General features: G+C 44.6%; 52 protein-coding genes and 4 long non-coding RNA genes across 87 annotated transcripts; 29 read left to right on the top strand and 27 right to left on the bottom strand.

Moving 5' to 3' along the window:
* Positions 1-4,191: 4,191 nt before the first annotated feature.
* LOC108163923 (small ubiquitin-related modifier 5-like) lies at positions 4,192-5,005 on the bottom strand. Of its 3 annotated transcripts, none has more exons than XM_017299460.2 (3): positions 4,691-5,005; positions 4,578-4,626; positions 4,192-4,509 (listed from the first exon to the last, which is right to left on the bottom strand). In XM_017299460.2, coding segments are annotated over exons 1-3 (192 nt in total). In that variant the 5' UTR covers positions 4,833-5,005; the 3' UTR covers positions 4,192-4,508. The 3 variants fall into 3 exon arrangements, with proteins under 3 accessions (XP_017154949.1, XP_017154946.1, XP_017154945.1); XM_017299457.2 differs by having other exon boundaries at positions 4,194-4,513; positions 4,581-4,626; positions 4,691-5,004; XM_017299456.2 differs by having other exon boundaries at positions 4,199-4,513; positions 4,691-4,990.
* Positions 5,006-24,420: 19,415 nt separating this feature from the next.
* On the bottom strand, positions 24,421-25,046 carry LOC108161479. Its single transcript, XM_017295748.2, has 2 exons — positions 24,812-25,046; positions 24,421-24,742 (listed from the first exon to the last, which is right to left on the bottom strand). Exons 1-2 carry the CDS (start codon positions 24,942-24,944, stop codon positions 24,588-24,590), a joined length of 288 nt encoding a protein of 95 aa, XP_017151237.1. The 5' UTR covers positions 24,945-25,046; the 3' UTR covers positions 24,421-24,587.
* Positions 25,047-50,073: 25,027 nt separating this feature from the next.
* LOC108161488 (protein midgut expression 1) lies at positions 50,074-50,942 on the top strand. The gene is made up of 3 exons (XM_017295761.2): positions 50,074-50,185; positions 50,245-50,762; positions 50,824-50,942. The coding sequence occupies exons 1-2, from the start codon at positions 50,151-50,153 to the stop codon at positions 50,510-50,512; spliced, it is 303 nt and encodes a 100-aa protein (XP_017151250.1). The 5' UTR covers positions 50,074-50,150; the 3' UTR covers positions 50,513-50,762; positions 50,824-50,942.
* Positions 50,943-61,915: 10,973 nt separating this feature from the next.
* On the top strand, positions 61,916-62,556 carry LOC108163789 (succinate dehydrogenase assembly factor 4, mitochondrial). Its single transcript, XM_017299272.2, has 2 exons — positions 61,916-62,138; positions 62,200-62,556. Exons 1-2 carry the CDS (start codon positions 62,084-62,086, stop codon positions 62,499-62,501), a joined length of 357 nt encoding a protein of 118 aa, XP_017154761.1. The 5' UTR covers positions 61,916-62,083; the 3' UTR covers positions 62,502-62,556.
* A 20-nt stretch (positions 62,557-62,576) lies between these two features.
* Positions 62,577-67,566, bottom strand: LOC108163788 (WW domain-containing oxidoreductase). The gene is made up of 6 exons (XM_017299271.2): positions 67,387-67,566; positions 66,818-67,327; positions 66,576-66,755; positions 63,113-63,242; positions 62,911-63,039; positions 62,577-62,845 (listed from the first exon to the last, which is right to left on the bottom strand). Exons 1-6 carry the CDS (start codon positions 67,476-67,478, stop codon positions 62,663-62,665), a joined length of 1,224 nt encoding a protein of 407 aa, XP_017154760.1. The 5' UTR covers positions 67,479-67,566; the 3' UTR covers positions 62,577-62,662.
* Positions 67,567-67,848: 282 nt separating this feature from the next.
* On the bottom strand, positions 67,849-70,601 carry LOC108163484 (serine protease inhibitor 28Dc). The gene is made up of 2 exons (XM_017298793.2): positions 69,645-70,601; positions 67,849-68,902 (listed from the first exon to the last, which is right to left on the bottom strand). The coding sequence occupies exons 1-2, from the start codon at positions 70,412-70,414 to the stop codon at positions 67,960-67,962; spliced, it is 1,713 nt and encodes a 570-aa protein (XP_017154282.1). The 5' UTR covers positions 70,415-70,601; the 3' UTR covers positions 67,849-67,959.
* A 1,428-nt stretch (positions 70,602-72,029) lies between these two features.
* On the bottom strand, positions 72,030-73,195 carry LOC108163486. The gene is made up of 4 exons (XM_017298798.2): positions 72,949-73,195; positions 72,643-72,887; positions 72,414-72,587; positions 72,030-72,351 (listed from the first exon to the last, which is right to left on the bottom strand). The coding sequence occupies exons 1-4, from the start codon at positions 73,141-73,143 to the stop codon at positions 72,141-72,143; spliced, it is 825 nt and encodes a 274-aa protein (XP_017154287.1). The 5' UTR covers positions 73,144-73,195; the 3' UTR covers positions 72,030-72,140.
* Positions 73,196-73,348: 153 nt separating this feature from the next.
* On the bottom strand, positions 73,349-74,710 carry LOC108163487. Its single transcript, XM_017298799.2, has 5 exons — positions 74,552-74,710; positions 74,285-74,499; positions 73,983-74,224; positions 73,759-73,929; positions 73,349-73,704 (listed from the first exon to the last, which is right to left on the bottom strand). Exons 2-5 carry the CDS (start codon positions 74,480-74,482, stop codon positions 73,464-73,466), a joined length of 852 nt encoding a protein of 283 aa, XP_017154288.1. The 5' UTR covers positions 74,483-74,499; positions 74,552-74,710; the 3' UTR covers positions 73,349-73,463.
* A 279-nt stretch (positions 74,711-74,989) lies between these two features.
* Positions 74,990-81,846, top strand: LOC108163483 (annulin). 2 transcript variants are annotated; one of them, XM_017298791.2, is made up of 4 exons: positions 74,990-75,082; positions 75,140-76,047; positions 79,460-81,426; positions 81,489-81,846. In XM_017298791.2, the coding sequence occupies exons 2-4, from the start codon at positions 75,915-75,917 to the stop codon at positions 81,711-81,713; spliced, it is 2,325 nt and encodes a 774-aa protein (XP_017154280.1). In that variant the 5' UTR covers positions 74,990-75,082; positions 75,140-75,914; the 3' UTR covers positions 81,714-81,846. The 2 variants fall into 2 exon arrangements, with proteins under 2 accessions (XP_017154280.1, XP_017154281.1); XM_017298792.2 differs by lacking the exons at positions 74,990-75,082; positions 75,140-76,047 and adding an exon at positions 77,270-77,604.
* LOC108163485 (pancreatic lipase-related protein 2) lies at positions 81,825-83,868 on the bottom strand. Of its 3 annotated transcripts, none has more exons than XM_017298797.2 (4): positions 83,768-83,868; positions 83,088-83,250; positions 82,386-83,023; positions 81,825-82,073 (listed from the first exon to the last, which is right to left on the bottom strand). In XM_017298797.2, exons 1-4 carry the CDS (start codon positions 83,811-83,813, stop codon positions 81,841-81,843), a joined length of 1,080 nt encoding a protein of 359 aa, XP_017154286.1. In that variant the 5' UTR covers positions 83,814-83,868; the 3' UTR covers positions 81,825-81,840. The 3 variants fall into 3 exon arrangements, with proteins under 3 accessions (XP_017154286.1, XP_017154283.1, XP_017154284.1); XM_017298794.2 differs by lacking the exon at positions 83,768-83,868 and adding an exon at positions 83,313-83,493; XM_017298795.2 differs by lacking the exon at positions 83,768-83,868 and adding an exon at positions 83,406-83,469.
* A 4,481-nt stretch (positions 83,869-88,349) lies between these two features.
* Positions 88,350-89,189, top strand: LOC108163552 (guanine nucleotide exchange factor MSS4 homolog). Of its 2 annotated transcripts, XR_001775689.2 has the most exons (3): positions 88,350-88,530; positions 88,589-88,925; positions 89,008-89,189. XR_001775689.2 is itself a non-coding variant. In XM_017298914.2 (2 exons), the coding sequence occupies exons 1-2, from the start codon at positions 88,408-88,410 to the stop codon at positions 88,829-88,831; spliced, it is 366 nt and encodes a 121-aa protein (XP_017154403.1). In that variant the 5' UTR covers positions 88,350-88,407; the 3' UTR covers positions 88,832-89,189. The 2 variants fall into 2 exon arrangements, 1 of the variants encoding a protein (XP_017154403.1); XM_017298914.2 differs by having other exon boundaries at positions 88,589-89,189.
* Positions 89,190-89,470: 281 nt separating this feature from the next.
* Positions 89,471-93,874, bottom strand: LOC108163550. Its single transcript, XM_017298911.2, has 4 exons — positions 93,447-93,874; positions 90,763-90,936; positions 90,276-90,703; positions 89,471-90,196 (listed from the first exon to the last, which is right to left on the bottom strand). Exons 1-3 carry the CDS (start codon positions 93,499-93,501, stop codon positions 90,489-90,491), a joined length of 444 nt encoding a protein of 147 aa, XP_017154400.1. The 5' UTR covers positions 93,502-93,874; the 3' UTR covers positions 89,471-90,196; positions 90,276-90,488.
* A 2,128-nt stretch (positions 93,875-96,002) lies between these two features.
* LOC108163551 (U-scoloptoxin(05)-Er3a) lies at positions 96,003-101,639 on the top strand. Of its 2 annotated transcripts, none has more exons than XM_017298913.2 (3): positions 96,003-96,084; positions 98,262-98,425; positions 101,074-101,639. In XM_017298913.2, the coding sequence occupies exons 2-3, from the start codon at positions 98,365-98,367 to the stop codon at positions 101,448-101,450; spliced, it is 438 nt and encodes a 145-aa protein (XP_017154402.1). In that variant the 5' UTR covers positions 96,003-96,084; positions 98,262-98,364; the 3' UTR covers positions 101,451-101,639. The 2 variants fall into 2 exon arrangements, with proteins under 2 accessions (XP_017154402.1, XP_017154401.1); XM_017298912.2 differs by lacking the exon at positions 96,003-96,084 and adding an exon at positions 97,458-97,629.
* Positions 101,640-107,890: 6,251 nt separating this feature from the next.
* On the top strand, positions 107,891-111,853 carry LOC108163549. Of its 2 annotated transcripts, XR_004473061.1 has the most exons (5): positions 107,891-108,111; positions 108,180-108,265; positions 109,749-109,875; positions 110,364-111,376; positions 111,450-111,853. XR_004473061.1 is itself a non-coding variant. In XM_017298910.2 (4 exons), the coding sequence occupies exons 1-4, from the start codon at positions 108,051-108,053 to the stop codon at positions 110,705-110,707; spliced, it is 618 nt and encodes a 205-aa protein (XP_017154399.1). In that variant the 5' UTR covers positions 107,891-108,050; the 3' UTR covers positions 110,708-111,853. The 2 variants fall into 2 exon arrangements, 1 of the variants encoding a protein (XP_017154399.1); XM_017298910.2 differs by having other exon boundaries at positions 110,364-111,853.
* Positions 111,854-112,751: 898 nt separating this feature from the next.
* On the top strand, positions 112,752-114,401 carry LOC108163548 (dirigent protein 10). The gene is made up of 3 exons (XM_017298909.2): positions 112,752-113,045; positions 113,297-113,920; positions 114,099-114,401. The coding sequence occupies exons 1-3, from the start codon at positions 112,976-112,978 to the stop codon at positions 114,335-114,337; spliced, it is 933 nt and encodes a 310-aa protein (XP_017154398.1). The 5' UTR covers positions 112,752-112,975; the 3' UTR covers positions 114,338-114,401.
* Positions 114,402-117,181: 2,780 nt separating this feature from the next.
* On the top strand, positions 117,182-121,790 carry LOC108164126 (cell wall protein DAN4). The gene is made up of 3 exons (XM_017299724.2): positions 117,182-117,428; positions 120,386-120,919; positions 120,983-121,790. Exons 1-3 carry the CDS (start codon positions 117,368-117,370, stop codon positions 121,192-121,194), a joined length of 807 nt encoding a protein of 268 aa, XP_017155213.1. The 5' UTR covers positions 117,182-117,367; the 3' UTR covers positions 121,195-121,790.
* A 2,450-nt stretch (positions 121,791-124,240) lies between these two features.
* LOC108163106 (uncharacterized protein YBL113C) lies at positions 124,241-126,584 on the top strand. The gene is made up of 4 exons (XM_017298200.2): positions 124,241-124,437; positions 125,200-125,309; positions 125,379-126,219; positions 126,288-126,584. The coding sequence occupies exons 1-4, from the start codon at positions 124,374-124,376 to the stop codon at positions 126,488-126,490; spliced, it is 1,218 nt and encodes a 405-aa protein (XP_017153689.2). The 5' UTR covers positions 124,241-124,373; the 3' UTR covers positions 126,491-126,584.
* Positions 126,585-128,060: 1,476 nt separating this feature from the next.
* LOC108163105 (proprotein convertase subtilisin/kexin type 5) lies at positions 128,061-130,186 on the top strand. The gene is made up of 4 exons (XM_017298199.2): positions 128,061-128,215; positions 128,284-128,382; positions 128,887-129,774; positions 129,827-130,186. Exons 1-4 carry the CDS (start codon positions 128,137-128,139, stop codon positions 130,024-130,026), a joined length of 1,266 nt encoding a protein of 421 aa, XP_017153688.1. The 5' UTR covers positions 128,061-128,136; the 3' UTR covers positions 130,027-130,186.
* A 1,627-nt stretch (positions 130,187-131,813) lies between these two features.
* LOC108163107 (pollen-specific leucine-rich repeat extensin-like protein 2) lies at positions 131,814-133,483 on the bottom strand. Its single transcript, XM_017298201.2, has 2 exons — positions 132,549-133,483; positions 131,814-132,491 (listed from the first exon to the last, which is right to left on the bottom strand). The coding sequence occupies exons 1-2, from the start codon at positions 133,432-133,434 to the stop codon at positions 132,280-132,282; spliced, it is 1,098 nt and encodes a 365-aa protein (XP_017153690.1). The 5' UTR covers positions 133,435-133,483; the 3' UTR covers positions 131,814-132,279.
* Positions 133,484-134,193: 710 nt separating this feature from the next.
* LOC108163104 lies at positions 134,194-141,099 on the top strand. 2 transcript variants are annotated; one of them, XM_033394053.1, is made up of 4 exons: positions 134,194-134,254; positions 139,299-139,319; positions 139,385-139,525; positions 139,582-141,099. In XM_033394053.1, the coding sequence occupies exons 1-4, from the start codon at positions 134,224-134,226 to the stop codon at positions 141,066-141,068; spliced, it is 1,680 nt and encodes a 559-aa protein (XP_033249944.1). In that variant the 5' UTR covers positions 134,194-134,223; the 3' UTR covers positions 141,069-141,099. The 2 variants fall into 2 exon arrangements, with proteins under 2 accessions (XP_033249944.1, XP_017153687.1); XM_017298198.2 differs by lacking the exon at positions 134,194-134,254 and having other exon boundaries at positions 139,220-139,319.
* LOC108163110 (putative ATP-dependent RNA helicase BoYb) lies at positions 134,772-138,666 on the bottom strand. The gene has a single exon (XM_017298205.2). The coding sequence runs from the start codon at positions 138,479-138,481 to the stop codon at positions 135,173-135,175; it is 3,309 nt and encodes a 1,102-aa protein (XP_017153694.1). The 5' UTR covers positions 138,482-138,666; the 3' UTR covers positions 134,772-135,172.
* LOC108163109 (membrane magnesium transporter 1) lies at positions 141,017-141,683 on the bottom strand. Its single transcript, XM_017298204.2, has 3 exons — positions 141,507-141,683; positions 141,381-141,433; positions 141,017-141,319 (listed from the first exon to the last, which is right to left on the bottom strand). Exons 1-3 carry the CDS (start codon positions 141,586-141,588, stop codon positions 141,116-141,118), a joined length of 339 nt encoding a protein of 112 aa, XP_017153693.1. The 5' UTR covers positions 141,589-141,683; the 3' UTR covers positions 141,017-141,115.
* Positions 141,684-142,009: 326 nt separating this feature from the next.
* Positions 142,010-154,004, top strand: LOC108163108 (EF-hand domain-containing protein D2 homolog). Its single transcript, XM_017298202.2, has 2 exons — positions 142,010-142,644; positions 152,964-154,004. Exons 1-2 carry the CDS (start codon positions 142,391-142,393, stop codon positions 153,376-153,378), a joined length of 669 nt encoding a protein of 222 aa, XP_017153691.1. The 5' UTR covers positions 142,010-142,390; the 3' UTR covers positions 153,379-154,004.
* On the bottom strand, positions 153,811-157,003 carry LOC108162903. The gene is made up of 2 exons (XM_017297873.2): positions 156,811-157,003; positions 153,811-156,756 (listed from the first exon to the last, which is right to left on the bottom strand). The coding sequence occupies exons 1-2, from the start codon at positions 156,879-156,881 to the stop codon at positions 154,440-154,442; spliced, it is 2,388 nt and encodes a 795-aa protein (XP_017153362.1). The 5' UTR covers positions 156,882-157,003; the 3' UTR covers positions 153,811-154,439.
* Positions 157,004-157,367: 364 nt separating this feature from the next.
* Positions 157,368-159,267, top strand: LOC108162904 (L-2-hydroxyglutarate dehydrogenase, mitochondrial). Of its 2 annotated transcripts, XM_033394054.1 has the most exons (4): positions 157,368-157,538; positions 157,595-157,785; positions 157,865-158,725; positions 158,785-159,267. In XM_033394054.1, exons 2-4 carry the CDS (start codon positions 157,649-157,651, stop codon positions 159,170-159,172), a joined length of 1,386 nt encoding a protein of 461 aa, XP_033249945.1. In that variant the 5' UTR covers positions 157,368-157,538; positions 157,595-157,648; the 3' UTR covers positions 159,173-159,267. The 2 variants fall into 2 exon arrangements, with proteins under 2 accessions (XP_033249945.1, XP_017153363.1); XM_017297874.2 differs by having other exon boundaries at positions 157,368-157,785.
* Positions 159,203-162,395, bottom strand: LOC108162902 (transport and Golgi organization protein 6). Its single transcript, XM_017297872.2, has 4 exons — positions 162,302-162,395; positions 162,081-162,238; positions 159,816-162,023; positions 159,203-159,759 (listed from the first exon to the last, which is right to left on the bottom strand). The coding sequence occupies exons 2-4, from the start codon at positions 162,139-162,141 to the stop codon at positions 159,257-159,259; spliced, it is 2,772 nt and encodes a 923-aa protein (XP_017153361.1). The 5' UTR covers positions 162,142-162,238; positions 162,302-162,395; the 3' UTR covers positions 159,203-159,256.
* A 122-nt stretch (positions 162,396-162,517) lies between these two features.
* Positions 162,518-162,958, top strand: LOC117189083. The gene is made up of 2 exons (XR_004473148.1): positions 162,518-162,637; positions 162,709-162,958. It is a non-coding gene; the product is annotated as an uncharacterized LOC117189083 (long non-coding RNA).
* Positions 162,959-164,299: 1,341 nt separating this feature from the next.
* On the top strand, positions 164,300-175,082 carry LOC108163001 (AP2-associated protein kinase 1). Of its 4 annotated transcripts, none has more exons than XM_017298020.2 (8): positions 164,300-164,755; positions 166,831-166,964; positions 167,049-167,182; positions 167,243-167,795; positions 167,860-168,497; positions 168,813-169,093; positions 169,157-169,375; positions 171,805-175,082. In XM_017298020.2, the coding sequence occupies exons 1-8, from the start codon at positions 164,596-164,598 to the stop codon at positions 174,288-174,290; spliced, it is 4,605 nt and encodes a 1,534-aa protein (XP_017153509.1). In that variant the 5' UTR covers positions 164,300-164,595; the 3' UTR covers positions 174,291-175,082. The 4 variants fall into 4 exon arrangements, with proteins under 4 accessions (XP_017153509.1, XP_017153510.1, XP_017153512.1 ...); XM_017298021.2 differs by having other exon boundaries at positions 164,596-164,755; positions 171,785-171,970; XM_017298023.2 differs by lacking the exon at positions 171,805-175,082 and adding an exon at positions 170,533-171,762 and having other exon boundaries at positions 164,596-164,755.
* A 758-nt stretch (positions 175,083-175,840) lies between these two features.
* On the top strand, positions 175,841-177,419 carry LOC108163673 (homocysteine S-methyltransferase 1). The gene is made up of 2 exons (XM_017299099.2): positions 175,841-176,841; positions 176,908-177,419. Exons 1-2 carry the CDS (start codon positions 176,203-176,205, stop codon positions 177,316-177,318), a joined length of 1,050 nt encoding a protein of 349 aa, XP_017154588.1. The 5' UTR covers positions 175,841-176,202; the 3' UTR covers positions 177,319-177,419.
* Positions 177,420-177,515: 96 nt separating this feature from the next.
* On the bottom strand, positions 177,516-178,689 carry LOC108163675. Its single transcript, XR_001775708.2, has 2 exons — positions 178,256-178,689; positions 177,516-178,140 (listed from the first exon to the last, which is right to left on the bottom strand). It is a non-coding gene; the product is annotated as an uncharacterized LOC108163675 (long non-coding RNA).
* A 105-nt stretch (positions 178,690-178,794) lies between these two features.
* LOC108163674 (homocysteine S-methyltransferase) lies at positions 178,795-180,766 on the top strand. Its single transcript, XM_017299101.2, has 4 exons — positions 178,795-178,950; positions 179,530-179,701; positions 179,767-179,946; positions 180,010-180,766. The coding sequence occupies exons 2-4, from the start codon at positions 179,545-179,547 to the stop codon at positions 180,666-180,668; spliced, it is 996 nt and encodes a 331-aa protein (XP_017154590.1). The 5' UTR covers positions 178,795-178,950; positions 179,530-179,544; the 3' UTR covers positions 180,669-180,766.
* A 960-nt stretch (positions 180,767-181,726) lies between these two features.
* Positions 181,727-182,417, top strand: LOC108161736 (NEDD8). Its single transcript, XM_017296060.2, has 3 exons — positions 181,727-181,861; positions 182,001-182,131; positions 182,198-182,417. Exons 1-3 carry the CDS (start codon positions 181,844-181,846, stop codon positions 182,289-182,291), a joined length of 243 nt encoding a protein of 80 aa, XP_017151549.1. The 5' UTR covers positions 181,727-181,843; the 3' UTR covers positions 182,292-182,417.
* LOC108161731 (glutathione S-transferase C-terminal domain-containing protein homolog) lies at positions 182,405-184,414 on the bottom strand. The gene is made up of 2 exons (XM_017296054.2): positions 183,514-184,414; positions 182,405-183,449 (listed from the first exon to the last, which is right to left on the bottom strand). The coding sequence occupies exons 1-2, from the start codon at positions 184,294-184,296 to the stop codon at positions 182,472-182,474; spliced, it is 1,761 nt and encodes a 586-aa protein (XP_017151543.1). The 5' UTR covers positions 184,297-184,414; the 3' UTR covers positions 182,405-182,471.
* Positions 184,415-184,521: 107 nt separating this feature from the next.
* LOC108161733 (hydroxylysine kinase) lies at positions 184,522-191,355 on the top strand. The gene is made up of 4 exons (XM_017296057.2): positions 184,522-184,747; positions 185,989-186,346; positions 189,309-189,433; positions 189,504-191,355. Exons 2-4 carry the CDS (start codon positions 186,009-186,011, stop codon positions 190,322-190,324), a joined length of 1,284 nt encoding a protein of 427 aa, XP_017151546.1. The 5' UTR covers positions 184,522-184,747; positions 185,989-186,008; the 3' UTR covers positions 190,325-191,355.
* Positions 186,804-189,266, bottom strand: LOC108161728 (exonuclease 1). Its single transcript, XM_017296052.2, has 2 exons — positions 188,274-189,266; positions 186,804-188,210 (listed from the first exon to the last, which is right to left on the bottom strand). Exons 1-2 carry the CDS (start codon positions 189,075-189,077, stop codon positions 186,882-186,884), a joined length of 2,133 nt encoding a protein of 710 aa, XP_017151541.1. The 5' UTR covers positions 189,078-189,266; the 3' UTR covers positions 186,804-186,881.
* On the bottom strand, positions 190,374-197,940 carry LOC108161290 (protein male-specific lethal-1). The gene is made up of 3 exons (XM_033393009.1): positions 196,396-197,940; positions 195,223-196,323; positions 190,374-195,156 (listed from the first exon to the last, which is right to left on the bottom strand). Exons 1-3 carry the CDS (start codon positions 197,521-197,523, stop codon positions 192,088-192,090), a joined length of 5,298 nt encoding a protein of 1,765 aa, XP_033248900.1. The 5' UTR covers positions 197,524-197,940; the 3' UTR covers positions 190,374-192,087.
* A 244-nt stretch (positions 197,941-198,184) lies between these two features.
* LOC108161735 (protein TIPIN homolog) lies at positions 198,185-199,377 on the top strand. Its single transcript, XM_017296059.2, has one exon. It carries the CDS (start codon positions 198,269-198,271, stop codon positions 199,172-199,174), a length of 906 nt encoding a protein of 301 aa, XP_017151548.1. The 5' UTR covers positions 198,185-198,268; the 3' UTR covers positions 199,175-199,377.
* Positions 199,175-203,652, bottom strand: LOC108161727 (protein SERAC1). Of its 2 annotated transcripts, none has more exons than XM_017296050.2 (4): positions 203,281-203,652; positions 201,328-201,874; positions 200,550-201,258; positions 199,175-200,486 (listed from the first exon to the last, which is right to left on the bottom strand). In XM_017296050.2, the coding sequence occupies exons 1-4, from the start codon at positions 203,358-203,360 to the stop codon at positions 199,420-199,422; spliced, it is 2,403 nt and encodes an 800-aa protein (XP_017151539.1). In that variant the 5' UTR covers positions 203,361-203,652; the 3' UTR covers positions 199,175-199,419. The 2 variants fall into 2 exon arrangements, with proteins under 2 accessions (XP_017151539.1, XP_017151540.1); XM_017296051.2 differs by lacking the exon at positions 203,281-203,652 and adding an exon at positions 201,980-202,254.
* Positions 203,653-203,869: 217 nt separating this feature from the next.
* Positions 203,870-206,249, top strand: LOC108161734 (RUS1 family protein C16orf58 homolog). The gene is made up of 4 exons (XM_017296058.2): positions 203,870-204,370; positions 204,436-205,226; positions 205,293-205,626; positions 205,691-206,249. The coding sequence occupies exons 1-4, from the start codon at positions 204,304-204,306 to the stop codon at positions 205,750-205,752; spliced, it is 1,254 nt and encodes a 417-aa protein (XP_017151547.1). The 5' UTR covers positions 203,870-204,303; the 3' UTR covers positions 205,753-206,249.
* Positions 206,250-206,544: 295 nt separating this feature from the next.
* On the top strand, positions 206,545-208,685 carry LOC108161730 (H/ACA ribonucleoprotein complex non-core subunit NAF1). Its single transcript, XM_017296053.2, has 2 exons — positions 206,545-206,824; positions 206,882-208,685. The coding sequence occupies exons 1-2, from the start codon at positions 206,650-206,652 to the stop codon at positions 208,525-208,527; spliced, it is 1,821 nt and encodes a 606-aa protein (XP_017151542.1). The 5' UTR covers positions 206,545-206,649; the 3' UTR covers positions 208,528-208,685.
* LOC108161732 (protein phosphatase 1E) lies at positions 208,555-210,743 on the bottom strand. The gene has a single exon (XM_017296055.2). It carries the CDS (start codon positions 210,599-210,601, stop codon positions 209,291-209,293), a length of 1,311 nt encoding a protein of 436 aa, XP_017151544.1. The 5' UTR covers positions 210,602-210,743; the 3' UTR covers positions 208,555-209,290.
* A 66-nt stretch (positions 210,744-210,809) lies between these two features.
* LOC108161737 (RWD domain-containing protein 4) lies at positions 210,810-211,846 on the top strand. The gene is made up of 3 exons (XM_017296061.2): positions 210,810-211,032; positions 211,084-211,193; positions 211,258-211,846. The coding sequence occupies exons 1-3, from the start codon at positions 210,928-210,930 to the stop codon at positions 211,682-211,684; spliced, it is 642 nt and encodes a 213-aa protein (XP_017151550.1). The 5' UTR covers positions 210,810-210,927; the 3' UTR covers positions 211,685-211,846.
* Positions 211,847-211,950: 104 nt separating this feature from the next.
* LOC108161739 lies at positions 211,951-212,656 on the top strand. Its single transcript, XM_017296063.1, has 2 exons — positions 211,951-212,053; positions 212,109-212,656. The coding sequence occupies exons 1-2, from the start codon at positions 211,968-211,970 to the stop codon at positions 212,464-212,466; spliced, it is 444 nt and encodes a 147-aa protein (XP_017151552.1). The 5' UTR covers positions 211,951-211,967; the 3' UTR covers positions 212,467-212,656.
* On the bottom strand, positions 212,585-213,757 carry LOC108161738 (PRA1 family protein 3). Its single transcript, XM_017296062.2, has one exon. It carries the CDS (start codon positions 213,407-213,409, stop codon positions 212,783-212,785), a length of 627 nt encoding a protein of 208 aa, XP_017151551.1. The 5' UTR covers positions 213,410-213,757; the 3' UTR covers positions 212,585-212,782.
* A 469-nt stretch (positions 213,758-214,226) lies between these two features.
* LOC108161950 lies at positions 214,227-219,021 on the bottom strand. 5 transcript variants are annotated; one of them, XM_017296401.2, is made up of 4 exons: positions 218,673-219,021; positions 216,245-218,617; positions 215,907-216,184; positions 215,741-215,833 (listed from the first exon to the last, which is right to left on the bottom strand). In XM_017296401.2, exons 1-4 carry the CDS (start codon positions 218,998-219,000, stop codon positions 215,831-215,833), a joined length of 2,982 nt encoding a protein of 993 aa, XP_017151890.1. In that variant the 5' UTR covers positions 219,001-219,021; the 3' UTR covers positions 215,741-215,830. The 5 variants fall into 5 exon arrangements, with proteins under 5 accessions (XP_017151889.1, XP_017151890.1, XP_017151891.1 ...); XM_017296400.2 differs by having other exon boundaries at positions 214,227-216,184; XM_017296402.2 differs by lacking the exon at positions 215,741-215,833 and having other exon boundaries at positions 216,003-216,184; positions 216,241-218,617.
* Positions 219,022-222,503: 3,482 nt separating this feature from the next.
* LOC108161954 (basic salivary proline-rich protein 4) lies at positions 222,504-225,292 on the bottom strand. 3 transcript variants are annotated; one of them, XM_017296413.2, is made up of 8 exons: positions 224,737-225,292; positions 224,599-224,673; positions 224,348-224,539; positions 223,917-223,955; positions 223,775-223,855; positions 223,683-223,706; positions 223,488-223,627; positions 223,338-223,432 (listed from the first exon to the last, which is right to left on the bottom strand). In XM_017296413.2, coding segments are annotated over exons 1-8 (1,083 nt in total). In that variant the 5' UTR covers positions 225,267-225,292; the 3' UTR covers positions 223,338-223,430. The 3 variants fall into 3 exon arrangements, with proteins under 3 accessions (XP_017151899.1, XP_017151900.1, XP_017151902.1); XM_017296410.2 differs by having other exon boundaries at positions 222,504-223,627; XM_017296411.2 differs by having other exon boundaries at positions 222,504-223,624.
* Positions 225,293-225,380: 88 nt separating this feature from the next.
* Positions 225,381-227,770, bottom strand: LOC108161953. Its single transcript, XM_017296406.2, has 2 exons — positions 226,490-227,770; positions 225,381-226,430 (listed from the first exon to the last, which is right to left on the bottom strand). Exons 1-2 carry the CDS (start codon positions 227,499-227,501, stop codon positions 225,400-225,402), a joined length of 2,043 nt encoding a protein of 680 aa, XP_017151895.1. The 5' UTR covers positions 227,502-227,770; the 3' UTR covers positions 225,381-225,399.
* A 407-nt stretch (positions 227,771-228,177) lies between these two features.
* On the bottom strand, positions 228,178-228,677 carry LOC108161955. The gene is made up of 2 exons (XM_033393002.1): positions 228,413-228,677; positions 228,178-228,350 (listed from the first exon to the last, which is right to left on the bottom strand). Exons 1-2 carry the CDS (start codon positions 228,675-228,677, stop codon positions 228,178-228,180), a joined length of 438 nt encoding a protein of 145 aa, XP_033248893.1.
* Positions 228,678-228,754: 77 nt separating this feature from the next.
* LOC108161952 (protein chiffon) lies at positions 228,755-238,224 on the bottom strand. Of its 4 annotated transcripts, none has more exons than XM_017296405.2 (3): positions 238,139-238,224; positions 230,299-235,666; positions 228,755-228,913 (listed from the first exon to the last, which is right to left on the bottom strand). In XM_017296405.2, exons 2-3 carry the CDS (start codon positions 235,645-235,647, stop codon positions 228,806-228,808), a joined length of 5,457 nt encoding a protein of 1,818 aa, XP_017151894.2. In that variant the 5' UTR covers positions 235,648-235,666; positions 238,139-238,224; the 3' UTR covers positions 228,755-228,805. The 4 variants fall into 4 exon arrangements, with proteins under 4 accessions (XP_017151894.2, XP_033249460.1, XP_033249459.1 ...); XM_033393569.1 differs by lacking the exon at positions 238,139-238,224 and adding an exon at positions 236,288-236,308; XM_033393568.1 differs by lacking the exon at positions 238,139-238,224 and adding an exon at positions 236,282-236,303.
* Positions 236,394-238,421, top strand: LOC117188934. 2 transcript variants are annotated; one of them, XR_004473000.1, is made up of 2 exons: positions 236,394-236,597; positions 236,698-238,421. It is a non-coding gene; the product is annotated as an uncharacterized LOC117188934 (long non-coding RNA). The 2 variants fall into 2 exon arrangements; XR_004472999.1 differs by having other exon boundaries at positions 236,394-236,629.
* A 1,371-nt stretch (positions 238,422-239,792) lies between these two features.
* On the top strand, positions 239,793-241,433 carry LOC108163337. Its single transcript, XM_017298572.2, has 2 exons — positions 239,793-239,939; positions 240,029-241,433. Exons 1-2 carry the CDS (start codon positions 239,900-239,902, stop codon positions 240,370-240,372), a joined length of 384 nt encoding a protein of 127 aa, XP_017154061.1. The 5' UTR covers positions 239,793-239,899; the 3' UTR covers positions 240,373-241,433.
* Positions 241,434-241,885: 452 nt separating this feature from the next.
* On the bottom strand, positions 241,886-243,745 carry LOC108163335 (protein disulfide-isomerase A6 homolog). The gene is made up of 2 exons (XM_017298570.2): positions 243,525-243,745; positions 241,886-243,457 (listed from the first exon to the last, which is right to left on the bottom strand). Exons 1-2 carry the CDS (start codon positions 243,535-243,537, stop codon positions 242,157-242,159), a joined length of 1,314 nt encoding a protein of 437 aa, XP_017154059.1. The 5' UTR covers positions 243,538-243,745; the 3' UTR covers positions 241,886-242,156.
* Positions 243,746-243,846: 101 nt separating this feature from the next.
* LOC117188763 lies at positions 243,847-244,229 on the top strand. The gene is made up of 2 exons (XR_004472826.1): positions 243,847-243,949; positions 244,012-244,229. It is a non-coding gene; the product is annotated as an uncharacterized LOC117188763 (long non-coding RNA).
* Positions 244,230-244,757: 528 nt separating this feature from the next.
* Positions 244,758-245,474, bottom strand: LOC108163336 (protein CDV3 homolog). The gene has a single exon (XM_017298571.2). It carries the CDS (start codon positions 245,472-245,474, stop codon positions 244,758-244,760), a length of 717 nt encoding a protein of 238 aa, XP_017154060.2.
* Positions 245,475-247,227: 1,753 nt separating this feature from the next.
* Positions 247,228-262,203, top strand: LOC108161291. 8 transcript variants are annotated; one of them, XM_033394037.1, is made up of 8 exons: positions 247,229-247,329; positions 247,412-247,515; positions 247,576-248,189; positions 248,258-250,093; positions 257,959-258,351; positions 259,003-261,298; positions 261,360-261,845; positions 261,902-262,203. In XM_033394037.1, the coding sequence occupies exons 1-8, from the start codon at positions 247,303-247,305 to the stop codon at positions 262,137-262,139; spliced, it is 5,994 nt and encodes a 1,997-aa protein (XP_033249928.1). In that variant the 5' UTR covers positions 247,229-247,302; the 3' UTR covers positions 262,140-262,203. The 8 variants fall into 8 exon arrangements, with proteins under 8 accessions (XP_033249929.1, XP_033249928.1, XP_033249925.1 ...); XM_033394034.1 differs by having other exon boundaries at positions 247,230-247,329; positions 257,959-258,744; XM_033394038.1 differs by lacking the exon at positions 257,959-258,351 and having other exon boundaries at positions 247,228-247,329.
* A 181-nt stretch (positions 262,204-262,384) lies between these two features.
* Positions 262,385-263,125, top strand: LOC108161292 (proteasome subunit beta type-4-like). The gene has a single exon (XM_017295511.2). The coding sequence runs from the start codon at positions 262,385-262,387 to the stop codon at positions 263,123-263,125; it is 741 nt and encodes a 246-aa protein (XP_017151000.2).
* Positions 263,126-268,338: the final 5,213 nt, after the last annotated feature.

The raw sequence follows: 268,338 nt of genomic DNA, 5'->3' as shown, positions 1-268,338 counted from the left end.
GCCTCTCTCCCCCGCCCTTTGGTGCACACACACACACACACACACACACACACACATGTGTGTGTCGTACATCTCTGGCATCCTTTGGATTTGCTTAACAGCATTAAGGATCACACCTATCCGCCCCCCCTACACCCCCAAGTCACCTCCACCCGGCCCTACCACCCACCCAACACTTTGCCAAAGTCATTATTCATTTTTCACTTTGTGTTTTTTTCGCCTCGTCTGCAAAATTCAATTTACATTTCTAATTTAATTTTTATTTTTTTTTTTGTTTTTTTTGTTTTGCTAAAAACACGAAAATATTTTTGCCAGCGTAGTTTTTTAATTAGTTGGCTGCCATAATTATATATATATGTATTTCATATTTCATTATAGATAGCAGTTGCAGACAACTACCCCTGGGGCTGGGATTCTAATTAGTTTTGTGTCTGACACGAGGGCAAGAGCAAGAGTATTGTGTTTAAAGCACACTCCACGGAAGATACAACCATTGGGGCTCTCATAAGTGCCCAAATATCTCCCCACATTAAATGCAGCTTATAACCCATACATAGAGACTGCAATGGACACACACACACACAGATACTCGTACTGGTGCGTTTGCCAGCCAACTGCACAATTTTTCAATCAACTAAAAATGTTTAGAATGGCTTATATTCATTCGCCAACCGATCGAACGGCTGCTGGAAATGTGTGCCACTGATTGAGTGTATCGGAAAAAAATCCCCTAAAATAAAAACTTCACGAGCAACAGCCAAAAAAAGACAATAAAAGTTACAGAAGCCTGGCAGGCGATTCCTTAGATACCCTACACTTTCATTGACCTTTGTTTGGGACAACCAGCAGATTTTATTCGTATTTCTATAAGCCTATAAACAAGTCTTATGCCCAATCATTGCTTTTGAAGCTCCCCTGTTCAAAAAGGATACCAAAACTCGCACCAGACGACAAATTAAAGCGAGAGGCATAAGGGAGAGAGAAAGACAGAATGAAAGGGAGACCGTGAATTGAAGTAAAAGTGGAGGCTGTAACGAACCCCCATCGAGGCTTGGTGCCCGTTTGGGAGGCGCATGAAATTGCCATTTCCAATTAACGCCATTGCAAAAATAGTTAAATGTTCGCAGAACGACGCAGCAGCAGCAACAACAACTTTGTAGGGGCTGAAAACGACAGGAAAAGAAAGGCAAACAGCCTGGCCAGAACACAGAAGGGGGTTAGAAGGGGGGAGGGGGACTAGCCAATGGTGACAGTGGCCACCAGTGGCTGCCATTGACTACGACACAGACCGACACCAGCTCCAACTCCCAGTTTGGTTCCCATTTCGGTTTTTTGGAGGTCCAAACAGCACCTGTTCCCCTTCCAGTTTTTGGCAATTTTCGGTTACTGCCAGCTCTTGTGGCTCACAGCAGCATTTTTCCCGCCCATTGCTGTTGCAGTTAGCGGTATGTGTAACTAACTCTATTAGCGAAGCGGAAACGGAAACACACACCCGCCAGGGGCGCCAGGAGCAGAGCGGGGCGGGGCGAGTGGGCCACATGACACATTGCGTGGCCTGGAGACACATGTTCGGGCTATTCCATGGAGTTTATTTGATTAAGTCTGGCATCGATAGACAGTCCATGGAGAGTCTCTTGCAGAGGTATGTTTTAGAGGAGTATCTACTGATGGCAGGGTGTGCTTGAGCTCCTTTTTTTTATCACAAAGAAATCTGCAGAAGACCCTTCTTCAGCTCAGAGCTCAACAGTCCATAGTTTTCCCCACAATTCACAATTTTCTCTATCTTCTGTAGTAATTATCGGGGGAAAAAAACCCGTATCTGCATCTCCACTCTGCCGTCCACTGTGTCTCCCCCTGACTGATGCCTGCCCTGCGGCAATCCTGGCAAAAAAAAACCACCGGAAAAAAGGGGGGAAACCCCCACAACGATGTCATGTTGACCGAATTTCTCGTTTATGTGTTGATAACGTTTGACCGTTTTTAAACCCCCCCCAAACCCCCACTCCACCCCACCCACCACACCCCCCACACCGCTCATATCTCTCGTTGGGACTCGACAATATTTGCACGTTTCTATTGTGTGGACCGTAACAGCGTTTAAAATGCGACTCGATTTTTATCGATTTAATCAAGCGGCGACTGCTGGAAGTCCCCTCCCGCCCCCCGCCCCCCTCGTGGCTGCCAGGGGGTAGCCCTCGCACCAGACCCTGCGGGAACGCCAGCGATTTCCATACGTAATTGCACTGTAATTGACAATTTATTGTGTCAATCGCAATCGAGGCGCAATGCCGCATCGCATCCACAGAGCCAGAGAGCCCCCGCCCCCTCCCTGCCGGTGTGTGTGTGTGTGCCACGTTTAATTAACAAGGCGACAACGATGCCAACGGTTAACAGGGGAGGCGGTTGGGGCACCTACTGTGGCGGCGGGGGACTGTGGTGAGGGGGGAGAAATTTAATCTGTTTTTTAAAACGAGCGCTGGATAAGTTGAAGCAATCAAGTGGAAAATCAGCAATATCGCGGCCGAAACCCAGTACCCAGTACCCAGTACCTGATCCTGTACAATCTGCTGTGGAATATTGCGTGGCAGGAAAGGGATTAAATGGTTCCAGGAGGAGGACTTGGTCTGCAGCGGGGCAGAAGCCTCTTCCTGTGGGTGACTCTACCTTTATTTGGTTGGGTTTTGAGGGCCGCTTGGGCCTCCGTAACTCCCTTAAATCGTAGACCTTTGCTTGTAGTTCTTTCCCACCTTTAAACCCAACTTTGTTGTTGTTTTCCTGTGAATCCTGGCTTACCTTTAAAACAAAGAGCCGTGCTAATTTATGGCTAGCGTCCCCCCCATATCGAAGCTAATCAAAGGCCATCAAGCTGGAGGCTTACTAAACACCACGCTAATAGTGGCTTCCGACCAGGATTTATGTTCGGGCCGTTGGGCATCAAGGCATCAGCGCAGGCTCATCAGCATCCATCTTCGAGGCGTTGCCCAGGCCAAGGCCCCATGCCCATGCCCATGGTCTCTAATTGGCCAAAGAGACCAGAGAAGAGACCCTGCCTCACACTCCAGTGTTGATTAACGTGCCCACCAATTACGCGGCCCATATATATCGAGAGAGAGTGGAGGAAGGACGGCTGGCAGGACCCCCATATCGACATGGCCAGTGATAAAGTGTGCGTAACAAAAGCTAATAATTGCCAAGGCAACGTTGCCGGCCACGTTGAAAAGTCTCGTCCCCCCCCCCCCGTGGCTGGGCATGGCTCCTCCTCTTTGAGTGGCCAAAAACTTTGGCATCATAATTTATAGCTGCGTTAAACAAGCGAGGATAACAAATTAATTTTGTCTGCAGGACCCAGAGGCTGTGGCTGGAGCACGGAGCACGGAGCATGGAAAAAACCGCATCTCAGGACGATGGCAGGACTTATGAGCACGACGCTTACTCTCGAATTTCTTAGTTGGGCCAATTAATTTCTAAAGTCAGCGACGTGCCCAGGACGTGCTCTCTGGCTGGCTGTGTGTGTCGTAAATCTTAACGAACGAAAAGCAAAATTCCTACGCACTCGCGAATGCCGCTCATAAATATACGACTTCCAAAGGTATCGAAGGCAAGGACACAAAAAGGATATAAGAGGGCGTATCCCCAACCCGAACCATTCGCTTGTTATTCCACCGTTTGTGGCCATAATAGCCGCTGTTTGCGCCAGTCGTGGCCGTTGCCGTTGAAATACGTCAAAATATTTGGCATTCGATGGGAGAGTGTGGCACACAAATCGGAGCCCTGGACCCAAAGTTCTGCGCCCCCTTACCCCCTTACCCCCTTGCCCCCTTAAGTCATAACTATTCTCTTCCATCTAATCGGAACTTTTGTTCTGTTTTGTTTTATTGTCGCACAAGCAGGCCACGATGGCACACGGAACAGAATGGCAGCCAAGCAAAACACATAAATCTCGCCCCAGACTTGGACGGGGCGGGACCAGGAGGGATGCTGTGTGCGAGCCCCTCACCGCCCCCGCGCCCGCCCCTTCCCCCTCTTCAGATAGGTGTTGATAACGTTGTTCTCCGGTCCTCTCCGGCTGTACATCTTAATCGTAATGCAAAAGTTGTCAAGTTGATATGTAAACGAAAAACGTGCTGCAAATATTTGCTGATGCCAAATTCCTTACCATTTTCCCCCCCGCATTTCCCTGCTGGTGTCAACGCAATTTTTTTCTAATTTATGAGCTTGGACAGGAGGTGGCATCTTCTGGTTTTCGGAGGGATTTGTTACATAACATGTTTGATTCTTTTGTGCCCTTAGAGCTAGATAGAAACTACATAAAATGTTGAACAATTTAACGATTTAACGATTAACAAAATGATCTAAGTTAGAGCAGGGTCCTCCAGTTTCGTGTAGAGGAGAGTCTGTAGAGCTGCTGCTTTGAAGAAGAGTAGAGTAGAGTAGAGTTTGCCAGCATCGCGTCTTTTTTTGAAGCCAAGCCAAGTGTCTGCCGCCTAGTCTGCTGTTCTATATTAGTATCTGCCTGATGAACAAAATGGTATTAATTCTTTTATGCCAAATTCGAGGCATTTTGTTTGTAGAGTTACCACATTCCCAGAGAATTGAATGGGCGGCATTTTTTAAACAGGAATTTGTCTGTGGGGGATTTGCTCTTTCAAAATGTTTTCTTTTTCGAGTTGCAATTCTTTGTGTAACTTACTGAACTGCTTTTTGATGAACTCCGATACAACAGGATCTCCCTGCGTCATGTATAGTTCGATTTTGTCGCCTTCTTCCATGCCCAAGTCGCTGGGGGTCTCCGTATCGCCGATGTACTGTCCATCAAATAAAAATCTCAACATGGTCAACGGAAAATCCAATTCTTTGCAATGTATATTCTTAAATTTCGTTCACTTTTATTTGAATTTTTCCCATTTGAAACAAAAATTATTATTTTAGTTGTTTTCCGTTCTAAGAGATGACTTTAAATGAAATACGAAAACATATACTATTGGCAGGACACAAAGCAAAGACTTCTTTGTTTTCAAATTCTTGAAATTAAATACGTAAACAAATATTTTTGGCAGGACACAAAGCAAAGACTACTTTGTTTTTGTCGAAAATCTTAGTTGTTTGTTTTTTAATTACAGAAAAAATCAAAAGCGGGGAAACTCTCCAGCTTTTGTGAAGGGAGACCAAGCGTTACAGATTTAGCCACAAAATCGAAAGGCTTGAAGGCTCGAAGGCCTGCACACACTCAACACACACTTGGACCAAGTATTAATCCACATCCGAGTTATTATTCATGCTGATTGTATGAACATTTCAGCTTTTATGTGAACCGTAAAACTTTACTTCCTGACTTTTCATCAGGCCCGGCTCGGCCCACCTGAAAGGGCTTATGTGATGGGGGGGGAGGGGGAGGCAATGGAATTATCCTACAGATACATGTGTACCCCTGCCAGCATCCCTCTCCGTATTAATACCCTTTCAGAGGGTATTCTTGCACTCAAATTCTACTAAATTTAGTGAGTGACTATTTTTGTTGGTTAGGCAAAAGGGTATGAGGAGATTCGCTGCCAAAAGTCCCTCTTTTCGGCCATAAAGTTGGGAACATTTTCAATTTTCAACATACAGAAGGGCACAATATTTTTGCGCGTGTGTGTGTGTGTGTGGGTGAATAGTTTTTTAGTAATTCCAGTTACCACCAGGTAGTACTCGTATGACTTTGGTTACAAAAGGCACACACACACACACACAGAGAGCGCAGAGAATGGGAAGGACTCTGTGTAGTTGCTTCCGTTTCCGTTGGCAACTTTGTCCTTTCATTGCTGGAGGGAGAGATGCGATGCGATGCGATGCGATGCCCGTCCCGGTCCTGCCCACTCGGCTTAAATATCATTATTATTAACCCTGCCAACTGGTGGCGTGTGTGTGTGTGTGTGTGTGGCACTTAACAGGCCGCCAACTCGGGGTTTCGGTCTCTACTTGAGCGGTGGGCCGTGTGGATACGGATTGGCTGAGAGTAGCCCAGACATTGGTTAGGTAAATTATACTTACGGGCGAAAGTTATGCCTCGTTAAGGACTCTCCCCCACTTCCCCACTCTCCCACTCACGTAGTTGTTAAATGCCACGTTTCACTTGAATAATTGAGAGCGATTAGGCCAAAAACTTTTGCATTGATTAAGGTTTAAGTTGGCCAAACATTTGTCCGTCTCTGCCCCCGAACGGGGGGGGGGGGGGGGCAACTCCTCCTTCTCCACCTTTGTGTCATTTGCCCATCAGCAAATGTTTAAATATGTATGCATTACGTGTGTTATTCCCATGTTCAGCAGCACTTGGGGATTACCGAGAGCTGTAGATGAAAGCCAGGTCCGGACCGTGTCTGTTCCTGTGAACAGTTTTTAACACTTTTGGGAATTTCCAGCTGAGTGGAGCCCACAACTTGTTATGAGATCTTCAAACAATCTAAAGCCAGACCAGGAAATATGCACTTGCCTCAAGTGCCAGGAGGGGCCCCAGCATAAGCCTGTAACCCTATAGATATCGATTGTTGGAGGGGGTGCAGCAAGGGGCAGGAAGGAGTGTGTGAACAGTAAAGTTACACTCTCAAAAGTCAAATGCCCTGGCTCATTTTCAGTTTCAGTTGGCCCGGCAAATGGTGGGGCAAACGGAGCCTAAACCAAGAGGCATTCCCCTTCCACGGGAAGGACTGAGTCGGGCCAAACAAATATGAGCACGCTTCAGGTACTAATTACACCTGGGCCAGTCCCTAATGAAGCCCAAATTGTAGTCGCAGGGCCCCCACTTCCCCCCCGAAAATGCCGAGCTGCATAAATTGCAGAGCGAGAATGGATGAGGATAGCAGTGCCTGCCAGAGGACGTCCAGGACGAGGCAAGAATGTGGCCAGGCGATATGCAAATACAAATCAAACGGCAGGCAGAGGATGAAGAATGCAGGATGCAAAAACAAGCCATGCCCATCATTATGCCAGGACCGGGTACCGGGGACCAACCCAACTCGCAGAAATATGCGACAGCACAGCCAAGGGGAGGAGGGTACCGGGGGCACGGGGCACGGGGCACGGGGCACGGGTACACAAAAAGAATGCCTGACAAAAACTGAGTGCAGATCTCTGGGCGACAGAGACACACTGAGGCCACATTATCTCCCAGGGAGACAGGGCAAAGGCAAATGTCAAACGTTTTGCCAGAGCTGGAAAATTTGCATGCAAAGCCAGGCAAGAGCAGACCCTGGCACGCCCACAGCTACGCCTTAAATGCAGCTCTCCATACACCATACTCCATACAGCTCTCCATAGAGGCGGTCTCGGCCTCTCCATAGTTCTCTATGGAGAACTGCCTGCCTTTGTGTGCGATTTTCACAAATGCAAACACTTTGATTTTGATTTCAGAATTTTCTTCCTTTTTATACGCTTTCAGAGGGTATTAAGGGTTTGATTAGAAGATCAACACAGAGGAGAAAAATTCTATTAAGTAAGGGAGTCTCTTCTATACACGACGAAGCGAGTGAGCAGGTGGTTGGCGCTGGAGCAAAGGAAGCCACGACGTACATATATTATGGAGTTATCATTGTGGTCTCCTTCAGGTCTCCTTCGCTCAGGGTTCAGTCGTAGTACAGATTTTTGCAGGAGAAACTTGTTTGATTCCAAAGATATTTCACGAAAATGTCATCAATATAATTCTAATTATTTTCAAAGAATTTATTTCAGATATTAATCCGAAAGAGGCTTCCAAGAAACCCTTGTTGCTACAATGAGAAGCCACCCATTCAAATGGAAGTATTATATCTAGGACCTATGGAAATTTGAGGGTATCTAAGTATCGCTCCAAAGGCCCACAGCCTTCTATGCCTGGCACTCTTTTCTTTTTACTTTTTTTGTGTGTGTGTTTTGGTTGTGCTCTTTTTTGCCTGTCTCCCACGCCAGCAAAGGAAGAGGATCAACTACTGCCACTCACATTCGCATTCACACAGATACTCGCATTTAAAGGGCCAATGTCTATGGGTGTGTGGGTGTGTGGGTGCGCCTGTGTGAGTATTATTTATGTTCTACGCTAGAAATCTATTTGCACCGCACCACAAATCTCAGCTCAGCGAACCCAGAGCGAAAAAAAAAGAAGAAAAAAGAACGTAATGGATGGATGGTAAAGGAAAAGGAAAAGGGCAGCGGAATGGGGCCAGGGATTGGCGAAGGCAAATCCATTCAGAGGCAGGCATCGGACAACGCATCGCATTCGCATTAAATCGAAGTCGTTCTCATGGATGCACCACCCACCCACACACACACACACACACACACACACATAAACTTTGGAGCCATTTGGCAGCGGAATTGTATGAGAAGCCGAATCTCAGAGCATTGGAGGTGCATTCGTGAAATACTTGGCTACTGGAGAGATATTTGGGAATTCCAAGGGGCAAAAGCCTAGACCTGAGAAGGCGGATATTCTATCATAAATATTTACCTCTACATTTTTGGGCAGTACGTGTTCAGGGTTTGCTTAAGGCAATACATTAATTTGTGATTAAAGAAGGTCTTCAATAAATTTTGAACTAAAATCCATAAAGTTATATGTGTTATTGGTATATATCTATTTATTATAACCATGGAAAAACAATCGATATATGTACGTTTTAGTGTTGATCAATTCCCCCTTCAAACTCGGTTTTTACGAAACTTTTCTTAGACCTTTGCCGAACACTTTTCTTGGGAAGGGAATAAATATGTATTCCTTTTGTTTTAGTAACCAAAATGTATTCCTTTTTAAGCATTTTACCCATAGATGGACTCACGCGAGCATCTCAGATCGAAGCCTCAGGGTTTGGTTTGCAATTCCAAGAGATTTTGTATTTGGAACAGCTGCCCTCCCCAAGGGTTATATACATTTCAGAAAGTTCTTACCTTTAAATATGAACTTTAAAAATCCCATAACCCATTAAACCACTTCAACAAAATTCCCAAATAATTCATAGGACACACTTTAAAGGATTTCCTTTGCCCCCTTTTAGGGTACTCCCGAATTCGTGTTCGTTGCTGATTTTTCTTTGATTTCTTGTAATTTTTGTTGTTTTGTCTGTTCGGCTCTGTTTGGTCTGTTTGTTTGTTGTAGTTGCAGCGCCTGTTTGTGGGTTGTGGGGGGGGCGCGAAGGCGCGGCCTCTGTGGCCTCTGCCCACAGACACAAAGACACACACACAGCGAAAGCCCGACCGGGGCCAGGGCACTTGCATATCTGTGTAAATTTATGATTGCCCCATTTCCGTTTTTTACAGTCAGAACCAGGGCCGGTCCCCAACCCCATGCCACGCCCCTGCTATTGACTGTCTGTCTGCCTCTCGGTTCTGTCTCCTGTCCAACTCGGTCCGATTCCGTCCGCCGTTGCCGCTGCCGCTGGGTCCTGAGTGAGAGTCTGTGTATGGCACTGGAGCTGGTGCTCCTGGTTGCTTATCCTGTGACCGGCATTATTGTGTGACCCCCTTGGGCCGTGGTGCACTTTTCTTCTTGCCACTGCCTCTTTCTTGGTCTGTTCGGATCCTGCTCTGGTTTTATTTTTTCAAATCCAATGCCGCCTGCAGCTGACTTGCGACTGGGCTGTGTCCTGGGCGAATGCTACCCACGGATTGCCACGGGTATTGACTCGTCGTGGTTCGCTGCACCAACGCTGTTCCGTCCCCTGTTATGGCTTTGAAACCTCTCCCAGCCCCACAGCCCCACAGCCGTATGGGGTTTTAATTTTGACAGCTGCAGATAAATTGTTAAATGCAGGCCGGCTCCAGTCCCAGTCCCAGTCCCCCGTTCTGGTGCTCTGAGTGCTTTATGTGGGCTTACGCTTGTAGGTGTATCTCCCTCTGTGCCTCTCTCTGTGTCTCTGTGTATCTGCATCTGTGTGTGAGGTTGAATATAAATTTATCTTTTCGTTTTTGCTCGACCATCGAAGCCGTGTACATTTTTCAGCATTTTTCTTCCAGCTCCAACTCCCCCGCACTTTTGTTGTTTGGCATTGACAGGCGCCCATCAAATGCATCTCTCTCTCTGCCTCTGGGATGCCTGATTGCAGGCGCCACAAAAAGTAGACTGCCACTCGAAAATGCATTGTATCTATCAGTTTGTTCGCGCTCGGTCGGGCCATGAAATATGCTGGACCGTATTTATGTCATAAATAAAAACGGCGTTAAATATTTTCTCCACTGCCCTGTTCGGTTCTGCCCCGTGAATCAATTCTTTTTGTCGTGGATCAACATTTAACGCAATTTAAAAAGTTCAGCCTCCCTGCAGGCTCCATCCTCGTCCTCGTCCTCTTCCACGTCCTTGTCCACGTCCTATACATATTTATATTTGCAAATTTATTCATTTGATTGAAGTGTGTCCGACGTAATGGTTGACGGAATGCTGCTGGAACTAAGTGGAGGAAATGCGACTGTAAATGTACTGAACTCCTGAATTAATTGAGTTAATAAATCCTTCTTTTTTTCTTGCAGAGCTCCCACTGGAACCCAGATGATTATATTTGTCTAATTAGGGGACGGTTGCTTACCAAAAAAAAAAAGAAAGGTGAGTACTATGATTGGGAATATAAAATAGGTGTAAATTACTACAAAATTACCACCTTTGACATTCTGGAGACACTTTTAATGATTAGTAGCTTATATTGTTGGAAAGTAAAGACACTAGCTAGTAGATTAAAATAGGGCCATATCTTGCAAAATATTTCAAATTTAAAGATATAATAAAAATGGTAGGAAACTTCAACTGTGGCTCAATCTTCAGGTCCAGCCATTTGTTTGGAATTTAACAAAAAATTCAATGAAAAATCTCAAAAATTCTCTTGTAATTTTTTTGGGTTTTGTGGCTGCAGATGCCAAAAGAAAAATTATGAAAATTCGTACCAAACGCGGTTTTTGAATTTTTACAAAATAAATAAATGTGACCAGGGCATTAACATAAAGTAGAAATACTGTCGCGCTAGGAATATTATTATTATATAAATAAATAATGGCCACGAAGGTCCAAAGAGGCAACAAAATATATATACATATATCTTTTGGATGTTTTACTTCTCCGAACACAACTTTATTCTCCTGAAGCGCCATTTAGAATGAACGAGCGGCGATCAACATACTTTTCATGTGGCCGTATCTTCGGTATTTTCCTAGAAGGTGTGATATATAGTACCCCTATTAAAGAAAGGAATGGGATACTTATAATAGGATAGGATCTCCGTAAACTATTCAAAAATAATCGCATACATAGTCCGTTTTAGGATATATCTTTCCATTATCCAATAATTCAGTGCGGTTTGGAGATATCTATCCAATACTAAACACAGGAGAATACTTAACCTGTCATTCGCAAATCTTCATTTACAAAATGAACCCACTTATTAATAAAAACATATCACATTTCAATTTAATGGACGTCATACAGAAGTGGGATTTAATGCTCTAAGCCCAAGATTTGGATTATGGATTATTAATCTAACCTGGGGATGCCCGTATTGGCTGATAGGTGTCATCCTACCACAGATTTTGGGGTATATATTACAAGTTTGAAGTATGAGGATGGGATCTACTCTTCCTGGGCTACCTGGGCACCGAATACTGCTCCATAGAAGGTACCACACTCTTCCTAGCGGAGTGCCCAGAATATTCCACAAAAACATCTATTCTTAACCAGTTCTCCTGTCTCCTTTCATAAAGGTTTACCCACCTTTCAGAATACCCAAATAAAGGCCACCATTTTGCACATTTCACATGCCTTTCGAGGGAGTTAATCTAGTTAATGTGTTAATCTATTATCAGGCTGATTCTTTATGTGCCAGTTAGTTAATCAGTTGAATATTGATTCCCTTGGCCCAGCTGCCTCATCGGATCTCTCCCGGTGGCCTTTGAATTTCGAATGGCAGTCGGTAGTCGGTCTCTTCGCTTCATTTCTTATCTCTCGCTCCATTTAACTCAATTTGAGGCAACCGCAGTGCACTTTTCAGTCTTCGCCAGTATCCTGCAGGATCCATCTTCAGCTCAGCTCGGCTCCCGCTGTGTGCGACAGACTTTTGTCCTGCTTCCGGCACTATCTCACACACACACACACACACACACACACATACTGCACTCAGGCGAAATGAAAACGCAAACCGAAAAGAAGGAAAAGCTGGAAAAGTAAGAGGAAAGTAAGTGCAATGGGCTGCCGAAAGCCGCGTTGACATTTTCATTTAAATTATGCACATCAGTTGAACCCAGCCCCACCTCCTCCCCTCTGGCCACATCTCAAGACCCCCTCCTCCCTTCCCCCTCAAGCAGCGGCAGCTCTGATGAAGCCCGGGCGACAAAGACACCGGATAAGCCAAGGTCCTGATTCGGAATCTGCCTTCTTCTGCCACCAACTTTTTGTCAACGCACATTTTACAGTTATGGCAGTGGCAGTGGCAGTGGCAATGGCAATGCCTCCGTTTCTTGCCTCCCAAGAACTCCGTTGTGCCCCAAGGCCTGAGGCCTGAGGCATTGTCTGCAATGCAGATTCTGATTCTGATTCAGATTGAGATTCCGGTGGTGCTCGGTGCTCCCTGCCCGCCGCTGGCGACTAATTAAAACGGAAATCCACAATGGCCCCGACCCGGCACTTCCGTTTAAGTAAAAGAACATTTCTTCATGAACAAAAAAGTTGCAAGTTTTTTATTATAATTTCTTGTCCACCCCCCGCCTTGAAGGACAAGCCCAAGCGCTTGTAAGCCGCCGCTAAGACCATAAAAAAGAAGCAAAGAAATAAAAACTTTGTCAGCCTCCGAATGGTGTAAAATTAATAAAAATTACGGGCACAGGCCTGGATGGGGGGGGGAAAAAGTTTTAGCGACTCTAAATTATTGTCAACTTGGCCTAGATCTTCACGGATTTTTGGCCATTCACTGGGGCTTAGCTGTGAGCCAAACAACCAGTAGATTGTAGCTCCCTCGGTGCTCGCCTGCTGATGGAAACCCTTCGCTTAAATTGTGCTTTGCCCCCAGGGACACGAAGGGATTTGCTACACTTATCGCTTACTCCTTTTGTTGTTCTCCCAGGATCCGGTGCAGTGTGTGTGTGTGCCCTAATTAGAAACGCGTTTTCAGGTTATTGTTCCAGCTACGAACCAGAGATGTGCCCCGCGGCGGGGCCCTGCCACAGCCACAGCCACAGCCATTGAAACGTGTACGTCAGATATGACTAATGCATGAACATTATAGCCCGGCTAACCTGTAGATGTAGATATGCCCGAGCATACATGACTCATACAGACTCTCGTTTTTCCCCCGCATGATAATGGGGAGAGCCCGTGGCTACGGGGGGGGCAGCGTGTGGTCTCAAAATGGAAATGCATTGTTTTCTGTTGTCTCGGGCCGCGGGCACGAAACGAGCTGAAAAGCGTACAGGAAATGCACTGAAAACGGATCCAATTTGGGAGCTGCCACAAGATTAGCTCCTGGCCAGAGGAGGTATGCCCAGAATCAATTACACAACTCGAGAGACCCGGCAGGACTACTCGCCTGCAGTTGGAATTGATTAACCTGGCCTTAGAGCAGAATTTCTGGCAATTAAATAAAGTTCAAGGCAAATGAGAACAATTCTAATTTGTTTGGAGAGATGTGCCCCATCATGTGTAAAACTGTCTCTTCTGTGGAGTCCTTTTTCGCCTGCTGCATTCGATAAAAGGGGAATTTGCCACAAATTGTTTAGGGGCATTGAAATAAATTGGCAATTTACAAAAACGGAGACGAGAAAGGAATGTTTTTTGGTGAATTGCGGCAAAAGGATTACCCGAAAATAGAGACCAAGCACAGGTGTTCACTGCACAGCAAAGGGGAGGGAGATGGAGAGGGAACTGCGTAACAAATGTGCATTTAATGCAGTTTTCTCCATCTCCATCTCCATCTCCATGGCAGAGTCGGAGCAGCTGGCGCCTCCTCTGTGGCAGCAGCAACGACAAATTACACATACGCTGCCACGTTGCCGGCAATCATTTATGCAGTCAGCTTTGACTTTGGCCCAAAAACAAAGAGTACATGTGCCTGGCCAAAATAAATATATGCTGCAACGTTTGATGCAGTCGTGCAACAGGCAGCAGAGGCAGCAGAGGCAGCAAAGAAGGCAACTGCTGGCAGTCGAGCAGATTATATTGGAAAAAGTTAACTTATTGCATAATGCTGTAAAAGCTGCAAAACCGTCTGCCATTGGCATAATGAATGAGCAGCCACTCAGAATTTCCTGCTGCTTCTGCTGCTGATGCTGCTTTGAGTCGCTTATCCCCACCCCCACCCCTATCCCCATCATTGATTCATGACTCGCATCCGCCTCATCCGGCGGAGCCATTTGGCGCTCAAAAACGTTTACGAATGCATCCAAGGGTGGCACCAAGCGGCAAACTGAATATGCAGATAATTTTTCACTTGATATCACCGATAACATAATTTGTTTGCACATGAAATTGATGTGCAGTGAAAAAAGAAGAAGGAAAACTGCAAATGGTAGGGGGTTGAGTGAATGCCGACTAAGGGATGCCCTGTAGACACTGGCACATTGCAGATACAAGCCACAGAAGTCCTTGGGAGGGTAAAAGGGAAGCATAAGTTCCATAAATTCCCAAAAAATACACTCAAAGAACTCTTGATGAATATTCCCCATGAAAATATGCTCCTTCCCACAGAAATCACTGGAAGAGTCAAGGGCAAACATGAGATCTATAAATTCCTAAAGAAAATCCCCAACAAACTTGGTTCTTTTAGATCTTTTAGTCTCAAAGAACTCTTGATGAATATTCCCCATGAAAATATGCTCCTTTCCACAGAAATCACTGGAAGAGTCAAGGGTAAACATGAGATCCATAAATTCCTAAAGAAAATCCCCAACAAACTTGGTTCTTTTAGATCTTCTAGTCTCAAAGAACTCTTCATGAATATTCCCTATGAAAATGTGCTCCTTTCAGGGGCAACCCTTTTCGTAAGAAGGAGAACCGCAATTTTCAATTTCCCCTCGACAAACTCCCATCGAAAATTGATGTCGAATCTGCATTAAGTCCAAGTCGTGATTGCAGGCCCGTACTGGAGTCCGCAGTTCAATTTCGAATTAGTTTCCAGAAGGAAGAGAGGTCTTGGGGGGCGCATGGGGAGATGTTCTTGTTAAATCTCTTAACCACATTTGACATAGGCACGTTCTGGCGGTGGAGGCCAGCCTGCCAGCCAGCCTGCCACGTCAACACCTATGTATGACACTTGGCCGCCTGCTGCTGCTGCTGCAATCTTCCCAGCCACTGCTGAGGCAGCACAAAAAATACAAATTGCAAATAAAATTGAAAATTCAGCGCACTGTCTGCCAAAATCAACATCAAGTCAAAGCCTTTTTCGGGGCAGATGTCAGGCCGGGGTCGGGGACGGGGTCGGGCTTATGCCAGGCACGCAATGCCAAATGTCATGTGCTCGGGGGCACCCAGTGCTCGTTGCTCGTTGCTCGGTGCTCGGTGCTCGGTTATCCTGGGTATAAAATTGCGGTTGCCTATTTAATGTCTGCCAGATGCTGTCGTTCGAAATATTGTCAAGGTGTCAGTAGTAAAGTTAATTTCTGGCCTTCTAGTCCACTCGTTCGTTGCCTCCCCCCCAACCACTCCCCTGCTGCGGTTGCGGCTCGGTGGCTCTCTCTCTCTCTCTGGTCTGTGTCTGTGTCTAACCGCTCGGCTGTAAAAGAGCTGGAAAGCCAGTCCGGTTTCGGGGGGGACCAGGATCAGCCTGGATTCTGTGGGTGCTGGGAAATTGGGCAGAGTCGAGTGTCGTGTGTCACCGCAAAATGAGTCTCATTGGAAATGAATGTCTGTGCTGGTTGCTGCATGGGGCATAAAAGCATTTTGGTTTCACTTCCTCTTTGACATATGCGTGCCACACACGCCCACCACACCCAAAAAATAGTCCCAAACGATACCCAAAATTGCTCTCTGACAAATCAGTTTCCCTTTTTTTTTAGTGCCTTTTTTTCTCTCTCTTTCAAGCCTTCAATTGGGTCTTTTTTTCCTGCCGCATCCGCAGAGCAATCAAACTTCATTAAAAAGCCAACTCCCAGAGCATCAACTCAATATTTATGTAAATTTTGGTCCTCTGAAATATTTCCATAATTAAATATGGCAAAAAAATAAAATAAAAGACTCTGCAGTGGCGAAGGAAAATATGTGCGGCCAAGAAAAATGCTTGAGGAACAACAAAATATAATCAAAGTTAGTTGGGGGATCAGTCCATTCCAATACGAATTTGGGATACCCTAGAAGAGGCAACAGATGAGCCTTTAATAGGGTTAGGGTTAAGCACAACAAATCGTGGGATCCAAAATATTCTGATCACAAATTTTGCCCACCCAAGTGCTCTCCAGTATCGAGAGCGGAACTTGGTCGGAACGCCGCCACTCTTGCCCAGATCCGCTTCTGTTGTGGTTGCCTGCCCTTTGCTTCCAAGGCGGACCCCGTTCCCCGTGCTGTGCAGCAGCCGCATAAAGGCCAAATGCATTAAGTGGGCGTGGCTGGCGTTGGCATAACTTTCAAAAACTAATTAAGCCAACTTAAGTGGCGAGCAGCTTGGCAGGCAGCAGGCAGGCTCGGAGTCGCTCGGAGGCGGGCTGCCTCCTGGCCTACCAGGCATTTCAATCAAGCGACGCCACAAGAGACGACCTCCAGCGACTCAAAGAAGAGGAGCCCAGCGAGTCGGGAATTTAAAGGCATCTGCCCAAAAAATACCAAACTGCGAGGCGCTAGAAATGCACAATCCTAAGGGATAGAGATGGGCGCGTGAGCCGGTAGGAGTAGTAGGTATCCACGAGGAAGATACAAGAAGATACAAAAAGTGCCTATCAGTAGCAGAATTACCTATTAAATGTTTCAGATATATTATAGGTGCTAGAGCAGATTTAACTTTTGAGTTTAGTGCTATTTTAAAAGCTTTTTCGGAAATATTTTTACAAGGCAACTCATTTTAAACGATAAATGAATCCATTTTTTCCGATAATGAATCCTTTTTTTATAAGATTTGTCTATTTTTTTGTATCCCCTGAACTATCCCTTAAACTAATAGCATTCCATAATTATAATCACCTAAATTTTACTAACTTTTAACTTATCTTCTTTCCTCCTTTTGCAATTAAGTACCATTATTAAAAGATAATTGTTAATTATTTAAATAAATAAAATAAAATAAAATTATAAACTTATTTTTTTACAAGATTTTTACACAATTTTCCTAATCATTAGATCCTTAGATCCGTTTAAATTAATTCTTGGATAGACACTCGAATTGTATGATGCCTAAGACGATTATTAACCGATTATTATACCGAGCTTCCTCGTAGGAGACACAATCATATATCCCACAATCATATCTGGTTCTTCTGTTGCCAATTTCATCAAATAATTATTCTTTAAGAAAGTTCTGAAAAGCCTATAAGATTCTTTCTTACTTTCTGTGGTACAACCTATGTTTTATTATATTGATATCTTTTAATTGCAATTCTTGATAGAAACCATTATATTTTGGCCCATGATTCCTTCGGGTATACCCAAAATATTGGCGTTATCTCCCATAAATCTGTTGTTTTCGTTTCCTCAACAAAGTAAATCTGACCCGAGGCTAAAATTATGATCCATTTGATGCTGCTGCCCCAATCACGATTTACCGGGGAGGGTGGGAGCGAGGAGGGTGGGTGGCCCAATCTTAATTACATTACGCGACCACCTCCAGCAGTTGACAACTTGGAGGGGCTGTCTCTGCCTGTGTGTGTGTATGTGTGTGTGAGAGGGGATGGGGATAAGGATGAGGGTGTACGAACCAACACTAGAGCTGGGGGAGGAGTGCGCCTTGGTGTTGATTTAGGTTCACTTTAGCGTAAAATGAATGTCCCACTTCAAATAAAAGTCGCACGCTGTAAATCACACAGCGGCAGGAGCAGATTCAGAAGGAAGCAGTGCCAGTGCCAGTGCCAGTGCCAGGAGCAGGAACAGGAATCAGCATCACAAGAAGACCGAAAATCTGGAGGAGCAAGTGCGGCAGACCGTTTCTCTATTTGTGTTTGTGACACTTTGCCGGCAACAAGGAGCGACAACAGCACTCGAATGCGCCGCATGAAACTGGCTTGCACTTGAGTGGCAAGTGGAGGATGACGTGGAGGAGGGTGGAGATGGAGCTGGAAGGAAGAGGGAAACGGAGCACTGGGAGCAGTCAAAAATGTCCAACGGCGACGATGTCGTTGACGATGATGATGATGATGACAACAAGGACAATGTCGTCCTCACTCTGCCACCGGAAGTGGCCTGCCGCAAGTGTCAGCGGTGGTCGGTGGTCGCTGGGCGTCCAACACACTTCATAATTTCTTGTCAGAGGCGGGTCCACCCAACTCCGTCCTCCCTTCGATGGGGGGGGTGGGGGGGACACTAAATGACACTTTATAATTGTACGCCTCAGTGCAAAAGTTTAACAATAAATTGAAAAGTTTTCACAGCTTCTGCCGGAGTCAGAGCCACACGAAAGGGACGCAAAGGCGTTTCTTATTATCCTTTTCGGCTCCTGCTGCCGGTCTTCCTGTGTATGTGTATGTGTATGGCCGCTGTTTGTGTGTGCTTTACTTTTTGTCCTGTGAGTTTTAAATGTGCATTTTACAAATGTTACTTGTGGTCTTAGCGCTCTGCAACTTGGCCGAAAAGTTTTTGTTTTAGCTTCTAGTTCTGCCCCATGCCGCATGCCCCCCCCGCCAGTTGTGTTGATGCTGGGGATTATTAAAGCCAGCCCCAACTTTCAAGTTCTCTTCGGAACTGCCTCGAAGCTGCCTCAAAGCTAACGAGTTGGCACTGAAATGCAAAGGAAATGCAAACGAAACTCTCCCCTCCACTGCCTTTGGCCCCCAGGCAAAAGTTGCACATTTACTTTTAATGATAAAGCAATTTCTGGCAAAAGAAAAGTTAAGTAGAATTAAATTTCGAAAATGGTCTTGCAATCAAACAACTGACTAATGACACAAATAATTTATCTACCCAGGAGTGGGAGGGGGGGGGGCGGGAAAACGACAAAAATTAGATGCATGGCAAGCAAAAGAATGAAAATTCCACTCAACTTTTGAAACACCAAAACTATTCAACTCTGGCCAGACCTCTGGTGACCCTTTCCTGAATGCCTGTGCGAAAGTTCATTAGTTTCATTTCGGGTTGGGGGGGCCGGGAAATAGTAATGCCAATTACACGCATAATACGCACAATTACAGAATAAATGCCAGGGGCAAGGGGCAGGCACTAGGTGGAGGAGCAGCAGCAGGCATTCGATGTCAGGCAAAAGTTGCTGGAAAGTTGCGTTTGGCAATGCCAAAAAGTTGCAGCTTTAAAGTTGCCGCCGAGCCAAACAGCTGCCGACAAAAGGCAGCCCAGATTATGGCCAAAATGTCGCTGCCCGGTACGGGCTTTGGATATGTTCTCTCCACCGCCGAGGGCCGACTGCCGACGGTCGACGTTTCCGGTTGCCATTTACAAGAAAACAATGGCTCAAAAAGTTTCCCCTTTTTTCGTTTCGCCCGTGGAAAATGCATGCAATGTGCGTTCGCCCCGAAAAAGGATAAAGTTGTGCAATAAAAAAAAAACAAAAAAGAGAAAAAATGTAAGCAACACAAAAAAAGTTTTACCATGACACTAGCCATGTTGCATGTGGCAGGGATGGCATCTGAATTAATTTTAGTAAGGGGTATATGCAATTTTATGGGGGCTTTGCTGGGGGAATAGAGGCTGGTGTTGTTAGATTCATAATTAATATTGGCAGCAGAGGAGAGACGCCAAAGGATCTAACAGGAGTTGGTCAGGGCTCTGCGCTGTTGGGCTTCTAAGGCGCTCTTTTTTGGAGATTTTTTAAAGTTTTAGAACACCTTAGAGGTTACACAGGAGTAGTATTTGTGAGGCACTCTCAATAGGCAGGGCTGCCAGGGATAATGCTGAAAAAAGGGGGTTCTTTGGACTCCTTTAAGGCTATAGGCTATAGGTATAATAGGTACCTAAAGAGCACTAAAAAGGATGAATAGTAGCCCGGATAAGATCCCTATTTCCATCTGTATTAATTCGTATAATTATTATATTTTTTAAACATTTATTTAGACCATTTTCGATAGCCCATTTCTTAAATAATTTGCTAAATTTTTCGCTTTTTTTTGTGGGCTAATTCCAAGAGCATCCACTATTCCTTATAACCGTCTTGCCCTTTAACCCTCATCATCTCTTTCTACTTTTTGTGGGGCAAAACTTAATTTTTGTGTGCATTTTGTGGCGCTTTTGCAGCGTCGAGTGTGCGAGTGCCAGCGAGGTGTAAAAATAATGGCACTTGGTTTTATTTGTATTCTCGGGGCCATAAAAATGCCATAAAATGGCAAGCGAACGCAACGAGAGCCCGCACAATGCACAATGTGGCTTAAATTGTGGCATTTTGCTTAGACACGGCTTAAGGCTTTTGGCCAGGCCAACAAACAACAAACAAGCTCTTCGAGCACTCGGGCAAACAAATCCAAGCGACCACATAATTACACTTTACACTTGCCCCAGTTCCCAGTGTCCCCCCTCCGTCCCCCACCCGATGCCCCGTACGGTCTGCCTTGCGGTCTGGCCGATGCCAATTATAAGCCATGGAATTTAACAAATTAAGCCTCATTACACACGCATTCCCCCACCCACAAATGCAGCTGACCGCAATCCAGTGCAGTCCACCGCCACGCCGGGAGGCACCGACCCTCTCCTGTTGACACATGACCCACGACTACCCCCACCCCACCCCCACCCCCACCATCCACAGCCCCTAATCAGCGTGCAAAAACCATTTTGCTTGCTTGTGGTTGGCCAAACCTAATTGCTCATAATTCAAATTGGAGCTGCTGCCGGAACAGCTCAAAGTCTGCACAGCCACCCACTCGCACCGCCCACTGACTTCTCACACAACCCGATTTCACAGGAACTTAAAAGTTATAATTAAAAAATTGCATAGGATTTTTGCGTGTAACAAGCAATTTATTATTGCCCATAGGTGGGAACACTGACAGCCGTTGGGGAGGACCCCTAAAGGTGGGGAAATCTATCTGCAGGGAGGGGGGACTTTGGTGGAAAATTTTTAGAGGGCTGAAGAGATGCCACTCCTTAAGTTTTCAGTCTTGTATTTGCCTTCGTCATAATTATAATAAGGAAATCTCAAAGCTCGTATTTAACTCTCCTCTCGAATAATGTTTGAAAATGAATCTTTACAGCCAGCTGGGGGGCAGTCGTTGGAGTGCCCTTAAAGTGCATTCGGTTTAGAAATCCCTCAACTAAATCAAAGTTAAACATTTTATTAGCTTACCCCGACGGAGTCACAAAGCAACTTTCAATTAAATAGCTCGCTGGCTTCCTGGGCAGGAGCAGTAGTCGACGCAGTCCAACTCCTTGCGGATTTAGAGACGTCAAACAAAAGAGCGCCAGACCCAGGCCAGACCTCAGACCCAAGCCCAGACCCAGGCCCAGACCCAGGCCAGACCTCAGACCCTAGCCCCAAGCCCCAAGCCGCGCCGAGCCGAGCCCAGCCAGGCCATGAATTCATTTTAAAAAATTGCAGCTAGAAAACAAAAGGAGCTGCCATTGTGCAATTAAAATTGTATGGCTCTGGGGAGTCCGAGTGGAAGGAGCTCAACTCGAAAGGAAACGGAGCTGGGGCGGGGGACTGGGGCGGGGGACTGGGGACTGGGGCATGGGACTGCCTGCCGATAAGAGAAATTAAAACAAACAGACGCCATGCCACGCCACACGCCCTGTAACTGGACAATCTGCACAATTTCCAAAGTGACACAGTGCAAAGCAAATACACCCGCACTGGCACCCCCACCCCCACCCCCACCCCCACCCGCACCCGAAGAAGGTTCAATCCATGTCCATTCCCATGTCCGGGAAGTGGTGGCTCGAGGTCCTGGCCCTTGGAGCATCTACAGCTGGCCGTGTTTACGGGCATATCATGACAGTTTTCTTCTTGTTACTTATTTCTTTTCTTTCTTGATTTCCACCCCCCCCCTACCCGCCCTGGCTACTGGCCCCCTCGCATGTGCTTTAAGTTGTCGCAAGTTGTCGGGTCCGGTTTGGTTTGTCTCTGGTCTCCCCTCCGGGCAGTCCCCAATGATATCGGACAAGTTTTTCAATTTTGTGCGTTATTAGAAGCGATTAGAGAAGGAGTCCTGCGGAGGGCGGACGAGGAGAACATAAACACTCCACACCAATTGACAGCTGGCTAAATTTGCTGTGAATGTAAAGTTTTTCATATTTGAGGTTTAACATGTTTTCATATGCTGAAAATTAGCTAGAATATTTGTATCTTTCCCCTCAACATTTTGTAAGACTTTAAGAGCTCACTTCCCCCCTTCATTTATCCCTGTATCTCTGCCCAACTTTCTAATTCTTTGCCTACTATATAAGGACTGTCTTAATGACCCGCTCTTAATGTTTCGCCTAATCCCACGACAAATCTTCGTCCCACGCTTCGCATGCGTGTTATAAACAGCCCCAGCCCCAGCCACAGCCCCAAGATAAAAGCCAGCAAAACCCAGGCCCGGACTTCGCTATAAACACATTTATCTGACCCTGAGACATAAAAACCTGCGCCCTCGATAACATTTTATAACTCGGCCAAGTGCCATAAGCCACTGGCAACCAGGACGAAATCAGCCTCCTCGGACCATTTCCACTAATGAATTAAAGCCGCAGCTAGTAAAAGTTAACAACATTTCAACTTGTCCTCCGATAAGCCGCCGAATAGAACATACAGGACCCAAAAAAGCGAAAACAAAACCTTAATGAGACATAAAAAATGTTTATGCCCATGGAAAACTAAAAGCCAAACACAACAAAACACAACAAAACAACAAAACAAACATTATGCAAAAATCATTTTAGGTTTATGGCATCGCACAACCGTACCGCACTGTACATATATATTTTTAGGCACGTAAATAAAATTTGCCATGCAAAATGGCATCCAGGACCCTTCCCAGGAGCAGAAGCAGAAGCAGAAGCAGACAAAAGATAGCGTAATTTAATTGATGGTCCTGGAGGAAATCCATATCATGAGACGAGGGCAGCACAACAGCCACATAAATGTGGGGGAGGGCCAAGAGTGCAAGTGAGGACCAAGGGATACCCTGGGAAGGGGTTTAAGGGATAGAAATATTATTATAAATTTATACAAGGATAAGAATGCAGAATCAGTGAGGAATACTTGTAAAAAAGTACTTCCTTTAATGAAAAGAAATCCAAAATATATATGGCACCCCCTATCAAGGCCTATGCCCAGCTAGACTACCCTGTAGGACACATTCCTACCATCTAAAACCAAAACAAATAGTAAAAACAAGCAAAGACCAAGGCGGGGGGGGGGGGGGTTGAAAAAAAACAGCTGGAAGTAGGAAAAAAAAAAAGTGTTAATGAACAAAATAATGAGTTCCAGGGCCGAGTTTTTGGGCCACAAAACATTTTATGACACTAACAGCAAAACACCATGGGGACAGCGCCCGGGACATGCAGCCCAACCGAACCGAACTTGCCCCACACAGACGGGGGGGTCACGGGGTGGGCGTTGGAGTACGAGTCGCCGCATGAAGCAATAAATAATCACCAAAGTTTCGTTGAATCGAATTATCACCCCCTGAGGTGTAGTTCCGTAATGAATTTGTTTTGGGGGGGAGGGATTTTGGTTTTTCTTCTCTCGGCATTTAGTTTCATTATGCTTTGCTTTGGGTCCTCGACATCTGAGATTCTGCGACTGCGTGACGGGACCCATCCTCGGTATTCGGTGTGTTCGGATTTGGTTTATTTGGTCTGCTCGGTCCGCCTGGTCCGCTCCCCCCCTTTGTTTGTTGGTTGTTAGTTGTTTGGCTTTGGTGTTCTACTTTTTTGGGTCTTTTTGTAGGTCTGCAAAGCTGCGGGAGCAAATACATTTGATTTGATGCACGGACATGCTGTCACTCACTCGGTCATTTATTTGCATTGAGGTTTGCCGATTTGCTGTTGTCCCCCAATTACAATTGGCAGCGGCAGTGCCACAAAAATAACACACAACTCCCTGGAATGGAATTTCAATTTGAATTGGGAAGTTTTCGATGTGCCCCTGCCCTGACGCAATTTTTCGGTATTCTAAAACAATATTTTCACATATTTTTGAAACGTTTCTTTAGGGAATTAATGGAAAAGAATAATATTTTGGCCCTTTTTTTGCATTCCATGGTGTATGATGAGGGAAATTCTGACGGGAATTCCTAGGGAGGGGAAATTAATAATGTAACTAAGAGAAATGGTTCTTATCTTAGCTCTCAGCTTCTGCAATCATCTAGAGTCCACTGTAGTATACTAATTACATTTTATACCAAAATTAAGTTTTTTTTTACATGCATTTTTCGAAAGAGTGTAGTGGTAAGAATATTCTTTATTAATCTTTAAGGTTCAGATCGGATTTCTTTATATAAAAATATATATGTATATCTTTGTATGTTATCATTTCCTTACTGCTATTGCACTCCAATGACTAGATGCTTTCCTGTACGCGTACACATGTATACCCTGTACATATCTTCTATCTCTCCTGGTTTATGTCAATTGTATAAAATCGAAGAGTACCGATTCGACTGGTGAAACAGCAGACATATGGCACCGTCAGAATGAAACACATTTGGGTGCGCGTGCCACCCTTGATGGGGAACTCCTTGCCGGTTCTCTCGCCGTAAGCAGCTGCCACATAAAACAAACAAAATGCAATTAGAAAACACTCTGTCTGTATACCTTGCTTTGGGTACTTGCCACGTATCTGCGAGAGCGTGATTGACCGCTGGGGAGAGTCGCATGAGGAGCTCTTGAAAATGCCACGTAGGTCGTCTTGTATGGTGGGATTTTTCCTCATTACTCTATTGAAATGATCATCCATTGTGGCCATGATTTTGTTTGAATTTTAATAAATAAACAGAGTTGATGAGAACTGTGTAGAGGGACGGACAAGTGAACGGTCCAATCAGCCGATGCATTCTAAATTTGGAAAACCAGAAATCACCCAGCGACCCAGGCAAAAAACAAACATTCTGGAAAATAAAACCGGTTTCTGTTATCACGACACGCTACCTCTTGCTTGCGCTCTCTCTCCCCCTCCCCCTCTCTCGCTCTCTTTCGTTGCACCACTCTCTTGGGCGGGCCCTTTTCCACCCATTTTTTGGTGGATGTTTCCCACTCATTTCCGATCTTTCGATTTTTGGTGGTGGAATAGAAAAGTTTCGTTGGCTTAGCAAAGACTCAAACCAAATGCATTTCAACTGTTATACGATGCATGGGAAAAGTAAAAACTGGTATACATTAAAAAAAATATGTGTAGAATTAAGAAGTATAATAGTTGCAGCACAATTCTGACACCAAAGAATCGACGAACACTCGTAGGTTTTTTATGCTCCTTAAAAATCTTGCAATAGTACGAGTTACCAGAATTTTCCGAGTGGAATACAGTTTTTACCTCCAATGATTAAGGAACCACTTTTTTGCAATTAATTGTATATAAATTTTAGATTTATTCATCACTTCTTTACTCGTGAGAAGCCTTTTCCTAGGACTGTTTAGATCTGAAGAGGAGTTTCCCTAATTACATCATACAGTATATCATAAAGATCATTATATGGCCTGGGCCTCCTATTCTGACGCCGTTTGGGCTATTGGGCTCATATATTACGTTCAATTTATTTAAAAGACCCAAGAAAGGCCCAGGAAAGGATATTAACAGATAGCCTTGCAGATCCCTCATTCCTATCGCAAATAAATATAATTCAGTGTTGAGGCACTTCCTTCTCTGCCCTGGCCACCATCCGGCTCAAACACTATTACCCTACGCATCCTACCCTTAACAAAAAGTAGGGACTCTGCAAACTATTGACCGAATATTTACTAAATTATTTTCCATACATTTTTAATGTGCAAGATACCCCCCCCCCCCCCCCCCCTTCCTTGGTGCCTCTGCTGTTGCACAGCAAAACTTCGTGTAGCCTTGCAAAAAAAGACCTTACTTTTTGTGACTGTCCCCGAGGCAGGAAAAAGTAACATAATCAACAAACAGCAAACTGTTGGAAAATGCTGGAGAAAGCTAGGAAAATGGCTTCACACGAAAAAGTTGTGGTGATTTTCACACTTGTGGCAGGCGAAGTAAGAAAATAATTACAAACTTCAGGACAGGACAGGAGAACAACAATAAAGTATTAAATTCAAATTATATGCAGTACTTTATTTCCACGGCATTTGGGAAAAGATAGCCGAGAAACCAGAGGAACCAGAGGAACGAAATAAAGAAGTAAAAGGCAGAAGTACACGAAGGCAAAAGCTACTTCCCAAAGTCATTTTAATTTAAGTTGGGCAACATTTCAACACTTTTCCGAACACATTTAGGAGGGCCCAAGGCGGTGAAAAGTGTAAAAAGGCCTTGGAGTTGTACAGGGAGAGAGAAAGTGGAAGACAGTTGCACTGAAATTTGGGGAGTATTAACTATGAGAAGGTCCTTAACATTTGTGGCTTTGCTGAGGAATTTGTTGCATTAAAATTAGCGAAATTGGAAGCGACCCAAGGCAGAGCAAAGAAAGTTCTCTGCTGAGGATTATCCAATGAAAGAACAACAAGTCTTGTCATTGGAAATTCGCCTATCATCTGGGGATTAGGATAGATCTATATCTCCTCTTTAAATAAGTGTCAGCTTCATATGCCAAGGAAAAAGTGGCCGATTGGAAGTGGAAAACATTCCAGGCTTAATTAAAATATCTTGAATTTTACGAACTAAAATATCCCTTAGATTTTGGTCCCATTTCTCTGCAAATACATGAACTTTAAAGAATATTTAAACTTTTGCATGAATAAGAAATAGTCGTAAGTCTCAACAAATGTTGATGGTTAGAAAGTGTTCCATTGGCTTAAATTTATGAACAAAAATGTATAAAATTATTTGCTGCTTACGGGTATAAGCGCCAGCAAGCTCCACCGCATCATAATTTGAAGCTCATTAAAACATATTCACTGCCAAGAAGAGCCCCAAAAGTCTCCAACTGAAATGGGAGGCGCAGCCATCCCACGCCCACTCCGACGCCCACTCGCATCGCGCAGCTCGCATCTCGCAGTTCGTATCTCGTGTGTCTGCATTGTGCATTTTGTGTGGATACAAAAAATGTGTGTGCAACGAAAATGAAATTTGCAACGGAAGTTATTTCACGCTTTGGAGAGCGCGCCCCGTGCTGCTGCCACTGCAACGGCTCTGTGCCACGTCAAAACTACTCGTAACTAACGAAGTAACGAGTGGGAGTGGGAGTGGGGGTGGGGGCGGGGCAGGAGTTGGCAGTTGCAGGAATTAAGCAGCATAACATGCTGTCAGGGTATGAGTGCCACATGTGTATCTGGGTGTCTTCGTAATTGGTTTCAAGTTGCAGCAAAAACAGAGGCAACAGCATAGACGCCGCCACACCGCAGCAACAAGTTTAATTAACATAAAATATGAAAAAGGGAGGGATACACAACTCCGTAAATTGAAAATCCTTTCCCTGAAAATAGGAATTTCCTCTGCCTCTGCCTCTGCCTCTGCCCCTTCCCCTTCCCTGTGGTACAATGTTGCGGCTTGCACATTCACCGACATTTCTGTAATTGGATTTTATGGCCACGTGTTTCGGTATAATATTCACCTTTTTTTCTATTATTTTTCAAATTAAATTCATGGCTGAATTATTGAGTAGATCTGAAAACCTTTTCTATACGAATTTAACACGAATTGTATATAGATGAAGCAGAATCCTTTATCCACACAAAGCCCACCAAAGCGAAATATATCTGCCATAAATAAGAGAAACACCATGAAAATTCTGAAAAGAAAGTCGAAACCCATCAAATATCAACGCGAAACAAGATTCAAGAACCTTTCCTTAAAATATTATTACTTAAAAGTGGTAATGCAGGTCCTTTAAGAGCATTCTGGCTTAGTTGGAACAACGAAAATCACGGGATAAGCCAAAACTTTCATCAGTGGCTCAGGCGACTGCTGCTGCTTCTGCCGAAACGTGTAGACTCATTTATTAATTCCATTCCATTGGTGTTCTTGATTTACGCCCTCACATAAATATCGTAATAAATGGAGCTGTTGAAGGATATTGCTTTGCCGGACCCTCAATCTGGTCCAAAGCCGAGACCTACGCACACATGTGGCCCCCTCTCTGACCATCGAGGCAAAGCCATTTGGCCAGCTGAGCAGAAATTTCCTATTTTGCATTAATAAATGCAATTTCTCAGGGAACACTTTTTGGGTCAAGCATTTGCTTCGTTATCGATTTCGATTTATGTCGAAATTGAGTTGAAAGGCGAAATTTGCTGAAGCAAACATGGCTACAAATAAATGAAGCTGAAGTTTCTGATTGAAATTATTAGAGGAGAGAGTATTATGAACTGTTGTGTGGCATTTTGTGTGGGTTTTGTATAGAAATTTTGTATACTCTTTGAAGGGGTGCAGAAATGCAGAAAAAAGAGCTTCATTAGCTGCAAAAGGAGCGAGGGATGGTCAAGGGTTTTGCTACAACACATGGAGATTTTTTAGCACTGCCACCAAGGATACGTTTTGTGTTTGAAGCTCCTTTGTGTGGTAGAGAGTTCTGGTGGAATTTTCACTTCATTTAGATGTATTTTTAGGAGCTTTTCCCTTAAAATTTCTCAGCAATTCCGGCTTTTGTACAAACATCTCTCTATTTGCAAAACACTTTTGCCATTTGTGTTTGGAACTTTTGAAAATTCTCCTGAAATGTCTAATGTCAAACGAAAAGTTTCTCGAACGAAGTTTATCAATTAACGCGGCCAACGGGTGTCGAGTGCAGGATGAAAATTGTGTCTAGGCTGCAATATTTGTGCGACATGCAAGATGCTTAATTGAGTGCACACTCACGGATATACTAATGCACCACACACAGATACACACAGATACTCACCGAGACAAAGACTCACTCACAGACATTTCCACACCTGGCTGGCTTTGGAGAGGCATGTCGCATGTTTTGGGGTTAGCATTTCTCCTCGATATACAACCCGCTAGTGTCCTCCTTTTGGGTGTGCAATCAATTTCAACTAAATACCGTCTTCATGCATAATTGCTTGCCATTGTCTGGGCATTCGTGTGGGAGTACGTGTGTGCGCCGGCCACACTGCGTATACTTATCGAGCGTGCTTAATATGGCAATTAAAAGATGAGTCCAATTAAGGGGAACTGTGCGCTGCGCAATCATTGCACAATATCGCCTTGTTCTGCACAAATCTCATTAGCATCAGAGTCCTTTTAATTGGCATAATAAACTAGAAATGTGGGACTAAGGCGATTCTGCAAACGAGCAAACGACATCCAATCGCCTCAAAGCCCCTGAAAGCCGATTGAAAAACGTTTGTGAAACGAGAAAATTTTTTTTCCTTGAAATGCAATGAAAATTAAGCTGACAATTTTTCTCTCAATTTTTATTTGAATGAAACGCTTTCAAAAGAAAAGTTTAATCCTAGTTTTAAGATAAAAAAATATATAAAAATATATATTCCTTTTGGTTGATTAATTGCCCTGCTACCGACTACCTTCTGTTTGTGCCTCTGAGCCAGACATTCAATGGTCACTGGAGTCCCCCTATTTTCAGTGCCTGTTGCACACATATGCCCACAGAAAAGGTAATATTTTAATGCAAAAACCATTTAAATCTACCATAAATTCGATATGCCTTGACTCTGTTAATCATCGCCGCTGCTAGGGCCTTTCAACCACTTGGCTAAATAATTTAATAGCGGGACATAATCTATAATTAAATCGTGTAAACTGTCGCAGGCGTTTATGCGGCTGCATTAATATTAATTGCTAATATTTAGAGCTTTTAAATGGCTTAATTAAATTGCCACTTGAACAACGAAAGGAAATTACTGCCGCAGTGCGTGTTTGGCCATGTTTCCTCCTGGCTAGCAATATTTTCTTTTTTGTTTCTGTTGTATAAAAAATAATTAACCCACCACAAACAATTAATCAGAGAATGTTGTTCGGGTTGCATTGCACCGGCGACAATTTACATAAATTAAACAAACTAAAAATGCCATCCACATAATTAGAAATGTGATAGCAGGCCGCCGTGGATAATTTCGAATTGATTTATGCAAATTACAAAGCCACTAAATTTACAGGGGAGAAACGGGGGGGGGCAACAGGGGGGTTGGCTGCAGCTGCAAGAGTCGGAAATGGGATACCTGGGATATCAAGGGGATCTATATTAAGAGATAGAGATTCTACAGGGAGAAGAACCGATTCGCTAGGGATTTATACAGAATCTAATATATTCCTATAGTTCTTTAAGATCTACAGGCTATAGATTAATAGATGGGGCTTGAAATGCTTGCTGGAATGGTCCATAAAAAACCACAAAATTCCTACCCTTCCACGAGTGCAACATACCCCTTATGCACCCCCGAATACCGGGTATAAAAAGGCAACAGAGACTACAGCAGTGGTGACTGGCCCGACATTGAGTATTGAGTAAATAAATTAAAACAAATAAATATATTTGAGTGCAACTTATTTGCATGTAATATTTGTCGAGCATTTTTGTCGCTGCAGCTATTTGTCCCAACTAAATATTTATTCATGTTCATGTCGAGGGTCCTGCTCCTGTCAATGTCCCTGTCTGTGTTTATATTCATATTCATATTCATATCAATGTTCGTGTGCAAGGGACCATGTCCAGGGGGGGACATGTTTAGTTTTTGGTGGGCAAAGTGCAACCAAGTGCAAAACCAAATCAACCAAAATGTGCGTAATAAATATTAATTCTATTTTTTTTTTTTTTGTGTACTCTCCCCTCACCCGTCACCCGGCACCCTTTTGCGGTATTGGCGTGCTAAATTTCATCTGCATATATCTCTTAATTTATGCATGAACATTTTTGGCATAAATGATTTCTGTAATAGAAATATTCAAATATGCAAAAGTAGCCCGCCGACCGAGACAGTTGTTGCATAAAATATAATACAAAGCTGTGGTTATACCATTCACGGGTAGTACGATGACACATATATGATATAGTGTTACGATTTGGAACAGATTTTTGGGGGTGTTGATGGAAGGGAGGGATGGTGCTCTCTTTTGTAATGTACAAAGCTTTTTCTAACATTTATCAGTGGAGTTACAGGGGGAGGAGAGAGAGAGAGACAGGGTGAGAGTACATGCTAGGCCCCGCTGGGAGAGAGAGAGATATTTCTTTTGAAAGATAGATCTAAGATTATGGCATTCAATACACTCCACAAATAACTGTATTTTTCTAAATTTCCAATTTAAAATCTTATTTAAATTACATTTAAATTTATGTGTAAGACTATTCCATTTTTTCCTTAATTACTTGCTTGGCCCAGCAGGTGGCAGCTCCACTCGATTGTGGTGTTGGAGCAGCACAAATATTAATTTCATAAATGTTGTGTGTGTTTTAATGAGAACACTCAAAATTAATAAAACAATGCGTACATTAAATGCAAATTGCAGACCAGCAGCGTTGACTCCAGCTCTGTCAACACGTTCACGACAGGACGGGATGGGATGGGATGGGACAGGACAGCTCTGGCCTGCTCCCCGAGAGGCCATCGAGGGTGCTGAGGGCCTGGCCTGGTCTGGTCTGGTCTGGCCTGGCCTGGCCTGTGTGTGTGTGTGTTCAGTAATTATGAGGACATTATGGGCATTATGCTCCACAATCGTTATTGCGTGGACATGCTGGGACCCTGATGCCGTCGAGGATGCCGGCCATGTCGATAGACCGACTCCTTGCGGCGCTTTCAGCATTTGCGTTATGCATGAACTGTCGTGCACACATTTGCCACAGAGAGAGAGAGAGTGATACACAGATGGAAAGAGAGGGCTCCATTGACGGGGTAAAGACGTGGAGGGAGAGCCAGCAGGAGACTGGGGGCTGAGGGCTGAGGGCCCCCGTCTAAATTGCGACAACATTATTTAATTGAAACTAATTTGCCATTTTGTGGCCGCCCATCAAAATACGTAATGTCTTGGCCAGCAAGTGGGCGTGTCACTGCCCAAAATTTGGGTCAATTTGTGGCTGCTTTCACTCTCTTTTGTTCTTGGGGGGAAATTTCGAACTCTTTCGAATAAATTCGTATATATTTTACGGGTGTATCTTCCGTATACATTCCGTATTCTGTGTAAAGTGCAAATAGCGAAGGGGTCCAACTCCAATTTGGAGCCGGGGCGTCATATTTCTCACCTTTCGGGAGTGGCGCCCACGAACAGGCAACAAAAAATTAAGCGCTTTATGGCATATACTCGCACAACACCGTGGAGTACACCACATGCTCTGTTTACTTTTACGACTTGGCAGGGCAACAACAAATATTATATGAGTGGAGGAGGAGCTGCACAACCAGACACAGCAGCAGGTCCTTCTACCGAAGCCTCGGTGGCAGGACCAGACCAGAGCAGAGCAGCGCAGCCGATGAGATGAGATGCAAGGCAAGGGCCAACAGTGATGTCCAAAATTATGGGGCTAGAAAGGAAAATTATGCATCGATTGTACAAGAAAAGGAAGTGGATTAAAAAGGATTCCTCCTTATAAAAGACCCAAGAATATACCCTATATCGTTTTAGTTTTGTTTAAATATAGTTCCAATTTAATTTTTAATAATTTAAACCCCTTAAATATTCATCAAAACCAGCCATCTAGCCAGGTTCTTTGGAGGTTTCTACCGATTCATTAGTTCTGTGCCATCACTGACTGCCTGCCACGTCCACACATCTCGTATGACACTGTGGGGCGGGTGCGGGGGCGGGGCAGGCGTGGCACAAAGTGAGCAAAACGCACGTGACGCTCATCAATTTAGCGCACTTTGCCTTTGCCTTTGCCTTCCTCGCTGTGCTTTTACTTTTAATGCGCTCTAGTGGCAGACTCTGATGAGAGAGGGGGGGGATGGGGATGGGGCTGGGGATGGACAGTGTAGAAGAAGAAACTGTGCTGGGGGCAACGAGATGTGGCTGCCACATGCTGGCTGGAGCCCGACTCAGTGCATCGTTCTGCACATGCTGCGCACGTCGTCATCGTCATCGTCGTCGTCGTCGTCGGCAAAGGAATGGTCGTAGGTGGAGCACTGGAGTGGGGCTCGGTGTGTCACGATTTTGCATATTAATTGCATTAAGTTATAGCCACCGATGCAGCCATCCACCGCTGGATGGCGCCACATGCTACCACCGTGCAGGGGCAGGGACTGGGGCAGGGGCAGGGGCTGGGGCTGGGGCCGGGCCGGGCCAGCACGGCGATAATTTCAAGTTGGTAAATCCACTTTGGCGCACATGTTCCGGGAGGGCTTACCGTGCAGCCCGGTGCTTAACTGCAATTCAAACTGGCTCTAGCCGGGGGCTAAGACCCGCCCCCGCACCCGCCCCCGCCCCCGCACCCGCACTCGCGTTCTATGTATTACATATAGCCGCCGTTTAACTAAACAACAACATTTTATCCCATATGTGCGTCGGACACGAATTTATTTTTAACCGATCCGATACGATCCGAATGGACCGACACACACACAGTGAAATGTGATACCATTGCGTGTGTGTGTGTGTGCTCGAAAAATCCATACATATAGGAGAATATTTTTCAGAAATATTTGAAATGTTTGCTGGCTATTTTTAACATGACTCACTGCCGAACGAGCAGCAAAGTATATAAATTGTGTTTCATATTTTCGCGTAAAATCCCTCGATTCGAGCACAGGAGTTACCGTTTTTCCACAGAGCACTCAAGTTTGGGGGAAGGACATGATCATAACCCCATATCATATAACTATACCTTGGAAACCCTTACCCCTGTAGGGTATCTAGTGTTTCGACACCACAAACCAGCGTTTACTTCTTGTTTATATTATCATTATTTCATTTTGATGGTTTTATGTTTCACAGATATTAAATAATGTGTACGCTCTGATGTTTTTGGGGCGGCATTACGTGGGATTAGCGTGGCATGTTTAGTGTGTGTTTTAAAGCTATGTTTTCACTCAGTTTTTCCACTTCACTCTAGACGCTGTCTTGCCAGATTTCGCTCCATACTTCTTTACATTCCATATGCTTTATGTTATACTATTGAATGCAAGGAAGCATGGAACTCTCAAAGGCCTTCTGATTTCCTCTTTGACTTTTATTAGCCCTCTCCTGGGGGGGGGGACTCACTCACTTTATCTGAATGGCTTTACTTACCCGCTGATGTTTTAATGTTTTTTCGGGAACGAGCAAAACCATAAAGCAATTGCCAGTAATGACAACGACTGAAGGTAATTGCTGGCCACAAAAACCGACAAAACGACTTACCAACTGCAAAACCATTGGGCACACTCTTTTGTGGCTGCATTCTCTCTTCCGTTCTGTTACCACTTTTTGTCTACCATTTTTCTGGCCCGTCCCTGTGGGGTTTCCTTTTCTTCCTCGGCCCTGGGACTGTGTTGTTACTTTGTGAGAAGCAAATCCTTATGCTTATTTTTGTGGCATGCAAATTTTTCCTGTTTTTCGTTGAAGAGTTTTCATTTTTATTCCCCCATACTTTTCATTTTTTGTGTTGTGAGGTGTGCCGCTGCCTGCCGCTGCCTGCTGCCTGCTGCCGTGCGTTTTTATAGTCCAACTGCAATAAAGCAATTTTTAAGCGCACTGAAGTGTGTTTATATGTGACTGGGGCCCCAGTCTCCACTCTCCACTCTCCAGTCTCCCACACAGAGTCCACCCTCAGATACAACTCGTACTTTCCGTATCCGTGGTATCAGTTTCGGTTTTTTTTTTGTAACTTTTGTTTTGCATCTTTCACACGCCTGCACAAAAAATTCATAAACTTTTTGCTGCTTTTGTTTTTTTCCAGTATTTTTGTGTGAGTGTGTGTTTTTTTGTTTTTTTGTTGTGTTTTGTTGTTGTTTTTCGTGTGGCCGTAATAAAATTGCGCCTTTTTTGTTTGACTTTTTTTATGCGCATATTTTGCGCCACATGGCCGGCTTGGGACAGCTCCACCAACAGCACCACCAGCACCGCCACGAACCACCATCCTGCCCCTAGCCCCTCCCCCATGATGATCCCCTGCCTCAATGTTTGTGTGTTCCTTTGGCTTTGGCGCTTAAACGATTTTTTTCTTCAGTTTTTTGTTGCTTGATTGTTACTTTGGTTTGGTCACATTCCACGCCACACGAAAAGTATACAAAATCCGCGCTTGCAAATGCAATTTCGATTTGGAGAACCGTAAAGGAGTCAAAGGCTTGAAATGAAAGTAAACCAGGGCGAGAAGACTCTCAAGAAGGCCGGGAGAGAGACACAACCCGTAAACAGTTCGATACACAATCGAGAGAACCCGGAGAGAACTTCAGAACTACTGATCGAAGAAGTTGACGGCGCGAACTGATGACGGCGACTGTGTTCTTGGCGCAGTGTAAACATGCGTTTATATAGGTGCCTAAAATTAAATCGGGAGACCCACACATGAAGGCAGCGCCGTCGACCCGGGGTCAGGTCAAGCCCGGAGCTGGGGCGCACATATGTTCCAAGTACCGTTCTTCTCTCTCCCTCTTTTTACCTACTTGAAGCAGAGAAACAACAACAGCAACAACAACTGCTGGCAATACCCACGCGGCGCTGAACCGAGCCGAGGGGCAGGATGCGGTGGCACATGGAAGCAATCTGCAGCTTGCAGGCGTTTCCCAGGCCGCCTTAAGTGTACCAGAGACGAGTCTGTCCATGTGGCTGAGAGTGTGTTTTTACAACAAACATTTGCCAAAGGTCTATCATATCTAATGCGCTTTGAGGCAAACAGATTGAACGATATTTTCTTTTGTCCCATTAAAGCGGATTGTGGGCAAGGGCTCAAATAAAAAGGCGCATTATTTAAACGAGCATCGGCTGGAATATCTGCTGCAATTAGCATTAACAGTTCGCGGCCGGGAAACTTAATCGAATTGTAATGAAAATTGTCAGCGTGTCAGGCCGAATGGCCTCAGCAATCGTGAATTTTAATTAGCCATTTGCTGCATTTAATGCTCGATTTTAATGCACTGGTCGCACATTTTTGTGCACTTTTATTAAATTATAATACTTTTCCGATGGCTTCGATGGGCTCGATGGGCTCGATGAGTTCGAGGCGCATGTGCTGCTCTGCCCGTGTCGTGTAACTTATTATTTAAATGCTATTAAAACCATTAATGTTACATACTTTAATTGAAATTAATTAACGAGCTGTTGGTGCGATCGTTAATGTTGATACTCTGATAAAGGTCTGGTCTGGATACCAGGAATACTAGGGATACCAGGACCAGAAATACTAGTAGGTCTGGCTAACAAAATGGAAAAATTACCTCCATCAATGGATAATGTGAAGAAGCAATGACTGCCTAAAGCACACAAGGACTTCAATAAAATACAATATATTTTCTTAAATTTTTGCACCTAGAAGTTTTCATATTATCCTTCAAATTGATATCCCTATTGGTTCAATCTTCATATCTTTTTATGCAACGAAAAACGATTTATGGCCGGAAGTCCCCACATTCTTATTCGATCATAAACGAAATTTGTATGCTAAAATCTGAAGAAAAATTATCAAAAATTTTTACAAAAATTTAAAATGAAAAATTTATTATTTTCCTTTAGTTTTTTAGTGTGAACTGAAATGTTTTCCGCTTCTTATATAACTCAAGAAAAAACCCCCTATAATATTCCTTATTATTTTCTCAAGACCCAAGTTATGAAACATCTAAAAATATAGTCTTCTTTTCCGATTAAATCTTAAGAGCTTGAAATTATGACAGAACAAGAAAAAATATGAAAAAAACTTTCACTCGTCAGATGACTCTGCCTCCACATACATACACACATACACACATGCATATGTACATATGTATTACATACTTATGTAAATATATACATGGAGAGGCCTATGTATTGTAAAGATATAACCGCCACACGAAAATAACGATGAGCAAGTGAGTATTATTCATCGCCCGCCAAGCCCACTCACACCGATACTCACACGCACACAGGCACACGCACACAGACACACTCACTCACTCGTTGGCCGGGGAGCGATGCTGAATCTTCTGTTCGGTGCTGCTGGGTTCTGTTCGGTTCGCATCGAATGGGTGATATTTATAGCTTTTTGTCGATGTTCTCCATAAATAGCAAAAGCCGTCAGCCTGCCCTGCAAAGTTCACACCAACTCAAAGAAACTACTAGATTTCGTTTCTTCTTTTTGTATTTCTTGTTTTTTGATAGTTAAATGGAGCCTTTTTAACTCAAATATTTTGGACAGGATTCACAGCACAAAATTTGTATGGAATTTTATCAAGCGATTTTTAGTTTTTTTTTAGTAAAATTCCAGGAGTTTTTCCTTTTTTTTTTGGTAGCACACCGCGTGTTCAATTTTTGTGAAATGATTTTCGGCAGGAATGGGCCGGACAAGTGCCGATCTGAACGGGTCGACAACAGAATCGGTAATGCACTAAAGGATGCAAAAAATATTCTCAAATTAATTCTTGGCGCTGCGAGCAGCCCGCCGACGCTTCGTTTTTCTTCCTCCTCCTCTTAATATATTTCTTTTTTTATTATTTTTATTTCTGTACAGCCTTTTAGTGTGTTTTATATTTTGTTGGCTGTATTGGAGATCGGATCGGATCGGATTGAGAACTCGCGCCTCGGGATCGCCTCCGAGCAACTATCATTTCGTATATGTAAAAGTATTATGTACATATTTATAGCTTTGTCTCGTCTTCTTGTCTTGCCGTTGTACATATATGTATGTACGGTTATGTACACTTTCGTATGGCTGGGCTATATCGGTACATAGCTAGAGATCGGCATATTTGCTGCCCAAAATACTTGCCCCGATGCTGCCGATCTGGCCGATCCACGGCGCAGGCGCATTGGCCCTGTCTATACTTAGAACTGGCTATATGGCACGGCACGGCATGGCACGGCACACGGAAGGCCGCCCGATCGTCGAACTGTTGGCTAGATGGCTCTCCACCGGCTCCCGTTGCCATCGGCACAGAAATAACATCCAAACCCGCACATACACACACACATTCTAGCACATTTACGAAGTGGCAACATCTTCGGCTTTCTGGCAACAGATTTTATATATTTTTGGGGCCGAAGAGGTCCCGGCTAGAAACCAGGCAAATGCCATCGCCATCGGCATCGGTTTGCCATTTCTTTGGCTGCTTTTTTTTGGTTTCTTTTTTGGTTTTACACTTTTCGCACACTCTCAAGCTCGTTGACATATTTTTGGAAATGTCAAAACGAGTTAAAATTGCTTAATTACTTTTTATGTGCACACTTTTTGGCATGGCTCCATCGAGGCATCGTTCGAAAGAACGTTGTTAATGGTTTCGAGGGGAGAAAATACATTTGGGCATCATCTGAGATCGATTTCACCAGGAATTAAAGCAATATAGAACGAGGGGCGTGGACGATGGGGCATGTTCTCTGTAATGAGGAAAACACTATTTTATTTATTTGTGTGTCAGTCTGATGTAACACAAAGTCTTTTCCGTACTATTTATAGAGAATCTCTATAACCAAAAATCTAGAGCCAGCTCTGACTTTCCCCTGAAGGCTATATTGAAATATATTTCAGCATTCTTGAGCAGACCTTTTAAGGGCTTAGGGAACTTTTACATACACAAAATGCAGAAAATGCTCGAACACGGTTCGCCTCTTAATGTGCAAATGTAGGGCTTAACTAACACAAGGATGCACACGCATAATAGATGCATCCAATAGATACATCCCTGGCTGCACAAGAGAGAGGGGGGAGAGGCGTGGCCCCTCGTGTGGGAACACACAAATGCAATTTAATTTTTTTCCTTCTGCGATTCTTGTTCTTTTTTTTTGTTTTTTTGTTCTTGATGCTGATTCTTGTAGATGATGTACACTCTCCTCGAAAGGGTACTCCCTACAGATGCTCCTTTTATGCACAAATAAACTGTAGAGTATCTAAGCTTTCGGCCTCAGCTTTGGGTCTTGGTGTGTTACGTCTATGAGATGTATTTTTGGGCACAGCCCCACACAGCTCCCAAGGCAAGAGAGCGAAGAGACTGTCGTTTTGCTGATGAATTTCTCTGGCTGTTGTGCCATAAAAACATAGCCACCAACTGTTGTCTACAAATAAATCTTGTTAAGAAGTACACGCACACACACACACGACAACCGACAGGAGGAAGACACAGATACAGGCTACATTTTGGCCCCCAAAGAATAGACCATAAAAACGCATACAAGTCGAAACATTTTATGATCGAAGAACAACCTTAGACACACACGCATACATAGGAATGCACTTGACAGTCGATGGTTATAAAATAAACGGCAATAAATCCCCATAAATAGGCAGAGAATCACAATGTTGGCCAAACAAATTAAAAGCCACAAAAGTAGAGACTATCAAGGCTCTGGGAAGACAAAGGTGACAAGGATCTATCTGTATTCATCTCTCCATTTAATTGGGAAAATCTCTTTTCATCTATATTCACTTTCATATCGCTTTTCCCCGGAAAAGTTTCGCCTCTCGTCTCCTTTCAAAGGTCTTTCCTTTTACGATGGCAATTAAATTCCCGAATTTGATTTAATTTATTTTATGGTTAATAAAAAGCTAAAAACAAAAGCCCAAAACCAAAATGACAGCTGGCTGAATCTTCAGCTCCTGCCATCCTTCTTTTCTCTTTTTTTTGGATTCACAGTTTTTTTTTGGGGGGGGGGGGGGGGAGCGTACATAAAATTTGATTTTATTCGGTACGCTTGCTTCCGTATGCAAATGCCTTTTTGTCACATTGGAAAATTGAAATCCTTTTATGTGCGAAACGTGACAAACGATTTCGGGGAATTTACGATGCTAAGAGGGCTTTCAGCTTTAAGATTGGGAAATTTGAATTGGAAATCTTCAAAATAAATCTGATTATAGTAAGCCAAAAACTTAAACTGGAGAGGGGGGGAGCATCCCTTTCTGGACATTGTAACGACTTACATGTGTAGGACACTCCTCAAAGGGAGCACCCCTGGACAGGATCGTGTCTGTGTCTGTGTCTGGGTCCAGTCTACCTACTCTAGGACCCAAGGATGAGCCACATGTGAGGCTCTCTGTCGTCTTTTGGCTGGCATTTCGTAATTACGTGGAAGTCAAGCCTGGCAAGCAGACACATGTACAACATGCCTACACATGTACCCTTCCCCCTCCCCCCACTCCCCACTCCCCATCTCTGGGATGGTATGGCATTATTGTGCTGTGTCTGGCCTGGCCTGGCCTGGTCTCGGGGTATGAATGAACTCGAGTAGCGGCGTTTTCGATGTATTTACGAGCCATTTCACCAAAAACAAAGGAAAAAACACACACAAAAAGAAGTGGAAAATATAACGAAACGAAAGGCAAACTTTGCAGATACAAATCGTAAATCAGGCACAAGTAAATGCAGAAACAACTACACAGGGAGGCAGCCGAACGGCAGCAGCAGCAGCAATATCAATTTTCAATCTGTTGACCCATGAACATAAATTCCTGAGACCCTTGATGCCTCCGCTGCCTCGCTCCCTCGATGCCTCGAAGCCATGTGTTGAAGTCATTTGACTGTCTCTGACGCCCCGCTCGGTCCTGCCCCTTGACTCTTATGTGATGTGCAACACCAATTATGGAATCAGACCAAATCGAACCTCCAAATTGAGTTTGGCTACCAAAATGATGCTTACTAGGGTTTTTATTTCATTGAAAGTTGGTTAGACAACCTCGTTGCTTCTTTTAGCTTGAAAATCGGGCACATTCTGGGCATTCCTGTACCCACAGTCGCCCCCTTGATGTCCCACCTGCAGGCGAACAAGATTTCCGCTGAAGCAACTCCTTGGAAACTCTCAAAAATACACAACGCTTCACTTGTTCCAATTAGCTTTCAATAAAACCATTAAAAGATAACTTTACAGATATGTCTTGCAAGTTTTTTTCAAGATTTGCAAAAGTTCAAAAAGCAAAAGCAAATCGCACGTAAAGACAGAGAGGATTCTAAAACAAATCATAGCCCACACCTAGACCCAAGAGCACATAAAGAAGAAAGGACGAGGACGAAGGACGAAGGACGAGGAAGCGTTGCCTGACAGAGGAAGTTTGCGCAATGTAGCGTAAATTGTGTGTTAATTCAATTATGTGCCAGGACGCCCACCGCCCACCGCCCAACCACTGATCCGCCATCCACGGAGACGCCAACAGAGATGCGTAATTAAAATACCAAATGTTTATTCAGGTAAATAATTTCAAAGTGCAGGAGGAGCGAGCAACGGCAACTGCAATAACAAAATTGATACGGTTTCTGGTTGTCTTTCTAGTGGGTATTCAAGGGAGTCAAGGGGTATATGGTATTTGGGGGAAATTTATGGAAAATAAGGGAACTTTTCCAAAGGGAATTCTAGTCGGGATCTCAGGTGGGAGTTTGTTTGATTGGAGAGCTTTAAAGGCTTAAAAATGGGGAGTACTTCGCGCTTAAGTAGCAGTGATCTTCCCTGAATAGCAGGTTCTCGGTGCAAATTCTTTTATCAAGAACACCATTTCCTTAACATTTGAAGCTTCTTAGGGATGAAACTCTGCTTGAACCTTAGACCAAATGTTCTATGTATTAGTCAAGAGGCTTTTATGGCATGTTCCCGCGTAGAGGGCATCGAAAAGTCGACCATTGAACCTTAGACTTGTTCTCCCTTGGCCGTTAGTAATGCCCTTTCTTTCTGGTGGAATTGGGGTTATGGTGGTGTGCTGGTGGTGTGGCGGTGTGCTGGTGTGGCGGTGTGTAGTGCCACTGACTTTTGGCAATGGAGCCGCAGCGGCCAAAAAACAATCTAATGTCAGGCCCCGCTCCCTAGCCAGACTTCGCCTTCATTGAAGCGTTGAAATTTCCAGCGCGCAAAACTTTTTAACAAAACTTTTCATTAAAGTTTTGGCCAAGAAGCAAACCGCCCCGCTCCCCGCCCCCCTACTACCCCCACGAACCACGACCTGGAACAGCAGCAGCAGCAAAAGATGCGAAAACTTTGCCGCTGGCAGGCGTAGTAAACGTCATTTCGGTCGGAGGCGTTTAGCGCTGGGCGTGGTCGAATGCACTAAAAGAAAAAAAAAAAAAAACTTTCTTTTATATAAGAAATGGCTGCTGCCTGCAAAAGTATTTGTTTTTGGCTCACATGTGTGTGTGTGTGTGTGTGGGGGGGTGGCTGTATGGCTGTGTGTGTGGGGTGCAAGGTTTTTCTCAAGTTTTTAGTCGCCATCCGCAAAATGTTTTTCTCGCATTTCAATTCACCACAAAAACGTTTTGAGAAATTATTGCAAAAGTTTTTCATAAAATGAAAGCGCATAAATTTAGTGCAACAACAAGAGGAGCCCGCACCTAAAGGTATAGTCGAAGCCGACGCTTGAGATACCCTAGCAGATGCCAGGGAGCACCTTTTCGACCAAGACCAACATGGAATAGGGGCCAGATGTCTTTAGAACTGAAACAGTAGCCCTATAAAGCCTTGTAGAAAGAAGGAAGGAGCCATAACGAGTGTCTCTGGATGCTGATAGAGAATATATATGCATATGCTTCTGCTCAAAATCATTGTACCCCATTGAAGGGTATTCAAAAAGGCAGCACTGCCCTTTGGGGACTTCGGGTCTGAGCCAAATATCAAGAGCTAGCAGCAGCCTTGCAAGCGTGTGATATGAGCCACACACACAGATACCCACACATACACTCGCCGTCAGTGCACCTTTGTGCGACACGTTAAGTTGTAAAAACAAAAACAAAAAAATCAAAAAAGCAAAAAAAAAAAAGAGAACCCAAATACAACAATCGCAAAGCAACAAACAGCAAACGAGTGCGAAAAAGTTGTGTGGCGGATGGGTAATGTAGCGCAGTGGAAGGGTTAAGGGGGAGGAGGGGGAGGATGGGGAGGGCTTTCTAAAATTGAGAGTACTTCTACATGGCCATTGGAAGCCCCTGCAGATATGCCTTCATTGTATCCAATTGAATACAAGAATATCTAAATACCCAATGAAGTACTCGCAGATTCAATCAAGTTTCAACTTGGATCGGCCAGCCATTAACCGAGCATACCGATTAAATCTAAAACTATATTTAGGTCCATTTTGGAATTTCGAATTTCAAGTGCTGGCCAATTCAGCGCATCCATAATTCGTCCAACTCGGTCTCGGGGCTGGGTTGGATGAAATTTTCCGCTTTCTATAGTATGCTTGTCTGTACCAATGTCTGGTCGTATTTTTGTCGACTTTTCAACTTGGCGATGGCTATGGCGATGGCTATATGGTGGTGCCATTGCCGGTGCCAGAGCCGGTGACGGTGACGGTGACGGTTGGTGGTGGCGGTGCGGTGTGCGTTTGAAATATGGTCGCTTGTGCCACAAATAAATAACGCTTTCAAATCGCTCGCAAGTGGATACAGCTACATTTCAGTGTGCCACTGTATCTGTATCTGCAGCTGTATCTGTGCGCCATTGTACATGTGTGTGTGGCTGAGAGCTGGCAAAGCCGGGCGGTCGGTGGAAGGGGGGGGCCTGCTGCTAGTTAAGCACTCACCCACACATAAACAGGAATTAATATGAAACGCTCTCGCCGGCAGAAATAAGTGAGCAGCAGAATGTAGATGACTAAACTCAGATACACGAACAGGAAGATACAGACACAAAGAGATACAGATACAGATATAGCTGTACATAGATTTCGTTTTGTTGCGTCCCCCGAAATATTTAGCATTATTTTTAGAGAAAGTTTTCGATACTGGATAAACGCCATTCGGTTTTGGTTCTGGACATGTGGATGTATATTTTTTATAAATATTAAAATATATTTGAATACGTATTTGTGGATGCTTTTAAACACCCAAAGAGTTTAGCATTTGTTTAGAGAAAACATAAATCAAAGAATCAATTACTTGAACAAACATTTAAGGACCCAAATAATGAAAAGCGTTGGAATTTTTGATTTGAAAAATTATGCAAAATATATACAAATTTAAGGAGAATTTCAGGAGTCTAGAAACATATTTTTAATAACCGTTTGTTCGGGGTATTATTGTATTACTTCTACAGAGTATTGTAATAATATCTGACAACATGCATTCAAATTATATTTTAATATTTTTAGAATAACCCCAACTCAACAAATTTATACATTAATTTAAATTTAGAGAACCCTTAAGTCTAACGCCCAAAAAAAATAATTTTAAGAGAATGGAAGCAAATTCACAAGAATTTTTATAGTAGTATTAAAAGGTATTCGGGATAATTCTGTGGAATGTATAAATGGGCAAAAAGCTCTTTATTTTAGTCGTACAATATTATACTTTTGGAACAATTTCTACGAATATTATTACTTGAAGCCTCAGGCCCGTAAAATATAATGTTTCTTATTAATTTTGGAATAATTCCAATTGAACTTTTAGAGTCCCTGAACACCTTACAATTTCAAGGAATATATATTAACATTTTAATAGAGCTTCTAAGAACAACCTGTTTTGTTGGGCAAAGCCATTAGCATATTAGAAAGTCTTCAAGGCTGAGTTGGAAGTATTTTGAAAACAGAAATGAATGAATCTGATCTCTCAGCCTTATTTAACGTGGCGGTGTGCGAATGGAGCTCGATAGCGCTATACAAATACCCCACCAACGCTCGACCCCGCTCACTGGAGTATTTGAAAAGCAGTTGAATTTCCACTGAAATAATTTTCGAAAATGAAACCCAGAAGCGTCTTTAAGCCCCTTGAAGGGGACTCAATCTGAGTCGCAGCCAAAGTTATGCCCTTCAGACAGACGAGAACTTTCGGTGGAGGAACTTACAAATGAAATCAGACATACTTAAGTTGGTCCACACGCACACCCAGATAGACATCGAGAGACACAAAATAACAATTAAACATCAAGCTGACAAACTTTGGAACAGCAAACAAACAAAACTACATAGAAGACGGGTCGGGGGACTGGAGAGAGGCCCAGAGGTAGAGCCTTCGAACGGGACAAGTCAGAGGATGTGGAGACAAGTTCGAGACTGGAGTGAGCCAGGGCCCAGGGCAAACAGCAGATACAACACTTATATATACATATATATATATGGCCACAAAAGATGCGCCGCAGCGATGTTTGAAACTTCGCGCCAGGATGCGACTCAAGGATAAGCCTGAGCGAGTTTGTGGAAAGGGGAAGGTTATGGGGGGGCGGTGGAAACTTTGTCAGCGAACGTGACATGAAAATCGCTGAGCTGATGAAAAATGCTAAATCGTGACGGGAATCTGCAAATCGTCGAAACGCTTGGAAAACTTGCAGCTCTGCGGCGGCTACAGGCGACACACATGCACGAGAACTGTGCCTACAGCGGAGTGGCAAGGAAGCCGTGGGCACAGCCCCAGTCTGGGAGATCGAGATCCCCAAAAAGAAACTCGAGATCGCGTTTGCGTTCGCGATGGAGCTGGGGCCTGGGGCCACTGGCACTGGCCAAATATAGCGTATAGCCAACTTCATTGGAGAGTTTATATTTAGGCCAGAAGTTCTGTTTGCTAATGGCTTCATTTGGTCTGGCGGACGATGAATCTCTGTTGCTGGTTCTGTATGTGGCTACCCCCGGACACTTGATGCCAATGCAGAGCACATCAGAGCAGAGCTCTTAATGCACTTGACTTCGCCTGCAGCGTTTTTATCGTTTAAAAATATCATAAAACGATCCACCACACATACGGCATACGGACTATCCCTCCATCTCTGTCTCTCTCTCTCTCTCTCTCTCTCTAGCCTTCTCACTTGCTCTGCGCTGCTCTAAAAATACTAAGAGAACAACAAAAAGAAACACAGATCTCAGTTGTTCGTTCCGGCAACACATTTGTGTTGCAGCTACGGTTACGTGTTGATGCCACACTCTTCGCTCTTTCTATGCCCATCTCCGAGTTGGTCTTTCTCCTAGACAAAGGCTAATGCACTCTCTCTCCGCGGAGACATTCAGTTACCAACGCATCGGGGATGGGATGGGAGCCTTTCCCTGATTTAAAGAGATCGATGCACGTGTAGTCCGAGGCATACTTTCCCGCCTAATTGCTCCCTAAGTGGCAAATATGCTTAGACCCCGATGAACGGCCTGTCAACTGGCAGTCGGAGAGGCTCAGCATGTGGGGATCCAGCATTTATGAGTGAGGGTATTTCTATTTTGGGATTGTCAATGTGGGAGGTTTCCTATATCAACCTGAACTGAAACAGAGACAGTGACGGTGACGGTGACGGTGGGGAATTCATGATTTAAGTCTGTGGATCAATTATTATGAGCGGAACGACTGAACACATAGGAAGAACTCTTTGATGGGAGGACAGTATATGTAGGAATTATGAAAAGACTATGCTATGGGCTATTTTAATCTATGTCTAGTATGTAGTAGTATCTGGTATCTATAAATAAGATACGGAAAGAACAACAGATTATTAAAGTCGTAGGTATAACATCTAGAGGCATTTGTGATGTTTCAAGGGGTGATATCTAAACTTTTTCGTTAAGAGATGTTAATAAAACACGAGTTATGCATACATAAATACATCATATCGGAATGTACTCATCTGAAAAAGTAGCAAATATCTTAGCCATTCCATTCTCTGACTGAAATCAACCATTATGGCGGTCGCCGCATGAGGGGAACTGTTTGAGGGCTATAAAATGTAATTCCTTAAATGAGAATCGACACCATCAAAGGGATTCCATGAAGTAGGTTTCGGTCTATTGCCTGGCGTTGGATCTAACCGCCCAGTGCAACCTGGTAAGGATTCAGTACTCTACTTCTGCATCAGGGAGTAATATTGCTTGTGCTTCAGACATTGGGCAAAGGATTCTACTCCCGTTTCGAGATTCATACCCTTCGATGAAGTGGACGATCTACAAACGCTGCCCCTGTGGAGCTGTGGAGCCCAACGATCTGATACTCTGAGCCCAACACAAAAACCACCAACACTTGATAAATACTTCTAGGAAATTTATCTTTAAGTAAATAGTTGGTATCTGTTCAGCATTATGTACCGAAACTTCAGCTTAAAGGAACCCCTAACCATATTAACGATCTACAGAAAATACCCACAAATCGTAGCATTTATTAAAAATGCATTTGCAGCGTCCACAATTTGTTGAAAGTTGTTTTGGAACGACACACGCACAAAGCAGCCTCGAATGAAGTTTGTTCTGCAATTTACTCGAGCCCAGACTCTGGAACTCTCGAACTCGGCCACTTTATTAATTTTAAAATAAAATGGCACAACCATTAACAATGCACCAGCAAAGTCCACTAACAGCCAAGAGCCACAATAGCAGAAGGCATCTAAAAAACAGGCAAAGCCACAATAAACAATAAACAAGAACAGCAACACGAAAACAAGGACAAGTCGAGAGCAGAGCCGTGAACAGGACCGGCAGTGGGAGCAGGAGTGGGAGCAGGAGTGGGAGCAGTGGATCCAGAGCTGGAACCAGGTCCAAGTGCCACTGAAAAGCTGCAACGAAATAAAACATGCTTACTTACACAATGTTGAGTACGTGTAGAACATATATACGAGTGTCTGCAAGAGGTACGTACCTACACTGGTACATATACTACTGTGATGCACTGTAAAAAGCACAAAACTTAGTCAGCCAGTCAGCGATGCGATGCTGAACGGGAGAGAGAGAGAGAGAGAGAGAGAGAGAACTTTCTTCGCACGCTTTGCAGTCATTTGGAGCATATGTTTCGAACATTTTTCATAATCAAAAAGCTTTTAGCGGCGGACAGTGGCAATGATGGCCAGAACGTCGGCGAGGATGCTACGATGCCACGCCTTCCTGCCGCTGACCCTGCCACCACACCACGCCCGCTGCTGATTCTGGCCAAGTGGAGCTTATTGTCCGTTTCATTTTCGAGTGCAGCAGCGTGTAAAATCGCAATAATGCACAAGATTCCCTGCCCAGTGGCCCCTTTCCTTTTCCAGGGATAAAAACTAAAGCAAGTACCGGGCCCCCAAACCAAGCCTAAGCGGGAATACTCTACAGAAGGATCGCTGGTGGCAGAACCTTATCAGGGTATACAGATCTGGGCTTAAAATGGATATTCTAATTACAAGAACTTCCCATTGGGGATGCCCCCTTTTAAAGTGTCTCCAGGAATATCCGAGTTCCTAGCAACACATTCAGCAATACATGCCTCTCCAGGAAGGGTATATCCACTTGACAAATTCAAGCCAAACGGCAAGCAGAAGCGGCAACAACCACTGAAACAACAACAAGCACACAAACAGAAACAGAAACAGAAACATTTGTCATGGCAATTGATTGCCAAGAAATCCAAAAACACCCAAAAGCAAATTCAATTTAACTTTCAACAAATAAACGGGTAACAAAAAAACAATTGCGAAAACGAAATGCAATTCAATTTTCATAGGCATAAACATATATCTAACAAATAGCATTAAATTACCGGGGGTTACACAAACGAAATCATTCCATTATTGTTGCAATATTTTGTGCATTTCACCAAAAACCCAAAATACAATATTTATTTGCCGTTGACAGGGGAGTGGAGGGGAGAGGAGAGGAGGGGAGTGGAGGGCATCGGAGTGCACTGCAGTGCCTGTCCTCGAAAGAGAGACGCATTTAATATGTTGCTGGCATACATTTTATTATTACATTTCCGAATGCTTTTAATTGCCTTTCATTAATTTTTACGCAATGCCGGTCGGTCCTTCGTATGCAAATAAATTGCGCATACGCCTCGTTGATGCCACATAAAGCACAGCCGTTGCAGCTGAGTATTTGGCTAGAGATCTGCCTGGGCTGGGCAGTGACTCCGTTGTTGTGTACGGCTTGAAATTATGCTATCAAATATTTACTTGGCTTATTTAAATGATTCTTATATGTGTACAACGAGAAAAGATGCGCCTAAGAGTATGGCACAAAAATTTTAATACGATTACTCTGCCATATCCATAATTGGTTATCCACAGACGGTATTTCGGTGGTGTTTTGGCAATCTACAAACTAATATCTAAGCCGATAATCTATGAAATCTATTCATCATTTCTGAAACGGTCCAGGGGGTTCAGTTTGATAACAGCTTTTGTGGCTGTCGATGGCTATTAATAATATTGTAATACATCTACTATTTAAATTGAAATTTTAGACATTTTTCAAGAACTTCCTGGCTATTTTTTGACTGCCCAATAAACCCTGTCAAAGAACAAAATCATTCCAACAAGACCACGTATATTTCAATGCTTAAGATTTTAAATTTAAAATCCCCTTCTGTTGAAAAATATAGCCAGCCAATCGGCAGCAAACCCCTAACTTTATCCGATGCTTAGAGAGCCTTTTGTTGGGGGAATCTTGGCTTCGTTTAAAGTTCCTGCCGAAGCCCAGCCGGCTCTGGGGTCATAATTTCTGGTTAAGCCGAGCGTAATCGGCACTTTTACCTAAATGGACCATAAGGCGTTAAAATGTTGTTATCGCCCCGCACAAAACGTGGCCCAGGCCCACACAGACAGTCGTTCGTTCCACTCGGCAGCCCTTAGACCCCCACCATTGTCTTGGCCAGGCCAGGACTCACCTTTGGCAAGGCAATAAAGAGGCAAAATACATTTCGATTATGCGGCAAGAAAGCACATTTCTCTTCTCTTTACATTCCTTCTGTGAGTTTTTCTTTTTTTATTTTATTTTATTTCTCTAAATTTCCAAGCGGCCCCCAACGACAATCGAGAGCGTGGGCCAACCCTTATGCCAGCTTAAGTTAATCGAATCTCCCGTACCATTTGCAATAAAAGAGAATTTTTGTAAGAAAACGGCATAAAATATAATTTGCCTGAAAGCCAAAATATGCTCACTCGAAGGGAATGCCTAATGGAGTCTCGTGGCTGGGGATGTGGGTTGGGTTATCATTTTTATGGGCAAAGTATTCCAATTGTTTTGCGACAGTAATAAGCCCGAAATTGATATCATTTTACCCCAGAGCATATGCCCCGATATGGGGGAGGCCCTGCTTTATCGCTCATGCTCGTAATTTCTGGTTAAACAAATTTCGACAAATAAAAGTTTACATTTCAAAATCAGAAATTATGTGTGTCGGAATAATCGGATCTGCTCTATGCTGGTAAGCAAGTGTTCCTCCAAACCATTTCAGAAATTGGACTATTTTTAAACCGTTTTCAGCTGCCTTAAGTTGGGGACAAAGGTGCTGGTCTGCATCGCCTGCTCCGGTATCGGGATACTGATCATAGGCGGTCTGATCATATACTTTGTCTTCTTCCACAACAAGTCAGGGAAGAAGACCACGACGGTGGAGGACGCGACGACCGTCACTATAGCAGTCAGAGCAATGGCTAATCGAGTCTATAACGAGCACTTGAAACAGCATTTGTTTGGAAATGATATGCCAGATGAGAAAGCTGAAGAGGATTTGGGGCCTATCCCTGAGTGACCCGACCAAACCGCAGATGAATACATGTGTATCCGCGACCTTCCACTCATATTTACAAATGAAATCTATTCTACGTCAAACATCGTTCGAACTCCTCTCAAATGTTGCCCCTTTGGAAACTGTTCAAAAAAGGCCTACGATTGGGCATCGTTGCGGTACTATTTTTCATTATATACGATACTATGGTGATAATAATTTATTGCATAATACGGTTGCTAAAAGCGAAAAATGAGAGCTTCTAAGACACCAGGTGAGAGGAAGTAAAGCTTATGAAATGTAGTATTTATAAATGTTTGCTTAATTTATTCAAGGTATCCGTATTGTATCTGGTAGGATGTGCCTAAATTCCTCGCTATATTCGGTGTAAAAATTATTCTCTTCGAATACTGTTAAAATTATGTTGAAACTATGTAACTTTTTGGAAAAGTAAGCAGCTGTTTTGCCTATTGGGAGAATACAAATTGTTGAAAGTATGGGTATCGAGGGATATTTCCAAGGAGACATAACCTATAGAACCTTCCAATAGCGATCACCGAACAAATCCACAAATATGTGTACAAAGAGAGGGAAAAGTTTAGTAGATCTATTGCCAATGAGACATCAAATGGTAACCGAAATGCGCCTCGAAAGGACAAGAGCCTTGATGTACGCTTTTTCTTCAATAGTTTTAGGCAAGGCAGGGGGACATTTTCCCACCTCATCTAAAGGAATATCCACCTCAATCCAAAGAGGACACCCCTGGTCAAAGCACTTGGCTTTTGGTAATCTTCAGGCTCTGCCCTCCCTTTATTGGCTTTCAATGGCGAACCGAGAATGGAAATCAGTGGAAAAACCGCCAAACCATCAGCGGAGGGCTGTTGTGTGAAAAACTGATGCCACTAGTTAACTGTACTTTGTATGCAAAGTGCCAGGAGAGAGAGAGAGAGAAGACAATGAAAAGGAGTGTGGAGTGAGAGTGGGGGAAAGCGGAAACGGAAGTTAAAGCGCCAGAATGCGGAACAGAGAAACGCCAGACGAAGACGTCTGCCCCTGGCCACAGAACCGTTTTTTGGCTGCTATTTGATTATATATAAAATGTTCCTTTTTTTTTTGCTTTTGCTTTTCCCCAACTGTACTTTCTCCCTTCTCCGGGGCACTTTACTGGCTGGTTGTAAGCGTTTAGTGGCAAACAACTGACAGCTGCCGAAATGTCGGCGGGCATCTCCAAATCGCCCGAGTAAACGTTTAGCTCCGCCAGCTGCTGCACAGAATGCTCCGTGCGGGTGTTGCCACGGTATCTGTGATGTGATGTGATTAAGATGGTTAGTCATTCCATTTAAGAGCTCGCCCCGAGGCTCTGACTTTGCCATTGATGGGGCCAGGGGAAGGGACTCTCTCTTGGTGTTTCATTTATATCTATGTTTGTCTAGGGATAGTGATTGCTATGGAAATTGGGAAGAAGATTTCAAATGATATTGATATTAGCTGGAAATGTACGAGTATAACCATATTATGTTAGATATCATCTTATTACAATCGAGTATGCGTTTTTGATGGCAACAATCCGAAGATATCTCCAATAGTTGGTAGTTTTCCATCTTCTTGTTGACACGGAGGCTCTCTGGGGCATGGCACTGTTTCTTTGCTCCCATGATACTCTTGACTGTTTTTTTGTTGCAGGTAAAAAACGTGCCTGATAAGCGGCAGTATCCTGCCATTAATTCCTTTTTGTTTCTCTTCCATCCGGTACCGAAAAAAAACGCTTCAATGAATTTGGATTCATTTGAATGGATTTTCGGTTTCCTTTATTTTTTCATTATGTGAAGAGCTTCCTTCGTCTGCATTCCAGCGCCATTTCGAAGCTTTTTCCATTGCCTTTTACAACATTTGAGCATTTGGTATTTGGTATCTAGCCATCTACGAGGTGGCAATCGAGAGGGCCTCGGCGGCAAGGGGACTTTGCCATTACTTCGATTTGTTTCTTATTTAAATTTTGTATACACTTCAATCAGAAAAAAGCAGAAAGTACGAGAGTGAGAGGGGGAGAGGGTGGGAGAGCAAGAACGTTAAGTGCCTTTGTCGGTTGGAAAAGCGAATTAATGCTGGGCGGGAGAGAGAAAAAAAACGCAAGGGAAAATCGCTGCGGTTTCCTACTCTAATGCGTTTAATTTATATCCATCCTCCCGGCCATCCGTGGCCCAGCCGCTCCACCCACAGCCAACTACAACAAAGAGAAGTACAAGAAATGGATGGTGCGGAATGGGTATATATAAAAATATATATTTATTTTACAGCTGCTGCACTTAGATGTGCGATGGCAATAAAAAGCAGCCCCAGCAAGTGGCATTCAACACCTTTTTTTTTTGCCCCACCGATTCTCTATTTCTGCCCCAGCCAGAAAAGCTTAATAAACAAACGACGAAAATGGTCTAGAGTCGGGTGGTGCCACGGCGTGGAGTTGCGTTACTGGTGGTGGAACGGGGCGGGGGGGGTCCATGGTGGGGATGCGTTATAAACATTTAAGTCCACAATTTGCACAGACTGTAAGGGCAGTGCAGTGCAGAACAGAGCGTAACAGAATGCCCGAATACCGAATGGCACTCCACTCCAGTCCGCTTCTCGTTTAACCAGCAGCCCAGCAGCCAAATGCTGGCCAAATGCAATTTTCACGTGCAACCGCAACGATATTTATGCCACTCCAGCAACAAAACCTACGCCAGAACCAATTTCTACACTCCACAAAAACTAGGAGGATCACAAGTTAGTATTTGGAAATGAATAAATCACACCAGATTCGGAAATCGAATATATTGAATATATAATAGACACATAAATGGGGAGTACGGGGGGCACATAGATCCCTGAGAAAGTTAGAGACTGTCTGAAGACTTTCTTGCCACGATCATTGTGGGTTTTTCTTCTATAAAGTACTGGACCTTCGCTGAAGGACTGTTGTGACCTCTGGGAATCTGAGGTTTACCTTTTTTGCTAGGGAAAATGTTACAACTTTCTCACGTTTTCCAAACATTTTTAGAATGTGATACAGAAACATGTGCCTCTAAAGTTTTGTGTTTCGGCCCAGAATTTCTCCAAGTACAGTAGTGGCAGGTGGCACTGCTGCTGCCTGGCTCCACCACCAACTGACAATGGTTGACACCGTCCCCACCCCCACCCGAACCCGTTAGCCAGCTCCAGTTGCCCCACCCAAAGTCACAGCTGCACCTATCGCCCCTCCATGCATTTATGTGTGTGTGTGTGTGTGCAGGGGGCTGCTGGGTTTGAGGCGAGGCCTTGCATGCGTGCCCTGCCACGATGTGGCAACATAAACATTGAACCAACAGCAACAACGACCGCAACAATACCAGCAGCCACGCCGGACTACTAATAGTAGTAGTAGCTTGCCCCATGGACAATTTGAAGGTGTAAATATTTTCGGAAACTTTGAGTGGGAGAGAATTCTTGATCAGTACCCAGGGAAAGTCATACTAGAAGACTTTAAAAGTGTTAATATTTTATTTGTATCCTTTAATCTGTATCCACATGAATAAATCTTTGTTTATGGCCCACATATGTAAGCCTTAATCTATAATGTCCCATCGTTCAGACGAGTATATCTCCAAATATCTCCTCACACCCCTTTGATTGCTTTTATGGCAGCCCAGAGGAGGGAGGCATCACCTGCCTTTCGCACTTTGTTCGGTGGCTGGCTTATTTATGGCAGTTGAATTCAAATGAAAAACGCTTGCTGCTGCCACACTTCATTTCTGGCGCCCAAACCCAATGACCGGGCAATGCGAGGAGCTTCCGTTTACTAACGACACCAGCGACAGCCTTGACGACAGCCCCCACAAGCAATCTCAAGCAGTCATAAACACGACTGGAGCACCTGCAACCTGCAACCGGCAACCTGCAACGCAGCGCCGAAGCCTTCGAGCCATGGAGGGCAGGAGGTGGGTGTGGGGGCCCATGATGGTGGGTTTGGGTTTCCGTTTCCGCTGCAATGTGTCGCCGCCACTATGCAAATGCCTGGTCTGACGCCCGAGTGGACAGACTGCTCATTCCGCAATCTGCATTTAAATGACCTCGACGAGGTGCGAGGACGCCCTGAGATTTCTCAGCATCATTTGCAAAAATATTAAAGGAATTTTCTATATGTATGTACGCGTATATACGCGGCGAAATGGAATCTTTTTTACCTCTAAGGAATTATGCATGACCACGCCTTTTGCCTCAGTTATCATACGAAATGAGACTCTGGAGCTGTGTAATTGAAAATCACCTTCAAAAGCGCTGCTGGGTGATGGTTTAAGATTTGCATCAGCAAAGCTTCCGATAAGCGATTTATGGGAGGACTTCAGATGGAGATTCTGGAGCACACAGATCGGCAATATCTTGAGCAGGTAATCTTAAAGGACACAGAAAATACTCATGTGGGACGGGAACCATAGAAATCCTATGGAGGACTCCCACAAAAGATTATAAATATTGGTGATAGTGCCACAAGCCCTTTTTGGTACTTATCTCAGTTGTACATTAATACTATTCTGCATATTTTGAACAACGATCTGTCCTTGTCTCCTCCTAAAGATACTCCTACTACACCACATAAAATTCCCTATAGATAAAACCAGAGCATTTTCATTTGTTTTTGCCACATTTAATTATATTTAAACTTTGGCGTTCCAATCCTTGATTCAGACTTATGCACCCACATTGTTTCTATGTGCACGTTGTATGGAAATCCACGCCCTAGACTAATTTCACACACGGCTAGACCGAGGGGAGCAGCAACCGCCAAGAGGGGCCTGTGACTGTGGCAGGGGCAGGGACAGGGACAGGGACAGGGGCAGGGACAGGGTCTGTGAACAGAGCCAGTTACAGCAGGTCCCCAGACATTTTCATAACTTTGACAAGGTAACACACACAGTCGCACACTGGAGGCATACGCACAGTCACAAACTTGCACCATTGGGGAGACGGCTAATAAAGTTACACGTAGCACACACACACACACACGCACAATCCCATACAGACTGAAAGATTGTGTGTGTAATGCGTTTTGTTATGCCCCCCTCGGCGGCCCAAGAGAGTTGTTAACGTTTTTTCATAGCCGTGTTTACTCTTTTTCATCTTGGCGCCGAGACCCTAATGACACGCCCAACCCACTCCTGCCTCTCAACAGGGCACGGACACGGCACGAGCCGGGGTACGGTACACTCCCCTCGGAGGCAACGATAAGCGACAATAAACATAAAAAAAAAAAATGAATGCTCAGCTCAGCCCCCACTGGAGCAGCAGGGCCACCCCATCGCTTTTGCCGGCTTTGCCGCTTTTCCAGCAGTGCAACGGGCACGCTTGGTGGAAATTTAACAACCATACGAGATTTTTCCGCCGAGCTTTATTGTTGCTGTCACGGATTTTTTGGGGATTTTCATCGCGTAAACATCTTTTTCATATTCATTTCAACAAGAAGAAGGAATGTGGCGGCGACTCGTTCACCGAAGCGATGAATACACTGCTGTGAAGGGTTCCTGTGGGACAAGCACATGATTTATATGGGATGTAGGATGTGTAGGAACCCGAAGAAGGTTAATATCGAACGAATGACATCGTATATGATCACGATCCGTACTCAATTTGGTGCCGATATCTGGACTTTCCTTGATACCATAGCTACCTAATTTGTTCCCAACATCCGTACCGAGTTTAATTCCAAATTGTACTCCATTTCCATAATAATTTTGATTCCGATATCAGTTGGGCTTCGTTTCAGCGCTTTCAACCTTCTGCACACAATTTAAGAACCCTCTGAAAGGGTATAAGTTCGTGGCAGGCCTCACTGATGAGCCTGGGGGGGGAAGCGGGCATAACCATCCCATTGGGAACTCAAATTAGTGCACAACAAAAATTTATTAATTGAATCATAATTTACGAGCACAAGCCGCAGAACGGGGGACAGACAACCAATCTTTATTAATGCAAAATATCTGAAATATGGGCATAAAAAACTGAATATTAAAACTAATAATGCAAATATTTTTGAAATTCATTTAATTGATTGCAATTTATGTACGAGGAAATATGCACGGACTGCATTCATTAATCATGTGTCAGTGGAGTGAAAAAAGACTAATGCAAATGCAGCAGATTTTGTCTATAAATGGAAAGGTATCAGGTCTAAAATTATTATTCAAATTTCGTTAAAACCTCTAAGGAAAACTCATTCTGAATGCAAAGAAAGCAACAAGTAAGAAATAAATATTTGTACCGAATTTTTAAATTATAAACAGAAACAAAAAACATTTATTATTAGAGATGGAAACATTGTTGAAGTTGTTGCCTTTGGAGCCTGTTCCAGGACCGAATTTCATCACCAAATGGACATCAATAAAGGAGGGATCCTAAGACTCTCCCCTGCCTAGGACTACTAGACAAACAATAATATTTCCCTGTAGCGATTGAAACTTGGAACCCACAAGAACAGACTCTAATCCAAAAATTCGATGATGTCAATAAAAGAAGGGCATCTTCTCAGGTCTAAGAGAAAGACCCAAAGAAGAATACTACTATGAAACAACCTAACTAATGGATGCAATAAAGATCTTTATAATTTGATTAATATGTCATTCAATAAATAAATTGAAACAGGTATGCAATGGTGCGGATGAGGAGATCAATGAGGAGAACAATGACACAAAGATGAAAATTAAACTGAATAATTTTGAGCATATATATTTTTAGCCAACCATTACTGCTTGTTTTTGCATTGTTTCGGGTAAACTCTTACACCAAACAATTTCAAATTAATTTAATTTCAAATAAAAACCTACTTTTATCCTGTATTCAAACTCATTCCTTGCCTATGTCGCTCGATGTAAATTGTCAACCCACTGACGGCCTGATTTAATTGCGCTCATCGCTCATCTGCAAAGCTTGCGTGTAGATACAAATGTATCTCGTACAAGACATGCAAGAATATTAACAAATTGGTGTGCCATCGCATCCACATCGCATCCATCCCGGCTGTCAATTTGTCGCATCAACGGATAAAGAGGCAGGCAAAAAAGGAAGGCTAGGGAACCGCACAAGGAGGAGCTCTTCCAGATGGAGGATGCCGGAAAGATGACTGTCAATACAATTGCCGAGGAATTGAATGTGGAAAATGTCGGGCGAGGAATTGCTGATGACTGGCTGGATTGGCTGGGTGTCTGAGTGTCAGCTCCAAATGCGATCAGAGAGACAGCTAAACCGAGAACCCCACACTCGGGCGTTGACAGGGATACGCGTACGAGTGCTCAAACAATTTGGCAATTGCTAAAATAATTTCCAGCCGGCACTCGTGATGTTTTCGTCCCCCCCTCCCCCCAGAAATGTTTGGTAACTGCCAAATCAATCTGCGCCAATCGATGCTCGACACAAAAACGCATCGTTCGCCTATTAAAAACCAATTTAATTTACTGGATGGAGCCGGGGAACGACGACTGGGCGGGGGGGGATTGGAGCTGGAGCTGAGAAGTATGGAACACATTTTCAGCAACCACGAAATTTGATCAGAGATAAATTCCAATTATTAAAATCGAATTTGCACAGAAAGTCAGGGAACACACACACACACACACACACACACACACGCAAGCACACTAGTAGACGGACTTTTGTAGTTACACGCAACATGCAATGGGCGTGGCATGGAGGGCATTTGGAAGGCATTGCAACATTTTATCAAATTCTAATTATGCAAAATAGAAGGGAAAAAAGCAATTAAGCCGAATGTCCCAAAACTGTTGCAAATTATCAGATCTCTGTGGGGGATACATTGGGTCGGGGAGGTAGTCGCCCCCCTTTCTTGATTCCTTTTCCAATTAGAAATGGCTGTTAGCATGGGAATAAGTTCTTTCTGTGGACTGGAGGTACATTTGATTAACAAAGTCACTATAGAAACATGTCAGTTTTTTTATCCCAAACCCTTCCACTGAATGGTATAGGGAGGGCACTGATAAGACTACCTTTCCTCTATGTTTTTTTTTTCCAATTTGTTCTTCCCCGGACCACTGTTGTGGAACCTTCCTTTGATCAACAAATGTGCTGTAAAATGACTCTGTTTCTGCTTCAACAAATTGTCAAATCTACAAATCAACAATAACTAAATCTATGCTGGGGTCTGTTCTACGTGGCTGTTGGGGGGAGGTTTACATATGCATATGTAATAGACTGTTAACGCATCATAAAATTGCACTTTAAACAATCGAATTCGCGAACAGGGAAAACAAAAAGAGAGAAAGGGAAAAATAAAAACAGGAAGAATGTCCACAACAGCGATAGCATAAAGAATAAATTGTGAATAAATAAATTGTATCGCAAGGCGAATTGTTGTCCTGTCCTTTGCTTTTGTTTTACATTTTCTGCACCATAGTCGTGCATTCGCATTTGGTAATCGACAGAGAAAAAGTATGGCAAATGGTGGGGAAATAAATAAAATGTGTGAATTATAAGCAAACAGTGGAAGAGGCACGAACATATGTACACATTTATGCAACAGAGCTATCATATCATATGATTATCTTTTGGGCATGTTTTTAAACGACTACCAGGTACTCTGTAAGAAGACAATGACAATCATTGATATCGCAAATGGTAAAGGGATATTCTTGAGCTTTTCAAAATTGATCCTTGATGGTAGATTTCCTTAAACTGATAAATTATCAAAGAATACCTTTAGGACCTTTAGCTGGTGATACTTTTAATCCAAAAACCATATTTGTTCTCTTGCCTAATGTAACCAGAAGCTCACTTAATCCTGCTTGCACACACTTTTACTCCTGGAGAATGTGAAACAATTCGTTGCATATTCAGGGGCGCCGATCGCTGCTTCGTTCGGCTGCATAAATGTGTGTACAAATAAATATTCTTTAATATTTTTGAATAAATGATGAAAGGAGTAATAACAAAGTGTATAAAAACAAATATAAATAATGCATAAATACTCGCACAATGACGAGCAGCCAGCCAGACATAAAGACACGACCCATTAACGTAAATGTTCTCTCTTTCACTTGGGCACTCGGTGTATCACTCTCATGTGTTGTTTGTTTTTTAAGCTTTGGCACGTTGTCATGAAAAATGCATGCCTCATATTTACACGAAAGGCATTAATTTTGCAATTTCACTTCCGTTTCATTGCCATACACGAGCACACATCGCTATATGTGTTATATTCCTGCTTCTACTTTTATTTGTTGTGAGCTAAACGGTGTAAAATTTAAAAAAGTTTCCCCATAAATATGCGGCAGATGAGATGGAGTCATATTCGCTGACATCTATAAGTGAGTGCTAACTCGGGGTAGATAAATTGTGGATATTTTTCTGACCAAGGCCATTTATAGAACAAACTGAAAGCATGATTATCAAATGGATAAAATGGTCTAAGAAGAGTTTCTGGAGAGAAAACCCAAGCAAGAGAGCCTAAACCGAATCGAATCGCAATGGTATTGGCACTCACTGCTGACTCTTCGTGCAGAAAAGTTCCCCTAATACATTTTAATCGATTTCAAACAATTACTTAATGCTTAAATAAACAAATCTAAGGAAGACCTTTCCAACTATTCTGTTTGTTTTTAAAAAATTGCACAAATTTCAATTTATTCAATAGAGCGAAACATAACTAGTTATTTATAAATGGCAAATCCCCATTGAACGCATCAAAGGCAGAATGCCAAATATTTTCATAATTAATCACATTGATTTACGTATTTTGCGTGATTTTCCTATATTTTATGGCTGTTTTTATTTTCTCACTGAGCCCATAAATCAGGGGCAAAAGCTGCAACTGCAACCAGTTCCGTTCCTGTTTAGGGGGCCATCCTGCCGCTTAAGTGGCACAATGGACAATTTCAATTATTTCTGAACGCTAATTAGTCTCGAAACTAGAGCCATTATGATTATTATTTCTCCTTTGCCATTTACACGGAAAAAAATGGAATAAAATCAATTAAGCGGGCCAGCGAACAGCATGGAAAATAATCTCGCCATGAGGACAATGGCGATAATGATGATGCTGCTGATTCCGATGCCGATAATTGTGATGGATATTTTATATGACACTACTGACCGGCTGTGCCAGAAATGGGGCCGACCTCAGTGCAGCGGATGACATTTTTGATGCTGCTTTGTTTCCGTTTCCGTTGAGCCCGGCATGACATCTGCGAATCGGTTGTGCTCCCCAGCAGGGAGCATTAATTCAATTGCTGTGCCACTTTTCGGAAAATTTATTTATCAATCCACACAAAAACGAAATCACTGTGTGGAGCATTTGCACAGAATATTTCACGCACTAGTTTTTTGAAACATTTCTTTCCAATGCACTTAAGACGATCGCAAGCTCGAAACTGATCGAAGCGCAGCAAATTTCATGCCACAGCGCCTAAAGCAGGGTCATATGACGAGCGTGTATAGGCATAGGAATTCCCCTTCCATATGCCAATTATGTTGCCCCAATATTATGTCTTGGACACACTTGAATGGTTCCCGCAACTGCAAAAGAACAACTACTGTCTGGGCTTACTTGTAACCCGAACAAGTTCTGGGTGTGTGTTCGATACCAATTGGGGTATTATGATGAATTCCACATACCCCATTGCCCCATACCCCTCTACCTAAATGGGCAACTTTTAAAATTTATGTCGAATACATTTTATTCCTAAATATAACAGATAAACAACCAAGTGTTCACAAAGTTGTGTGCAAATCTGTAAGAATTTTACAGAAATCACGAAATGACTTTTTGCCCAATGATACGATTATGTTAATTGATAAATTATCTTTTTTTTTAACATTAATTAAATTAATTCGAAAATTTGATTTTTCGTGCGTCGATTTCGATGTTTTCGTCGCAGTTGCCAGACCAGACGAGTTCGTACCCGTAGTTTTAGATCACGGCAATAGAGTGCGCCTTGGTCGCAGTTGAAGTGCTGCCAGACCAGACGAGTTCGTACCCGTAGTTCCAGATCACTCCAATAGAGTGCGTATGGGTCTCACTTATGGGTAACACTGCCTCCACAGTATTTGACGGCGGCGAGCTTCTTGATCTTTTTTATTTAAGCCGAATTTTAGACACAATTAAAAACAGGGAGTCCTTAAAATAATTCAGTCATATATAAAATTTATTCATCAATGACCTAAAATTATGTGGGCTGAGCTAAGGGTTTTAGTTAGCCAGCATTATTCAACGGAATATCAAAATCGAAGAATATGATTATAAGAACATGAATTCGCCAGTATATTTACGGTATATTTTTCAAATGCGGCGGTATATTTTGGTATTTTTCTGAGGATCAGACCGTATATCGTTAAATCCGCGGTCACACTGACGGGCGCGCAAAATAATAATAAAAAAAAATAAAAACAAGCCGAGGCAGCGACTATAAAAGCCAACCGCCACATCCGAGAGCATCGCAAAAACAAACGCACACACCCGAGTAACAACACACAACACAACCAGCTGTGTGAGATAAAAGTTCCGTAAAAATAGTTAAAGTCGAGAGAATTGCCGGCATTTCTTGCATAACCAGAGAAACTGAACAGAATAGAATCAACATGCAATCCATGGCCAAACAATCCATGCGCGTCCTGCCGCAGGTTGGCAAGCAAGGTGTGTGTCTAATCCTCCGCGAGTGTTAGCCGAAAATAATCATCTCCATTTACCAAATTAGTGAGCTACCTGTCGACGAGCAGCGCCTGGCGTGCAACAGTTGGTGGCAACGATTTGGTCGTTGATGTCTCCGAGCCGAAGACACGGACCGAGAAGCTGATGGCCTTCCAGAAGAAGCTGCGTGCCAAGACGCCGCTGGGGAAATTGGACGAGTTCTCTCGCCATCCCTACCAGGAGAAGGAGCCCCTAAAGCAGTGGCCCAATCAGACGAATCCTTACACAGGCGAGGTCGGCGGTCCCGCCGGTCCGGAGCCAACACGCTATGGCGATTGGGAGCGCAAGGGTCGCGTCTCCGATTTCTAGTCCCCCCAAAAGTTCCTTTAGCTAGCACTTAGGCTGTTATTTAAAAATTACAATTAAGAAACAAAGCAAATCACGTATACTCGACGCTTAATATTATGGTTTAGTATAAAAAGTATAAATATAACAATTTTACAAGGAACACAACATTTGTTTGGTGTAATTTAATGGTCCTCCAGCAGTTCGGAGACCAGGTGCTCGCTGAGGTGCCACAATTGCTGCTGCAGTGCAGCGCTCTTGGAGAGCTTGCTGGGCTCACAGAAGTAGCAGTTGTTAAAGTATAGTCCCGACAATCCTGTCAGCTCGTTGGCTGTGGCACAGTAGATGCTGGTGGCAGCAGCTTGTTGCTGTCAGAGAGAGTACTCTTATAAGTGATAGTCAATTAAATTAAATGCGTGTCTCTTTTTCTCACCAGGGACTTGGTAAAGGGTCTCACGATGGCAAACAGCCAGCGGTAGAACCAATAATTACGCGACAATTCCGTGGAGACCATATTCCCAGGATGCACGGAGAACACAGAGATTCCGCGTTGCTTCCAGCGCTTCAGGTAGGTACCGAAGATAAGAGTTCAATTAGTGACCTAATTCTTGGTGCCAAATTTGGTCATGACTCACTTGGGCCAGTTCCTGGGCGAAAAGTACGTTGCACAGCTTTGCATTGTTGTAGGCCATCATGCTCCAGTATTTCTCCGCTGGGGGGGATACATGATTAATGGCCAGGTTGTCCACAGGCAGATTGGCGAACCTGAATACAAGCGATGGAAGAGAAAGGATTGTTCATTTTTAAGACGCATTTGCTGGTTAGCCCAGTTCTTCCAATTTGAGTTAGTACGTATGGATCAGCATATATTATTCATCCAGCGAACCCAGTGGACTTTGCCCCCCGTCAACGCCAATCGCCAAACGAGTCTTGATTGGCATTGTCGTTGTTCTTGTGTATTGCCGGCGCTTAACGCTCGTTATTAATGAGATGCATCAAGTCAGAATCAACAAACAGTACAGCCACAAAGTACAGGTCATTGACAATGACTAAGCCCTCTCCTACATACATATATTTATCTTGAATGCACCCAACAATGGGCTACAACAAGTGGCTAGTGAAACAAAGCCCAGGCAATAAACTCTGTCCCACAAGGACAGTCGGAAGTGTCTTCTCAGAGTCTGTTCAGAGGGGCTTCATCAATGGAGAGGGAGCCCCTTTTCGTGTAGCGCATGCTCAGGGCGCATAGAGCCGCCTCCAACATGAAAGTTTGATTTGCGCACATTCTGGACTTTGGATTTGTTTTCATTTTTAAATTGCCCGACCAGCGCTCTCGGCTTGGGGCCACAGCCCACAGAACAAAACAGAACAGAACGGTCAATGTAAAAATAACGTCGCAAAAATCTATGCAAATTTGTATTTATTTATGCATACATTTGCTGCTTTCTAGATAAATGGAACTTGGTGTTGGGCTGGCTGTTGTTGGGGTTTGTGGGAGTTATTTGTTGTTGTTGGTTTGTGTTTGTGTTGCGGTAGGTACAGGCAGAAACGAGCATACGTGTTGTTTATAGCACTTGTACTTGTACGGAGTGGATCATATTTGAACAGACGTGCAACGAGGGGCTCCAGCTTAGCATTCATTTGAGCAATTAATAACAAATAGTAATTACATTAGCTAAATGCATTAAAGATTTCTGCATAATGATGTGAAAATCTTTTCAATTGTGCAAACAGAAAATTCTGTGGATTTCACAGGGATCTTCAATCATTATGGAGTGTTGTTTGCCTTCGAAAATGATTCGAAAATGTTTATCAGTTAGCACCCATTTGCTTCGCTTTTGACCCCAATAGGAACTGGGTATAATTCATCAAATCTTGGCCGAACATTTTGTGGCATACATGACTATCAGCAAGTACACCGCATGGCGCACGCGACTTTTTGTTGCACGCCAGACCCGGACTGGAAAGATACATACTCGAAACGAGAAGCCAAAAATGTAGTACGTGAGCAGAGCAACGCGCACAGTCAGCACATCAGCAGCAGCAGAGGCAGCCCCAGAGGCAGCAGCAGCGGCAGAAAAAAAGAAACCACCTCCAATACTCGTAACAAACTCCCCCCCTCTCCATTCAATTGCGTTTTGTGCTTCCTCCACTCGATTCACGCGAGTCTTCCATCATTTTTATATGTGTGACACTGGGCACAGTGGATCAAGAGATGATGGAAACTAACTAAGTTCCTATTAAGGTGCAGTAAAAGTGCTATGACTTAACTGAAACCCATCGACTATATCAACTGATCTTTATATCTTTTATAAATTTAAATAAATTAAGAAACTGCATTCTCTTATGAAAGAGTTATATAGAAATTCAGATAATAGATGTTCTGGTTATGAAAAAGACATTTCACAGAATTGGAATCCTACAGATTTCTTATAAACTCGACTTGGGGATGTTTGACTATAATTACTTATATCCGTTTGCTATATTTTTCATACCGGCCAGTAGGATTATGTGGTAGATCCCTTGGATCCCTTTTAATGGTGGATATTAATTAATTCCAAATTGACCCAACTGTTGAGATTTTCTAGAGAGTTCTATAGAGTGCAACCCACATAGTTGGTGGTGCTCCGATTTTTCCTAATCCATTATATAGCATCAATAGCTGCCTATCTCTAAAAGTGGCAGTATCGTGAAGTGATATCTCAGGTAACAGTTCCCTGAGAGATATACATTTAAATGTATTACTCAAAATTTTCTTTAGCATTTCTTTACGACCCTCTGTATTCAATATATGTACATACTACATTCCACTGTGCTTACATCTGCACGTGAGGGTTGCGCCCTGCCTCTACATGTGGGGTTTCGATAATGTAATCAAAGCTGTGGCGTTGTTGTTTTGATAGCAGAGTGGTTGATTCTGGTTTATCTGAAACTACGAATACGAAATGTGCGCAGCTCTGGATCGCCGTTGGATGGTAGATCGAAGTTCAATTGCGTTTCGCCTTGAAACGAGACGAAACACAGCTTCAATCGTAGACAAACACAAAAGAGTCGAGGCAGATGGAGTGACGCCAAATGATTAAAAATTTGTTTGGAAACCTACACTAGCCTACACGGCATAGCTGCGAAATGAGTATGCAGGCGAAATTATTTATTTTTGGCTCGCACTATGAATAGTTTGGCCCCAAAGCGAAAAGAAACCGGTCGGGTCCAAAGTCCACATTGCGGAGGGGCATAAAAGTGCAATCAACTCGCAAATAAAATAAATAAATGAAGACATGTAGGAGCGCCATAAGCGATGGTGACGACCACCAAATACCTCGCTACTCTAGTAAGATCTCTGATATCTATAACACCGATTAAGCTCAAGCCATCAAACCTATGTATTCTGAAGAACTTTTCAAATGCCAAACATTTACATTTCTCTCGAGTCCTTCCGTTTTATAGCCCCCATATGGGATCTATTTTCAGAAACATGTTTCAAAATAAACAAAAAATGCAGACTGGTCTACATATTTTGGACTGTGCAGATAAAACGAGCGATTAGCAGTGATTAGCTGACGCTGACCCAAAAACGAAATACAACAGACTTTGGTCATTGATAAGATTCGCCACTCGATCGATTGTGGGTAGGGGGGATCGCAAAACGCTGCCTTTAGTTCCTGTTGCAAAGACCATGATGAATATACCTCATACTCTACGAATACCGGTTGCAAAAGTGTCAAATGCTTGCCGCACAAAAGGAAAATATGGAACTTGAATGGGATTTACACTGGAGGCAGTGCAAGTGATCCCAGTTCAACATGAAACTACAACGTAAAATACATATGTATGTATTCTGAAAGATGTTTTGAAAGGGAGTGGAGTACCTATTGTTAATAGTAAAATGGTATCAACTTCCGCTTTCTTGCAAATTCGATAATTCAGATATAGATTCACCTTAAAGGAAACTTCACCTTATCAATGAAGATGCAGTTTTCTGCATTCTTTTCATATCAATGGTTTAGATTGCATTTGAGGCCTTATCGTATATCAACAGTCTCACAATTGTTCCATTAACTAACAAAACCCCGCATCATATTTCAAATAAATAAATACCTGTGCGACTCAGATGACAGAACCACAATCCTCGTCTTGTAATCAAACAACGTCTCCAATTGCATAGTCAAGTAGAAATGGGACAGATGCGATACTTGGAATGTGGTCTCCAGACCATCTACGGTCGTCGAATAGGGTAAGGCAAAAACGCCCGCGTTTAAGATGAGGTAATCAATGTGGCTGGAAAATACATGAATTTGTATATTTTTTATACTAGAAAACCTAATTGGGCAGGCACACACCTCACACTCTCCTTGATCTCCCGCACAAACTGCTGGACAGCACGCAACGAACTCAAATCGAGGGCCACAAAACGGCAGCGGGCCTGAGCCGAGGGTCGCTCCTGAGCAATCCGGTCGATGGCTGCTTCAGCGCTGGCCCGACTACGACAGGCGAATATGATCTCACAGCCATGTTGAGTCAGAGAGCGAGCAGTCTCAAAGCCAATGCCGCAATTCGCTCCGGTTATCAGAGCAATTCGTCCATGCAGATCCTTGCCATGGAGCACCTGTAGTGCTGTGCTGCAGGAATCAAATCTCTGCCGGACCTGGGCCACATTCTGAGTGGGCTCTTCCACAGCGAAGGCTAGTCGGGGATCCACATTGCTACGCTGCTGTGTTTCTTTGTTCAGGAATATAAATTTCTTGAGCTGCTCGTCATAGTACTTTTCCCAGCCAATCGGCAGTTCCCCAGTAATGCGTTTGGACCGGCCAGTTCTTGGATGTGTCCACTGAGAGGTTTTGTTTTGCTGGCTGAAGAGATAAAAATCCATTTATCAGATACGTTTTGCGATTGAGCTTGACCTTTATACTTCACATAGCAGACGGTGCCGTCGTCTGTGGCGCGCTCTTCCCAGCCGGGGGGCAGCTCATCCTCACTGTCTGTATCCGGTAAGGACATCATTTTTGCACGTTCTAAGCCTGGAAATTCGAAAAAAACAAATCCAAAACAAAGCCAACAAGTCAGCTGTTTTGACCAGTGTAACCGCGGATTTATCGTTAAAATTTACCGGCCGACCCTCAGAAATATACCAAAATATACCGTCTCATTTAAAAAATATACCGTCGCTTCAATTTTGACCTCAAAAAATACCGAAAAGTATCAAAAATACCGTAAATGGTCACCCTGGTTATGACTCAAATCTGCAGCGTCGCCTGGCCACCAATTCATCGATATAAATATCGACTGGAGCAAAACCGAACTTTGGCGGTATAAATTTGAATTTGAAATAAAATTCCAAACTCAAACTCAGAAAAGAAGAAAGAACCATCGGTTTTTTGTACACTATTTCACTTAGTTTATTATCATATTAAATTGCTTCTTAAATTCCTAACTAAAAAGTCAACGATCTTACTTACTAATTCCTAGACATTCGAAACGAAACCTAATTAGCCGTTGGCGGTTCATTGATGATGCCATAGAACAGGATAAGCTTGGTTGGATCATGGCGCACCAAGACAATGAATGGCGTATCGCCTCGGAAGAGTACGTCGGGTCCCGATTTCTTCACATACGTGACCGTGGCCGCCGCTGCCTCCGTGCCCTGTTCGTTGACGGTGAAGTCAACCTTGTGGACAATGTCATCCACCACTAGATCGGAGCGTGCCGCTGGAGATGCACTCCGTTGGGCCTCCAGATTATGTAAGGCGTTGCCCCCCAGACTATTGCTCAGTCGATCTGAGGAGGCCGAGTGACCACCCGCCGCAGATTGCGCCTCATTTGTGGCAATCAGGGAGAGATCGTTTTGGACTGTACTGAAGATGCCGCCGATACCCATGTGCTGGAGCATGGTCTTCAGGCTGACGGACTCTGTAATGTGCATCTTGGGAAAGGCCATCACGGCAGACCGGCGAACCATCCTGCTGATCAGGTCCTCGATCACGTCTGCGTTTAGTCTCTGCTGGAGCATATTCAACTTGTCCACCGACGACTTGAAGGGCTGGATGATATACATGGTGCTCAGGTTGCCGCGATAGGGCAGGCCAAGGATCTTGCAGCCCAGCTGATGATCCTCGTGGTAGGGAAAACTGCCGCCCGTAGCCATCATCGGGACACTCAGCACCGGTTGTGTGCCCTCGCCATTCGGATAGAAACTATCCGGCTTGGTGGCTGACTCGATGAAGTCCGTCTCCCAGAAGCCCTTGAAGTACAGGGCATTGGCCAGAATCATTCGAGTACTCTGCGGTATGTCGCTTGATATGATGCTGTCAATATGGTTTCGCGTGTGTTGCGCCACCCAGCTGTTGATGTTGTAACGCGCCTTAGCCGGACTCGCTTCAAAATCCTGCGTCTCCAAATCCGATCCATATATATCACGGATCACTTGACTGCAAATGCAAATAAAATAGAGCACATGAGTACAAAATCATCATGAGCTAACGAATTAGTGCAAGATCATTTGGAAGATAAGTTGGAACAGCTGGTTCTCGGGATGGACAGGGACGAGATGGACAATGCAATAAAGAAACGCTTTAAAATGGTTCACTGAAACTAACAGATTGGCGCTGAAGATCATTAAAGTTTATGGTAATTCACGGAGGGAGAACCTCATTGTATGCCATATAAATTGGTGGACTTGCTAGGGATTTTCCTACTATGCTATACATTTCATCAGATTGCTTTTCCCATGCTATTTAAAGTTTATAATTGATCACGCTTTGCTGATAATTCGTTAATTTAATCCATATGTGAGTATACGTGAAATTTGCATGCATATATAGAATATATGCGAGAAAGTCTTTCCATTCTTGAAACGTGTTAATCATAGCCTGCTTGCTAAGCAACATTTTTCTCTCAAGTCAATCTGTATTGGATTCGATCTTGCACATTTCTTTGCATTGAAATTGCACAGATAAATGATCTCCCAATCAAACAATCCCAATCTTACATTACATGATTCGCCGTTGAATCATTCTTGATATTCCAGATCGCTGCTCGATCACTTCCCAACGATCCGATCCGATGGGGCCATCCCGTCCGAAGCAGCTCAAGGCAGCCACTAATAGTCTGGCATTTCCCATCTCCAACCTGAACTGAGCTCAGATCCAGTTTATCGTTAATTAAACTCACCTGTAGCCGGCATTGAGCGTGTAGCCCGTCTGGGTGAAAAGTCCGTTGGCCAGATGCACCTCGTGGGGTGCAGGTCGCAGATAACGTCGGTACGTGCGCTGGCCATTACTTGTCCGCCACGGGACCAGTGGGCGCCCGGAGGACACCATCTCGCGGTTGGGTTGCCGCACATCCTGGAGCATCAGGCCGAATTGCTCGTGAAATTTGATTGTATCTGACGTGCCGAACACAGACGACAGCTCCTGGTAGCTGCGTCCCTTGGCGCCGAGCAGTAGCAGAGCCAGCGAAGAGACAATGCTGAGAGGCGAGAACACCTCTGTCTTGCGATATCTACCGCTCAGTTGATTCGCCAGATTGTGGGCGAAGTTCAACACACTGCGAGCTATCTGATCCGAGCTGGCAACGTCCACGTAGGATGAGCCGGAAGCGGAGCCGGAAGAGGCACCACCGCCACCCCAAGCAGAGCTGCCAGCACTCCCAGTTGTTGACCCTATCCTACTATTCACGTTCTTGTTGGGAAGGCCACTGACAAGGCCGGGCGATAGCAGAGGTGCTGATTCCTGTATGGGCTGGAACTGGAACTCGGGCTGTGATTGCGGCTGAAGCAGGGGCAGTGGCTGTTGGCTGTCTTGCTGCTGTTGCGCGTTCTCTTGCTGGAGCCGCATGATGTAGGCCTGGGTCTCGGGAGTGCGGAGATCGGGTCGCCACAGATCTGTCTCTGATCGGACCACACTCATCATCACCAGTAAAGCGAAAAGTAAGCGCCACATATTGTGCGAGTAATAGTACGAGTAATTTCGAATCTTATCGGATCAGTGAATCCGTAGATGAGCACACAGATATACCTATATATATTGGCTATATATAGTATGTATATTTAGTATGAGTGTGAGTACGCGAGCTTAGAATTCGAACGCGATCGAGGCAGCTGCGTTGCTAACACCAGGCGACAGACTAAACTGCCACCGCTCAGCGCGAATCGTTATAAAACTTGAATCGGAAACTCGTTATCAGGTTTAATACGAACTGTTGTACGTACACACCGAGCAGCTCCTTCAAGCCGAGCTCTCTCTCTCTCTCTTTCTGGCCCTGTAATTTTCTCGCTAGCGTTTGTTTGGCCGTCGACTCATACCCATACCATCTGGTCTGGGTTATACCCCGATCCGACTCTGTTTACATTGATGCCCCCGAGAGGGGGTTGTCTGCACTTGTTATTGATTCCAATCGGTATGATCGGTACTTTCTGGGTTGTACGGATGAGACACAGCGCGGCGTGCCTCCCTCATTTTTCTGCGAAACCAGTAGCGGAAATCCATTGAAGCTCCCTCTCTCTCTTTATCTCTCCCGACCTCATGTGACGTGCTTACTAATGTGCTCTCTCTCTCTATATCTCTCCCGGCGACTACACAAAGAGGTAGAGTAAATATTTTAAATATTTATAAGGTACATATATTGTATGATTTATGTTAGATGCGTGTTCTCAGACCCCGTCACTGGAAAGTTTGCGCTTTTGTGGAGCTCTAACAAGGCCCTTTGTGATAAAGTTAGGGGTTTCCCCATTTTGGCAGAAGAATGATATGGAAATCCGTTGAAGCGATGATGCTGGTAAAAGCCGCTACAAACAATTACCAAAGAACGCGGATTAACATGACCATTAGGCTTTAGTAGAGAAGAGCGGGAAGCACTTCGACCTCAGCACATTTCCGACACATTTTAAGATCATACAATATTCCAAGTTCGGGACCTCAAGAGCTGGTCTGAAAGTACATTCTACCTTAAATAGCCAAATGACGTATCAAATGTTCTTTATTTATTACGAAAATTGCATTTGTTTGTAAAAATGTCTTTGAAATACTGCATTCAATTTGGTGCAATTGCACTGCATTTGCAAATCGCCGAATATTTCGTATTAATTTTTGTCACCATTAATCTTCAACACAATGAAATCATTCTCGTCAGACAAGCTCTGTAGGAAACACTGAAAATTTACCAACTAACGAAGATTGAATTAACTTTGGTCACGCGAAGGTGATTATCGCTTTGTAAACCAATTTTTAATTTTTGAAAAGTAAAACAAAAGCTAAAAAAACTGTAATTTAAATCACATTTTAATGATGACTAATCAGATGAATCCAATGATTGAATGAGTCACTTGTATAATCCAAACCATCTCTTCCCAAAAGGGATATGAAAACCCCAGGAAATGCAATTGTATTTTTGTTTATAAACTTAGACATAAACAATATATCAATTAACCCAATCAAACTGCCATCGTATGCTGTTTCTATGCCTCGGAATACTGCCCGCCTGTCATCTTATCTTCTGTTTTCTAGAAGTTCCCCAAGATCAATAATCAAACGAAAAAGAAATACAACACCCAAGGCATAAGCGGACTTCGCATTTATTAGCCATTCGATTATATTATAATTGATAATTGAGGTTTGAGATAAGAGATTTTTGATTAGGGTCTTTTATTTTCCTTATCTATTGATCTGTTTATTCGGCCCAATAGACTTTATCAATCGGTTGAAACCCGATTTTCTCAAACATTCCGCGGGAGGCTGAATTTTGTGTTACCACCGGAGCCACGACTGATTCGCCCAAATCATTGATCTTTTTCGACAGAGCGCGAACCATGAGGCTGCCCAGGCCCAGGCGCTTATGCGATTCTAGAACTTGGAGCAGACCCAAGGCACCAATTGGCAATCTATCGGGTGAGAAGAGGGAGTAATTTATAGATCGCACTAGGAATCAATCGAATTGTCTCACCTCAGGCACCAGGCCACCAATTTTCCAGTCTCATCATAGGCGCCAACATTCTCATTATATTGAATCAGTCGTCGGACAAATTTCACGGAATCATGAGCACGATGTGGCCAGATTTCGTTGACCGTTTCGGCATCTTTAACACTCAAATTGTCCAGTCTGATGCCATTTGGAACTCTAGAAGATACCACAATGAGATGGGGGTCAAGAACATTGGAAAATTTCTACTTACTCGATGGTGAATGTGGATACAAGTTCTTTGCTGGCAAAATACCAAACGATGTTCACAATACCCAGTTCTTTGGGGAGACATGTCTTCCCAAAATTCCTGACCAAAGGCTCAAAGCGAGAACTAAAGCCAAAGAACAGGTACTCATCATTTGAGGGCTTCAAGCATTCAATTGCCTTCGTCACCGGGCTCAGATCATCGCTCAATGTATTGAAGTAGAGATGCTGAAGATTAAGTCCCATATCGACCTTAATTCGGATAGATTCTCTTATAAAAGTTCTCTCAATTGCATACAACGCTGGTACTCACGGCTATTAGGAATGTTCCCTCTTTTTTCCACTCCCCATTTAGCGATAATACTCTGACTGGCAGTTCTGGTTCTTTCTGCACCCAATTTATATAGTTATTAATGCACATGTAACCATGTGGATCCGTATCTCGGTCGGCATATAGATCTCGCAGCTTTATCCAATCGCCGCGTGGTATCTCAACCAGTGAATCCATTTCCGACTTGGTACCGACCTGAATGATAGCTAAAAACCGAATGAACAATAGAAAACTAAAATTCAATGCAAAGAGCACGAAACACCCCATAATCTAGAGCTCAGAGCAATATGCAATGTAATATAAGAGAGTAGCTCGTAGATACAGATAAGAAACAGTTGGTGTTTGCTGAATTTTCTTTCTTACAGTAGAAAGAAACAAAGGAAATGCAGTTTGAATGCAGCAGTGAATTATTTAATTTTTCATGCGGCGATGGTTGTTAAATTACAAGAATTTTATGACAATTTCTTGTCAGATATGTATTTCAATCTATTCAAATGTTATTCATCTGTCTGCATCTGGGATTCTGGCATTACCGACCAATACAATGCATTGATAACGTGAAAGCCAAGTTTCTCAAACATTTTGCGTGATTTCTCATTCTCAGGAACAACCGTGGCCAGAACTTCAGATCCCGAGGCGGCAATTAATTCGGCGATGAAACGAACTATCATGTAACCCACTCCCGCACGTCTGTACTCATGTAAGACATGCAGGTTGTTCATGCTCCCATGGGGAGATCTGTGGAGGAATGACAGTATAAGAGTAAATCCCAAAACCCCTTTCTTGTCCCACCTGAGGCACCAGCCGTGCAGACTTCCAGTATCATAGAAGCCGGTACTAATATTGTTCTTGATGAACCCTGTTATCAGTTCCAGAGAATCAGCAGAGCGATAGGGCCAGTGCTTATCCACCATTCCGGCCTCGATGGGCTCAAGCCTACGGCAATAAAATGAGGGAGTATCTCTGAAAGATTGGGTGATTAGCTAGGGTTACATTAATAGGCCTTACAGTCTTACGTTCGTGGAAATTTCTTGATTTCGGATTTGGGCAAATGGTAGACAAGAGTGCCTTGATGTACCAGTTTACATGGATGTCCCCTTGCTGCCCAATAATGGTCAACAATGGGCTTTAACCGTTCGTCATAGCCACAGATCAAATGCCAACTTTGTAGATTCAAAGAGCACAGCGCGGATTGCAGTTCCTCCAGAGATTCTTTCACAGTATTCATGTAGACATACGCCTTCTTGGCCACAGAATGCTATCAGCAAAATATTCATATTAGTTTTTGACTCATAGTTGTTAAATCTCATAAGACAACAATTAAAATATATCTGCCATGGTCCGGAAAATCAAGATCGGTCGTATAGACCTTGATCGTTTCATCACTATCGATTGGTGTCCAGTTTATAAAGTATTCTATTAAGTCATAGCCGGTGAGATTTGTGCGATCGCCGGCATACAAATCCCTCAAAATTGTCCACTGATCACGAGGGATCTCTGTCAACTTGGAATCCATCAGATATCCAGCTGAAACTGCATCAAAAATTGAACTGAAACTGAAAACATAAATGCTTATCGCACATACACAGTTAAAGTTGTGACGAGACTGATAGTCGGCGCGCTGAAGTTTATATACCCTTATATAACAAATCACACTCTTTCTATATCTTAGACTGAAAAAATGTTTTCTTAAAAATAGCTAAATGATATAGTTTCCCTGCCCGAACGGTTTCGATCTGGGGACGGAGATAAGATGTTTCCCTCTGTGAGATATACCCTCTGCAAGGGTATAAAAAGGAGAGAAAATTTAGCGTGTTTGTTCTCTTGAATATGTAGTTTTTCTCTTAAATTCAAAATTCTCTTCATGCTTCGCTTACGATAGTTTTATTGAAATGCGATAGCAGCTTTACTCATATTTGCGTTGCAACCAATCGAATATCTATCGCCGGCGATCAGCTGTTTGTTGATTTGTTTATATTTTTAACTTTTTTGTACATAAGACAATTTCATTTCGAAGATTTTTTAAAATTTTTTTTCGAAGATGGATGATAACTATCTTATCTGGAATAAACGACCGGAAACAGTCGGAGCTCAAAATAGACTTGCGAACTACGGGGTGAGTGTGAAGGTTCTACAATTAATCATTCTTTAAATGGTAAATTCTGTTTTGCAGATGTCTGCCGACAGTTCAAGAAGAGCTGTCAGCTTCTATAGTTTTTTGGAACGACTTGAAGAAAGCATGGAAGAGCCGGTTGTCAAGCTTCTCAAACGACTGCATCCGCCATAGCAGCTATTGCCTTCAATAGATGGCTTCGATAAAGTTGTCAAGATTCTGTCCAGACAGCCACACCTCACGTCATCTTTACACCGAAGCAATTAGCTGCCCAAGAACAGCAGCAACACCATCTAGAAATCATAGTCAATCATGATACAATTACGAACTGCTCAGAGATGTTTCCATTAAGAGCCGATCAATTTACACACGCATGTCTGGTTTTTGGACACCCGAGGCCGTCCACTAGCTGACACTGGGGTCAGGCATGGCATACCATACATATGTAAAAACTGTTGAGCGAAGATGCCAGAACGGAACGGGGTGCCTAAACAGTCGCCGTCGAACGTTGGCGCGTTCCAGTTCAATCGAAGCTTTCGATGATGACGTGATCACAGCTGTTACAGTTTAAATTGTCTCGACTTGGCATTCCATTGCATTTTAACCAAAAAATAAAATGCCAGCTAATTGTGGACAGTAGAGAGTCGCACACGTCGGATGTCTCCAGTGAGGCATTGAAGTTCAAATACCGCACCTATAAGTTCATCGGACAAATCCACACCAAAGCAAAGGCTTATCAATTGACGGGCGAACCGGTTTGCCAATATATTTATTTACTCGGAGCTTGACTACGCCCTCCCTCGGTCAAAGTTTCGGAATTGTTAAGATCCTAAGTATGGGACAGAAACTGTCGTGCTGCAAAAAGTGTAAGGATTGGTGGAAGAAGAGTGATCAGGATGAGACCAAGCCTCGTGTACGCAATGTCAATGCCAACTACATGGCAGGAGCTCCCGGTCGAGATAAAACGGGTGAGTGGCAATCAGGATAACGAATTAAGGAAGAAGTAAATATGTCTGACTGAGGTTTTGTTCTCTCCAAATATGAAGCATGTCTGTAAAAATCTATCCCTCTCTTTAAGGTTTCTCCAAGCCTGGGGCTCTCTGTCCCCATTTGATTTGATCTTTGCTATTGTTGTTGACTAACTCTATTCAAATTGATTTATTTTGTTGTGCAATACTCGTACCAGCAATTATGCATTCGCTTCTATTGATATCGCCTTTTATGTATGCAAATTGCTGCCGTGGGTGTATCAGAATTCGTAGTTAGCTGCCCACAATCTTGTACCTTGTCTAGATCGAACAAGAGCCAACAGCCACTCGAATTATTCATTTTATAGGAGCAATTTTCGAAAATTGTATAAAAACAAACAAAGCAAAAACACACCTGCTAGCTGACAATGATCTTGCACAGCAGTTCTATCCCCGAAAAGTTCGATATTTATACAATTATTACTCACAAATAGCTAATGAAATAATTAATAAGATCACAGCTTAAATTGCGAATGCAAATTAATGATGAGCATTGAGAAATTCCTAAGAAAAACTAGTTTATAAGGGACGTTCCGACCTAGGGATACCATTTTTGTGCACAAAGTAGAGTACGATCTAATTAAAATGTTCTACATTTTAGGAAATTATCAAAAACAAACTAGTTCTACATATATCAAGAAAGACTTAATTTTCTTTAAACCTTTTATAGCTAGCAAATTGTAAACTCCGCAGTTTTTCTAGAGTAGTAGTAGCAACTCCTCAAGAGGTCTCCTACAGGCGATGCTAAATCGAATAATTTGTTTATTTGGTGCAGGAATACAGTTAGAAAACTCTTCTTTCTGCCTGTTACATCTGTCCCCACGAATACAATATGCCCTTGACTCCCACTAGTACCGTGCATTACAATCAGTTTGCTCTTTTTGCTCTTTTGAGGCGGTTTCCAATCAAGATGTTGGCTGCCCATGAACGATGACGTAGTGCCTGAAACAGCTTCTTCGCCGTCTTACCAACGGGTCGGCTAGAAGCTGCCCTCAAGCGCTGCTTCCCGTAAATAATTATTAATGACAGACTACCAATCCGAGAGAGATCCAGAGACATGGAGAGCCCATATAGAGAGATGTCTGAGAGCGAACCACACGCATTGAAGGCGAGGCAACTATCTGGCCCAAGCGATTTACTGATGGGCAGAGCAGAGAGTGATCAGTTTAGTTTAAAGCGTTGCGGCGTACACTTCGATATACGGGACAAAGAACAGAAAGCCCCATTCGAGACGAGACTTTGAAGCGTTTCCGTTAGGCTTGCTGTGTTATTATAGCTATTACGGTTACTGTTGCTGCTTGTGTAAACCGTAGCACATAAATAGTCGTGCCCCAAGGCTTTAATTTGCCTAAGCCGAGTCGTGCTAGCCAGCAGTGAAAATGAGCTACTGGAACTATCGGAATTATACCCCCAGCTGGATCCAGCGCTGGTGGCCACAGTCCCCGCCCCGACGAGTGAATCCCTTCCGCAGCACACGTCCTGGTCCGGATATTGAAAGTAAATGTCCATCCCCCTAAAAACAATCATAGAAAAAACATAAATTAACGAATAGCGTGTTATACGACACTTGTTGTGGGGAACTACCAGAAATATTTGCGAATCTTTGGAATATTATTTAATTTTGCTTTTGTTTGATTGTTTTTTTTTCGGTCTATGACTTCACTTTTGTGTGTTTTTGTTTCCGTTCTGAATATTTGTATGGGTTGTTTGACACGTTCGGGAGGTTTTTGCTATTTCGCGTAAATTATTAACACACATATACTCGAACATACAAATATGCATATTTCAGTGCTACTATATATGTACGTATATACATATCAAATATTTGAGTTGATTACATTACTTATCAATGTCGAAATTCCAATCAAAAGTTCAACTAAAACGATTCAATTGTTTGCTCCCCTTGATTGAACAGTAAAGTAAACTGCACAAAAAGGTGGGGTGGCAGGGCAGCCATGTGGAACAGCGAGGCATCTGTCAGCCACATATCATAACTGCAAGATAATTCTAAAAAAAAAAAAAAAAAAAATTATGCCTTTTTGATCATGCTCTTGGCTAATGTGCTTAGATTTTATGGGACAAGATTGGACAATGGGAAAATATCTTTTGATGCTCAGGGAAAGTGAAATCGAATGGGAAGACCCATTTTCATGGTTCGATACGTTTTGGTAACCTTTGTAAATGGATTTTAGACATAAAAACACTTTTCTTGAATTTAAGAAGCTTTGGATTGAAATTGTTTTCGAAGAAGTTTCTCTAAAACCTGTTGGTCATTAAACAAGATTTCTTTAAGGAAAAAACAACAGTTTTTTGTCTACTTAAATAAGCAATAAATAATGCAAAAATTTTAATTTTAATCCTCAAAGCCAGAGTACCAAATGAGTAGGAATCTATTAGATGCACTCTAGTTTGAAATTCAATCAATATATATATTCTCTATAGATTCATTTAATAGCTAAACGTACCAAAACTTATAATCTCTTGGGGAACAATATTTTCTTTGGCTACCAAACCATTGATCACAGAAAAGCTTCCCATTTGGTTATAAAGAAATAGGATTTAAATGGGATTTATTATTTAAAAAAAAAAACCCGTATCTTTTAATCGGCTTCTTTCCGTTTATTCTAACATCTTAGATAATAATACACTTTTTATTCTCAAATAAGATTCCTTAGTGCAGAAATTAATTATTTATTTCAATTTTTTGTGTTGTGTTGACAGAAATATTGTATGCTTCAACCAATATTTTCTTCTTTCCGCTAAAAATATTCTCTTTAATGAGATGGTGACCAACTGAAGGAATACTTTCGGTCTATGAATTAAGTATGATTTGAAACGTTTCTAAATTGGCTTTTAACAATGAAATAGTCGGTTATAAAAGTATTCGAGCTTACTTTATTGACATAACACGTGCCAAAACATACTGAATGCTTATTTTCTTTGGCCCAACATATTTTGAAGAAATTGATTTCTTCTCTTGTGATACATACTTTCTTAGAAAAGATTTCGCAGAACTATTTTCCACTTTTTTGTCAATTTTTGTTGCTGTTTTTTGTGTGTTAGCGTTGGCGTCACTTTGATTGTCGTCCACTGAGAGAATTAATTGGCTTGGCATTGAACTTTTTGGCCATTGTGGCACAAGTTTGTTATGTTTATGGCCAAAGGCGATTAGTCAGTGAGTATGTTGCGAGGAAGGGGATCGTATCGCATGGGCAGACCAGCTGACAGGCCATTTGCTTTATGAGATCATCGCCTGTACCAGACAGAAGCGATCAGCTACGAGTGGAACCCCTCACTGACAGATTGTAATGAGAGCCGACAATTGACTAATCTGACTTTGTTATTCATATAGATGCGGCTAATTCGGCGGTTCTCGGTGTGCTTCGAGTGGATCTCTGCCAGGAGGATAACCACAACGAGCACCACACAAGCCACTTCTATGCGGCGGCGGCCAAGGAAGCTCTCATCGTGCGCCGCGGAGAACCCTTCCGCCTGCGCATTCACTTCAACCGCGACTACAGCCCCAGCAAGGATGCCATCAACTTTGTCTTCAGCGTGGCTGATGACAAGAATCCCAGGCCAGGACATGGCACACTGACTGCTCTGGTGCCCCACGATGGCATCGACGATCTGGGCGACACCCTGGAATGGGGAGCTGGAATTGAGACGCACGAGGGTACGCTCCTGACGGTGCTGATCAAACCGCCCTCGACTTGTCCGGTGACAGAGTGGCGTCTGGATATCGACACCAAGCTGCTGGGTGATGGCTCCCGCAGCTATCCCGTTCCGTTGCCCATCTACGTGCTGTTCAATCCGTGGTGCCCGGAGGATCAGGTGTATCTGGAGGATCGCGAGCAGCGCAAAGAGTACGTGATGCACGACACGACCCTCATCTGGAGAGGCTCCTACAACCGGCTACGTCCCTCGGTGTGGAAGATTGGCCAGTTCGAGCGGCATGTTCTCGAATGCAGCCTGAAGGTTCTCGGCACCGTGGGCAGAATCCCACCCGCCTTCAGGGGCGATCCTGTGCGGGTGGCCCGTGCCCTGTCCGCGCTGGTAAACTCTGTGGATGATGATGGTGTGCTGCTGGGCAATTGGTCGGAAGATTTCTCGGGCGGTGTGGCGCCCACTAAGTGGACGGGCTCCCCGGAGATCTTGCAGCAGTTCCACAAGACCCAGAAGTCCGTGAAGTTTGCCCAGTGCTGGAACTTCAGTGGCGTCCTGGCCACCATTGCCCGCAGTCTGGGCATACCAGCCCGCATCGTGACATGCTACTCTTCTGCTCATGATACCCAGGCCTCGCTCACCGTGGACGTCTTCATCGATGCCAACAACAAGAAGCTGGACGCAGAGACCACCGACTCCATCTGGAACTACCACGTGTGGAACGAGCTGTGGATGCAGCGTCCCGATCTGGGCGTGGGCCAGCATGGCGCCTACGATGGCTGGCAGGTTGTGGATGCTACGCCCCAGGAGGCATCGGACAACATGTACCGTGTGGGCCCAGCCTCCGTGCTGGCGGTGAAGCATGGCGAGATCCTCAGACCCTTCGACGGTGGCTTCGTCTTTGCGGAGGTCAATGCGGACAAGCTCTATTGGCGGTACAACGGTCCCAGTCAGCCGCTGAAGCTGCTGCGAAAGGACACCCTGGCCATTGGACATCTGATCAGCACTAAGTCGGTCCTCAAGTGGGATCGGGAGGACATCACGGATAGCTACAAGCATGCGGAGCGATCCGAGGAGGAGCGTAGCACCATGCTGAAAGCCCTGAAGCAATCACGGCATGCCTTCAGTCGGTACTACCTTAACGATAACTTCAACGAGGTAGAGTTCGATATGGAGCTAAAGGACGACATCAAGATCGGCGAAAACTTTAGCGTTGTCCTAAAGGTGACCAATAAGAGCGCGGAAAAGAGTCATCTGGCGACCGGTCAAGTCAACTGCGATGCGGTGCTTTACACGGGCGTGGGAGCCATGGAGGTTAAGTCCATCGGCTTCGAACTGGAGCTGGAGCCAAAGGCCAGCGAATACGTCCGCATGGAGGTCATCTTCGAGGAGTACTTTGAGAAACTCTCTTCCCAGGCGGCTTTTCAGATCTCCGCCTCTGCGCGAGTGAAGGATACAGACTACGAGTATTATGCCCAGGATGATTTCCGAGTACGCAAGCCGGACATCAAGTTCCAGATGGGTGAGGGCAGCATTGTGTCCCGTAAAGAGATTGATGTCATTGTGCGCCTGGTCAATCCACTGCCAATACCCTTGCACAAGGGGCTCTTCACCGTCGAGGGTCCTGGCATAGAGCAGCCACTGAAGTTTAAGGTGAGTGGGGATGGGAATTCATGTTTCTGAGTATTCTCTTCTAATAAAAACTTTTTCAACAGATTACCGAGATACCTGTTGGGGGAACAGCTGCAGCCACATTTAAGTATGTCCCCCCGTATGCCGGTCGCGGCACACTTCTTGCCAAGTTTACCTCCAAGGAACTAGACGATGTGGATGGCTATAAGCACTACGAGATCGAGCCCCGTCCCGAGGATCTGCTCCAGCCCAACGGCAGCCATCGAAGTAGCAACATCATCCGACGACGCACAGATGTTATAGCATAATACGCAGCACCCGACCTCAATTGAAATGGGATTCGTTTTGTATTCATAGATTAAGTTTTTTGTTGTAAATAATTCTAATTCGAATAATATTATATTAATTTTTGATATTTTAAATAGAAAATTATGATCAGTTGTTCAAGATCTCGTCAATGCCCAGGGCGTAGCTCGGCTTGTTCGAGGTCTTCACAAAGAAGATGCCTCGAGCATCGCGGGGCACTGGATCACCCATTAGGATTTTGCCGCCAGTGCAGTTCTTGCCCTTAAGTTCGTCCAGACCCGAGCACGGAACGCCGTAGAAACCCTTTGGGGAGTTGATGGACTCTGCATAATATTCGTAGGAGCGTCCATGACTGCAACCAGCTGGAAAAATATATTTCAGATAGGGAAAATGTATGAGGAAATTGACAATTTATCCAAATATCTATACAGATAGTTTGGAAATCTATCTAGCTTATGCAGTGTTACCTTCAGAAACATTAAAGGGTCTTAAGAATTTATCAAAACTGAATGACGTAGTACTGGTTCTGTGAGGAAAAGTCCTCAAGAAAAAAACTAAGTAGTTTCCATAGAAAGAACTAGAAAATGTCTAACTAATAGGGCTAGCTAATTCCTTCCGCTGTTTGTTACTAACGTTTGGTTAAGATTGTTATATGAATCAACCACCATACTCACTGAAAATCTGGGATAGCTCCTTGCAACCGGGTTGCGGTGGCCCACCGCCATTCGGATAAAAGTCCACCATGCCAATGGGCTTGCGGAAGCCCAGATATCCCGCACAACTATGTATGACATCCACAAAGTTGGCATCCGTGTCATCCAGATGATTCTCCGGCCCAATACAATCCTCGAATGCAGGACGAGCAGGATCTAGGCCTGTAATACGATTCACCCTGTACTTCGTGTACGATCCCGCATAGCCCATTATGTGGGCACCCAGACTGTGGCCGATGAGGTGAATTCTTTGAGGATCAGCGTCCTTTTCCTCCACCAGGAGATCGATCAATTTGGCCACCGCTCTTCCCACTTGAACCGTGTACCGAGCTGGAGTCAGGTAATAGATATTGTCCGCCTGATCCTGCCAATTGATGGCGAACACATTCACCTGACCGCGCTCTATGTAGGCCCCGCGGATGGACTGAATGGAGTTGCTCATGGTACTGGACTTCCAGCCGTGGACGAGGATTTTGGTGTCCAGTTCGGGATTGAATTTCTCGGCCATTTCCTGCCAGGTATCGCGCTTGTGTCGCTGCGGGAACTCAAAGTTGTTGTCGTCGATCCAGAAGTCCGCACTAGAGCTGAGAGAGGAATCGCTGGAAAGACCAGAAAATAGGAGATTGAAAATTGAAGCTTGAATTAATCGGAGGAGAAACACACCTTCCATACAGCTCAAATTTGATTAGCTGCGGCAGATTGATACGGTTCTCCGGCGGTGGTTCCACCAAATAGGCAACCTCTGGCTTCCCCTCGCCATTTGGCATATAGATCCAGGTCTTGTTGTAGTCCTCCTGACTTAAAGCCACCTCCCCGCGTATGCCAACTGCAAAAGAGAAGTGGAAAACCAATCAGGAAAAGCCCAGTCATGTCGATGAACCACTTTACAGAGCAGCAGCACGGGCCGCACCACTTGAGCCAGAGCCGCAAAGCCCGTGATGAGCCACTGGATAACCACAAACGTGTTGGACACTTCATTACGGCAGGGATTGATCACATTACAGATGCAGGCCAGCGCATTGGAGGACATCTTGACCAGCTAAACGTTGCCCACTGACTGATCTGTCGCGATTCGGAGAACTCCCCATGATGACCCAAGGCCCAAGCTCTCCAAGTGCCAGCCGCAGCGAACTCTTTAATGAGGCCATGCTGACGCATTAGTAATCCTCGAAACCGGTTGCTGTTCCAGCAATTAATTCTTGGCCTGGAGCGCTTTAATTATTCTGAATCAAAGCGCACTCACTGCTGCCGTCTTTGTGTGTGTACGAGTAATAACTCGGACAGACTCAACAGACTCAAACAGAGGCGGAGACAAAGCCGTATCCAAGTTATCCATAACTCACCAACCAGCCAGCCAAGGGCCACGTATAACCAGCAAAGCTTCAACATATTTGGACGTCCAACGAATTTAACTGTGGCACGGCTCAATAAAGCTCCGCTTTTATAGTTGCCAGCGGCTCTTAGATAAGCCAGGACAGGGCCAGGTGTCAATCAAGACTGTCTTTTGAGCTGTGGAGTTTCCCAAATGGAAGCCTTAGCTCCAAAGTTTTTATCAAGCCTCCACGGGATGTCCAAAGCGCGGCACTGTTAATGGGGTTACAGCTAGTGCGGTGGGGCATGCTTAAAATGGTGCAGTGCACACAGATTGTTGTGTGGGGAAAAACTCGAGGGAAAATATCATCAAACAATCATTATACCATTGGAGAGGATATATTAAAATTAAGCAACAGTTTGTAACGCACAGAGAAAAGTATTAAGTAAGTATATATTCTTATTTTATTAATAATCAGATAATTTTTCTCCATTGGCCGGTTTGTTCCATCACGTTACATCATTAAAATTGAAAAAATCGGCCTTATTTTCGTAGTCGAGATTTTGATGGAAGACATATGTTTTTTCGTAATCGGGAGAGTCCTGCCAGTCGACTGCCGTCGGAAAAAAGGACATCCATTTTTTCACGATTTTCGCAAAAAATCATGATGGTTACATCATTAAATTTTAAAAAAGTCGGCCTCATTTTCAAAGTCGAGATTTTGATGCCGTTTGATTCTCTGATTCCTCTCGATCATGGGAGAGTTGGTCCTGCAGCGATCTGGCCCTATTCGTCTGAGATATAGCCTCCCGAATATTTTGATTTTGCATTTCATTTGAATACTGGTTTTTCCGTAGGCTATATTTCCGCTATCCGGCAGCCGATCGGAGTGCGACATGTCTTTTCGTGATCGGGAGAGTCCTGCCAGTCGACTGCCATCGGAAAAAAGGACATCCATTTTTTCACGATTTTCGCAAAAAATCATGATGGTTACATCATTAAATTTTAAAAAATCGTCCTCATTTTCAAAGTCGAGATTTTGATGCCGTTTGATTCTCTGATTCCTCGCGATCCTGGGAGAGTTGGTCCTGCAGCGATCTGGCCCTATTCGTCTGAGATATAGCCTTCCGAATATTTGGACTTTGTATTTCATTAGAATACTGGTTTTTCCGTAGGTTATATTTCCGCTATCCGTCAGCCCATCGGAGTGCAGCGTGTCTTTTCGTGATCGGGAGAGTCCTGCCAGTCGACTGCCATCGGAAAAAAGGACATCCATTTTTTCACGATTTTCGCAAAAAATCATGATGGTTACATCATTAAATTTGCCAAAAATCGGCCCCATTTTCGGAGTCGAGATTTTGATGCAGCTCGGCAGTCTGGACTCTCCCAATCCTGGGAGAGTTGGTCCTGCAGCGATCTGGCCCTATTCGTCTGAGATATAGCCTTCCGAAGATTTGCATATCATTAAAATACTGTTACTTTAATTAACCCTTCCTTTCATTTTAGCAGCTCGCACCATCCGGTGGCTAGAAATACCTTTTGCGTGCCCGGGGTCCCCGATTTGCCCACCATTGTTTTCCAGGGGCATCACCAGTCCATAAGAGCGAGTGTGCGCTCGATGACTCCAGTCTATCTACTCCAAGCGCCTCACCGGCAGACATCGTGAACCCCGCTGGCTCCAGCGTACAGGGACATGATTCCTGTCCACTCACAAAACAGAGTACAATCCAAGGATTACAGCAGGACTGAACCGCACCCCTGCAAGATCCTGACCAAACAAGCCATCTTCATCCTTCGACCTGGCCATCGACAACAAGGACTTTGACAATGGCAATCAAGGGAAGGCAACGCGGGCTACTAGACCCTAGATAGATATCGTTGTTGTTAGTTTTTAAGGATATCTGTACGCGTCCATATATTGAGATAGTACATACAAATAAGTTCCACTTGTTTATTTATTTATAATTAGCTAAGTTATGATGAATAAAACTGTTTAAAAATTATCCTTGTTGTATTCTGTTTTGGGGGAAATATAGCGGGGAATTAAGGAAAAAATGGCAGAGAAAATTTAGTATTTTTGATTCTCTAAAATGTCCTTGATCCTTGATAAGGACTCTGTCAAATCAGGGACATTTGTTGGATCATAGAAAGCCAACGCACGCCCAGATCGGCCCACAAATAGCCCAGAAATATAATATGTAGGTTTGGTGATCTTGGAGTCCTTACCGAAGGATCAGGGAAATTTTTCTGATCACGGCGGGCCATGGCACGCCTCGATCGGGCCACAAATAAGGCAGAAAAAAAGATATATAGATCTGGAGAAAATATCCTTGATCCTTGTTCCTTTATAAGTAGTCCTTCAGATCAAAGATGTAATTCCGAACACAGGAAGCTGTCGCACGTCCCGTTCGGGCCTCAGATAACGGAGAAAAGAACAAAAGTTGTTGTTGTCATTTGTGGTACAACAAACTTTTATTGTTGTACAACAACAACCATCAACTTGCGAGCGCTCAAAAGGCAGAAAACGAGAATTTCAAAACTGGGATACCAGGCGAACAGAAATCAGCAGAAGGTCGATGGTTTTTTTTTCTAAAAAAATATGTTGCATAATTTTGGGGTTTGAAAAACGGAAGAGCAAAAAAATATTTTAAAAAACCATCGACCAGGCGAACAGAAATCAGCAGAAGGTCGATGGTTTTTTTTTTCTAAAAAAATATGTTGCATAATTTTGGGGTTTGAAAAACGGAAGAGCAAAAAAATATTTTAAAAAACCATCGACCTTCTGCTGATTTCTGTTCGCCTGGTATCCCAGTTTTGAAATTCTCGTTTTCTGCCTTTTGAGCGCTCGCAAGTTGATGGTTGTTGTTGTACAACAATAAAAGTTTGTTGTACCACAAATGACAACAACTTTTGTTCTTTTCTCCGTTATTTGAGGCCCGAACGGGACGTGCGACAGCTTCCTGTGTTCGGAATTACATCTTTGATCTGAAGGACTACTTATAAAGGAACAAGGATCAAGGATATTTTCTCCAGATCTATATATCTTTTTTTCTGCCTTATTTGTGGCCCGATCGAGGCGTGCCATGGCCCGCCGTGATCAGAAAAATTTCCCTGATCCTTCGGTAAGGACTCCAAGATCACCAAACCTACATATTATATTTCTGGGCTATTTGTGGGCCGATCTGGGCGTGCGTTGGCTTTCTATGATCCAACAAATGTCCCTGATTTGACAGAGTCCTTATCAAGGATCAAGGACATTTTAGAGAATCAAAAATACTAAATTTTCTCTGCCATTTTTTCCTTAATTCCCCGCTATATTTCCCCCAAAACAGAATACAACAAGGATAATTTTTAAACAGTTTTATTCATCATAACTTAGCTAATTATAAATAAATATACAAGTGGAACTTATTTGTATGTACTATCTCAATATATGGACGCGTACAGATATCCTTAAAAACTAACAACAACGATATCTATCTAGAGTCTAGTAGCCCGCGTAACCTTCCCTTGATTGCCATTGTCAAAGTCCTTGTTGTCGATGGCCAGGTCGAAGGATGACGATGGCTTGTTTGGTCAGGATCTTGCAGGGGTGCGGCTCAGTCCTACTGTAATCCTTGGATTGTACTCTGTTTTGTGAGTGGACAGGAATCATGTCCCTGTACGCTGGAGCCAGCGGGGTTCACGATGTCTGCCGGTGAGGCGCTTGGAGTAGATAGACTGGAGTCATCGAGCGCACACTCGCTCTTATGGACTGGTGATGCCCCTGGAAAACAATGGTGGGCAAATCGGGGACCACGGGCACGCAAAAGGTATTTCTAGCCACCGGATGGTGCGAGCTGCTAAAATGAAAGGAAGGGTTAATTAAAGTAACAGTATTTTAATGATATGCAAATCTTCGGAAAGCTATATCTCAGACGAATAGGGCCAGATCGCTGCAGGACCAACTCTCCCAGGATCGTGAGAATCCAGACTTCTGAACTGTATCAAAATCTCGACTCCGAAAATGGGGCCGATTTTTGGCAAATTTAATGATGTAACCATCATGATTTTTTGCGAAAATCGTGAAAAAATGGATGTCCCTTTTTCCGATGACAGTCGATTGGCAGGACTCTCCCGATCACGAAAAGGCATGCCGCTCTCCGATCGGCTGCCGGAAAGCGGAAATATAGCCTACGGAAAAACCAGTATTCTAATGAAATGTAAAATCCAAATATTCGGGAGGCTATATCTCAGATAAATAGAGTCAGATCGGTGAAGGACTAACTCTTCCAGGATCGTGAGGATTCGGACTGTTGAACGGAATCTCAAATAAGGTTCAGTAATGTTAATACAAATATTTTCACATCGGTATATTTACGGTATATTGTTTGCCACCATGTCTAGCTCACACACCTTGCAATGTTGATACTTTTCATAGAATTTTCCAGTGTATTTAAAGACGCGTTGTGGACTATCCAATGTAACGATGTAGATTCAATTAGGATGAGAATTTAAAATTAGCCAGTCTTGTAGGAAATTGGATTGGATAAAATTATGAGTTCACAAATTATTGGTTTTGGTCAGTAATTGGTGAGTATATTTTCGGTATATTTCGTTTTACTTCTGAGGGTCACACTGCGATTTATATACATTCATAAAAAAACAAAAAACCCCAAAAAAATTTAAAAAATGACTGAAGAGGCCACTATTTCCGATCAAATAGCTGATGGAAAGAATAAAACCAATGTGCGATGCCAGTTCTGCAACAGTTTAATGCTGAAGGCGCGCGTGGGGAGCTACAGCGAGCAGGAGGTAAGTGCCGGCACGCATCCATGATTAAGATATTCTAATGCTTAAGCTGTTCTGCCAGATAGATGTTCCGCTGATGGTGCAAAAGCAGGACAGGACGGCGGACAACCTAAACACTGAGCCATTGAAGCACTTCTGGCTGGTGAAGGATATGCTGACGTTCGAGAACATAGGCTTCTCCCACACTGTGGATGGCAAGAAGTTTCTGGTGTGCGCCGATTGCGAACGCGGACCCGTGGGCTATCACGAGCTGAGCACAAAGATTTGTTACCTGGCCCTCAAGCGGGTGGTGCATACGGACTAAGTGGCGTTCTTTGTAGCTAAGATTTCACGGCTTCATTTATCATTGAACGCACATTGCTTTTAACTTTTAACTGTCCGCAAAGGCCCATTAAAAAGTGTGTATTGTATATCAGTGCGATTTGTAAGATGTGCCGCAGAAGAGCTGTTAAATATACATGTATTTCTCTGTATTTTAAGCAATCCCTGGCCTGGACAACACGGAAAGACACCTAGTTTTTGTATTCATATTTATTGTTTTTCACTTTAAACATTTTACAATTTTATTGCATTATAAATATTGCATTTTTAGAGGAGATTCTTTCTTAATTAACTAAAAAATTGTCACTATAAACTGTTATTTTGCTATTTTGAACTAAAAATGATGTATTTGTTGCTTTGGTTGGTTTCTGTAACGTTTAACATACATTTATTTTATTATTTTTATTTTCTTGCATTTATCTCTACAATGGACAAAACTTTTGCACATTTGCATTCGTTCTACTACTTGGATGTGGATGTCCCATAATGTTGGTTCCTTTTTTATGTGGGATGTGGGGATGCCTTTAGCCGGGAGGTGGCTCCATTGTGGGTTTGGTGTCGGTGTCCTCCTATTTCTCCTCCTCCTCCTCCTCCTATGCGGTAGATGAATCGACTCTCAAAGTTTTCCGTTTTTGGCAGTTGGTTACAACAACGAGTGTTTTTATTTTCTTTTTTTTCGTTTTGGGGAGTGCGTTAGATGGGGGCGTTGTTTTCGCTTGGCCTCTGGCTGTGTGGTGTCCTTCAAGCGTGCTTCAACTAATCTAGGAATGGGTATGGTTTTGGGTTAAGGGGATTTTCATTTCTTGATTCTTACTTTAGCTTCTTTTCTAATTATACTATAAAGTGTGTGTTTAATGCTTTTTCACGGCTTTTGCTGCCATTTAAATACTTTTTCGTTTGTTTAGCGGTTTAATTTTTTAGAAATTTCTTTAGATTTTCTTCCATTTTTTGTTTGTTTTTGTTTTGTTAATTTTAAGTCTTATGAAAATAAAAATAGAGAAACTTAGACAAAGAGTGTTAACATTTATAGTTTATTTACTACTGTTAGTTTGGGGCCTCCTTTGACTTTTATTTCGTTTGGTTTAATTGGATTTCTTTAAATACTTTTTAACTGCGGTAGGTTTTAGTTTTTATCGTTATATTATACTCGTATTCTCGTACATTAGTTTCAAAATTCATACTGTGTAAAATAGATTTGAACGATTATATTGGCCAAATGTAACATGATCTCTTTTTTTTTTTTATATACATTTACAACTTAAGCAATTCTCTCGTTTATTTAATGTTTCGTATAAAGCTTTTTACGGTTCTCCATTCAAAAATGTTACAAAATCATGCTGCGACAGAGCTGCAAGTGATACAGATACACCATTAGATATTAGATATGATTGTGATTCTTATTCTCGTGAACTTTTTTCGGTTCTTACCAAGCTCTGTGGCAGCTCTCTACGTGTGGACCATCTTGATGGGAGGGTGAGAGGGTAAAGCGGCAACGGGTTTCACAGAAGTGTCACAGAAGTTAAAGAGAGTCAGCAACAATACGAAAACAAAAAAAAAACATTTGGTTGGATGATGAATCGACGAAAAAACAAACCAAAAAAACACAACTGAGGCGGCTCCTCGCGTCTCCTACGGCCGTCCTAACGCTGCAGCCACTGGAAGGCGCCCAGCAGGAGACCCACCATGGCCACCACACCCACCGTGGAGGCACTCATCGTGGCAGCGCCATTGCAATTGTCCGTATCACAGGAGCAGACCACCTGGCGCCCGCCAAAGCCGGCACGCGAATAGCAATAGTTGGTCGAGGTCTGGTTCTGATATCCGCAGGTCCGTATCACGCGGCTATCTGGGGGCACTGCAACAAGAGACTCTCAATTGAATGTTCATCAGTTTCGCTGTACTTTCTATACGTACGGCTGTTCACAGAGAACTCAATGATCTGTGTGATCTTGCGACAATAGGTGGGTATCCCCTTGCCACGAGACGAGTACTGCTCATCGCAGTCCTTTAGCAAATTCTCTGGCGGTATGTCCAGTGCACAGTTGGCATCTTTATGGCTATTGCAGACAAAGCATTTGATGGCATAGCCTGGAAAAAAGAGTAACGAACGGGTGTATATAGTGGTTGTAGGGGCTATAGTGGTTATAAAGGATGGGATCTGTTCCTCCCTGTCTAAAAGGTACCCTTCAGTGATGTCATTCAAGTAAGACAAAACCTTTCCTCTACTTTTCTCTGGCACAGAATTGATTTGATTTCCATAATTGCATTTATGCATCCTGTTGGGAAAATTTCCCCCTCCTATTAGCTAATGGCACCCATATACCTTTGCTAATACAATATTCCTGCCTTGCTGGGAATATTGCCTTCTGGTGGCACTCAGTGTTCCACTTAATTGACCACAAAGCAACCAAGTTAATGCCAATTAGAAATTTTCCATTCCTAGCATACGTTTAACCTTAATAGTTTGATAAAAAAAAGCAGAGAAAATAATAGCAAAAAGCATATAAACAAATATCAGACGTTGTCAGGGCAAATGATACACACAGCACAGATACTTCTATATAAAGAGATCTTTATAGTACTTTTGATGGTTGTGTTGCTGCCTTAGCTAAATTGAATTTAAGGTCGTGCGCGACACGAGATTCGCATTATTTAATCTTCGGAATATACAGATCCAAAATGTTGTCTCTACTGCTCTCTGCACTCTGCTCTCTACAGTGCCCTCTTCATCTACAATGATGCAACTTGTGATGCGCTTTTGCTTCACACTGTGTGCCAAAAATGGCACAATGGCACGGAAACGGTTGAGATGCCAGTGATGGAAGCGACGCCTCCATTAGTGCCATACTGCGAGTCTCTTCAGAGGCGATTGCTAATTGAAACCACAGCAGACATTGTTAATGGACTCCAATAACTTTGCTACTCCTCCTCCTCCTCCTACTACTATACTTCTCACCCAATCTGGGTTACATAAGCAAAGTGGCCATAGCGGAATAATGCCTGCTTTTAGGCAGTGCAGCTGATGGGCGAACAATAGAAAGGAAAGTAGTAGAAGGAGTATACACTCTGTGGGCTATAAGGAATCCTTTGTTTTAGAAGTATATTGATTTAAAAGGGTGGGTATAGCTCATCCTATAGGGTTGTCTATTCGATAGATTGAATGAGTGAGTCTCTAAAACATCAATGAATAGGCCCAGAAGCTTGTATTTCTAACTACATCTGTTAGAGCTACAAGTCTCTATCATCTTTATCATAGGATCTATCTCTACTCTGTTGTAATTAATATTTTGAGAACCTCTCGAACGAAGATATCATCATGCAATCCATGCAATAAAATTTGTATGACTTTAATGACTGAAATCCTGAATGACCCATTGGCAATCAAATCAATCCATCAATAAATCAATTAAATACTCTTAATGGAACATTTTGTGTCGATTTTCAGACAGTTCAAGCATTTTCCGTCCATTAAATATTCATTTAGAAATTTTCTTGCCATAAAAGCTTTAAAAGTTTCCACTGTTTGCACTGTTAGTCATGACAAATTAAGGTTTGTTATAGTTTATAAATAGCCATAGATGCAATTGCATTGATTGCATTGCACGTATAGTATACTTGAACGAATATGTATCTATATTTTTGGGTATAACCAAGAATGAGGGGTCTATTGGGTTGTTTACAAAACACACAGATTTCCGCTTTCTTCAGTCATATCGACTTGAAGATTCCCTTTATGTAAGACGACTTTGGGGATATGGGATTACTGCATTTGGCCCCTGGCCGGACTCTTGGCCAAATAGAGTGCGCATGTCCTACATTATACTTGCACACACATATGTATACACATGTCGACACAGGAAAACGGGGGGAAAATTTGATCCACTTTTGAAAAAAGAAGGCAGGAAGAGCCAACGGAAATGTAGAGTAATTAGGCCTGTCATTTGAGTTATTTTAATGACAGTTTGGGGGGACTTTACAACTTGTATCCAGAGATAGTAGAGGTGTCAAATTTTGGTGGGGTGTTAGGACAACAACCCTTAAAGACAATGCCCTAGCTCCTTTTTGGAGGAAAAAGCTGTGCGCTGTGAAAGAGAGCCGCCAACAAATGAAGTAGAGAAAAAAGTTCAGTTTTTGGCCAGGGCTTTGAGAGGAGAGAGATAGAGAGAGACGAGACCGAGACCGAGACTCACTGAAAGGAACCTTACACACGATACACGATATATGTATCTATTGGAATGCAAAAATGCTCTTACTACTCGGAAGGGGAGTGTGCGTGCGTGCATGTCGTGTCGGGGTGTGTGTGCTGTGATGTGATGGACAAAAAGGCGCCATGGCGGCCGGCTTAGATACTCCTTGGTGGCGTCAAGACGGCGCCACAAGCTCTCCCCAATTCATTGCCCCCACCCAAAGGTCTCTCTTTCTCTCTATCTTTCTCTCTCTATCTCTACCGCTCTCTGTGGCAGAGTGAATCGCTTATTATGTAATCGTAATCGCGATGTAAGGGCTTCCGCTGGCTATGGTATTATTTACTCTACGAATAAGTTGGAGGATGGTATGGTTTTTGTGGGAGTGTTCCATTTGGAATGGTATCCTTTTACCTTGCTGCACGGCTACGGCCAGAATCAGCGCACTAATCACATAGATGTACTGCATTTTTATTCGATTCTTTTAATTGTTGTCAATTCTACGATGATGATGATGCTCTTCCAATTGAAACACACAGCCAGAAGGGACGTGACGCGCTTCGACTCGGAACTCGACTATTTAGTTGTGGGCACAAAGTAATTTAGCGAAATTGATTCGTTCGTTCTTTTCTCTTTTTGTTCAATTGAGCTTCAGATTCGACTCAATTCACGGCTCCTGATGCTATCTCTACACACAAAACGATTGTATTAAATTATTTTCCCTGCTGACTCTTGTGCAAAAACAAGCGCTCACGGCGCACACGGCAAACGCTGACAAACGGTTGACAAACGACTGGGCGAATCCGACAGCAGGCAGCTCCACACGACAAATGTAGCACGAATGATTCGTTTCGTATGTGGAGGCAGCTGGCAGCTGGAGCTGTAGTCGTAGCTGTAGATGGAGACCGACCCCATCTAGCCCCAAAGCTTTCGCGGAAAGCTTTTTGAGTGCGCGACGCGGCGCTGCGTCCTCTTTCTTTCGGTTTTGAGTGTGTGGCTGCTGCACAGGGGAGGCAGGGAAGGAGCCGAGCCCCGAAAGAGCCGCAAGTGCAAATGGTTTTGGGGCTACACTAACCAGCATGGGTAGGGGTTATGGAATACAAGTTTCAGCCTAAATAAATTACCAAAATTTCATTTATAATCGTATGTATATGTATATGTATATGTATATGTATATGAGTGACCTCTTGGCTCCTTCCTTGAGAATTGATTTCTTTTAACAAGAGAAGTGTATTGTGTATTGGCATTGTAAACTTTTCCTTTGAATAGCTAAAACGTTTCCAGGAAAACCTTTCTAAGAAACTACTTAGTATTATTGGTATATTTTGTATAATTATAGAAAGGAATACACTCTTGGACCTACAAAAAAAAACTTCAGCTAGAACCACAACAGATCTTCCTAGAAAAACCCAGAGCTCTTTCTCATTGATGATCCCATTCTCGTTTTCCCACTCCAACACATTTTCATATTCATAACTTTCGTTCAAATATGTCCTAATTAATTCTAATTTTGCAGCTTACTTTGCCAAGAGACTCTCAAGTAGTTTCAGCCTGCAATTAAGCGAAGTGACTGCACTGAACCCCATGGCCTAACCCTGAGCGCCACTTCAACCGGCCGTCCAGACACTTAATCAAGAGGCACACGTGAATGGCCCAAGATCTCATATAAGTATGCACTATACGTACGTGTAAATGATCGTGTACGATCATAAGCTAAGCATAAATCAGCCTAGTGCATTAATTAAGCTTAATCGCAGGCTTCCTCTTCGAGCTTATCAAAAAGTCTCACAAATTGTGGCCCCAAGCCGCTGGCCAATTGAATTAGGGGTCTCGTCTCGTCTCTCGTATCTCGCTTTCTCTCACTCATTCTCACTTTATCAGCTTTTTCTTATTTTTGCGGGGCATTTTGGCTTGGACTCTGCCTGCCTTTGTGCCCCAATCAGCGCGAAAATTAAAGAAGCCATGGGGAGATTGATTCAGGGGTTTGCCCTTTGGGAGCACACTAGTTCTCCTTGAGATCTCTTCTCACTTCTCAGTCTGTTTTTTTTTTGTCACTCTCCTCCAATTGATGCTGTAGCTATAAATAGATGTACGTATAGTGGGAATCAGTTTTGTCGTAGGGTTAAAGTACGTATAACCCATTAAGGGCTGCTCCTAGACGGCTCGTACCCGATTTATATGAAACTTTGATATGTTTGCCTTGAAGAGCATATTAGTTGATAGAAAGACAAAAGATCCATTAGGTATTTATGGTATTGCTGTTAATTCTGGGATGCTGTTTGTAAGTTTTACATGTCAGTTCTGCGCGAAAATTATAGTTTATAGTTTATCATTTTCATGGGTGTTTAAATACCCCACGGTAATTCTCAGAGTACATAAAATGAAAGCTTTCTATGCACATTCTAAGCTTTCTAATCTAAAGCTTTCAATCAGTGAAACCCGACTAAAAGCTTTAATCTAACTTTAAAAAAAAGCAGGGTTAAGTTTATACTGGGTTTTTGATTTTGAAAAATTTTCCCCTTTTTTTGAACAGCTCAAATTTTGTTCCCTCTCATTTGAATTGGTTTATTTTGTTAAGGGGAAGCCCATTCATTTTTTTTTTTATTACAATTAATCTGGAAATTAAATGCGACAATTAAATGCTCGGGGGGCAATAAAGGGGGAGGGTAGGGTCGTTACCTCTCCAGACAGACAGACAGACAAGCACTTGGCTGATTCAAATTTAAAACAAACCGGTTCCAGCAAACAAGAATCTGTTTTCATAATTCGAATCCAAAGTCTGACCCACCAATAACGCAATACAATTTTGTGTGTGTTTCAGTACTTAGAGAACAGCTGATTCCATGGATCGATGCGATCTCAATGCCATTTGCCCCAAAGCCAATGACAACACAACACTTTTTCTAGAATTTAGTTACACGTTCGATTTGCATGCGTTTGGTTCCGCTTACTGTCTACTCGTACTGTCGGTTGAGGTATTTCGCTATTTGAGTGTTTCAAAAGTATTTACAGATTTACAGACTGCAAAGTTACGTTTAAAGTGACATTTCGTGTGAGTAAACAAAAATAATAGGGAATATTTGAACATTCTTCGAGTAAACTAATTAATAAAAGTACATTCAATGAATGACCTTGAAAGAGTATTTTTTACTTGAATAATTTACTATTAAATAAAATAATTTTCACTCTTTGAACTAGTGTTTTATGGATAGTTTTTGGAAGGGACGATTCTTTAAATCCACCCTTTTCTTATACACTTTTCAAATTTCCTCAATTTCCTTTCACTTTCCATTTTTACAAGCAAATTTTCCACTCTTTTATGACCAAACGATCACGTCATAAATCCAAGCGCTTTACCTGTGAACCGCTTTGAACTGGCTAAAACCGGCAACTGAGTCGGTTGACCACGGATCTCATTTCGTTGGGCACCGAAGCAGAGTGGAAAATTTCAAATTTACATAGTTGCATGGCTTGCATGGCTTGCAGAAACCGAAATGAATGAATAAAGAACCGAAGAGAAATGAATTAAATTGAATGTTAAGAGGCACTTGCTGCGATGACTCAAGAAAATGTTATTGTGAAACTGAAACCGCCCTGAACTAGGACTGTTGATAAGCCAGCCGTGTACTCCGCACACTCTGAATCTCAATCACTCTGGCATCTATCTCTTTAATGTTTTCCTCAATTAAGAATCAGAGTCTTGATGTCTGGCACTAGACCAAACCAACACAACTGAGTTTTTGGAGGTAAATACCAGTTTTAACTAATCCCCAAAGCTGATAAGAGGGCGGGAAAAACATATTGAGAATGGCAGTGTTTTGGAGCGACCTCCGGAACAAGCAACGCTCTCTAGAAGGTCTGTGCCTAGGATTCTCCTAATAAAACAATCAACAAGAAATGGGGATTCACCTGCTAATTATTTTGCGGTGGGAAGAGAACCATTCGGAAGCAGGTATTCCAATGGGGTTAATGTCGGCTAATGAGATGTCATTTTGGTTGAGCAAAGTCTTTTGTTGTCTGGGTTCAAGTGACGTCACAGCGGTTTGAACCGGTTAAAGGCGGTAGATAGCCGGCTTCGATTTGGATTCCATATTGTTTTGTTTCTCGGCTAAGAACCAAGCAGTAAACCAACTGGAGCCGGACCTTATCAATGCACTTACCTTGTAACATCATCTCTCTCTCTCGCGGAGAGTTCTTTTCCCCATCTTTCAATGCAAAAGGGGGATTCAAGACCCCGACCCGGCCCCGAGCAGACGATCGTGTGACGGAAGTTTTTCTTATTTGCTGCCGCCTCTGGGGCGTTTCATTCTCTCCCGCAATCTTTCTCTCTCTGATTCTCTCATTTTCTCTCTCTGGCTGAGCTGAGTCTTTTTGAAAAATCAACGTTTTTTGAAATATTGAATACGAGTTTTCAGATTCATCTCGACGGTGACCGCGTCAAGTTCCCCATTCGCCAGTCGCTCTTTACAATCGACATACATATAATAATCTTTACATCAATCCGATTGTGTGTGAATAATTGCGTGTTTTGTAATATTACGTATGAATATAAATATATACAAATATTGTGGCAGTTTATCAAATTGATTTGTTGAAGGTGAATAAACTTCTATGCCTAAATTTTTAAGTGTGCAAAGAATTGAGGAAATATCAACTTCGAGTATTTATGAAATAAATGTGTGGAATTATGTAGACTATTTTCAAGAACAAAGATAAAATATGCGTGGTTAAGATCTTCAAGAAGTATTCCTCTGTTACACAGATTCCAAAAAAATATTTTTGTTACAGCTTTATAAGAAAAAATGGTTAAACGATTGTGTTTTGAGAGCAATTTCTATATATATAGAGAATTCTAAAAAAAAATTGTGTAATATCTCAGCTTTTAGAAAAATTCTAAGCCTGTTAAAATTTCTACTTCAAAGATTTCAAGGAAATTTTTTTAGTAGATGAAAAAATTTCCTTCATTTACATATTTACTAAGTAGAGTATATAGAAAATCTGAAACAAATAAAGCAGCTTTAGTAACATATTAGCACTTGTCACGTTGAGGGGCCACGCTTTCATACCGGTTTACAAAAGTGTAAATAAAACCAGCATACACTAAATTATAGATTATAAAAAAATGCAAAAATGCTAATGAAAAGACCTCCGCCGCTGCTTTCTGCGCTAATCAAATTACAAACAGAACAAAATATCAGATAAATATAATAGATTTTCCGTCTGTTTCAGCCTCAAGGTTGGATAAGCCATAGATAGGATTAACCTCAGATTGGAGATCAAGTTCGCAGATCCGACACATCCCAGAAGCATTTCAGGAAAAAGAACCGCAGAAATGTCAACGACGCTTCTCGCCTACGCCGTGTGCATTGGATTGATCGTCAATCTCTTATCAGGTGAATATATAGTCTATATTTAATCTATAGTATATGCCTTACATGTATATTTAATCAGGTTGGGTCTAGCACATTCTCTAGAGAAATATTGGGGGTGGCGGTGGCGGAATTCGCCAGCTGTCTTTTGTTCATTAATCACATTAAAGCCACATCCAATTTGCCCAGATACAACAAATACAAGCAAATTGAGTTGTTCTCTGCTTTTGTATTAGGCAAATTGATTAGTTTTTATTTTAGCAAATTGATTGAGGGCATTCTTTGAGTCTTAAATCAAATGAAATCAACCGCATCTCGTCAGGCAGTCGGACGCGCTGATGTGGAAACCCATGGCAAACACTTTTCACTTTGTTGTGTGGGTGTTGTCTGTGAGTCACCTAAACGGATTGCCTTTGCAATGGAAAATGGAAGCCAAACCTCCGAAATTTAATTGATTTACCAAAAATGGAACAAATTCTGCTCTCCTGTGGATAAATGGACGAACAATTTCTTCCCTTTCTCTGGCAGCAGCTCGAATCAAGTGGAAGCCATAAAAGAGGTAGAAGTCATCCCAGATGATGAATGGCTAACCAATATTTGATCATTGATATGGGTAGGTGTTGGATAGATAGGTGTGTAGGTGGTTATGCGGTTATGTGGGTTTTAGTAGAGGAAAGATACCGTGAGACAAGTGCAAAGCATTTAAAAATGCTCGTCTTTGTTTGAGATGCGATGGAGAAGATAACGACTATGCCATTCGGCCAACCATTAGACAAGAACGCAATCAACATAACAAAACTTTTATCTTTTCCAAAAATAGTTAATCTGTTTGTTAAAGAAAAGAAGAAGAATGCTTTCGTTACTTAAACTAGTTGGAGTTATAAAAAATTCGAGCTAATGGAGCTTAAGTAGTAGATAACTTTCAGTCTTCTATCCACCATATTTATACATTTCTGCATATTTCACTTAACTTTCTTTCTATCAGTACGTTTTTCGAGCCTTGTATTCATCAATCTATCTATCAATACATACTTACGAGTATATCTATCTACGTGGGCAGCTATCTTTATATCTATCCAACATTCTAGGCGTATTTTGTTACCCATGTTTATGTATGTTTCAGGCTATCTATATTTATAGCCATATATACAGCCTATCCATCCATAATTCTATAAAGCTAAAGCTATGCATCTGTTCCCATTTTGGCACTATCTTTCTCCAGCTCGTACGTAGTATTTTTCAAAAATTCTATTCTATATCACCCACTCCGAGTATCTCTATTGGCAAATTGATTGTCCAAGCAAATTTCCAGCTCGCACTCACCTGCTAAGGGAATATTTAAATGGCGTTAAATTATATTGAAACTGTTTGTACGCGAACATATATACGGCTATAATCGGTAATGCAAATATTCACGTTTATGGGGATACCAGCGGCAAGTAAATGCCACTTTCCCAGCTGCCAGTCCCTGCCCTGCCCCCTTTCCAAGGCAAAGAGCCCCGCGATTCAAGAGCGCGTTTCATTAGCGTACGATTGTCAGGCGGAAAGTTGCAACAAAGGCAACAGTTGTGCGGCGCAGAGAGTGAAAAGGGGCCACAGATATCACGCTTGAGTGCACCACCCAGCCCCTTGCCCTGATACACCCGCCCCTCTTTTTTCAGCTCAAGTTCAAGTTTGCTGAAAGCCGCATGAATATGCAGCAAATGTAAAATGCAAATAGTAAAATGCAAATTCCGAATCAGATTTCAAATACCAAATGTAACTCGAGACTACAACTGCCACTGCCACTGCCACCGCAGATTTTTATGGCAGGTGATTTTTTATGACACAATGTTTGTATGTGTTTTTATTTGTCTTAATTACCAAAAAAGAGGGGCACGTGAGTGGCTTACGAGGCGTCTAATTTCCCCCCGTTTTCACTGCCCTACGCCGTCTCTATGCAAAAAGTTGCGCATACGCCTCACTAAGCGCTCGACATTTGTAATCCTGACAGGTTCAGGCATACGAGTATTTCAAAATTTACAAGTACAATATCAGAGACCACCATTACTTTTGTCTGCCTTTGTTTTGCTACAAATGTCCTTGCCCTTTGGCGTGGAAGTGTGTTCTTTGGGATAGTACTATCAGAAATACCCTTTTTAATGATCAATTATATGTTTTCTTTACAGGAATTTGAGGTGGGGCTTTAGAAATCCTATTGAATATGGGTATACAGAACAGCTGCGTATCATAAAGATTCGTTTTATCATATTAGATATGATATCCGAGATATCATTTTTAGTTCCCAGAGAGGGCTCCCACTCTTCGCTGCAGCTCTGCCATCAACCGAAGGCAAGCCAAGTTTTTTGTACGCCTCTCGACGTCTCGCGTGCCAGCAGTTGGATATGTTTCGGCATTTACGAGTATTTTTTGCTGTGCCCCCAAAGTAGTTGACATGCAATTATTCAGGTTACTGCAGCACGTTGACGGGGGGCTACGTTTGAGAGTCGGTTTGTCAGGGGCTGACATAGTGGCTGACAAGGCCTGGGACTAGGGGCGGCGGCGATGGCTAATAAAATAATTTACTGTCAAAGTGTCGGGGAGTTTGAAAAGGGCGAATCGCGGCATTTGAATGCCGTTAGACATTAAAGGTTGCAAATATCCAATTAATTTGTCTCCTTCTACGATTTCAGTGGACGCCCTGCGATGCCATCAGTGCAACTCCCATTCGAACGAGGACTGCGCCAGTTTATTGGTCAATACACCACGCGCCCAGCGAGATGACCAGTTTCTGAAGGACTGTGCACCCCGTGGTGAGAAGGAGGCCTTCTGCCGCAAAACGATCCTGAAGTTCGAGGTGAACGGGGAGCACCGCATCGAGCGAGGCTGCGGCTGGATCGAGGAGAAGATGCAGAACGCCTGCTTCACTGCCGACAACGAGGGATACAAGCAGACCATATGCACCTGCAGCCAGGAAGGCTGCAATGGAGCCACCTCCCTCCTGGGGGCACAATACACTCTGGCAGCCGCTGCCATCAGTCTGCTCGTCGTCAGCCTCATCAGAAACTAACCTTAGGCCAATCGTTCATCCGAAGCGTACGAGTACCTTATGTTTTTTCAGCTATGCCATATAAGTAATGTTATGTCTACATCTTCCGAAGGGACAGGCGCTCCCATCTGTCCGGCAACTGTTTCGCGTTTAGTTTTGTATTTCTATTTAATTTCTATGAAAATATAAGCCTTAAATTTAACAAAAATATCCCTAGAGCCCGTTCCAACTCTCGCTTGCTTGCTTTTCATTTGGAGATTAAAATTTCAGCTTGATTCTGCAACTTTAATCCTTGGACCAGACCTTGGTCCTTGGACCACTTGGGTTGGATGTGCAGAATGGGAAGATGTTTTGATAGCCTCAATCTCGTGCTCTGAGCTGTTATTGCTGCCTGCGTTGGCCAATCCCCATCGCCATCCCCATCCCTCTGCCCTGCCATATTTCTCCACTTGCAAATTGTTTAAGCCGTCGGAAAGAAAATGGATAAAGCAGTACAAAGATAATGTTTATAATATCAGGCTACAAGAAGATTAACTATTAATATTAAATCTAAATAAAACAGAGAAGAAACGTGGCTATTTGTAGATTTTTGCTTATAAAAGTGCTTCTATACATATCTTTAGATAGGCTCCATCTATAAAACACATTCAAATCCTTAAATCTGATACATTTTCATTGCCATATTCATAAGCGTTTGCTTTGCACTCAACATTGATTCTCTCACAGAACCACAAAACATCATAATCCTTTTATACTGAAGCACTCTGCCGAAAATCGTTAATTACTCTGTCCGACCAAAAGGCTGTCCATTAATTCTCGATGTATGCCTAAAACCTATAATCGTTTCCCTACAGCAATTCACTTATTTATGTTTTGCACTTAAATCACTTGGACCTCGGCTGAGAGAAATGTCATTTTGGCAGAATCCGAAATTTATGCGTTAAAAGGGCATGCGGGGAGATGGGGCTCTTGGCAGCCGGCTGTGCAAAATGTTGCGGCAATTATATAAAATCGAAATTTTCATATGGAAAAGGCAGTGGGAAAGTGGGAAAGGAACGCATGAATTGACCAAGGACTCGCCTACACTCTATACATTTGGGAGTGTCTGTCGCCCTGTCCATCGCTTTTGATAGTAGCTGCTGCCAAAATGTCTGCAAAAATTGCTTTGGATGTTTGGCCAAAAGCAGAGACCAAAGTCAGTGTCTACGCAGGCCAAAAATAATAGGGCAACTTTGTTAGTTTTATTGTTGAGGCTGGGGAGGATGGGGAAAGGGAACAACCCTGACGACATGTTGGCCCATTAAGTCAAGCACAGAACCCACCCAAAGACCCACTGACTGGTGGTTTTTTTTTTTTTGCTGTGAACAGTAACTTTAATGCGCTGGCAGTTGTTGTTTGTCTTACCACAGACACAGATATACACTCTCACAGATATGTATACAAGATACTCTGTCTCACAGAAGGCTACTCGGACACAGAGACAGTCTACACTCACAGATACATCCTCAGAGCTACAGATACAGATACAAGTGCTAAGACGACCTACATGCGTTACATTTTGTGTTCTGTCGTCGCCAGTTCAAATAGTTCTGCAGCTTTTGTCTATGGGTGCGTTCTGTCGCCAGTTTGGCGCCCCTGGCCACAGCAACAGCACAGCATCCGCAAAGCATGCCAGGCCCCATGATCCGCCATCCGCTGTGGCCCCCACACCATCCCGAATCCCAACCAATGCTCGACCCTGCCCCAGCCTTGTCTCATGTCTGTGTTCAGTCGCTGGCTTCCTTTTATTTTTGTGGACAGCTTGGCGCCAACATAAAAAACATTGATTTTGAATTCACAGAGCGCCCTCGGGCCAAAAAATATTGCTCAAATCATTTATTACTGTTGTTGAAGAGCGTACTCAGCATCTGCTTAATTATTTAAACAAAGTTTTGTAGAGCAAGGAGTGCTACTTTTTTCCCAAAAACCTAATTATAGAAATCGAAAGAAAGTTTTCAATGATAATTTGATTGGCAAGGGTGTTATAAATGGCACTTAATAATAAATTATAAAGGTATTGTTTTTTTTTTCATTTATCATGATAATTCCGATCACAAGAAGGTATGGCACGGCTCAGAAAGCCCCACATATAGCGGTTAGCAGCTACAGATTTGAATTGTTTTATGCCTATTGAATTTTGCGACATGGTTTCTACATACAATTTCTACAAGCATTTTACATATTATTTATTGACATTAATTGTCCGCTACCTTCATGTTGCATACTTTCAGGCATGCGACTTTTGGCGAAAACAATTATTGAGGAAACTACGCATACGCGGTGTTGTACGAAACGAAAACATTTCTTCCCTCAAGTTTTAAGTTGTCTTCCTTCTTGTTTTCTCTGTGAACGTGTAAATATGAGTGCAATGCCATAATCATAATATTGTGCGAGTAGAAATTTCCATAATCAAAGTTGTTCTCAGTTTTGTTTTCCAGACACTTCTGAAGGGGTAATTGTCTGTGAAATCAGATGGGTTTTTATGTGGTGGTTGAACCAAATTTTCTTGGAATATATATAAAATAATTTTGAAGTTATATTTGTTTTCAAATTTTGAAAGTATTAGCAAGAGCTTATCACACATGCAACCAAATTTCTCTAAAATTATTAAATGAAATTTCCAAATTATATTTGATTAAAAACATTCTGCAAATGTTCATGTTCTTGTATCGCCTATTTTTACATATTATACAAGTATTTTGTTCTTTTTCTTAATACCATTGGCGCGATATCCTATCCAAGAACATCTTTCACTTTCTAATGATGTTAAAATCTCAACAAAGTTTTCGTTGTGCTCGCATACAATCTGTCTCTGGCATTCGTTAGCATTTTAGAGCGACTCACAGATTTCTTATGTTAATCAGTTGGATGATTTATATGTGGCTTTGCGTACTGCAAAAGAACATAAATATTTTTATTGTTGCCCGCTCGAAGGGAGTCACGTTCCGACCATGACGTATACGCAATCCGTAGGAGATATGTATTTTCACATGCCGCCTAGGATATTTTGTATTTACCACGCCCTCAACCGAAAGGCTGATTGTCGGAGATGGTGGTGATGATTCTGCCACTGCTGCTTCTGCATTCTAGGGCACGTGCAGAGAGAGACACCCACAAATTGCTGTCATAGTTCTCCCCGGGTGCTTCCACTTCCGCTACGTGCTCAGTCAGCTCATTGACCTGTAAATTGTAAAAGGCAAGTGGGAGAAGGAAATTCTTTTCCCTCTTTTACCAGCTTTTGTTCTCTACTTTTCGTTAGGGTCTACCTGAAGCCGCTGCTCGAATTGCACTGAAATTGCAGTCAAGTGCAAGCGATTGCTGGAAAAAATTACGTACTTTGTGCATTGTTTGCCTGTTAAATTGATTTTATGTGCTTTGCATTCTTCAGATGATCCATAAGGGATTATGGCAGAGCGGGGCGGACTCTGCTACATCGTATTTCTATGAGAAAAACAACACTTATAGATGAAGTACTTATAATATTTTCCCATATAACATGTTTTTTCGTCATATTTTCCATTTCTCTAGGTTACTTTTATGTCATGCACTAACTTTTCCCTTGAAAGTTTTTTATGTGCCATAAAATGATCAAAGCCATCCGCATATCACATAAAGCTTATTTAAATAAGTTATTCGACACAAAATGTATTTCGGTTTTAGTTTAAGGAAATTGAATCCCAAATCAGCCATTAAAAATACCCATAAAATACCTCCTCTATCAGAATATATAGTGCAGAATAATCCCCGTGAGTAGGGGAATGGATATCCATTGTGAAAGAAATTTTTATGTCTTGACTCTCCTTGCAACCCCAGCATTTGCAAGCGCATTTGTAGCGATTGATTCGCCCAGAAGCTGCAGATATGGCCAACGATAAAGTTTTATGTTTATTGCCGGCTATGGAGGTGGCTTGACGCTGTCCTTGGTCAATGCCAGTGCCAGTGCCAGTGGCAGTGGCAGTTAATTAGCTTCTGGAGAGAGCTGCCGGCAGCAACAGCCACGCGTGTACCTCAGGGCGTATACGTAATAAAACTCAATTAAACTAGAGTCAACAGAGAGGCAGAGACTGCCATTTACTGACGTTCTCTGCAGAATCTTTTATAGAACTGACATTTACCGACGTTCTGTTCGAGGATGTTCCATTAGCAACGTTGCTCCTTTTATTGAGCTTCGGTGGATTGTCGGAGATACTTAAACTGTAAATATTTCATAGCTGCGACTGCACAGGAAAAAAGTTTTTCAATTAGCATGCCAGGCGAAAAATTTCAACTAATTAAAGGCCATTTTGTGGGCGGAGGCGAAGCAACTTTTGACCCACAAATTGTTGTTACACATTTTCTTCTTTTTTTTTGGCAAGACAAAATTTATGGGCAGGCAAGGGCACGAAAATAAAAGCACGCTTTACGATGTGCACGGTTCGATGCAAAAGATAAGCAGGTTGTAAACCCAAGTCAAGTCGTGGCTATATGTTGGATATGGAGCGCTAGAGAGACCGTTGCAAAAATGTGTCAAGCTGTAAAAATCGAAAACATAACTTATGGCTGCCTCTAGCGACATGCCATGCATGGCCAAAGAAAACACAATAACAGGGCAGAGCTAACAACAACAAAGACTTGGAGAAAAGAATTGCTAACCGGAAACGGAAGCGTGCGTAAACATTCTTTAATTATGTCCTGTCGCTGTTAGCAAATGAAGTTGCGGCATGCAATGCCCGGGAAAATGGATGGGAATCGGAGGAATTATGACATCAACATGGGCGACCAGCAGGCGACGACGTCACCATCATCGCCATTGTCCAGACAGACCCCGACTTGCCCAATGTGTCCTTGTCACGCAGCAGTCGAAATGAATTGGACTGGCTCTGATTTCAGTTGGTTTTTTTTTTGGCACTCGGATTTACATTTTCCGCCATCCACCACGAGGCGGCAACAGGCTGCACTTTGGTGGCCGCTAGCCAAAGTTTCTGGAGCCAGGATTAACCCTGGAAATGGACGCCCCGAAAGGGTAATTGAAACAGATTCTGGTTATACATTTCGCTGGCAATTCACTTGCCAAAGAAACTTGTTGATTGGAGATTTTACAGTGTGGTTTTTCGAACGAAACTAATCCTGCGTCAGTGCTCTGTGTTTGCACGCACGCCATGTCAATATGTAAATAGAAGAAAAGAGTTTTTCTAGCCCAGAACAGCCTCCAAATAATTTTTGGCATAGGATTAGGCTAACAAAATGTTGGACTACCACAAAGCAAGTTCACTGCTGGGGGCAACCTACGCTACTAATCCCACTTTACCCCTACTATCCACCCCCAAACACTCACATATACTCGTGGAGAAACAAGCGACCACATTAGCCAACACTTTTGGCGGATTTGGGGCCAGGGCCGGGTTCGCGACCTACACCAATCACAGTCTGCATTGTTTATGATAAATTGAAACGCTTGCCGGCGTGCACTCTGCCCCGCGGGAGATACGGCTGTCATGGGATGGTAGAGCAGTAAACCCCTTTGGATAGCGATAAATAAGCGCCCACACCCAGGATGTCAGTGTAGTCGTCGTCGTAGTCGAGAGGCGAGGTCAGAGCCAGAGCCAGAGCCAAAGTCAAGCCGCAATGCAAAAAAGCGGATGAGTTTTTCGCTCTTGGGCGCCACTAATTGCTGCGCATTGTTGCGCCATCCTGTGGTCTCTAACCCCGTTCCTGAGACAACTCCCCAGGCACTCATAATTTCACAGAATCCCAAGGATCCATTTCCCCATCTCCATGGCTTCATGGCTCCACGGCTCCACGGCTCCCCCTCCGGTGTGGTGTCGCCACGCAGCTCGCTCTTCATTTTCCGCTTATTTTATGAATACATAATTTCATTTTGGCTCATCCGCGCCGAGTCCAGTTACTGATAGGTCAAATGGGTGGGATAAACCCCACTCCCTGGACTCCTCCAGGACATGGTTTATTGCTGCTGGTTTCAAGTGGCTTCTGGCCTTGCGGCCAAAAGAGTTTTTGGCTAAGAGATTGCAATATTCGAAAGAGGGAGGCTGCTGCCGCCGCTCTTTCTTTGACGAACGCTTCCCTACCAATCTTTTGGTTTTGCATTTCGCAATTTGAATAATTTTTCTCTTTTGTAGCCATGTGGGGGTACCCAAGATGTTATTACTGTCAGAATCAGGAGCCACTCGAGCGACGACGTTGACGTCGACGTCGACTACGACGCACCCACGCAATATACACCAGGAGGGAAGAAGGACGAAGGACGAAGGAAGCAGGACCCCCGAGACGACAGTAGTCGTTGCCTGTGAAGCCTTCGTTTGGTACATTCGTGCCCCAAAACGATGACGTCGCCCTCGTCGTACCCGTGGCTGTCGGTTCAGTCTAGCGTAGGTCCTCCTCTTGAAGGCAATTGCCTTTGCCTTTCTGGCTTCCAATTTCAGTTTTCATTTGGCCAGCGGCAGTGGCACAACACACCAGAAATTGTGGCAAGTGCGAACACAACTGAGTTGAGAGCTCAGGGCGCGAGTGGAATAAAATATTTGAAAAGTTTCCAAAAATTTAAATATAAATCAAAAACACAGAAGAAGAAAACACGTGCAAATAATGAGCTATAAAGAGTCGGCTATTTTGTGGCTGTTGGCCCTGCATTGCTGCATATCGTATGGTGTGTGTTACCTGTGGCTATATGAATGCTGAATTTCAAGTAAATCGAAATATCCTTATATCCTGCAGGCGCAGCCATACAGTGCTTTGTGTGCGATTCGAGCGACAATCCCAGTTGTGCCGATCTGGGTTCCAATTCGAGCATAGTGCCGGAGGTAAGTCGGTGAACAGATTACGAATTGCGAAAGGCTCATCCATCACCAGTCTGGGGATTGATTGATGATGTGGGACCTGTTGTTGAGTTGCGTATTCGAGAGGCCCGTCCCTTCTTGGGGGCACATTTTTAGCCCGGTCATTTCACTTAACCTTTTGCCAGCCTAATCACATCTCTCGTGACCTTAATCAAAGTGCTGGCACTCACAAATTAAAACTACATGGCCCATAAATCTAGCACCTTAAAAAAAAAACAAAACAGGAAAAACTTAGAAATAGACCCCACAAAAGCGGAAACGGAAACGTGCAACGTCGTCGTCCTCCGGCTCCGTTAAGTGAATTTTCTGTTACTGGCATCTCTCTCTCCCTCTCCCTCTCTCTCTCTCTCTATCCAAAAACTGCGAGTGGTGTCCCAGCGAGAATGCCAAGGCAAGCGACGGAATGAAAAGAACTTAACCCGGCCACGTGCCAAACAGTTGGAATACTTTTACAAAAGTCTAACAACGTAAATTTTCAGCACTTGAGTTCCTCTTTCTCCCCCTTTGTGACAGTTCTGTGTGGGAATCTCGTTAGCTCTTGGCACAAAACAATTAATTCAATTCTCTTGTAGAGCAGCAACTGCCAAAACGATTGCCATCTATGATTTGTAATCTCTGTGTAAAATAAAATTGAATTGGCAAAGAGAAAGATGTATAACAACGACTGCCAAAAAGGAATGGAATGAACAAATTCCTGGAATTCACAGAACAAAAATATATGTATGTTTGAAAAGAGATACGCGTACAACCAGATTATCTTTATTATTTAATCTGAAATGTTGGATAGACTAATTGCAATTCAATTGTACTCCTACAGTTTGTTCTGTTACACTTTATAAAAAAATTAAAACAAATGAACAAAGTAATTAAATTCTTCGATAATGATGAGAATTCCAGTAGTTTCAAGCATTAAGCGTAATCTTATGCTACTTACTTAAATTCCATTCTATTCTCGTACTACTATTGACTTATTCAAGCTCTAAATTCCACAGCAGTTGAGTAACTCAAAATATCATCAAGTGACTAAACCAACTTTAACGGGGAACTACCCACCTTTAATAAATTTCTGAGCTTACTTATATAGGCCATAGTTATGATTAGAGTGCCCTTATTTCTCCTCATGTTTGTGATATCTGTGTTGAGTGCAGGGCAGCGCAGTTTCAATAATCGTTATGTGAGTGCATTTTCCCCATTGATAGCGAAGGTCGTCTCGTCGCATCGCAATGCATCAACACTGATACTCGTATCGCTCATTGAACATATATTTATAGATAAGATAAATCAGTTACTAGCAATCACAATTAAGGCATTAATTACAGACTGGAGACAACATTGTAGTGAATGCAAATGCAAAGCGATCATTTCTCTCATTATTTCTAGTGAAAGTCAATCCTTTTAGTTCATAAAAGACACAATTCTTCAAGATGGTTTATCATTTTTGTTTCAGACCTGCACTTTGGACAAAATGAAGTCACTGGACACCTGGCTGTTTGATCTGAACAAGTTCTCCTACTTCGATAATGGGGCCAACAAGAATCCGCTAATGAATTGCCAAAAAGTTGTGGCCAGAGATCGTAAGTAAAGAGGGTTTTGAATGGGAAAAGGTTGACGACATGTTAGAGAAGAAGTGTTTGAAGTGAAAATTGAGACACATTTTTCCAAAAGAAAGAAAGGATATTGGATTGTGCCTAACCTTCGAATTAAGATGTTGTACGATTATCTGTCATATCTATATACATCTCACTCCATGATTCATTTATTGAATCTGAACCTCTGCTCTTTCAAATATTTGTCAGCCACAAAGTATATATCTGGTTTATGGCTGACTTTTATCAGAGAATGGTTTTGCGATACACATTTCGTTGCACATTTCGTTATCAGTTTTTTTTTACGACGAGGAAATGTTCAAATATACACACTTTTTATGAACCAGAATCGAAAAAACCTTTTTATAAACAACCGAGATTTATCGATTTATTTTCCTTGGAAAAATATAAACTGCACATCATTTTCACCAGAATATCATAGTTAGAGCTATCCGTTATCTACTTTCTTCCCACAGCTGACACCAGAAAGATCGTTACGGCTCGCTTTTGCCAGCTGGACACTGGAGACTCGGATGCCTGTGAGATTCTACGAAGCAAGCTGCGTATCACCAATGCGGGCGACAGCAGTCGGGATCAGGGCCGGCGGGAGCGGGACCAACAGCAGCGTCGCAAGGGCCAGCAGGGCTATGGCTATGGCCAGGAATCGTCCGATAATGACGAGGAATCGGAGGAGGATACCTTCTTCTGTGACATTTGCAGATCGGATCGGTGCAACGGGGCAGCGGCAGTGACGTTGACTTTGGGTTCGGTGGCGGCAATCCTTTTGGTAAACCTAATGCCAGGGCTAATACACTGTTGAAGGAGGTGTTGGTGGATGTATGGGTGTCTTATTGGTAGCGTTGGTTGCATTTAGGTTGAGTTACCGTTAGCGTTACCTTTACCGTTGCCGTTACCGTTTACTTTGTAAATATTTGAGTGCAATGTCGTTGACTTGAACAAGCCCTTTCAATGGCACTCGCCCTCGTCTCCCCGCATCTACAGACCCACGCCTGACCCTGCTCCACCTCTCTCTTTACCCTCTCCCCAACCCCTAGCCATGTAAGCACACACACACACAATCACACACGTTCCAATACACCGATACAATCCCACAAACACAGATACAGACACATACTCGACAACCTCAAAGAGAGAAAAGCTCATTCGCTTTTATTCCAAACAAATATGAAAACTTTCAATTACCAGGAGATGAGATGTTAATGGAAGGGAAAATGGACCTCTAAGGGATATGCTTATTCAAATATGTACTACATACTATCCCATACATACATATATCCCACATATATCAGGGATGGAGGACCTGTTCCATTAGCTCTTATTGTAGCTTTATTATATGTTGATTGTTATATTGATAATTGTTAGGGAAGATGAGTATAAGAATTCACCGATTGCCTTTAATTTTCATATTCATAGCAAGCAATATAGATGGGAATTATAAACATTAATACATATACATATGTATTCTTAGGTAACTTTAAATGTGCTTAAATCGGAGAAAACAACTCTAAGAGAATTCTAATATATTTTATGTTCAATTACAGAATTTATGGATTCGTTTCATAATGAAATTCCTTCAATGCAAAAACCGCACGCAGAAACAATCAACAAACAAATATTATACAAACAAAAATATGCGAATTTAACAAACAAAAATATGCAATAAATGCAACTAAATGTTCAATTAGAAATCAAGCAAAAAGAAGGATAAAACCCAAAAGCAATGCAATATATGATACGATATATATACATAAATGTAAACTGTAAATCTGTCAAGGGATGAGCACTGAGATATAGCTTAGATATGCCTACCAGCCACGCCCACAATACACACTCTGATTTTTAGTCAAGCAATCAATTCTGTTTAGTTCATAAGCGAATTCTCGAGTGGAACTAAGATCGAACTAAAATACTTAGCGAGCTCACGAATAAATGCTGTATGACAGTATAACGATTTTGTGTAAGACATTTCTACGACGCGATTGTGGGAGTATAACAGTCATAGATGTGATTCTTTTTGTGATACCCTTTAGGGGAGGTATAATATCATTCTTGCAGCGGATGGTCACAGTGGGATCTCACTCTTTGTGGCAAGATACTGTGGGTGTAAGTATGTTGAAATATTAAAAAGTATGACTATCTACGAAAGCATTTGAATTCCTTCCTCAGAACTTTATTGAGAGCTCTTACTGAAAGACTCTAATTATTGGGAAATGTTTGGTGTTTGGCAACATCCTGCTGAGATCTTTCAGAACATACATATATTCTTCATCATCATCAAGAGCTTAGATCATCGATGATCATGCCCTTATTTTTGAAGCGAAGAACTCTTTCAGTTTCAAATTTGCATGATTCACCAACTCTTCTGGATCATTACGATAACAAATTCTTTTCAGAGTAACATATATATTTCCAAAGCCAATTCAACTAAACTTCCTTTATTATTTTTAAGCATCTTCCCCTAAAGGTTCACCGAAATTGGATCAGTATATGATAAAGCAAACGCCTTTAGGTATATACACATTCGACTTTCATTTCTAGCTTGTTGATTTTTGACTTTTTTTCCCCAATCAAAGATAATTTTCCCATTACTCATGTAAGATGCTCGAGTGCAACATCCCAGGTCCCCTCGCCTTTCAATGCTGTCTCTGTCTTTCGCATTTCATTGGAAACGTCGTTGGCGATGCTATCGTCAGAGGTTATCTCTGTCGCCGGGCGGGACATGTTTCACCAAGGCAGCAAATTATTTTCTCTACCCACCGCCTCGTCTCCAGCCGCCACCATTGCATGATAGCCCAGAAATCTATTTTGATAGAGGAAACAACAGCCTCCTCCATTGCTGTCGATGTCTTCGGTCTGGCAGTTCCATTTGAATTTTCGGTGGCGCTTGCTGATACGAAGAGCACCAAAAAAACCAACCAAAAAAAGAACACCGGAACTGCGAAAGAAGCAGTACTTTTCGAGCCCACATTCTCATCCGGGGAGCGCTGCACACATCGAAGTTGTTGAATTTTTTGACGCGTTGACGGTTTGCAAATTGAAAGTTTTCTCCTTCGAAACACACAAAAGAATGCAATCGTTGTTGTTCTTGTTGTCGTTGCTGCTTCTGGCGTTGGTTTTCAGTGGATCAGGTGTTTCAGGTATGTATAGCACCAGGTGGTGTTCTGTTGGCCATAAATCACACGGCACTAAGCCATGGCACCCACACCGTTCCTATGCTAATTGATTGACCCCAAACAAAAAGTTGCTCATACGCACCGTTGAACCCTGCCAGGGGCCCAGGCAGGGCGGATTACTCATCCGCCTGATAAGAGCTGCTGATAAGACCTATCACGGTCGCACTGTGCACCAACCCACAACTAACCCAAGGTCGTCGTGTGTGCTTTTCCAGCTCTGCGTTGCTATACCTGTCAGGACTGCGATGAGACGGCCAAGCTGAGCGAGATGGAGGTGTGTAGTGCCTCGCCCACGTCTGCGAATGGTGATGGAATGCTCATGGCTTCCATTTCCAGCCAGAGCCCCAGTGTGAGTCCATCCAGTCCTGCTGCTAGTCCGGCTGCCAGTCCTGCTGCTAGTCCTGGTGCTATTCCAGGGACAGGTTTGTCCAAGCCCCCAGCTGCTCCTGCTGCTGCTGCGAATAATGGTAGCGAGGAAGAGGATGAGGACTATGACAGCGATGAGTCAGCTCCAAATGCGGCACTGTCCCCCATAGGCATAGGAGCAGCTGCTGCAGGAAATGGAGTTGGTGGAGGAGTACCCGGAGCAGCAGTGGGAGCAGGAGGGGGAGCAGCAGTTGGTACAGGAGTGGGAGGAGGAGCAGCTGCAGGTGGTGCTGCAGGTGGTGCTGCAATCGGAACCGGAACCGGAGTTCGGCCCGGAGCTGCTGCCTCTATTGACAGCGAAGGCGACGAGGACGAAGACGAGGACGAGGATGAGGACAGCGATGATCGACGCAGGCGTAGAACCGTCAGACAGGTGTCTGACATTGCCGTGTGCTACACAGCCAGGCTCCAACGTAAGCATCCACCTTATCGTACAGGCCATTCACATTGCTGCATCGATATTGATAAGATAGTAGCGAGTAACGATGACTGAATCATCGACTGACATCCTCCGTGACATTATCGCAGCAATGTGAACTGACTTTCACCGAGACTTTATCAGTTAGCTAACCCCCTTGATATATCCCCCAGGTAACGATACCGTGATCACTAATCGGGGCTGCACCATGGCCAGGTCGGGCAATCAGACCGCCGCCTGTGATGCGCTCTTCGACAACTGGAGCGTGGTGGGGTGTCAGCTGTGCGAGGAGAATGGCTGCAATCAACCCATTGACGTAACCATGGGATCGATGTATGCATCTGGCTCAAGGTCGACGTCAGCCCAATGGACAATCTCAGCACTGACGCTACTGGCGATTCTTGTGGCCTAAACTGCGGAACGGACGGAGCGGGGGATTGATAGCGAAATATATAATATATGGCCCCAAAACAGAATTCCAAGTCTGAGTTGATTTTTGGAATCGCAGTTGGGTGATTTATGAGAGGTTTGATTTGATTTTCGTCTATTTATGGCACACTTACGCCAATGTCTCATAAAAATGGCAAAATTCGGGAGGCAATGAGAGCACCTGGGCTATTTTGGCATAATTGTTTAATTGGCTTCGATAAGGCACATGTATAACTATGGTTTCCCTCTTTTCTGGTTGGTGGGAAAGTGCCCACTCATTGGGGGCCGCTTCATGTTCATTCAACCTGGAACTTGTAGGCGGGCGAAAGCACTATCAGAATCGAATCAATTAGGTTCGGACGATAAGTCATCCATCCAGGCACGCAGGCTATGACGATGAGGCGAGGGTGCTCCCGTACGCAGTTATGCGGTTAGAATTTTCAAATAGAACTCAATGACTTCATGCAGCTAATAAACTGATAAATTGATAAACTGATACACTGCCCAGAGCCATTTAGCCTGATAAGCGATAGGTAGTCGAGTGGCAATTGCAGCCTTAAATTTCTACAAGATTTATGGCGCCATAAGAGGACAGGACTGGACTGAGATTGATATTGATATTGAGAGTTCTCAATCGGGCGATGAGCAACTCGATGATGAGGAAGCTCGATTTCAGAGTGCGGTTTGTGGCGGGGATTCGCTTAAGGAAACTTGTTCTAAGCAGACAAACGGTTAAATCAACTGCCAAATTTGTTATGTTGCTCATAACTTTCACATATATAAGTACTATATACAATACGAGTATCAAAGTGGATGGGGGTTGGGCTCGTGTTGGGGGCATTTTTTTGCTTCCCCGTTTTATTTTCGTCAATGCTGCCTCACAACTTCCGGGCCGCAGTTGTAATGACGAACATGCCCAAAAGGCTTTCAAAATTCTCCGCTTGTCTTGGGGCTTTTTGTTGACGATTCTGAACTGTAAAGAGCACTCTTCTGGGGGTAGAGAAAGAGCGATATCGAGACTGGCAGTCAGAGCAAGAGAATCGTCACTCCGCGCTTTACGTGATGTCGCCGACACTTGGATTGATATTTTATTCCACTTTTTGGGAAGTTCAGCTTTTTATCTCCCGTCTGCGGCTCTCAGACTGATGCGTCAGTTGTCTCAAGCGGCACTAAACAGATCTACTGACTATTCGGCACGAACCCCCCAGATGAATGATATACTCGTATATATGCATATTGAACGCACGATTTATGATGGTCTCTCGACCATCAGAAAACCATTTCAGGGCCAATAGTTATAGCCGCTAAAAGAGAAAGAGAACGAAATGTTTTGTTGCACTTGGGCAGTTTTGTTGCGAAAAACAATTCAATAAATCTTAAATGTAATAGGGAAAAGTTAGAAGCGAATTCATCTCCTAAATTGAATATGTATTTTGATGAAAACTGATGTATTCTAAAAAAACCGAACTCTTTTCTAATTAAAGCATTGAATAACCTGTTAAATAATTCATCTCTTCTTTTTCCGTGGATCTCCACAGGTTCTAAGATTGTTATTTTCTTAGCAAACTTGTTCTCTTTTTATAAGCACATAATTGTTGTTTCAGCTCATCTCTCCATGGGAGAGCTCGTATATTCTTTTGTTATTATTGATAATAAAATAGATAGAAAATTTAAAAATAAAAAATAAAAGAAAAGAACACAATATATTTGTATTCAAATTAAAAAGAAATGTTTCTTATAAACAAATCAGTGAAATTTATTATATATATATACATATGCAGTTTTGTTTGCAAATATATACATGTATATTCACACCTGATAAAACTCACCTTATCGGTTGACCTCTATTTGCCAGCCAGCCCGTCTTCACCCTGTTTTTGTAGGTCAGTCTGGGAATTTCATTAACTTTCGAGTGGATTCGACCTTGCTGCGCACTCGACTGGAACATATCGTAGGTGTATAAGCTCGTGCGACTCCAAAGTTCTTTCGCCCCACCCAACTCTCACTCCTTCTCCCGCGCCGACGACAAGGTGTCAATAGGATGAGCCAATAATATTTCCATCAAAATATCACTGTTAATTGTTTGGCTCTGTCTCTGTCTTTGTCCAATCCTGAGTTTGTTTGCTTTGCGTGATGTATGTATTTTTGATATTGAATAATAATCATGGGACATCAACAGAGTTAATATTCAAGAAACGAAGTTTGCGAAAATTGCGAGCGAGTATATATTCCATTAATTTTCCCATTAAGAGGAAGTGCACCGATTCCATTTGCTGACTAAGAATAAGTATCGTATCGTTACTCAATTTTGAGATGGAAAGGAACGGAATCACTTACATACATGGCAAATACCTAAGAAGCGATCGCATTGGAGACCCAACGAGAAGTCATCCTTGAGAATCAAAGAGTTAACAAAAGAAATTTAAGAAAAAATAGGTTCAATCAAATCTAAACGTAATGAATGGGTTAGAATAAGTCCCCGCAACTGAATCATATGAATGGGAAAGACCTGACAACCGATCGGCCGCTACCGTATCGCTATGTAAAGAACCTAAGAGAAAAGAGCCCCCGGGAACGGAAGAGAATCGGTAGAACAAACAACTCTCTTTCGATTTTACTTTCAGGCAATTAAATTTTGCGCGCTCGCCGATTCTGCATTATAAATTAATTTTTTATCAATAAAGAAAAGAAAAGTAAAACTTGTTTTACGGTCTCTCCATTGGTCGCTCTCCCACTCTCTCAGCGTTGGAGCTGCTGGCGCCGTAGCCGCTGTCGCAGTATAAAACTCTATAAAAAGTCTGAAACAAATCACAAGATTTTCAGTTAAATTTGAGAATTTGCAAACTGCGGTCGACCCAGCACACAGACCAGATATCGCGAAAACAAAAGACACAAAGTGCAAAAGTATAATAAAACCAATTAGTACATATACTATATCATCTGTGGGACTCAGATTTATATAAAATATATATCCGAAATATATATTTTAAAATAAAACCAAACATACAGCACCATGCCCAGCAAAAGTCACATCTTTTTGGCCAGCTCTCTGCTGTTGCTACTCGCGTTGCCAGGTAAGGACTATACTCGAAGTTGCCGAAAGAGTATACTAGAGTATCGGGAAAAGTGTCGTGATAAAATTTGATGGGTATTTCTTGGAGAAGAAGTGATAAATATATCTGATGGCATACTAAGACCCAAGGAAAAACTGAAATATGCACAAAAAGTGTCATGATAATATCGCATATCATTCGATTCTAGATATTCTGGACATCTAGATAAATTAAAATATTCAAGTCGTGACATTACCGATATCTGGACAAACCATGCAAGTATATCCGATATCAGATAGAGCCCCCCAAGCCGTAGGCCCAGCCAGAAAATCATATGATGTCTGATAAAAAGGTCTTGTGGCTCTTGAATTGCTGCTGCCGCTATAAATAAATGAAATTTGTGTATCAGATTTTATTAGTACATAAATGTGCAGCGGCAAAACGCGCATTCGAAATGAATTTAAAATTCAAGATCATGAGCGGTTTCGCCATCGAATTTTGAATATCAAACAGCGACAGAAACAACGTCAGCCGACGCAGACGACATTAAAAAGAGTAAATTAACTCTTCTTTTTTTGCTGTTATTATTAAATTGTCATAAATAATGCAAAGATTGTTGCCAATTTGCGGGCATTTCAGTTTTCGATTGTGATGCGGAAATGTCATCCGACTGGAATTGTTAAGAGTCAGGCCCCTACGCCATGCCTACTAGAAGTGCCATAGGTCCCCTCTAATTTATGGCCCCGATGAAAACTCAGTCAGTCAGCTGCAGTTCGTGCAGTTTTTCAAATGGAAATGAACGAAAATACTGAACAAATACAAAATATTATTTGACATTGAGCTGGCGCGCCAGGCTGTCCGCTAATTGGAAATGTTATAGTTACACTTAACACATTTTGCAGCAGCAGCGGCCCGAAATGGGAAAACTTGTCTGGCCCATTAGCACCGCTTAGAAAATACCTACCTCGCTCGTAGCCAAGGGGGAAAAAACCTGAAATTCTGTAGTTTTTTCACAACAATCTCTTGACGCAATTGCGAACGATTTAATCTGGGACTGTGGGGTGTTAGCCGGGTTCTGGGGGAGTTCACCAAGTGTATATTACCTGACAAATACAGAATGACTATTAAAAAATATGTATATTTCCTCTTAAGAAAATAACTTTCCACGTATTTGAGATTTATATTCCAAAAGGTATTCCAGTATAAAAAGGGATAGTAAGGCGTTAGCTGAGATATATGTCTATCTGTTATCTGTATTTTTGGGAGACCATATTCTGGGTGAAGCCAGTTTGAAGTAGCCTCATTAAAGAATTTCAAAAGAGAGATATATAAATTTAGGAGCAGAAAGATTTCTTGTCTATGGGAAACTCTTTGCAAAAAGATATACATATTTTAGTAATCGTTGGGCTATGAAGAGATCAAGTGGTTAGGTAAGATATATGGCGTATACTATATTGAATATTGTTTTGTTGTTAGATGCTAAGGGAGGCCTGTAAAGACGCAATAGAAATGGTTACACAAACTTCAATAGAGGCTGCACTCTGGCTCAAAGATTCAATTAAATATGTGCTGTACAAGTCGGCACTTCCCAACAGCAAGCAAGCTTTTACGATCCAGAGAGTATATGGACTTACATAAACCGTCTAGAACTCTGGAAGCTAAACAATTAAACAAGAATTAAGGCTTAATATTAATAAGTAAGTCAAATGCAAAAGTCAGATGTGCAAATTCCAGAATGGAGAGGTTCGGTGGCGCTTATCACGTGCCATTAAACCCACAACAAGCTGTGCCTCACCCCAAAAGGCGGCCATCAATCAGAATGATTTATGATAAATTAAAAAAGAATAAACACCAAAAAATAATATTATAAATTAAAACACGACAAAAATTGTCCATCATTTTAACAACAAACAAAAATTCCCAAATATTGGGATCTTATCTATAGGGGAACAATCAAGTTGAATAATATCTATAGGGAGAACAATCAAGTGGGGATTTTGTCTATAGGGGACTAGAGTCAACAGGTGTTGACACTTGGTCCACTCATAATAGAAAATAAAGAGATTATAGATCCATCGGAAAGTAGTTAAGAGAGGATTTATCGATTGTGAAAGGCACAGTCCACAGGAGAATTATGTATAGGAAGAACTGTCGAAAGAAGATTCCTATAGGAATAACAGTTCACAGGAGAATGAATGAACAATCAGTTTGAGAATTATCTACAATAAGCGAGGGAATAATCTATAGTGAAATTAATACCATGGGGATTTATCTATCGGAAACGCAGTCAGTGTGGATTTATCTATAGCGAACGCAGTCAAATGGTGGTTTAGGCCTATTTGAATAATCTTACGGGAGCCATTGTAAGGGTGAGTCACCTGCTATCTCCGCTGATAGTTCCGCATCCACATCCCCAGATAACACTATTAGGGCAATTATGGCAATGTACCCATCCCGTCCCGATAAGTTTGTCTGTTTACCTGTTTGACGCTGGCAAATATTTGTGCAAGAGTTGCAAATGCAAATTGCTCAAATGAAAAATTCCAACAAAGTAGTTGCTGCTTAAGAACAAATACACTGATGCCAAAGAATGGACAAATAATACGCCAAAGTCGGCGGTTTATAATTTGTGTTGATTTATGACCCTCACATGATCCACTCCGCGCCCTGTCATCGGTCGGTGTTTGCCCAAGCTATATATTGAGCACTTTTAACTGATAGATAGCTTTTCCTGGATAAGAGCACATGTACAAAAAATATGGGCAAGGCACCCAGACAATAACGAATAGGGAAATAAAGAAAATTGTATACATGAATCACATTCAGATGATGGATAGCTTTTTTTGGGATATGAATATATCAAAAAAGGTTAAGACCCACAATATATTAAGAATAGGGAAGTACAGATTGCAGATCGATCGATATACATATATGATACAAGTATTTTGGCAAACACCAACTTTTCCTGCTATTTGCAGCCATTAATGCCGATCTCATGTGCTATGTTTGCGATGATTGTGCTAATCTGCAAAAGGACACACCACTACTGGCCTGCAATGATGACTTTTTCAATCAGGGCGGCAGCACTGAAGCCTCCACAGTGACCACCACCACCACAACGGAGGCGAGCACCACCACGACACAAGAAAGTACGACTGTGGAGAGTACGACACCGATGGAGACGAGCTCCCAGAGTACTACCGTAGAGACCAGTCCCGCCACCACTGAAGCATCAACCACCACAGTGGTGACTACGACCACGGAACTGATCACAGAGAGCACTGCGAGCACAGAGGCGCCTGCACCGACGCCACCGACAGCTGGACCGGTCGAGACCACTACTGGATGGCCAACGCCGCCCGCCGAGGATCTGTTGGCTCTGGCGGCCAGGAACACCACACGTCTGGTGGCCGTGGAGACCGAGAGCACCACACCATCGATGGCCATCAGACAGCGACGATCGGTGGTCGATACGGAGTACACCTTCCATTGCTACTCCGTTCAGGCTAAGGGTGAGTAGACTATATCCGAACAATCTCTAAACCAAGACTAATCATTCCCTTTCCTATCAACAGTCAATGGCACCCTGATCACAGATCGCGGTTGCTCCCGCGTCGGCACCTATGAGGCTGTCTGCGAGCAGCTGCAGCGCCAGAACAACGGGACGGAGCTGTCCAACTGCGACCCCTGCAGCATGAATGCCTGCAACGGCAGCTCCACGCTCCAGGCATCGCTCCTGGGATCTCTTATGCTGGCCATCGTAGCGGCTGCACTGCATCGCAACTAGAGACCAAGTCATCATCATCATCACCCGGTGCTACAATTTAGTATTCCTCGTTTCTTTAAGACAACACTCCCACACACACCAACAAAAGACACACTCATAAGACAGCACTCATCGTTAAGTGATTCGAAATTTTATATAATTTTTAAGAGACACACAAAAACACACACAACACACACGCAAAACGAATATCGAAATATATACAATTGTATTTGTATAAACTAATTAAAGCTAACCAAATGTGAAGCATAAGGAAAAAACTTAATAAATACATAATATTTAGTTTTAAAAGGAAATCCAATTAGTTTCAAAATTTGCCAAACATTATCAAAGAAACTCCAGAACAGGTTCGGAAATGCGTTCGTTCTCGACTCCATAAACTATACAAATTTTATCATAAACAGCCGTCTGGATTTCGAGCCCGAGCAGAGATATGGCAGCCAAAAATGTACGATATATTTTCCACTTTAACAGATATGAATTGTTGTGGCCATAAACTCTTCTGAATGTAAAGACTAGATCTGCAATACATTCTGACAGACAACAAACTTATCCAATAAAAGAACTCTCGCTGTGTCTTACATATACTAACAGACAAAGATACAAATATTACTATTAATGTAAGAAGGAGTGGGCAAGCTGTCCCATTGAAGGAGCAGTGGTTAGCAGCGGGGAACAGCAGTCACTGCAGAGCAACACCAGTCACAGCAGAGGAAAAGCAGTCACAGCAGAGCGAGATAAACAGCAGACGAACAGCAGACAAGCAGCGAAGGCAGGAGGAGAGTACCGCAGAGAAGAAGAGGAACAGAAGAAAGACTAGACTACCAGACTAACGCGTTTTAATAATATCAATAAACTATCATCTAAATAATACCTTAAATTAATATTAATATTGTATAACGCTTCCATTACAGAATATTGTGATTGGCCAACTATTAAAGTCCAGAATGAAGCGAGATAAATTCGTATAAAATTCAAATCCTTTTTGTAATATCTACGAGTCTGTTCGTTGGATATTTTTTTCTTATTCATATATATAACTATTATTTTTGTTTGGCAGCCCTGTCCTTTTTACTGAAACGCTGAATGGTAATCCATTCCTTTAAATTTGAATACAACAATTACAGCTTTGCAATTTTGTAGCCATCACCTTATCATTTCCTGAACTACGGCCGAAAGAATAAACTTGCAGATGACTATGGCGAGGATATACATATATCTTATCTGCAGTGCAAACAGATAATATCGTTTGCGGATTTTATATTGAAATACAACCCAAATTAAGATACATATTGGTGTGGCTAGATGAGTACATCGACGGCAATCTTATCAGATTCTTAGATGATTAATAAATAATGCATTCTGGAATAATGCATTGGGGAATCACTTTTGCACTTCAATAGCAATGTCACGTATACGCGCGAGGAAAAACGTTGCGTATACGCGATGGTTCCGTTTTGATTCGTTGTGCAAACAGCCCCGATGACAGAAGCAGAACCAGAACCCATGCGGAGGCATACTTTTAGGCCATTTGTGCTATACAAATTTGTCCAAGACAAACGCAAAACGAAAAGTCCCACAAAACCAAACCGAAAAACAAAAATCAAACACAAGACAACAAAAAAGACTTCACATCGATAAGATAAGATTTCATTATACAAATTTTGGTACTTTTTGGTCACACTGAATGAAAATACATCGCGACCATGCGTAAATCATTAGGATTGCTTTATGGCCCCGATTTAAATACTACAGCGGCTGATAAGTAAGTTCAACTAAAATGCTCAAGTATTTAACGGACAAGCAGGCGCACCGCGCACTTCAACATGGAATTCCCATTGTTAAAGACATATCTCAAGTGTTTTACAGATAAAATTGAAACTTACAAGTAATTAGTAATGTTTCATGAGTGACAAATCAACTTATGATTCGATCTAGAGTCGTCAGGTTAGGTCTAGTCAATAGAAAACGGGGTGTTTCACATAGAGAGAGCTCTATATTGCGCAGGTCAAACCTTTCGATCTTTAGTCAAACAGAAATTCCTATAGAAACAGTCCCGTGCACTGGTATGCATGATATGATTACCATTCATATCTATAAGGCTGCTGTCCAAAAAATAATATGAATCATTGCAAATAAATGTACGAGTATTAATCGTTATTCGACCAAACCGACATTGTGGTTTCGTTCCTTTATCGAAGTTTGATATTCAATTGGCCAAAGGTTCGCAACGCAGCCACGTATATGTACATGACTGCAAAATATTTAGTTTATATATTTGCCTATCACAAACGTACTATACGTTCACACATTTATTTGGTTAAATATTACTCAGCAACAGCCATAGAGCCTGGCACCGGCTTAGATGCCTTAGAAATCGATTAGACTGATTAGATATCTTTCGCAATAAATTAAATACTAAGCGAGCAAAGATTTTCTAGATATCCTCGAGCGTAGGACAGTCGTCTGCATGCCGCCAAGGGGTCTCTATGGTGTATGCGAATATCTAGGGGACCATAAAGTTTTTATCTGGAACTTTCCGCCAAAGGTGAACTGCAATTAAATGGGGAGTGCTTGTGTGTCATGGGTTTGGCCGTCTTCGAAGGATCCATAAAACTTCCAGAAGTGCCAAAACCAGCTAATTGCTTAACAGTCACCGTACATTTAATCTATATCTAATCGAATTATAAGTTCTAGGAACGGACAAAAACCCAATAATAAACCACTCGGGTTAGTATCCTGAGGAAGTGAATGACCCAAAGAATCGTCAAATTTTACCAATCATATACATTGGCTATCAGGATTTGTATGACCGCCTTATCAACAGGAAGGTGGCCCCCACATAATGATGGGCAGATTCGGGGCAGTTCCGTCCGTCCACAACCTAGAACAATACAATGCCTGAATGCTGTTCCCCTCTTTACTGCTCTGTGCTGCTCTGCCCAGCTCCGCTTTTGGGGTTTGCTGCCTCTGCTGAGCTGCTATCGCTTATCAGTGAGGGCGGCGGCTCGAACTGCGAATGATAAAAAAGCCATGTTAACATTATATTTAATTGGTAGTTCCCATTCAGCCGTCGTGCGGTACTGTTCTCGTTTCTCGACTGCTCTTTGCCTCCATCCAAGGATCATTCACACACTCACAGGATCCTTCGGTTAATAGAATAATAGAAAAATACTCGCAAAATGCGTTCGCTCACTGTTACCTTCCTACTACTGGCGTTCTGCGCCTCATCCACTCTTGGGAAAGGTGCGACTTACTTATTAACAAATTTCTAAGTATCCAGTGCACAGTGCAAAAATAATAGAATAATTTAGACTTGAAATTTAATGATTGATTTATCGCGTGTCAATGTCAGGAATGGAAATTACTTCATATTCTATGGACTGTTTTAGTTTTGTGAAAGAGAGAACATGGGCTCGGTCTCCTTATCAGCCATGTTTGCACCGACTTCCAGTGAAGAATATGCCATGGCCAGTGCCATTATTGTAATTAGTTTTGTGCCACCAATAGCTTCTAACCTCAATGAAAAAATTGCGAAGGCATAAACAATATTGGAAAATATATTTTATACTGACTCATCAAAAGCTCTCCTGCACCTCAAAAAATTGATCGAACGATTATTTCATCAGAACAGCATTATCAAACTTCAAATAATATCTTTTAATTGAGTATCCAGATATATTCAGTGATATTTTATGAGTTCCCACACGAGCAACGTATATATCGTACTTTATCGATATGGAATAGCTTAATATATCAACTACAAAGGCTGCTGTCCGATAAGAGGTCATAAAATTATGTAGAGATATTTGTGCTGTTTCCAAAAACGTGTCCAATAGGTTCTCATATAAGGGAAGTGATGGGAAGATCGCTGCTATCGATCGTTTTTGATAAAACATTCCCTGCTTTTTGGTGACGGCGGAGTAGTCACGACAGCAGTACAATCTATATCTTTTTTGGCCCTCAAGCACTCTGTATACCCTGATTTACATTTTATTTACCCTGCAGAAAATGTCCTGGAATGTTACGAGTGCATCGGCAGCCAGTGCGACGATCTGAACTTTGTGAAGGTGGTTAGCTGTAGTGCGGATGATGCGCCAACCGATACGACAACAGAGGTAAGACACCATTCTGCCAGGGAAAATTATTTTAATCAAGCGTAATCCAACTGTTCTTACTCTTTCTAGGATGAACCTTCAACCGGTCCTACAACGGCAGCTCCGATAGCTTCTACACCTGATGGATCTACAGCTTCTACACCTGATGGATCGGACGGTTCTACAGCTGGTGGATCGACCGATTCTACCACGGACTCTTCCACCAATCCTGTGACTGATTCTACATCGAATGAAACTACCGATTCTTCAACTAATGAAACTACCGATTCTTCAACTAATGAAACTACCGATGCTTCAACTAATGAATCTACCGATTCTTCAACTAATGAAACTACCGATTCTTCTACTAATGAAACTACCGATTCTTCAACTAATGAATCTACCGATTCTTCAACTAATGAATCTACCGATTCTTCAACTAATCAATCTACCGATTTTTCAACTAATGAATCTACCGATTCATCAACCAATACTGCAACTGATTCTTCTACCAATTCTGAAACTGAATCAACCAATTCTGAATCTACCGATTCATCATCAGATTCTCCAACTGATTCTTCAAGCGATTCCACAAGCGATTCCTTAACCGGTTCCACAACCGATTCGTCAACCGATTCGTCAACCGGTTCCTCAATCGATCCTTCAACAGATTCCTCAACCGATTCCTCAATCGATTCTTCAACAGATTCCTCAACCGATTCCTCAACCGGTTCCTCAACCGATTCTTCAACAGATTCCTCAACCGATTTCTCAACTGATTCCACTACCGATTCTGCAAGTCGTAGCAAATCGTTGGCTGCTATGGCCACAGATGTTTTGCTCCAGAACTATCGCACCATTTCCCGTGCTCGAAGGGACACGGATGGTACTATTAAGTTGACTGCCTGCTACAGTATTATGATGGGTGAAGGTATGTATAAACCACAGAACCACACGTAATTTTGAACTGAACCACATGTCCTTTTTTCATTCCTACAGTGAAACATCTCGGCTGTGTTCGGGTTTTGAATGGTCTGAGTGGATGTGAGGCGGTACGAAAACAAGTCGGTCTTCCGAGTAATTCCAGCGGCGATAATTGCGAGCTCTGCTTTGAAGATCGATGCAACGGCAGCACCAGTCTACGTGCCTCTCTGGGCATGTTGCTCTTACTCCTGGTGGTGGGTGCGAAGAACTTCTTCTAGAAACAGTTCCTGAGGGGTGATGGTGTGAACTTCCATAAGTTGTATTATATATTGATTCTTAAATACTATTAAATACAAAATTTAAAACCATTGACTGGAATTATTCTTAATAAAAGCAGTCCCACAAAAACTCTGCAAGTCTTTCCTTTTTATAATACTCCTTTCCCAATAGCCACTCAACTATCAATAGCCAATCAACATCAGTTTTTTCGACTGCCATTCAATAAAATATAACAGAAAAGTGAACTTTTTGATCTCTCCGAATGCAAGATTCCACACAATTCACACGATTCGCAAAAAGAATCATCGACAAATGTATTATTTAGGAAAGACGTTGAAAATCCCCTAGTTTCGTGGAACCTTATCTAATCAAAATGATCACTTACGGATCCTAAATAAAGAAAAGAAACAATAAGATATTATTATTTTTTATTATCAAAATTTCTTCGTCCTTATCTATATCTTACTTACTGTCCATTGTCTGAGATTGTTCTGATTCTGATTAATTGTCTGGTGCGGATGGTCGAGGGTAAATATTACTCTGCTGGGTTAACACATAACTCCATAAATGCAAGACTAATATATATAACACTTTCATATTTTCAGAGAATTTTAATCAATTTACCAAAAATTGCACTAAGTCCCTCATGTTTCTCTGGAAGTTGAAATTGTCAGCACTGATTATACTAAGGATCAGTGCTTACTTTCGATTGTCGTCGTCCCTAAATCCTACTACCCTACCTAGCCTTAATGTACTTTGCGAGCGGTTTTTTTTGTGGAAAAATTCCAGCCTTCGTAAATTAATAAAAATTCTGATTAATGGGCAACCATTAAAAACGTAAACGGACGTGTTTTACTGACTCCGATCCCCCCAGCGATCACGACCGCGACAATCCACCCGACTATGGATTCATCCGAAGCCTACATAACACATAAATACTAGTATATCATTATATACATATTTTCAATTATATAAAAATGAATATACGTATTATATCCTCCAAATTATAATAATTTGAAATGTACCTTTCATTAATAACTGCAAAGCTCATAGTATCTATAGAACTAGATACATACACTAGAGAGTACACAAACCAAAAAAGCTTCTTTTACTCTAGGATTTAAGCTTTTAAAGCGCCTATTGAAGGGTTAAATAGAGTTGGCACAAAAACATAATTAAAATAATAATAAAATAAAAATTAGTTTCAACTATTTCGATCAAAATCCAAGATTAACTACAGCCCAATTCTTTCATTGGAATCCAACAAAATTCTATATTGTGAGCTTATTGGCTGACAATGGGTTAATGTCAATGGTTTTTCAATGGTCTGTGAAAGCTTCCGACTCTAACCGCAACTGTGAATAAAATTCAAAGGTGCTACTTATCATATACCATTCTATATGTACACACATTTATGTATATATATTCGTAAATTATCGCAAAAGTGTATTGAAGTTATCAGTAGAAAAGAAAACAGAAATGCTTGTGAAATACATGCATAAAAAGAGATAAGCATGTGTGTTAAAGTGAAATTGATTAGGGGCATTTGTGATACCGAACCCTTTGGCCGACAGTTAACCAAAATTGGTCGAGGCAAGCACAACACCCGATCGGATCGCTATACCAAAACTAAAAGAACTATACCATGGGTAGTCATACACTTTTCACCGCTCTGATAGTGGCCGCCCTCGCTCTCAGCCAGCTGGACAGCTGTCTGGCCATACGTAAGTTGGCCCAAACGAAGCGTGGGTTCGAATTTAACACTAAATTATTTTCTTTCTAACCACTGCAGAGTGCTATAACTGCACATCAAGTGATGGTGAAAATTGCCTCAAAAATCCCGCAAGTTTTTCTACCGTGGACTGCACAACTGATTGTTTTACTTCTGCAGGTTAGTACCCCACCTATGACTCATGAAAGATTATAAGACTCGCAACACATACTCGTTCAATGTGCAGCAAAGTGTTTGTACGTACAATGGCGAAATAGAAATATGTTACTGTTTAAACAGCTTAATCTGATCCATTAAAATGGGGTTTTGTTGAAACAGTTATAGCCAACAAAGACCAACATATCGTATCAGGAATGAAAGACAGCATCTTTGAATATTTGAATTTGAAATAATACTAAGCAGAGCTAACCAATTTTTTGGCGAATATGGTTAGGTAGTTCTTAGACTCCTGTTAGGCTCTCTTTTTACTCATATTCTGCTGACTGTGAAACCAATAATTTCGAAACAAAGGGATATTTTAATCAACAGTACGCTATCGGCTAGTGGTATCAATGATAGCCGCCATAAACGATTGACTAACTCTTTGGGGGGGTTGAGATTATTAAACTGATATTCGCTTTTCGAGAGTTCACACTTCACTTTTTCACGGACATGTACTTCCAGAGCCTGGAAACATAACTCGCGGCTGCCTTTCCGGTGACGCCAACTGCAGTGGTTTCAATTGCAATAGTTGCAACACCGACAAGTGCAACACGAACCTCGTTTGCCAGCAATGCCTGGGCCTGGCCGAGTGCGGTTCATCGAATGTGACAGACTCCAAATACAATGTGGTCTGCGGATCGACGGATCAGGTCTGTGTAAATCAGGTGAACGAAAACCAGACGGTGACGCGCCAGTGCGGCTCTGCCTGTGCCACCGATGCCAAGCCGGACACCTGTTCATCCTGCAATACGGCCCTCTGCAACGAGGGCATGTACCCAACGACACGCCTCCAGTGCTACAGCTGCACAGACGAGACCTGTAACACACCTGCCATCACCTCGCTGACTGCCTGTGCACTTGTCAGCGCTCAGTGCTACATGACCGGAACGAGCGCCACTACCATGCAACGTGGCTGCACCTCGGATGCAGGGGCCAAGTGCCAGGTGGGCAGCACGGATACGAGCTGCGTCATTTGCAACACGACGAGCTGCAACAATCTGGCCTACGAACGGGATGCCGGTACCTGCATCGAGTGCACCAATTGTGCCACGGAACAGAATACTACCATTGCCAAATCCTGTGGCACACTCACCTACAACCAGGAGGATCTCGGCTGCTACACCTTAAACAATGGCACTGTGACGCGTGGTTGTCTCACCGCCGAGCAGGAAGCCTGCACCACGGAGAACAGCTGCAAAAAATGTTCGGAGGCGAACTGCAATGTGGCTGCCGAGGCCGTTGAGTTCCAGTGTGCGATGTGCAGCACTCGCACCGATGGCAAGTGCCAGACCGGCGTTGATGCTCCTTTGACAGCTTGCACCTCCAACAATTGCTTCTACGGATATTGGAGTAAGTTTTATTTGTAGGTCATATGTTCGTTATCTAACCTTTCGTTTACCAGATGGAGCCGGTATACGCGGCTGCTTCGATCAGGCCAGCGAACTGATGCAGTACCAATGTGTTAACGAGAAGAGCCACGAATGCGTGCAGTGCAAGACGTCCCTTTGCAATAAGGTGCCCTTCTCCGGAGCAGACACCCTCAAAAAGCTGAGTGTGGGTCTCCTTGTGGGGCTCGTTCTGGCCCTTCGATACACCCTGTAAGCCCCATGACAAAACCGAAAACCATTGGCATTGTTTTTATTTTCGTTTTCCACATGGTATCTATAGAAACTAAGCACGGCGCTTGGCCTATGAGTAAGGCAATTATGATAATAGTTAGGAATATTTGTCTTATCACAAATAAAAGTCTTATACCAAATTATTTGAAATGTTTTCTGTATTATAGTCGTACATTGAAGATTTCTTGCAGAAATTGTACATCGTACATCTTATCTGTCTGTCTGTGGAAATAATAAATATTGAGATAAAATAAAAACATGCCTTATCAATTGATTAAGAAATCGCTTGGTTCTGCATTCTATGAACTCGAACATGCAGGCCAATAATTCTTTTTAGTTTTCAATCGAAAATAAACCGTGCCCAGTTCGGTATATTTTGAAGAGCTGCACAACCATGAGAACTGCGATTTTCATTGCAATATATAGTTTAAATATAGCTTAAATCTCTTTCGTAATTTTTCCGTAGTCAACGATAAGATTATCGAATGAACACCTTATCGTAGGATGGATATTTATACATATATTGTATAATTTTCTATATATGTATGTGAACTTAATTTGATCTACAAGAAAACTTTTTACCTCTGGTCGTTTAAAAATACATTTTATTAAAACTTGGATCAATAATCGCGGGTAAATTTTTATATCAAGCATTTTTGATTCTAATTTTTAATATGTATTAGATTCAAGAACAATAAATATACTGATATACTATCAGGAGAATGAAAATGCGATAATTGAAACTCTGCTCACAAATACACTTGTAACTTCCATGACTCAGAGTGTTCCTAAGCATTCACCAAAGAACTGATTAAACAAATGGCCAAAATGATTAGGGCCCTGCCCATCAATGGGGGGGCAGAGTTCGAATAACCACCTGGCTTAGATGAAGGTTTTGTAGGCACGTATATGGAATTACAGTCAGTTTGGGAGCACGTTGAGCAAAAGATGTTTCCGTGGCAGTATTCCGCGGAATTACCCACCAACTCGAATTCACAGCCTCGGCTGGTAATATTTTCGGCCCCTAAGAGATGAGGTCATATCATTGGCTATGTTGCCCACCCTGAAAGCATCCCACTTACTCATGTAAACGATGATGCAGGAATTCTCCCTGCCATCTCTCGGAAAGCAATTTGTTCGTTTTGTAAGCTTTACGGAACAGTTTTCATCAACTTTGGGGTCACAAACGAAGCAAGATATAGGCAATGTGTTGGGTATTGCAAGAGTAGTGTTTGGTTTTCTGGGGTCAGGATAAGTTTCACTATCCCTTAAATGAGATCCCACTGAGATCCCTTCGCTTGGCCTGGCCATCAATGTAATCCAGATAAACAAATCATTCAGCCACATTCTGGTCAGTGATATCCTTTAATCGTAGCGCGGTTTGATACTGTTTTTGTTTCCTATATGTTGATGTTTCAACCGCGACTGAAACAAAACTAATTGAAATTTTCTGGTCTTATCCCCCGATTGAAAAGCAACTATACGAACTCCTAATTAAATCGATATGGGGTACAACAGCTAAGGAGCCAAGCTTTTGAGTCCCTCTGGACATTGAACAAATAAAAAACCAAAAAAGAAAAGTCGGAATGAAAATTTGTATTATGGCCACTACTATACGATACCCAGGACACGGGGTGATGGGTTTTAGGAGCTCGTTCTTTCATTTTTTAGCAGGAATTGATCTGAGATTATCCAATATTAATGATTTCTGGCTCATCACTCGATTTATTTATATACATATAACTAAGGAGACTAATGTAAAACCAACTTTAAAAGATATCTGGCTACATTTAGGAACAGAGCTCTTAGGAAAAGATCACCATGTTATGGAGCTGTAAGTTTAACGAAGAATCGATCGGAAAGTATTTGTGAAATCATGATATTTCAATCAATCTTCAGAGCAGTAGTTAATTTGTTTTATTATTTATAAAATTTAAGAATCTACAAGGACTTATGAGTACAAGATTGACTTTATTTAAACTCTCCGAATCGTTTTTTTCATTCATGTTTCTCATTTTGCTGCATTATGTACATTTATTAATCATTTACTTAACAATTTTTGAAATAAACTGTTTCTAAAAGTATACCCGGTAATGCTTGAAGTGAATCAAATACTCCACCAAGCTTTTCACGAACAAAATTGATTTAAATGTGCATGGCGTGTCTCTCCTCCCTTATCATATTTATCGATTTTAATGGAATTTTAAAACGGTGATGACTCAGAGTCGAGGGGTTCCTACATCGTCACCAGACACCTGACTATACAAATTCCCCAGATAAGGGCACTGCCCAGCAGAGGAGCAGCTGCCGCATTCGACAGCGTCACCTCCTTGGCATTACAGTCGTTCTCGTAGCACATTTCACAGCCTTTCGCATTCGATTTGCAGTAGTTGTGGCCACTCTCCGCCAGTTCGGAGATGCAGCCACGCAGCACAAGCTTTTCCTCATCTAAAGCAGTGGAAGATATTAGTGGACACGTCGATCACACTCCCAGGCGGTACTTACTCTTGACGAAAGTTAGGCACCCATTACGTTTTCCCGGAGTCGATGCGCACTTTGTTCGATTCTTGGGCTTCTCCTTGCAGTTGCTGCAGCTGAAGCAACTTATTGATGGAAATAGTGGTACGGGTAGAGCTGAGGTTGGGGGGGGTTTAGTGGTCGCAGGTGTAGGTTGGGTGGTTGCCGGAGCGGGCTCTGTTGGTTCCTCATGCGGTGCATCGTCTTGGTAATCTTCAGCAGGAGGGTGCGGAAGTGCTTCCGTTTCTGTTGCTGGCTTATCCTTATCGGTGTTTTCAGTTTCGGTTGATGTTCCTGTGTGCTCTGATTCTACGGGTTTCGGATGGGCAGGAATTTCTGGTTCTCCCATTGGCGGTTCTGTTTGTTCCCCTGCAAAAGGAATATCCAATGTTCCCTTTGAAGGTTCATCCGGATCTTTTTCTTCCTCTTTAGTAGGAATGTCCTCTGTATCCATTGGCGGTTTCTCAGCTGGTGGCTCTTCCTTATCCGCTTCTGATTGGCGACCCAGATCTAACTGTTCGCCTGATGATGGCATATCTGCAGAACCCATGGACGATTCCGGCTGTTTATCCGCTTCTGATTGTGGACCCAGATCTAAATGTTCCCCCGATGAAGGCATGTCTGCTGTACCCATTGAAGATTCCTTTGGCTTGTCATCTTCGCTTTCGCTTGCTGTTGAGTTTTTATCATTCTGTTCCTGCATTTCAGATGACTTCAGTTCTTTTGGTTCCGACAACGTAGTCCCTGCCTCCATTTCAGGCGTCTGTTCTGTAGCTGCGTTCACGCTAAGTTCATGGATATTATCCTCCTGAGCCTCGGCCCAATGCAAGAGGACCGTCAGTGCGATCCAGAGGAGAAGTTGCTTCGTCTGCATGGTGGCTAGTGATCGGTTGTAGCTTCGCGGGTCGTCTGATTCTGAGGGGGTATTACAGTTTCCGCGAAATACAGCTCCCACTTGACCTCACGGGAGGGAGCTTTATCTGGATGTTTATGCACGAGTATCTTCAGCGATATCGTTTTATCCGCCAGCTCTGGAGAGCTCTGCAAACACTGGCAATGCAATCGGTAAAGTAAAGCCAACAAAGTGCTGCCCTAGATGAGTTCGTTGTCGTTCCTGTCCAGTTGCTGTTTTTCTGTCTACTGAGAGAGGTTTCCACTAAATTGCCTTGTCATACTGGTCATACATATACTAGAATCCCTTGATTGTCACGCAATTATCCGAGCTCTAATTTAAATCGATATTGGACGGGGGCGGGGGTGCCAAGCGGGTGCCCGCTTATGAGCCGCTCTCGACATCCTTGCAATGAATGCGGAACGGGACCCGTACCCCACCGTACCCACCGACTGAATTATTGATGATGTGAACCTTTCGATGGGCAGATGGGTTACACCGATAATGGGATCAAGGCATATGACCACATTATGGAACATGTCATTATGCAAATGGCAGACAAATGTGCTTTGTTCTGTCCTATTCTTTTGGCAGTTGGGGATTCACTAAAAATCTCTCTACGAGTATTGCCCATGGCTTATCCTTTTCACTTTAACTAATAGTACTATCATTTCATTATTCTGCAAATTGATAAGTCGTAAAATATTCGTAGTTTATAAATATCAATGTGCAAAGAAAGCCAATGCATTATCATGCAGGTCCGTTTCTAGAATGGTTCGTCTGAATAAACCACCTCTCCTCCTGCTGTTGCATTGTACGTCCGTTCTCAGGCCTTATTTGGTTTCCAAGAATACGATGACATGTCGGCCATTGTCTGCTACCATTGCGACTCGATTGCCCTGCCCGAGTGCGCCCAGACCCTGGGTGAGGTCGGGGTCTTGCCCTACGAGGACTGCACCAACCAGCTGTCGTGTGCCATGTCCATTGGTGAGTCCACTGCCTCCCAGGCATTGACCTTCAACTCTTCAACCGCCTCTTGCAATCAATTCAATCACCAATAGTGGGTTTGGTGCGGATACCCCCTCCAATGGGGTCACCTACTCCAAGACAAGTACTCTTTCGCGCTCTCTCTGTCTCTCTCTTGCCCAAATACTCGTAATATCACCCATAATATCTCAACAATAATTATTAATATAACACAAATATTATAACCATGGTCTTAGCAATGGTACGAGTATGTTCGCTCATGTTAACTCTAAGTTTTAGCTACCTCTGGTTTGTAAGTCTGTTCTGGCTTCTACAGTCTATATCTTTGTAGTCCCACTCCAATTTTATCATCAAAATGTTCGAAAGTCAGCGCACACACATATGATCTGTACTGTCTGTAGTTCTACGAAGATACATTTCTAATTGATTTGTAAAGTATGGACAAAACAGATAGCAAGCTAATAGTATATGTACATACACACAGGAGTTCAGAGAGGATTTGTGTAACCAAGAGATTCATTAAAGAGTTTTATATATGTGTTTTGCGTGTCTCAAGTGTTAAGTAATATATTGTTATCAATGGTAAATAAATTTTACAAAATTTCTGTTTCTTCCATATAGTCTGATTGGGAATCCCAATATCTTTCATACGATCTCTACGATCAATAGTTAATTAGTTCTCCAATTATAGAGAACACCATACAAATATTATGAAAGAAAGGTTTCTTAAATACTAATTCATGTCGATCTTTCTGTAGTCTTCCGGTCGCTCCACCCCATCCTCGGATTCTGACTCGGACTCGGTTGGCTCGCTACATTCCTCTTTAGCTGTGCTCTTTTGAACCATCCCCAATCCATAATCACGCATCAACTGTCCGAGATTGGTTCGCTGTCGCTGATGCCATTTCTCCTCGACATTCATCTTGTCGTAGTTCAGTTGAAAGAACTTTGAGAGGACGAATGGGGTGGGGTAGTAGCCTGGGTCCATCTTTTGAAGCTCAATGTAAACAGTGCGCCCTGTCATGGCATGTTGTACGCCCTTGAAGATCATGCCTGTGTTTACAAAGAACTCGCAGCTTTCTGATCCGTATTCGCCTATAGGAGTAGCTTGGAAGAAAACACCAGTGCTTTCTATCAGTCGTGTCCGGTAGGACATTTTCTCATCTACCAGGGCCACCTGTAGATGGAGGGCGCCGAGGGTCTGGTAGTATTTAACATCGGGACACTTTGCGCGCCGCAAAAGACGAGCAGCATTACTTGCTGTAAAGCCAGCCCTGGCAGAAACTGTCTCTAACTTTAATTTTTGGCTTTTTTCTTGTTTCGGCTTCTCCTCCTTGGGCTCGGCAGCGATAACGCACGGCGCCGCCTTGCTCGTGACTGCTTCCATTTCCTCGAGGCGGTCTAGCGCGGCGCATCTTCTTAAGCAGTCATAGAAATCGGCTATTGGTACCTTCTTAATATCCGAAGCTTCCGATTCTCCAGGCTGGTCCTGGCCAACAGGCATGACAGGGCTCTGCTTAGGTTCCAACTCGGAATCGGTTTCTTCCGCGGAATCTGTTTCTTCCTGGCTACGCTCCTGGCGTACACGGTTCTCCCGGCCCGTCTTAAGCTCATGGTCCACTATATCTGACATCTTGGAAGTGTCCTGCTTTGAGGGTGGGCTCTTGTCCATGTCCTCGCCGATGTGCTCTTTGTGCCCATTTGCCACCACACGTGCTTCTTCACATGAGTTCGGTTCCTTTTCCAGTTCTGGTGGATCTTGTGGGATCGGCGGTGCGTCCAGCTTGATGTGCTCCTCGAAGAATTTCAAAATCTTCTCTTTGGTCCGATCACATCGCTTGCTCATCTTTGCCTCGACCTGTGCTCTTTGTAGGTTCAAGTGGAGATTAAAAACCTTCAGCGTCTTAAGGTAGATCATGGACACCATGCATGTGGCGAAGATCGTGTGCGAAGTGGAAAATGCCACTTTGGCCTGGACGAAGTGGTCAACGGGCGCCGTGTTCAGCCAGTCTTGAACCGTCTGAGCATCTCTGTCAGCCCAATGGCGCTCACCCATGTGGTTAACCATTCCCAGGAGGCGCAGGTCCATGCACAATGGCGGCGCACTAACGTACTCATCGGGGCAGACATGGAGCGACATGCAGTTGGTCTCGAAACGGCGAGTGCTATTGTCCATAGCCTGGACCAGCACCATGAGGTTCGACTGGACCAGATTCACATTCTCAATGAGCGGCACGCTGAGCACCCGGACACGCTCATAGGTATAGCCAGACCCTTTCGAAGTCTTCCACAGACACACGGCTTGGTGTAGCGGTGGCCAGTAGCGTGGTGGTGGCTCCACCCTCTCCTCGGTGAGCCTCAAGTTCATCAGGACCGGAAAATTCCAGGCGGGGTGTAAATCGTGCCATTTACCCCCCGGGGGAATGTGCTCGTAGACGATCACACAGTAGTGTCCGGGGGAGTAGACGCGCAGCACGTGGACCTTGATGTCCCCCGAACAGGGTACCGCAGATGAACGGCGATCTGCTTCGTGCAGATAATGACGATCACGGCACATAGTATCCCAGCAATCACCGTGACCCAAGATCTCTCTGCAAATCGGCTTCACAATGGTTTTCATTGCGTTCATCTCCTTGCGGATGCGAACAGCCATCGCCACAATATTGGGGTCCAACTTCTGGTGGAGCTGCATAAGATCGACCAGTTTGGGCAGCTCTTTGGCGTTCCCTTCTTCCAAGAGGACAAGCGAATCCAGGATCCTTCCATCGGTTGCGGTTGCTGGTGGGGACAATGCCTTGGGATGCGTCAGTACATTGGGCACGTTGTCGGACAGGAACAAGTAGCGATTCTTGAATTTGCCCCATGACGCACTCATGTTGTAGTGGATTATGGTGTGCGCATTGCGTATTCTCAGCTCGGGACAGTAGTCGGTGCAGACAAAGATCACGCCACGGGTGTCACACGTCCAGCTGCTTACCTTATCGAGATACGACAGATCCACGGTCTGGTAGTAGGCCAGACAGTCGTACTCGAAATACTCTAAGGATCCGACCAGCAGGGCCATCTCCTTATCGCCAGCGCAGAAGATGATGGTGCGATATTCCGCCGGCGGACGTTGACGAAGCAGTTTCACCACCGCAGTGACCTTGTCCACCGCCGCGACCATATTCACTAACAATCGCATCCCGCCATAAAGAGCAGCTTCCAGAATATCGCCAAAGATCAGGCAGGGATGTTGATTGTACCGGCGCACCTGGGCCAACAGGGCTGGAGTGTAATGTTGGGAAACCATCACCACCTGCGGACAGGGATGATGATGGGTGCCATTGCTATTGGTCATGCTTGGAATGTACTGCTGGGCCAGCTTCAGTTCCTCTTTCTGCATTAAGTCCACGTCATCGAAGACCACTACCTGCAGCTGATTAAGCTTTAGCAGGCCCGCTCCTTGCTTGCACGCTTTGGCAAATCGGGCTGGGGTGGCCACCAACACGCCTATTTCGTTGAGCCACGCACCCATGAAATCGGGAGTGCACTCCATGGGAACGGTCAACACTCTCGTCACAATGATCCCCACGTCATCCACGGTCTCTTTCTTTGGCATTAGCGCACTGCATAAGGCGGCCACCTGCGCCAGTCGGTTTAAGTCTGGCACTAGAATCAGGGCAATGGGTCCCATTCCGTGCGAGATATCCAGTAAATCAACCGCCACTTCTCTCCGGCGCCGATTCGCGGCCAGGATCGAGTTGACAACGTGGCAAACGGGCGGCACATATCCCATCGTGCGGCCGCTGCGTGGGGCACTCACAATGAGGACACCGTGACCCGGGCCCTTGAGAAGATGCGGCCAGGCATAGCTCTGCAGCCGCTGCAGACGGTTCAAGCCCAGTTTTCGCATCCTTTCCAAAATTTCCGGCAAAAGTGAAACTTCTGCGAATGTGCGAAACGGCGTCACTTTCGCGGTTGCATGGGCCACAACATAATCAGAGCAGTTCGGGCCTACAAGCGGTTGGATAATATCCCCTTGGTTAAATAATTTTGACATTTTGTTGGACTTATCTGATCGCTTTCAGGATGCCTCTGAATTTATTAGATTTCTTTTGGTTCTTCGAATTAATTTTTGTGAAAATGGCAGCCGGAAATAATGAACAGCTGGCAGCGCTGCAAGCGAGTCTTGCATATCGATATGTTTATCGGTCTCTAACAGTTGATCTGATTATTGTAGTTGCAAAATAAATTGTTTAATTTAATTACAGAATCCAGAGAAGAGACAATGTACAGGTAATTGGTTTGTTTGTAATTGTTTAAAAGTTTAAAATTAAACAATAAAATAAATTGGAGAATAAGTCGAGCTGGCATCTCGACCAACTGCAATCGCTTATCGATTATGGCGTTGAATTATCTAATTCCCGAATTTCAAAGTTTGAATATCCCCCTCCTGAATATTAGTGCTCATCTCATATCTGCGAGGCCGCTATCAGAACTGCTCTACTGATCTGAAAATAGTTGAATTATTGATGATGTGAACCTTGCGATGGCAATCTGGGTTACACCGATAATGGGGTCACGGAGTTATGGAATATTTCAGTATGCATATGGCAGAACAATCTGCTTGTTCTGTCCCATTCTTTTGGCACTTTGACTGTTCTTTGTCTGAAAAGCTCTCTACCAGTATTGCCCATGTCTACTTCTATGGCTTATCCTTATCATTTTAACTTATGGTACAATCATTTCATTACTCTACAAATTGATAAGTCATAAAATACTCACAGATTATAATTTTCAATGTGCAAACAAAGCCAATGCATTATCATGCAGGTCCGTTTCTAGAATGGTTCGTCTGAATAAACCACCTCTCCTCCTGCTGCTGCTGCTGCTGTCATGTAAGTCCGTTCACAGGCTTTAATTGGTTTCCAATAGTACGATGACATGTCGGTTCTAACAATAGGCTCGCTGCACTCTGTTCGGGCCATTGTCTGCTACCATTGCGACTCGATTGCCCTGCCCGAGTGCGCCCAGACCCTGGGTGAGGTCGGGGTCTTGCCCTACCAGGACTGCACCAACCAGCTGTCCTGTGCCATGTCCATTGGTGAGTCCACCGCCTGCCAGACATTGACCTTCAACTGATTTGGCCGCCTCTTGCAGTCGATTCCATCACGTACCGTGGGTGTGGTGCAGATACCCCCACTACTGGTGCAACATATTCTAAGAGCTGCTCTCTGAACCTTTGCAATGCTGGGGTCTATCCTCCTGGGCGTCTCAAATGTCATCATTGTGCGGGGGCGGATTGCGTGGTGGCACCTGGGGCCAAACCAAAGCCATGCCGCTACCATCACGAGGAGGATCAGTGCTACACCGAGGTACTAAATGCCACCGAGGCCTATCGCGGCTGTGTCTCGGAGGGAAATCACACCGTCTCGAGTGCCGCAAAGCTGTGCGAGTACAACGGCTGCAATGATGAGCAGGGAGCCTGGACACAGACCTGTGTCACCTGTGATTCCAGCAGTGGACGTGGCTGCAAGATGGATCTCTTTCAGGTGAACAGCGCCAATTGCAATGTGAGTCTGTACGAGGATTGCCAGCAGGATGTGCTGCTGGGTGAGCAGGACGACAAGTTCTGCTTCAGCTATCGAAAGTTGAGTCGCGTAGTGAGAGGCTGCTCCACCACACTGCCAGCGGATTTGGCGCCACTCCTAGAGGAGCTGGACAAGTGCCAAACGGGTGACAAGTGCAATGCCCGGTGTATTCCCCAGCAGCGTTGCTTGACCTGCAACTCCGTGGATCAGCCACTGTGCCGGACCAATGTCACTGCGGTAACCAACAGCACGTGTGGCTCTGCCGAGGCCTCCTCCTGCTTCGCCTGCGAGTACTCCGACTGGAATATACGCAGGGGATGCGGTGCCCCACCCACCGAGGCGGGAATCCTCAATTGCTATGAATGCGACGCAGAGTCAGGCTGCAACAGTCGCGACTTTACACGATGCTATCGCTGCAGCTCGGATCAGGCGGGAGCGGCCTGTGCCAACTGGGAGCGACCCGGTGGCATATACATAGAGGAATGTGCCCAACCGGGCGCACAGTGTCTCGTGCTAACCCATAGCAATGGAACCACCGAAAGGGGATGTCAGCGAGAGGATTTCAGCTGCACTTCTTCGAACCTCTCCGCCTGCAAGAGCTGTAATGGCAGCTTCTGCAACAAAGGAGCCTTTCCGGAGGAACGTCTCTGGTGCCATCAGTGCACAGGGAATCAGGCGGACTGTGAGAAAATCTCACGAGGATCCAATGCTATTCCATGTCCACTGCAGCCCAACGAACCGGCAGAACAGGCGGAGGCCTGTCTGGAATACTACGATACACACAAGCAGCTGGTGGTGCGGGGCTGTCGCTCCAATCCTCAGATGTACTACGAGTGTCTGTTGCAAAGTGGCCGCCAAGACGGTTGCCGTCTGTGCCACAGTCCAGCGTGCAATTCGAGCCCCGGTGAAGACCTTCGTGCCGACTCCGAACTGGAAATCAGAGCCCTTGATCTCGTCTTGGCCAAGAACTCGTCGTATTCTGCAACTCCAACGTCAGTGGTATGTGTAATTTGGTCATTGTTTAGCATAATTTATATTGTAACTGCACGAAACTAAACTAATAAAAGAGCTGGCAGCGTTTCCATTCCATGCTGCGGCGGCTCCTATTGGGCCTTTTCGAATGGCGTGTAGCCCGGATTCAAAGCACGTCCGCGGTGATTAAACGAGTAGAATGATGGGAAGTTGCCCAATGTGTCCCAAGTCTTTTGCTGCATGTCCACAGTGGCACGAATCTCCTTGAAGTGGCCCACAACCTCAATGATGTTGTACACAACCACCACCAGACTGATGACGGTCTGAAGAATAATCTGAAAGGGATGATGATGGATTAGGTAAAGTGGAGACTGCAATGTGGCGTGTATCCCTTACATCCAATGGCAAACTATTCCATTCCTGCTCTGTAAGACGCAAGTACGTGCGATCTGCGGATTTTTAATTTGGGTTAGTTTTCATTTCTGGTCCAAAGTTCCCCGTAACAGCGGTGAAAATACTCACGGTGTGCTGCCGAGAAGGCGGCGTGGGCTAAGCTGGCGAAGCCAGCAATCAATAAAAGCTTGTTAAAAAAGGTGCTTCCCATTTTTGGATTCACAAAAATTCAATTTACAAAAATTTTTCTGTAAATTTGCTGGTAATTTGACAATGCGGGCACACTTAGGTAAACATGTAGCATGTACATCACATCTTTTTCTTGGGTCTAATGGTATTTTTCAGGTTACGGTCACATTGAAAATACCTAAAAACCTAATTTCATTAACAAACCAACAAAAAGAGTTCTTTAATTTAACCACTCTTGTAGAAAATTGATTCATAATTCGGATGAAATTACATGTTTAGTGCTGAGAGTCCTAGTAAGCTGGTAAAATTCGACCGAATATCAAAATTGAGGAATCTGATTTTCATCGAGATTTTTCAGTTTACGGTTATACTATAAATATTAATGTTTTTTGGTATTTTTCAAATTTCCGTTTACATCATTTTCTTTTTGCATTGCTTTGCTACCTCTTTCGCGTTTTGCTTTGCTGCCACATTCGCGTTTCAAATTTCGTTTGGTTCGGACGTTCGCGCGCATTTTCTCGAGATACAAAAAAGCTCTAATCAGACAACAACAGAACCTGCTGTCAAAACTTGTATCCCGGCTTTTTACGCGCAAAAATATCCTAAAATTCCAGTCAAACCAATTTGCCGAGTCACGAAACTCCTTTTTCAACCACGCCCCCGCCTATCGGTGTGTGCTTTTTGTGTGTGTATCCTTCCATCTCCTTTTGCCAGTGTGTATTTGTCCCCAGAGGGTGTGTCCCCCGTCGCCGCCGCCTACGCCTTCCAGTCTGAAGGAAAATAAATTCCAGCACAAAACAAAACAACAGGAAAAACTGACAAAAATGTCCGTCTCCTCGAATGCTTCGTCGGCCTCGCGCAATGGCAGTGTGGATGATAGCATCACTACCACCACCACGACCACGACCAATACGGACAGCTCCGAGCTGACGCACATCCTGAACCGCCGGCAGGAGATCATGGATTCGCAGGAGGCCGGCATTGATGTGCCACGCACCTTCAAGGTGGTCAATGTCTACACCGAATTCCACGAGTTTTCGCGGAAGCAAATCAAGGACTACCAAAAGACCTTCAATACGTAAGTAAATGGACACGACACCGACACGGTCAAGGCCGTAAGCACATCGTATGAAGGGGGGTGGTTTTGTTTTTCCTTTTGCTGGAATGATTTGCATTGCCTTGAGATGCTTTTCAGTAGCTGCAGTGCCTCGAGTGGCTGCAGCACCCGGCGATGCTGTTTTCCCATGTCCATCAATCCAGAAGAAAACTCAAAACTCATGCGCCTAATGGGCGAATAAATTGCATTTACCAACAGGGGGAGGAGAAGCTGATCTGCTGGGCTGCTGGGTGCAATGGGGCATGACTCACACCACGACGACGACGACAACGACGACTGTCACAGTCGCTTGATTATTCAGTTTGGGTTTCAATTCGAGTCGCCTGGCGTATCCATGACTCAAGACTGATTTTTCAGCCCCCCAAACCTTGCAGATTGCACTATGTGGATACTACACATATACATATGTGGATCTCGTTACCCCGACGACAATGTCAGGCCTCGGGCACTGGCACTGACACCAACAGCTTCTCTCCAAAATGAGGGTCTCTGCTGTGGTTTTCCTAGTCTTGTGGCAGATACCCCAAGATCTGATTACAACGTTTTGCACCCGTCAGTGCCCAGTGTGAAGTGTCCAATCAACCGCAGAATGATTGCGCAATCTGTCTTTTTGTAATCTTTAGAATTTTTTCATTATTTAAATTTTGCTGTGGAATAGAACGGCACGTAGGAGAGAGGTCGGTCGGTCTACGATGATAAGACCAGACTATCTCAAAAGCTCATCCATTTATCTGTTTTTCAACTGAAATATGCTCAGAGCCAGAACCTGTCTCTCAGTAGCTGATTCAACATTTTTTCCCCACTTCCACCTGAGGCTGAATCACCCGTACTGCTAACTGGCAATTATCATCGCTGAATTGATTTCAGACGCCTGTTTTGCCCTTTCTTTAAGTCATATGTATTTTAGATGTATTATCTATATAGTTTCCAGACAAATTGCCAGCTGGTGGTACCCTTCTGTGAATCCGCACCGCATTTGGGTCACTCCACACCCTCCAGCTCCAGTTGCAGTCATGGTGTCTGCATTGGCAAATTGTCAAAGAGAAGTAAAAACAGTCCCCGTAGCAATCTCTGACTCTGTGCTACATTATGGCACTGCCCCGTACGTGCCCCGCAATTGTAATGCCCCACAGTCACAGCCACAGACAGCGCACAGAAACAGAAACAGACAACTCCAATCCGTCTGGTAAAGCCACTGAGAACGGGCTCCAAGCAGCAACAGTTTTTTTTTTTTGTATTTTGGTCTGGGGATTAGCTAATGTCATGTATAAGGCGAATGGAATTGGGCATGGCCAAAAACGAGCTCTAAAATTGGTTAGATAATTGCCTTTTTTGCTGTTTTCCTTTTTTAGTGAAAAATAAAACATATTTTGGTACAGGAATGATAATAGGTGAATGTTGCATTCCATTTATTAATATTTGGACATATTAATGGAAGGTTCTTTAACTTTTCAGAGAAGTAGCCGTTGAAAAACTATAAAAAGGTGACCAAAGTCCACTGAACGCGACTGAATACTTAAAGATCTCTAAAGAATCATAAGAAATCAGAAAGATCAGATGAATCCTTAAGACGAAATAACGTAGAACTACCTAAGAAAACCTAATGTCTGGAAGCCACAGCTCGAAAAGAAATATGTTCTTATCAGTCTGATTTAAAATTTAAAATTTTTGGGCAGAATTATGACTCTATGACTCTGAAAAGATGTACTTTCTCAGAAAAACATTTTATTAGGAAGAAAATTCTTCTAGAATGAGTCATGTGGGGCACCTGAATCCACTTCAAGTTCCTAGTAAGAGAACTTAAGCTGATAAATTACATATTATAAGCCCAGGAGGTTGTACCTTCAACTCTATGTGTACATCTTTTAATACGCAGTACATGATGTGAACTGAAACAAACATTATTTTAATCTTAATTTACACATCAACAAGTTAATAAAACTTCAAGTTAATTCAATCCGAAGTCGAGTTCTACTGCCACTGAGAAATGTCAACCCATTCGAACCCCCCCCTTCCAACGCTCTTAAAGCTTCTTCGTTTTTGTTTCTATTTAGATATCCATAAACCGGCTAACAAAGCGTCTGTTTTGTGGTCTGTGGCTGGCTTTTGGCATTTCCAGTCACGTTGGTTGGGGTCGTCGTCGTCGTCGTCGTACTATTTGATGCAGGGCGAGGGGGTTGGGGGTATGGATGTGCTAAACTTGCAAATTTAAAGCGCACCTAAAACCTGAACGAATTTAATTAAAATATGCCATCAATTCAGTGAAATGAAAGCAAAACACTGAGGACTGAGTCACGCCTTCAATTTGCTGTTCAAAACAAATTTTGCAACTGATTCAGAATAAGGAAAGGCAATCACCACAGAATTCGGATAAGCAATCGAATAAAAATGTAAACAATAACAACGTTATAGAAGAATCTTCTCTTTAAGTTTTGGGGCAAAGTCGTGCGATAAAAAAAAGACGGGACCCAAACCCAAAAATTGTGTGTGATGGAGGGGATATGGTATATGGGGGTATATCGTTCCCGCGCTCTGGTTCCATTTTTATCATCGCATAAACCACACACGCAATGTGTAAAGCATTTCCCTCTGAATGAAATGATTTCCTGATTGTTTTTACTTTACTTATTTATAATACGCCATTTTCCGACAACTTTTCTGCTGAAATTCATATGGATCTTGGGCGAGGCAGAGACTTCCGAAAGGCGATAAACAGCAGAAATATACAGAATACGAGTACGATTAAGAGTACGAGTACGAGTAGAACGAGTGTTTTTGTATCGATTATGCATGTAATGGCGCCTTCGTTTCCCCATTTTCCCGGGGGTGTACAGTATGGTACGCCTGTCTGTCTGAGCGTCTGAGTGTCTGGCTCTTTGCTGATAAGCCCTGCCAATCCCTGATTAAACTTTGGCTGAAAACCACCACCCAACGAGGCTGATGATGATGATGTCCAGTAGTGTACATTTAATTCAATTTTTGCATACATACTATATGGAATATAATGGCAGCATGTAAGTGGGGAAAAAAGCCTCTTTGTGCCCCTCCGCCGCTGCTTTTGTGGGTGTCTATGTCGTCGCTCTGGTAACAATTTCAGTTCACGGACACGCACTTTACAATACAAATGGGGGGTGGCTTTTGTGGTAAAGAGAACTTTTAATTAAGTTGAATGTTGGCTTTGCTTTGCTGTAGCCATTGCCATTGCCACCACCACCACTACCCTATCACCCTATTAATGCAAGTATCACTGAGGCATGGCATAACCCCTTACTTACTCACTTAGTTCCCTCCTGTGTTACGCAAATTACATACTCATATGTTGCATAGGGGGTTGTTCCATTGTTGCACATTTCAGGACAATTGCAGCAAGTAGGTTCTTGAAACTGTGTGCAGATACATATGTATGTACCTCTTAGCATTCATGTGCACATACAGTGGAGGCTCTGTGAGCGGACAGATTTACAAATTCACATACTTCTGTGTGTCCAATCTATGTAGATTTCAATAGATGCAATAGAATGGCAGACATTGATTGAATGGATACATTATTCGTGAATGAAAGCACAGAAACATTATTTTAAAGATGTTGTATAAGGAAATCTTTCAAAAGAGAACGAGTCTCATAGATTTCTTCCAGATTTTTATTTTATTACGAATCCCTTTGGAATAGACATTTCCCTAAATAGTAGAACACTTTTCTTAGATCTTATCCTCCTTTAAACGATCCATAATCCATCCACTGCAATCGTATAAGATTCGGATCATTCACCTGTGAAAATCCAATCCAAAGTTGATATTTAAATATTTATAAACCCAATTGGCTCTCATAATCTGCTGTAAAACCATGAATGTCCTCACCAAAAGAGCTTTCACTGTACTTCTTCGTGCATTTTGTACGCGTACGCGTACACACCCAAAAGTGAGCAGCAAATCTGCTCCTCCTCTGAGGTTCATTGACATTCCGATTTGTTGTTTGCATAAGTTTTGATGTGCAGCCACAGCACAGCCTTTGTCCGCATCGCCAGAGCCATAGCCATAGCCATAGCCATAGAGCCAGCCACATCTGCATTATCTGACATCTGACTGTGTCGATGCAGATATGCAGGTTTCTGGCCAATCGATAACAATGCATTATCGTTTCCACTACTCGCTTCCGGGGGCACACAGCCACTGTCACTGACACTGCCACTGCCACAGCCTCCGCTTGTAATTATTTCCGCACACATGTGCGCGACGCGACGCGACCTCTTTTGCATTTGGCCAAAAATTGCAGATTGTGCCACGATTTTTGAGTGGCGCTGGAGAGTCAGGCAGGCAACGCGTTGCGGCGACCAGCAGTCTGGTTTGTTCACACAGAAAACTGCAAAGTAAATGAATTGAATACTGAATGGATTAGGAAGCATTGGGCACACCAAGGTGTGTATGCTCTTGCAGGTGGTATGCTCTGTTGTAAATAACAAGTTTAGTGAGAGATTCAGACGAATATCTTCACTTTTCCTATAGCAGATATTGAATATTATACAAATATCACATTTCACTCAATTACAATCAGTTGAAGAACTACAAAATACGTTTGAATTGAATCTACTATAGACAGATGGTTTCTTAAGACACCTGTTTTGTGATATACCGTAGATAATAGAACTCGATTCTTATAAACAATATTCAGATTGATTCCTACCTTTAGAAATATTCTATTATATGTAATGTAATACCACAATAACCAAAGTTTTGATAGAAGTATCAAAAGAAGTATCCTACGGAAGACTGCAATCATGGCTATCTGCTCAAGATCCTCTTTATAACGATCTAGAATTCCACTAAGGGATTCCTTTTTTCAGGAAACGGGGAAACATATCGTTTAATTCTGCTCAAGAACACACACCATACAATATATTTTCGTATAAGGTTCCAATTCCATCCCTCTTTCTGGGCTCTACAAACATCAAAGCAACATCATTATAACCCCTAAAAGAGTACAAAAAAATACACTAGTCAGTAGTTGAACCAATGGGCAAATGACAAGAGCTTCTCTTCCTTCCTTCCCCCACTGCCACTGCCACAAGTCCATGTCCATGTCCACTCCATCGATGCCTCATTGTGCGCATTGTGATTACATTTTACGCGCACTTTGCGGTGGATGACAGTGACATCCCAGCAGTCCAACAGTCCAGCAGCTGCCAGTGTAGTTGTAGTTGTTACGAGTGTTGTCCACTCAATTGAGGAAATATCAAATTATGTACATACTCGTATGCAGCATTATGCAGCACGAACGACGAACGACAAACGACGATCATCATTCATTGTGGCCCCAACTTGTTGCAATTAGTCATTGCATTTACATTCACTCAGTCACTCAGTCACTCAGTCACTCATTCACTCTTTTGTTCAGCTGTTTGATATGGCTCTCAGCTCTGATGATGCCGATAAGAACGGCTCTACGATGAGTAAATGCTGCTGCTTCTTGCTTCCTGCAGCAAATACTCGTACTAAAAATAAGCAGTCATCCGACCCACGCAACGCCTTTTACCCCTCCCCCATTCCGCCGTTCCGCTGCCGTTGTTTGCTCCAATTTCGAAATGTCAAAATATGCAGAGTTTATTTTCGGACTACAGTCCAATACACACATATTTTATGACCACTCTGTGGGGTGGGCAGTAGGAGTAATGGGAAGATTGTGGAGTGCAGGGCTTACAATCATCAAGCATCTTTGGGGGTCTCTAAAGGGAATGGAACAACCAGAACTAAGGGATAGCTATGGGTATACCTCATAGCTCATAAAGTATATGTTATCAGAGTTTTATCGAAATATTCGGTATGATGTCAAAAATAACAAGACGCACCCAAGTTCTTTACTTCATCAAAAGATTAAACACACGGGGATCTTCCACATCATCCTACTGACCAGTACAAAATATCCATCTCTAGCTCTCAAAAACAATAAAAGAGAACTCCCTTTGAAAGAGTAGAAGTATTCGAAATCATCAAAGAGCTACCAAAAATAGAGAGATGACCGCAATCTGCCAGCTCGAGAACCAGCAAAACAATCAATGTTTTCCTATTGATTAACAATTTTACATCTTTTACAAGCATAAATACACGAGCAGTAGATACAGGTGTACAGTGTACAGGTGTATATATTGTGTAGGCCATGTGCACAGGTGCATGTTTGGTGGTTTCGAAATGAGGGAAAAACATTCAGTGAGACCATCCAAAAAACCTCCAGTCGAGTCGAGTCTGTTCGTGATGAGCGAAATAAACAAGAAATTGTGTATGCAAGAGACATCACATCATAGAGCTTTCATACATAGCAGGTACCAGTGCCAGTGCGAGTACTCCTTCTTTTTGGGGTTACAATAATACAATAGATAAAAGACAAGACCCCTCCCTGCCTATCATATGATGAAACCTGTCGTGCTGTGCATTTCAAAGACTTACAAAACCGATAAACCCCCGTTACAATAAAGTTCAAGAACATGACGCGTTTTCTAACTGCAACAAAACCAAAAAAAATGAAGCGAATATCGTCGTATTGTATGCGAGTATCCATCCATGTGATGTGTCTGTCTCTGTCTCCCCCTCTCCCTCTTCCTCTCTCCCTTTGGCATTAACCTGCTTCGACCATCAAAAGCCTGGGCAAAAAGCGAGACCAAACCAATTACAGTGGAACTTCTATAACACTAACGAAAGTCCATTAGAAATTAGCATTTGAACGGTGTGAATTTTTGGGCTGGAATTCTTAGAGAACTAATTAAGCCATAAGTAAAATGAACTTTTTTGGCTATAGGGAAAAACACTCATAGCTTTATGCTTTATTTTGTATTATTTGCGGAACTACAATATAAACCATTGAACTCGCACACATTTTCGTTTACATCAAACAAGATTTGAGGTAGAAAATACGATAAATTTTAATAATTTTGGAGAAGAATGAAATGCTAAAATACAAGTCAATTTGGATGACCTTTCAGGCTTAAATAACAACTGAATTTGCATAGTTTTTTCAATCAATCTTTTTTATTCAATTTAAAAGTAATTTGATTGAAAGATAGACCTTTGAAAAGCAGGGGTATATACATATCTCTGGTTTGTTTATGTAGATATTATAGTAAGGGAAGTTCGAAAAAGGGAAACTAAATCTGGGGACCCTAAAATATCATTTTAACAGACCATCTTTTAAAGTACTTGGCTGTACAGGCCTTCATGGACCATTGATATTAATTAATATATTCAACAAAGTGTTTACAATATTTATTGGAAAAAGGTCTGTGAAACCCAGCGATCTTTATTTTATAGGAACTTCCTTTTAGAGAAGTACGACTGTACCTTAAAGCATACTTCATTCACTGGTGGACTTGGACAATAGCGAGGCATTAAGTTACTAATAGAGAAGAGCCTATGCGAGTATGCTCAATAATTGCAACTTGTGGCAGCAGCAGAGCCCCAGAAGGCGGCACATATGTACATATATGTACCGCCGAGTACTCGAACACTTACGAGCACTCGCGAGTATGTAGCAAAAAAACACATGGAAACATAGATACAATTTACGATGCAAATTGCGGCAATGCATAAACAACAACGAACGAGAAACAACACTAACAATGGCCGGCTGACCCCGTTATTTGTTGAACTGTACACGAAATAGCTATAAAGATAAAGAAAAATGAAAATCGCATGCCCTGCCACAACATGCAATGAGGCATAAAGATTGTTTAGGCCCGTCAACACCCCCAGAAAAGCAGACACACACAACCACACCCGCAGGAGGAAGTGTGAAGTTTCGATCCGATTCGATTCGATTCATTGGAATGAAAACAATCGATAAAAATTAGGCTAAATGGGGAAACATTGGATGGGAGGATGTGAGGATGAGTGTTACCACACATCGACCACAGCAGGTGCCAAGGCGGAAGAGTGGTACAGTCCCACACACCCGCAGAGAGACTCCCTCCTAGTATATTGGGTGCTAAATAGATAAATCACGATCTTTCGTTGAATTAATTGCGTTTAAAAAGCGGGAATTGGCAGAAAGCGGAGAGACAGCTTTGCCAGCAGCAACAATAAGACCACACACACTCACAGCATTGCCAATTGTCACATTGACGCAATCCAACAAAAGCACCCAAAGAAAACACAGAGAAAGAGAGCTGGTGGCATGGGAGAGTGCTTCAATTGAAGTTAATTAAAGGCAGGGCAGGTGTGGTCAAGGCTGTTATTAGTTATGGGATAGAACCGTAAAAAAAGGTCACTACAGAACTACAGAAAGAGGAAAGGTGTTTTGGGTGTCCAACAGCAATCGCAAGAAGGGGCTTTGTGGTCGAATCATCCACAAAACAAGTCGCATATTCTCCCTATAGGGCATTATCATTTATCATTTACCGTGGGGTTCAATGCCCACACACACACAATTTTTGGCAAAGTCAAAAGTTCAAACGTTTGCTTCCGTTCAACTTCCGACAGTATACGAGTATGTGGGCAGGAAATTGTGGATAAAAATGTAAATAAAAACCCATTTACCCATCTAATTGTGTAATATATTAAAAGAGAAAACACCAGATCGCGTGAGGAGTCGAGTCTTGCGGCAGATGAGCAGCAGGGAATATCAGTGGCCAAAGCAACAGCCAACAATGGTGGCGGAAACAAGTTGCACAGGCTTCACTCGACCTTGCCTCGCCGACAACTGAAGGATGTCGATGGCGATGATGGCGATGATGGCGATGATGACGATGATGATTGCAACAACTAGAAACGAGTCAAACTAGTTGGGAACGAAACCTGGAGGAGCTCTCTAGCTAAAAATACTACAAACTGAAACTAAAATGCAAGTGGCCCCACACAAGGCCAGACCAGACCAGATTTCAGCCAAGGAAGCCCGCTCCACGCTCTCCACTCTCTTCACTCTCCGCTCGTCTGGACAACACTCCGCGAATGAGCATTACACAAATCGTTAGGCAATCGTTAGATACTGCCACTTCCACTGTCGCTCAACTTTCAGTTTCAATTTCAATTAGAAGCCACGTAATGCCGGGTGCCGCAGAAGAGAAATAATTGTACAAAAAAAAAGAAAGAAAAACTATTAATAAAGTTTCGCTTTCGTTCGGAAAGCTCATAATTGTATTATGGAGGGATCTTCATAAATAATAAATAATTGTAAGAGTACGAGTACGAGTGCGAGTACGAGTATCTGTATCGACAAATTGCGTGATTGTGCAAGGCATTAAGGAGAGGACTGAGATGAAAGATAGTGAAAGTAATTAAAAGAGATGGTTGGATGGATGGATGGATGGATGGGGGGGAATCATCTCTCAAGCGTGATGATGGAAAGGTGTCACTCGTGTATTTTAACCGCAGTCAAAGATGGCCAATTAATTTGTGGCTGTCTGCCGCAGTGTTACGCCGTCTTCTCGCTGTCTTTAATTAACTTCAATTGCACTCTCCCATGGCATCGCCATCTATCTCTCTTTCGCTTGGGTTCGCCTTAATAATATCTGTTGGATTGCGTCAATGTGACAATTGCTGGAGTTTTTGCATTTTCTGTTGGCACTGCTGTTTGGTCGTGAGGTGTTTTGTTATTTTGCTTTCGTTTGAATTACGTCTCCCCGCTTTCCAGCTGTTTAAATGCAATTAATTTAACATAGGCCTGTGTTTATTGAATTATACTTGATCAATTTAGCAGCCAATACAGAGGAGAAGGTGTTTCTATCTTTCTCTGTGGGTGTGGGAGTGTACCACACTCTATACTCTATCTTGGCATGTGGCATCTGTGTCTTTAGCAGGGCCCTGAATTGTTTTCTTCAATATCTTCGTCTATAATTAGCAGATAATTGTTTACTAAATAAAGATGATTTATACTAGTTAATGTACATATATACTCGCGACGGAAACCGTCCCTTATTCGAGATGTAACATTCCATACAAAAGCCTTGCTCTTTTTCCAACAGAACAGCTTTTGTAGGCGTCATGAGAGCCCTTGTTAATTTTATCCTCTTTGCTTTTTATGCAGGGCTTAAATTGTTGGGAAATTTAGCCTGAAATTGGGTTGTCTGCCCACCCGTAACCACCTTTGACCTCTGACTCTTGACGCCTGTGCCTGCTGCACCCACGTTTGCATTATCGATTGGTTATGCCCCCCACACACGCCCATAGCATTGAGGGGTCTCTTGTGGCTCGTGTCTAGTGTCTGTGGGTCAATGACATCTCTCTTCTAACGTTCCATCTTTATTCATTATTGACTAATTGATTTGCGTTTCTGCTCTGTTCTGCTCTTTCCTTTGCAGCTACGACACGGCTCGCGATGGGTTCTTGGACCTAAATGAGCTCAAGTTCATGATGGAGAAACTGGGTGCACCGCAAACCCATTTGGGCCTCAAGAAAATGATCGCCGAGGTGGATGAGGACAACGACGGGAAGATCTCGTTCCGTGAGTTCCTGCTGATCTATCGCAAGGCCCAGGCCGGCGAGCTGGACAGCGAATCAGGTCTGAATCAGTTGGCCCGTCTCACCGAAATCGATGTGGACCAGGTGGGCGTCAGTGGTGCCAAGAACTTCTTCGAGGCAAAGATCGAACAGCAGCTAAAGACGAACAAGTTCCATGACGAGATCCGGCAGGAGCAGGAGGATCGACGCCGCGAGGAGGAGGAGCGTTTACAGCGCCGGCAGCAGTTCCTGCAGCGGGCGGCGATCTTCCAATAAAGACCCTGTCCCCTTTTGTAGTCTAGCGCGTAATGCTTTTTTGGGCGTAGGTTAAACAAAATGTGGAACTAATCTTAGGAGGAGCAGGCAGGCAGGCAGAAGCAGGCATTTTTCAAGCATCAAGCACATCACATACGAGTACTACTGTAATCCAATATCCCATATCCATATTAATCGTCCATATATATACATACATACTACATAAAACATACCTACCACATAGATAAACGATCCATACCAAATGCCTAAGTTATACACTATAATTAGTTACTCGATTTAAGTGGGGAATAAGTTTTAGTTTTTTTCGTTTCATTCTGTTTTTATGTTCATTGAATTTTTCTTCTTTGTTTTATGTTTAGTTTTTATTTTCACAAAATTTGTTTCTTTTTATTGCAATTTGTAATTGTAGTGCCATTTTTAATTTGTGTTTTCTTTTTTAGTTTTGTTTTTAATAAATGTGAGGAAAATCGAATAGATTTATGTTGATAAGCAAAAACCATAAACCATCTTATCGCCAACCTTCTTTGTATATATAGAAAACCTTTGTTGAATATTGAATTTGGTTTCAAATCGGAATATATGCAATTTAAGTTTGAATTTCAGTATTTTCATATGTTAAATTAAGCCATTAAAAGCAATACTAACGCATTAAATATGAATATTGAATACAAAATACATACTTTTAGTGAGCGCTAAACTTATAACGCAAACTGAATAAATTGATAAATAAATGTATATAATACAAATAATATGTTTTAACTACTGATTTCTTTTATAATTATTCATATTCTATTGAGATTCAGTCGCCTATTTGAAGGATTGGCAGCATACTCCATAATCGTAAATCTTTATAGCCCTAGGCCACAAGAGCCCCCCATAACGCCAAGAGCTGCATGCCAATGAGAACTCTTCATAGCCTTTGAGGGTGAGGCCACTAAGCAGGCACCCCATGGAGCTCCATGGGGCTCAGTGCTGACATATAGAAGCAATACATTAGGCTCGCAAAAGAGCACAACGTTTCAGCTTTATTCTGTGGAAAGATTTCCCTTTCGTTTCGTGGCTCACTCTCCTGCCCCGCCACGATGCTGGGAGTGTCTGCATCTCAGCATATCGCACTTGAGGGCATAGCAATGCCTACACACTGGACACTCGTGTGGCTTGAGCTGTAGGTGGTAGCCCTTGATGTGCTGCGAAAGGCCGTTCCGTCGCTTAAAGACACGCTGACAGATGCCACACTTGTGCTGTCGCTCCGTCGTGTGGGTGATGTGATGCTGTCTTAGACCACTGAGCGATCCGAACGACTTCTTGCACACGCTGCAGGCGTAGGTGGTGGTCACAGTTGGTGTTTGCGATTGCGATTGCGATCGAACGGCAACAACTCTCCGCGCCTTCGTCTGAACCTTTGCCTTGGACGGGGAATGGCGTGGTCGGCACTTGAGCTCGTGCCGGCGATAGAGTCGCCAATGAGTGAAGGTAATGGCCTGGCAGTGACGGCACTTGAAACTCTGCAGACGCCGCGTACTCCTCAGCGACAGGGACTGGCAAATGTAGCGCATATGTTGCCGTAGACCCAGACGCGAGCTGAACAGCTTCAGGCAGCCGCAGCATCTGGCGGCAAAGGGACGATTCAGCTTGGCAAAGTGCGTTTTCAGTTTCCGATGGCGTAGCAGTCGATTTAGGCTGGCAAATCCTCTTCCGCAGTGTTCACAGCGATGCCGGTTCGGATTTTGTTTCGTAGTATGCTTCAGTATCCTACACTTCCGCTGCAGACGACGATATTGGAAGGCCAGCTTGGCCAGATTGGCCGTGACCACCGCCAGTTGGGGGTCTGCGGCAGGATTCACTGCCACTGGCGCCGCTGCCGCCGCCGCTGTTAGCTGTGCTGCCGTCGGTAGGATATCGTTGTGATGCAGAAAGCTGCGCTGCATGTCCAGTATGTCGATCTTTTTCTTCGCCGGCAGCTGAGTGGGCAGCGGACTGGCGGCGGCGGCGACTGCTGCGGGGGTGTTCTGCCAGTCCGGTTGCCAGTACTCATTCGGTTGTGTTGCTGGCAGGCCCACAGAGCAGCTGCTAGCCTCCAGTTTGAGCTGGTTCGTTGGAATGCTGGGCAGGCTGATGTTCAAGGGTGGCACACTCACCATCGGTGTGGGTGTACTGTGGGCGTGGGTGTAATGCTGGCTTAGACCGTCCACCGTAATGAACTTGGCCGTGCAGAGGCTGCAGTTGTGCAGACGAAAGGCGGCCGAGGACTGCACCACGCTGTCGTTGAGCACCACAATGTTGGGCTTGGGCGGAACAGCTGGGGGCGGCAGCAGTTCGCACAGCATTTGATTTGGTATCTGGCTGACATTGGTCACAATGGGCTTGCAGGAGCGGGGCTCTGGAGCAGATGTGGGCGGCGGGGGCAGCAGCAGCGGTGGCAGTTCGGCAGATTCAACGCCTTCCACTTTCTCCGTTTTGTACTGATGCGGCGGCAGCACCCAATCCTCCTTGGCATAATTGTGCTCTTCATTTAGCAGCTCCGATTGGAGCATCTCATTAGCCGTGGGCAGATCCCCTGAAGTGCGGGGCTGCTTCGCCTGGCACTGCCCGACATCCGCATCATCTGGTATGTTGATAAACGGATCATCTAGATTAATAATCTCCATGATATCACAGTTATTTATTATGTCCTGGGCATTTAGCATGGGAAAATCGCAGAATTGGAACTTCTGTTCAGTTTCATCGTTGGTGCCGGGCTCATGGTCGCACCCATCATCCAAGGCCATGTCTAGTTCGTCTGGGAATAGATTGTCCAGGCTCTCGCAGGCCTCCTGCTTCACCCGCACCAGTGGTTCCTGTTTAATCTTCAACTGACGTCGATATTTCCGCTGCAGTTCGCTTTGAGTCTGCAGAACCACATCGATGAATTGCGAGAAGCGTTCCAGCTTCTTGTAGCACTCCGAGCAAATATCCTTGGGCAGCGTATCATCCTGCAGGATTTGTAAAGTTGGAAAACACTTCTGAATCATGCCAAAGAGCTCGAAACTATTGTCAAACGAAACGCAGTCCATAGCAGAGGAACCACAGAAGCGACAGGTGCCCTTTGTACCACTGACTGGAGCTTCGGCGGCACTGGACAGCGTCTGTTTACTAGCACACTCTTGCCATCGGCTGTTGGTCACCTGTTCCACAACCACATTCAATGATTCCGATTCCGTCAAACGCACTGATGGCACTGCATTCTTTTTCAGAGTTTTCCGGTTATGGCTGCAACTGAAATCTGTATCCACGAAGTGGCGACTGCAGACAGCACTCCACCGGGATGGCATCCATTGGGCACTACGTTGCGTAAATTCCTTCCACTTCTGGAACAAATCCTTTCGCTTGAAGGGGAATCTGTAAGTGCAATCATCAGAAGTTGTTTTACAATTTTGAATGCGAGCCACCCACTTGTGGAATGATATACTGGTAGCGTGTGCATATTTATCGTTGCAATTTACCACCGCGCAATATGCGGGCATGTCTTGGAAGGCAATCTATAAGCTCCAATTGGCAATATTTTATATACTTTGTTTTGTTTGTTTTTTGGCAAAAATTCCGTGCATCAGCTGTTTCTATTTTGCCATTCGCAGGGAAATGCAGTAGTGTTGTAAGGCGACCACTACCCATAAAAAAACCGGTTTATCCATGACCGGAACGTTAATACCCTTTTAGATTGATCGTTGCTATGGTATATATATGATATTTATCTGATCTGGATGTGATATGGTTCAGATTGATATCAAGGCATGAAATTACAGCATAAAGCTTTTTTTGTACACTAAAAATCCTGTGAAATCCACTTATGTAACATTGTATTGAAAAAATAGATGCTTTAAAAACTGCGAAATTGTTTTAATGTTGGCGAAGATCCGCTCTTTGCATTGCAAACATTTCCTCAAAATCACTATACTCTCTGCAAGGGTACAAACAGCTGATAGTAACACATGTTATCCCCGCCACCCAACCCACCCTTTCCCTCATCCAAGAACACTTATCAATTAACGCTTTTATGAAGATTCCCCGTGTAGGCTGCGGCCCGGCCCCAAATTTTCAGACGACCATACCACATACGAATTCTCGCCCCACGGAATTCTTTCACTGTTCTGCGCTTTAGTCTCTCTGTTCGTGCGGTGGCGGTTAGTACATATGTATGTACTCTTTTGGGCAAGGTCAGACAAGGTCTTTGACATAGAAAAACGTACATTTTACGCCGGATTCGATTGCGAGAAGAAAGTGAACAGGAACAATGGCACAAGTGCGACAACTGTTACAAGTGGGTGGCCCACTTTTAGGACGTGGTCTGGCCAATGCCGGTGGTGCATCGACGGCCACCGCAGCGAAAAAGAACCACAAACGGTGGCAGAGCTCCTCGATTAGTGCTGGGTAAGAAAATCATAGATAAGTTCCATTTTTATGGCGCGTGTGCGGTAATAATACTGCCCTCTCCAACCCCACCCAATAGAGATTACGATCTGGTTGTGGTCGGCGGCGGTATTGTGGGAGCGGCTTCTGCCAGAGAGATTCTTCTGCGGCATCCCTCGCTGAAGGTGGCCATTCTGGAGAAGGAGCCCAAGCTGGCGTTCCATCAGAGTGGACACAACTCGGGAGTCATTCATGCCGGCATCTACTATAAGCCAGGCACTCTGAAGGCCCGTCTCTGTGTGGAGGGACTGCATTTGGCATACAAGTATTTGGATGACCGCAAGATTCCGTACAAAAAAAGCGGCAAACTGATAGTGGCCACTGATGAGAAGGAGGTCAAGCTTCTGGAGGATCTTCAGCAGCGTGGCATTGCCAACAAAGTGCCCGATCTCAAGATTATAGAGGGGGATGCCATCCGGGAGATTGAGCCTTTCTGCAAGGGCATCAAGGCTCTCCACAGTCCACACACTGGTATCGTGGACTGGGCTTTGGTCACGGAGCACTATGGCGAGGACTTTAAGCATGCAGGGGGTCGCATTTATCTGGACTACAATGTGACAAAGTTCAGCGAAACGAAAGAAGGAAGCGCCGACTATCCAGTGACCATCCATGGCTCGAGGCCGGGTCAGATAGTACGCACCAAGAATGTTCTCACCTGCGGTGGCCTTCAGTCCGATTTGCTGGCTGAGAAGACTGGCTGCCCCAAGGATCCTCGCATTGTGCCCTTCCGCGGAGAATACCTGCTGCTGTCCAAGGAGAAACAGCACATGGTAAAGGGTAACATCTACCCGGTGCCAGATCCACGATTCCCCTTCCTGGGCGTGCACTTTACCCCGCGAATGGATGGCTCCATTTGGCTGGGACCCAACGCTGTGTTGGCTCTGAAGCGGGAGGGTTACACGTGAGTGGGAGTCCGCTCCGAACAATATTATTCTGATTCTAATTCCTTCTCGCTTATAGCTGGGGCGACATCAACCTCTTTGAGCTGTTCGATGCCCTGCGCTATCCCGGCTTCATGAAGATGGCCAGCAAATACATTGGCTTTGGCCTCAGCGAGATGTCCAAATCGGCCTTCATCAATCTGCAGATCAAGGCCTTGCAAAAGTACATCCCCGACATCACCGAATACGACATCCAACGTGGTCCGGCGGGTGTGCGTGCCCAGGCCATGGATCTGCAGGGCAATCTGGTCGACGATTTTGTCTTTGATCGGGGCGTAGGATCGGGTGCTTTGGCCAAGCGCGTCTTGCATTGCCGTAATGCTCCATCGCCGGGTGCCACCAGCAGTTTGGCCATAGCCAAAATGATTGCTGATAAGATTGAGGGGGAATTTTCCATTGGCAAGTGAGAAGATGATGATAAGAAATATGTTTGTTAATTTGATCTTAAGCATTGCTCTTGCATTTAAAAGTTATTTTATTTTATAAAACCTCTAATTCAGTTCCAAAATGTGAGGGTTTCTCCTTGCTGAAGGCTTATCCTTGATACCCATCACCTTTATTTCTTTGTGCAAGGATTGCGCTTCTAGACAGGTCTGGATTAGCTGCCGGCACTTGTCATTCAAGATCTTTAGACCATTGGCCGCATGCAGACGCATGGCTGGGTCACACGATTCCTCCGATTCAATGGCTCTCAGGAGACGATAAATGGGTAGCAGCATTTCCTGGTAGGCAATGAGATTATCCATGCCATTCAGGAGTTCAGCTAAAACAAAGACAGCAGCCCGCTTGGCAGACAGATATCCTCCTGTGGCACTCAGTTCGCTGTTGATCAGATCCAGCAGCTCCTGGAAAAAGTTCTGCACCTGGTAGGCCAGTAGGCGACAAAGCTGGGCGAGATTTGCAAAGGCGGACGTGCGAAAATCGTGGAGAGGCGACCGCGAGCCATGCATAAAGCAATTGAGGAGCACACCCTTGTACCGATAGCATAGGGGACCTGTAAAATCAAATCTTTAAGAAATCCTCCAATCAAAAGCGGCATCCATCACTTACCCAGCTCCTGCGAGGCCTTCAGGATAGCCTCTCCCACCACCAGACGATAGTCCAGATCGGCCGTCTCCGACAGATACTCGTCACTCAATTTGTCCAGTACTTCGGATTCCATCACATGAACCAGGGCCACAAAGAGTCGCACACAATTCAGGAATGTATAGGACTCCTTGTCCTTGAGTGTGCTGAGGGCCAGGGCTATGATTAGATGACCCTGGGCCATTGTAGCGGGGTCCTTCCGCTGCAGGAGGTCCAACAACATTTGTATGCCATAGACCTGCAGATGTGATTCCTTCTCCTCGATGAGGGAACGCGCTTTCTGAAATGGCTGCAATTTGAGGGCTTCACTTGGCCGCCACTCGCCATGCAATATATTGAGCAGGGATTCCACTGATTGCTTGATCAAGCGATTGACTGACAGAGCTCCTAGCTTGCCGAGTTGCTCCTGCAGCTCTCTTGTGCTCTCTGTCAGCTGCAAATCCTCACTGCGTTCTAACAGCTCCTGCAGAAGGTTGAGAATGAGAAGTAGGGTCTGATCAGTGGCCTCCTCTTCTGCGGTCAATCGCTGCTGCAGTAAATCCTTGAGCAGCCGCAGGAATTCTTTGGTTTGCATCGCCAACTGTGCTCGCAACGGCTGATGGGACACCAACTGATTGAGAGCTATCAGCAGATCTAGTTTTAATTGGTAGTTGTGCTTTAGGAAGGCCACGAGTTCCGTTTCCGTGGATAGGAAATCCACTCCTGATGTGGATTTCTCCTTCAATTGGCAGCCTATGAAACCCAAAAGTGCCAGGAATACATTGCAGGTGAGAGCATGATGCGAACTGGACATCAATAGACTGGGCAGTATCCGGCCCATGTCATGGTCTATCTGGTGATCCGCAGGGGCTACTTTTACCTGAATTCGATCCGATTCTGTTGAGGGCAGGATTAATATGCGATGGTGAAGGCATTGCCAGATAGGTTCCTCTTCGAGATCCCACGTGAACAAACGTTGGACTATTGCAGGCAACTCCTTATCTCTCTCCCGATTGTCTAAGCAGCGGGATATGATAACAGCCAACTGCTCCCTGGCAGGCACCTCCCTGGGAAGGCCATCGTACAGCTGGAGCAGAAGAGGTAGATAGCGTGTGAGCAAATTACTCGGCAGACATGCCACGCTGGAGCTGCAGAAAAGATGTTGCCAGAGCTGGATACGATTGCATAGCTCCTCATGGTTCATCAGGAACAGACCACTTATCAGATCTTTCGGATCACTGAGCACCTGCCAATGGGAGGACAGGTACTTCTCAATCCTCTGCTGGTTTTGTGCACCCAACTCATAGAGTCTTCGCAAGGACAGGACACCCACACCTATTCTGTTGGCATCCATCAGAGATAATCTACAATAGTCCTGGACCTGAAGCATCATTGCATACTGTTTCGCCTGCGAGTAGCCCTTCCTAGCCACGATACTCGCAACGATCTCTGCATTTCTCGTGGCACTCACATTCGGTGTCTGCTGCAGAGCATCCACGAAGCCGGCATAACCCTGCGGTGCATGTAGCTTTCCCAGCAGCTGCTGGTGCAGGGCCTTGGCCAAGGGGGGACACAGAGGAGTGGCCTTCAGTAAGAGCAGATGCCGAAAAAAATCCGATTTGGATTCATGTCGCCAGAGGTAGGCGAGGGCTGCCTCCAGCTGCGGACGATTAATTTGGATGCGTAGACTCATGATGGCTGCCAGAAGATCCCGCTGCACTAGCTCCATGGAATTGGCTATGTGAAATTGACGTATGGGCACCAGTCGGACGAAGAACTGAACGCTGAGGAGTAGCAGCGAGGGATTGCATTTGACTTTGCCCTGTGCCTCTTTGAAAATGGGTGATTTAAGGAAATCCTCATGCAACTGGCAGCGGAGTGCGTAGTAGGACAGCTCCTGGGTGGCTTGGATGCACAGCTTAAGGTGTGCCACCGATATAAGGTCCTCCTTGGCATCGCTATCAAAGTTAATGTTCGAGAAGAGCATCTGGAGCGCATGCTGCAGACGGATAACGTAGCATATGGCGGGATCTGAACAATCTATGATCGCCTCCTCTTCGGGGGTCAGCTGGAATAATGTGCATAGCTTATGCAGCTGTTTCACAACGTTTTGTTTAGCATATTTCCCCAAAATGTTCAAATTCTGAACAATTGAGGAACCGGAAACCGGCTGAATTCCATTTGTCGTATTTGCTGTGATAAAAACACCAATTAGTTAAATTGTTTACACCTAAACACACTAATTTTTACCTAGAGCCTGTTCGAACTTTAAACTCTCCAACAGGGAAAAGTATTTTGCCGTGTTAATCATTGTAATATCTGAATTGTCATCCAATGTTATTGTTATCGGCCAGAGATGTCCACAAAGAGCATCGACGTCCACTATCGTTACCACAGTGCAACCCTGTCTGCAACGAAATCATAATATAAAAGTTTTTCAAAGGCTAAAAACTCAAAATATCAGCGAGTACCTTTCTTGTATGAGACTTCGTATCCCCGTCTATTGCTGTTTGCACGCTGTCCACGCTGCTATTGGTTGGGAGTGGTCAACAAAATTATTATCCCCACCACACGGGCCAAGTAATATAGAGGGCACCGCCGAAGGTCCTCTTACCACACGAATGTACAAATAATGGAATGCCATAGCTGACACGTTGCTTGCAGCTATCGCCAGCACTTTCCACTTCGGTGTCGGTAGAAATATCTGTAAATATATAGTTATTAATTATAATTTGCCGAAGCTGCAGACCATATGACCAAACATACCATATGAGGGATATGATACTCATCTATCATTATGAAAAAAGGTTCATGCTGGAAATACATATGTCAAGTGCGACACAAAGCTAATCTTTCCCTCTAACATTGCCGGCCGCAGTAGCAACGTTAGATGTTAACTTCCTCCTCCCACGCTTTGCCGGCACAGGAGCCTGCGCTGACTGGTTGTTGGTACTTGTTGGAGATGCCGCAGCTGGAGGCCTAGACACTGCATCTGGTATACCCAGCGGTCGTTGCTGCTTGTGGTAGCACTGCTCCGGAGTGACTACATAGCCATTGTCTCCGAATGCTAAAATAAGGAAAAGAAACCAAGATAAATATCTTTGCTCCTTGCAAAGAACTGCATTAAATACACACTTGTTGCTGATGTTGAGCTTGTCGGGGGGTACCAAATGGCAATTGGCAGCGGCCACTTGGCCAGCGGCTGCTGTTCAATATTGCGCTTCACCGTGGCCGTCTGCTGCTGTGCTGTTCCACTGGCCTGTACCGTGGTCGTATCCATATAACTATCCATTCACTTGCGATTCGAGCACTTGCACTTTAGATCGGATCGAAATTGTTTTGAAATTTTGCGTGCGCCACTGTTGAAATTTGAAATTTAATTTGGTATTGCAGCCCTAGTCACGTCACGACACGACACGCACCGCACCTATCGACTGTTCTAAAAACAGACGCGACAGAACCACCTCCACACTACGTAACGTACTACAGTATTATAAATTAATATCAATCAATTAATATAATTAAAATAATTACGTTTATTCAAGCATTTAATTTATTAATATAAATATATTTTATATAAATATTCTTTCGATACTATGGAATCGATTCTGCCAACAATTCTGCAGCCCTAGGCAAAAGATCCGTTATGTTTTGGCGTCGCCGCGCGCAGAAAAAATGCAGAACAAAAATGGTGTCAGATCAAATGTATACGGGATCCTGCTGCAAAGCGCCACTGCAGGCGAGCGCTTGCTGATAAAGCAACGCAAGCAGGAGATGATCTCTCACTCTCACTCAGATGACCTCTCACTCAGGAGCGTCCAAGAGAGAAACGGACGCTCACTTCTCTTGTAGCGAAATATTTTATAAAGAACAACATTAAAATGACGTCAGGAGACAGCAGACTCTTGGCGCGAAACATGAAGAGAGTCTTTCCGCTGGAGTCTAAAAATTGGGCGAAGAAACTATGTATGTATATGGTTGTCATATATACGGTCTCCGAGCAAGAAAGCCAATAAAGCCAAGTCAGACAGTGCCTCCGCTGCTGCTGCTGCTGCCCTTGTCTTCAACAACGGCGCGGACGATCCAGACGATCCTGATTATGAAGATACATATATTAAACATTATAATAGACTAGGTATGTATTTATGGTATGGGTATATGGTATGGGGATTCATTGTAAATGTATTTAAAACTCTCAGGTGTGGGTGGAGCCGGACTCCACCATGGATGAGAGAGCAGTCTCACCCCTCGCCGTCCCATGGACAGAAATCTTGTTCTTCCACGTTTTAAAATTTACAGAAAATATATGTATGTATGGATGGGAGTTGATGGAGTGATGGAGTTGGGTGGTGATATTGATATTGAGATGGGACTTAGCTCAATAGTATCATGATAGTCACCAAAACATCGATACTATCGATAGTCCCCTCGATGGTTTGACTGTGAAAAAACAACTTTCTTTTTCCTCTCTGCTGTGTGTGTGTGAATATATGTGAATGCAAAAATATAGAGTGCGCAAAATAAATTAATTAGAAACACCAGTACGACTCAAACGTTAATTAATTGGCTAGCGGCTGTGACGCGGCGCGTTTCTACACGCCTCCCAATAATTGCCAAAAAAAGAAAAGAAACGGGGGCTCCTACGCGAACGCGAAGTTAAAAGTGTGATTTTGTGCGAGTGTGAATGCGAGTGTGTGTGTAAGCTGCTGCAGTCGACGTCGCTGCCGCTGTGCAGTAAACAAATCGCAAAAAAAAAGAGGAGAAAATGAAGAAAATCCTATCGAAATTCGAGCGCAATGAAAACTCGAGACTGGAAAACTCGCACAACACCAGCTCCTCATCCTCCAAGGAGACGAATAGCTTTGTGGGCAAGGTTTTCACTGTGGGACGTGTAACGGTCACAGTCGAGGATGTCCTGGCCGAAGGTGAGTCGCAGTCTCCCCCCGCCTACCCCCCGCTAAGGAGTATGTGTGGTCTTATCTAAACCCACGTAGTGTGGGGCCTATCTAAACGTAGCAGTGTGATTATGGTTATCAGAAGTTTGATTCACAGATAGGGGAAGGGAAAGGCAGGTGGATCCCTTAGTATCTCTGTTCATGCTCCAGATTAGATAAAATACATACAAATGTGCACAAATTTGTATCTCGACTGTCTTCAAAATGTGGGGCGTACATATAGTACAGAAAACAGCTGCGTATCGTATCCCCCCCCTAATTAGGGACGCGGCGCCACTTGTCGGCGTGCATTTCCAATTTCCCCACGAGACAAAAGAGTTAGTTGCTCGGCCTCTGTGCTCAGGTTAGGTTTTCCATGGAATAGAACTACATACAGGCACACAGCATGGCCACAAATCAATTGAATCAATTATGTTAATTTAGCCAATGAAGCGGCAAGACCAACACTTAACTTCCTCTGCCCACTGTTCCTGCTGCTATGTCACCTTTTCGAGCAGCAGCAATGAAATGTCAAAGTTCGCACAAGGAAAATCGCCTGGGAACGCCTGGGAACAAGTGGATGCACTTGTCCTTGAATTCTGAAGTGATTAATATCCTGCACTGCAAGTGGCTCGTCGGTCTGTAAATGGCTTGGCAAATACTACTCCCCACAATTGATCATTCCGAGCGTTGGTCATAGAAAACTTTTTCCTGCCTTTTACTTGCGCACATTCGATTTTTTGTGAGATTTTGGCAAGCGATTGGTAAAGTTGTTATTGCGTTGCGCTGGCGCCGCTGTCAGAGGAGTCAGCTGTTTGGATACCCTGCATTTACTAAATACAGGGAGGTTGATCAGTTATGTTACGGATGATAAGTTTGGGGTACATTCTCTATGCTTTATCCCAATATAAATTACATTTTGATAGAAATACGGAACATCTTGAGTATAAGTATCTTATAGTCGGTAGCATACCGTTTTTCCGTTCTTACCTGCCATCTTCTCCTCTACTCTGGCAGCACCAACAAATGCAAATGACTAAGCGACAGACGATTCCCTCTACCCTACCTCCACTTTCCCCTGTCCTACATACTGTGCAATGCTTTCGGCGAACTGGTCGGGCCGCTTGCTCTTTCCCTAGTTGGGCGTCTCGAATTGCCTGCCTTCTCAAGTATTTTTTTAGCTTTGTTACAATTGTGCATTATTATTGCTGCTTTTATTACTATTATTATTATTTCTGTTGATTTGTTGCTGTCGCGCGGGGCTGCCAACCTTCGGCATTGATTAACATTTGACGCCACAGAATTTCACAAATACCAACTAAAAAGTCGGTGCAAAAAAATCGAGCAAACGGTTACATACGGTGTGTGCCCCGTTATTCTCTCTCTCTCTGAGTGTCTGTCCCTCTGTCACTGTCGCCCCCTGTGGGGTGCTGCTCTGCTGATATTGTTATTGTGTTGCATGTTACTATTGTTGTTATTTTTGTACGTGACCTTCAATAGTGTATAGTTTTTATTGCGTTCCTTTTTTTATCGTGCTCTACTAGACAGTTGAAGTGCTGTGCTGCAGGGGAACGCCATTGGGGTTGGGTTGGGGGGGGAACCTACTTGAATTCTATTTGCAATAAAATGAAATAAAATTCATGCAAATCGCTTGTTAGGCAAAACATGTGTGAATCGTTCCATGGCCAAACACAGTTGTTGGGAAAGAGACGGCGACAGTAGCTTCCACTGTGATACTCTGTAAGAGAGCGAAATGGAGAAGAGTGGGTTTTCTTTCCAAATACCGTTCGAAATGAGAAAAAATAAATCGAATTTTAATACGAAATGTTGTATGTTTGTAAGACGGTACTCCAATTAGGAAATTATAGTCTCCACTACAACTGATGATCTACTACTCGTATAGGGTATTCAGCAAGTCGACTCTGCTTCCCCGTATACCATTCTCTGTTATTTGTTGTTTACCGTTTACAGTTGACAGCTGCTCTAGTCGTCTGGTCTGTCATTGTACCCAACTCCTGCCCCCCACTAATGCTCTCCTCCTCTTTCAATCTATCCTACTCACGCAGGTGGCTTTGCCATGGTCTTTCTGGCACGCGGCAATGGCGGCGGCGGCTCCTCCGCTGGAAAGTACGCCCTGAAGCGAATGTACGTGAACAATGATCACGATCTGAATGTGGCGAAGCGGGAGATACAGATTGCTGTAAGTAAATAACGAAAAGTAAATCAATTTCATTGTGTGTCCCGTAAGTGCATTATTGATTCCTGCTACCTGCATCCTTGACAGAGCAATCTCAGTGGACACAAGAACATTATTGGCTATGTCGACTCGAGCATTACGCCTACAGGGAACGGTGTGTGCGAGGTGCTGCTCCTGATGCCATACTGTAAGCATCACATGCTGGCCATGATGAATGCAAGGTAACACACTGCATTAAAGCTTTCTCTTTCAAGTATTTCAAAATATTTCGTACTTTACAGATTACACGTTGGCTTCACCGAGCCCGAGGTGCTAAACATCTTCTGTGATATTGCCGAGGCGGTCTCCCGTTTGCACTACTGCCAGACACCCATTATACATCGCGACCTTAAGGTGGAGAACATTCTCCAAACGGATGCGGGCAATTTTGTGCTCTGCGACTTTGGCTCGGCCACAGCCAAGACGCTGAATCCCCAGCAGCACGGCGTCACTGTGGTCGAGGAGGAGATCCAAAAGTACACCACACTCTCCTATCGGGCTCCCGAAATGATCGATCTGTACAGCGGCAAGAGCATCACCACAAAGGCAGACATTTGGGCACTGGGCTGTATGCTGTACAAGCTTTGTTTCTTCTCCCTGCCCTTTGGGGAGAGCACGCTGGCCATACAGAATGGACAGTTTGCCATCCCGGACAGCTCCAAGTACTCGAAGGGCATGCATCAGTTGATCAAATATATGCTGGAAACGGATCTGGAGCATCGCCCGAACATTTGGCAGGTGTGCGAGGTGGCCTTTAGACTCGCTGGCAAGGATAATCCCGTACAGAATTTGCATGTAAGATTTCCCCAGTTTTCTCAGTCTTTCAAACGATTAATTCTCTCTCGAATCTTTATTTCAGAAAACACCCATTCCAAATTTTGACCAGCTCCTGGTGCCGCCATTCGAATCGGAGGCAAAGCGGATCAGTGCTGCCGCATCGAAAGCAGCCAAATCGCAGAATGTGTCGATGATAGAGGCGGGAACTAGCGTAGCTCCACGCTCCAGGCCCAAGGGCTCCAGTTCAGTGCATGGGGGGAACGCCTTGGGTCTCGGTTTACCGCCCAGTCCCTCGCCTCGTCTGAATATCACATCACCGCAGCCCCAGAACCAGCCTGTTGTGGAGCAGTTTCAGGCAAATTTCCCAGCTATGCCGTGCCCAGCAGTTCCTCCGCCTCCTCCTGCAGCTGTGACTCAGGCTGACACAGTTGTGGCGGCAGCTGTAACCAACAATCTATTCGAGTCAACTGGCTATCCGGATCCGTTTAATGAACCAGCGCAGGCCACAGCAGGAGCACCTGCAACAGCGGCAGTAGCAGCAGCAGCCCCTATTCCAGCCCCCGAGGAGCTCTCCAAACAGGAGGAGGTGCAGGTGGCGGCTGTTCAAGAGTCTCTGGTTGTCTCTGGCGGCACACCCACGAAGCATATGCTAACGCCTCCGAAGCCCAGCGGCGTAGGGGGACATCGGCGCAATGTCAGCGATACATCGGCATTCAATAAGTAAGTAGGGACGCGATTCCCCCGATCTCGCGCACGATCTCTATGTGTTCTGTGTTCTGCTCTTCTCTTGCTCTCACTTTCTGCTTGTCTCTTTCTGTGTGTTGTGTGTGTCCATTTCTTAAGAGCTACAAATGACCGGGACGATGCCGATGATCCGCAAAGTCAATAGATATTTTGTAGCCTTAAGATTTTGTCTTTCTTTATGTTCACATTTGCAATGCTTTTGCTTTTGGTTTCTCCTTTTTGTGTCATAACCATGTCAACCGTCTATCATTCGAATCATTCACTCATTCATTTATTTTCGTTGCGCTGCAGAACGTTTGCCAATGAGACAAGTCAGTTTTTGGCCCCATTCAACAACAATTTGGCCAGCATGGGCGATGGACCACAGACCACTTTGGCCAGTGCCATCTCCAATCCTGGCATATTTGCCTCCTCTGCCTCGATTTCGATCAGCGAACTGTCCCGACAGACAATGGACAAGCGTGTGGAGGCCTGGAATCCGTTTGAGGAAGAGCAGCCGTTTAGTCAAATGACCGAAGATCATATATTCGAGGCAGAGTTTGACAAGATACGTCAGCGTGGCAGTCAAGGCAGTAAGTAGATGGAAAGCTCTACACATACTTATAGATTCGATTTATGAGCTAATTATTTCGCAGGTATAACAGCCAAGTCGGCATCCACAACGTCCACACTGACGCCCACTGAGCAGAGTGCAACGGTTGTGGCACCAGCAACGGTCACTGCTACAGTCACGGCTGCCGTTTCTGTTTCGCCACATCCACCACAGATGGCTGAGGATCCGTTTGGGTCGGCGCCATTCAGCTTGCCACCCGGACTGCGCGAGAAGGCCACCAGTTCGTTGCGCAAAACCGGAGGTAAAGCATGAAATTCCTCCACCTTTAATCGTTTTTTGCAAAATGCCAGAAATACGTTTAGTTTTCCGATTGTTGCTTTTGTTCGCTCTCAATCTCGATGCAGAAAGTGGTGATGAAGAAGAAGAAAGTGGTGAAGATTTGAACGTAGACGTAGACGTAGTCTAAATACCTTCCTAGTAAGCGATCGAACTACACAGAAGAATGGAGCAGCCCCCAAAAGGCTTCTCCTACTCCTCTACCCAACAGAACGACAGCTTCCGCACAGCAGTAGAGAGAGCCTCCAGCTATAGATTATCTTGTGTGTGTACCGATTCACGACTGCTCTGCTCGATGATCGAACGACAGAGAGAGATTTAGTGTGCCATAGATGGATAGAACCATGACCCAGACCCGAGACGTACAGCCGCAGATTCAGCCGCAGTACACTCTGCTGTCCCTAGACTTAAACATAAGTGCAATCAACAAACAATTTGTAAATATCCCAATGCACCCACTAACCAAACAAACCAAACAATAACTTGACAAAACTCTATGTAAACTTTGGCTTATCTTTAAAGCACGATATTCATATGTTTCGTGATGGAAACGTAGAAATCATGGCTATAAATGCTTCTTAACTTTCTTCTCCAATCGTAAGCGCTTCTAACAAAGTAATATTTGGTGCTGGTACAACATATATATATATGCTAGAATGAAACCAATCAATCTATATACACATATTATACCTAGACTCTATTTAAATTTAGTCATTAACAGTAAACAGTTAGCGGTTGTGGAACTAACAAAAAAATCAACAAAAAGCAGTAAAAAATTTCAATTATTGTAAATGTATTTTCATTATTTACTATTTCTATTCCTGTGTGTAATTTTTGTGTAAAAATTTTTAGAGAATTAAGAAATCAAATACTATTTATTCATGTTGTTGTTGAAGAAAAAAAAAGCAATCGAATATCGTATATTTTTGCCATATCAAAATTGAATAATTATTGTTCAACGTGCAATTTTAAAGATCTAAACAAATATACGCTATACTCTAGTTCAATATGCAATTCGAGAGATTATTAGGAAATCTACAACCATCTTTTGCTCAAATTTTCAATTTAGAATATATTTTTGATTATTTCTTTATTCTATTTTGATTTCGATTTCGTTGAAAGTTCGCGTCAAGCTGCGTTCCCTGTGGATGTGGCGGCAATCAAATAAATAAGAGTAAACAAAGCCCTCTTTTAATTGTTAAAAATCATCCGAAGACAATATAGATAGATTCATCCCCGCTACCCATTACACACAGCCAGCCCACACGAGAAATCGAAAATGTTCAACAAATATTAGATGTAATAACTCCTCATGTTAACACTTACCTGTACATAAAGTTAATCCAAAGAAAGAGTAAACTCCTAGGAAGTATATAGAGAAGCCTTCAGCAAACAGTCAGGTAACCAAGACACATAACCAACCAACCAGAACATATATATATTATATACAGAAGAGATACATACATACATAAAGCACTATATATTTATATACCAAAAGTTGAGGCAGGGCGTTTAGAGCTTAAGTTTTTGGCAAATAGCTGCAAATTGTACTCGAATGAGAATTAAACCAAAAAAAAATTAAGCAAAAAGTGCAATAAATCCTATAATATGTTTTGAACAACCAAACCTCCAATTTACAAAAGAATGTAACTTAGGGACGATTTCTCAATGTTTGAACACACATAAATCTGTCACGCTAACCTCTAGAGCAGCGGTGGTCATGTCCTTGCTCGTCTCGAGATGCACAATGCTGCAAAAGAGAATGCACGAGAAGAGTACAAAAAAACCCACATATATGACGTGTGCATGACGCGGGCCATTGCTGTACGACTCGAGATGCAAAGGACAATGCCCGAGGATTTCGCTGGTCAGGGGTTTTTGTGAATAGCACAATGCAAAAACCATCTTTCCAATTGAGAAATAGTACCTTAAACTAATTTAATCAATGGGTCAATTAAATATTAAGCAATTATATGCAGAGCCATGCATAGGTCCCACATGTACATTAATGATCATCAATCATTCCCTGATTTCTCAGTGGAATCTGAGATCTAAGGATGTCTACACCTCTTTGTTCCACATTCCCAAGCATTAAACTCCACTTTAACCTGGGATCTACATCGAGTCTTCCGCGTTTTCTTTTCACAAATGTTACCTATTCTTCATGTAGTATATATAGATCATCATTTATACCATCATCTACCAAAACATTAACTAATAATCTCTTGGGGATCACACGCACATATGCTCATGCACATACGATCATGCAACTGTTAACCGTCCATATACTAACTAGTCGTAGAGCAGAACAATCGTAGACCCCAACACACAGAAAACCAGAAATCCTTAATCTCATTACCTTACTGCATAAAAGTCCTTCACTCTCATCCACAGCAAAATTCATCAGCTGCTCCTCGGGCGGAGGCGGCGGCGGAGGTGGAGGCGGAATCTCGTCCAGCAGTCTGACTGGAGGAGCCAATGCCTCGTCCAAGTGGCTGCTGTCGCCCACCCTGGAGATGTCCAGCGAGGAGAAGACATCGCTGATCAGCAAACTGAAGACAGACTCGGAATGCGGACTACTGGTGTGCGGCGGTGATGGCTCCAGCAGCTTTGTTAAGCTACCGCTGGAGGATCGCAACAAGTACGAGAAGCTGAGGAGCAATGATCAACCCACTTCCGATGATTCCGACTCCGGAACGGAGTTCTTTCAGCAGGACAGCGACGAAGGCGGCGGAGGCGGAGGCAGCGCCAAAAAGGCGGCTCTTTTCAAGCAGATGCAGCTGGTGACCAGCAACATACCAGAGACCATCCACAAGATCCAGCAGGTGGCCTACCACAAGGTGGACAAGACCTCCAATCTACCCATCGTGAAGAAGCTGCGCCAGACGACCAAGAAGCCAACGACTGCTGCCCACCAGGCGGCCCAGCAGCTCAACATTATGGCGGCTGCAGTAGCTGCCCAGGCCCAGGAGGCCAAGGCAGCCGAGGCGAAAGCAGACTCTGATGGCGACTCAATTGGTTCCGCCAGCGATCTGCGAGCCGAGGATGATGACCTGTTCGACGAGAATCCGCGACAGACACAGACCAAGTTGCGTCGCCCCCTGCCCATGGAAATGGATGGCATCAGCGAGAGTGTCAAGACATGCAGCAGCTCGGCCTATCATGCCGAGTGCGAGAGCGTGACCACTCACGAGGATGATCGGAGTCGTGTGGTGGTAAAGGTGCGTTTGAGAAAGAAGGATCGCACGGTGGCGGCCATTGGCGATCTCGCTGCTGCTGGCATGGTCTCCGAGGAGCTCAGTCCCACGTCCAGCGATCTGTTGCACAAGTTCGGCGATCGTCCGCTGCTCCTCGACGACGAACTGGACTATGGCTCTGGCGAGAGCAAGAGCAGCAATGAATCTCTGAAACAGCAGCAGCAGCATGTGGCATGCGGCGACGACCAAGACTTGGATGTGTTTGCCATGGCTCCGTTCAAGCTGCCCGTGGGCGTGCCCCTTAAGCGGAAGGCCAAGCCCAAGCCGAAACCCAAGCCAAGTGAGCCGGAAATATGGACTTCTACGCCAGTCAAGGGTCATGGCGGCGGAGGAGATGGCAACCAGGCCAATTTTGCCAGCTTTCCAGCCCAGCTAACGCCGACGCCGCCTCAACGGGAGACCCAACTGGACGAGTTCAATGAGACTGTCTTCAATCCCTTCCAGGAGTCGGGTGCTGTGCTGGTGCAGCAGCAGGAGGAGGAAAGTAATCAATGTGATCTCTTTGGCTTGGAACCATTCCCACAGGTAATTCGTAAATGTGTTGATGTACCACCACCCGTCGAACAGAACCCGATACCGCTACCGCTGTCGATCCCGCTACCGGTCCAGATCCAGCACCAAAACCAAAACCAGCACCAGATCCAGCTCCAGCTCCATCACTTTCCCAGCCACAACAACAACACGAACAATAATAATAATAATATCATCAAAGTGCCCGCTCCGGCGTCCACTTCTGCGACAATTTCGGCCCCAGCTACAGCTTCAGCTTCCGTATGTGCAGCACCCCAACTGGTGACCATAAATCACTCGATCATTATCAATAAAACCCCAGAGCAACAGCCGTTGATTAACCACAACAATAATCATACGAACAAGTTGAGCGGACCAAGCAGTGTCTATGTGAATGTGCCGTCCTTTTGCACCAATACCCAACCCCAGCCCATCTCTGTGCTGTCCATAGCACCTCCGATCGCAGCAATAGCAGTACCGATAGCACCTGTTGCGCCAGCTCCAGTCTCGGTTTCGGTACCCGTGCCGCACCTAAGACCTTTGCTGCCCATCGCTGATAATGCCTATGTGCAAATCTCCCAAGATCGCTGCTCCGACTTTACGCCCGATGACGAGGAGGAGCCCGTGGTGTTGCGTGGTGCCTCCGATATGGTTGCAGACATCGCCGACATCGCTGCTCCCATCGCTGCAGCCAAGCCGAAGAAGGAGAAGTCCCATTTGGCTGTGAGGGTGCTACCGGGAAAACTCACACAGAAAGTCAAGGGTCACTCGTACAAGAAGGTCAGCGCCGCTGCACTGGGATCCACCAGCTCCCTGAGCTCGGGCAGCAAGCAGAAACATCAACGCCTCCAGTATCAATCCCACGACGACGATGACGATGAGGATCAGGACGAGAATCGAGCCGCAGGCAGTCGAAATTTCCAATCGAACACCATTCAGAGCTCGGCCAAGACGGGTTTCAGCAACATGAGCTTCGAGGACTTCCCCTCCGACCAGGAGATGGATCGTCTCTCCAAGACCATACCCTTCGAGGTGGTGCGCAATGAGAAAATGCTGGTGGAGGCTGAGAAGAAGTTCGGGTCGCTCAAGCGACGCAACAATCTATTTTCCTAGACAAACAAAACTGAGGAGGGACGGGGCGGGACCCGACCTATCCCGAATCTATCCTTATCGATAGCGGAGGAGTTATCAGCGAGTGGAAATTTTTCGAGCGAAGAGACCTTAGACTGAGTGTTTCCAAAATATTTGGCATTTTGTTTTTGCTTTTCTATGTTCGGTTTTTGCGCTGGTTCTTTCGATTAAGTTTATTCGATTTTTCACCGTTTGTTTTCGTGTCTGTTCAATGAAACAACTCTAGTTTTGGAGCCTAGTATTTGAGATGGTATTTTATGAGATCTAGAGACACAAATGTTGAGAATGGATCCAGACAATTACAATACAATACAACATAATATCTACATATAATTGTTATTTAGTGGAAAATGTAATTAGAATTAGCCCGACTATAACATGCGGATTATAAGGCAACTAAGAAAGTGGAAATGTTTTAGAATTTATACAATGCGTAAGTTGTACCAAAGTTACATTTATTTTGTTTTTGCGTGTGGCATTTTCAGCATTTTGAAATTCCCCTGCTCCCCTCACCCATTATTTATTTATACAAGAAAAGTATGTGATTATAATCCCAATAACCAAACCCAAAAACAACAAATACAACTAATTAATTATCTATTAAACAAGCAACATTCATTTAACCCCAAGGCATTTAAGGTTAATATTATGTATGTATATTCGACCCAATATTGAACAACAAAAAACATACTTGAATATGTTAGTACTCGATTTGTTTTGCATATGTATTATCTCCGACTATATAAAATATGCGTACTATATTTATATTTTAAATCGAGTGTTTTATTTGTCCTTGAACTCGGTGCAGAATATTTTTGGACTCGGTTATTAATTGGGCGGGGGGGGGGGGGGGGGGGGGGGGGGGGGGGGGGCTCACTGCACGCCCCTTAGTAGTACTATATTTTTGATAAATGACTAGTGGGAGGGGAATATTTGTTAGTCCACGAGAAAGTATATTAGGACTGTTAATTAGGACCAGCACCATCTCAGAAACACTAAAGCAATTTTCATTGTGACATTTCTAAACATTTCCTATTTACAAGTGTCCTGCAATTTATACTGTATCTCTTAAATGGTATGCTTAAAATTTGATCATTGACTGTCAAGAGGAACAAACAAACCTTTACTGTTAAGCGGCAATAAAGTGTAGGGTACAGATACTGTTAGATATGAGGTGATGTGCGCCTTGACTGTTGGTGTGTAGGGTACACACAATTTCAGCCTTCACTGTTCAGCCAAAGGGTGTATGTATTCCTATCCACAAAGAGAGGTTTTCTTGTGGAATATTCCAACAAGAGACCAGGGGCCGGCAGCGTTCTATGTTCAGCGTGTAGGAGAGTGTTCTGCTGCTGCACTGCCGCTTACGTACACCTACATTGTATGTATGTATGTATATTACTATGGTTGTCACCAACACATTTTTCCGTTATGCCTGCTGGCACACACACAAAAACAGGTGCAAATATGCGCGCCGACCCCAGCCGACCTTTGGAGAAGCATCTAGATCTCCACGTCCCACTTAATTTCTCTCCTCGTCTGGTCAACCATTTGTTGCTATTTTAATACTTTGTCAAGTTCTTCCCTTGGACAAACGGTAAACAGAAAACAGCTGACCGCCGCATCGTGTATGTGTGTGAGTGAGTGGAAGAGAATGAAAATTCACACAAGATAAGTTGCCAGCACAAGCGAAAAAAAGGGAAGAACAGAACCAGAAAGTATTCCAAAAGCAGAGTAACAACAACAAAACGAAAGCGACAAAACTCAAAATCTCACGTATCAGAGAATATCATATAAAAAGTATAAAAAAACCAGGCAAGTAAATGTAAAAGTGTTGCGATATTAAGCGACAACAGCACCGCTGCACTAGTAAAGCTCATCACGTACGCCAAGAACAATGTATGCCGGCGAGGAGGAGAACGAGAACCAGAATCGACCGGAGCAGCCCCGCGTGCTTGTCAAATGCGGTGGCTTCTCTTCCCAATTGGCGCACAATGTGGATGAAAAGGTGGACGGCGACCCGTTGTGGGGCTCACGTTTCGATGCAACCAATCCGCAGGCGGTGATTAAGACGCACCTGGACTTTCTGCGCAGTGGAGCCGACATCATATTAACCAACACCTACCAGTCCAGCGTGGAAGGATTTATGAAATATCTGGCGCTCACACGGGAACAGAGTGTGGCCCTGATAGAGAAGAGCGTACACTTGACGCAACAGGCCAAGGCGCAGTATTTGAAGGAGATTCGCCAGTCGGGCGAAATTCTTAAACCCTTTTTCCCCCTGATCTTGGCCTCGATTGGCCCATATGGTGCCCATCTGCATGATGGTTCCGAGTATTCGGGCAGCTATGCTGATAAGATAAGCAAGGAGAAGCTCCAGGACTGGCATCGCACACGGATTGAGACCTGTCTGCTGGCCGGAGTCGATGGCTTGGCCGCGGAGACGCTGCCCTGCCAACTGGAGGCACTGGCCATCACTGAAAGCATACTCGAGAACTATACGAATGTCAAGTTTTGGGTATCCTTTCAGTGCAAGGTGAGTTGTGCTTTGGATTGATTTCATTGATTTTATCGCTCACCTCACCCTTTTGTATGTCTACAGGACGACACCAGTCTGGCAGATGGTGAATCCTTTGCAGAGGCTGCTCTAGCCGTATGGCGTATGGTGCAAGCTCACAAGGCACAGACTCGCCTCCTGGGCATCGGCGTTAACTGTGTGAATCCCACGTTTGTGACGCCCCTCCTAAGATCTCTCAATGCAGCCGCCGGCTTGGATCGCATTCCGCTGGTTGTCTACAGCAATCGTGGAGAGATCTACGATAGTGTACGCGGCGAATGGACTGGAACGGGTGAAGATGTGGCCAAATTTGTGCCCGAATGGGTACGACTGGGTGCACGCGTTGTGGGCGGCTGTTGCCGGGTCTATCCGGACGATGTGCTCAAGATCCGCAAGTGCGTTGATAGCCTCAACATCGGCTACAGCGCAGAGTCACCGCAATCGCACATTGTTTAAATTGATTGTTGACTTTTGTTGTTAATGCGAAATGTGGTTTCATGTTGCTAGACCTAGACCTATTTAGTTTGCTAAATACATCTATTTTTGTATACTATGTACTCGGGAGATGTTGTGCCTAATCAGCTGCAATGTACCGACAGTGTGTAGACAGAAGTAAGTGGACGCGAGTGCGAGTGCGAAACGGCGACGCTAGATTTATGGAGATTTAAAGGTACACAATCGTGAATGGGTAGTACACTGGTTGTCGCCCAATCCAAATCTGAAAGATTTCGACTATTTATAATCGGAATATTATTACTTTTTGACTCAATTATGTTACCTACACAAAGTTTGGCTGATTTAGCCGTGAATATCATTTCTTTTTTAAACTCATTTTTCTTAAAGCTAATATTTTGCTTTTTTCCTAATTTTCTTTAACAAATGAAATCTATTTTATAATCAATAAGGAACAATTTGTAAACATCTCAGTTAATATCATATCTTTCTAATAAAAATGTTTAAATCATCAACGAAATGACTCAAAAAGTGGAAGCATTTATCGAACGAAGACGAGTCTAGCATCAATCTGTCTCTTTATGCACAGGACGTGTATTTTGTTTTTGCCCTCATGGGCATTCTCTTTTGGACTTTTCGCTTGTGCGTCTGAATGGCTTTGTTCTGAATGACATGAAACTCCTCTATAACATAGGCAACTCCAAGTTTCACCAGTTGGCACTCCTCCCGTTTTGGGACCGGTACCTTCGTTGTGGTGGTGATGTGATGATAGTGTCATCTGCAGTCATGGCGGATGGTGCCGTCCTGCTTCTGTTTGGCCACCGTCTCAAGATTGGGCAGAATTTAAAATTGAAAAAAGTACATTTAAAATTTTGTATATTCGATCAAAATTTGTTCAAGTATTATGTTTTGGTACGGCAGCTTCTATGTCAGGATATACCTTCTAGTACCCTGTGATCCATGTCCAAGGGGCAGAGTCAACTAACAAGATGTGACTGATCAATCCGGCACCAACTGGTGCTTAAGTGACCAAAGGTTATCGAAGAGGCGTCGTCTCAGCCAAGATGCCAGGCAGACCGCCTGTGGTCCTATCTCTCGCGGAGACCACGCACTGTGACGATTTCATCAGCCTTGTTCGGGAAGAGGTGTCTACCCCGCGGATCGGATCGGATCGTTCTCTGGACTGTTGTCTGGCAGCTGTGACTGTGCACCCGGTGCCGGCGGCAATTCCTTATCAAATCCAAGCACTGGCCCACCAGCGTACTCGTAGTTCTAGACCTAGCGCACAAAGACACAAACCTACATGCATATACAGTTTATTATTTTTTTGTGTATTTTGCTATGTATTTTATTTATTTATTATTTTTTGCTGTGATAAGCGACAGCTGAGCTGACAGCAGGCAGCAACCAGCGGGCAGCCAACGGGCGGCAGATAGCAGGCTATAAAAGCTTCCAGCCGTCACTGTAAAACACTTAAACGCTCGACGAACATACAGTGGAGTAGATCATATCCATAGTTTGAACAGACGACAAAACAACAGCTAAATACTTGATTACAGGCCAGACAGCGACTTATCTAATAAAGTTGTTATTGAATTGAGACATTTACAAGATCTCTATAAATACGATTTCAAGGTGAGTGAGTGTGTGGGACGATGTTGTGTGTTGTTTGTTTTCTGGTTTGGACTCCATATTAATTGAAAATCAGCTGCTGGCGATTCACAAGTTGTTTATGCACTTAGCTTCCTCAAAGTTCGTTGAACTCGAACTTCTACTAGTAATCGAGCGATAAGTACAGTTGGCGTTGATGCAACGGATGTGTTTGCTGGTCAATTATTAAGAGAATGTGGCAACGCCAGCAGATACATTTATACCGTTGCAAGGGCAAAGGATTATCAAAGATTTCTGCTGAATGAAATTGAACACCTTTTTGCTGATCCAGATCGGTGCAAAAAACGGACATCGTTGTAAGAAATGCCTATGGCTAATTCCTAAATTGTTGTCGCTCTTAACCTTAATTGATTGATCAGACGGTCGGCCCCTAGCAGATGTCGAGGCTCACATAACTGAGCTGCCCCCCAGCTGGACACAGCTGCAGCTTTTGTTGATTGCAGTAACGCTGTAAGGTGGCTGGTCTGCTGGACCTCCTTCTTATCAGAAGCAAACTAAGTAACACTTGATTAAGTATCATCCCACCCTTTCTCTGCCTTTCAGCTCTATCGTGTTATCATGGGTCTGACGCGCGTGCTGGTGAAAGATGGCGGTTTTGGCACACAGATGACCGTTCATGTGGGCAGCTCTGTGGATGGGGATCCCTTGTGGAGTGCCCGCTTCAATGCCACTAATCCGGCGGCCATAATTAACACCCACCTGGATTTCCTGCAGAGTAAGTTGGGCCGACCCACCGACACTCAATTAGCAACAAGATTTAATTTTTGTAATGGCCAACAGATGGGGCTGATATCATATTGACAAACACTTATCAGGCCAGTGTCGAGGGTTACATGGAGTATTTGGAACTGGACGAGGATCAGAGCATCGAGCTGATAAGAAACACGGTGCGTCTGGCGCACATAGCAAAGGAAAAATATCTGACCGAGTGTTATCAGGCCCAGCTGGCGGTTCCAGAAGGTACGTACACCCACACTCCAGGCCCTTAATTGTGCTTGTGCTAATTTATTGCCCCTTCCGCAGGCTATCCTCTGATAATCGCCTCGATTGGACCCTTTGGCGCCCACCTTCACGATGGCTCCGAGTACACCGGTAGCTACGCCGATTATGTACCAGCAAAGACCATCACTGACTGGCACCGCATCCGGATCGAGGCTTGTCTGGAGGCGGGAGTCGATGCCCTGGCCATTGAGACAATTCCGTGCCAGATGGAGGCTGAAGCCCTCGTGGAAATGCTTTGCGATGACTATCCGGATGTCAAGTTCTGGGTGGCATTCCAATGCAAGGATGAGAGCACTCTAGCGCATGGCGAGACCTTTGCAGATGCGGCAAATGCCATCTGGGATATGCTCGCCGAGCGTAATGCTCAGGACAAGTGCCTGGCTGTCGGTGTGAACTGTGTGCATCCCAAATTTGTGACATCTCTGTTCAAGAGCCTTAATGGAGACCGCAGCGTGGAAGATCAGATCCCGCTGGTTGTTTATCCCAACAGTGGAGAGGTCTACGATGTCGTCAAGGGCTGGGAGGGAAGGGAGCATTGTGTGCCCCTCGCCAACTACGTGCCCGAGTGGTCGCAGCTGGGAGCCAAAATTATTGGCGGCTGCTGTCGCACATACGCCAGGGATATTCGCCACATTGGCGAGGCCATCCGCAACTGGAACAAACTGAAGAAGGTCGCTTAAAGGTGGCAAGAACCTGCGGATCTCAGTAACTGTAACGAACAAAATGCATTTGAATTAGTTCTGTATATATACGTAGTTAGGTATTACATAGTTTTAATTATATTTTGAATAAAAATTCAAAAAGACAAATACCGCTTTTGAATATGATTTCTAAATCGAACGTTTGAACCGTGTTTTTGTCAAAACAAAAAACATGCAAGTACTTAAAAGTAAATAATCTTAAACAAAATTGATTCCGCAATCATATAAAATTATGTGGGCAAAGCTGAGACATTTATATACCTAGTAAAATTCGACGGAACCGGTTGACAACAATGATAACCGGCAACACTAATTTTCATACCCTAGGGAAAAGAGTATTATAGAATTGAGAAAATGTTTGTCATCCCAGGCTCCGTAGGTATCAGGATCGAGATGAATATATACAAGATACTAATAATATACATGAATATGTCTACAACATATCAATTTGAGAAATGGTCTTTAAAATTACCTTTTATCTTCATATAAAATTAACGAAATAGGGTGTACAAAGGCTATACACGCATCAAGTCTTCAAATACCAGCAACATTGCGACTGTTTTTTTCGTTGAACTATTTTGTTTAAACCTTGTTTTAGCCAAAATACAATAAAAGCAAGAACTAAAAACAAACCACTTTTGTAGAAAATTTATTCATCAATGTCCTAAAATTAAGTGGGCAAAACTAATGGTGTTAGTTAGACAGAATTATTCGACGGAATCTCTAAATTGAGCAATATGAACAACTATCCTCTTTCGTTTTTTTGTGTGACCTATTTGACTAAATCCTCTTTTTTATGCAAAATGCAATAAAAGCAAGTATTGAAAATAAGCCAGTTAAGTAGAAAATTGATCCACTAATCGGTTAAAATTATGTGGGCATGGCTAAATGTTCAATATAGCTGGGAATATTCGACAGAATATCAAAATTGAGGAATATGTAAAATAGAGCTTGAATTCGTCAGTAAATTTACGGTATTTTTTAAATGAGATTGTATGTTTCGGTATATTTCTGAGGGTCGGACGGTATATTTTATCAATAAGTCCGCAGTTACACTATATACACAGGCACCATTTGCGAAATTTTAGTAATTTAATATTTAAATAAGTAATAGTTAATTAATTTACGCGAAAAGCGAATAAAACACACAAGAAATGTTGATCAAAGTGAAGGTAAGTATGGAGTAAAATTTCGGGATGAAGCCTCCGGCGGCAATCCGCACTTCGGAGCCTCCATTTCTATGCGTCAGCTAGCAGACAACAACAAAATATGCAAAATGTGTTTCTTTACGAATCCGATCCTAAATTGCAGACGCTGACCGGGAAGGAAATTGAAATCGACATCGAGCCCACAGATAAGGTGGACCGCATCAAAGAGCGTGTGGAAGAGAAGGAGGGCATTCCGCCACAGCAACAGCGTCTAATCTTTTCCGGCAAACAAATGTGAGTGACCGGCAGAATTACATTATATATTCGGTCAATTAACTCTGGCCATTTCTTTCCATTCAGGAACGATGACAAGACAGCTGCCGACTACAAAGTTCAAGGCGGATCGGTGCTGCATTTGGTGTTGGCTCTGCGCGGAGGCCATAGCCATGCCTAGACCTCGGATGTTGGTGAATCTTAGTAAATTTGGTTAAGAATTATTACCCCACGCCGGCGCCAGGGGGAGCTTATCTTTTTTTACAAGCTACTCAAATAAATCTAAATCGGCGATTCGGTATCTAAATATATGAAAAATGCATTTATTCATGTGTTGGTTGGGCAGTATCAATACATCAGTTCAGTTCTGTTTCACAAAACGTCCGACTAGCAAGTGATTCTTTGGCGTGCACTGTTCGGGCTTGAGGCGTGTGAGTATCACCTGGTAGCCCGCCTCCTCCGACTGCAGCTTGCGGTCCGTGTCCACAATGGACATGCATTGCAGACCCTGCAATGTGGTCTCCGGCTTGCAATTGGTTGTGCCCATTTCATGGGCCTGATCCGCTGTATGGGCTATGTAGAGATAGTCGTTTGTGCTTAACACCCGCTGGAAGCGTTGACTAAGTGGATAGGAAATGTGGGGCATGGGCTGCAACGAGCCATAGCAGCAGGGGCAGCAGACGAAATGAGCAACGGAACGGCGACACTGCTGGAGAACAATGTCGGTGGCCGTGCCGCAAGCGTGAAGAGATGCTCCTATATCGAATCTTCCCACAAAGTAATCAATATTGCATTGATAGAAGACGCAGTTGCTTAGCTCCAGCTCCAGGGCTCGCTTCTGGGCTTGGGCCAGTGAGAAGGACTTGTTCTCCATGACGATAATGGTGCAGAGGGGCAGCTTAAGGGCCAACAGTATGGCTAAGTGTCCCGTGCCGCTGCAAAAGTCCACAATGCGATCTCCTGGCTGTGCCAGAGACACCACAGCATTCGCCATATTCTCCAGCTGCTGTCGCTTGCGTTCCAGGCGCTCCTGTGGCAGGGCTGAGCTCTTAGCATGCGTGGGCTCGATTTTCTGCCAATCGATGGTCTGCTGGCCATAAGTGTGTTCCGAATCGGTACTGAACACCAGTTGCAGTTCAGAGAGCTTGGCGAGAGCCAGATCTACCTCGGCCTGGCTGGTGTAGATCCGATTGCGAGGCTTGTAGCGCTTGGGATCGGCTTTGTAGAGACTAGTGGCATCGCAGTCGGGTATAGAAAGGAGCTCTTCGCCCTGCGACGCCGCCTGCGGCACATATAGCTCGCCAAGGATCTTGGCACAAGTGCCGTCAAATGAGTCAATCTAAAAGTACACAATGACACACAGTTGGTTAATTCTTCTTCTATAGAACACTCCTTTATCATACCTCACTAAACCACGTGCTGGTCAGGGGAAAATGGGGCAACATTTGCCCACAATGCTGGAAGACTATTCGTAGCAGGGGGTACAAAATGAGATCTGCTATGGTGAAGCTAATTCCTTCCGCAAAACGATGCTCAATCAGAAGTTGCTCCTTGGGCGTCCTACCATCGATCTGAACACGATGTTTCCTCTTAATCTTGGCACCGTTCTCAGTTTGGTTGGCCTGCTCCCTTGCCTGTTTATAGATATTATGCATGCGCACGGGTTCATTCATGTGCTGCTCGAAGCGTACCACTTCGTCGGGAACAGCCTTCAGCAGAAGGCCTTCATGAAGACGGCTCACGACGTCCACGACATCAACTTCGCAAAATCGAGTCCAGATCGAAGCTTCCGATGGAGCCAGTAGACAGCTCTCCTTGAAGCCCAGTAGTTTGCGCAGTTCGGTATTCGGCTGTCGGGCAATTAGCTCCCTACAAACAGCACAGGTCCCAGCTATAAAGGTATTTCCATCCTTCTCATAGATGGGCAACCGGAGATCCCGAATAGCTGGCAATTTGGCCGCCTCGCGGCATGTTATATGCTGATCGGTGAGCTCCCGCCGCAGTTGAGAGCTGCGTAAAGCTATCTTACCACTCTCTATTTTGGTGGCCACAAAGTTAACTTGTATATTCTTGGGCTCATTGAGATATCGGTATGTGTATAGGGCTAAGAATGAAGACACGCTGGTGTAAATCGTTGTTTCGGCATTCTGAGTGCTTATCTCAATTTCTAAGTACAGCTGATCCATAGTTTAATTAACTAATCATTTAAATAGTTGAGAAAATAAATAAAAACAAAATTCTAATATCAACCAAAAGCAAAACAGAAGAAACGAAAATGAGTAAAAAGAGTGAGGTTATGGCGAAAGGTAAATAAGAAATCAGCTGGGGGCAGAATATAACAATCGCCATTCACATGGCAGCGTTAATGCATTGCTTTGAATTTTTGAATGTGTTCGTTTTTAGTTGTTTTAATTTTTGTTGTTGTTGTTAAATGATTTTATTGAGTTTTAGTTGCTAATTAGCTACGTTACAGTCGCTTGGACGCACTGCGACACTTCACACCAAAATCTATAGGCCTAAATGCGAGCCATCGCTTTGAGGTTTCAATCCATTGCATTACAATTTCAGGTTTAGTCGACCATTCGTTCGAGCGGGAGACAGGTGTCGTCGTGTAAGCGTTTATAGGCCAACCAAAAGGTAATACTTGTATTAGTTATTTCGTATGTATTTGATTGACAGTCAGCTGTGCATATTTACATTCATTATTTTTATAAGTATGTATGTATGTTTGCATATTTGGTTTTTAATTACCCTGAATGTGCGTTTGTGTGTGTGTGTTTGCGCTCTTTTTACAGGTGTGGGTGTGTGTCTGTGCACTGCTTGATGGTGTAGTGTGTGTGTTGTGTGTGGCGCCTGACCAGTGGAAAAATCTTAGTAACTTTCATTACGCTTCATCGCATGAGTAAATAAACTCTAATTGAGGCAAGGCCACTTATCTACTCCATTTATATTGTAAAATATTTATCAAAATTCAATTAAATTGAATTTTAGTCATAGTTCTTCATTCACTAGTGGCTGTCACACGATTATCCCAATTCCGAATACAGCGAATCAGTCTTTTTTTTTCAAGTGAAACAGCTGTCTTAAACGATCCAACTGTGACTTTCTTTACCAGTGACACCGATCCTTAGTCATAGTTCTAAAACTACAGAAAATTGCAGCTCTAGAAAACTTAGAATTCGCTAATAAGGTGGTTTCCACAAGATTTATGGCCCCCCAACAAGGGCCCCAAAACTTTTTCGACTATTTGCTAGACTCGGGGCCTGTCCTGTGCATTTACCTGTTAGTTTTACTAATCTAACGTAATCTCAAGTCCATCTATCTGATTTAGAAACATATAATTGATATGCCCCAACTTTCTGGGAGAGAGCGTTAAGTGGTTTAATAGAAACCGATCACGACTTGAATTTTGGTTGGGCAACGGCAACAGATACGAGGGGGAGGGAGGAGTATCTGCCCTGATGATAAGACCCTTCCCCGGACACTGCACTCGGCAAATATACATCCATCTAGTGGTGCCGCAATCAAAGAGTAAACAGGGGGAGAAGGCTTTAAGAAATTGTACAAATAACCAAATTAACGCTGGCACCCAGGCACCCGGGGTGGCACAACACACAGACACACACACACACACCGCTGCACTGACAAGACAGAATCAGAGACACACAGTTGCACACTTGCGCAAGTCTAGCTAAAAAGATATAAAGAAGACAAGACGCTGCTGCGGCAACGAACTCGTTCCAATTGAAACGAAACTGAAACCCCAACACATCTCTCATTCCGCTCTGGAACGCGCAACCGAAAACATTTTCGCATTCGTTTGCGTTTACTGATCCGCAATTGTTTTCTTATTGTTTTTTGCGTCTCCGATAAAGCAGCAGCTACCCACCCCGCCAGAATGGAGCAGTGGAACAATGTGGAGCTGACGAACATGTCCAAAAAGTCATACACACTGAATCATGCCTACAATATGGCCGAAAAGCTCAACAAGGAGAACAACGCTGCTCCGACCTCCAATGGTAGTGGTAGTGGTAGTGGTAGTATTAAAGGTAACGACAGTGTCCAGGCCAAGGACCAAACAGACAGCTCGGTCCTTAAGCCTGGCTCTGATGTACGGCCAAAAGTGGAGCCCGAAGATGTGGAGAACCTTTTGCGACGACTGTATGGCATCACAGTGAGCGAAGTGAAAGAGATTCTGGCCTACGATGATCGTAACTTTCTGATCCATGAAGACAGGTAAGCTCTTATGTCATTCCTGTAACCGCCAATGTCAAATCTAGCGGCGAAAAATATATAAAAGGTAAAAAGTGGGGCAATGGAAAGGCTCATGTCAAATCTAACCGGAAAAAAAACACAAGCCTATCATCAATCATTCCTTAGCCGATTTAAGCACACATATAGCACATATAGAGGAGGCTCTTGCTTGAGCAGTAGCCGCTGCACGACTGATAAATAAAAAAAAAAATGTTTACACTGGAGCGAGATTCAGGTCAAGGGGGGTCGTGTCAGTGTGGGGACATGGGCTGGTGTAGCATCTATTTATAGTCATTTAATTAAAGTTGTTAGGCGCGGCAGTTGACTGTGACGCGTCGCAGTACTGCGGCACAGTCACCTTGCTTGCCAGCAGCATCCTATCCCCATTGTTATCTTGATGGATTCATTGGGATATCATACCATACCATACTATACACTCTGTTGTCGTCGCTCGCTCACTTTAATAAATTAGATTAGCTTACAGAACTAAGTGCACAAAGGTGAACAGGAATGGCCGTTATTTAAGAACAGGCCTCTTCTGGAAGCCGAACATGCTGAGCTTGGTTTGATTTGGACTCGAGGAAGTGCCCAGTTTGCTGTTCTTGGACTTGGACAAACCCCTTTTGGCAGTTGTGGTGCTGGTGCTGGTCGGCTTGGTGAGGCCCACGCGTCGTTTGCTGGACACAAAGAAATTGTTGCGTTGAACGGCAGCTTCCTGGCTGCTGGGGAGCGTTGCTTCCGAACTGCAGCTGTCATCAGACAGCAAATTGATGGTGTCTGAAGAGGCCGGCTGCTGTGGCTCTCCCGCTAGTATTTCCAAGGATTTAACACGAATATCCTTGCTGTCTTCAAGCTGAACACTTTCTAATGATGGCTTCATTTTATTGCTAGAAGTATTTAAACATGGCTTTTCATCCTCTTCGGAGAGGACCATGTCTGTAGGCTCAGTAAATGCATTCGTTTTCGTTTCCAGTCTTAATTTCTTGTTGGAGCCACTTGATCCCAACTCTTGTGGCGACTCCTCCTCTTTCGGCTGCTCCTGCCGCAGCGTTGTCTGTTCCGCTTGAGTGGCAAAAAAGCGACTACGCACCTCCACCTGCTCCTTGGCAAAGATGCTTCGCTTTAGGGAACTCACACGCGTCTCCTCCGCTCCTTCACCCCCGGTACTGCATTTCTTGGGGCTTAGCAGACGCAGCAAAGAACTATTCTCACAGACAACTGGGGATCGTAGCAGCGAATCCTGTCCTGTGCGTTCCTTGGCAAAGGGATTGTGACGACTTCTCGTATGTACTGGCGATGGGGGTGGTGTGCGTTCTCTATCCGTAGACCCACCACCGCTTGGACTTCTTCTCCGCTTCGATTTGAAGCTGTACATGGAAAAGACTTGCGCTTCCGTTTGCTTAGCCTGCTCCAGTCGCTCATTGGCCTTGATTTCCTCATCTATCGTTGGGCCAACAAAATCCACCTTCTTGAAGAACAAAGCACAAGGTGATTGCACCTTTTCCGGCTGTTCATTTCCTTGATTCTGTACAGATGATACATTTGATAGCCAAATACTTTTGTGCTTGGTACGTTTAGTATTTTTGGGAGCAGCAGCAAGTGCTTTGCCGGGCTCCCAGCTATCCAGGCGTTTGAGCGAAAACGGATTCAAATTTCCTAGAGCTAAATGCAGAGCCAGATGACTATCTTCCAGCAAAGTGCCAGCATTGCTGCAGTAGCTTTCATCTGTCTCGTATTCCTCGAGAGCGCACAGTCGCTCCATGCGACGCTGCAGAGGATTGTAGATGAACATGTGCTTAAAGGTGGCCTCGGCTTTCATAAAGTTCTCAATGTAGTCATCGTCCACCTAGAGAGAGCAATGGAAAATGTTACTCATCTTTTAATGAAACCCACATGATATCTGACTCACCTCCAATTTGCTCATATTGAGGTAGCTTGGAATCTTTTTCAATGCTATCCGCATGTCGTCCTGTTCCGTTTTTAGCATGAACTTGCAAGCCTTGGCTAGACCTATGCCCGGTAGTGAGTCGAGGTAATCACAGCCCGACAGTATGCACATGCGTCGAAACTTGTCAAAATGATACTTCGCCTGCGTGCAGCCCATTGCCAGGTAGAGCTTGTCCGCCTCCACCAGCAGACCGCAGCCATTTAGGTCCAGTTTGAAGATAACCTTCTTTGCGCCAAACAACGTCAAGTCGGAGTCCTCGGTGATTATGTACTGGGCAATGTTGGCCTTGTTGAGCCAGGCCATCTGGGCATCCGCCTCGTAAGGCGCCACAATGCAGTCGACATTGCGATTCCGGCACTCGCGTATCAGTCTGAGGGCCATCTCGTGGGTAACATCCACACAGCGACGCATTTGGGAGCGTGCCTCCTCCACACGACCCAGGCGCAGGAGTTCTGCTGCACGTTGCTTGCTCTGCTGTCGCGACTCCCGCCGACGCTTCTCGGTCAAAGCCTTTGCCGGCAAATGCTGACCATCGAATACCAGAATTGGTTTGATGTCGTAAGAGAGTAGCATCTGTATGTACTTCAGACAGTACTGAACGTACTGGTCGCAGTCCTCGCCGCGGGCTAGCTTTTCCGCGCAACTAAAGACACCTTTGTGCAGCCAACAATAGGTGTCCACAGCGACGGTGCTACCGCTTATGTCTTTCAGTTGTAGCTTCGACGATGCCTTCTCCAGAAATGGTATCAGGCCGGTAATACCCATGGTCAGGCATGCAGGTGGTCAATTTGCAAGCTTAATGATAACACAAATTAAATAAAAACCAAAGCAATAAACACAACACACGGTGGAACTATTCTACCGCCAAAATATCATTAGTGTTGTACAATTGTAAAATACTACCTTGCCATTCACCGCGATTTTCTGCTATCTCTTTCCAGCACTATACCAGGGGCACACTAACTAATCAAATTATAACCGTTTTTCTCCATTTAGCAATGTGAAGAATCCCCTGATTGTCTCCCACTGCCCCCATGGCTATATCCTGAAGATTATGAATTCGTTGGACTCTAAGAAAGAAGACGTTGTGGATGCGCAGAACCAAGTGATGCTTTATCTATGTAAATACTCATTAACTTTATACATGTTTATTCAACTGAAACGAATAATCTGGTCTTCTTTGTTCTGCAGCAAAACAACAAATAAAGTGTCCCCGTCCTATTGCCAATGCCAGCGGAAGGTATTACTCGGTGGAAAAGCTAAATGGCACAGCCCATGTGGTGCGCCTCTTGGAGTTTGTTCCCGGCCAAATATTCCGCGATGTTCCAATCACCAAGTATCTGCTGTTTCAAAGTGGCGAATACTTGGCGAAATTGGACCGAGCTCTGAAGGATTTCACCCACGAAGCCTATGAAACCCACTCAACAACATGGATGCTGCAGAACGTACCGGCCGTGAGAGAGTTTCTGTTCGCCGTCAAGGATCAGGAGCGAAAAGCCTTGTGTGAGGAGGTGATCGATGCCTTCGAGTCGAAGGTATTGAGTGTGGTGCCCACCCTGGATCATCAGATAATCCATGGCGACTTCAATGAGTCGAATATTGTTATCGAAACGGCACCAAATCAGACGGACCACAACATCAAGGGAGTGATCGATTTTGGGGACATGAGCAAGTCGCCGCTTCTCTTCGAAATTGGCATTGCCTTGACCTACATGACGCTGGAGGCGAAAGATCTGGCCAGCGGTGGCATCTTCCTGGCAGGATATACCAGCATAAAGCCAGTCAGTAGCACAGAGCTGGGGTATCTCAAGTATTGTGTGGCTGCTCGTCTCGTCCAGAGCCTGGTATTGGGCCTGTACACGCACAGCTTGCATCCCACCAATGATTACCTGCTGTCCACCCAACACGAGGGCTGGAAGCTCCTCGAGAAGCTGTGGAAGGATAGTTTTGACTCCGTGGACGAACTGTGGTCGACCACAGGCCATCAGTACTTGACGCAAAGCAATAAATAAACTAGAAAATTAGAAAAGTGTCAATTATAAGAAATGTTTGCTTTAAATATTACTTTTATCCGATATATTATTATCATCATAATCTTTACAATAAAACTTGTTAAACAAATACAAATACATCGTATGTAGTACATATTGCTTAGATTTAGGTGTTTCGTTAGTTTTGGGTTCTCTAGAGACGTGGCAATTACATATTTCCAATCGATTTTCAGTTGAATTGAACTAATTAACGCTAATTACATTTTGGATCGTATTCGTGTAAAAATATGTTTGAACAAAGTTCGTTCTTCCTGCCAATATACAATTTGTTCCTCCCCCTGGCGACTATCTAATTCTACATATATATCCATTGATCTGGCATCTACTTAATGCTATAATTACAAATATCTCTCCTTTCTCGCTTAACACCTACTGAAATGTACAAAAGTGCAGTGCCGCTGCGGGATCTGCTTTGCACAAGCTTTAGGCATGATTATTGATGCTCCTCTTCCTTTCTTATCTCGTTGCCAAATGGTAAACTCATCAAACAGAAGACGTCTTGAACAAATGGTATATATGGTGGGGACTGCGACGCTACTTGTTGTTGCTTAAACATGTTTTTTACAGCTTGAAAATCAAGTTTTATTTATTTTTGTATATATTAAGGGTGTTTTTTTTTGTTTTAACTAAAAAGAAGTTAATAAAGTAAAAAACAATACGTTAAAGATAACTTTAAGCTTAACACAATTTTTACACACGCTCAAAAAAAAGTAAAAAAAAGAGGGGAGTGGGGGGCGTATAAATTTACAATAAAAGTCAAAATAATAATCAGACATATACCTGAGTGTAAAAAAAGCTCTTATAAACACACAGACGCACACACAATAAAACATATAAATAAAGGGACAAAATTGTTACAATAATGATCTATGAAAAAAAATTGGTTTAAAAATTTAAAAAGTATAAATGTCATTTTGTTTTTATGCCAAAAATTAGACATTTACAATAATAATCAAGATAGTAATCAGAGATATACTTGAATGTATAAAAAAGCTCTTATAAACACACAGACGCACACACAATAAAACATATAAATAAAGGGACAAAATTGTTACAATTATGATCTATGAAAAAAAATTGGTTTAAAAATTTAAAAAGTCTATAAATGTCATTTTGTTTTTATGCCAAAAATTAGACATTTACAATAATAATCAAGATAGTAATCAGAGATATACTTGAATGTATAAAAAAGCTCTTATCAACACACAGACGCACACACAATAAAACATATAAACAGGGATAAAATTGTTGCGATTATGATCTAAGAAAAAAAAATTGGTTTTAAAATTTAAAAAGTCTAAAAATTTCATTTTGTTTTTATGCCAAAATTAGAGACCAGAGCATGTCCTTTCTGTGCGTTTATCACTTGCGAAATGTTGATAAAGCTGAGATGTTGGAACCCGATCAAACTAAGCGACTGTTTATGGGATTAATCATCTATCATTAAAATATTATATAGGATTACGTCGTGAGGGCAGACACAATCTAGCGTGGAAACTCTTTAGAATTCCTTGAGGCATAGATTGCAGGGCCAGAACCTAAAAACTAATGTTTTTCCTTAATATTTCAATAACCTAAATAAGATTTAAAAATAGCGCAAAAAAAATTAAGGAATAATAATTAATGTGTATTACATAGGCAACGTCATTGGGTAATGAAGCCACCATTATCCACCTTTGGCACGCCACTGCTACTTCTCAGCTCACGAAGAGTCCTCTGCCCAGCTAACGCTTTCTTTGCCGCTTGCGCCGCTTAAGGAACACATACGAAGAGTTCATCTCCTGATTCCTGGATTCGGCTGCGGTGAGAGGTATCTTTTTGCTAGCTAACGTGGCCACCGGCACTGCCTCAGCCTTCGCCCGGGCAATGGCTGTCAGTGCTTTCACCGAGTCCAGCCAGGGCAGGCTGAAATCAGATCTCGCCTCCATGTTGACCACATTCTCACCGAACGCCTGCACAGGTATTTCCGTGACAATTTGTACGCCTTCAATGTCCTCGGGCAGGGGGTAGAAGGTGGACGTGGGCAGGGGATCGAGTTTGACCAATACCTCATCCTGATTGTGGCGCTGCCGCAGGGCCTCGCTCCTCATCTGCTCCCTCATGTAGCGGGCATCGCGGCGCTTCCTTTCGATCTCGTCCTTTACATACTTTTCGTGACGCTTCACAAAATCTTCATCCGTCAGGCTCTCAATGTCCTTGTTGTCGGTGCTGGGCGGTATAGGTGTATCCCGCCATTTGGGTATCTCCAAGCTCGGATGATCCGACAGCAGTTCGTCGGCTTCCTCATCGAAGAACTCGTTATCGCGATGGAACTCCTGATCCTCCCAAGAGCGTGTCGTATACGGAAACAGGACAGTGCGATATCTGGATGTGGATTTGTGAGCATAGTTTTGGACGATCGTTCGGGATGCGCTGGCGCCGGTGCTAGAAGTTGTGCTGCTGCTGCTGTTGCTGCTCATCGACTGTGGTGTCAGGGGTGCCGCAATTACTATCATCGATTTATCGTCTGCCTTTGTTTCCGTCTCTTCGGAGGTGTCTACTATCAGATTTGCGGTCGAAGGCGGTGGCGTCGTTGACGGCGTTCCTGGTGGCGTCGTTTCAGACGCTGGTGATAATGGTGATGACGGTGGTGTGGGTGACATTGAAGTTGATGCATGCGCTATCGGGGGATAGATCAAACTTGTGTTGGAGCTGTTATCCTTGGGGGGTTTCTTGAGCAGCACCACCGGCTGCTGACTCAGTCGCCTCTGCTCCTTTTTCAGATGCTCCTGAAGTTTGCGACGCATTTCCTCCTCCAAACGGGCCACCTCCTTCTCCTTGTCCAACTTGTTGTTGTTCTTCAGGAAGGAGGAATCATGGAATTTCCTGTCATTGGAGAGTCCATGCTGCTTGAGCTTCACCTGCAGACGTTTTTGTTTCTTCATTGGCGGTGCACCCGCTTCAGAGAGCTCTGCCTTGTCTCCTTCTATTTCTTGTATGAGGTTGTGGGGGCGTTTCTTGGGCAATGACTGATGATTGGCCACGTGTGGCATCTTCTTATCGTGCTGTATTGATTCGCCCTTTGAGGGACTCTTGCTCTTGCTCTTACTTCGTTTCTTCTTTTTCTTTTTGAACTCTGGTTGGACCACGGCAGCAGATTTTACACTATTCAGAGCTTCAAATCGAGCGGGAAGATCCTCTTCTGCTGCTACTTCTATTTTCGCTGCCTCCTTTGGAATCTCCGTTTGGATTTCTTCTTCCGGTTCAGAGGCCTTGGCCTTGAGAAGACCAGCCACAGGTGCGGGAGCTGCAGCGTTTCCCTTGTGCTTAGTCTCAACGGATTTTTCCTTGGGAAAAGCTCCTGCCAAAACGGAATTTTCCTTTGGTACAGCTGCTACAGAAAACTTCTCCTTGGTTTGAATCTCTGCAACAGCAGCCTGGGTCTTTGTCGTAGGCAGACAGAGGGTTCCCGCCGCCACAATAGTGGACTTCTCCTTGTGAAAAGCCGTCACCGCAGTGGAGTTTGCCTTGACATGGCCTCCAACACGAGATGAATGACCCGCCGGCACTTTGAGAATCAGTTTAGTCCCCGTCGCCTCCTTTGTTGCCCTGTCCACCTTCTTATCGGATGACTCTTCCTTAGATTTAGAACGGTTTACCTTGGTGTCTTTTTCAACCAAAGAAGAATTTGGTTTTGTTGAAAGAGCGTCTACCACAGCTGCCTTTTCCTTGGGTGGAACTGCTGCGACCGTGGAGTTCGCCTTTGTTGGAGATGCTACAACAGCGGAGTTCGCCTTGGTTGGAGGAGCTTCTACAACAACCGACTTTTCCTTGAGCGGGGCCACCACGACAGTGGGCTTTTCCTTGCTCGAAGATACTTCGACACTGCAATTTGCTTTCTGTGGAGCTTCTACAACAACAGACTTTTCCTTTGATAGAGCCGATACAACAGCGGACCTATCCTTGGGCAGAGCTCCTACAGAAACGGACTTTACCGTGGGTACAGTCGCTTCAATAGTAGACTTTTCCTTCGGATCAGACGTTGCTTCAGCAGTGGACTTTTCGTTTGATGAAGTGGCTAAAACAGCGGGTTTTTCCTTCGGTACAGTCGTTTCTTCAATAGTGGATTTTTCCATGGAAGAAGTCGCTTCAACAACAGACAGTTCCTTGGGTGCATCTGCGGCTTCAACAGTGGACTTTTCCGTAGGCACAGCAGATTCTGCTAAAACAGATTCTTCCTTGACTGGAGCTGGTACTATAACAGACTCTTCCTTAGTTGGAACTTCAACGATCGCAGAATTGGTCTTGTGTTTAGGTTCCACGACAGCGGAGCGGTTAGCCTTGGGCAGAGCAGGAACAGGAGTAGCAACAGGAGCGGGAGCCTGAGGATTGCTAGCAGATGTTTTGGGCAGGACATGCTTGCTGATTGTCGTGGTTGTGACCTCCTCTGTTTTAATTTCAATTTCCATGCCGGCTTGCTCTACAACGGTCTCCTCCGTGTGAACTTCCACAGTCTGTACTTCCACCGTCTCTATGCCCATGCCCACTCCCAATTCCACACCCACACCAGTCTCCAGTGTCTCCACTTCGAGAGTCTCTACTTCGACAGTCTGCAGTTCCATTTCCCCAGCATCCATTTCCAAGGGCTCTGCAATGACAAGTTTCGGCTGCTGGCTGTCCTCCTCCACTTCAAGAAGCTGACGCGTTTCTGAAGGCTCCTTTTGTGGGTAACGCTGCGTAATGTGCAGGTGATTGGGTGTTGAATGGGCTGATGGCGCCATGCTCTTATGCTCCGGACTTTCCATGGCGTGTATCTGAAGAAAAGATTGCGATTCCTTGAATCTGTTACCACACACAGATAAAACGCCAAAGAGACTTACCTGATGATTGGCATGTGACATCGGAGGGACTGTCTGCCAACAACTGTCGTCGCCTTCATTTGGGCGCAAGGCATCTAAATTGTTAACATCTGTTTTTGAGGGTGGAGGCTGGATATGCTCCTGCTCCCCCTCATCATTGTCCTCGCTTTCCTCGTCCACGTCCTCATCTTCACTTCCACTTTCGCTCTCATCGTCGCTCTCTTCATCATCATCATCATCGTCGTCATCACCATCATCATCATCCTCCTCCTGTTCGTTTTCGAAGCATTGTAGATCCTCGATATGGCCATTATACACTGTGGTCTGTACAATCTCCTCTACCGTTTCCACGCCCATCTCCTCCTCGGCTTCAAGAAGTATCATTCCATCCGGCCGTAGGGCATAATGGAAAATGGTGTTTTCTTCAGCAATAACCACCTCCTCCATTTGGTTCATGTGATCCATTGCAACCTCCTCCGTTTCGATGTCCTGCTGCTGTTCCACCGTCTCCGTTTCGATGACCTGCTGCTGCTCCACCACCTCCATTTCCATCACCTGGGGCTGGGTCTCCACTTGCTGTTCCAACACCTGCTCCCTTTCGATGGCCTGCTGCAGTTCTGCCAGCTCCTCGGTTTCCATAACATGCTGTAGCTCCTCCTCCTTTGTTTCGATCACCTGCTGCTGCTGCAGCTGCTCTTCTACCACCGGCGGCTTTTCCACTTCCGGCTGCTTCTCCTTCTCCGGCTGGCTATGTGATGGGATGTGATGCTGAGCTGAGGATGTGAGGCTGGAGTCCTGGTTAACCCGATGAAGAAACATGGTGCTAACCTTCTTGCCATTGTATTCCCCTCTCGCTTTGCTCTCCACAGGCGGAGTGCTGATTGTCGGCGGCAGATTCGTGACGGAGGTAACAAGAGTCGCTTTGGAAGAGCTATTGTGCGGAGACTGATGGAGATGATGATGCTGCTGCTGACGATGCTGTGGCGGTTGATTTTCCTCCGCCTGCTGCTGCTGACGATGCTGTGGCGGTTGATTTTCCTCCGCCTGCTGATGCTCCTGCTGCTGCTGTTCCCTCATAGGCTTGGGCTGCTGCTGCTGTTCCTCCCTCATAGGCCAAGGCTGCTGCTGCTGCTCCTCCTCTCTTATAAGTGTGGGCTGCTGTTGTTGCTGCTGTTCCTCTCTTATAAGTGTGGGCTGCTGATGCTGCTGCTGTTCCTCTCTTATAAGAGTGGGCTGCTGTTGCTGTTGCTGCTCCTCTCTTATAAGTCTGGGCTGCTGCTGCTCTCTTGCAAGTCTAGACTGCTGCTGCTGAATGTCCTTTACAAGTCTGGTTTGCAGTTCTTCCCTCACCATCCTGGTCTGTGGCTCCTCTCTCATAAGACGCGACTGCGGCTGCGGCTCCTGCCTCACAAGACGGGGCTGTGGCTCCTCAATCGTTTGAGTGGGCTGCTGCAGCTCCTGCCTCCTAAGAGGGGGCTGCTGCTGCTCCACACTCATTAGAGGGGCCTGCTCCTGCTGCTTTTGAATCATTAGATGGGGATGTTGGGGCTCCTCTCTTACCAGCCTGGGCTGCCTTTTAGCCTGGTGTAGATAAGAATAAGCCGGCTCCGGCTGTGCCAGATGATGCGCTGCCGCTTGCGCTACCAACTCCGTTTGTGTTTCCGCATTGCACACAATCTTCTCCTGCATGGCAGGTGGCAGTTGATGATCGTCATCGTCATTGTTGTCGTCGTCATCGGGGCCCCCCCTCCTGTTCTTTTTCCTTAGCTGCTTGCGTAGCTCCTCGATGGTGGCCTCCAGGTGGACATTGACCAGCTTCAGGTCTTGGTTCTGCGAGAGTACGGCGTTCAGCTTGTCCGTTTGACCGTCCAGTTCCTTCTCCTTGGCCGCCAGGCTGTCCGTCTGCTCCTGCATCAGATTCAGATGAAGCATAATCATACGCTTCAGACTGTTGTTCTCCACGATGAGGGTGACCACATCCGAGCCCGAAGAGTTGCCCGAGGCGGGCGGCGCCATGGCGCCGCCTCCGACCCTGGGCAGAGATGGTTCTGCTGACGGCGGTGGCGGGGGCTTGTAGTAGCTGCTACCCGTATTGGGCTTCTGATAGCTATAGCCATGTTGCGGGCGTGAGTAATTCTTGTGGGCATGCGAGTGCGGATGTTTTTTCTGGTAGTAATAGTTTCTATCACCGCCGCCACCACCACCACCACCACCACCACCACCGCCACCGCCGCCGCCACCGCCGCCACGCGACGTATGATGGTAGGGTGGATCCGAGTAGTTGGCCTTCTGGTTGAGTGGCCATTTGAATCGCTTGTCCATTTCGTGTGTGAGCGCTCCTGACAAATTCTATGCGAAGTTCATAGTTTGGATTTTTTGTTTTGATTGCTTTATCGTCGCCCGCCACACCACGCCACACCGTGACAGCGCCGCAGCTGATACAGTAGAATGCGTAAATCTTGATTTCCACCACACTTAATTTTTTTTGTTCTTGTTTCTCTCCCAATCACATCGCTTTTCCCCAGAAAAACGTTTTTGGCGTCAGTTTTAATGTATTTTACATTGCCCCAATATTGCACGTGGAGACACCATTTGGCTGGATAGTTGGGTTACTTGTTTTCGTCACGCTTTACATGTTTTTCATCGCGTTTTTCACAATTATTCGGAAATTTATGAAACTTCGCCCGAAAAATGCCTTGAAGTATGGCGTTTGCGCGGTGTTGCCAGGCCAGCCCAAAGGCAGGGTTGCTATATATATGCCACGCTGCCAACTGCCAGAAACGAAACGCCGGGAAAGTGGTTTTTCCACTTGTATACCCCTTGAAAGTAATTTAATTAATTGTTTATATTGTTACTTGTTATTTTCGCATGGCAGGGAACTAGTTATGTAATGCGAAACTAAGAAGAAAATACGTGTGGTTTTTTAGAAAAGGTGGCAGCTCTGTCTCTTTTGTAAGCGCCAGGTGCGAATGCCACTGGCGAAGAAGCAGAAAATGGCGGCAAATATCTTTGTTGTGCTGAAAGTGGTTGATTTTCCACGAGTCCTTGCGGCATACCGGTACTGTCCATGGCTTCTCTATTCGGCGACGATGGGGTTGATGACTTGTTCAATGACAACGTGTGCGCGGACAACGACCAATTGCCCAGCGATGGCGAGGGGGAGAAACTATTTGCCGACGACGATGAGAACAATGAAAATGCAGATGGAAATCCTGATGCTGGAGTCAAAGTGGAGCCTAAGAAGCGTGCTGTGCGCAATCCAAGGCCGCGTCTCACAGTGGACACCCTGCGTGGCCCACGCGGCATTCACACCATCGAGAATTACTTCAAGGATGTCAAACTAAAGGGCAAGGGCCATGAAAAATCTGATCTGGATGAGGTCTTGCGGCGGCTGCAGCACTGGGGTCATCGCATGTACCCCACCTACACATTCGACGATGTCCTCAACAACATAGAGCGTCTGGGTAAGAAGAAGCCCCTTCAGGTGCACATGTCACGATATCGTCTGGGACAACTGGAGGATTTGCGCATGCAGGAAGGGGACGCTGTCGACGATGGCCAGGAGGAGCAGAACGATGACGCAGCCGATGAACCTTTTGACGAGTTCGATGCTTTGTTGGGCGAACAGATAGCCATGTCTAAGCTGGCACCACACACACCAGCAGCCACGTATCAGAGATCCAAGTTATCCAGCACGAGCACAAGTACTTTGGTTACGCCTTCCTTCTCCCGCCATGCAGTTGTGTCCACTCCCTACTCGACGGTGAATGGTCCGACCTTCGATAGAGATGGTGCTCCTATAGATGCGCACGATATGAGTGATTATGGTCAGCCCTTGCCGCCTTCACAGCCTCCGACGCCAGCGACAAAGAAGCTATCGGCGGATCAAATGGCGCGCATAGCAGAGAATCGAAGGCTGGCACAGGAGCGGCTACTGGCCAAGAAACAACAGCAGCAGGAGTTGGAGTCATAATTTACGTGTAAAACTTAAGCATTTTTATTGAAGAAAATAAATTAGGATTCGTTTGTAAGAAAACTACAATATGTGCGTATGTACAAAGAGCAGAAGCTCCTCCAAGTCATGATAGGGATGGATTTGTAGAGCTTCATGTATGAAGAATACTTGTAAAACTATATACTATGGTGTGAATAAACTAAACACTTATTGAATACAAAGCAGTCGAGGTACAGGCGTATGTGGGAGGAATGGGAGCTCGCCTAAGTGTTGAATCGCACAGCGACGCGGGGCAGATACTCAAAGAGTCCCTTGGCACCCTTCAGCAGGGCAGCCACAATATTCATTAGAATTACTTCCTGGTTTGGTGTGGTCTGCGGAATTTCGTTCTGGTCCTTTGTGTCGGGTTGACTCTCTTTAACAGCCTCCCGAATGACATGCAGGAGACGCTGATAAAGGAAGGACTGCCTGTAGATGGGCTTGGACAGACAGAGATGGTCATCTTTGAGCAGATAAAAGTCGCCGAAATTTATGCGAGATGACTCCTCGGTGACAATGCGCAGGGGGAACTTAAATGTGGTAAGCATTGTCGGTGATCCCTCGGCCACGCTCATTACCTTGCAATGGCGCAGGGCAGTGTTCAGGCAGCCCATGAAACGGCGATGCATCTCCAGCAGCTTGGGTGCATTTTCCTCCATCTCTTTGACCTCAATCGAGGGGGAGAGGATCATTTGTATATGCTGCTGCCATTTGGCAATCGATGAGCCGCGGTGAGGCGTACCCAGGAATACGATTCCCTTGGTGTTCTTGGCAATCTGTTGAACCTTGGGCTCGTGCGAGTCTATGGATTTCAAAAGCATCAGCTTGGTGAGCAGTCCGCCCATGGAATGACCTATCCACACAATGGGACGCTCATTGCCCACATCAGAGACAGCAATGCGCTCCAGAAGGGTGCTGGCCCTCACATCGATATGACCCTGACCCTTCTCGCAGGGACAATACTTGGTGAAATTCGCCGACCATTCGGTCACAGCCGATGTGTAGTCAATTCCAATGATCCTCGAGTCGGGATAATCATCGGGCAGCCATTCCATGGGCCAGCAGTTTGTGTACTCTTCGTTGTTCTCCTGATTACGCCACTCGTTCCCGGACATACTGAACTTGCCCTCGCAGTTCATATTTGCATCCAAAGGTATATCCGGATGGACCACCTCCCAATCCGAGTCCAGTTCGGGCTGATTGCGTAGGGTCTCCACGAATTCCTTTGTGGCGGCATCGCTGATCATGACAGGATCTTCCTCCACCTTTTTTATGGCCTTTAAAACTGGATCTGTAAGGGTTAGGTTAGGCGTTAATGATTGTGATCTCAAAACGAGTTGCCGCATTTCTTTACCTTTAAAACCTTCCACTTTGGGCTGGCCATTGGCTTTGTTTTCCTCTTGATTGTTGTCTCCTGCATTTTGTGCTGGAACAAGAGGCCTTCCCTGCCCCTTCTTTTGCTTGGTGCCATTGACACGCTTCTGTTCGCCCACTAGGAAAACATCATCCGATTTGCTCGTATAGAAGGCATTCTTGCCGTACAGACCCAGCTCTGTGGGTTTCCTATCGCGCTGACGCCACGTGATGAATACGCCGCCCAGCAACCCATGGACGAAGACAATATCTGCCTTGGGCTTGCGACGGGTACGCACTCTGGGATGCAGGGGATAAACATTGGGTGGATATGTGCACTGGTTGGGATCATCATGGTCCAGATTGGCCATTGTCTTGGCGGAGACCACTTGCAGCCTGAGATCGGCGCACTGTTGCCATTCGGCGAGAGTACCCACCCAGCCAGAGGTAAAGAAGTGCTCCACGACATCGGGCACCACGGACATGTTGGCCAGAACTTTGCACAATGTGGACAGGGTCTCGTTGTCATCGCAGAAGATCTTGCGCAATTCCATGAGATGCACCAGGCCACCATCTTTGATAATTTTAGCCGAAGCGTCGGGATCTTTCGTGATGTGATGCAGAAACGAGATGATCTCCTTCAGCAAGTCCGTGTCGGCTGTGGCCAACACAATCGTTTGCTCCTGATTCAGATATTCGTGTATGTCCTCCTGCCAAAATAAAGAGATATAAAAGTTTGAAATCTATTCTTCCTTAATTTCTTCTGTTCGGTCGCTTACAATGGGATCCTGATCGGGAAAGTATTTGCTGAAGAAATGCTGCACACAGCCCATGGGACGGAGTCGGGCCAGCATTCCATGCAGCTCCGAAAGCAGCATTTTGGGATTCTTAATGCAGCCACGACGATGCACGGGCATAAACCAGCGTGTGTCGGCACCACAGCGCGCCAGGGAGACGGCTGTGCGAGCATCACAGATCTGTGCCAAATGACGAAAGTCCCAATCCTTCAAGTGATCCATGCAGACCAATTGCTGGACTGCCTTCAAACGCTCGGGCTGGCTGCCAGTCTGGGCAATATTGAGCAGACGCCAGGCCACCGAATGCTTGGCCGTCTTCCACCATTTGCCAAGAGGATTGATGATAACGCTGATCCATTTCTTTTCATCCTCCTGCTTCTGTTGCATCTTGCGCATGGACTCCCTGTAGATGTGATACTTTATATAGATGTACTCGGCGCGACGCTTGTCCGACTCGGGTGCCTTCTTGTCCACATATTGACCAAAGAAATGACGAGCTTGGGGACTACCGTACAGTAAGAATCCAGCACTAAAAGAAACAAAAAGAGTATTTGAATGATTATCGCCATACTATATTGTTCAATTTAGAAACTAATCGAAACTTTCTATTTCAATCTACCTTTACTATACATACCTACATATATATAATCTCTATTGTAAATATTTATCTGATATATCTATCCATCTATCTGTATCTATCCTTTGTTTTTCTCATTGCACATTTTCCTCCGAACTTAAACAACAACAAAAATACTATTATCTGCCAACTATTTTGTTATTAGATAAGTGCAAGATCAACAACAAAAACAAATCCACCGAAAAGTGGGCACGTCAGATTCATGGTAAAAACAAGTCCCGTCCACACGCGCCGCAGCAGCGGCACAATTTCTAATCAACAAAAACAACTATGGTTAAACCATAAACAATAACAACAACAAAAACTATCAAATTCGCGGGGGGTTCGCAGATTTTAAAAAACTGCGCACATTTATGGCGCCATGTTAGTTTTTCGGTTATCTGTGTATGCGTGTGTGTGCGAATGGTGGAGGCCTTGAACAGCTGTTAAAGGCAAAGAAAGAGAAGGCAGAGCCAAAGAGGAAGAAGAGCCAAATGAGTAATAAGCGGGTAAACAAAAAGCACTAACAACAACTTCACCAATATTGCTATCTCATTTATACGAAATCGTACGTTCTGTTTTGATCTTGTTTGGCAGTAGAGCAAATCAGAAGCCCCTTTTGAATGGGGCTAAGTTATAAGGAGTTTGTTTTTTGGATGTTGGATTTTAAGTATAATTTTATTTATATTAAAAGGGGGAATAGGAAAAAGACTATTGTTATCAGTGCCATATCTGGTATATTTGTAGAAAGTGAAAACGAGAACAAGTTCTCTTAAAGGTTTAAGTTTGTCCTGTCAAATGAAGTACATAGTTAATTAGTTACTAACTAAATTAGCCTTGCTATCTTTGTAAGGCAACTATTCTTCCATTGATTAGACATTTTTATAGTTTGCCTGCCCAAAAATTGTGGGCGCTGATCTCATATAATGTCCTGTCCTAACAACATCAACTGGATTTGAATGAATAATTTGCTTTTGTGATCTGTAATTAGTAGTTGTAAACAAATGACGTCACAGGTGCGCAATAGTGTAGAATGCGGAAAATATCAACTTGTTGTTGTTGTTCAAGATATATATGTAGAAGCGTGTGCGCATATATTATACACAGAAATCGTACGATATATTCAGGGGCATGTGGGGCCACTTTTCATAAAACGTGTATGAGGACGAGCCCCCTGAATCTAAGCAACCTTGTATAAATTTCTCACTGGGTCTGATTTAAAACTATTTTTGCCATGGGATCTGTAGCATCTGCTGAACGCGGGTGGACTACTTTCGTTTGGGCGTTTGATATAAGGTGGCGTGATGTGATTCACTTACGTGGTCAAAATACCAACTCCACCCAGGCCCACAAGCTTCGGATAACGTCGCAGAGTTGTTTTGAGATCCTCCAATGACATTGCCTGGTCTCTGGCCCTCCGAAGTTTAGTTGTGGTGTAGTTTTGGTGGTCGAAAACACACAATAACAATTAATGTGTTGCTTCTTTTTGCTTTGAAAGCGTTTACACTATTGTTCACACTTTAAATTTAGATGATTATATCAGTTCACGCCCACAAAATATCACTAGGGCGGCTTGCTTTTATTTAGTTGCTGTCACTTGAGACTGTTTTGTTTTGTTGTTGCTTGCTTGGTTTGTTGGCTGTTTTGCTGGCTAAATGTGCGCGTAATTTCTTTATAAAGGCTTCAGCGAACCTATCGGAAGAGTACCGATAGGTCTGGCAGCAGCAGCTGATTGTATGACACTAGACTTAATTTCCATTCATATCTGAAAGACAAGCATGTAATACTTGGTTGATCTAAACTGCTTGAACGGCTGAAAGCACCGTTTTGGCAAAAATAAGGATAACCTGGATCGTTTTGTCTCTTGATTTATGTGTCTGTCAGATAAAAGAGGTAGTTCAGTGTAGTGTCATACGATATTTCCGTTTTCCAACACTCGCCAAACACTTATTGTATCTTCTTTTGATAAGCTGTTTGTTTAGCAACGGTTTTAGCCAGGTTTTTAATTAAAGTAGCTAGATTAACTTGTTTATATAATGCCCTAAACTTCGCTTTGTATTGCTGCGTTCAGAAATCGTTTCACGCTTTGGTTTTGGATCGGATTTCCATGGCTTTTCAGGCAGGCTGAAAGGAGACAGGCAGACAGAAAGACATAAATAGCTGTGGGTGGTGGCACGGCCAGGTGGGTGGGGGTGGGTGTTGGCGTGGCGGTTGGGCCTGGCATAAACAACTTGGAGGGAAACGAAAACCTCAAAAAGCAATAAAACTCTGCCTTTGGCGACAACGTTGACCCCAAATACAAAATAACCCGTAGCCCCCCGGCTGCCAGAGTGTCGGCCAAGATGAAAATCCATTTTCGAGAGCAGTACGGCACCAAGGGTGAGGAAATACTGTATGTGACGCCAGCAGGTAAGCATTAATATCGATCAAAGTCCGCAAAAGGCCCTTGCCCACTCCACTATATCTCCCCGCAGATCAGAGCAACATTGTTCGTGTGCCGCTACGTGGCGATAAGCTGGTCAATCAAGAAAAGTTCCTGCTCTTTCGGGTGCTGCAGAAAATCTTCTTGCCCAAAGGCTATCCAGACAGCGTCAGTGAGGACTATGCAGCCTACCAGATCTGGGATACGGTGCAGGCCTTCTGCAGCACCATCTGTGGAACGCTATGCACACATGCCATACTCAAGGGCATTGGCGTGGGCAGTGAGAACATCAATGCCTACTCGGCCACAGTTACTTGGATAATGAAAGAGGGCTGCGGTCATGTCGGGAGAATATTATTCGCCTGGTGGAAGGGCTGCCAACTGGACGTGGACTCTAAGAAATGGCGTCTGCGCGCCGATTTCCTCAACGATCTAGCCATGGGCATCGAAATCTATGTGCTTCCCAAATATCCCCATCTCAGTACCCAAATCCTATGCGGTTCCACCATGCTCAAGGCAATTGTGGGCGTGGCTGGCGGTGCCACGCGCTCAGCTCTGACCCAACATCATGCGGTGAGAGGGAACCTGGCTGATGTTGCTTCCAAGGACAGTTCGCAGGAGACGTGCGTCAATCTGGTGGCTTCTTTCGTGGGTCTATACCTGTTGACGCTGATCAAAAGCCAGGCGGTACTCTATACGGTCTTCTATGTCGTTGTCGCCCTTCATCTCTATGCGAATCTCAAGGCGGTACGTTCGGTGTGCCTGCGCACATTCAACGAATCGCGGTACCTAATTGCACTGGAAGAGTACTTTCGGTCGTCGCGGATGCTAACTCCACAGCAGGTGAGTGTCGCATGTCTTCCGATATATGTATAAAACGAAGGGGCTTCTACATCTGCTAACTTTTAGGTCAATGCCATGGAGCGGGTGACGCTGGGACAAACTGTGTCTGTTTCTCTCAACGTACGGCTCGGACTGAGTGTAAAGAATCTGATTGACGAGTACAAGACTAGCAGCAGCATCGAAAACATTGTCTCCTCCTTTGATCCCCATGAGCATTTCATCATAGCCGAGAGTAAAAAATACTTAGGCGTCTATCTGCATTTCGAAACGCGCCAGCAGGATGTGCTCAAGGCGTATTTCTTTGCTGTATCCTATCTGCAGGACAGGAATCAGATCAAGGAAAAGTACTGGGATATACAAAGCAAATGGCAGGAGTTCGTAGGTCTAGCACAAAAAGAGGGTATGTCTAAAAGGCATTCTTACAATATAGACATTCTACTTATTTCGCATATTACATTTCGTAGGTTGGCTGGTCCATCAACATTTGCTGCTGGTAGACGAGTTCCGCTTGGACTGGAAAGTGTAGGATCCCAGAGGATCCGTTGCTTGACTACTACGTTGCTCGCTTTAAAACATTTGATTTTATTCGAAAATCATTATCATTCTCACATATCTCACATGGTCAAGTAAACCACAAAACAAGAAGCAAACAAAACAGACGAAAACATTGATATTAACTAAGTGCTACTGATATTTACATAGATTTTAGCTTCGTGAAACTCGTTCGCACATGAACATCTTCCAATTAACTCTGCCTTGGCACAAAGTAATGTTTTGTAACCGATATTTTGATAGGATATTTTTGTTTCTTTTCGCTTTCTCCCATGAATTTATTACGCTTATTTCAATTATTAGATGCTACTGAAAAAGCTGGTAAAGAAACAACACTCGACAAAAATGTATTTTGTAAAAACATATTGTATGTATTTCGATATTTCGAGTGCCTACTGTACTTTTTTAGATAATCAAGAAACCTGCTGCACAACGAAAACCCGCTCTTCAAATGCATTCCCCTTAAAAAAAGTGTACAAAGTTTTAAAACTTTTTTTACGCTAAATGAGCAATATTTTGTTAATTTTTAGCTTCGAATATCTATTGGATAAGTTGGCGTCTATTTCAGCTTATAATAATGCTTGCATATTAATGCAAATGAACATCTCAATACGCAAATGATTTTAACAAAAGAATTGAATAAATTGAAAATTTTAAGAAATTGCTTTAAATTCAAAATCGAACTTCAACCGAAACGTCTACAGTCCGGTATATTTTGAAAATAAGTCGGTATATTTTGGTATATTTCTGAGGTATATTTTGGTATATTTGTGAGGGTCTCGAAGAACAACACGTGCGCACCAACGTGTTTTTGTCAACAGAACTCTAGTTTGTTTTAAAGAGAAATTTAAAGTAATTAAAGTGAACTAAGATGGAAAATGAACAGCCGGGGGCTGTAGTAGCGCCTGCTACAACATCAGATCCTTTAAAGACATCAGAAAGCATTGAAATGCCTGCAACTACCGAAAGTCCAGCAGAAGTCTCAACACCAAATGACGCAGAAGTAGCAACAGCTACAGATAAGGTGGAAGCTACGCCCCAAGCAGGTAAGATTAAAGGAATTGTTTATGGTTAACAAAATAAGGACTGAGTTTTTCATACAGAGACGGAAAGTGTGGCTGAAAAACCAGCTGAAATGGAGCCAAAGTCAACAATTACGGCGGCCAATAAATCCAACCATGTGGAAAATGAAGACCAAGAAAAAAAAGAAAAAGTCGTTGCCAATGCGGAGACGCGTGCTATAGCAATGGATTGCGAAGAAGGCACACCTCAGACCCCGCCAAATGTCGAAGCAATTTCAGAAGTAGTCCCGACAATTGTTCCTCAAGCAGAGAAGCAGGCCAAAATCCAGGAAATGGATTGCCCAGCATCGACCACTCCGGATCCCAAGTCAATTGTTCCTCCAGTGGTCTCAGAAAATGGCACATCTGACACCGTTCCAGAGTCTTTAAATCCGCCTCGTTCTGGCCTGAGTTTACTGGCTGCCTACAGCTCCGATGCCGAGTCGGACTCTGAACAGGCCACCAGAATCGATGACAGCGACAACGAGGTGGTGGAGGTGCCATTGACAGGTCCTGCCACTGCTACCACCTACCGTCGTCCAGTGGTGGCTGTTAGCTCCGGGAGCGAAAACGATAAAAGTAGTAGCAGCAGCGACTCGGATACGGAATCTGAAGGCGAATACCTGACAGTTTTGCGCAAGAAAATTGATAAGAAAATCAACACCGAAGACTGTGATGAAGAGGATGAGGATTTCGACGAAGACGGTGCGACAGGGGAACGTCGCCGCCGGCAGCCACCCAAAGTGCGGGGTGAAATGCTGTTGGATGAGCTACCGCCCATCCACCAGTTGGAAATTACAGTACCAGAAGACGAGTGCATTGAGCTGGGGAAGGTCCATTCCATTGTCGATCAACTGGTGCTGGTCAGTGTTATCCCCAATTCGATGCTATTCGATCTGGACACTGTGCTGTTTCTGGAGAAAGGTCGCAAGGTGCTGGGCGAGGTTTTCGATGTGCTAGGACAGGTCTCCGATCCCCTCTACTGCGTCCGCTTCAATACTAATCAGCAGATCCAAGAGCGTGGCATCAAAATCGGTGATGTTGTCTACTGTGCCCCCAAAACAGAGCACACTCAATTTGTGATCCTCTCCAAGTTGATGCAGGTCCGCGGCTCAGATGCTTCATGGGAGCACGATGTAGAACCACCTGCTCGCTATATCGACTATTCCGATGACGAGGCAGAGCGCGAGGCCAAACAGGATCAGCGCAAAAGACGCCAGCGAGATCGCACCAATTCCACGGATTCGATTAGCTCTGTCTCTACGCAGGCCACTGAGGCATCCTCGGCTCCGGCACCATCTCCACGCCAGCGTGGACGCCGTGGGCAACGTGATAGCTATCAAAATCATCGTCAGTATCAAAATCAATCCCACCAGGGATCCTCCCAGCAGCAGCAGCAGCAGCAGCAGGTACGGGACTCTCAGTACAATTATCATCCTAGCTATAATCCCGGCAGCTGGCACTCGAACTATTATCACAATTATCATCAGCCAGCGGCCAATTTTAATATGCCGCAACCGGGCATACCTTATCCAATGCCGCCAGCAGCCTATGGCTATGGGATGCCCTATGCCATGCCACAAATGATGCACATGGGTCCGCCGCCCCCGCATCATATGTACGCACCACCACCACCGCCATCGTTTGCACAGCCACAGAACAGGCCACCACCGCCATCTGGAAGTTAGAGCTGGTATCTCTATCTACCTTCAAAATTCTGTGGATTCTCCTCTCTCTTTATTATTCCAATAAAAAAAATTGTTCTTAAACAATTTGCGTGTATCGTTAAAAAGGTTATTCTCTGGTTTGTTCAATAAAATGCATTTCGTATTTGTATAAAAAGGTACTTAATATTCTCTGTTTGTGGTGTGTATTGTGGGATCTCGATCTCATTGAATGTCGTTTGATAGGTGTAAATATATGTACTATATGCGTGGGAACTATATCTAAAATAATGTGTACTTGGCATTGCTTTTATAATACAATTACAACGGAAGCACTTAAGCGGCCGAAAAACAACTTCAAATGTATATATGTATATGTATAAATAGAGGCTTGCATTCTATACTAAAATATGCTATAAGTGTGCTAGCGTTTATTGTGCACTTTGTATATATTTTAACAGTTGCGTAAAGCCAAAAATCTTTTCATCAAAACGTATTTTGATTGAGCATATTCGAGCAACCAAGTGGTCCTTTAGAACCAGGCACGTGAGAATGTGACAATTAAAGGTGTGTTCGCACCAGTTCTGGATTCGTGTGGGAGAGAGCTTGGGGTACAAAAGTTACATAAAAATGATTTAATTGCTCTCTCTGAATCTTTCGCTGGGGGAAGCCTACAAGCTATTTACATTACAACAAAGAAATAAGCAAAATAAACGAATCAACAATGCGGTTAACAATAATACAAAAAAAAAAAAAACAAACATTTACGCTGACGATTCCGTTCTCTCTACCTCTCAATCTGATGACGCGGCTTGAGCAAAACTATCACAGCGGTTATGTTGTCCTGCGAGTCCCGCTCCTTGGCCGCCTCGATCAGTAGCTTCGGAATGTCGTCTAGTTTCGTTGTCGGATCGGCTAGACACTCGTAAACAGTGTCGATGATGAAAGTCTCCGGAACATGATCCCACAGGCCATCGGTGCCCAGCACAAGGAAGTCATGCGCTTCATTTAGGTGAACATCTACGAAATCTGGCTCTGCTATGACCGTCTCCAGGCAGTAATCGCCAATGGATCGTGCCACATTCAAGATGCCATTCACACGCCACTGACCCTGGGCGTGCAGAACTGTACCGCCGGCGGCCTCTATGCGTTTGCGCTCATCGGGGGACTCGGGTTTGTGCGGTTTTACCAGCTGCAGCTGTGTGCGCTTGCCCACCAGCAGGGCCTTGGAGTCGCCCACCCAGGCTATGTACAGTTGATCTCTATTGATCAGTGCACAGACACAGGTCGTTCCGCTTGTGATGCGTTTTTGGATAAAGCGTTCGTCTGCCTGCAGGAAGGCCGTCTCAAAGGCATTCCGATAGAAGTCAGAGCTCTGGGTCTCTGTTTGTTGGTCCTCTTGCCTTAGCTGATCGGCCAGGAGTTGGGGCAACTGACTTTTGACATAACTGGCGGATAATGAGCCAGAGTGTCCGTCAAAAACCCCGAAGAACCGACAATCCCTGTTGCGCAGCTCATAGATGGCACCAAATCGGTCCAAACAGACATGACGATCCTCCATTTTGCGTGGCTTGTTCTTAACGGCCGCGGATGTGTGAAGCGCCGTTTGGGCCAGTCCGCACATGCAATGTTCGGGACTTTGGCAGATGACACCCTCGTCGGCATAGTCCTTTAGCCGTTCCATCTCCGAATTGTCGGTTAGCTTTATTAGCAGCTTGTCCATTTGATTGCTGACAAACTTCTGCAGCTTCAGCAGATCATATTGCGTGGGACCCTCGACAGAGACTTCACACTCCTTTGCGTAGCATATCTCCTTCTCCAGCAGCTGTGTGGCCTGGTGGAGCAACTTCAGGCGGAAGACCGCCGGACAGCCTCTGGAATTCAGCTGCTGCCAAATTGCAGCCACCAGCTCAGCGTGGCGCTCCTCGACAGACACCTTGTAGGTCTCATTGCAGGTCCGCGTTACACAATTTCGCGTCAAATCCTCCGTGGTGGCGGATGCTTTGGCGGCTGTCGAGGCCAGAAACTCCTTGAATTCCAACATATGAGCGCATTCCGCGGCAGGTGCTGCTGGCTCCTTGTTCGAGTCGGCCGACATAATTGGGTCAAAAGCGTGGGCCCAGCTACTGTTATTGCTTACTGCCGATCATGTGTTAATTAGATTAGTTATATTGTTGCTTAACTTAACGATGAATCACTTAATGTTTACGTTCTTCTACTAGAATTTGTTAATGTATTATCGATGTATCGATAGACTCGAATGGCTCGAGTACTCGATTTCATTTTATTCACACCTGCCGGCGCTCAGCTGTTCCTTTTGTTTTTGTTGTTGCAAAGCCATTTTCATTTTTAAGTTAATTTGTTCAAACATTAAAGTTTTAATTTTAGTTTAGTCAAAAATAATAAATAATATCAAAATACAAAATGTCTGCGTTGGAGGCTCAGTCCGAGGAACGCGAGGCCCTGCAGTCCATCTACGAGGGCGATGAGAATTTCAAAGAGGTCGACGCCACCACATTTCAGTATAAAGTAAGCCACATGGATATGAGAGCCAAAGAATGAAACTAACTATATCTTTAGTATGGGGAAGAGAACAACTACAGGTCGTTTCTGGTGGAGCTCAAGTGGGGCGAAAACTATCCGGAAGAGGCTCCCACGGTCAATATGAACACGTTCTACAACAGGCATCTGTAAGTAGTTCTGCAGATTCATCCCCAGAGTAATCAGTCTCCAATTTTTCATTACCTTACCCAGGTTGCCCGCTGTCAAGGAGGAGATCCTTAAGGTTATCTCCGCGGAAGCATCTCAATGGCTAGGCTGTGGCATGACGTATAGCCTTTTCGAATACCTTAAGGACAACATTGACCAACTGACTGCCGGCCAGCCGGAGTCTGCCCCCGTTGTAGCGATCGTGGATGATGGTGTGGCTGCTTTGAAAATCTCCGATGCTGATGCCGATGCCAAGAAGAAGGAGCCCAAGAAGGAGCAAATGACCAAGTCGCAGAAGCGCAGGCAATGGGAGAGAACTGATCACAAGGGTGATCGTGTACGTGGCTGGGATTGGGTGGACCTTGTTAAGCATTTATCGCAAACGGGCAGTAAAGAAGACTCGGCAGCAGCCGCCGAAAGCGCTGCGGCAACAGCAGCAGCCTCACCCGTGCTGCATCCTCTGAATAATTAAACAAATTAACTTAAGTACGAAAACAACGACAGCTTAAACAGCAACCAAAAGCCAGTCCTACGTCAATGTGAACAAATGTGACGCATGTCTCACTTTTGGCCATAAAGCATGGATTTTATAGTTATTTGTTCAACTATTAAATAGAAAAAAACCTGAAAAATATCTTCCAAGAAATTGTCTTCAACACTACCTCGACCAATTTGGCATTTACATTTATTTAAGAATATGGATATAAACGATGTGAAATGGCTCCAAAAAGTAAGCCATCTACAATGTTTTTGTTATGCTCAAGCTGGTAGCGGAGCGATTAACCAAGAACTGTATACGAACGTCTATTCCTCCCGATTGCCGCCTGTTCCTGACATTAAGGCAAGCCGCTAGGCCGACAGATCTAAATAAATTAACTAAAGAAATTTCTTTTTAGGTATTTGGCCAGTGGAGAAGGCACCGGGCGTCTGGCAAAGTCCTTTAAAATGGGCCACTCAACCGTGCGTGGGATTATTCAGGAAACCTCTGACGTGTTGTGGACACTACTGTCTCCCACCTTTCTGTCCCAGCCCAAAAAGGGTCTGATCTTTAACAGATTCGATTGGCACGATGAATTTGGATCCCAGCTTTTTGGGGATCACATGCTTGCAGAGATGGGTCCCGGAAATGAAGAGAATGCCACCTATGGCTATGCCTTTATAGCCAGCTCTGCTTTTCCCGCACGCTGGCTACGCTGTGGGAAAAGAGATCAACAAATAATAAGCTCGGCCATCCAGATCCCATTAAGGATATGATGAGCAAACAATCTTCGGAACCGAGTATATTTGAGGCTTTCCTCGTTGGCTTAGAGTAGAATTGACCAATATGATATGATAGATCTTGGATTAGAATTAGAGCTTATGAACGAACGCATTTATGGGAAAACTTTATTGAAAATCATAATAGCAAAGTACACAAGTAATAAAATCATATTTAAATACAAAACTCAAGATCAAATCGATTATATGGTAATACATTGTTTGCAAGGTTCAACATTCAAGGGATAACTAGTTGTAAAAACGTGGATTCTATGTCTCGGTCCTGTATGGCCAACAGCTATTGGACCGTTTCTTAATTGATCACGCCTTCTGCACGTACGTTCAACGCATCCAGCAGGGCACCCATGGGAGTAGATGGACCAAAACTCTCGATGGTATTGGCCAGTTTATTCTTCATGTTGCGTAGACGCAGTGAGGCGTGTATGAAGGTCACCGAAATGGGCAGCAGCAAGGTAAAGGCGGTCAGCAGCACGGCGCTAATCAGGTGCAAAAAAAGATAGCCGCCAAGCAGAGCACCAGCCAGGATGTACCATTTCTGTTGAGCGTTTTGTTCGGCCACAATTGCATTCCCTCCCGTCAGACGGCTTGCAATGAAGCTGGGCTTCGATTTGCTGCTGAAGAATTGCCAAATGACGGCGATGATCAAGGCCTGCACAATCAAGCCACTGATTATCTTGGTTGGATTGCACACAATCATCAGCGCGTAGATGACCAGGAAGAGCAGAATGTAGTTGGTTTGGTAATAGAGCAAGTTCTTCACCACGCGATTGCCCCACTTGTCAAAATCCTTCAGGTTGGGCAACTGGAAACGCGCCGATCCGAGCACGAAATCGTCCAGGGTGCGCAGTGGGGCCAACTGCAAGTTCCCAGACAGGGCGGCAGCGGCGTCGCTCACTGAAGCTGCAGTTGGTGCTGACATGGCCTTTGAGTATTGACTGAGTTTTCTATTCTTGATATTATCGACCTCTTCCGGCGACAACTTTTTGTATGCAGACTGACGCACTCCACGGGTCAATTGATGCAGTTCTTCCACGTTAAACAGCTGAGACAGCTGCTTAATTTTTGGCCGCAGCCCGGAATCACTCGATTTACGACTGCTTTTCGGCAAGAGACGCGACTTCTCGTCTGCGTCAAACCAATTGTAGCGCTCCTCGTGGTCACTATATTCCTCCGCACCTAGTCGCTCCAGCGTAAATCGTTGAATTTTCACAAGAGAATTTGTGTGACGAATTTTCGTCTGTGTGGCTACAGTGATTTCATTTGTGAAAATTTCTTTATCGTCAAAAATGAATTGTATTTGCTCGATTTTGATATTCCGCTTAGTATTACTAGCTAGCTTTAAGCCCTAACACTAAACATATGATTTTATGCAATAGTCCAATCAATTTTCTACAAGATTGATCTAATTCAAATATTCCTTTTTATTGGATTCTTTAGAAAATAAGGTTTAAACAAATAATGCCGACTACCAAATTAATTTTGAAAGTGGTAACTACACATTTGCTACATGGCAACTACACAGGGATGAATTTCTCACGGAGGCACCTGTTTAAAACGTAAGTGTGTGTTATATTACTAGACTGGTAATTTGAACAAACAGTTTCAAACGGTTTTAACTAGCAGTACGGATGCTTGTTTACCCTATTTCCTTTAAACTAGACTTTTTCTCAGATAAACATGTTGTTTTTTTTTACCTATTTATGCGATTGTAAGATGGCAATAAAAGGAAAAACAGTTTTTGTATTTGATTTTGCAGTTTATTTTACTGAAATTTTGAAATTTAAATTTGTATGGCGAATTTAAAGTAAATATGATTGTGAATTTTTTCAGAAAATCTCCCACTTTCGTTGAAATTCACAATCAAAGTTACGACTCTTGAGATTGGGAATATGTTTTTGGAACATTGAATAAAATGCATTTGTGCTGTCACATTTTGAGGGATTCTTGTACTCCTTCTGTTGCTGCTGCCCCCCATCGCACTGGGAAGGAACGGTTAAGCCGCTGGAAGATGTGAAACAGTCTCCAAATCGCGGCCTAGAAGGCATTGGCGGATCTGGCAGTATCCGCACACTGCATGTGTCCTTGGCAAAACGGGCACTTGAATCGTAGAGCACCTGAACCTCGTTACGGTCATCATCAGGGGGACGTGCAATATTACAGAAATTAACTCCCGGCTTGAGACTCATAATAGTAGCTCCTGCATATGTTTTGGACATAGCTAATACTACATTCTTAGCCGGTTGGGACTGTTCCGGAATCCGTTGATACTCGTAGGTTTCAGAAGCGGGGGATTTCTTTAAAAATGTTTGAGAATTTAAATTCAGGAATTTATATTTTTGAATTGGTGCTTCAGATTTAGTGGTTTTGGTGTAGCTCAGACTTTCCTTTGATGTTCGCTCTCTTGGTTCACGATTTCTCTTTTCCGCTTTTTCTTCGCGTTGTCCTTTGTTTTTATTTTCCTCGTTTGGTTCTTTATCTTTCTTCGCACACCAACTGAAAAAACCTCTTGATTTGGACGGTTTCTTCTCTCTACGCCGATCTTTCGGATTCTTCCCTGGAGTTCCTTTCGATTTCGTAAATGGATGTTTTTGCTGTCTGTCTGGGAGACTCTTATTTTGTTCGGGTTGTTCTGTTGTAAGCTGTACGGTCTTTACCACTATCCTGCAGTTTGGGCATTTGGGATTTGGTTGGCATATTTTTGAAGCAGCTGCTTTTTGATCCGCTTGATATTTCAAATAGGAGCACATAGGCTCCTGCTGGCATATCGACTTGGCGGCCTCAGCAGCTGCGGCTGCTTCGGCTTTAGCCGTTCTATATTTGTCAAAGTCCTTTAATATTTGTTGATCGTAGCTATTCAGTAACGGCATTGTAATAAAACTCTTCCGTGTATTCCTCGTATAAGGCCGCTTTTTGGGCTGTAGGTCGGCGTCTGTGGTACGACTAATCTCTGTTGGATATTCAGCTCTCCCTCGGGGCTTTTTCGCTGATATGGAGTTCTCTGTTGGAGATTGAGTTCTATCTCGGAGTTTTTCTGCTGATTTAGAGTTCTCTGGTGGAAATCGAGTTCTATCTCGGAGTTTTTCTGCTGATATGGAGCTCTCTGTTGGATATCGAGTTCTATCTCGGAGTTTGCCTGCTAATTTAGAGTTCTCTGGTGGAAATCGAGTTCTATCTCGGAGTTTTTCTGCTGATATAGAGTTATCTGGTGGAAATCGAGTTTTGACTCGAAGCTCTCGCTCAGAAAGAGAGAGGGCTGTTCTTCCTTTGGAATGCAGGCATAGTTTATAGTTCGATTCTTTTTCTTGTCTGATTGGCATATACTTGCAGCCAGAGGTTCTTCTCACTAGAAAAATGTTCGAGCGCTTGTTAGATTTAATGCCGAAAACGGGACAGTATGATACAAGTTTATCCCGAACCTTCGACATGGCACTGGTTTTGAGAAATTTATCCGCCAAATTCGGCTCAAAATCGGATTTCCATGAGAAATTTGTAGAATTGGGTGTATTACTAGGAAAAATATGATCATCACCGTACCGAGTGTGGGAGCTTTTAGAGGAACTTGAATAAAGAGTTTCTCTCCCATCTTTGCTTTGGCCCATTACAAATTGCTCATAGTCCTCTACCTGTTCGATTTCTGGTCCATGGTCGAAGCTGTTCTTCTCTGGTTTTGTTCGCTTTTGATCGGTCTGAGTCGCTTGGTGGGAAAACCCTTTAAATTTCCCTTTATGTTAGAATATGTTACTCGCTTACTTACGTGTCCTGTCTGCTTCCATTTTTCCATTTATTTTGGCTATATATTTCAGAATTTGCTTGGTCTCTGGACGCAGTGATTCGCCGTTTATAAAAGGTATTGATGGTTCAGTGATATTTGCGGCTCCACCACACATGCTTTCGGGGTAATAGCACATATTACACTGAAAGGTATCGAATCCTCTTACCCCATTTTGGACTGTATATGTCCAATCGGTGGCTGCGCTCTCATAGCAGTTGTCCACATTGGTATCGATGATATCTGAGCTTTCACTCGAGCGATCCCTATCTACTAGATGCCTTGTTGAGCCGCGCCCACGGGCTCTCTGCTCCATTTCCAGACCCTCCAGAGCCTTTTGTAAGATCGTAATAATCCGACTTATATCGTACTCACCTATCCCCGAATTATTTTTTTTTGGTACTTTCGTAGATGACTTTTTGGGACTACTACATGATGTTTGAGTGCATGCCTCCGAGTATTTACACCCACAATTAGGGCGGCCACAACCACATGGCCCCTGCTGTTGTGTTGTTCGCTTGGTTGTAGACCCTCTACGACTTTGATTGGTAGACCTGCCCACACTTTGGGGATCTGGAGACGTCGTTAGCTCGCTTTGAGGGGAGTCTGGAGACCTGTTTGGAAAATCCATCGAAGTAGGACTTCGGCTTTGTCGCACTATCTTAGACTGGGATGTTTGAGCGAATGCCTCAACGCATTTGGGATCACAAGTTTTGGTCACTGGACAAATGCCACAACTGTTGGTTGCGCCACGATTAGGATTATCGGTTGATGCCTTATTAGTTTCAGCAGCGGTAATCAGTGGCTTTGAGGTCACAGTGGAGGCATCCGCACATCGTCGACACTTTCGTTTGCATTTGGAGTCTTTGCAGACATCCGTTCGAGGTTGCCTGGAAAATGAATTGATGGAATGCACACTATTCTTTTGCGAAATCATCTGAGATGTTTTCTTGCGTAGGTTTTCAGCACTAGTTTTCACGGGAATAGCCTCCACACTGCTGTTGCCATACCGCGTAGGCTTTTCTCTGTGGGTACCACGTCTCTCGGAGTTGCCTTTGTCTCGATGCTTACTGGTTTTTTTAATTGCATTGCTCTTGCTTCGACATGGGCTGGAATCTGTAGATTTCGTAGATGCTCTTCCGTAATCACTGGGTCCTCGTGACATTGCTTGACTATCAGTACTTAAAGAAGCATGGACACTGCCTCGATATCCTCGACTCTTGGCCTGTGTCTTTCCGGTATTTCTATCTAGACTGCATAAACTTTCTTGTTTTCGTTTGTCCCTCGTTTTTCTGGGTGCACTTCTTGGCTCGTTGCTTGCACTTGACTGAGATGATCCACGAGAAATTGGTGTGTGCCTTGCGCTATTTTTTTTTGAGGTCGCCTGGTTAGTTCTTCTGCTGCTGCCTTCGGTGAAACGAGATTCACACTTGCACGAGGTTCTTTTCTTGCCCCCTTTGGCGCACATGCAGTCTTTCGAGCAACTACTACCAGGAGAGGAAGATCTCCCCGTAGACTCATGATAATTGTAGGACTCAGGATATGGCATGCGGTCTCGTGCCGAACAGGACATACAGTCTTCGACAGCCGCGTCGTGTATATACTTCTCTATGTCCCTCTCAGTGGGCAATTTCATTATCCAACGGCTGTCATCAAGCTTACCGCCAGTACCGCGCCGTAGCTCAGTGATTGAGAGATTTTGGGAGGTAGCTAGTTCGAGACTCACATCCGATGGCGTATACCCCCCATAATCGGTAGGATCGCACTTTCTTGGGGTTTTGCTTTGGCTTTGCCTGGCAGTGGGTTTTGCTCTGGCCGACTCGCGCGAACGTTTCATTTCCTCGCCACTGTAATGTCTGTGCCTTGTTTTTCGTATCCTCAAACTATCCTGACTCGTCTTGGATGAACTCCTGCATCGCTCAAGAAGCTTTTCCCCAACCATGGACGTAAACATATGCTTAACGGACGTCTTCAGTGGCTGGTGCTTGAGTAACTTGGGTTGAAATAGTTTGGGCATCGTCTGAGTCTGAGCCACGCACATCTCGCGTGGCTGGTTTGTCCGTCTCTTCCGCTGTCGTCTGGCAGCGGCCCTCATGGAACACTGAACGGAATGGTCGGATTTGAGGGGCGTGCTCAGCTGATGGTCGTAAGGCGTGCGATTGAGACGCGTACAGTTGGTAACCTCCGCCAGGCTGTTGCTCGTCTCCTCCGCTTCCTCTTCACGGTTCCGGACATCCAGAGCCCAGGTGGATGGATAGGCAGAGGAACTGTATCGTGATCGACTGCTACCCCTGGAAGGTGCACCGCCCAGACTAACGCCGGACTTACCTTCCATCAAGTGGGTCCTATATAGACCCTCTGTCGGTGAACGAGAATTTAATGATTTCTTCAGCCAAAAACTTTAAATACTCACCAGAAGTTTTTATTTTCCTCCAAGATCGGGAATCAGTCTTCAGCAGAGGATACACTTGGGCATTCTTTAGGGTTTTCGGTCTAGTTTGAGATTTGGGTCGTCTGTCCGATCTCTCGCGACACGATTTAGATCGGGAAAAGGTACGCTGCATGGCCCTCACCCGTTTGGGATCCTTCGCCAGCGAGGATAGCACCGTAATGCCAGTCTTTGACAAGGGACCCAGCGGTGTGGTTGTTTCGGTGTCACGGCCATTACGGACACCCTTGCTCAGAGCCCGTCGCAGAAGTATTTGCTTGGCCGTACGCCGTTTCCTTATATAATCATTCATTGTTGAGGCACAGAGGAGTAGCACATCCCAGTTGAGCGGCTGGCAGCATTCTGTAGACAGCTAGAGAACAGCCATCCAAAAATCGATTAGGAAAGATTTATGTGGGTTGGGTTGACTGGGTTTTTTTTCTACCAGCAACAACCACCACAGTATGTACCACCGCAACCGGAGGTGTAGCATTTCTTGTCCACCGGATAGCAGCAGGTGTTGACATATCGAGACGGTGGACATCTCGGCGTCGGGTTCAGTACAAAGGGCGGACTGGCAAAGCGATCGTATCTGGGGCGCTTCTTCTTGGAACATTTCTTATTGATTGGAGGCCCGGCCGCATTGGGAATGAGCTCCCGCAGTGTCCGATCTAGATTACTCGAATCGCAGGCGCACACGATCACAGCATCTTTAAGATTGTCAATAATCACTCCCACATCCGATTCTTCGCCGCTACGAGCGGCCCTTTTATCTCTGCTCTTAGATAGTCCCTGGACAGCTTCCGATGAGTGGAGTTTCTGTGGAGTCCGGACATCCTCCGACGAGTAGCTCTGAGGAGTCTGGACAGCTCCCGTGGAGCCTTTTTGAGGAGATTGAAAAGCTCCCGACGAACGGATTCTCTTAATAGCCGTAATCTGGGCCGGAAAAGAACACGTGTATTGGGTTCCCGGTTTTCTCTTAGGGCTGCGAACTCCCTTCACTCGTTTTGTCTGGGTTCCCTTCAGGTTGGGGTTTTGAAAATCCATCAAAGGACGGGATGTTTGAGTAGCCAACGAACAATTATGATCACAAATTTTGCCCGCCGGACAAATTCCACAGATGCTGGTTGCTGCATTGGTTTTACTTCTTATTAACGACTGACTTCCTTCCCTTGAAGACATCCTGCTGAAGGTCATAGTGGACGCATCCGCACATCTGCGACACTTGCGCTTGCATTTGACATCACGGCAGTCATACCGTTCCACCGCATCACTGTTGCTGTTGCTGCTACTCCGCCCGTACTTTTCCCTGTGGCCATTACTCTCGGAGTCGCTGTTGTATTTACTGGAATTTTTGGGGCTACCTCTTCGATTTCTGGTCTCGTTTCTGTGTCTGTTTGGGGAGGAGTTCGAACTTCTGGATCTTTCTGCTTTGTAGGTCTCACTGGCTCTCCTGGAATTTTGGGTCTCACTATATCTCCTGGAATTGGATGCCCTATGCCGTTTTCTTTCCCGTTCTATAGCATAGTTGGATTCTATTTCATACTTCCTTCCTTTACCACTGGCATACGAATAATCTGATCTTTTACCCTCAGCTGTGCGCTCAATTGGACAAATCCGCCTGTCACGCCTTAAATGCGCCGGGCCATCAGGAGTCAGATTTCCAGAGGTCAGTGCTGGCAAACATCTATGACACTTGCGCTGGGCCGAGGTGGGCCGTGTACAGGATTTCCACATTGGACATTTTTCTGGGACTCCTCTGGAGGCGGGTTTGCTCGGTTTGCTATTAGCAGCTATTTGCTGGCCTTGGCAGCGGCATTCGTTGTCCCTCCTTGATGGGACTGGCGAATACGAGTCTATCAGTCCCATCGATTTATGCCATTCGTTCTGTTGACTATTCCTTCTACGAAATTCATTTCCAGCCCGAGATTCAACTTCGCCCCTGGTGGAATGGCTTGGACTTTCGCGTTTCCTTGTGCAGTACATAATAAAGTGGGACACATCGCGCAGCATGCTCTGGGGTTTTTGTCTTTCCCTGGCTTCTTCCATTTCGTATTCGCTCTGCATATCGTTGTCATCCTGAGAATTTTCAATTGGGTTAAGATCCCAATCTGATCCATTGTTCTTCCTTATATAGTTCATTTCGCTGGGTATTGGCTCCCTGAACTTGTCTCGATAATTCCGTTCGGATATACCTGACTGCATGCTCTGGCTGCTTCGTCTTACCCTGGCTTTTTCTACTGGGCAGGGGCACCGCCTATCGTTTCTATTCTGGGCATTTCCGTTTGGTCTATTCGAATCTGATCCTTTGACCTTCCTTATATAGTTCATTTCGCTGGATATTGGCTCCCTGAACTTGTCTCCGTTGTTCCTTTCGGAAGTATCTCGCTGTACGCTCTGGGTTCCTTGTCTGTCCCTGGCTTCCTCCATTTTGCATAAGCACCCCTTATCGTTTTGATCCTGGGAGCTTTTATTTGGTCTATGATTCAAAGCAGATCCTTTGGCCTTCGTTTGTCGGGCTATTGGGTCCTTGGACTTGGCGCGAATATTCCCTTTGGATATGACTGGCTGTATGCTCTGGTTTCTTTGTCTTTCCCCGGCATCTTCCATTTTGCATAAGCACCCCTTATCGTTTTGATCCTGGGAGCTTTTATTTGGTCTATGATTCAAAGCAGATCCTTTGGTCTTCGTTTGTCGGGCTATTGGGTCCTTGGACTTGGCGCGAATATTCCCTTTGGATATGACTGGCTGTATGCTCTGGTTTCTTTGTCTTTCCCCGGCATCTTCCATTTTGCATAAGCACCCCTTATCGTTTTGATCCTGGGAGCTTTTATTTGGTCTATTATTCAAAGCAGATCCTTTGGCCTTCGTTTGTCGGGCTATTGGGTCCTTGGACTTGGCGCGAATATTCCCTTTGGATATGACTGGCTGTATGCTCTGGTTTCTTTGTCTTTCCCCGGCATCTTCCATTTTGCACCCCTTATCGTTTTGATCCCGGAAATTTTCATTTGGTCTATGATTTGAAACTGATCCTTCGATCTTCATTCCGCTGGATATTGTCTCCCTGGACTTATCTCGACTATTCTTTTCAGATATATTCGGCTGTATGCTCTGGGTTCTTTGAGTTTCCCTGGCTTCTTCTATTTCGCATTCGCACCCCATATAGTTTTCATCCTGGGAACTTTCATTTGGTATATAATTCGAATCTGATCCTTTGATCTTCATTCGGTCCCTGGAGTTGCTTCGATTATTCCTATCGGATGTGTCTGCCTGTATGCACTGGTTTCTTTGCCCTTCCCTGAAATCTTCTATTTTGCACAAGCACCCCTTATCGTTTTCATCCTGGGAATTTTTATTTGGCCTATGATTCGAATTTGATCCTTTGATCTTCCTGGACTTGTCTTGATTGTTCATTTCATTTTGATCTTTGATCTTCTTTGGTTTGGCCCTTTTACTGGCTGTAGATTCATCCCTTGGTCCTCTGATGTTCTTCGATTTACTGGATTCCCTGGACTTTGCTGGACTACTCCTTCTGCTGTTTTTACTCGTGGGACCAGCACCAGCACCCCCAGAAGCACCAACAGCACCAGCAGCACCAGCAGCACCAGCGGTTCCAGCACTTCCAGTCTTGTACGTCACGTTACTGTCCAGGTCTTTGCCTTTTCGTGGACGAGTTTTTGGAGGAGCTTTACCCTGTTCTCCATCTGTTTCCTTGGCTTCGTTGGTTGGGCGTTGGCAGCCCCCACAAATCGAACATGAAACGGCCGCGACCATTAAAAATGGATTGTTTTCTGGGACTGCACTGCACGAGTTCCCCTCAGAGCCACCATGATTGGACAGTTTGTGTTCACAATTTATTTTGTTATCCATTTTTGGAGCCAAGAGGAGCAGCAGTAGTACATCCCAGTGAGCATTTGTCAGATGTGTCAACAAAAGAAAAACCACCCCAGACCACTTTCTAGGGTATTCAAAAATGTTCTATGTCGTTTTTGTTTTGTCCTATGATTGGGTTTATTTTATGATTTCAGAAGCTAGAGAAGCATCCAGAGCATCACCAACAACATGGACAGCAGCAAGCATGACTGTAGTCGCAGTTGTAGCAGCTCCTGCCCACCGGACAGCAGCAGGTGTTGCAGCTATACGCCAGGCAGCGCGGCCTGGGGTTCAGGACAAAGGGGGGATTTGCAAAGCGATCGTATCGGACCGTTGGACCAAGGCGCTTTCTCTTGCGTTTCTTCTTCGGGGCGTTGAAAAAGCACGTACAGTCCGTATTGGGTATGAGGTGTTCCAGCGTTCGCTCCAGATTGGTCATATCGCACTCGCACAGGACCTCATCGTGCAAATGAGTTTCACTGTGACCCTCCAGGCAGCTGCAATGTCCTTGGGGATCGCAATCACACGTGCGGTTCACATTGTCTTCGTCGTCCTCGTCGTTCTCCTCATGGCAGTCGCAGCACACACAAGACTTTGCATTGCCATGGGTGATGCACACGGGAACTGTGACATAGCGATAGGTCTTCTTGCCTGGCACAATCACCTCCTCCTTCTGGTGAGAGCAGGTCGTTTCCTTGCTGAACGGCAAGGGATTGTCTGGAGGCGTTGACGTGACCTTGCTGCTGACCCATGCTGACTCCTTCGTATTTTTCCCTGGGGATTTTTTGTTGCTATTTTCGTAGCTATTTTCGTTGCTATTTTCGAAGGTTTTTCTGGATACCTCCCGGTCGCCGTCCTCGCAATGGCAGTTCCTGTGACTTGGTGGATTACTTTGCATATAGCGATCATTATCACTTACGCACATACATCGTTTCCTCTGGTTTCTGCTATTTTCAGAGATTCCATCATTTCCTCCATCGTCCTGTCCACATCGACATCTGGATACTTGTCCACGGTCTCCTTCACGGTCTTCATTTGTTCGTCGAGAACTTTCACTATTTCTCCTTCTTTGGAGTGACAATGATGGACATTAGTTCTCCTTTTAATCAATTCAGATCTTACCCACGAGGAGGGGGTCCCCCTCGCCTGCATCGAATGTGAATGGTATGTTGTTATGCTTTAAAAATCGTCAATCGGGATTACCACACACTTACCAGCCTTGCGCAGGTGGAGGTGGAGGTTGACGATAACGGTCATCGCCTTGGAATGAGTCTCTGCGATCTCGAGGGTCTCCTCTGTGGCTTACATAAATTAAATAATAGTCGAAAGATTTTAATGTGAATCAAAAATTCTTACCTGCGTTGCTGAAACGGACGATTCTCCCGGTAGCCGTCGCTGTAAAAGGCAAGTTTAAGATATTTAGATGATTATTTCGAATAATTAATGGAATGGACACAACTCTGGGTGCAAAATGATGGCTAATCAATGTTATACCTATTCATAAGATAGCTACAACAATTTGCATCATATCTAACCGATTTAAACTGCGTTTAACCCTATTGTTTATACCCCCCATTGGTATAAAGTTCTCGGGCATTCTCTTTTGAAGCATTCGCTTGTGCATCTCGAGTCGAGAATCAGTATGGGAGCCACCACTTGCTGACATGAACGATGACTTTGCGGGTAGATACTCTTAGAGATCTCTTCAGGCAAATGTACAGACGGGACAGATTTGATTATCAAATGGTTCTAAAGCTACGAGTATTACAAAACTCTTGACTTCTTACTTGCGACGACGTTCCAGGCCATAGTTTGGGCCAGGTCCATATCCAGGATACTGACTATAGTTTGGACCAGGCCCATACCCTGGTGGTCCTGGTGGTCGTCCAGGGCCATATCCAGGTGGTCCTGGTCCAGGTCCATAGCCAGGTGGTCCTCGTCCAGGTCCAAATCCAGGTCCAGGCGGCGGATTATAGTAGCTGCGCCAGGGGAGTAAAATATCAGTTCATGATTGTTAAGGGTATCCATCGTCTCATACTTGGGGGCTCCTCTGGCTGGACCTGGGCCGTACCCGGCTCCTGGAGGTGGATAGAACTGATTCTCGGGCGGTTTGCTACCAAAAACACAAATGCTTTATTCTATTTGGGTGCATCAAGAGCATAATGGCCGTACTCACTTGACAACAATCAGCAGGATTGTGGGTTGCTGTGGCTGTTGCTGCGTTTGGGAAGCCCCTGGCGGGTCCATTATCGACGAAGCCGCCGATATACCTTCGGAATTGGGACGGAAGTCACTTTGGCGGTCCGCCTCCAGCATGGTGGCATTGCTGTGCAACGATTCAATGGTCCTTATAGAGGTCCTTCTCGTTCCGACTTCACGTTTATCCATTTTATTCCTTTTCTCCAGTGACTCCTGTGGCATTGCCTGCTGTGCTAGTGCCTTATGTGACAGAGCCTTCTGAGACAGTGACAGTGCCTTTTGTCCCAGTGGCTGATTTTGCTGTGCCTTAGATGTATTTGACTTCCTTTTCTGCGTCCGTTGCCGTTCCTCTTGTAGCCTTTGTTCTTCTGCCTGTTCTTCTTTTGCCTTTTGTTCTGCCTCTAGCTCTAACGCCTCCGGCCAGGGAACGTGTTCGGGTTTGCGTAGAACACAGGTTCGACAGCGACAAACCGATTGCTCTGGTGGCGCTTCGTCGTCACACAACATATCCCAATTTAGGATTCATCATGTGTATCATGATGAATGCGGCCGAAATCTGTCTAGTATTTGAATTTGTCGTGTGAAAAGCGAGAAGCTCTTTGACAGCTCTAGCAGTGATTGCTTAGAGCGGGAGAGAGAGCTAGCCCAACCACCATTCCGAGGGATATGGTAGGGATTTGCGTATACTGGACGGTGGACTCATCACCGGAGAACAGTTGAACTTTTTTGGAATACTCTTCTTCTTAATTGGAGTTTCCTTCAAGTACTTCCTCTTGATCAGGGGACCCTGACTGGGGGGCATCTGCCAATTGTTTGGGATTTCACTTAGGGATATCCTTTTGATCTCGAAACCATTCGGTGTCGGATGACCCGTTCCCACTGATCTTGTGTTGGGTTTACTCATTATATCCTGCAGTTTTGGAACAACTTTCTTTTCGAACTTTACTTTTGTGAGACGGTCAAGTCTTGGCGCTGTGTTGTCCACAATTTCTTGTCCACTCTTCACGCGCCGAGTCTTAAGGGCGGACTTAAGTGGTTTCTTGAGTCTGCAGGCATTCAGATCGCTGGTGCTGACGGCCTTTTCCGCGGTGACGGCAATGGAGGCTGAGCTCGGGATGGATTCGGTTTGAAGTCGCTTGTTTCTGGTACTTAACTTCTTCCGACGCTCCTCCATCGCTTTGTAGTGCTCCTGCTCCTCTTCCAGTTCGGCCAGACTCATGCTGGCACTCCTATACCAGTCATCCAAGCTGTCTGTGCTCTTCGGTTGCTCCTCCCGTTGCTCCTCTATGTAGGAGTACGTCAACTGGGTATTCCTTACGCCACCTGCACTGCGGATATCAGACGTGGAGCTTGAAGTCATGGCGGTGCTGTCAATAGTGGACTGAGAGTCGGCATTTTCTATGTAGATGGACTTACTGCCCAGTTCGTATTCGTCCTCGTTCTGTGTCAGGAATAATGGCGGTGGTGTTGTGGGTAAAGGTGGCGCCTGCAGAGGCAGGGTGTCCCCCTCATTTCTTTTATGAGAGGTTGGACTGCAACACATGTCACCCAGCTCCACATACTCACAGTAACCGCGACAACACGCCATGGGACACCACATGGTGGTGCCACTGTCCTTCATGCTCTTTTTGCTTGACTGCTGCTCAAAATGTTCCGTTTTAAGATGATTCTCTGTAATGGATTATTCTGGGTAAATGTGTTTGCGAATAAATAAAACTTATTGATATTACCTCTGCTATTAATATTTGTTATGGCCTCTAAAATCCTCGGCCATAGATCCAAATCTTCTGTGCTGCAGCTTTGATTGTGCAGGTGTATATAGGTGGGTTTCACCAGACGCTTACGCCTTCTCTCACGTAGCCAAGGCATTCGCACCACGCTAAACCTCGTCTGAGTGCTGGCTTCAGTAGACTCGACTGGGGGCAGACGACTGTTGTGGTTCGCTGCCATCATGTTACTAGGATGCAACAGAAGGCTATTGCTTTTCAATCCTTCCGAGCCCAACCCCATGTTATATGTTGGCTGCGGCTGCGACAGCAGATGTGGTGGTATCATGTAAGGGGACTTGTGCCCCCCAATCTCTCTCTGAGTGGAGATGAAGCTGTTCAACCTATTGATGGTGTCGCACATCATATCGGTCAGGAGATGCATCTTGGACTCCTGTGGACCTCCTGACTCATAGTTTGGGTTTATCACACACTCCTTATTTAACTCTTTGTGGACTGGCTCCGATTCATTTGCTAGAAATTGGAGCAGATTGCTTTCCAGTGTACTGGCAATGACCTTCAGCTCGTCTACAGACGCGCTCTGGTGGGCTGAGCTGTTGACATTGGTCAAGAAGCTGCGAGGGCGATTATTTCGCTCAAGAGTGGGGGCATACTTCATGCCATATTCCTGGCCGGAGTTCATGCGCATCTGTGGACAGCCCAAATTTTGATACTGTAAGAAGGATTCCACTGGATCCAAATAGCCGTAATGCAGGTCTCCTTTTGCCTGGTGCAGTTGCTGAGGCTGCCCATAGTCCATGGGCATCGACATCGGGGAAAATGGGTATGGATAAGACATCAGCAGTTCCCTTCTCCTTCGCCGCCGGGGTCTTAGACTCGGACTGGAGCCCTTGGCCTCAATATTAACACAAACCTGACGTCGCAGAGTCGTGGTTTTGGTTGGTATTGGAGCTGTTGGCTCCAGTCTTTGTGAACGTAAGCGTCGCTCTAGCATCGCCAATGATCTGTTCATCATTCTCAAGCAGTAGTTGCTCTAGTAGCCAAAAATAATCAAATGTTTTACTTTGGAACTTTCGAATTTAGTTTTTTCTTTTGACAATAATTTTCAAATGAATTCCATTTCATTTTTTCTACAGTACTGTCAAAAATACTACAGATTTGACGTTGACGTGAGCGGCTGCACCGTCGATTGGCATAGGCATAGTATTAGGTATAGTGTGGTACATGGAATTATAGTCGATCTACAAAGTGGAATAAATAATGTAGTATTTAGTGGATCAAATGGGGCGACACAACATGTCAGGTCACAAGGATCGTATTCTAAAATTTACGAAATAAACGAGACATAGAGAGTCCCCCCATTAACAAATAATATAGGGCTCATCAAATTCAGTTGACAATCTCTTTAAAAGGGCGCCCCTATTAACCACGGTAGAAATTAGCTTGTAAATAGAGTCGCAAATCATAAAACTATACGTTTACATTATATACATATGTGTAGAGGATAAATTTGTCGACAGCAACCCCAATCTTAAAGTAATCTAATTTTCTTTTAATCGTAATAGTATTTTATTCGTTTGCTGAACCTTTTAGAAAGTTACGAGTACAACAATGAGTCATAGGATTTGTCAAAGTTATCAAAAATATCTAAAATGTAAATAATAACTATGGTGGATAGGTGATCTTCTCTCCTACTTGGGCTTTGGAACCATTAGCTTGTGGCGTACACCGGACCGGGCGTTTTTGTGTGCATTTGTGCCAGGTATCTGTTCGCGGAAGTAGGCCCACTCGTTCTGGTAGTACTGATACAGGGCCACCGGATCGGTCATACGTCCTTCCTTCTTCGACTTAGCACGACGGCGTACTGAAAGAGGTGCAAGCATTATTATCTGGGCAATGGATAGCAGGAAATCGGTTTGGGGTTACCTAATGAGGCGCCAAGGCTGGAGCTACGCGGACGCGATTTGGAGCCACGACGACGACGAGTCATTGGATGATCCAGATTGGCCTCGGACTCTCCGCTGGATAGAAAAGGTGCGTTTGGTGCCGCCTTGCGTGTTTTGCTGCGACTGCGACGCTTGCTGACCGGAGCTGAACTCTGGACAGGAGTTGAACTCTGGCTGGCATCAGGACCGGGTTTGGAACTACCCAGAAAGAGCTTATCGCGAAACAGACGAGCCATTTCCGACATGGCAATACCGCCAAATAAACGCGTCTCACTCTCATCAGTCTTGGAATTTTTCTCCTTGCCTGCTGTTGCCTCAATTGTTGATGCTGGAGCGGCATTCTCCTTGTCCTTGTCTTTATCGTTCTCTCCTCCTAATTTGGCACGCGAGCTGACGGTGCCCCGTTTATGCAGCCTGCTGAAATTGTCGTCCTTTGGGCCCTCCGCCAGACGCTCCTCATACTTGATGAGTTTGCGCAAGTCTAAATGGGAATGGATTGGATCGGATCAGAACAAAGAAGTTTGGGATTTCTTAGGGATTATTGCATGTGCGGGATGATGAACGGAACGGGTGTATTCTGGAGCCCCCCTTTCCCCATCTAAACCGATTCGATAGCTCCGAAAGGAGTATGCTTGAAAATGCATCAACTTTGGTTCCTTAAATCATATGACAGCTAGACCTTACTAAAGTCTATTGTAATATTGAATATTCGATTTCTATACGAACAATTTCTTTGAAATCATAATAATAATATCGCTAGATCTCCCCTATTTAATTCATTAAAATAATATTATCATTATTTTAGTAATACAAAAAAAGATTGTTTTTAAAAGTACAAAAATTTACACTTTCCCAACGAGAGATTCCTACTAAAAACATTTTTCATATGCCAAAAAATGATTATAATTGATCATAATAATAAAATGTCTCTAAAATCGGCCAAAATCTATGCAAAATATTCTATTCCATTATATATCCTATAGCATAAGTATATTTCTCCCTGAGAGTTTGAAAATAATATCTTTAAATCTGTGCCTGTAATTTCCTTATTATTCAGACTATCATAAATAGAAAAAATACAAAAATTGAATGCAAAATAAATAAAGAACTTCTATACTGATGCTTGATCAAGAATACCTTTAGAAATACTATATTGGATGGGTTTACAGTAAATGCAGCATACAAATTGTGTATATTTTTTGTTGAATTGAATATTTATATTTAATTTTACTCTTTGTTTTAATATTTTTTACAATTGCTTTTGGTTTTAGTTTTAGTTTATTTCTTTCTCTTTTACATAATAGTTGAGTGGTTTGTTTGTGGTTTTGCCTTTTTCAACATGCTTTTCTTTGAGCGTTAACGACAGACGACGTTTAATAAAACGAAATAACTATTTTTCAAAACGAAAAATGGAAAGTTTACTACTTAAGAGCTAGAGATTGAAATGAGAGTGTGTTTTCCTTGGAATAGTCCGAAACTGTTGATGATTTTTTGGGGGCGACTTTTGAGGGCTCTGGGTCTGCATCGAGGAATTTGAGCTAAACAAAGATTTATCTAAGGCTTATGATGGTACGTATCTCTCTCTCTGTGTGTGTTTATTTTGGGGTTTGTTTCAGTTGGAATTATGCTAGTAAAGAAAGTGTGGTTTGAGGTCAGGTTAAACATATGATTGTATGGTGGATGGCCCTATAAAATATCCTACAAATGAAACTTATTTCCTCATCTTCGTTGGCTCTCTGTTTCTGTACACACTACAAGCTAAAAGTGATTGGATGTTATGGATGATGTATGATTGGATGTGTGCTCTCAGCGACGATATCGAAAGCGTCTAAAGGGCGCCCTCAGTCGACGACAGGTGACACGAACCTCCTTCTTGAGAAACTGCGAGATGGCCAGGGATTTCACAGCCGCTGTCGCCGCTTCGGCGGCACAACTGCTGGCTGCCTTGCCACTGTTCGGTGGCGCATACTTGGAAATGTCGAACTTCCGCTTGGGCGTCGTCTGCTGGTGAGGACAGTGCTGCTCATGCGAGTCCCCAGCCTGGGTGTTGCTCAGATCAAGATCCGTGTCCAGGCCATCCGAGGAGACGGTGAAGATGTCCGAATTGTCGCCGCCCAGCTTCTCGCTGGGCGATATGCAGCTGCCCAGGCTGCCATTTAGCTGGGGAGTACTGCGACGCTGCTGGTGGCCTGTGCTCGGCGTGGAAGTGGCCGGATTCAGACGATGGCCATTGTGGAGAGTGAGCAGCAGCTTCTTGCCGGGGCTCATCGGCTGTGGATCATCGGGTGGGGTAGATACAGAGATGGAGGGCAGGCGGGAACGCTTCTCGGGTGGTTCATCATCATCATCATCATCGATTGTGAGCTTTGGCTCCACCTCATGAGGGACTTGCTGCTCCTCGAAGGCATCTTCAAAGATATCCTCTTCCTCCTCGTCATCTTCTTCATCATCCTCCTCTTCGATATCCGCATCGGTGGCCTCTATTTCCGCTTCATCGTCCTGCTGCTCATCCACCGAATCCGCCATGGTCTCATCTTCATCGGGCAGACTGTCTTTCTCATCCGCTTCTGCTTCCGCTTCCGCCTGGGGTTCTCCTCCCTGCTCATCCACGTCTGTGGCTGGTGGTGTCATGACAGCCTCTTCCCGGGCAGCAGCACCTTGTCCTCCATCACCTTCCCCATCCTCGTCTTCATCCTCATCTTCTTTGCTCAGCAGCTTCTCCGCCATTGTGGTTGTTGTTGTGGTGGTGGTGGTAGTCTGCTCCTCCTCCGTCTCCATGGGCTCCTGCTTGATGGGTGACATCTCCCCCAGGCCCATCTTTTTAAAGTTGATCCTCTCATCAGGCATGGATCGAGCACCGAAACCAGCGCCATTACCGCAGCCGCGTCGCCTGTGAGTCTTGGGCCAACCCGTTCGATTCGTCTTCGACTTTAGGCTCTTCCGCTTGCGATAGTAAGTGGTGTAGAGATTTCCCATGCTGCCCAAGCGTCGACTGGTGCCAGACAGCTGGTTCCCTGCTCCAGTTCCTCGGCTGGCATCCTCCTCGTCGTCGCCGCTGCCAGCACTGCCCGTCAGGAGATCACAGAGGTCAAATTCGCTCGTGAAACAGCAATCCGTTGGGGGTGGCGTGTCCTGCGCACGCTCTGCTGGCGACAGTTCCTCCATGGTGTCCTCCGTGTCCTCTATTTCCAGGTCGAACTCCTTGCCAGCCGACTCCAGATACTTGTCCAGCTGCCAGGCAACCAGACCAGCATTTTCATACTGCATGGCCTTGTCCAAAGCCTTGAAGGCACACGGCTCCATCTCGTACTCGAGCAGACCCTTCTTGCTGGGCAGCTTGCGCACTCCGCGCATTATTCCAGGCGGCTGCTGTTGGGGAGGACGCACGGCTGGATGGTTTTTCCTTTTGCGCTTGCCCAACAGCACGCTGGCGGAACACGCTTCACGTCGCGCGGAGAACTGCAAACGGCGGGCATAGCTGTGACTGAGACTGGCATTGGCCACTGGTGGCAGACGACGACTTCTGCCAGGCGATTCGGTTGCGGCTGCTGGCGGTTCAGGCTGGACTGGAACTACAACTGGTGCCGGGGCAGGTGGGGAATGATCGTATTTGTTCTGTCCACGCCGCATGCGTTTCACAGTCTCACTGATTTCGGTGGCAAACCGCAGCTCCTCGACGGGTGTGGCCGCCTGGGAGCGTGTATTCCTCGGTGAGGCGGGTGCCTGTACCTGCTCCTGCTTTAAAGGCGTCTTCAGTTTGGGAGAAACTATAACTGGAGGCGGCGGTTCCGCCTCTGCCTCGGAGTTGGTTTTACTCTGCGAATCCTGACGCTGACGGATGATGCAGCTGACCAGGGCCAGTGTGGAGGCATGTTCACGCGGCGATTTCCTGGGCGGCAGTTCGGCCAACCGTGCCAGCTGCTTGTTGCGACAGGTCATGCCGGAACTGGAGCTGGACGTGCTCCTCACACGCTCAATCAGCTGGACACGATCTGTGGCAAATTCACGCTCGAGAAGCTCTGGAGTGCTGGCCTTGCTATCACATTTGGCTATGGCTATGGCAGTGCTTAGTTGTGTCTCCTTCTCCTGTTGCAGCTGCTGCTGTTCCTTCTGGTAGCGCTGCAGCAGATGCATCTTCTTGTGCTTGTACATGGAAGACGATGACGAGGATGATGCCGTCCCTGGTTGCGCTTCCGTCTCCTCTTCCTTTTTGACTGGACTTTCACACTTCTGTGGTGCCTCCTCCTGTTTTTGTTTCTGCTCTGCCCGGCACAGGGCGCAACTGTGTGCCGGCAGCGTTCTAGCCATGGGTATGGGTCCCATCTCGTAGGGCAGCTTGCGATACCTCGTGGAGCCATAGTACGTGTAGTAGTTCTCCTCGCCCGCATCCTGCCGCATGAACACACGATTCCACAGCTCTCCATTCGGAAGGGACTCGAATGTGTATTGCATCTTTCTCAGGAGCTCGCTTTTGCTGCAATCGAAGAACATATCCATGGCCGGTGTCTGTTGTCCCCCCTTCTGACCTTTTTTCTGCTTCGCTTTGGACTTTGGTGTTGTGGGGGGTTTCTGGCTCTTGCCCCTTGGCTTCTTAGCTTTGACCTCAGTCTGCAGGAGCTCCGTCTCTCCGGCACTGCGATTGATGGTCAATCGCGAGCGTCGTCGTTCCGCACGCTCCTCTCGGGTATCGGAACGGGTTGGTGGTGTCGCTGTAGCCACCGCAACAACTGCTGATGGTTGCGGCTCCAGCTTATGGCGGCGTCTTCTGTCTGCCACATAGTCTTCATCGCTACCCGAAGTGCAAGAGAATTCCTCATCATCATCATCATCGAGATCGAGATCCTCCTCCACTGCTTCTTCGGGTTCGATTGGTTCTAGTTTGATTTTAATCTTGGCTTTTGTTGCTTCCCCCATCCTATCCTCCAGTTTGACTCCACCTCCACCTCTCGTCTGCCGCAGCTGCAGCTGCTGTTGCTGACTGCTGGTCGTTGCCGCCGTAACAATGGCGGTGGCAGTGCGACTGCTCTTCCTGGTGGCCGGCGGTTGCTTCACCTTAAGCTTTAGCTCTGGCTCCGTCGCCGTCGTTGGTTCGTCGTCGTCTGGCTGGATGGGGGCGCTCGGAAAGCGCTGCTGACTGTTGCTACTGCTGCTCCCAGTGGATAGCTGACGCTGCAGCAGTGGCTGCTGTTCGGCTGCCGCGGCTGCCGCGGCTGGTCTCCTTCGCCTGCCCACGGCCTGGGCACGCTTCCGAAGCACGCCGCTTTCCGATGGCTGTGGCTGTGACTGTGACTGAGCCTGCTGTGTCTCAGCCTCGCTGGTGCTTGTGTCTAGGCTGGCTGAGGAAATACTGTGCCTGCCCCTCACATCTGACGTGGTTTGGCGATCCACATCCGTTAGCAGTTCGCTGCTGCTCCTCGTCGTGGTCGTCGTCGATGCTGTGCGGGGGAACATAAAATTCTCGGCCTCTCCATTAAGGCGCTGCAGCTCCGACTGCCGCACCTTCTGGAACTTGACAATCAGCGAGGGTGAGTCCACATTGTTGCTTGCTTGTCGTCCGCCGACGCCACCGCGTCGGGGGGGCGTGGCGCCGCACTCATCACGCGTCTCTACGACCTTGTAGAGCGAGGAGGGTGGCAGCATGGCTCTGATGGGTGGCGATAGACCAGAATTCTGTTGGGCTTTCCGTCGCGTTGTGTTGTGGGTCGTGGGCGTGGCCGCTGCCGTGTTGGGCTGCTCCTGACGCTGCAGCTCCGTGAGACTGCCCTGCGCGCTGTTGCCGCCGCTTTTCTTTCCAGTCGGAGAAGGAGTCATCGGGGAGCCTCCTGGGGGTGTCGCCTGGAACTTTTCCGATGAATGCTTGCCTTTGGTTATCCGCTTGGATTTCTCTCTTAGCGCCGGGGAGGGTCGTTGCCTGCTGTTGGGGCTGGGTAGGGGCTGGGGCAGTGCCTGTCGTTGTCCAACATCTTCGTTCGCCGAGGAAGCACTTAATAGCTGTTTCTCATCAACATCCATATCGATATCGCTCTCTTCGTCTGGCTCCTGCTCCAGAAACCGATTCACATTCGCCGACGACTGTATAAGCGTGTCCAGGGCCAGAAAGTTGTCCGCGTTTTTGGCAAAGAGCTCGTGATCCTTGCTCTTCAGGTGAATGGCCAGGATATCGTACTCTATCTTGCAGATCTCACAGACGCCGCCCTGCTTTTCGCTCGACTCCTTGGGCTCACCACGGCAATGGGAACGCGGACTGTTGGGTATGACCGTTGCCTGCTTTTTGAGCTGCTTGAGTGCCGGATGTTGGACTGACTGCTGTTGCTCCTCCTTTGGTTTATCTCTCTGGGATGTACGCGATCCGAGCGACTTGCGCGTCATACTTTCTTGTTGCTCTTTCGATTTGACTTTCGTAAGCAGACGGAAGGCACCGTCGTCGCTGCTTAAATCAATTTTTGGCCAATCGTCGGGCTGCCTTATCAAATGATAGTAGGGCCTGCAGTTACGCTTCACCGATTCGATCTTCACATACTGCTTCTTGAGCTGTATTTGATGGGTATTAACATTTGATGCTCCTCCTGCACCTCCTCCTGCTGCTGGTCCCTCCTTCTTTCCCTCTAGGTACTGGCGCAGTTCCGTCTGAATGCGCTTGAAGATGCGTTGGGCGTGATCCGTCTGCCAGATGGTGTAGGATCTGGTTGTGCTGCAGGCTGTTGACGTGGATGTTGGTGTGGCAGTACCCACCCCAACCGCGGTGCTCCCGGTGCTGTTTTGTCGCCGCACACGACTCAAAATGGCATCGGCACGGGATTGCCTATTGCTTTTCCTTTGATGCTGGCCATCATCCTGGCAGAGATGGCTGCTTCCTGTGCCTGGTGTGCCGGGGGTGGCTGGTGTGGCAGGTGTTTTGGGTGGTTGGGGGGTGGTGCCAGTGCCGGTGTTGCCTGGAAGACTCGCCTCTGGCTTATCGGTGACAAAATGTGTGATGCTGTCGCTGAGAAAGAACTCAAGATTGCCGCCGAGTGCCTTGATGTCCGCCTCGATGCGCTTCGCTAGCTGATGGTCGCAAATGTCCAAGTAGAACTTGAAATGGCAAAGTGGACGCTTGCTCTTGATGACCTTTACTTTTGGCCGCTCAGTAGAGGCTGCTGCTGTTGCTGCTGCTGCTGTGGTTGGTGTTGTTGGTGCGAGTCTGCTAGCGGTTTGCTTATCCGACTGCGGTTGCATACCTTCAGGCGCAGATTAGCTGTCCGCACAAGGACCAAGAATTAGAGAAAAAGAACGAGAGAAAGAGAGAGGGAGAGTTGAGAAAATGCATACGGAATATCAATACAATCCTTATCCTTAGTCCAAATTAGCCTATACTCTTATATATGGGTTATATACCGCATTTGCCGATTATTTTTGCTTAAATTTGACTCCTTTTTCTCTGCCGCTGCTACTTCTTCGACTCGAGCACATGTGTGTGTGGTGGGAGGGGTGCGTTTGCGGATGTGCTATGCGCGCGTTATGCAATTCCGCATTTTGATATACACATTTTGAATCAATAACTTGCATTTGCAGCACTTTCGGGTATGTATAACTTAGTGCTTCACAGAAATTAAGTGTGAGTTAATTTATTTTAATTCAAAACTAAAAATGGGGCGACGGGAGGCCGACCCAAGCGGCCAGCTGCTGCGACGCTATGCGTGCAGAGTTGCCACCCAGTTGAAAACTGTTCTGCGACAGCTGTTTTGCTGCAGCTGCAGTTCAAAAACCCGTTTGTTGTATTTCATTTAATTTAATTTCCTTTTAAACATATGCTCTTTACATGGAATAAAACTGATCGGTGATTCAATCAACTGAAGATAAATTTCCACACCTTTACCTGATCCTAAATGCCGATACGTTTTTGATTATATGGCTATCGATTTTAAACAAAGTCGCGCCACGTTCGTCCCCTTCTGCAAAAAAAAAAAACTTGCTTTTTCCCGACGTTGTCGTCGGCAGCCGCCCTCTTTGGAGTGTGGAGGGCAATGCTTTTAGCAAACACAGCACGGCATGGAGCACAGCACAGCACAAAACTAAAGTCTTATTTGCTTTCTCGTTCGTCGTCGTCGTCTGCGTTGTCGTGCGGCTGCGAGTCTGCTTTCTGTCTGCCCCTCTGCTTCTGACCTGAGTAACATGTTTATGTATCTGTAAGTCAGCAGCAGCGTACAAATATATTTTGGTGCGTGTGTGTGGTGGGGTGGAGAGGCAGCCATGACAGAGAATTTTGCTAACTTGTCTTTATTGCAGTTGCCATGCAATTTGCAGATTTAGCCAAGCAAAAAGAATGCGAATGAGCGGGCACAGGCAAAGGCATAATCAACGACCGATATTCAACACAGTCTGGCAAAACAGTATGGCAACATTGCTAATCCCCCCCACACGGAGAGCCACAAACTTAGGCCCGCTTCTCGGGCTATGTATTTGGCTATCAAGAAAAGCTTTTATATAACCTGAAAAACAAGCACAGCACGCTGCGCTGGCACTTTTTGTGCGCCATTACAATAAACGAAACGAAACGAAACGTAAGGAAAAATACATGACGAACCAAGTGCGGTGAAGGTGGGGAATGGGCAACAACAAAAAACTCACCACAGCGGCAGCAGCAACACAAATGAAAATAAGTAAAAAGAGGACAGGGCAACGAAAGCAGGGGACAAAGTGTAGAGCGAAAAAAATAACACAAAAACACTACTATACGAAATAAGAGCAAACAGAAAAACGCACAATTTGAACTCGGCAAAGAGGAGAGCGACACATGAGCATACAAATATATACAGACGTACATATGTATGCCTGTACATATATGTACGTGCGTATATAAAAATTCATGTGAAGTCGCGGATGAAGCTGGCAATGCGGTGGAGGCCGAAACACACACAAATCACACATACCCTACACACAGACGCACGCACACCGTTAAAGATATACAAGCCACCACTGAGGCAGAAAAGCAGGCCCAGGGCAGCAACAAAAACCATCGTTGCTGTTTGGCGTTTGTAATCGGCCTGTACATCGGTGTGTGCACAGTGGTCGCCAACAATAACTGCTCTCTTTCAGCCATGTTTTAGTACGTTTATAACATTTAATGTTGGTCCCGCTCTGCGACGCCACATCAAAATTAATGCATTGATATGACGAACGTTGGTTATGGTTATGGTTCTGGTTCCACAAAAACTGGCATTTGTCCCACTGTGACCGGCGTTTCTAGCTCATCCAATCATGTTTATTTGTTTCATATCCAACAACAACTAAATTGTTATTTCAACCACTGTGCCATTCTGTTGTCTCTACCTCCGCATATACTTTGGGACGCCGCCGCTTTTGCTGTGTGGATTTTTTGTCGTGTGTGTGTTATTCACAATTTCCGAGTAATACTCGTTTTTTGTTTTCTTTATTTCATTGCACCGTATTTCTTTTGCTCTCGTTTTTTTTTTTTTTTTTTTTTGTAAAACACAAACACACGAACGTACGAACGGGAGGAAAGATATAAGAAATCAAATAAAAATGGTGACGAATCGTTTGAAACTCAAGAAAAAGCCGAAATTAAAACTTTTGCATAAAATAAAACAACTAAAATGTCAAATACACGTACATATACTACAAAGCCATTGCAATGGCGGGAACTACGGTCAGTCTTGGGAAAGGGGAGGGGGGAGATGGATGGGGGGGTAATTTGTGGGTTGCTTACCTTTTAGAAATTCACGTAGTTGCTCGGCGGATATATTTCTATAGCCCAATTCATTTAAATGCTGCAGTATAGCCCGTGCATCCAAAGGCAAATGTGACATTTTCTTTTTGTTCAGGAGTAATCAATTGTTCTTTATTTCTAGATTATTTTTTCTTATATTTTGTTTATACTCCACCACTCTCTCGCATACACACGAACACGAACACATGCAGATGCAGTATCACCGTTTCTCTTTCTTGCTTTTCGTTGTTGTTGTTGGCTCTTTACTGTGTTCACTTTCGGCTGCTTCTTCTTCTTCGCCGTTTGCTGCCGACAATCGAAAATTGTTCACTGTACTTCTTTTCGCTTTATTCGCTGTCAGCTCGCTTTGCGTTGGCTTTATTTTTTCGCCAGCGTCTCAATTACTTAACTGAATTCACCTGCGTAAAACCAACTAGTTACAATTTTAAATATATACACAACTATCGGGGACGAACAGAGGCGAGCGAGCGTCTATTGCCTTCGTTTCGTCGTATACGCCTTTGTTATTTTAGTTGTTTTCAGCTATTTTCTGTGTATCTGGCTATGCGAAAATAGTCCTGCACGCCCAGTTGGAGTGTGAAAATGCAATTATTATCAATTTTCACATATTTTCTTGCTGGTTTTGTAACAATTTTCACCAATTGAAATTAAAATGTACACGAACAGCACAGCGCACACACGCTCGACCAGTGTGACCGCGGATTTATCGATAAAATATACCGTCCGACCCTCAGAAATATACCGAAACATACCGCCTACTTTTCAAAATATACCGTAAATATACTGAGGAATTCAATATCTATTTTACATATTCCTCGTTTTTGATCTTCTGTGGAATATTAATAGCTATATAGAACATTTAGCCATGCCCACATAATTTTATCCGATTAATGAATCAATTTTCTACTTAACTGGCTTATTGTAACCACTTGCTTTTATTGCATTTTGCGTAAAAAGAGGTTTTAGCGAAATCAGTCAAACAAAAAACAAGTAGCGAAATAGGTCAATCAAAACAAACGAAAAAGGAAATTGCTCAATTTTGATATTCCATTGAATAATGCTGACTAACTAAATCTCACAGCAATGCCCACATAGTTTTATCCCATTGATGAATAAATTTTCTACAAGATTGGATAGTTTTTAATCCTTGCTTTTATTGTATTTATTGTAAAAAAAGGTTTAAACGAAAAAGTTCACAAACGCACACACGCTCGACGGACCAAATTTTCGTGGAATATGTTATCGATGGGGGCTAGTGATGAGTCGATACACACGAAATTCCAGTCGTTTTGATAGCAAAATGTGGCATATATTTTGGCATGGCCGAGTGTGACCAGATGTGAATGCCCTACGGTTACAGTGCTGTGTTATTTTTACAAATAAAATCAGTTGAAAGTTTGAATTTTGTATGAAAGCAAGCAGGTATTATTTTTAAAGTTATTTTATTTGTTTTTTCACCTTTTAATACCATAATAATGCCCAGTTTCAATTCTTTTAGGTCTATGCTTTAACGCACCTGTTTAAATAGAGGGGGTGCAGTGGGTTAAGTTCTTGTGTTCATCGGTATATTTACGGTATATCTTGATAGCTAGACGGTATATTTCTGAGGGTCGACGGTATATTTGATCGATCGCACGGTATATTTTTATCGGAGGCTGCTGCGTCTGCGTCGAACGCGTAAATAAAAAATAACGTTATCTGCTCGCTGTGCGTGGTTTAGCATTAAATTGAATTAGTAAAATGTCGCGCAGTGCCTATATCGTGTGTCTGCTGGTGTTGGGTGAGTTGTGGAAGCGGGTTAGAGGTGTGTGAAAGTTATTGAAATGCATGTTCTCGCTCTCATTTTCACCCCCTTTCTGGGGCACGTAGCCTGCACTTGCCTGATTGCCACCGTAAATGCATCGCGCAGCAGCTATTACAGAGGCTACAAGGTAGCTGAAGCGCCCCCCACTACGCCGCCACCGCAGACGCCCAAGGAGTATCTGGACAGTAGGGCGGGCCTCAGCACCTTCGGCATCATCCTTATCATATTCACGGTCATCGTGCTTTGCCTGATCTTCTACTACGGCATCATTTGCTATCCGCTGTTGTGTCGAGATGAAAAAAAGTATCGCTTCATGGATGTATCCTCCACAATCACCGCAGCCACATCGCGCTCTATTCAGTCGATAGAGAACTATCCTGAGCAGAAGCACCACCATCAACTTGCCTGATTCTCCGAAATTATTGATTGATTAGCCCCTAGGAGAGTATCGTAGAATAGTTTTCCGAATCGATTCGGATGCAAAAGACTTTTCCACGAAGAAACACGAAACAAAATTCAAAATAATTATGCTTACAATATTTAGTATTAACATAGCAATAACCAGTTGAGCACGAAGAACGAATGGGAATTAATCATTCATAATTGTAAATTGGGTTTCCTACGGATCCCACATCCACATCCCTCCTCAAGGTGTCTGTCTGTCTCTGTCTTTGTTTCTCTGTTTATCTGTTGTTTCGTTCATGCGTGTACTGTAGGTTCTCGACAGCGCAACAAGTTTGCCTGGCCTGCAGAGACCCTTTTTCACCCCACCCCACCTCCTTCTCATTTTCCCTTTCTCTGGCTCGTCCGGGCCCCGTTCTTTGGCCGTTTTCATGCTGAGGCCAACAGTTTTTATTTCTTTTTATGCAGGTAGTCTCTCAGCCCGGCCGCGTCCAAAACGTTTACACTCTGCGCTGGCCGAGTCTGTCCGAATGTCCCAAGACAAAGCCAAAGTGTGGCAATTGAGTCACGTTGTGCGGCGTTCTTTCTGATGAAATATCTTAAAATTTGGCAAGCAAGACACTGCTTTGCCTGTGTCTGTGTGAACGAACTTCTCTCGCCCTAATTTACATAACGAATCGCATATATTATCTCATATCTCTGGTAAGAAACGATACGAAACGAAAACCCCGATCGAATTGAACTCTTTGTGATGCTTGAATTTTTCTCATCCTATAAATCATTTGCCTACAGGTTGTACTTAAATCGAAACCAAGTACTTAATAGAGTATATGTCATGCCAATCATAGTTTAAGCGCCAATCGATTTGCCACCAAGATACGAGTACCTTCCATTCGTAATGCATTTAGTGCTGCATCTAAACTATAAAATGTGTCAAATTATGTACGTTTTTAGACGTCATTTAGGATGTAAGCGTAAACCACTTTATAATTATACATTTTTGGACATTTTTAAGAGAATTTTTACAAAAAATAAACTGCCACGGATTGAATGGTGTAACGAAGTAAATGTTTGTTGGGGTTTTGTGCTCTTTATGCTCTGGCGAAATTTGCAGAAATTCTTCATGCTATGAGGTAGAATAGTTCTTAGAGGTCGCAGGCGGTCCTATATACTGAAGAAATCTTAAATTTAAAGCAAAGTATGAAGGGGCAAACTGATTTCTTGCACCAATTATTCTATTTTAGGCACAAAATATAACCAGTAACGAAATTGGGTCCAACCAAAAACTGGTTTATGAATCAGATCGAACCGAATCGATTATAATGTGAAATAATGACTATTTAGATCTCGAGTCACCGCTTGGGAATCCTACAGAAATTAGTATGCATTTTATGCTATAGAACAAATTAAATTCTTTTCTATTCTGCATTCCATCAATTATGCATAAAGCATTCATGCATCTCTTGGGATCTGTTAACATCTATCTTTATAGAGGGAATTAGATTAACACCCGCCTATAATTGACTCGTTTGCTTGTTGCACAATTTTATTCATTTCATGGTACACAATTCTCATGTTCGCTGGTTTCAATTCATTTAGATCTAGTATGAGGAAAGTAGTAGAAAAAGCTAATAGATAATAATTATTTATATTAAGATACGCTGGCTGACTTATGAAGTTCCTTATATCGTTTCAAAATGCAGTATTTCGTTAGAAATGTGTTCATTAGGTGTGGAAATTTTGAGCTTAGGCTGCAGTCTTGATGGTAGAGTGATGGGAGAGAAGACCGCTCTAGAGCTCATCCTTGAACTCATCATCCAGATCAATGTCGCTCAGATCGATGTCCTCTTCGGTGGGTAGCTGGCCATCCTTGCCATCCCAGGGATCGACGCTGACAATCGTGGGCTTCTTGGCGCCACGCACGGGAGCCGTGTGACCGCGTCCGTATGAGATGTCGCGTAGGAACTCGTTGATGCCGTCCTTGGAGAAGGAGCCCTTCAGCACTGAGAACTTCATTTTCTTGAAATTAACTACTGCCAGAGCGGGATAACCAAAGCCTCCAACTTCCAGGGACTCCTCCAGAGCCGGCTGCTGGCCACCCTCAGCCCAGGCCCAGCCCCAGAGCTTCTGCTTGTACTTATCGCCCAGGGTGCGAAGTGTGGCGAGGAACTTGTTGCGGCACTTGGCATCGCAGTCTAGAATGTGTGGCAGAATAGAGATAATGCACAGGGGCTTGCCCTCGCAGGTGCTATCTAGGGTGGATTCGCTGGTGATTTCCACCAGCTCGGGAGCGGGCACATTCTCCGTGTGCTTGTCACTGGCCCAGCTGACAATGTCCGAGGCTGTGCGTCCGCCCTGATATTCCTGGGCATCGCTAGCACTCTTCGAGCCGGCAGCGAAGAACTTGATTGTCGGATAACCGCGAACATTGTATTCGGCCGCCTTGCTCTGGTGGGCGGTGGCATCCAAAGCGCCCAGCTTCACCTTGCCCTTGAGCTCCTTGGCAGCCTTGGCCCATTCGGGTGCCAGATTTTTGCAATGTCCGCACCACGGCGCGAAGAACTCCACCAGCCAAATGTCATCGGAGTTGAGCACCAGCTTGTCGAAGTTATCTTCGGTTAGTTCAATGACATCATCATCGCTGGATGAGCTGCTTCCGCCACCGCCGCCGCTGCTTCCGCCGCCCAGAGCTGCTTGCACCTTCTTCTTTACCTCGGCAAGAGCCGCCTCCGCAATTGCCTTAGCTGTGCGCTGGCCATTAAAGTCCGTGGGCGAACGCTTGTTGCTGCCAAAGATCTTGATGGTGGGAAAGCCACGTACTCCGAACTGGCCGCTGAGGGTGCTGTCGGAATCGGCATTGACGGAGCCCACCTTGACGACGCCCTTCAGGGCTTTGGCCAACTTCTTATACTCCGGCACCAAAGACTGGCAGTGGCCGCACCACGGGGCATAGAATTCCACAATCCAGACGGCATCATCTTGCACGACTTCGCGATCGAAATTCGAGGGCGTCAACTCCACGACGCCATCGGAGGGCGAATAGAAGGCATTGACACTGCCGCTGGCAATGAATGCCAAAAACAAAAGGCTCGCTGTGTGGGGGTGTATTGTATGTTTATGATATCCATTTGAGATATTCCAAAGAAATGTTGTACTTACACAGCTGTCTCATTGCTTCTCTTCTTCTTTAGATGGAATATGCCGGTCTTAGCTTACGTGTCCCTAAAGTTTAACTTAACGTAGGATTCTATTGGCACTTTTCGGTTGTGCTTATCAAACCAATGCTCCGCTGCCTGTTAATCACTTCTTTAAGAAATACGTGTAGAATGCGAGGCGTCTTTTATATTTTTTTTTATTTACCACGTCACTACCACTACCGATAAAATATAGCGATGAAAATCTAACTTAACCCACTTAGACCCCCTCTGTTTAAACGGGTGACCAACTTTAGATAACCGCGGAAAATCCATCCTATCCTACGTCTTTAAAACGTCAACAATTTCAAAATATACCGTAATATATTTTGTATTCCAAGAGCATACGCCCTGGACCGCGACTTTGGACGAGTAATACCCGACAAAAACGTATGTAAGAAATTAGTGGATAATACATTTTTCTAAGTATAAAATAATATTATATTCCATAGGTACAAAATGGCTAATTCATATGGAACAAATGGCAAACTTAAGTTTGCTTGCTACACTCGACTTTGATCTTCGAACGAACTACGCTTAATCCAACCCAATCAACCCAATCAACCAATCCTCCAATCAACAATGCCTTCTGCTTCTCCATCCCAACTAATTTTTTTCGTTTCATTTTGTATCCTCTACAGAATGATGAATAAATTATATTAAAACCAATGATGTGCTCGTATCAGTTGGTAATCCCATGTCAAGCCAGCTGTAGCATGAGAACATTAAACTCACATTACAATGGGAATAAAATGTACCTTTTACATACATCTAGCTTACTGAATAACGAAGCCGTTTTGTTCTTTCATTTTCACTTCCATCAACCTCAATTTATTAGCCAAAAGAAGTAGAGAACAAAATTACAGCCAACATTAGCTTGCCGATTGCTGCAGACCAGGCTAGTATTGGGGAGTTCAATTTTTCAGGCCTGCTGTTGGGTTGGGTTTTGCTCGAAGTCCACGGGGTGCATTTAAGGCTATAGCCGATTTTATTGTAAATATTTGGCTCGTTTAGAGCTAATGACACATCGGGGACCACCAGCGAGTCGTGTAATGCTAATGGGTCTATGGAGTGCCAATTTGTCTGTCAAAATATACAGGGTGAAAATAGGGAGAGTGAGTCTTCTTGTTGTATTTATTATTAAGGGAGCTATGGTTGATTTTAAATTAAAACAGAAAAAGTAGAGGCGTCCCGGCTTTTACTTGGGGCGCTTCAATATCTTTGAGTCACTCAAGGACGGAAAGTACTCCAGGCTATTGAGATCGGGGGCTTGGGGCCTGAACGGCATCGGAGACGGAGCCTTGCGCTGAAGTGGCTGCGCCTTGCGTTTACTAAAGTCGCCCTGGCTCTGACGGAGAGCCGGGGGAATGTAGATTTCTTTCTTGACCACCGGGGTATTTGCTTTCCTGTCTGATTGTTCATTCTGCTTGGACGGCTCGTGGCTATCCTGCTCCGACTTCTGCCAGGGACATGTTGTGGCAAGCGCGCTTTTCCTTTCCTTTGATCCCACATCAACGCCATCACCTCCAGTGTCCAGCTGCTCCGGCTCCTCCTTCAGATCGCCACCAGCGAATGGGCCAGGTGCAGGGGCAGGGGATGTAAGCGCCATCGATAAGGTGCGTGGCACGTTAGTAAATTGACTACGATTCTCCTCGGTGAAGTCAGACCATTCATCTTCTTCGCTGAAGGCCTCATCTGAAAAACGGATCCCGAATTTCAGCGAAGCTGAGGCTCCTTTAGAATCAGTTCCCGATGCCTCCGATTGAAAGGCATCCTCCAGGTTGGAGTTGTCCTCCGACGAATACTTCGTTGATTCTTCGAGCGTTTTGTACAGCTCCTCAGCCGCCAAATATTCGGTACATCTTTTTGACTTTTTGTTATCCTTTTTGGAAAAGAAATCTTCGAGATTGGACATTTTAGTATATTTGTACATATGTATATTTTAGTCTCTGCCAGGAACAAAACTTTCGGATTGTTTTTTCTACTACTCAAATTTTTCTGCGAAATATCTATTTTTGGAGAAACACGTCTGAAATTGACAGTAAAACAAGAGGTTAACAAGAGCCTACTTGATATTGAGAAATAAATACGCTAGAGCCGCAGCTAATGGGACGGAACAGTGTTCCCTAGGACGCCGTTGTCACGGTGGGCAGCATCAAGGCCATTGATTTTCATGAAATTCACTACAGCACCACGGACATCGATCTGAGCTTCTTCTACCAATTATTGGATTATTGGATTTGTGGTGAAAGTGGTTGTGTGTAACGTCCTGAATAAAGCGTTTCCGACCCCATAAAGTATATATATTCATGATCAGCATCCATCTGGTTATCCACACTCCTGTTAGATTTCACTGTTACAATTGCCCCACCCCCTTCCGGCCACACAATGGACTGAAATCTGTGGCATCCATAATTTAGAAGAAACGCGAAAATTAAACGCACAATCATATCTACCAGATAGCCGAATCTGGATCAGATATAGATCAATTATATATCAGAGCCAATAATGTTAGATTGATTTAGATAGATATCCAAGTTGTATTTTAATTAAGACCAGGAGCTTCTGCTCAAAGATCCAAACTAAACTAAAAAAATATTTTGTAAATATTTTAATATAATGGGTGGACTCAAACGTACTACATTGTGCTGTGTGAAAAGCATTAGTGGATCGATTGGGGGTATCGGACAGTGAGCAAAGAGCGGCACCGCTTCGAGTGTCCCCCTTTTAGGGATGCCCGTCCCAACGCCCAAGACGACATAGGCCTGAAGGTGTGTCTGTACGGCCAATTCTCTATGAAAAACTATGTCATACACGTATTGGATATTATAAGAACATGCAAGGGTAACTAAAGGTTCGGTTTCCTAATCCATGGTTCCGGCCACGCGTAACGTAACCCCCTTGTACTCGAAAGCTGTAATAACATAATTTTTGTGTTTGAGCGTGTGGAGAGAGGAAGGAGGGACATGGTCTATGAGATATCCTCTCCGCTGACATATGCCACTAATTAGAATTATGTGCGCGTTTCGCCCATTCGCCCATTCGCCCACTTCCCGCTATTCCATATTCCATCGTTTTTGATATTCGGTTGAATATTACCAGCTAGCTAAGACCCTCAGCTCTGAACTTATTATTTTATCCGACTACTACATCAATTTCCCACAAGACTTGTTAACTTTAAGTTCTCATCTTTATTGTATTGTTTATAAAATAGGGTTTAAATAAAACAGGCCCACTAAATTAATTTCCTACACAATTTCCTAACTACACAGACTAACTACATTTTCATGTAGTTATCAAAGGCGACACCTGAAGGGGAAATGTGTACGTTTCGAAAAATGTTTGGTCGTTTTTTTTTCATATAAGCCCCATGGAAGCGCCAGTGTGAAAAACCTCCGTTACCCACTTTTTGACATGCCTTTTTTTCCTACATTTTCGAAAAAATCTCAATTTTGATGGCAAACGATCGGGATTTCGATGCTGATCACGAATCAGTATTCGATGTGGCCTGGGACACGGCTCTAAGTGGCATTTCTACACGGTTTCTACATTGGTGCATTGGACAAGAGGGTGAATTTAATGACGCGTCTTAAAAAAGCGCCACCTCGTTATTGCTGCGCACCATGCACACGCATTCGACGCCTACAATTTGACATTCACAGTTTGTTTATTAGAACAAGTTGGCATGCCCGACCATTCAAACAAAAATAGCGGCATCGAATTTATTATTATTTTTCATTAAAATGGAGAAAAATAAGCGCAGGAGTTCGGTGAGTGTATAATCTACATCTAGTATATTAATATATACCCACTCGTGTCTGTGTTTCAACAATTTTACATAAATGTTTTCAGTTGCGGCAGCCGCCAGCCAGAGATGACGATCAGGCAGCGGCAGCGGGGACGCAGAATTGCGTGCTCAAGCGTCGCATCAGCTTTAGTGGCAAGAAGTCCGTGAGGTAAGTGTACATTCGTTTGATTCATTTAATTTACGGAAATAATACTGTACTGCTTCACAGAGAGTTCGTGAATACGGAGGAGCCTCACTATTGGGAAGACTCCTACGAATTATCGGATTGCACCAATGGCGAAGACAACAGCAGAGAGAAGGCGCCAAAAGCTGGCCCCAGCCAGCAGGCGCCGACAGCGGACAAAGAGAATATACCCCTGCAGTTTGAACATCCAAGCACCAGAATCGATATGACGTTGAACCTGCGGACGAGCATCGATGTGCCCCGTTCGGTGCCCCGCGAGTCGCTGTTTGCCGAAAGTCTCTCTCTCTCTTCGATGGGGCGTGACAAGCTTAAGGATACGCTGTACAGCTATCCAATTACGGACAAGACCATAGATCTGATGCAGATCTCATCCAAAGTTAGGGAAGACTGCTCGGAGTTGTCCTCGTTTGAAATGGAACATATGAAAACACAACCAACGAAATCTGTGGGTGATTCCTTTATGGACATCACGCCACTGGGATATACTGGTCCAGGTACTTCTGCAGCTGCTGCAGTCCCCGTCCCAGCAGAAAAGGAGAATGTTGATCCTGTTCAGAAATTGGTGCATATGGAGGTGGAAGAGGGCCAAAAGGAGATCCAGAGGCAGGCAGATATATCCTTTGACTGGGACATGAATGGCTGGTTTCTTTTGCTTACTCTCTTCCTTTGAACAGCTCTTAATATGGAAACATTTGCTCTCTTGCAGATTCCGATGCCAGAGACCGACTGCCGTCACATGGCTTCTTTCAGACAGAGCCCAACAATAGTACCATCAACTACCTGGGAGACGAGTCTGTTCTCATTCCATTCGACATGATTTCTGGGGAAAACATCAGCAAGAACCTGAACTTTCGTCAACTGAACGATGACCTGGAAGCGGGAAAGATTAAGGTCTTTGCGAACGGCCCCAGGACCCCGTGCACAGATCGCAAGGTCAAGCAGATGTTCTGGCATGGCCTAGATGAGGATCAGGATCAGGATCAGGATCCAATGGACATCAACATAAGGAGCATCAAGCCGCGAGCAACTTTAAATTTCAGTGAGAATATGACCATGTCCCCCTTGGCACAAACAGCGCCAGTAGCGGCAGTAGCAGAGCCGTTGCCGCGGGAAAAGCTAAAGATACCGGATGATAAGCGCAAGTATCGGGTCTCGCAGGCGGATGAGATGATGCTGGACAACACGAACTTCCTGGCACATGCCAAATTGGGCGATGAGACCCAATCTCGCAATAGTTCCAAGGTCTTATCGAGGAGAGAGTCTACATATGAAAGCTCGGAGATCGATTTGGGAACGCCCAAGAGGAACAGCAGCTGCAGACAGGACTTCCAACCATCCACCATGCAGGAGGCACCATCGAAGCATTCCAAGCCCAGACAGACCATTCATCTGCCTGTGGAAATGGAGCAGGATGTGTTTCAGTTGGAAGAAGCTGCTGCCGCCATCCCTCCAGGGCGCGCCTCCGCCTCTGCCAGACGTACCATCAGCCTGAACGAGTCCATGGACCAGGAAAATATTGTCGACGAGAAAGCCACAGTCATCCAGTCCGAGGATAACGTGCCGCGCAAGCACACCATATCGAAACGTAGGGAGACTTTGCTCATGGAGGAGAGCATGGAAGAGGATATTATAAGTCCTCTCAAGGAGCTGCATCTCAAGGGGAATGCTCATCCGGCAAAGGGACCTAAGTCCCGTCACACTCTCCACTTGGCGGAACCGTTGGAGGAAGACGAAGTCCACCCCCGGAATGCTGCAGCCACTGAGGCCATAAGTAAAGATCGTAGGCACCTGGCTGAAGCCGTTCAGGAGCATCTTCAAATGGGCAATCAGAGGTCCAAAGCTAGGCAGACTATTCTTCAGGAGGAACCAATAGAGGAAGATGTTGACAATGCAGCTACTGGGGCCATAAGGAATGAAGCGGTTCAGCAGAATCTACCCATGGGAAATCAGAGATCGAAAGCCAGGCAGACTATTCTTCAAGCGGAACCAATAGAGGAAGATGTCACCGCAACGGGGGCAATACAAAACAAATCCTTTCAGCCGAATCTACAAATAGGAAATCAGAGATCCAAAGCCAGACAGACTATTCTTCAATCGGAAGCAATAGTGGAAGATGTTGACGATGCAGCCACTGGGGCCATAAGGAAAGATTATGAGCACCTGGCGGAAGCCGGTCAGAAACATCTACCAATGGGATATCAAAGATCCAAAGCCAGACAGACTATTCTTCAGTCGGAACCAATAGAGGAAGATGTTGATGATGCAGCTACTGGGGCCATAAGGAAAGAAGCCCTTCAGCAGAATCTACCAATGGGAAATCAGAGACCCAAGGCTAGACAGACTATACTTCAGGCGGCAGCAATTGAGGAAGAGTTTGACTATGCAGCCACAGGGGCCATGAGGAAAGATCGTAAGCAGCTGGCTGAATCCGTTCAGGAACATCTACCAATGGCGAATCAGAGATCCAAAGCTAGCCAGAGTATTCTGCAATCGGAAGCAATAGAAGAAGATGTTGATGAAGATACTGGGGCCATAAGGAAAGATTATGAGCACCTGGCGGAAGCCGGTCAGAAACATCTACCAATGGGATATCAAAGATCCAAAGCCAGACAGACTATTCTTCAGTCGGAACCAATAGAGGAAGGTGATGACGATGCAGCTACTGGGGCCATAAGGAAAGAAGCCCTTCAGCAGAATCTACCAATGGGAAATCAGAGACCCAAGGCTAGACAGACTATACTTCAGGCGGAAGCAATTGAGGAAGAGTTTGACTATGCAGCCACTGGGGCCATGAGGAAAGATCGTAAGCAGCTGGCTGAATCCGTTCAGGAACATCTACCAATGGCGAATCAGAGATCCAAAGCTAGCCAGAGTATTCTGCAATCGGAAGCAATAGAAGGAGATGTTGATGAAGATACTGGGGCCATAAGGAAAGATTATGAGCACCTGGCGGAAGCCGGTCAGAAACATCTACCAATGGGATATCAAAGATCCAAAGCCAGACAGACTATTCTTCAGTCGGAACCAATAGAGGAAGGTGATGACGATGCAGCTACTGGGGCCATAAGGAAAGAAGCCCTTCAGCAGAATCTACCAATGGGAAATCAGAGACCCAAGGCTAGACAGACTATACTTCAGGCGGCAGCAATTGAGGAAGAGTTTGACTATGCAGCCACTGGGGCCATGAGGAAAGATTATGAGCACCTGGCTGAAGCCGTTCAGGAGCATCATGTGCCCACTGGAGATCGTTCGTCGAGATCTAGGCAAACACTGCTTACGGCAGTACCCATCGAGGAGGACCATTCCATTGCATACCAGAGTTTCAAACCGAGAAACACTCACGAATCCAGGGAGGAGTCGGTGGCCTTCAAATCCAAAAATACTCTTATGCTGGCGGAACTCATTGAAAATATGACAGCCTTTCGGACGTCTAAAGCTCGCCAGACTCTGCTCTTGGCCACCTCCATGGAGGAGGAGGAGCAGTTGAGGGAACCACCACTCGAGAAGTCTACAAAAGTGGCTCCAAATCGTGGATCCCGGGCTGAACAGACATTGATCATGTCTGAATCTATGGAAGAGGAGGCGGAGAAGGCGGACGACTTCCAGAGCCCCCTTCAATCAACAGGAGCTCCTCCGGAGCTCCTTCCGATCACTCCCATGCTGAAACAAAACCGATCAGGGTCGCTTAATTCCATGAAAGAGTTTGAACAGTTCGAGAAAGATACCAATCAGGCGGCTACGCCCCGCAGTCCGCTTCGTAAGATATCGGCATTGCTGCGGAAATTCAGCTCCATGGGCGAGTCCATGAAAATGAGTTTGGAGGGCGATGCCTCGGAATGTGGCACTCCTATACGGCACAGTGGAGATGCCAAGCGATTGTTCGCCCACCTCACGCCCAATCTGCCAGAGGCCAAGAAGCGCAATACCCATCTCTTTGGGGATATGGAGATGGAGCAGGAGATGGAGGCGAGTATTGCCATTAAAGAAGTGACGGCAGCGGTGGACATGAACTTTGACTTGACCTTGCAGCCCGTGAGAGGCCTTATTGGCGAGCACATGTCGCGACCCACTGTATTCGAGGAGAGACCCATCACCGTTTCGGATGTGTCCGCCTACTTCCAAAATCAGTCGGGCAAGGTGAAGAAGGAGCCGGCTGAGGGTACGATAGAGGTGGAGCACGGGGAGAAGCGCGACACTTGCCCCAGGGACAGTGGAAGCTCCACAGACCGTTCGTTCAAGAGCTACGCACCCACAAACAAGAGGTTCATCAATCTGTCCGGGGACACGACCATCTTTTCGGCTGCCATAGTGGAGACCATTGACGTGGATCAACCGGAGAACACCAGATAGACAATGTACGGCTCAGTTTGGTCTCCACTCTGGCCGATGAGCCGGACACGGATGAGGAGGCACCGGTTGAGGACGCCGTGGCACTGCCCAAACAGCCTGAGCCTCAGCCTCAGCCAGAGCCAGAGCCTGAGCCCTGCCAGGAGCAACAGGAGAGCTCTCGAGTGGTGGCTGCTGGGTCCAGTGCGTCCTGCAGGAGGTGTGCTAACTGCAGGAGATCCCTGAGTGAGCCAAGGCTGAGCAACGACTCCTTTGTCCTGCCCACCCAGCCGCAGTGGGATCTGACGCGGGAAATAGAGATGCTGCGCCGCGTGAGAGCGAAGCCCAACCTGGACGACGTGCACAAGTACTGGCAGATGAAGGAGCAGGAGAGGCGGACGATCGCCCTGGAGAAAGAGCTGGACAGTTCGAGTGAGGCGTCCGAGGAGGAAGAGTTCAGCGAGTGGGACGTGAACGAGGTGATGGCGACCTACAAAGGGGAAATGGAAAGGTGAGATCCATTGAAATACAAAGTTTTCCAGACATCCATTCTAACCCGCTCCGCCACCTAGATTCAAGCGCAATCTGGCCGACAACCAGGAAGTGCTTCAGCAGATGCTCGTCGCACTGGAACCAGTGGAAACGTTCTTCGATCGCCTGCACGACCTGTTGGGCGAGCAGCAGCCCAACTGGATATTTGACTACCAGCTAAAGGTCTCCCGGAAATTGATCTTCACCCATCGACTGCTCACCACCTTCCGCCTGATCGTTGACTACGAGACTGTGGACGACTTGGAGACAGCCATACGGGTGTGCGACATCAATGTGGAACAGGCCACAGTCATTCTGCCACTGCAGAGCTGGACGGCGTTTGAGCACCTGCTCGACTTTCAGCTGCAGCTCAAGCTGCCAGTAAATCTCACCGACTCGATCGAGGGCAGCAGCGTGGAGGCCTTCGCACAGTTTCTGCAACGCATAAATGCCATTTGTGTGGACATACTACGCACATTCCACAAGCTATTGACGGTGCTCACAGCAACAAGGACGAGTCTTCTAAGGTACATTATCCATTATCCCGTGTGTCTTCGATTTCATTTTTTGTTTTTCCTTTCAGGCAAGTCAATCGAATCGTTGTCAAAAAGACTGTGCGCCGGCACATTGAGGTGGATACACGCACGCGCATGGAGAAGACCGATTTCGTGATTGAAATCGGCAATGTCGAGGCAATTTCGTTCAGGGATATTCTGCAGCCAAAGCTACATTTCTTCAACGAAAATATTCAGTTTCTGCCAACGGGAGTGGCCTTTTTGGAAGCATTTCTAGATCATCCCGAACAGTATCTCAAAGTTTAATCGTTTTTAAAGGTACAAAATAATATAATATACTCCTAAATAGATTGTTATTTTTTTAACCACAGCGGAGAATAGTGAATTGTTTAATTTGTGGTATAAATTAGAGTTTGGTGCTGTGTACAGGAGTCCCCTATCATGGCAGAGACCTTCCAATTGGCATCTAATGATCAAGTAGGCCAGAATTTACATTCCAAAAAGTATTCCCAAAGAAGTCAGTCGTAGAAAACGTCTCTCTGAAAATAGAAATGATCAACGGGGATCACGAAAGGGCCAGCCCGGAGGAGGTGGCCCAGTTCCTGAAGTTCATTGGGATCAACGACGATCCGTTCCGTCAGACCGTCACCGCGGGAGGCTCCGTCATCGGAATTCGCTACGACCAAGTAGTTCTGGTGGCAGCCGACAACTGTGTCCACTTAGGATCGACGCCTCGGTTCCAGAACGTGGATCGCGTCTTTAAGATCAACGAGCAAATTGTTATGGGCGGAGGCGGTGACTTTGCCGATATTCAGATGTACAAGCGGATGATTGATGCGCAGGTCATAACGGATCGGATCTACCAGGAAACCAACGAAATGAAACCCAAGACTCTGGCCGGCTGGTTTCGGAGTACCACGTACACTCGTCGCAGCTCCAATGACCTCTCGGCTGTGGCTGTAGTTGTGGGTGGCATGGAACCGCAGGCGGGACCCTACCTCGCCTACATTGATAGTCGGGGACTCATCGTTGAGGACTACGTGGCGACCACTGACACAGCCCAGCAAATGGTCCTGCCCATGCTGCGCGACAGCAAGCCGAAGGACCGAGAGTTTACGGAGGAGGAGGCCCTAGCCATGATCCGCCAGGGCATGGAGACGTTGAACAATCGCGACGCTCGTGCAATTCCCTACTACACGGTGGGCGTCTGCAACGCCAACGGATCACACATTGAAGGACCCTACAATGTGAGCGAGGACTGGACTCTCGCCCGCCACAATAGAATACACTAAAACCTGACAAACCATTGACATTATATTATGGCCTTACATGAGCAAATGGGTGTGTGTGGAATTTGTAATCCTTCAGTTCCCCGAATGGGGTATACTTTAAAAAAACTTGAGAGTCTTCAAATATCCGAATCTCTCTCCAAATGTGGCTTATCAGCAGGATATCTGTCTCTAAGCTCTAAAAAAATATTTATAAATATTTTAATATAATGGGTGGACTCAAACGTACTACATTGTGCTGTGTGAAAAGCATTAGTGGATCGATTGGGGGTATCGGACAGTGAGCAAAGAGCGGCACCGCTTCGAGTGTCCCCCTTTTAGGGATGCCCGTCCCAACGCCCAAGACGACATAGGCCTGAAGGTGTGTCTGTACGGCCAATTCTCTATGAAAAACTATGTCATACACGTATTGGATATTATAAGAACATGCAAGGGTAACTAAAGGTTCGGTTTCCTAATCCATGGTTCCGGCCACGCGTAACGTAACCCCCTTGTACTCGAAAGCTGTAATAACATAATTTTTGTGTTTGAGCGTGTGGAGAGAGGAAGGAGGGACATGGTCTATGAGATATCCTCTCCGCTGACATATGCCACTAATTAGAATTATGTGCGCGTAATACCCTGGCCACGCCTCTTCTGTGCAATCGCTGCATTCGCCCACTTCCCACTATTCCATATTCCATCGTTTTTGATATTCGGTTGAATATTACCAGCTAGCTAAGACCCTCAGCTCTGAACTTATTATTTTATCCGACTACTACATCAATTTCCCACAAGACTTGTTAACTTTAAGTTCTCATCTTTATTGTATTGTTTATAAAATAGGGTTTAAATAAAACAGGCCCACTAAATTAATTTCCTACACAATTTCCTAACTACACAGACTAACTACATTTTCATGTAGTTATCAAAGGCGACACCTGAAGGGGAAATGTGTACGTTTCGAAAAATGTTTGGTCGTTTTTTTTTCATATAAGCCCCATGGAAGCGCCAGTGTGAAAAACCTCCGTTACCCACTTTTTGACATGCCTTTTTTTCCTACATTTTCGAAAAAATCTCAATTTTGATGGCAAACGATCGGGATTTCGATGCTGATCACGAATCAGTATTCGATGTGGCCTGGGACACGGCTCTAAGTGGCATTTCTACACGGTTTCTACATTGGTGCATTGGACAAGAGGGTGAATTTAATGACGCGTCTTAAAAAAGCGCCACCTCGTTATTGCTGCGCACCATGCACACGCATTCGACGCCTACAATTTGACATTCACAGTTTGTTTATTAGAACAAGTTGGCATGCCCGACCATTCAAACAAAAATAGCGGCATCGAATTTATTATTATTTTTCATTAAAATGGAGAAAAATAAGCGCAGGAGTTCGGTGAGTGTATAATCTACATGTAGTATATTAATATATACCCACTCGTGTCTGTGTTTCAACAATTTTACATAAATGTTTTCAGTTGCGGCAGCCGCCAGCCAGAGATGACGATCAGGCAGCGGCAGCGGGGACGCAGAATTGCGTGCTCAAGCGTCGCATCAGCTTTAGTGGCAAGAAGTCCGTGAGGTAAGTGTACATTCGTTTGATTCATTTAATTTACGGAAATAATACTGTACTGCTTCACAGAGAGTTCGTGAATACGGAGGAGCCTCACTATTGGGAAGACTCCTACGAATTATCGGATTGCACCAATGGCGAAGACAACAGCAGAGAGAAGGCGCCAAAAGCTGGCCCCAGCCAGCAGGCGCCGACAGCGGACAAAGAGAATATACCCCTGCAGTTTGAACATCCAAGCACCAGAATCGATATGACGTTGAACCTGCGGACGAGCATCGATGTGCCCCGTTCGGTGCCCCGCGAGTCGCTGTTTGCCGAAAGTCTCTCTCTCTCTTCGATGGGGCGTGACAAGCTTAAGGATACGCTGTACAGCTATCCAATTACGGACAAGACCATAGATCTGATGCAGATCTCATCCAAAGTTAGGGAAGACTGCTCGGAGTTGTCCTCGTTTGAAATGGAACATATGAAAACACAACCAACGAAATCTGTGGGTGATTCCTTTATGGACATCACGCCACTGGGATATACTGGTCCAGGTACTTCTGCAGCTGCTGCAGTCCCCGTCCCAGCAGAAAAGGAGAATGTTGATCCTGTTCAGAAATTGGTGCATATGGAGGTGGAAGAGGGCCAAAAGGAGATCCAGAGGCAGGCAGATATATCCTTTGACTGGGACATGAATGGCTGGTTTCTTTTGCTTACTCTCTTCCTTTGAACAGCTCTTAATATGGAAACATTTGCTCTCTTGCAGATTCCGATGCCAGAGACCGACTGCCGTCACATGGCTTCTTTCAGACAGAGCCCAACAATAGTACCATCAACTACCTGGAAGACGAGTCTGTTCTCATTCCATTCGACATGATTTCTGGGGAAAACATCAGCAAGAACCTGAACTTTCGTCAACTGAACGATGACCTGGAAGCGGGAAAGATTAGGGTCTTTGCGAACGGCCCCAGGACCCCGTGCACAGATCGCAAGGCCAAGCAGATGTTCTGGCATGGCCTAGATGAGGATCAGGATCAGGATCCAATGGACATCAACATAAGGAGCATCAAGCCGCGAGCAACTTTAAATTTCAGTGAGAATATGACCATGTCCCCCTTGGCACAAACAGCGCCAGTAGCGGCAGTAGCAGAGCCGTTGCCGCGGGAAAAGCTAAAGATACCGGATGATAAGCGCAAGTATCGGGTCTCGCAGGCGGATGAGATGATGCTGGACAACACGAACTTCCTGGCACATGCCAAATTGGGCGATGAGACCCAATCTCGCAATAGTTCCAAGGTCTTATCGAGGAGAGAGTCTACATATGAAAGCTCGGAGATCGATTTGGGAACGCCCAAGAGGAACAGCAGCTGCAGACAGGACTTCCAACCATCCACCATGCAGGAGGCACCATCGAAGCATTCCAAGCCCAGACAGACCATTCATCTGCCTGTGGAAATGGAGCAGGATGTGTTTCAGTTGGAAGAAGCTGCTGCCGCCATCCCTCCAGGGCGCGCCTCCGCCTCTGCCAGACGTACCATCAGCCTGAACGAGTCCATGGACCAGGAAAATATTGTCGACGAGAAAGCCACAGCCATCCAGTCCGAGGATAACGTGCCGCGCAAGCACACCATATCGAAACGTAGGGAGACTTTGCTCATGGAGGAGAGCATGGAAGAGGATATTATAAGTCCTCTCAAGGAGCTGCATCTCAAGGGGAATGCTCATCCGGCAAAGGGACCTAAGTCCCGTCACACTCTCCACTTGGCGGAACCGTTGGAGGAAGACGAAGTCCACCCCCGGAATGCTGCAGCCACTGAGGCCATAAGTAAAGATCGTAGGCACCTGGCTGAAGCCGTTCAGGAGCATCTTCAAATGGGCAATCAGAGGTCCAAAGCTAGGCAGACTATTCTTCAGGAGGAACCAATAGAGGAAGATGTTGACAATGCAGCTACTGGGGCCATAAGGAATGAAGCGGTTCAGCAGAATCTACCCATGGGAAATCAGAGATCGAAAGCCAGGCAGACTATTCTTCAAGCGGAACCAATAGAGGAAGATGTCACCGCAACGGGGTCAATACAAAACAAATCCTTTCAGCCGAATCTACAAATAGGAAATCAGAGATCCAAAGCCAGGCAGACTATTCTTCAATCGGAAGCAATAGTGGAAGATGTTGACGATGCAGCCACTGGGGCCATAAGGAAAGATTATGAGCACCTGGCGGAAGCCGGTCAGAAACATCTACCAATGGGATATCAAAGATCCAAAGCCAGACAGACTATTCTTCAGTCGGAACCAATAGAGGAAGATGTTGACGATGCAGCTACTGGGGCCATAAGGAAAGAAGCCCTTCAGCAGAATCTACCAATGGGAAATCAGAGACCCAAGGCTAGACAGACTATACTTCAGGCGGCAGCAATTGAGGAAGAGTTTGACTATGCAGCCACAGGGGCCATGAGGAAAGATCGTAAGCAGCTGGCTGAATCCGTTCAGGAACATCTACCAATGGCGAATCAGAGATCCAAAGCTAGCCAGAGTATTCTGCAATCGGAAGCAATAGAAGAAGATGTTGATGAAGATACTGGGGCCATAAGGAAAGATTATGAGCACCTGGCGGAAGCCGGTCAGAAACATCTACCAATGGGATATCAAAGATCCAAAGCCAGACAGACTATTCTTCAGTCGGAACCAATAGAGGAAGGTGATGACGATGCAGCTACTGGGGCCATAAGGAAAGAAGCCCTTCAGCAGAATCTACCAATGGGAAATCAGAGACCCAAGGCTAGACAGACTATACTTCAGGCGGCAGCAATTGAGGAAGAGTTTGACTATGCAGCCACAGGGGCCATGAGGAAAGATCGTAAGCAGCTGGCTGAATCCGTTCAGGAACATCTACCAATGGCGAATCAGAGATCCAAAGCTAGCCAGAGTATTCTGCAATCGGAAGCAATAGAAGAAGATGTTGATGAAGATACTGGGGCCATAAGGAAAGATTATGAGCACCTGGCGGAAGCCGGTCAGAAACATCTACCAATGGGATATCAAAGATCCAAAGCCAGACAGACTATTCTTCAGTCGGAACCAATAGAGGAAGGTGATGACGATGCAGCTACTGGGGCCATAAGGAAAGAAGCCCTTCAGCAGAATCTACCAATGGGAAATCAGAGACCCAAGGCTAGACAGACTATACTTCAGGCGGAAGCAATTGAGGAAGAGTTTGACTATGCAGCCACTGGGGCCATGAGGAAAGATTATGAGCACCTGGCGGAAGCCGGTCAGAAACATCTACCAATGGGATATCAAAGATCCAAAGCCAGACAGACTATTCTTCAGTCGGAACCAATAGAGGAAGGTGATGACGATGCAGCTACTGGGGCCATAAGGAAAGAAGCCCTTCAGCAGAATCTACCAATGGGAAATCAGAGACCCAAGGCTAGACAGACTATACTTCAGGCGGCAGCAATTGAGGAAGAGTTTGACTATGCAGCCACAGGGGCCATGAGGAAAGATCGTAAGCAGCTGGCTGAATCCGTTCAGGAACATCTACCAATGGCGAATCAGAGATCCAAAGCTAGCCAGAGTATTCTGCAATCGGAAGCAATAGAAGAAGATGTTGATGAAGATACTGGGGCCATAAGGAAAGATTATGAGCACCTGGCGGAAGCCGGTCAGAAACATCTACCAATGGGATATCAAAGATCCAAAGCCAGACAGACTATTCTTCAGTCGGAACCAATAGAGAAAGATGTTGACGATGAAGCTACTGGGGCCATAAGGAAAGAAGCCCTTCAGCAGAATCTACCAATGGGAAATCAGAGACCCAAGGCTAGACAGACTATACTTCAGGCGGCAGCAATTGAGGAAGAGTTTGACTATGCAGCCACTGGGGCCATGAGGAAAGATTATGAGCACCTGGTTGAAGCCGTTCAGGAGCATCATGTGCCCACTGGAGATCGTTCGTCGAGATCTAGGCAAACACTGCTTACGGCAGTACCCATCGAGGAAGACCATTCCATTGCATACCAGAGTTTCAAACCGAGAAACACTCACGAATCCAGGGAGGAGTCGGTGGCCTTCAAATCCAAAAATACTCTTATGCTGGCGGAACTCATTGAAAATATGACAGCCTTTCGGACGTCTAAAGCTCGCCAGACTCTGCTCTTGGCCACCTCCATGGAGGAGGAGGAGCAGTTGAGGGAACCACCACTCGAGAAGTCTACAAAAGTGGCTCCAAATCGTGGATCCCGGGCTGAACAGACATTGATCATGTCTGAATCTATGGAAGAGGAGGCGGAGAAGGCGGACGACTTCCAGAGCCCCCTTCAATCAACAGGAGCTCCTCCGGAGCTCCTTCCGATCACTCCCATGCTGAAACAAAACCGATCAGGGTCGCTTAATTCCATGAAAGAGTTTGAACAGTTCGAGAAAGATACCAATCAGGCGGCTACGCCCCGCAGTCCGCTTCGTAAGATATCGGCATTGCTGCGGAAATTCAGCTCCATGGGCGAGTCCATGAAAATGAGTTTGGAGGGCGATGCCTCGGAATGTGGCACTCCTATACGGCACAGTGGAGATGCCAAGCGATTGTTCGCCCACCTCACGCCCAATCTGCCAGAGGCCAAGAAGCGCAATACCCATCTCTTTGGGGATATGGAGATGGAGCAGGAGATGGAGGCGAGTATTGCCATTAAAGAAGTGACGGCAGCGGTGGACATGAACTTTGACTTGACCTTGCAGCCCGTGAGAGGCCTTATTGGCGAGCACATGTCGCGACCCACTGTATTCGAGGAGAGACCCATCACCGTTTCGGATGTGTCCGCCTACTTCCAAAATCAGTCGGGCAAGGTGAAGAAGGAGCCGGCTGAGGGTACGATAGAGGTGGAGCACGGGGAGAAGCGCGACACTTGCCCCAGGGACAGTGGAAGCTCCACAGACCGTTCGTTCAAGAGCTACGCACCCACAAACAAGAGGTTCATCAATCTGTCCGGGGACACGACCATCTTTTCGGCTGCCATAGTGGAGACCATTGACGTGGATCAACCGGAGAACAACCAGATAGACAATGTACGGCTCAGTTTGGTCTCCACTCTGGCCGATGAGCCGGACACGGATGAGGAGGCACCGGTTGAGGACGCCGTGGCACTGCCCAAACAGCCTGAGCCTCAGCCTCAGCCAGAGCCAGAGCCTGAGCCCTGCCAGGAGCAACAGGAGAGCTCTCGAGTGGTGGCTGCTGGGTCCAGTGCGTCCTGCAGGAGGTGTGCTAACTGCAGGAGATCCCTGAGTGAGCCAAGGCTGAGCAACGACTCCTTTGTCCTGCCCACCCAGCCGCAGTGGGATCTGACGCGGGAAATAGAAATGCTGCGCCGCGTGAGAGCGAAGCCCAACCTGGACGACGTGCACAAGTACTGGCAGATGAAGGAGCAGGAGAGGCGGACGATCGCCCTGGAGAAAGAGCTGGACAGTTCGAGTGAGGCGTCCGAGGAGGAAGAGTTCAGCGAGTGGGACGTGAACGAGGTGATGGCGACCTACAAAGGGGAAATGGAAAGGTGAGATCCATTGAAATACAAAGTTTTCCAGACATCCATTCTAACCCGCTCCGCCACCTAGATTCAAGCGCAATCTGGCCGACAACCAGGAAGTGCTTCAGCAGATGCTCGTCGCACTGGAACCAGTGGAAACGTTCTTCGATCGCCTGCACGACCTGTTGGGCGAGCAGCAGCCCAACTGGATATTTGACTACCAGCTAAAGGTCTCCCGGAAATTGATCTTCACCCATCGACTGCTCACCACCTTCCGCCTGATCGTTGACTACGAGACTGTGGACGACTTGGAGACAGCCATACGGGTGTGCGACATCAATGTGGAACAGGCCACAGTCATTCTGCCACTGCAGAGCTGGACGGCGTTTGAGCACCTGCTCGACTTTCAGCTGCAGCTCAAGCTGCCAGTAAATCTCACCGACTCGATCGAGGGCAGCAGCGTGGAGGCCTTCGCACAGTTTCTGCAACGCATAAATGCCATTTGTGTGGACATACTACGCACATTCCACAAGCTATTGACGGTGCTCACAGCAACAAGGACGAGTCTTCTAAGGTACATTATCCATTATCCCGTGTGTCTTCGATTTCATTTTTTGTTTTTCCTTTCAGGCAAGTCAATCGAATCGTTGTCAAAAAGACTGTGCGCCGGCACATTGAGGTGGATACACGCACGCGCATGGAGAAGACCGATTTCGTGATTGAAATCGGCAATGTCGAGGCAATTTCGTTCAGGGATATTCTGCAGCCAAAGCTACATTTCTTCAACGAAAATATTCAGTTTCTGCCAACGGGAGTGGCCTTTTTGGAAGCATTTCTAGATCATCCCGAACAGTATCTCAAAGTTTAATCGTTTTTAAAGGTACAAAATAATATAATATACTCCTAAATAGATTGTTATTTTTTTAACCACAGCGGAGAATAGTGAATTGTTTAATTTGTGGTATAAATTAGAGTTTGGTGCTGTGTACAGGAGTCCCCTATCATGGCAGAGACCTTCCAATTGGCATCTAATGATCAAGTAGGCCAGAATTTACATTCCAAAAAGTATTCCCAAAGAAGTCAGTCGTAGAAAACGTCTCTCTGAAAATAGAAATGATCAACGGGGATCACGAAAGGGCCAGCCCGGAGGAGGTGGCCCAGTTCCTGAAGTTCATTGGGATCAACGACGATCCGTTCCGTCAGACCGTCACCGCGGGAGGCTCCGTCATCGGAATTCGCTACGACCAAGGGGTTCTGGTGGCAGCCGACAACTGTGTCCACTTAGGATCGACGCCTCGGTTCCAGAACGTGGATCGCGTCTTTAAGATCAACGAGCAAATTGTTATGGGCGGAGGCGGTGACTTTGCCGATATTCAGATGTACAAGCGGATGATTGATGCGCAGGTCATAACGGATCGGATCTACCAGGAAACCAACGAAATGAAACCCAAGACTCTGGCCGGCTGGTTTCGGAGTACCACGTACACTCGTCGCAGCTCCAATGACCTCTCGGCTGTGGCTGTAGTTGTGGGTGGCATGGAACCGCAGGCGGGACCCTACCTCGCCTACATTGATAGTCGGGGACTCATCGTTGAGGACTACGTGGCGACCACTGACACAGCCCAGCAAATGGTCCTGCCCATGCTGCGCGACAGCAAGCCGAAGGACCGAGAGTTTACGGAGGAGGAGGCCCTAGCCATGATCCGCCAGGGCATGGAGACGTTGAACAATCGCGACGCTCGTGCAATTCCCTACTACACGGTGGGCGTCTGCAACGCCAACGGATCACACATTGAAGGACCCTACAATGTGAGCGAGGACTGGACTCTCGCCCGCCACAATAGAATACACTAAAACCAGACAAACCATTGACATTATATTATGGCCTTACATGAGCAAATGGGTGTGTGTGGAATTTGTAATCCTTCAGTTCCCCGAATGGGGTATACTTTAAAAAAACTTGAGAGTCTTCAAATATCCGAATCTCTCTCCAAATGTGGCTTATCAGCAGGATATCTGTCTCTAAGCTTGTAGCAGTACACTCTCTCTGTCTGCCCCCCACCAAGTTTCGTTAAACAACATGCTTAATTAATTTATTTAGATGGAATAGTAGTGAAGTACGTTGATATATTGTTGTGTCGCTATTATCCTTCCTATTCGGGTCGGGTACTTCGAGTAGCAGAGTCGCTTGCCTCGTGCCAGAGCAAGGAGCTTTTTACAAAGTATAACTTTTTTGATAGGTCTGGCAGCCTTGTAAATTTGAATTTTCGTGTCATAGCAAGGATTTTGTTTTGTAAGTTTGACCTTTTTTTAAATTGTCTGGCAGATTTGTAAATTAGAGCTTGAGTTTTTGGTTCATATCAAGGATCTATTTGGTAATGTCTGGCAGCTTTGTAAATTTGAGATTTGAGTTCGTAACAAGAATCTTTTTGAAAATTAAACCTTTTTTAAAATGTCTGGCAGCCTTGAAAATTTCAATTTTAAATTAAGGCTCGTAGCAAGGATCTTTTTGTAAATTTTACCCTTTTTAAAAAGTCTGGCAGCCTTGTAAATTTAAATTTGAAATTTTTCGCCGGACCGTTTGTAATTTAATTCAAAAATATTATTTTTAAATCTAACTTTTAATCATGCCATATGTTATTTGAATAGTTATAGCAAATTTTCTCTTCAACTTGTTGCCACAAAAACTCAACAAGTTGTTCGTATACGAGTATTTACCTCCCATTTCGCTGGTCCTTTAATTTTCCTTGACCTTGTGCCTGGGCACAGTCTCACTCTATCCTCCTCCCTTCATCCATCTAATTTGGTGAGTCCGTTCAGGCTTTGATTTAATTTACTCGGACATTGTTTTGGTATCTGTTTTGTATGGCGCTGGGCTGCTGTTTTGTCGTTCCATCCCCATCTGCCCCAGAAATAGTGGAGCCGGAGACTCTGGCTGCTCCGTTTGTGGCGTGCGCATATGAGATAAAATATGTGGTCAATTTTACTTAATAGCGACTTAGTAGTAGTGTTGCCAAGATTTATGTGACGTTCATATTGCCTCCGACAGAGAGCTAGTACTTCCCCTCTTCGTGCGGTCTCTTCATGGGTTAATTGGGGGGAGTTCTACTTGGTTTTTGTCTTTCACTTTGTGTATTGCTTTTATTATTATTGAATTTTAATGCATATCGAATGCACACATAAAGATTCAATGTCACAGAGACATAACTTCTCTCTCGGGGGAGGAGGGAGGGGGGCTATGGCAACCCTTTGTAATGTTTATGCCACATTCGGTTTGCACTCTTCGCCTTCACCATAAAAAGGCGTAATATTTGTATTACGCCCTATCCTTGGGCTTATCAAACAAACATTTTCAGACTGCGTATGCCCAGCGGAGCAATCTTTTTATTGATACGCTTACGGTTCGGTAGCAAAGGGTGTGTGCCCACTGCTCCAGCTCCATCTCCATCTCCGTCTCCGTCTCATGCTCCTCATGCTCCCACTCCTTCGCCTGTTGTGTCTGCACTTTTGACTTGCCATGACGCCTTGTCAAAACACCTTTCGTGAAAGGATGTGTGACTGTCAGTGACAGTCCTCTGGGGTGGTGGAAGGGTTCATCAAATAGGGTGTACGAGTGGGTGGGTTCAAGCACTCGTTTCTGCTTCTTCTCTTTTTTATTTTATCATCGAATGGCATTTTGCAACGTGTCATATTTACTCTGCGGATTTGTCCCATTATTCACTTGACAACACCGTGGTGGGGCACTCGGGAGTCGCTTCCCAAAACTCGATTCAAGTGCCTTTTGCGGCTTAGTTTAAAGTTCATGCCTTTGCCACGCGTTTTCCCTTTTCCCTTTTCCACTTTCCACTTTCCATTTCCCCTCTTTGTGTGTTTCTCTCTCTCTTTTGTGCATTGTTGTTATTTTTTGCAAATTTCGCTTTATCTATTTTTCTATATCATTGAACTGTTTTTTATGGGATTTTCTTCTTCATTCGGTTTTGGTTTTGGTTTTTGGTTTTGGCTCTACTTCTGTCCTTAAGGGAGTGGATTTCGATTTCTGGTTGATTTGCAGGCGTTGACTTCTTATCGTGTGGAACGTACGTCTGTGCATATGTGCCGGCGGAGAGGGGGAGGGAGAGAGCAATGATGATATGTGGGTTATTATTGTCAATTTTTATAGGATTTTCATGTGTGACTTCACTCGGCTTGGTCCATGGGGGAGGGCGAAAATGTTGCAGTGTTAGATAAGAGCAGCGTGAAATGATGGACGGGGGGGGTGGTTGAATGGGTGGAGGTACCACGAAAATTAATAAGAGATGGTTGGGGTTGCTTGGGATTAAGGCGGTGAATATTTGGTTAATTTGTGCGAGTTCTTTCACCAAAAAGTATGAGTATTCGCTCATCTAGTACTTGGGGTCTTGGTTATTCCTCTTGAACAAATATCTCTTCCAGTTCTTCCAAGTTCTAGTTCTAAAGATCAAAAAAAGATGCTTCTTCTAAAATAAATACAGGTATCGCATCTAGCACATCCTCTACCATATCACGATTTCCAACTATTCCGCACTTGCCCTCCAAATCCACACCTCGGAAGGGCCTCTTCATCTCCACTGTCGCCACTGCCAAACAATGGCTCTTCTCCAGCCAACAAATAAACTCTCCAACAGAACGTGATCAAACATAATCAAAGAATAAGGTGCACTCCTTGGACCCCATCCTTCCTGGGAGGGGAAAAAACTATCAAGCATGGCCCACTCGCTGGGAGAAGTAATTTTCTTATGAAATAAACTGCAAATAAAGTGAATTTTATGCAAAATATGTTTAATAAACAAAATCAAGTTTGGCCCAAGGACAAAACGAGGCGAAAAGACAACAAAACAGCCGAAAAGCAGAGCAGAGCAGGGCAGGGCAGAGCAGGGCAGGAAAAGGACATCATCAACGACAGTGTGAAGATTTTTAATTGCCTTAGGAAAATGTGTGTGTGTGTGGGGGTGTGTGGGGGGGGGGGGTGTGTGGGGGTGGTCCTGTGGCTATGGTGTCTATGAGATGGGACTTGAGATGCCCAAGCAAAGATAATAAGATTGTAAACTATAAAACGATGGAAGCAGATGGCAGGAGGAGCACAGGGTTGAAGAAGAATTATCCTTCCCCCATGTGTGTGTGTGTGTGTGTGTGTGTGTCGGTGTGTCTGTGTGTCTCTGGTTAGTGCCCATAAGGATGCGGATGTGGATGTCCTTTCTGCTTGGTTTTGCCTTTTTAATGTCATTTCAGCTACTTTACAACGAGAAATTCCTGGGGATCTGCTGATGGGGTGATGCTTGCAGAGGAAGATTTTGTGTCTCAGACAATTTCAGAAAATGCCAACTCATTAGAATTTCGCCCGACTCCTGGCTCTCTGGCTCTCGGCCACTTTTCCGGAGTCAACTTTCTTTCGAAAGCAAAGTTGTCGCCACTACAATCTGGCCACATAATTAATGATATACACACACCCAATACATACATACATATATCTGGGCCCACCTCTCACACCTTTACTCCCACAACCCCCGCCCCCTTGGCTTTATTGGACGCCAGTTTTGGTTTTTATTCTGCTGACGCCAACTCGAAAATAATTTGATATTTTCAATTAAAGTTTTCAATGGCTTTTCAAAATGTTTTTCTGGTTTTCCTTCGAGCGGGGCGGCAAGGGCCCACAATAATTGCATTGTAATTGACTTTTGATAGTGTTCTCATTCTCTGCTTTAAAAGGGGGGGGGGCTTTCTGGGGATTGCAGGATGTTTCGTTGTGGGGTTTTGGTTGAGATTTTGCGGCTTAGGGGTTGCCCTTTGACTTTGAGTCTCTGTGGGCTAGGGTCAAGCCAATCCACAAAACATCTTGCGGCTACGGCATTTGCTTTCCTGTCTTTATACATTTTTGTATCTATTACTGAATTTTTTCTTTGCATTTTCTGCCTTCAAAAAACACCTCCTCCCATTACGGACCCATTTTTACCTTTTGTAAAATATCATTCCATATTTCCTTTCACAACGAAATATTTCCTTTTGAACATTGATTCCTCTCGGTTCTTTTTACCGATTTTTCCATTCAAGTATCTCGCCATTATTAATTAATTTTTATTTTTTGTCTTTCCATATTGGGCGTTTTCCCGGAACCACTCCACTGCTCTCTCATTATAAAAAAAAAAGAAAAAACGCAATGCGGACATTTTTAATTTACACCAAAAACACAGAGGAAAGCCCTCCCTTTTCTCTCTCCCCACTCCACTCCACTCCACTCCACCGCTCTGCTTTTCTTTTACCCCACCCCCTCGCCGTGCCCCTCTGTCCTCTTTGCCCCACGAAGCTAAAAATAATTTGCAGCAAACAAAACAGCGCAAAAGGAAAAACTTGATTATTTTATAAAAATATTTTGTTACGTTAAAGAAAATTTTCACCATTTTTCTCTGGTCCTCTTCGCCTCCCCTTCTTGCCACGGCTCCTTCAAAGCTTCTTTCCTCCTCTTCCGCCCCACTCTCTGATTTCTTTTCTCTTTGTCGATATTAAACGAAAATAAAATACAAACAAACCGACACAAAAAATGCGACAAAAATTGCAAGTTTTACGTTTCTTTGTTGGTGTGTGTGTGTGTGTGTGTGTGTGTGTGTGTGTGTTGGGGATACCTGGGTGGGCGTGGCTGTATTGGGGAGCGAATGCTATTGAATGCCGTGTGCCCCGGCAGCTCGACAATTTCTCCCATTGCACACTTTTAAGCGCAAAATCAGCTTAGGGGCTCATTATCCCCGGCGTTCGTTCATTCATTTAATTTTTAATTAATTTTCCCAACGCCCGCAAAAATCGACAAAAAAAATGAAACAACAAAAAAAAGAACAACAAATTAATATAAGAAGGAATATGCATACATATATAAAAAACGGGGGCGTGGCACTGGGCTGCTTCCGAAGGGGGGGGGGGGGGCATGCAATGTATTTTGTTCCTGCCATCAACACTCGCTAGCTTTTGGCCATTTGTGGGCTTCTTTTAGCCCCTTTTCCCTCCGAAAAAAAAGCAGTGAAGGAGCAAAGGAAGTTTGCCCCAACAAGAAAAAACTGGCA

The sequence above is a fragment of the Drosophila miranda genome, chromosome 4, assembly GCF_003369915.1.
Source record: "Drosophila miranda strain MSH22 chromosome 4, D.miranda_PacBio2.1, whole genome shotgun sequence".
NCBI classification, from domain to species: Eukaryota; Metazoa; Arthropoda; class Insecta; order Diptera; family Drosophilidae; genus Drosophila; species Drosophila miranda.
Note: the sequence above shows the minus strand (reverse complement) of the source record. Positions and strands in the feature narration are given on the sequence as shown.

Coding starts and splice junctions, on each gene's coding strand:
- LOC108163923 (XM_017299456.2), bottom strand. CDS start 4,832: ATGTTGAGATTTTTATTTGATGGACAGTACATCGGCGATACGGAGACC. Junction 4,627..4,690: donor GTTCATCAAAAAGCAGTTCA/GTAAGTTACACA, acceptor AATCCCCCACAG/ACAAATTCCTGTTTAAAAAA.
- LOC108161479 (XM_017295748.2), bottom strand. CDS start 24,944: ATGGCCACAATGGATGATCATTTCAATAGAGTAATGAGGAAAAATCCC. Junction 24,743..24,811: donor CACGCTCTCGCAGATACGTG/GCAAGTACCCAA, acceptor TTTATGTGGCAG/CTGCTTACGGCGAGAGAACC.
- LOC108161488 (XM_017295761.2), top strand. CDS start 50,151: ATGTGTGTCGGAATAATCGGATCTGCTCTATGCTG. Junction 50,186..50,244: donor ATCGGATCTGCTCTATGCTG/GTAAGCAAGTGT, acceptor AACCGTTTTCAG/CTGCCTTAAGTTGGGGACAA.
- LOC108163789 (XM_017299272.2), top strand. CDS start 62,084: ATGCAATCCATGGCCAAACAATCCATGCGCGTCCTGCCGCAGGTTGGC. Junction 62,139..62,199: donor GCCGCAGGTTGGCAAGCAAG/GTGTGTGTCTAA, acceptor TTACCAAATTAG/TGAGCTACCTGTCGACGAGC.
- LOC108163788 (XM_017299271.2), bottom strand. CDS start 67,478: ATGATGTCCTTACCGGATACAGACAGTGAGGATGAGCTGCCCCCCGGC. Junction 63,243..66,575: donor CTGTCATCTGAGTCGCACAG/GTATTTATTTAT, acceptor GCTTGTATTCAG/GTTCGCCAATCTGCCTGTGG. Junction 63,040..63,112: donor TCGCCCAGGAACTGGCCCAA/GTGAGTCATGAC, acceptor ACCTACCTGAAG/CGCTGGAAGCAACGCGGAAT.
- LOC108163484 (XM_017298793.2), bottom strand. CDS start 70,414: ATGTGGCGCTTACTTTTCGCTTTACTGGTGATGATGAGTGTGGTCCGA. Junction 68,903..69,644: donor ACGCTCAATGCCGGCTACAG/GTGAGTTTAATT, acceptor TTGCATTTGCAG/TCAAGTGATCCGTGATATAT.
- LOC108163486 (XM_017298798.2), bottom strand. CDS start 73,143: ATGGATTCACTGGTTGAGATACCACGCGGCGATTGGATAAAGCTGCGA. Junction 72,588..72,642: donor GTATCCACATTCACCATCGA/GTAAGTAGAAAT, acceptor GGTATCTTCTAG/AGTTCCAAATGGCATCAGAC. Junction 72,352..72,413: donor TTGGTGGCCTGGTGCCTGAG/GTGAGACAATTC, acceptor CTCACCCGATAG/ATTGCCAATTGGTGCCTTGG.
- LOC108163487 (XM_017298799.2), bottom strand. CDS start 74,482: ATGGATTCCAAGTTGACAGAGATCCCTCGTGATCAGTGGACAATTTTG. Junction 74,225..74,284: donor ATGGCAGATATATTTTAATT/GTTGTCTTATGA, acceptor TTTTGCTGATAG/CATTCTGTGGCCAAGAAGGC. Junction 73,705..73,758: donor CTGCACGGCTGGTGCCTCAG/GTGGGACAAGAA, acceptor ATTCCTCCACAG/ATCTCCCCATGGGAGCATGA.
- LOC108163483 (XM_017298791.2), top strand. CDS start 75,915: ATGGGACAGAAACTGTCGTGCTGCAAAAAGTGTAAGGATTGGTGGAAG. Junction 76,048..79,459: donor TCCCGGTCGAGATAAAACGG/GTGAGTGGCAAT, acceptor TTATTCATATAG/ATGCGGCTAATTCGGCGGTT. Junction 81,427..81,488: donor AGCAGCCACTGAAGTTTAAG/GTGAGTGGGGAT, acceptor CTTTTTCAACAG/ATTACCGAGATACCTGTTGG.
- LOC108163485 (XM_017298794.2), bottom strand. CDS start 83,454: ATGTCCTCCAATGCGCTGGCCTGCATCTGTAATGTGATCAATCCCTGC. Junction 83,251..83,312: donor GCGGCCCGTGCTGCTGCTCT/GTAAAGTGGTTC, acceptor TCTCTTTTGCAG/TTGGCATACGCGGGGAGGTG. Junction 82,074..82,385: donor GGAGCTATCCCAGATTTTCA/GTGAGTATGGTG, acceptor ATATTTTTCCAG/CTGGTTGCAGTCATGGACGC.
- LOC108163552 (XM_017298914.2), top strand. CDS start 88,408: ATGACTGAAGAGGCCACTATTTCCGATCAAATAGCTGATGGAAAGAAT. Junction 88,531..88,588: donor GGAGCTACAGCGAGCAGGAG/GTAAGTGCCGGC, acceptor CTGTTCTGCCAG/ATAGATGTTCCGCTGATGGT.
- LOC108163550 (XM_017298911.2), bottom strand. CDS start 93,501: ATGCAGTACATCTATGTGATTAGTGCGCTGATTCTGGCCGTAGCCGTG. Junction 90,937..93,446: donor GGCCGTAGCCGTGCAGCAAG/GTAAAAGGATAC, acceptor TCTTTTTTCCAG/GCTATGCCATCAAATGCTTT. Junction 90,704..90,762: donor TGAGTTCTCTGTGAACAGCC/GTACGTATAGAA, acceptor CTCTTGTTGCAG/TGCCCCCAGATAGCCGCGTG.
- LOC108163551 (XM_017298913.2), top strand. CDS start 98,365: ATGTCAACGACGCTTCTCGCCTACGCCGTGTGCATTGGATTGATCGTC. Junction 98,426..101,073: donor GATCGTCAATCTCTTATCAG/GTGAATATATAG, acceptor CTACGATTTCAG/TGGACGCCCTGCGATGCCAT.
- LOC108163549 (XM_017298910.2), top strand. CDS start 108,051: ATGAGCTATAAAGAGTCGGCTATTTTGTGGCTGTTGGCCCTGCATTGC. Junction 108,266..109,748: donor ATTCGAGCATAGTGCCGGAG/GTAAGTCGGTGA, acceptor TTTTTGTTTCAG/ACCTGCACTTTGGACAAAAT. Junction 109,876..110,363: donor AAAAGTTGTGGCCAGAGATC/GTAAGTAAAGAG, acceptor TTCTTCCCACAG/CTGACACCAGAAAGATCGTT.
- LOC108163548 (XM_017298909.2), top strand. CDS start 112,976: ATGCAATCGTTGTTGTTCTTGTTGTCGTTGCTGCTTCTGGCGTTGGTT. Junction 113,046..113,296: donor CAGTGGATCAGGTGTTTCAG/GTATGTATAGCA, acceptor GTGCTTTTCCAG/CTCTGCGTTGCTATACCTGT. Junction 113,921..114,098: donor CTACACAGCCAGGCTCCAAC/GTAAGCATCCAC, acceptor TATATCCCCCAG/GTAACGATACCGTGATCACT.
- LOC108164126 (XM_017299724.2), top strand. CDS start 117,368: ATGCCCAGCAAAAGTCACATCTTTTTGGCCAGCTCTCTGCTGTTGCTA. Junction 117,429..120,385: donor GTTGCTACTCGCGTTGCCAG/GTAAGGACTATA, acceptor TGCTATTTGCAG/CCATTAATGCCGATCTCATG. Junction 120,920..120,982: donor CTACTCCGTTCAGGCTAAGG/GTGAGTAGACTA, acceptor TCCTATCAACAG/TCAATGGCACCCTGATCACA.
- LOC108163106 (XM_017298200.2), top strand. CDS start 124,374: ATGCGTTCGCTCACTGTTACCTTCCTACTACTGGCGTTCTGCGCCTCA. Junction 124,438..125,199: donor CTCATCCACTCTTGGGAAAG/GTGCGACTTACT, acceptor TTTACCCTGCAG/AAAATGTCCTGGAATGTTAC. Junction 125,310..125,378: donor CAACCGATACGACAACAGAG/GTAAGACACCAT, acceptor TACTCTTTCTAG/GATGAACCTTCAACCGGTCC.
- LOC108163105 (XM_017298199.2), top strand. CDS start 128,137: ATGGGTAGTCATACACTTTTCACCGCTCTGATAGTGGCCGCCCTCGCT. Junction 128,216..128,283: donor GGACAGCTGTCTGGCCATAC/GTAAGTTGGCCC, acceptor TAACCACTGCAG/AGTGCTATAACTGCACATCA. Junction 128,383..128,886: donor TGATTGTTTTACTTCTGCAG/GTTAGTACCCCA, acceptor ATGTACTTCCAG/AGCCTGGAAACATAACTCGC.
- LOC108163107 (XM_017298201.2), bottom strand. CDS start 133,434: ATGCAGACGAAGCAACTTCTCCTCTGGATCGCACTGACGGTCCTCTTG. Junction 132,492..132,548: donor GTGCCTAACTTTCGTCAAGA/GTAAGTACCGCC, acceptor CCACTGCTTTAG/ATGAGGAAAAGCTTGTGCTG.
- LOC108163104 (XM_033394053.1), top strand. CDS start 134,224: ATGGTTCGTCTGAATAAACCACCTCTCCTCC. Junction 139,320..139,384: donor GCTGCTGCTGCTGCTGTCAT/GTAAGTCCGTTC, acceptor TTCTAACAATAG/GCTCGCTGCACTCTGTTCGG. Junction 139,526..139,581: donor GTCCTGTGCCATGTCCATTG/GTGAGTCCACCG, acceptor CGCCTCTTGCAG/TCGATTCCATCACGTACCGT.
- LOC108163110 (XM_017298205.2), bottom strand. CDS start 138,481: ATGTCAAAATTATTTAACCAAGGGGATATTATCCAACCGCTTGTAGGC.
- LOC108163109 (XM_017298204.2), bottom strand. CDS start 141,588: ATGGGAAGCACCTTTTTTAACAAGCTTTTATTGATTGCTGGCTTCGCC. Junction 141,434..141,506: donor CGCCTTCTCGGCAGCACACC/GTGAGTATTTTC, acceptor AAAAATCCGCAG/ATCGCACGTACTTGCGTCTT. Junction 141,320..141,380: donor GGAATAGTTTGCCATTGGAT/GTAAGGGATACA, acceptor CATCCCTTTCAG/ATTATTCTTCAGACCGTCAT.
- LOC108163108 (XM_017298202.2), top strand. CDS start 142,391: ATGTCCGTCTCCTCGAATGCTTCGTCGGCCTCGCGCAATGGCAGTGTG. Junction 142,645..152,963: donor TACCAAAAGACCTTCAATAC/GTAAGTAAATGG, acceptor TTTCCTTTGCAG/CTACGACACGGCTCGCGATG.
- LOC108162903 (XM_017297873.2), bottom strand. CDS start 156,881: ATGCCCGCATATTGCGCGGTGGTAAATTGCAACGATAAATATGCACAC. Junction 156,757..156,810: donor ACCAGTATATCATTCCACAA/GTGGGTGGCTCG, acceptor TTGCACTTACAG/ATTCCCCTTCAAGCGAAAGG.
- LOC108162904 (XM_033394054.1), top strand. CDS start 157,649: ATGGCACAAGTGCGACAACTGTTACAAGTGGGTGGCCCACTTTTAGGA. Junction 157,786..157,864: donor AGCTCCTCGATTAGTGCTGG/GTAAGAAAATCA, acceptor CCCACCCAATAG/AGATTACGATCTGGTTGTGG. Junction 158,726..158,784: donor CTGAAGCGGGAGGGTTACAC/GTGAGTGGGAGT, acceptor TCTCGCTTATAG/CTGGGGCGACATCAACCTCT.
- LOC108162902 (XM_017297872.2), bottom strand. CDS start 162,141: ATGATTAACACGGCAAAATACTTTTCCCTGTTGGAGAGTTTAAAGTTC. Junction 162,024..162,080: donor AAAGTTCGAACAGGCTCTAG/GTAAAAATTAGT, acceptor TTTTTATCACAG/CAAATACGACAAATGGAATT. Junction 159,760..159,815: donor GAAGGCCTCGCAGGAGCTGG/GTAAGTGATGGA, acceptor TTGATTTTACAG/GTCCCCTATGCTATCGGTAC.
- LOC108163001 (XM_017298020.2), top strand. CDS start 164,596: ATGAAGAAAATCCTATCGAAATTCGAGCGCAATGAAAACTCGAGACTG. Junction 166,965..167,048: donor AGCGGGAGATACAGATTGCT/GTAAGTAAATAA, acceptor CATCCTTGACAG/AGCAATCTCAGTGGACACAA. Junction 169,094..169,156: donor TCAGCGTGGCAGTCAAGGCA/GTAAGTAGATGG, acceptor ATTATTTCGCAG/GTATAACAGCCAAGTCGGCA.
- LOC108163673 (XM_017299099.2), top strand. CDS start 176,203: ATGTATGCCGGCGAGGAGGAGAACGAGAACCAGAATCGACCGGAGCAG. Junction 176,842..176,907: donor GGGTATCCTTTCAGTGCAAG/GTGAGTTGTGCT, acceptor GTATGTCTACAG/GACGACACCAGTCTGGCAGA.
- LOC108163674 (XM_017299101.2), top strand. CDS start 179,545: ATGGGTCTGACGCGCGTGCTGGTGAAAGATGGCGGTTTTGGCACACAG. Junction 179,702..179,766: donor CCACCTGGATTTCCTGCAGA/GTAAGTTGGGCC, acceptor AATGGCCAACAG/ATGGGGCTGATATCATATTG. Junction 179,947..180,009: donor CCAGCTGGCGGTTCCAGAAG/GTACGTACACCC, acceptor CCCCTTCCGCAG/GCTATCCTCTGATAATCGCC.
- LOC108161736 (XM_017296060.2), top strand. Junction 182,132..182,197: donor ATCTTTTCCGGCAAACAAAT/GTGAGTGACCGG, acceptor CTTTCCATTCAG/GAACGATGACAAGACAGCTG.
- LOC108161731 (XM_017296054.2), bottom strand. CDS start 184,296: ATGGATCAGCTGTACTTAGAAATTGAGATAAGCACTCAGAATGCCGAA. Junction 183,450..183,513: donor CCAGCACGTGGTTTAGTGAG/GTATGATAAAGG, acceptor GTGTACTTTTAG/ATTGACTCATTTGACGGCAC.
- LOC108161733 (XM_017296057.2), top strand. CDS start 186,009: ATGGAGCAGTGGAACAATGTGGAGCTGACGAACATGTCCAAAAAGTCA. Junction 186,347..189,308: donor TTTCTGATCCATGAAGACAG/GTAAGCTCTTAT, acceptor TTCTCCATTTAG/CAATGTGAAGAATCCCCTGA. Junction 189,434..189,503: donor CCAAGTGATGCTTTATCTAT/GTAAATACTCAT, acceptor TTTGTTCTGCAG/CAAAACAACAAATAAAGTGT.
- LOC108161728 (XM_017296052.2), bottom strand. CDS start 189,077: ATGGGTATTACCGGCCTGATACCATTTCTGGAGAAGGCATCGTCGAAG. Junction 188,211..188,273: donor TCAATATGAGCAAATTGGAG/GTGAGTCAGATA, acceptor TGCTCTCTCTAG/GTGGACGATGACTACATTGA.
- LOC108161290 (XM_033393009.1), bottom strand. CDS start 197,523: ATGGACAAGCGATTCAAATGGCCACTCAACCAGAAGGCCAACTACTCG. Junction 196,324..196,395: donor AACAGCAGCAGCATCAGCAG/CCCACACTTATA, acceptor GAGCAGCAGCAG/CAGCCTTGGCCTATGAGGGA. Junction 195,157..195,222: donor TGTCACATGCCAATCATCAG/GTAAGTCTCTTT, acceptor TCTTTTCTTCAG/ATACACGCCATGGAAAGTCC.
- LOC108161735 (XM_017296059.2), top strand. CDS start 198,269: ATGGCTTCTCTATTCGGCGACGATGGGGTTGATGACTTGTTCAATGAC.
- LOC108161727 (XM_017296050.2), bottom strand. CDS start 203,360: ATGTCATTGGAGGATCTCAAAACAACTCTGCGACGTTATCCGAAGCTT. Junction 201,875..203,280: donor GGAGTTGGTATTTTGACCAC/GTAAGTGAATCA, acceptor TGTTTCTTTTAG/TGCTGGATTCTTACTGTACG. Junction 201,259..201,327: donor TTCCCGATCAGGATCCCATT/GTAAGCGACCGA, acceptor TTATTTTGGCAG/GAGGACATACACGAATATCT.
- LOC108161734 (XM_017296058.2), top strand. CDS start 204,304: ATGAAAATCCATTTTCGAGAGCAGTACGGCACCAAGGGTGAGGAAATA. Junction 204,371..204,435: donor ACTGTATGTGACGCCAGCAG/GTAAGCATTAAT, acceptor ATCTCCCCGCAG/ATCAGAGCAACATTGTTCGT. Junction 205,627..205,690: donor AGGTCTAGCACAAAAAGAGG/GTATGTCTAAAA, acceptor TACATTTCGTAG/GTTGGCTGGTCCATCAACAT.
- LOC108161730 (XM_017296053.2), top strand. CDS start 206,650: ATGGAAAATGAACAGCCGGGGGCTGTAGTAGCGCCTGCTACAACATCA. Junction 206,825..206,881: donor GGAAGCTACGCCCCAAGCAG/GTAAGATTAAAG, acceptor TTTTTCATACAG/AGACGGAAAGTGTGGCTGAA.
- LOC108161732 (XM_017296055.2), bottom strand. CDS start 210,601: ATGTCGGCCGACTCGAACAAGGAGCCAGCAGCACCTGCCGCGGAATGC.
- LOC108161737 (XM_017296061.2), top strand. CDS start 210,928: ATGTCTGCGTTGGAGGCTCAGTCCGAGGAACGCGAGGCCCTGCAGTCC. Junction 211,033..211,083: donor CCACCACATTTCAGTATAAA/GTAAGCCACATG, acceptor CTATATCTTTAG/TATGGGGAAGAGAACAACTA. Junction 211,194..211,257: donor ACGTTCTACAACAGGCATCT/GTAAGTAGTTCT, acceptor TACCTTACCCAG/GTTGCCCGCTGTCAAGGAGG.
- LOC108161739 (XM_017296063.1), top strand. CDS start 211,968: ATGCTCAAGCTGGTAGCGGAGCGATTAACCAAGAACTGTATACGAACG. Junction 212,054..212,108: donor CGCCTGTTCCTGACATTAAG/GCAAGCCGCTAG, acceptor ATTTCTTTTTAG/GTATTTGGCCAGTGGAGAAG.
- LOC108161738 (XM_017296062.2), bottom strand. CDS start 213,409: ATGTCAGCACCAACTGCAGCTTCAGTGAGCGACGCCGCTGCCGCCCTG.
- LOC108161950 (XM_017296400.2), bottom strand. CDS start 219,000: ATGAATGATTATATAAGGAAACGGCGTACGGCCAAGCAAATACTTCTG. Junction 218,618..218,672: donor GAGGAAAATAAAAACTTCTG/GTGAGTATTTAA, acceptor GTTCACCGACAG/AGGGTCTATATAGGACCCAC. Junction 216,185..216,244: donor AATGGAAGCAGACAGGACAC/GTAAGTAAGCGA, acceptor TTTCCCACCAAG/CGACTCAGACCGATCAAAAG.
- LOC108161954 (XM_017296410.2), bottom strand. CDS start 225,266: ATGTTGTGTGACGACGAAGCGCCACCAGAGCAATCGGTTTGTCGCTGT. Junction 223,956..224,347: donor GGCCTGGAACGTCGTCGCAA/GTAAGAAGTCAA, acceptor TGCCTTTTACAG/CGACGGCTACCGGGAGAATC. Junction 223,628..223,682: donor GGGGGACCCCCTCCTCGTGG/GTAAGATCTGAA, acceptor GTCACTCCAAAG/AAGGAGAAATAGTGAAAGTT.
- LOC108161953 (XM_017296406.2), bottom strand. CDS start 227,501: ATGATGAACAGATCATTGGCGATGCTAGAGCGACGCTTACGTTCACAA. Junction 226,431..226,489: donor AACAAATATTAATAGCAGAG/GTAATATCAATA, acceptor AATCCATTACAG/AGAATCATCTTAAAACGGAA.
- LOC108161955 (XM_033393002.1), bottom strand. CDS start 228,677: ATGTCGGAAATGGCTCGTCTGTTTCGCGATAAGCTCTTTCTGGGTAGT. Junction 228,351..228,412: donor CAGCCTTGGCGCCTCATTAG/GTAACCCCAAAC, acceptor CACCTCTTTCAG/TACGCCGTCGTGCTAAGTCG.
- LOC108161952 (XM_017296405.2), bottom strand. CDS start 235,647: ATGCAACCGCAGTCGGATAAGCAAACCGCTAGCAGACTCGCACCAACA. Junction 228,914..230,298: donor CGCAGTTTCTCAAGAAGGAG/GTTCGTGTCACC, acceptor ATTCCCATTTAG/ACTTGCGCAAACTCATCAAG.
- LOC108163337 (XM_017298572.2), top strand. CDS start 239,900: ATGTCGCGCAGTGCCTATATCGTGTGTCTGCTGGTGTTGG. Junction 239,940..240,028: donor CGTGTGTCTGCTGGTGTTGG/GTGAGTTGTGGA, acceptor TGGGGCACGTAG/CCTGCACTTGCCTGATTGCC.
- LOC108163336 (XM_017298571.2), bottom strand. CDS start 245,474: ATGTCCAATCTCGAAGATTTCTTTTCCAAAAAGGATAACAAAAAGTCA.
- LOC108161291 (XM_033394032.1), top strand. CDS start 247,303: ATGGAGAAAAATAAGCGCAGGAGTTCG. Junction 247,330..247,411: donor AAAATAAGCGCAGGAGTTCG/GTGAGTGTATAA, acceptor AAATGTTTTCAG/TTGCGGCAGCCGCCAGCCAG. Junction 250,094..257,958: donor TACTGGGGCCATAAGGAAAG/ATTATGAGCACC, acceptor CCATAAGGAAAG/ATTATGAGCACCTGGCGGAA.
- LOC108161292 (XM_017295511.2), top strand. CDS start 262,385: ATGATCAACGGGGATCACGAAAGGGCCAGCCCGGAGGAGGTGGCCCAG.